Source organism: Maniola jurtina, chromosome 27, assembly GCF_905333055.1.
Source record: "Maniola jurtina chromosome 27, ilManJurt1.1, whole genome shotgun sequence".
In the NCBI taxonomy this organism is placed as follows: Eukaryota; Metazoa; Arthropoda; class Insecta; order Lepidoptera; family Nymphalidae; genus Maniola; species Maniola jurtina.
In genome coordinates, this window is record NC_060055.1 from 5504014 (window position 1) to 5760465 (window position 256452).

General features: G+C 37.9%; 11 protein-coding genes across 17 annotated transcripts; 6 read left to right on the forward strand and 5 right to left on the reverse strand.

Moving 5' to 3' along the window:
• Window positions 1-1187: 1187 nt before the first annotated feature.
• Window positions 1188-16055, forward strand: LOC123879210 (probable chitinase 2). Its single transcript, XM_045926817.1, has 9 exons — window positions 1188-1363; window positions 8166-8330; window positions 9711-9906; window positions 10230-10326; window positions 11180-11395; window positions 12034-12228; window positions 13276-13409; window positions 14375-14550; window positions 14919-16055. Exons 1-9 carry the CDS (start codon window positions 1291-1293, stop codon window positions 15200-15202), a joined length of 1536 nt encoding a protein of 511 aa, XP_045782773.1. The 5' UTR covers window positions 1188-1290; the 3' UTR covers window positions 15203-16055.
• Window positions 16056-21631: 5576 nt separating this feature from the next.
• Window positions 21632-66886, forward strand: LOC123879203 (pyruvate dehydrogenase (acetyl-transferring) kinase, mitochondrial). Of its 2 annotated transcripts, XM_045926809.1 has the most exons (10): window positions 21632-21935; window positions 43522-43579; window positions 54127-54276; window positions 54635-54819; window positions 62422-62616; window positions 63482-63648; window positions 64156-64270; window positions 64977-65086; window positions 65578-65766; window positions 66095-66886. In XM_045926809.1, the coding sequence occupies exons 1-9, from the start codon at window positions 21833-21835 to the stop codon at window positions 65734-65736; spliced, it is 1242 nt and encodes a 413-aa protein (XP_045782765.1). In that variant the 5' UTR covers window positions 21632-21832; the 3' UTR covers window positions 65737-65766; window positions 66095-66886. The 2 variants fall into 2 exon arrangements, with proteins under 2 accessions (XP_045782765.1, XP_045782764.1); XM_045926808.1 differs by having other exon boundaries at window positions 65578-66886.
• Window positions 66887-67064: 178 nt separating this feature from the next.
• On the reverse strand, window positions 67065-73377 carry LOC123879202. Its single transcript, XM_045926807.1, has 3 exons — window positions 73370-73377; window positions 68799-69003; window positions 67065-68624 (listed from the first exon to the last, which is right to left on the reverse strand). Exons 2-3 carry the CDS (start codon window positions 68826-68828, stop codon window positions 67281-67283), a joined length of 1374 nt encoding a protein of 457 aa, XP_045782763.1. The 5' UTR covers window positions 68829-69003; window positions 73370-73377; the 3' UTR covers window positions 67065-67280.
• LOC123879200 (methionine--tRNA ligase, cytoplasmic) lies at window positions 72748-96202 on the forward strand. Of its 3 annotated transcripts, XM_045926804.1 has the most exons (25): window positions 72748-72955; window positions 76509-76629; window positions 77567-77720; window positions 78930-79073; window positions 80695-80792; window positions 81177-81293; window positions 82162-82278; window positions 83111-83186; window positions 83865-83992; window positions 85111-85180; window positions 85670-85704; window positions 86043-86220; window positions 86738-86902; window positions 87436-87537; window positions 88341-88458; window positions 89130-89200; window positions 90454-90551; window positions 90986-91134; window positions 91787-91919; window positions 92594-92737; window positions 93626-93764; window positions 94206-94265; window positions 94437-94619; window positions 95314-95496; window positions 96085-96202. In XM_045926804.1, the coding sequence occupies exons 1-25, from the start codon at window positions 72853-72855 to the stop codon at window positions 96199-96201; spliced, it is 3003 nt and encodes a 1000-aa protein (XP_045782760.1). In that variant the 5' UTR covers window positions 72748-72852; the 3' UTR covers window position 96202. The 3 variants fall into 3 exon arrangements, with proteins under 3 accessions (XP_045782760.1, XP_045782759.1, XP_045782761.1); XM_045926803.1 differs by lacking the exon at window positions 85670-85704 and having other exon boundaries at window positions 85111-85215; XM_045926805.1 differs by lacking the exons at window positions 85670-85704; window positions 94437-94619 and having other exon boundaries at window positions 85111-85215.
• Window positions 96203-98299: 2097 nt separating this feature from the next.
• On the reverse strand, window positions 98300-104075 carry LOC123879201 (zinc finger protein 883-like). The gene is made up of 5 exons (XM_045926806.1): window positions 102810-104075; window positions 101961-102104; window positions 100191-100372; window positions 99490-99606; window positions 98300-98816 (listed from the first exon to the last, which is right to left on the reverse strand). The coding sequence occupies exons 1-5, from the start codon at window positions 103941-103943 to the stop codon at window positions 98531-98533; spliced, it is 1863 nt and encodes a 620-aa protein (XP_045782762.1). The 5' UTR covers window positions 103944-104075; the 3' UTR covers window positions 98300-98530.
• Window positions 104076-105778: 1703 nt separating this feature from the next.
• On the reverse strand, window positions 105779-132024 carry LOC123879205. Its single transcript, XM_045926810.1, has 6 exons — window positions 131873-132024; window positions 115133-115306; window positions 110092-110223; window positions 109365-109437; window positions 108760-108833; window positions 105779-108454 (listed from the first exon to the last, which is right to left on the reverse strand). Exons 2-6 carry the CDS (start codon window positions 115298-115300, stop codon window positions 107924-107926), a joined length of 978 nt encoding a protein of 325 aa, XP_045782766.1. The 5' UTR covers window positions 115301-115306; window positions 131873-132024; the 3' UTR covers window positions 105779-107923.
• An 18316-nt stretch (window positions 132025-150340) lies between these two features.
• Window positions 150341-154691, forward strand: LOC123878945. The gene is made up of 2 exons (XM_045926322.1): window positions 150341-151709; window positions 154632-154691. Exons 1-2 carry the CDS (start codon window positions 150834-150836, stop codon window positions 154689-154691), a joined length of 936 nt encoding a protein of 311 aa, XP_045782278.1. The 5' UTR covers window positions 150341-150833.
• A 9086-nt stretch (window positions 154692-163777) lies between these two features.
• On the reverse strand, window positions 163778-174921 carry LOC123879216 (homeobox protein GBX-1-like). The gene is made up of 4 exons (XM_045926830.1): window positions 174434-174921; window positions 167405-167592; window positions 164249-164808; window positions 163778-164086 (listed from the first exon to the last, which is right to left on the reverse strand). The coding sequence occupies exons 1-3, from the start codon at window positions 174804-174806 to the stop codon at window positions 164416-164418; spliced, it is 954 nt and encodes a 317-aa protein (XP_045782786.1). The 5' UTR covers window positions 174807-174921; the 3' UTR covers window positions 163778-164086; window positions 164249-164415.
• A 5747-nt stretch (window positions 174922-180668) lies between these two features.
• Window positions 180669-185411, reverse strand: LOC123878946. The gene has a single exon (XM_045926323.1). The coding sequence runs from the start codon at window positions 185409-185411 to the stop codon at window positions 180669-180671; it is 4743 nt and encodes a 1580-aa protein (XP_045782279.1).
• A 13067-nt stretch (window positions 185412-198478) lies between these two features.
• LOC123879214 (UBX domain-containing protein 4) lies at window positions 198479-211995 on the forward strand. 4 transcript variants are annotated; one of them, XM_045926827.1, is made up of 12 exons: window positions 198479-198714; window positions 199587-199724; window positions 200267-200392; window positions 200784-201047; window positions 202221-202387; window positions 203903-204010; window positions 206168-206263; window positions 206662-206809; window positions 208272-208399; window positions 209573-209741; window positions 211044-211285; window positions 211831-211995. In XM_045926827.1, exons 1-11 carry the CDS (start codon window positions 198633-198635, stop codon window positions 211283-211285), a joined length of 1668 nt encoding a protein of 555 aa, XP_045782783.1. In that variant the 5' UTR covers window positions 198479-198632; the 3' UTR covers window positions 211831-211995. The 4 variants fall into 4 exon arrangements, with proteins under 4 accessions (XP_045782783.1, XP_045782782.1, XP_045782784.1 ...); XM_045926826.1 differs by having other exon boundaries at window positions 211044-211281; XM_045926828.1 differs by having other exon boundaries at window positions 202233-202387; window positions 211044-211281.
• An 8455-nt stretch (window positions 211996-220450) lies between these two features.
• On the forward strand, window positions 220451-228708 carry LOC123879217. Its single transcript, XM_045926831.1, has 4 exons — window positions 220451-220864; window positions 226286-226455; window positions 227780-227921; window positions 228438-228708. The coding sequence occupies exons 1-4, from the start codon at window positions 220546-220548 to the stop codon at window positions 228605-228607; spliced, it is 801 nt and encodes a 266-aa protein (XP_045782787.1). The 5' UTR covers window positions 220451-220545; the 3' UTR covers window positions 228608-228708.
• The last annotated feature ends 27744 nt before the right edge of the window (window positions 228709-256452 follow it).

Genomic DNA, 256452 nt, shown 5'->3' on the forward strand with positions numbered 1-256452 from the left:
TATATTTTATGCGAAATGGAAATAAATTCTGTTTGGAAATGAATTGTCTTGCGTTTTTATTTATTTCTCAACTTTCCTTTTCGACTAGTTTTAACAGACGACTTCGTCTGCAAATTATACTTTTTTTTTCTCTCTCGTCTGGCTTTACAAAGATTAGCCAATGTCAAGTTTGTAGTTATTTGTAACAAGTTAGTTAAACTATACTAGTATGGACCCCGTCTGTGCCGGCTTTTTTTCAAAAAGAATATCAGCCATGCTAATCATGACTAATACTCCCCTTTCCCTCCAATCAAGCGTAACGCTTGTGCCAGTCCGGCTAGCATGAGCATTATATCCCCCGATTATATCCACTGATGTCATAAAAATCAGTGGATATAATCGGGGATAGAATTTTTATCTACTGCCCATGCTAGCCGGGCAGGAGTAGATACGACAATAGTGCAACGGGTGGGGTTTGAACCGCCGACCTTTCGGAATTTAGTCCGCTCCTCAACCGTTGAGCTATTGAGGCTTTTATAGGACTTTGTCAAGGTCGTTGGATAGGATTTGTAAAAATATTGCAGACGGTGCCTGAAAACTATTTTTTCGATTCAGGGATCCGTTTGCGACATATGAAGCTTTATTGGTGCTAATTTTTGTGAGAGCTTTTTTAAACCTAGCTAGGTCACTCTTTGCACAGAAGGTACTATACAAAATCAGTTCAGCCGTTTGAAGAATAGCAACAAAAAAGTTTTTTCTTTACTTGGGTCATTTTTTTTTACAAATTTTTTAGAACAATAAAAATAAATTATATTCAAATCGATAGAGTAGTTGAGAAGAAGACGTGAGGAACAAACAAACTGACGACTAAAGCCGGTTCTTCGATTTATGTAATAAACAAACAGTTTACATAAAAAAATAATGTTTTAATAAAATCTACGCATCGCACACCACTTGAAACTTGTAAACTCACTTTCAAGTTACCAACTTTTTTATTGAAAACTTTTCATTCAAAATCCAACTCTAATACTACGATTTAACGTTTAAAATTGTCTGTCTTTAAACGAAATTGATCAACCAGTTATAATAAAATGGTATTGGATTTGCAACTTTATTTATTAGTTGTTAAAGTAGAATTTTGTTTGGAAATCGAAATCGTAATGACGAATCGTGCTTCAAATGTCAAACAGCACAGTCCGTAAGAATGTCTTACCGAGACAACGTATTCTAAATTCAAATAAGTTTAATTTTTTAAACGTTCTGTAGTCTATTATATTTTAATTATTGGATAGCTTATCTATTGTGTTAAAAATGGTGGGAAAGTGCGTGTTTTTTTTAATTTTTAGTGTAATGGCGTCGGTTATGGATGGACAGACCTTGGGAGGTAAGTGAAAGGTGTTTCACGGGGCACAAAATGGTTTTCTGTTACACAAACAGTTTGTCATAATATTATTTTGAGGCCGCGCATTGCATAAATATTTTAATTCTCTATCATATAGATTGTTTTATTATAATTTAAATGTTTTTGGTAGGCTGACTACTATATATCAATATACTTAAAGTTTGGTTTGACAAAGTTTTATTATAAAAAACATGTTTTTATGGTTCGAGGTCGACATGTATTTTTACATAAACGGTTTGGTGTGAAATATTATAAGTACTTTTTTACGATATGTGCCATGTGGTTGTAGTCAGCGACATCGTAACTTTTCTAAGCCGATTTCGATTAAACTTTTGGACCAGTCTGCCACTTTTACCTCGCATCGGTAAAATGCATAATGCAGAAAAGAGCAACTTAACAACCGAATGTATAGGTACCAGTGAATACAGACCGTTATAGCTTGTTACTTAATAAATAAGTAGGTAATACACACAGACTAGCACAGACTACGGTCTATTTGGGCTGCAAATTGCAAACACCAGTGTCAGTTTTTGTTTACAAAGTTTGGTGTAAAATGTTCATCACTTTTCACTAAGTCTGTATATAAATAAAGTAAATATAAAAATACTTACGTTAAGATTTTAAACACAAGAATAACAGAGACTCGTGCTATGGCGCGTAGGCAACTATAAGGTTAAAAATAAGGTTTCTGCGCAAGTATATCGGCGTAACTTATAAAAGCGGTACCTATTAGCCATGACAGTAGCGGGGTTGGGGAAAGAACTTTATCCGCATGGATTTACGGATAAATCTCCTGGGAAGTTTGTGTGGGGTGCTTTAGAGCATATTTAGTTATGGCTGAGCTCGTTTATCTTTCGCTTTTTTAACAACAAAAATTGCGCTCGCTGCGCTCACACTCCAATTGCTTATTGTGTTCTATCTCTTGCTGTCAAAATGAAAGGTGAAATTCCACCAACCAACCACCCCGTCAAGTCGAGTAAATTTTTTTTTCCCATGAGTAGAATTCGGTTAAGACCCGGCTAAAACCCCCCCTGAAACCAATTCCTAGCTACGATCATGCTATTACCTACCTAACTGTAGGTACAAGACAAGAGTGATTAGGAGACTTCTAGGTAAACGCGTCCCATCTTAGACCACATCATCACTTTCCATCAGGTGTGATAGTGGTCAAGCGCTTGCCTATCTATACTAATAAATAAAATTGGAGTGTCTGTCTGTAATTTCGAAATAACTACCTCATATTAAGCTCATATGGTTATCTGAACGATACCAACACTGAATCACACGTTTTTAAATTTTTTGTCTGTCTGTCTGTCTGTCTGTTTGAAAAGGCTAATCTTTGGAACGGCTGAACCGATTTTGACGGGATTTTCACAGACAAGTAGAGGATTGACCAGGGAGTAACATAGGCTACTTTTTTAACCGACTTTCAAAAAGGGAGTTGTGTTTTTCTACCTATGTACACCGAAATCTCCGAGATTTCTGAACCGATTCGCGTCATTTCTTTTTTAATCGATAGAGGAACTTTGCGACATTGTTTCATAAAAAATTTGGAGTCCAACTCTTCAATCCTGATGCTGCAGGGGATCTGACCCATCCACGCGGGCGAAGCTGCGGGCATCAGCTAGTAATGAATAAAAAAAAACATTGACAGAAATTCATTCATAGATTGTAACCTTGTGCTTTTGCGAACCGTGAGAGCAACGACGCGCGATTGAAAGTTGCGCGAATACGCGTAGTTTTGACAAGTTTTTTAGGGCTTCATACCCGAAAGATGCCTACAGGAGCTAATTACTAAGGGTGAGATCTATAGAGCGCGCTCTGCCTTTGCTTAGACTTAAGACAGAGTTAAAACGAGACAGAGCTATATCTCTCACATAAATCTGTCTCGTTTTAATTTAATCTTAAGTCAGAGCAAAGTCAAAGTGCGCTTTATAGATTTCAGCCTAAGCCTCCGTTGCCTGTCCGTCCGTCCGTCCGTCTGTCTGTCAGCGGGGTGCAAACCGTAATAGGTAGAGAATTACGGAAACGTTTAAAAGGGCTCTCTCCGTCAAATTACTCTTATTCCATACAATCGTAGTCCCAATTTCATTTGAATATTAAGCAACCAAAGACCATGAAATTTTGCCGACTTATTCTAGAAACTAATATCTGTGTCTGTGGTGTTTTAGATTTTTCTAAAAATATGTAGTTTTGAAATTACAGGGGCTTAAAGATTTGTATGTGAATTTTTAAGACCGCGTAACTTTGAAACCGAATATTTTAACGGAAATCTGGAAATCCACAGGCATAGATTTTAGTTCACGGAACGTTTTCACAAAATTTCATTGAGTATGATTGGTTAGTATTCCAATGAGAGACGAACTACGTTTGTATGGAGCGAGTGACGGAGAGACCCCTCTTAAGTGCGGAAACCAGCCCAGAGAGAAGAAAGCAAGAAAAAGAAAAGCGTAACCCGTAACCTAACCCGTAGTCGTAATGAGTGGCACAGCTTTCAAAAATAAAAGGTTATTTTTAGGGTTCCGTACTTCAAAAGGAAAAACGGAATCCTTATAGGATCACTTTGTTGTCTGTCTGTCTGTCTGTCTGTCAAGAAACCTATAGGATATTTCCCGTTGACCTAGAATCGTGAAAGGCTGGTAGGTCGGTCTTATAGGACAGGAAGTTCCAATTTCATTTGAATATTAAGCAACCAAAGTCCATGAAATTTTGCAGACATATTCCAGAAACTAATGTGCTTGTAGTGTTTTAGATTTTTCTAAAAATATGTAGTTTCAAAATTAGAGGAGCTCAAAGATTTGTATGTGAATTTTTAAGACCGCGTAACTTTGAAACCGAATATTTTAACAGAAATCTGGAAAACCACAGACATAGATATTAGTTTCTACAATGTCTGCAAAATTTCATGGACTTTGGTTGCTTAATATTCAAATGAAATTGGAACTACGTTTGTATGGAGCGAGTGACGGAGAGACCCCTCTTAATATCTCAGCAACATGTGACCTCAAAATCTATATAGACGCTTCAAGCTCTATTTTCCAGTAATTTTCCACGAATTATCATTTATAGGCCTTTATGAAGAAAAGTTATTAATATGTAAAGAATGCAGGAAACGTTAAATGATTCATGATAATAACACAATTTTACGATATAATACACTAGCTGATGCCCGCGACTTCGTTCGCGTGGATGTGGGTTTTTAAAATTCCCGTTCCCGTGATAACTTTTTGATTTTCCGGGGTAAAAAGTAGCCTATGTGCTAATCCAGAGTTTATTCTATCTCCATTCTAAATTTCAGCCCAATCCGTCCAGTAGTTTTTGCGTGAAGGAGTAACAAACATACACACACACACACACACACACACACATACACACACACAAACTTTCTCCTTTATAATATTAGTGTGATAATTACATTGTACAACAGTATATAATATATTCATAATAATTAGAAGTAGGTTCTTAATACATTACTATATTCGAGTTGCGTACCTCAAAAGGATAAACGGAACCCTTATAGGATCACTTTGTTGTCTGTCTGTCTATCTGTCTGTCGTGTCTGTCAAGAAAACCTATAGGATACCCGTTGACCTAGAATCATGAAATTTGGCAGGTAGGTAGGTCTTATAACACATGTAAAGGAAAAAATGCGAAAACCGTAAATTTGTGGTTACATCACAAAAAATTAAAATGTGTTCATGAACAAATAATACTTAGTATTTTCTAATTTCAAAGTAAGATAACTATACCAAGTTGGGTATCATATGAAAGGGCTTCACCTGTACATTTTATTATTTATTTTTATGCATAATAGTTTTTGATTTATCGTGCAAAATGTCGGAAAAACACCTGAGAGCCGAACCTTCGGTGTGCGAGTCTGACTCGCACTTGGCTGGCTTTTATAAGCTGCAACGCATACTACCGAAAGAACCAAGACGCGGCGTCTTTTTAGGGTTCCGTACCCGAATGGAGCTTATAGGACCCTATTATTAAGCCTGCGCTCTCCGTCCGTCCGTCCGCCTGTCTGTCTGTCAGCGAAGTGTATCTCGTGAACCTCAATAGATACAGAGTTGAAATCTTCACATAACGTGTATTTCCATTGCCGCTATAACAACAAACAATAAAAAATTCAAAATGGCCGCCATGAAGATTAAAAAAAAATAATTAAAAAGCGTTATTTCCAATATGATGGTATGGAACCCTTCGTGTACGAGCCCGACTCGCACTTGGCTGGTTTTATTTGAATAATTTGCCCACTTCGACACCATAGCGTGAATTTGCAATTTTGTACAAAATACATCCTTTACCAGTATCACTAAGTAAGGATGCGGGAATAAGTTAGTTCAAAGATAAAAATTATCATAATCCGCTTTTGGCACTGGTGATTTATAAAATTAATTTTATATTTTGTCGTTCCCAGAAATTGCTTCCCTAATCATCATTCTAGATTACTAGCTGATGCCCGCGACTTCGTTCGCGTGGATGTAGTTTTTTAAAAATCCCGTGGGAACTCTTTGATTTTCTGGGATAAAAAGTAGCCTATGTGCTAATTCAGAGTATAATCTATCTCCATTCTAAATTTCAGCCCAATCCGTCCAGTAGTTTTAGCGTGAAGGAGTAACAAACATACACACACACACACACACACACACACACACACACACACACACACACACACACACACACACACACACACACACAAACACACACACACACACACACACACACACACACACACACAAACACACATACAAACTTTCGCCTTTATAATATTAGTGTGATAGTGTGATACAATGCAGTAGGTGTAGGTGGTGATAGTGTATGGCCTGTATCAGGGGGCACGGCAGTGCCCCCGCCAAGACGAGCCAAACGGCGGCCGGAGCGCTACGTACCTTTTTCTCAAAGCGTTTCGCCGTTTTTTCGAATCTTCATAACTTCGGTCTGGATGACGCTAGAAAGCTGAAATTTTCAGTATAAGGTGTCCTCACTATCAGTAAATTTACCAAATATACCAAGTATCAAATATCTAGCTTTTATGGTTACAGATTTATTGATACCTAAAATACGCAGATTTCGTCCCTCACTGATGATCATCAAAACTTCTAGTCAAAACCTCTAAGGTACTTCCCGAAGTCCTAGAACACTGAAATTTGGTATGTAGACTAAAAATTGCATACAAACTACAGGAAAATTAAGAAATCGGAAATTTTCCCCCTCCTACCCTTTGTATGGGGGAAGCAAATCTGTAAAGTCTGTAGCTAGAATGCTGGTATTTTCAGGATAACATGTCCTTAGCAGATTTATAGATACTTACTACTAGACTATTGATACTAGATAACAATATACAAGTGTAAATTAAAAATTTATAACACCCCCGACAAGTGAAGGTTACAGTAACTAGAAAAGAGCTGATAACTTTTAAACGGCTGAACCAATTTTTTTTGATTATAGCTAAGAACACTCTCGATCAAGCCACCTTTCAAACAAAAAAAAAACTAAATTAAAATCGGTTCATTCGTTTAGGCGCTACGATGCCACAGACAGATACACAGACACACAGATACACACGTCAAAATTATAACACCCCTCTTTTTGGGTCGGGAATTAAAAATCATGGGTTGGGTAGGTATCAACAAAAGTCAAATATATTTAATAGCCTTGAAACTTAATTTTAATCCTTTATCGGTAGTTACTGTATCCTACTGCACATAATATATGCCCATATATTATCATTATCCATATTATAAATGCGAAAGTGTGTTTGTTTGTTGGTTTGTCCTTCAATCACGCTGCAACGGAGCAACGGATTGGCGCGATTTTTGCATGGATATACTGGTAAAGATCTGGAGAGTAATAATATTAGCTACGAGTAAGTACTTTTTATATCCCGGAAAATCGAAAAGTTTTCACATGATTTCAAAAACCGAAATCCACGCGACACGAAACCGTTTAGGCCATCCACTTACGGATTAGCAAACTTCCCACCCCTTTGAGAAAATCATGGAGAACTCTCAGGCATGCAGGTTTCAAGTGATATGCTACCACCTGTTTCCTAAGTAGGTAGGTTTAATTGGGCCACCCGACACGGTTGTAAAATGATACGTAGAAAGGAACCACTACCGTGAAATTGCGCCGATGTCACCGACGACAGTGGTAATATGAACCAACAATGTAACTGTAATTAGTAGGTACTTCCTCACCGGCTCCCCCAGCTTTCCACACAAACGTAGTTTGGTTCTCTTTTTTAGGGTTCCGTACCTCAAAAGGAAAAACGGAACCCTTATAGGATCACTTTGTCTGTCTGCCTGTCAAGGAACCTATAGGGTACTTCCTGTTGACCTAGAATCATGAAATTTGGTAGGTAGGTAGGTCTTATAGCACAAGTACAGGAATAAGTCTGAAAACCGCGAATTTTGTGCAGAATGTGCAGGTAAAGCCCTTTCATATTATACCCCACTTGGTATAGTTATCTTATTTTGAAAATTAAAACACATTTTAAGTTTTTTTTAAATAATGTAACCACAAATTCGGGGTTTTCAGATTTATACCTGTACTTCTGCTATAAGACCTACCAACCTACCAAATTTCATGATTCTAGGTCAACGGGAAGTACCCAGTAGGTTTCTTGACATACAGACAGACAACAAAGTGATCCTATAAGGGTTCCGTTTTTCCTTTTAAGGTATGGAACCCTAAAAAACGAGACAGTCAACTATAAACCATTTCCAGACTCTCCTGATTAAAAATACTGAGCTAATGAAAAAACTTCTGTGATTTTTTCCAGGTCCCATGCACGACAAAGTGGTGGTATGCTACGTGGCGACGTGGGCAGTTTACAGACCAGGTCCGGGCAAATACGACCTGTCAGATATCGAACCTTCGTTGTGCACCCATCTCGTTTACTCCTTCGCCGGTCTCGACGAGAGCACATCAAGCATCAGGAGTCTAGGTGAGTTATAACCTGCCTTCATAGTTGTGGTGTGTTATATAGCGACGTGGGCAGTTTACAGACCAGGCCCCGGCAAATACGACCTGTCAGATATCGAACCTTCGTTGTGCACCCATCTCGTTTACTCCTTCGCCGGTCTCGACGAGAGCACATCAAGCATCAGGAGTCTAGGTGAGTTATAACCTGCCTTCATAGTTGTGGTGTGTTATATAGCGACGTGGGCAGTTTACAGGCCTGGTCCGGGCAAATACGACCTGTCAGATATCGAACCTTCGTTGTGCACCCATCTCGTTTACTCCTTCGCCGGTCTCGATGAGAGCACATCAAGCATCAGGAGTCTAGGTGAGTTATAACCTGCCTTCATAGTTGTGGTGTGTTATATAGCGACGTGGGCAGTTTACAGACCAGGCCCCGGCAAATACGACCTGTCAGATATCGAACCTTCGTTGTGCACCCATCTCGTTTACTCCTTCGCCGGTCTCGACGAGAGCACATCAAGCATCAGGAGTCTAGGTGAGTTATAACCTGCCTTCATAGTTGTGGTGTGTTATATAGCGACGTGGGCAGTTTACAGGCCTGGTCCGGGCAAATACGACCTGTCAGATATCGAACCTTCGTTGTGCACCCATCTCGTTTACTCCTTCGCCGGTCTCGACGAGAGCACATCAAGCATCAGGAGTCTAGGTGAGTTATAACCTGTCTTCATAGTTGTGGTGTGTTATATAGCGACATGGGCAGTTTACAGACCAGGCCCCGGCAAATACGACCTGTCAGATATCGAACCTTCATTATGCACCCATCTCGTTTACTCCTTAGCCGGTCTATATTGGTACTACTATGTGCTATACTACGTATGCTACTTCATCTTCAATTTTTCATCATCATCAGCCTGTGGACGTCCACTGTTGGACATAGGCCTTCCCTAAAGAGCGCCACCACACCCGTTCCTCAGCCTTCCTCATCCAGCCACTTCCCGCCAGCCACTTTATTTCGTCGGTCCATCGTGCTGAAGGGCGTCCCACACTACGTTTGCTTAAACGCGGTCTCCACTCAAGGACTTTCCGGCTCCAACGACCATCACCTCTACGACAGGCATGGCCTACCCACTGCCACTTCAGCTTGCTTCAATACTTTATGGTATAACTAGCCGATGCCCGCGACTTCACCCGCGTGGATTTAGGTTTTTTGAAACCCCGTGGGAACTCTTTGATTTTCTGGGATAAAAAGTAGCCTATGTGCTAATCCAGGATATTATCTATCTCCATTCCAAACAGCCAAATCCGTCTAGAAGTTTTTGCGTGAAGGAGTAACAAACATAGACACACACACATACACACAAGCTTTCGCCTTCATAATATTAGTGTGATCTAACCGTTTCAGATCCCTGGCAAGACCTAGAGAAGGACTATGGTAAAGCAGGGTACAAGCGCCTAGTGTCCCTCAAGGAGAGATATCCTCATTTGAAGGTGACGATTGCCATCGGAGGCTGGAACGAGGGTTCTGACAAGTACTCCAGGATGGCCTCCAAGCCGGAGACCAGAGCCAAGTTCGTGGAGAGCGTTATGCACTTCTTGAAGTGAGGATCGTGTTACTACTCAGTACATAATATACTATAGTATTTAACCCCAGACCCAAAAAGAAGGGTGTTATAAGTTTGACGTGTGTATCTGTGTATCTGTCTGTGGTATCGTAGCTCCTAAACTAATAAACCGATTTTAATTTAGTTTTTTTTTTTAAAGGTGGCTTAATCGAGAGTGTTCTTAGCTATAATCCAAGAAAATTGGTTCAGCAGTTTGAAAGTTATCAGCTCTTTTCTAGTTACTGTAACCTTCACTTGTCGAGGGTGTTATAAATTTTTAATTTACACTTGTAACTAATGACGTTTTTTGTCTTTTCCAGCACATACAAGTTCGATGGTCTTGACCTGGATTGGGAGTACCCTACGAAAAGGGGAGGTACTCCAGAAGATAGGAATAACTACGTTGCTATGGTTAAGGTAATTCATTGGTGCTTCATATTTTGAAATTGCAAAACTTCGACGCTGCATCATAATTTAATTAATCATGATATGAAGAATATTAGCCATGCTAGTCATGACTAATACTCCCCTTTCCCCTCCATTTAAGCGTAATTGTGCCAGAAGTGGGTACGACAATAGTGCAACGCGTGGGATTTGAACCGCCGACCTTTCGGAACTCAGTTCATTCTTATAACCGTTGAGCTATTGAGGCTTAAGAAGTTGTGCAGAGAGTTCATTAGTAAATTGGTAGAGCCTCGAAAGCTCAACGGTTGAGGAGCGGACTGAATTCTGGGAAAGGGGAATGTTAGTCATGATTAAAATGGCTAATATTCTTTAAAAAAAAACTGGTTTGCGGTGGAAAAGCGGGAATTGACCTACTAGTGAGAGGGGTCTGGGATTTGATCCTGGACCTCTAACTATATGAAGTTATGTGCGTTTTAAGCAATGAAGATTAAGTTGCTTTAACGATGAAGCCTGAGAGTTCTCCATAATGTTTTCAAAAGTGTGTGAAGTCTCCCAATCTGCACTTGGCCGGCATGGTGGACTAAACCCTTCTCATTCTGAAAGGAGACTGGCCTCAGTAGTGGCGATCGTACAATTTCGAACCATCAAGAATCTTTTTTTATACATATTAATAGAGAGCAAACAAGCAGGCGGGTCACCTGATGTTAAGTGATTACCATCGCCCATGAACATTTGCAGCACTAATCTATTAGTGCCAATGCGTTGCCGGCCTTTCAGATATTGTAATCTAGTGGGAACACCACCCGAAGAAAGTTGGCTCCGAATCTACCAATTTAATAATCAAAACTGCCTAACTCTTCCACAGGAGCTGAAAGACGCCTTTGAGCCATACGGTTATATCCTCACAGCGGCTCTAGGAGCTGGCAAGGAGACCATGGACACGGCATACGACTTAGCCAGGCTCAGCCGGTACCTTGACTTCATTCACATGATGTGTTATGACTACCACGGCACTTGGGACAATACCGTGGGAGCCAACGCGCCCTTGAGGGGCACTAGCGAAGAAGACTTCCTTAGTGTGGTAAGTAGAAAAGGTCAGCGAAGGTCCTTCGCCGACTTCCTACAGTGAATTTAATGTTTAAAGTATATATTTAGTATTGGATAAGAAATGTAGGTTAATGTAAGTAGCTTATAGATTAGTAAAGTATTATAATATGTTAGAGTAAGTATTACCTATAGAAAAAGGCACGGAGTAATCCTTTATGCTAACTCAAAATTTATAAGCGCTAAATTATAAGGAATTCTGGTGCATTATAATAAACAAATTTTAAAAAAAGAGAGCGTTGGTCTTCTCCGGGAAGTCCAATCGGGGCCTCCTATATGGAGATCGATTCATAAGAAAAAGTCGCAAAAATCTTGAGTCCTTGCTCGGTTTTTTACATCGATGGTTTTTCCACATTTTCGCGAGAAAATTTCACAAGATGTCGCTTTCCACCGGCACCGTCGATCTGAAACAGAAAATTCAAAAATTTTCTCCCACAAATTTTCACTTTGAAGTTTTTTGGAAAAATGTTAAACTCTAAATTTTCCTGATTTCCCGGTATTTTCTGGCTCGTATTATTTCCGCTCGTACGTTGCTGTGATACTATAATAAGCTTTTTATAATAAGCTATTGATAATTAAGCTTATAATTATAATAAGCTTTACTTTCCATTACAGGAGTACTCAATAAAATACCTATTATCCCACGGAGTGAGCCCGTACAAGATGATCCTGGGTCTACCGATGTACGGCCGTAACTTCCTCCTGGCCGATCCATCAGTGAAGAACATTACGTTTGGTCAAACGAAAGCAAAAAACATCGGTTTCGCCGGACCTTATACCAGAGAGTCTGGGTTCATTGGGTACAATGAGGTCAGTGAGTCCAAATCAAATCAAATCAAATCAAATCAAAGTAGGTATTATTGTACAATGTACATCTATAAATAGTCAGAATTATTAGATTTGTAAGGGGATATAGTGGTGATAATTAATCACATAAACTTAAAACTAAAGCTACGAGAGTTCCAAACGCGCCCAGGTCTGAGAAGAGCCCACAAAAAACTCAGCCGGGTATTTTTTTAACCCCCGACCCAAAAAGAGGGGTGTTATAAGTTTGACGTGTGTATCGGTGTATCTGTCTGTGGCATCGTAGCTCCTAAACTAATGAACCGATTTTAATTTAGTTTTTTTTTGTTTGAAAGGTGGCTTGTTCGAGAGTGTTCTTAGCTATAATCCAAGAAAGTCGGTTCAGCCGTTTGAAAGTTATGAGTTCTTTTCTAGTTAATATAACCTTCACTTGTCGGGGGTGTTATTAATTTTTAATTTACACTTGTTACCACCACTTCACTAAATCACTTAACTTACTATAACAATCAATGCTGTCAATACAAGATGAGCCTGGATCTATTGCCCCTTTAGATGGCCAAACTAATTCTTTATCCAAGGTGGCTGCTAGCTCTTTCGAATAATTGGCTTTGAATGCACACACACACACACACACACACACACACACGCAAATACTTAACAACATTGTATATTGTAAGTAATGTTGTTAACAACATTACTTACAATATTTAATAATTAATAAAAAAAAATAAAAAAATGTACCTATACTTGTACTTAGTTACACGTATGCATGATAACGCTGATATTATAATGGAAGAGCGGTGCCAAACACAGGAGGACCTAGTTCTCCTGTGTCAACCTAAAAGCCTCAACCTCTTAGGCTGAAATCTATAAAGCGCACTTTGACTTTGCTCTGACTTAAGATTGAGTTAAAACGAGACAGATTTATTTGAGAGATATAGCTCTGTCTCGCTTTAACTCTGTCTTAAGTCTAAGCAAAGGCAGAGCGCGCTCTATAGATCTCACCCTTACTGTTACTGTAAACCTAAGTTATTAGACGTCTATATTGCACAGATCTGCGAAGAGATGACGAACAAAACATCAAAATGGACGCGACATTGGGACAATAATTCCGCGACCGCATACATTAGAGACGGAGAGAAAGTCGTTGTCTACGACAACCCACGATCCATCGCTATCAAAGTCAAGTAAGTTGAGCTTTACGGTGGCTATGGCCAACCATTTAAGCGGAGCGCATATTTCATTTATTATTACTTTCTAGTGCAGAAATATCAGTTGTATAATAAGTACAAGATCGGACCTAAGACACATCCTTGTGGTACACCAACTAATTTTTTTTGACGTGACAACGTCTTATAATTCGATAGAGCCGGCTGCACGCACGAAAAAACATGACTCATGCGGCGTTACCTCGCTCTGAGGCGTTCCATGTAAGGCTTGAAGTGCAAGCGAGAGCGCGGAACGAGCGACTAAGAAGCACAATCGGCCTTTGTTGTCACGTTCAACTATCGTCAGTAAACCGACTTTACAGACAACCAATTTTTTTTAGTTCAAACTACGCGTCTTCTTGACGAACTCTCAAACCATCTGTCCGAAATTTATAATAGTGATGGTTAGAGGTGTAATTGGGATGATTTAGGATTGACTTTGGTTGCATAATTCTAAGTTTATAGATAAGCTACACTTTATCAAACGCTTGTGCTGCGTCAAAAAAATACTATAGAACATACTTTTTATTATTTTTTTAATCTTCTTATAAACCAGCGCTGCAGCTTGCTGCAGCATTATGCTGAGTGGGAGACCTATGTTTGGTCACATGTGACACATTCATTTTAGGACATTTTAGCTCATAAGTATAATATTATGTAGAATAACTCAATTAGTTTTAAGATACATTGTAGTGTTACAGTGATCAAATAAAAAAAGTTTTTTCTTTCTTTCTTTCTTTCTTAAATATATTAAAGAAAAAGCTTACTGACTGACTGATCTATCAACATACAGCTCAAACTATTGGACGGATCGGGCAGATTGCAGATAGCTATTATGACGGAAATAGACTGTATATTTAGATGAGAGAGGACTACGGAACTCTACCTCAAGCTTTTCTGAGTTCTGAGCTTCTGCCAAGCACTTGACAAGTTGTTTTTTTCAGAACCGCCATAGACTACGGTCTCGGAGGTCTGATGGTGTGGAGTATAGACACGGATGACTTCAGGGGCTCTTGTGAACCGGAGCCTGATACCTACTTGGAATTTATGGAGCGATACAACAACATAGTGGACGATCCTGTGCTGCAAGAGGCGCTGAAGAACCTCAACTTGCCTGACGGTTGGTATTTTTTGGGTTCCGCATCTCCAGAACAAAGAGAACCCTTATAAGATCACTTCATATCTATCTGTCTGTAAAAAAGACTTTACACGCTTGCCTAAAAAAAGGAGTTGGTGCCTATATTGATTTCAGGGCCCATTTATACGTAGGTATATAAATTTATTAGTTCTACCATAAGATCTAAATGCCTGAATGGGGTATCGTTAGAATACTTATATCATCATTTATCATCTCTTATAAATTTTTTGAAAAAAAAAAGACGTCGACTCTATGCCGCCATTTACAAATGTTTTTTTTTATATTTAAGTTCATTTTCTGCCAGTGTTAACCTCTTTATTTACTTAATGATAATATTTTTTTCGTTTCAGCCAACCGCATAGAGAACCTAAGCAGACGTACAGCATACGCAGTGGCTAACAACAAACTGCACCTTCGCTTAGCAGAACCGGAATTTTCGAACTACCCTCTGATGAGGACCATCAACGAAGCTACAACCCTGGCGTTAGAAGAGAAGAGAATATTGGACGAAATGGCGGCAGTCGTGAAACAGAACGAGATAGGATATAAACCCGACGACAAAGGATCTGCTCGGAGTATTGCTGTTAACTTTTGCCTACTTTTATATGCAGTGTTAACTTTTAAACTGTTTTAATTTGCCAAAACAGCAATATAGATCAGCAATTTTCATTGCTGGGCTAGATTATTAGCCAGATTTCCTGCCAAAAGCAAATCTAGGCTATTGGCATCAGCAATATGCCCCGCAATTTTTATTGCCGGACTAAAAAAATCCGAGCTTTTACAGCAATATTTGAATAAAAAGAGATAAAACTATTGGGCTCTATAATTGTCAGAAATATTTCCAGCAATATTATTAAATAGCCCACATTATTATAACAACACAGGAATTTCCAAGTTATTAAATACAGAAAAAAAGACAATTTAGTCATGTAAATATTTCTCTAACTAGCCTCTGATGAGGATCATCAATAAAGCGACAACCCTGGCGTTAGAAGAGAAGAGAATATTGGACGAAATGGCTGCAGTCGTGAAACAGAACGAGATAGGATATAAACCCGACGACAAAGGATCTGCTCGGAGTATTGCTGTTAACTTTTGCCTACTTTTATGGGCAGTGTTAACTTTTAAACTGTTTTAATTTGCCAAAACAGCAATATAGATCAGCAATTTTCATTGCTGGGCTAGATTATTAGCCAGATTTCCTGCCAAAAGCAAATCTAGGCTATTGGCATCAGCAATATGCCCCGCAATTTTTATTGCCGGACTCAAAAATCCGAGCTTTTACAGCAATATTTGAATAAAAAGAGATAAAACTATTGGGCTCTATAATTGTCAAAAATATTTCCAGCAATATTATTAAATAGCCCACATTATTACAACAACACAGAAAAATTTATTACCAAACAACACAGGAATTTCCAAGTTATTAAATACAGAAAAAAGACAATTCAGTCATGTAAATATTTCTCTAACTAGCCTCTGATGAGGATCATCATTAAAGCGACAAGCCTGGCGTTAGAAAAGAAGAGAATATTGGACGAAATGGTGGCAGTCGTGAAACAGAACGAGATCGGAGATAAACCCGACGACAAAGGATCTGCTCGGAGTGTTGATGTTAACTTTTGTTTACTTTTATATTATGTGGTGTTAACGTTTAAATTGTTTTAATTTGGAAAAATAGAGACCAGTTATTTTCATTGCTGAGCTATATTGTTAGCCAGATTTCCTGCCAAAAACAAATCTGAGCTAAAGGCAATAGCAATTTATGCCCAACAATTTTTATTGTTGGGCTAAAAAATCCGGGCTAAATTTGCAGCAATATTTAAATTTACAAATAAAATTGCTCGGCTTTAATGCCAGCAATATTTCTAGCGATATTATTGAATAGAACATAACATAAAAGGATGGAAATATTTTATCAACCAGCAAGATTATTGCCCCAGCTATTTTCGTGTGAAATTGTCAATCACAACGATTGAAATCGTAGCTTGAGATTGATATTAATGCAGCTTCAGGAATCAACCAGCTGGATTTATTGTGTAAATATCAAAAAACTTAGGCCAAAAAGTAATGTTAAAAAAAAATCGGCATGCCGCTGTATAAAATATGTTGCCGTCTTATACCTAAAAACTTAGCAGTCAATTGTTTTTTAATTACAGGACAACAGTATGTGATACTGTAAGATAATCCTTACTGGTGTTTATGTAAAAGAGATGTAATTTTTTATAATTTCAGGCTTAGATATATATATATATATTTTATGTAGAACATAATATGTACTTCGGTACCTCCTAATTTAAGAAGCAACTAACTCCATTGTACTACCTACTATCACTTTTTAACCCCCGACCCAAAAAGAGGCGTGTTATAAGTTTGACGTGTGTACCTATGTATCTGTCTGTGGCATAGTAGCTCCTAAAATAATGAACCGATTTTAATTTAGTTTTTTTTTTTTGTTTGAAAAGTGGCTTGATCGAGAGTGTTTTTAGCTATAATCCAAGAAAATCGGTTCAGCCGTTTGAAAGTTATCAGCTCTTTTCTAGTTACTGTAACCTTCACTTGTCGGGGGTGTTATAAATTTTTAATTTACACTTGTAGTTCTTTGCGTAACTTATAAAAGTGATAGCAGTTAGTACTTATTTTACTGTAGGTAGGTATTGCGTGGTGCAGTGCTTACGACCTAATTTAAGAAGCAAGCACATTGCTGTGGCGCAACGCTATAGGTACGAACTGAATTGCACTTTATTGCGTCGGAGCAAGAATCGCTATTTAAGAGGGATCTCTCCGTCACTCGCTCTATACAAACGTAGTTCGTCTCATTTGAATACTAACCAATCATACTCAATAGAATTTTGTAGAAACGTCCCGGGAACTAATACAGTATGCCTGCGGTTTTCCAGATTTCCGTTAAAATATTCGGTTTTTTGAGCCCCTGTAATTTTAAAACTACATATTTTTAGAAAAATCTAAAACACCACAGGCACAGATATTAGTTTCTTGAATATTTTTGCAAAATTTCATGGACTGTGGTTGCTTAATATTCAAATAAAATTGGGATTACGATTGTATGGAGTAAGTGACGGAGAGAGCCCTGTGCGAGCCTTGTGTAACATGAAATTCGGTCCGCAAAGGCGTTTTCTGTACCTGCTGGGTGATTTACTAACACAACGATCACTGAGATCAACAGAAATGATAGCCATTCAAACTCCGTGTGTTTAACATCTCCGTCCGTTATTTTGCAGACATATTCTAGAAACTAATATCTGTGCCTGTTGTGTTTTAGATTTTTCTAAAAATATATAGTTTTGAAATTACAGGGGCTCAAAGATTTGTAGGTATGTGAATTTTTAAGACCGCATAACTTTGAAACCGAATGTTTTAACGGAAATTTGGAAAACCACAGTCATAGATATTAGTTCTCGGAACGTTTCTACGAAATTCCATTGAGTATGATTGGTTAGTATTCCAATGAGAGACGAACTACGTTTGTATGGAGCGAGTGACGGAGAGACCGCTCTTGACATTGATTGATACATTGCTACTTCACTCATCCGATATGAGATCCGGTGTTAGTAATTTCTTAGACCAATCATCTGTGGACCAATCCTTTAGAGCAATACATTGCGCCCGTTTGGTGCAGCTGCGCGCCATAAAATAAAATTGAATTGAGTGACATTAAAATAACTTTTCGTACAAAACCAATCAATCAATGCATCGATATAGATACTATAAATCCGGAAGTATGTCTGTCTGCTAGCTTTTCACGGCGCAACAGTTGAACCGATTGGTACAGAGAGAGAGAATCCCGGAAAATCAAAAAGTTCCCACGCGATTTTAAAACATCCTAAATCCACGCGGACGAAGTCGCAGGCACCATCTAGTTAAAAATAAATATCAAGTGAGCTTGGTAGCTATATATCGTTCAGTGTTGATCACTGAGTTAGCGAATCAACCTGCTGCCCGGGTAGCATGGGCAGTAGATAAAAATTATATCCCCCGATTATATCCACTGATGTCATAGAAATCAGTGGATATAATCGGGGATATATTTTTTATCTACTGCCCATGCTAGCCGGGCTGGAAGGTATTGTGCCACACACGGTAATGTGTCTGCACCTTTACTCTTTTATGTAAATAAATAGTATAGAAATTATGTACATACAGATTGAAATACTCTCTATTGTGATAATTTTGGTTATAACTATTATTTTTAATGAATAAATTTTTAATTTCAATCATACTGTTGTATATTGTTTTATTTAAATACCTACCTAGTTTCCTTATTTGATTATTTATGCAAAAAGCATCCAACCCACAATAGAGTTGTACTCTAGGAGCGAAAAGAAGTTACTATAGTATAGCGTTCTCTCTGTTACGTAAACTCATGCAAATGTTATTGACAACAATCTCTATGGGTGTTAACCATTTTAAGTCACCAACCAATCACATGTTTTCCGAAAAACATTCGATATTCAATGAGAAAACGTAGTTTCGTTTATGATTATTGGTATTGATTCAAAACGTGTGAAACAGTGGGTTTAAATAAAAAGAGCAAATCAGTATAATCACACTAATTTATTTTTATTTTTTATATTGAAAACCCCATAACAAACCCACCTACTGAACCAACCAATCCCTACAAAGTTAACGGACCCTGTGTGTGGCACGTGTGTGATCACTGAGGTTTTTGTCCCTATCATTTGTATGGAATTACCTGACAGAGAGAGCGCTATACTAAATTCTTACCGCGGATAGAGTATAGTTTTATATAACTTAAATGTATTATCAACTAGTTCAAACTTTAAAGTAGAACTCATAAACTTGTCTGTGTTGGATACTTTTCGCGCATTTTTTTGACGATCTCTTACGTCTTATTAGTGGGAGTCTTCTTACTGTCCGTCCGTCCGTCCGTCCGTCCCTAAGGGGCACCGCGTGTATGTCGTCGGGCGCCGGCACAGACGAAGTCCATACTTGTAGTACATATTATAATATAGTTTCCCCATAGTTTCCCTAACTTGTAAATGACTACAAATTTGACATTGGCTAATCAGTGTAAAGCCAGACGAAAAAAAAAAATTTTTTTTCCCTCTCTCGTCTGGCTTTACAAAGATTAGCCAATGTCAAGTTTGTAGTTATTTGCAGAGACATGCTACCTAAACAAGATTGTGCACTGAGACACCAAAAACGAGCCTATTGAGATAGCGCTAAATTGGAGTGTGTCCCTTTCTATTAGGGTAACAACACGATTTGATAATGTAAGACATTTGACGGATTATATGAGAATAGGAGAGGATGAATCATCATGATAACCCATCGCCGCTCACTACTGAGCACGGGTCTCTTCTCAGAATGATAAAGGTTTAGGCCATAGTCTGCCGCGCTGTAGTTATAAAAGTAGAGAAATTCAATTTTTTTTTGTTAAATTTCTGCGAAAAAGTACCAGTCATGTTAAGTATGGGTACCTATAATATAGGTAAGTAAAATTATTTTGTATAATCTGGTGCATGTGTTTAGGTCCTAAACAGTTTTAGGAAGTTCGTAAGCAAGGCATACTTTTGGGAAAATTGATGGTACAGCGTTTCTTTTTAAAAAAAAATCAGTGCACACGAAGCCGTAGCAAAATCTTCCGCTTTAAAATGCATTCCGCAAACTGCCGAATATTTGGTGATATTTCCTGGAACGACAGCGATCCATTTTTGCCTTAAGTCTTCATTTTTGAGAAATCTATCGATAAACAGAAAAAAACACTTCCATTAAACAATCAAATTATGGTTACCTTACTACTTCTGTATAGTATAGTACAGAATGTTCGCCATATTGTTTTGCTTGACATCCAGTGTTGTCATCCTATTAATTTAAAAAAATATTTATAATACTTTTTAAACTAAATGATATTTTAATGACATTATAAAATAAAGATAACGGTATGAAAATTACTGCGAAAACAAAAGAAAGTAATCTTGTTGTTTGAAATTAAATAAACAATGAATAAGAACTTTGTGAGCTACATCATAATTCGTACCATAGAGAATATTTTTTTATGCTTGCAATCCATTAGACAGTGACACAATCCAATTTATAGACCTCTCGCTCGGCTCGTTTTTCCGCTTAGCATAATTGTATTAGAAATTGGACTTTATGCCAATGCAACAGAGTTTATTTTTGCAGGGAATTAAATCTGAAGTGCACAATCATGTTTAGGTAGCACATCTCTGGTTATTTATAACAAGTTATCTAAACTATACAAGTATGGACCCCGTCTGTGCCGGCGCTCGCCGACATACGCACGGCACCCCCTTAGAGCGCTTTCCAGTCAGTTTTAACAAAAAAAAAAAACACTCCAAAAAGGCAGAGCACGCCCGCCAGCCAACACCAACACAGACGAAGTCTCAAAAAAAAAACTAGAAAGCTAATGTCATTCCCATGTAATGTCAAATGGTAAAATAATATTGCCATATTATGAGTCCATTGATACTATTTATTCATCACTGACCTCTACTCATACAAGTACCTACAATGGACCTATTATCGCTGAGCACCGAAATAGCGGGACTGCGGGGCAATTCAGAAGTCAGAACACTCGATTTGTTAAGTCATCATTCGATAAGATGTATTTTTCATTGAGAAAAAGCAGAGAGCGTCATGTAAGCATAGTTGAAACTAAATGCTAATGATGAAACGTCTGTTAATATAGTTTCAACACGCAGACCATTTGACGCAAAGTGTCAATGATTTAACTCTCGGTATATCACTTTCCATATTCTATACCTACCTACATTCTTCACTTCACCGATTCTTCGCTTCGAGGGGATAATAATATTTCAGTTATTTAGTCTCTCAAAAAAGCGTATCTAATTAATTTCTCCTTTGAAGACGTAAAGAATGCGGAGAGTTTACTTTATATACGTTTATTGGACACTCGGTGGGGCGCATGGAATCGACACAAAAATAACTCATCTTCTATTGCACACCTCTTCCAGCGTACTTGTATATGTCCCTTTCAGTGCAGTTTATGATTATTTACAATAAACGGGCAACACTTGAAACGTCAATTTGATAAAATCTGACGGCGTTTTTTCCTCAGTCGAAAATTTTTCGTATCAGACATTGTTTGTGCGGTTTGCATAAATATTTTTCCAAGTAAATATTACTTGCTATCGGATTTATTCAGTATGTGTCGTACCAACATATAGCGATTATTTCATCAAACCGTGAACATTTCACATTTGTTTTGTGTTAAAGTGTTGTTTCGGAAATAATCAAAATGAGGCTGGCGGGCACGATTTTTTCGAATGTAACCAAAATGTTGGACTTTTACTCACAATTCAACCCATCTCCGCTCTCAATAAAGCAGTTCATTGATTTTGGTAAGCATTTTTTATAAAATTCTTTATATGTTATTGCGGATTACATCTTTGTAATGTAGTCATATTGTCAAGGTCGGTAGAAGCACAACATAAATATTAAATAACACGATTTGTTTATAGCTTTATACATGCATAATTCGGAAAATCGGCGCTGTTATGCAATTTCATTCAATAAATAATATATGAAAGTGTACTTTTATATTGTAAGCTATGCAGTAACCAGATTAAGGTTACATGTTTATTTCACGAAAACAATTTGTAGTTTAGCATAGATAACGTAAAATATTAGTTACGCTTGCCTTAAGGAGCATGAGACGGGTCTGCCCGCGAAATTCAAATTTAATTTGGTTTTTCGCAATTTGTAAACTAATACGACAAAGTAGGCTTATGGCATTTTGATTGTGCCAATGGCAGTATCATCCTCACAGGTTTATATAAAAATCTTTACTTGAAAGGGTCCAGTTTGAGAAATTAGCTCTAGTATCAACTAATTTGTGAGTTATAGTCCTAAGTGCCTTTAGGCCCTTAGAACTGAATCTGGGATATTTAGTGACACCAAGCCCATTTTTTATTTCTGGTATTCAATTTTCTGATTGAGCATATTCAAGTGAATAAAAAACAATATTCAAATATAAGTATTTTTTTATATGAATAGCCTGTAATTTTGATTCAGTTAGTACTTAATTACCTTGAACATTTCACATATTTGTTTTATTTAAAGTGTAATTCTTGGCACCATTTTGTGTGAGAATGATTTATACAGTAATTAGATAAGTTTTATTGTTACATTTTGAAACAAATACTTTATCTGACTCATCAACACCCAGCTCAAACCCTTGGATACAAGACAATGTAGACAAGAAATAAGGTCTGAATTTTCAAAATTCCCCTGATAAAGGGTTTGATTTGCTCCAGCAATGTCCCATCTTCTTCTGCTTTGGAGCTATGCAGGTTCTTGTATAGCCTGTATCACTTTGACCATCTCCGATCCATTGTGATCGCCTTCACTTCAATTTTCCTCTTCAAGATATGATTCCCACTAGATTACAACATGGGGTTATTCAAGAGGTGGAGGAACAAATTCCTGAAAAGCCAGCAACCTCTGGTGCTGCAAATGTTCATGGGCGGCGGTAATCACTTAACATCAGGTGACTCGCCTGCTCGTTTGCTCACTATACTATTATTTAAAAAAAACTTGTGGCAGCCAGATACAGTAGCACATTTCTAACTGGAATTGAAGTAGCATTCTTTGGGAACACTATTTTTCTCTATACGGATGCAATGTTTATGCATTAGAAAGAAAGAAAGAAAGAAAACTTTTTTCATTTGATCACTATTAACATTACAATATATCTTAAAACTAATTGAATTAACATCTACATAATAATATTATACTTATAAGTTAATATATACTAAAATTAAAATGTCACATGTGACCAAATATAGGTCTTATCGTCATTAGAGCTGGGCAATAGCAGACTATGTACATTGAAAGTCTCGACAGACTCCTGGCACAGTCTACAGAGTACAGTCCAAGACCCAAGTCCAAAAAGTAGGTGATGATGTACAAAGAGGAATTATAGGCTGGCCTAGAAGCTACATATTCATTACTAGCCGATTCCCGCGACTTCGCCCGCTTGGATTTAGGTTTTTCGAAATCCCGTGGGAACTCTTTGATTTTCCGGGATAAAAAGTAGCCTATATGTCCTAATCCAGGATATTATCTACCTCCATTCCAAATTTCAGCCATATCCGTCCAGTAGTTTTTGCGTGAAGGAGTAACAAACATACCCACACACACACATACACGCAAACTTTCGCCTTTATAATATTAGTGTGATTCTTTTATTTACATCTCTACTATAGTTTCTTTTCCTAATATATGCAAATTGTTATTGAAAAAATCTTTCAAAACAATCTCTGAATACCAATAAAGCAATTTGTAAAAATATTCTTCATGCTATACAAAAATCACACTTGTTAGGAATGCATAAGATTGATTTTACATCTTTCCTGCTAGTAATATTTACAGGATTTCAGGAAAATGTTTCAATTTTCAATGTAATGAAACTGATTGTTTCAAAATTCAAATCATTTATTCAAAATAGGCAATATTTACACTTTTCGATAGCCAGTTGTTGGATTTGTAAGATGATATATTGGTGATAATTACTAATTACGTAAACTTAAAACTAAAGCTACGAGGGTTTAAAACGCGCCCAGGTCTGAGAAGAGCCCACAACAAACTCAGCTGGGTATTCTTTTTATTATAACCACTTCCAAAATCAAAATCATTTATTCAAAATAGGTACTATTGTACACCTTTTGTTTGTCAGATTTGTTAGATTTGAAAGATATATAGTGGTGATAATTAATTACATAAACTTAACGCGAGGGTTCCAAACGCGCCCAAGTCACTTAAATTTAAATGCGCCAAAGTCACTTTCACACTTTCACACTATCACACTTATTATTATAAAGCTGAAAGTTTGTATGTGTGTGTGTATGTTTGTTACTCCTTCACGCAAAAACTACTGAACGGATTTGGCTGAAATTTGGAATGGAGATAGATAATATCCTGGATTAGCACATAGGCTACTTTTTATCCCGGAAAATCAAAGAGTTCCCACGGAATTTTTAAAAACCTAATTTCACGCGCGCACGCGGACGAAGTCGCGGGCATCAGCTAGTTAGAACTATAAACATAACTAGCTGACGCCCGCGACTTCGTCCGCGTGGATTTAGGTTTTCCGAAATCCTTGAGGAACTCTTTGATTTTCCGGGATAAAAAGTAGCCTATGTGCTAATCCAGGATAATATCTACCTCCATTCGAAATTTCAGCCAAATCCGTCAAGTAGTTTTTGCGTGAAGGAGTAACAAACATACACACACACATACATACAAACTATCGCCTTTATAATATTGGTGTGATATCGAGTTACTAATACTTGGAAAGCCCTGTCATCTGTGACCTACATACAATGATAGTGATACACAGATGGAGAGTGTCATTCAATTGTTATTGTACTTACAGTTGTATGATATTAATATTTAACCCATTTTGGAAGGCAGGGGGGTATTGTAGTTAGGGTTCCGTACCTCAAAAGGAAAAAAGGAACCCTTATAGATTATTAATTTCATTGACTGTCTGTCCGTCTGTCTGTCGAAAAAACATATATAAGGGTACTTCCCGTTGACCTAGAATCATGAAATTTGGAAGGTAGGTAGGTTTAATAGCACAAGTAAAGAAAAAAATCCGACAAACGTTAATTTGTGGTTACATCACAAAAAAAATTAAAATACGTTCATGAACAAATAATTAGTATTTTCAATTTTCAAAGTAAGATAACTATACCAAGTGGGGTATCATATGAAAGGGCTTTACCTGTACATTCTAAAACAGATTTTTATTTATTTTTATGCATAATAGTTTTTGATTCATCATGAACCTCTGCACTGCCAAGGATCACTGATAGAGATCTCTTATAGAGATAAGCGCTTCCCTGTCTACTTTTTCTTTCTTTTTCTCTTTATTTTTACAACTTTCTGTGTACCAGAAATAATAAAAAAGTGTCGGAAAAAAATACCAGAGAAAAAGAACCCTCGGTGCGTGAGTCTGACTCGCACTTGGCTGGTTTTTTTATAACTATGTAATCAGGAGATGATGGAGCCGCTGCCTAAGGTGGAGTGCGCCTGCCCAAGAGGCCAAGAGGTACCTATTCACTCTTCTTTTTAAGGTACATAAAAATCCTTTTATAAAAAACGGTACATAACCTTTAATGAAAAACGGTACATAAATAGATTTACATACAAGTAAAAGTAAATTAAAAATTTATAACACCCCCGACAAGTGAAGGTTACAGTAACTAGAAAAGACCGAAAAGACCTGATAACTTTCAAACGGCTGAACTGATTTTCTTGGACTATTCCGCGCCTACGATCCAAAGTATACGAGTTTTCCAAAACATAATTTTCAAATAAATAATTATGTATCTAGGCAACGTCCATCTTGACAGCTTGACATTTGTCATTTGACATAATATTATGAACCTAACGGTTATCTAACCTTCTTTTCTACAAGAAAACTAGAAAAGAGCTGATAACTCTTAAACGGCTGAACCAATTTTTTTGGATTATAGCTAAGAACACTCTCGATCAAGCTACCTTTCAAACAAAAAAAAAGGAAATTAAAATCGGTTCATTCGTTTAGGCGCTACGATGCCACAGACAGATACACAGATACACAGACACACAGATACACACGTCAAACTTATAACACCCCTCTTTTTAGGTCGGGGGTTAAAAAGAGAGTGTTAACGAAATATATCTCAATCGGAAAATTCCTGTGTTGCTGGCGTGATGCCACATACTACGTACTGCTTGTGCTAGGTCAATGTCAGTCTAAGTACATAACAGTACAAACAGTACCACGGCCTCCGTGGCGCAGTGTTAAGCATCAACATCAGCCTGTGGACGTCCACTGTTGGACATAGGCCTTCCCTAAAGAGCGCCACCACACCCGGTCCTCAGCCTTCCTCATCCAGCCACTTCCCGGCAATACACAATGGCCCCCAGTCCCCGGCAGCGCTACTATTCCCGTCCACGGTAGCGGACGACAATAGTGCAACGGGTGGGGTTTGAACCGCCGACCTTTCGGAATACAGTCCGCTCCTCAACCGTTGAGCTATCGACGCTCTTAATCGAGTTGGAGATGCGTACCTGGGATGGAAGAGTCCGTTTTAGCACAGTACATTAGTCTAATTCTAAACAATAATAGTAATAATGGTCTGTGTTGGTGTTTGCTGGCGCGCGTGCTCTGCCTTTTTGGAGTGTTTTTTTTGTTAAAAGTGGTCGGGTTTTGTGTTTTACTGATGTTTTTGGTGGAACTGACTGGGAAGCGCTCAAAGGGGTGCCGCGCGTGTGTCGGCGAGCGCCGGCTCAGACGAAGTCCGTACTTATACATTATAGTTTCCCTAACTTGTAAATAACTACAAACTTGACATTGGCTGCTAATCTTTGTAAAGCCAGATGAGAGAGCAAAAAAAAAATTTTAATAAAGTTACACGGGTTGATTCCCGAGTAGTAAAGTGGGTTACGGCCTGTGACGTCACTACCGGCGTATGCGCACACGGTCGTTTGACGTTTCCTACTTGCGACTATTTATAGCTGTGTGCAAAATGCATGGAGGAAGTTATGTACATAACATTTACAATAATCATTATTTACAATGTGTATCAGCCATGAGGGAGCAAAGTTCACGAAGTACCTACCTACTATTAAATTAAAATAAAATCGGCCAAGTGCGAATCAGACTCGCGCGCCGAGGGTTCCGTACTCAGGTATTTTTTCGACATTTTGCACTATAAATCAAGAACTGTTATGCATAAAAATAAATGAAAATCTGTTTTAGAATGTACAGGTTAAGCTCTTTCATATGATAATACCACATATGATATGGTGATGTAACCACAAATTCACATTTTTCGGATTTTCCTTTACTTGGGCTATAAGACCTACCTACCTGCCAAACATGATTCTAGGTCAACGGCAAGTAGGTGCCCTATAGGTTTTCTTAACAGACACGACAGCCGGACAGACAGACAACGAAGTGATCCTATAAAGGTTCCTTTTTAACCCCCGACCCAAAAAGAGGGGTGTTATAAGTTTGACGTGTGTATCTGTGAATCTGTCTATGGCATCGTAGCTCCTAAACTAATGAACCGATTTGAATTTAGTTTTTTTTTTTGTTTGAAAGGTGGTTTGATCGAGAGTGTTCTTAGCTATAATCCAAGAAAATCGGTTCAGCCGTTTGAAAGTTATCAGCTTTTTTCTAGTTACTGTAACCTTCACTTGTCGGGGGTGTTATAAATTTTTAATTTACACTTGTTTCCTTTTGAGGTACGGAACTCTAATAAATAAAACACTTCAAGCAACAATGTGACTAATGCTTGGTTTCCACGTGCGTTCATACACCTGATACCTGTGGGTACCAGTGGCGAAATGTCCATGTAACCCGATTCCAATCGGCTTCCCTTTAAGAATTCGCAAAATATAACGTAAGCACTCACTACGTACTTAGTGACAAATGTAGGGCAAAAGTTCGATTATTATCATGCAGGCTACCAGAGTGAATGATGCTACCGTACCAAATTTGACGCCTAAAAATTTACAAGTGTCAGGGAAAATCTATCATCAATAGAAAATAGCTTCGATAACCCGTAACCATCCCGGCTTACTACTTAGTATTCCATCTCCTTCATTTCCTTATGAAGCGAACTAAGTCTGTCTCACTCTACGGGTCGCCAATATGGAACCACCAATTAAAGTGGCCCCGGAACGAATACGAATTCGTCTCTCTGACAGGTCAGCTAAATATGGTTCATAAGCCGATGCTCACCGGCTTATCGTACCTCCAAATTAAAATTTTTATTTATACTACTATTTTAATATTTTGTTTTTAAGGGTGATTTAATACATTCGTTTACCTATTAATTATGATATTCTGATATTCTGTTAGGTCAGATCTTTTTTTTGCTCCGGCTTCCCTTTTTCAGATCTGCACCCTTCGCCACTGGTGGGTACCATGCTTTACATTGTTGTTAGTATTATAACGCTTAGAACTCACGTTTGTATTACACGTGGGTATACCATACCTACTTACTGGTTATAATCACGTCATTTTTTTTCTCTCGTCTGGCTTTACAAAGATTAGCCAATGTCAAGTTTGTAGTTATTTGTAACAAGTTAGTTAAACTATACAAGTATGGACCCCGTCTGTGCCGGCACTCGCTGACATACGCACAGCACCCCTTTAGAGCGCTTTTCAGTCAGTTTTAACAAAAAAAACACTCCAAAAAGGCAGAGCACGCCCGCCAGCTAACACCAACACAGACGAAGTCCTAATCACGTCATTGTTATAATGGATTGTTTTTTTTTTAAATTTCGATACAAGTTAGTCCTTGACGACATAGCTCAAAGGATTAGCAAGCTGAAGTGGCAATGGGCAGATTATGTCTGTCGTAGAACCGACGGCCGATGGGGCAGACGTGTTCTGGAGTGGAGACCGCGTACGGGCAAGCGCAGTGTGGGACGAACTCCTGCCCGCTGGACCGATGACCTGAAGAAGGTGGCGGGGAGCGGGTGGATGAGGAAGGCAGAGGACCGTGTTTGGTGGCGCGCTCTTGGAAAGGCCTATGTCCAGCTGTGGACGCATACAGGCTGATGGATTGGATTGGATAGTCCTTGACTGCAATTTCACCTGGTGGTAAGTGAAGACGCAATCTAACATGCTAGCGGGCTAACCTGGAAGGGGTATGGCAGTTTTATTAAATCCCTTACCCGTAGTTGATTAGATAGAGCCACGATTTAGCGAAACCAAAGGAGTATGGGTTTAATGAAAACTGCCATACCCCTTCCAGGTTAGCCCGCTTCCATCTTAGACTGTATCATCACTTACCACTAGGTGAGATTGCAGTCAAGGGCTAACTTGTATCTTAATAAAAAAACCAAAAACACTAAAAAGTAGAAAACAATTTTTGTTTAGCTACACATGTAATGTACCTAGGTATGAAGTCGAGCGAGCATATTAAAACAAAATTAGAAATCCAAGAGTGAAGCTCGCCTGCACAGTATACCCTTTCAAACAAAAAAAAAAATTTCCAAATCGGTCCAGGGGTCTTTGAGTAATCGGGGAACATACATAAAAAAAAAAAAAAAAGATTCCGACGAATTGAGAACCTCCTCCTTTTTTGGAAGTCGGTTAAAAAACAGACAGACACTTTTTGATTAGTATGGAATATGGATATGGAGGTATGGATTAGTAAGTCTGGAAATGGATTGCGATATTTACTTGGCTACCGGAAGAAAATATTCGTACCAGACCTTCGCAGTTCATACATAACTAACTATGTAGTAGGAAAATCGCGTTGATATACTGACAAGGTTGTACCTGCTGCCATTATCAAGGATGTTCCGATGAACATAGGTTACCTACGTAACAACTTAACAACACAACTCAAATAGATACATTTTTTTTAGAAAAGATTATTAGCCATGCTAATCATGACTAATATTCCCCTTTCCCCTCCAACTAAGCGCAAAGCTGTGTTAGGAGTAGGTACGACTATAGTGCAACGGGTGGGGTTTGAACCGCCGACCTTTCGGAATTCAGTCCGCTCCACAACCGTTGAGCTATTGAAGCTAACGGATATATAACTACATTATAATTATTTTTTCTAGGGTCTGGAATATACTCTTCCGAGGCCAGTGTTTCCTGCCAATTACAATCCGGGTATAGAGTGAATAGACCTTCTGGCAAACGCTTTCCATCGTAGGCCACATCATCACTTCCCATCAGGTGTGCTTGTGGTCAAGCGTGCGCCTATAGTGAGTGAATCATAAAAAACCGGCCAAGTACGAGTCAGAGCCGCGCACCGAGGGTTCCGTACTTGGGTATTTTTTCCGACATTTTGCAAATACTATTGTGATCAAAAAATAAATGAAAATATGTTTTAGAATGTACAGGTGAAGCCCGTTTATATGATTACACCATTGGTAGAGTTATCTTACTTTGAAAAGTGAAACACATTTTAATTTTTTTTTTAATGATGTAACCACAAATTCGCGGTTTTCAGATTTATTCCTGTACTTGTGCTATAAGACCTACCTACCTGCCAAACTTCATGATTCTTGGTCAACGGGATGTACCCTATAGGTTTTCTTGACAGACACGTCAGACTGACAGACAGAGAGACAACAAAGTGATCCTATAAGGGTTCCGTTTTTCCTTTTGAGGTACGGAACCCTGAAAAAGCTAGTAGGTACCTATGCGAATGAAAGAAAACACATCTTTAATTACTGACCTCGAAAAACCGGTCTTACACAGCTTACATACATACTACATACAAGAATGAAGCAATCTCTACGGACGCATAAACTTGGTCGTAAACAAATATGACTCAAGTTCCGAACGAACCTGTTTCGCATCACGTGCCAACTGACAATGACTCGGGCTAGTTGGCAGTTGGCACGTAGGACACCTCGTAACACTGCAACTGTTTACTCCATTACAAGTTAGCTCTTGACTGCAATCCCACCTGGTGGTAAGTGATCATGCAGCCTGATGGAAGCGGGCTAACTAGGAAGTGGTATGGCAGTAAAACCGGTATTACATTTAACACTACATACAAGCATGAAGCAATCTTGCTACGGACGCATAAAACTTGGTTGTAAACAAATATGACTCAAGTTCCGAACGAGCCTGTATCGCATCACGTGCCAACTGACAATGACTCGGACTAGTTGGCAGTTGGCACGTAGGACACCTCGTAACACTGCAACTGTTTACTCCATTACAAGTTAGCTCTTGACTGCAATCCCACCTGGTGGTAAGTGATGATGCAGCCTGATGGAAGCGGGTTAACTAGGAAGGGGTATGGCAGTTAAACCGGTTTTACATTAAATCTAGACTAATATTATAAAGAGGAAACCTTTGTATTTTTGTATGTTTGTATTGAATAGGCTCAAAAACTACTGGACCGATTTCAAAATTTCTTTTACCATTACTTAGAGGGATTCTTCCGAATCCGTATAGGCTATATTTTATCCCGGAAAATAGAAAAAATAAATGTCCACCAGTGCGAAGCCGGGGCGGGTCGCTAGTACTACATACAAGAATGAAGCAATCTCTATGGACGCATAAACTTGGTCGTAAACAAATATGACTCAAGTTCCGAACGAACCTGTATCGCATCACGTGCCAACTGACAATGACTCGGGCTAGTTGGCAGTCGGCACGTAGGACACCTCGTAACACTGCAACTGTTTACTCCTTTACAAGTTAGCTCTTCTATAGTATAACTAGCTGATGCCCGCAGCTTCGCCCGCGTGGATTGGTCAGATCCCCTGCAGCATCAGGATTGAGGAGTTGGACTCCAAATTTTTTATGAAACAATGTCGCAAAGTTTCTCTATCGATTAAAAAAGAAATGACGCAAATCGGTTCAGAAATCTCGGAGATTTCGGTGTACATAGGTAGAAAAACACAACTCTCTTTTTGAAAGTCGGTTAAAAAAGTAGCCTAACAAGTAAGTAGCAAGTAGCCCTGGTCAAATCTCTACTTGTCTCTGAAAATCCCGTCAAAATCGGTTCAGCCGTTCCCAAGATTAGCCTTTTCAAACAGACAGACAGACAAAAATTTTAAAAACGTGTGATTCAGTTATAGTATCGTTCAAATAACCATATGACCTTAATATGCGGTAGTTATTTCGAAATTACAGACAGACACTCCAATTTTATTTATTAGTATAGATATCCTTTGAGAACATTATGGAAAACTCTCAATCTACTCAGAGAGTTTAGAACTCTTCAAACAGTTGGTATCTCTTTGTGTGTGATTATGGTATGAATTTATTGCATTAATACCTACAGCCCGCACAGTATATGAGAGTACCTATTATACGGGATTAAACTATCGCTTTATCTAAATAGTGTCGTAAAATGATTGAGATTATCGACGATAGCATTTGAGTGCTGTTAACAAGTTCAATAAAATAATCATCATTCATCACCAACTCGATGCAGACTCAATAGATCGCCGCAACCGAAGAATAGGTATAGGTAATTGGCACTGAATCAACGCTGACGGTGCCTGCTTATCAATCGTCTATCGGATAAACTTTGTACCCTATAGGTTTTCTTGACAGACACGACGGACGGACGGACGGACGGACAGACAGACAACAAAGTGATCCTATAAGGGTTCGGTTTGCCTTTTGAGGTACGGAACCCTAAAAACGTCGCGACATTCTTCCTTCTTTGACCCGTCTAGTGCCTAGTAATAGAGGTTTTTTTCTCTCTCGTCTGACTTTACAAAGATTAGCCAATGTCAAGTTTGTAGTTATTTGCAACAAGTTAGTTAAACTATACAAGTATGGACCCCGTCTGTGCCGGCGCTCGCCGACACACGCGCGGCACCCCCTTAGAGCGCTTTCCAGTCAGTTTTAACAAAAAAAAAACCATTTCAATAAGGCAGAGCACGCCCGCCAGCTAACACCAACACAGACGAAGTCCAGTAATAGAGGTTATTGTTCAGAGTATACTTTAAATGAGGTGTCATGGTCGATATGATATATCAATTGTAGCGCCAAATATTTACAATCCACTTTACCTAGCTATATCTTTACAATCTTTCTTTGTTCCATTCAAGGTTATAGATTAGAGATCACTTTTTACAATCGATAAGTGGTCTATAGATTTTTTGATATGGCCGATGAAGGCTAACCGCGTGTGCGCATGATGGTAGGCATAGTGACATATGAGTGGATCTGATAACAATAAAAGCCTTGTGTTTCAAGTACCTATTTGTGTAGTGAGATATCGCAGGACTTTTTAATCAAAATTACCTTAAAAAAGTATGAAAAAACTAGCGGACGCCCGCGACTTCATACGGATATAATTTTTTTTTAATCCGTGAAAACTTTGATTTCCGTGATAAAAAGTAGCCTACGTGTTAATCCAGGGCATAATCTATCCCCATTCCAAACCGTTAAATCTGTCCAATAGTTTTTGCGTGAAAGAGTAACAAACATACACACACACATACAAAATTTTGCCTTTACATGGCTCATTATTTGCGCAACGGATCAGCCTGGCTGTCCAGCGTGGAAATGCAGCCAGTATTCTTAGCAACATTCCACGCGGGCATGATTTGTATTGTCATTAACTCATTAGATAAGGCTAGCTTTAAGTTTTATTGTCATATTTTCTTTTGTATTAATATTAGTGGGATGTAAACCACTTTTTATAATCTATCTAATCTAAAGCTATGGCCACACTTGCGCGTCACGAATGCGGGATGCGGGACGCAATGGCCGATGCGGAAGAACGTGCACGACGCGAATCTATAGACATTACCTGGTGCGTGCATTACCTTCTGCGACTGTTGTAGTCGTGTAGATTTGCATGGTGCCAATTCCGCGCGGAGACGACCGCCGCGCGGCTGACGTTCCCGCTTCGTAGTCGCTTTGGTCGCACAGGTTTGGATAATGCTTAAAAAGTATTTCTCGGGCATCATCTGTTTGCTCGAATAAAAAAAGTGTATAGTGAATAAAGTGAAATGGGCACCAAGGTCATAGTAGTTGTCATTAATTTGTATGAACGTTGAACACTCGCCAGGCCATGACTCTATGAGGATGTCCTGCCCTGTCACATGAAATGAAATGTATATTTCACTAGCGTATTCCCGCGATATAAAAAAATCTAAATTAAAATCGATTCATTAGTTTAGGAGCTACGATGCCACAGATAGATACACATTACACACGTCTAACTTATAACACCCCTCGTTTTGGGTCGGGGGTTAAAAAGCTTAGCTTTTGCACATTTTGCATGATAATATGCACTTTTTTTTTTAAACTTTGGTAGGATTATCGCATTTGCTGTTCGTCAGGTGAACTAAACTATAATAAAGTAGCTCAAGACCGTCGGTGTAATTTTACGTATTTTTTTCTGGACCACGATAAAAAAATTCAACAGTATTCGGACCCTACTCAAAATTACAATTTTGAACAATTGAAAAGAGCAACCGCCGAGTTTCTTGTGGCTCTTCTCGGTAGGAACGGTATTTCGAACCAGTGGTAAATTATTTGACGATTCAAAAGCACTTGTAAAAGTCTAGTTGAATAAAAATCTATTCTATTCTATTTTATTCTATTACAAGCCGACCCCTATTATAGATAGGTATCTATATATTATATAATAGGCACATACGCAACTATGAGTTACAACTACAGAGCAGTATTACAACTACGCTGTTATCAGTTATTATCACCATGTAAAATCACTCCCCACTACGTCGCCGATGAGGCAAACTATGGATAAACAAACATAATGCAATTTCATTTTAATACTAGCTGATGCCCGAAACTTCATCCGCGTGGATTTAGATTTTTCGAAAACCCGTGGGAACTCTTTGATTTTCCGGGATGAAAAGTGAAAAGTAGCCTATGTAATCCAGGATATTATCTATCTCCATTCCTTAGCCGAACCCGTCTAGTCGTTTTTGCGTGAAGGAGTAACAAACACACACACAGATACATACACGCAAACTTTGTCCTGTATAATATTAGTGGGAATATTTACCTATCTACTAAGATTATAATAAGAAGTAGAAAAAGCAGAATAGGTACATGACGCCAATAACATTAATCTTGCGTCTACGCAAGTGCCTACCTAGTTAGTATTTCAGTATTTTTGTAATGAAACAAATAGTTGAAACAGCTAATTTGGCTCCACATCAACATATTGAGATCATTAAGGCTGTTTCCACTAGTCTAGTCATCATCATCGTTATCAACCAACAGACGTCCACTGCTGAACTGCTCTCTTATATGAACGCTGATTTAGCGTTCCAGTACGCCGAAGGAGTATGGGGTTTCATGAAAACCGCCATACCCCTTCCAGGTTAGCCCGCTTCCATCTTAGACTGCATCATCACTTACCACCAGGTGAGATTGCAGTCAAGGACTAACTTGTATCTGAATTTAAAAAAAAAAACACTTTTTTTTTCTTCAGAAGTGACACATCACAAATGAAAACTGCCATACCCCCTTCCAGGTTAGCCCGCTTCCATCTTAGACTGCATCATTACATACCACCAGGTGAGATTGCAGTCAAGGACTAACTTGTATCTGAATTTAAAAAAAAAAACACTTTTTTTTTCTTCAGAAGTGACACATCACAAAGTATCTACCTAGTAATGAAAACTGCCATACCCCTTCCAGGTTAGCCCGCTTCCATCTTAGACTGCATCATTACATACCACCAGGTGAGATTGCAGTCAAGGACTAACTTGTATCTGAATTTAAAAAAAAAACACTTTTTTTTTCTTCAGAAGTGACACATCACAAAGTATCTACCTAGTAATGAAAACTGGCATACTCCATCCAGGTTAGCCCGCTTCCATCTTAGACTGCATCATCACTTACCACCAGGTGAGATTGCAGTCAAGGACTAACTCGTATCTTAATCGACACATCACAAAGTATCTACCTTAGTAGTAATAATTTACACCCGTATTCACAAACGTTACTATGAAGTCTCATAGTGCGCTCGAACGCACAGTGTCCGTTCCACCAATCAGATGACTGTGACACGTCAATTTACAATGATATGATTGGTGGATCCTACACTAACTATGCGTTCGAGCGCACTGTGAGACCTCATAGTAATGATTGTGAATACGGCCGTTAGTGTCGCCATCAAGGACAAGTGTATTAGTAAACATGCGAATCGAATGTGCAAAGTCCACTCAACCGGTCCCTGGTTGGCGGTCGTTCACTGCTTTGCGTCACACACTAGAAACTGTATTGTCGAAAACCGGCCAAGTGCGAGTCAGACTCGCGCACCGAGGGTTCCGTACTCGGGTAATTTTCCCGACATTTGCACGATAAATCAAAAACTATTATGTATAAAAATAAATAAAAATCTGTTTTAGAATAAACGGGTAAAGCCCTTTCATATGATACCCCACTTGGTGTAGTTATCTTACTTGGAAAATTGAAACACATTTTTTTTTTTTTTTAATGATGTAACCACAAATTTTTTCGCATTTATTCCTTTACTTGTGCTATAAAATCTACCTACCTGCCAAATTACATGATTCTAGGTCAACGGGAAGTATCCTTCCCGTTAGGTTTTCTTGACAGACACGACGGACGGACGGACAGACAGACAACAAAGTGACCATATAAGGGTTCCGTTTTTCCTTTGGAGGTACGGAACCCGAAAATTTGAAAAACACTTGTCATTTATCGCCTTGTGACGTCATATATCGCCTTCCATACAGCGTGTCGTTAGTAAATAATAATTAATTATGTTAAAAATTTCGTAAAATCAAATTTTTTTAATTATTCTTTTTAATAATGAATCACATCATTTTATTACTACAGTCCATGACCTAATTGTAAATATGTAGTATTTAGATCTAGTTTTAAATACGAGAGCCACATAGTCACACTAGTCACTAGTGACTCTGCTCTTTAAATTTTTTTTTTTTTTTTTTTCCTGTTATTATCTGCAATCAGTCGGGGGACTATAAGCAGATTATTTGGGCTAAATTTTAGATTTAAAACGGAAGGGCCATTGCTCCATCGTCCATCAGATATCGAGCACGTCAGCTCGTTTTAATCTTTTAACTCTGGGGGCGGCTAGAAGTGAGTTGGCAAGTGGGTTTGGATGCTTGGCAAGACGAACTTTGTGGTTTTTGGAGTACTTGTTTATTTCCTCAGCAACAGTTGGCATATGAAGATACTGGTGTAGTTCATCGTTGCGTGTAAACCAGGGCGCGTCAGTTATTGTCCTTAGTATATTGTTTTGAACCCTTTGAATCCGCATGATATTTGTCTTACAGCTTGTGCCCCACAATTGTATGCCATACAGCCAAAGGGGTTTCAATATAGTGCAGTAAACAAGTACTTTGTTGTTAAGCGTTAGCGTGGATTGCCGACCAAGCAACCAAAGCAAATTCCTGAATCGAGTGTTTAATTCATTCCTTTTTTGATCTATGTGATGCTTCCACGTCAGACGTCGATCCAGATAAAATCCAAGATACCTAACGCAAGTAGTTGTTGGCAATTCATCGTTGCCTAGTTTCACGGGAGGACAGTCGCCTCGTCTTAAAGCAAATGTTACATGTTGCGATTTAGAGGCACTTGCTTTTATACGCCACTTTGTTAGCCAATTGTTGGTTTTATTAAGATGTTCTTGTAAGCGGCCACTAGCTTGATTGGGGTCTTTATTACACGATAAGAAGGCGGCATCGTCGGCAAACGTAGCTATGGTAACATCTGGTGATTGTGGTAAATCACAAGTGAAAATGTTGTATAGCACAGGTCCAAGAACTGAACCCTGGGGAACTCCCGCGAAGCATGAATAAAAGTTAGACCTGGCATCGCGCTGCTTAACTTGAAATATTCTATTGTCTAAGTATGATGCCAACAAGAGGAACATAGAATGAGGTAAAAATGTTTTGATTTTGGCCAAAAGTCCTTTGTGCCATACTCTATCGAAGGCCTGCTGAACATCGAGAAACGCAGCTGAGCAATATTCTTTCTTTTCTAGACACTGGCGTATTGTATGGTAGACTCTGTGAACCTGTTCTGTGGTCGAGTGTTTTTTGCGAAAACCAAACTGGTGTTCTGGAATAATGGCACTGTCATCCAAAGCGTCTTTTAGTCTAGTCAGAAATATTATTTCCCAGACCTTCGATAGAACAGGAGTAAGGCTAATAGGTCGATAAGAGGTGGCTTCTTCTGGTGGTTTACCTGGTTTAGGTATCATGATGATTTGGCTTACTTTCCAGATGTCAGGAAAATGGCTTTTTTGGACTGCTCTTTAAATAAGATATTTTTTTTTTTTTTTGAAATAATTTTTTTTTTTTTCAATAAAATTGAAATAATTGGCATTTTATGACAAGTGTAAATTAAAAATTTATAACACCCCCGACAAGCGAAGGTTACAGTAACTAGAACAGAGCTGATAACTTTCAAACGGCTGAACCGATTTTCTTGGATTACAGCTAGGAACACTCTCAATCAAGCCACCTTTCAAACAAAAAAAAACTAAATTAAAATCGGTTCATTAGTTAAGGAGCTACGATGCCACAGACAGATACACAGATACACACGTCAAACTTATAACATCCCTCTTTTTGGGTCCGGGGTTAAAAACAAAACAAGACAACAAATCCTGTAAGAACATTATAATTAGTTTGAGTAGATTTGTAAAGACTTTGACCGCTAGTCCAAGGACGTAGTTTGTTTATAAATAAATACACGAAATGGCTTCAAAGTCCAGCTCGGCTTAGACGCGGCGTCCGCCGATGGCATATCTCGCTCATAGATAATGGGAGATATTTTTATCTCAAGGGAGAGTGTTGTCAGTCGTCTAATATATATTTATACTATAGCTTAGGGTTGGGACACATCAGCACGACGCGCCGCAGCCGCGCCGTACGAGTACCTTTCGGAGAAAGATCACTCCGCAAAGACGTTTAAATAAATAGCGACTCTTTTTACGACGCAATAAAGTGCAATTCAATTTGGTATTTGGTAAACTTCTCTCTATCACGTAAACTCTCAACTCTTTACTCTCTCTCATGTCATGAGACACCGCAAGGCATCGTCAATGTCTGCATCCATGACTTGATCAACCCATTGCCGGCCCACTACTGAGCACGGGTCTCTTCTCAGAGTGAGAAGGGTTTAGGCCATAGTCTGCCACGCTGGCCCAATGTGTATTGGCAGACTTCACCCACCTTTGAGAACATAGAGAACTCTCAGGCATGCAGGTTTCCTCACGATGTTTTCCTTCACCGTTAAAGCAAGTGATATTTAATTGCTTAAAAGGCACATAACTGAAAAGTTAGAGGTGCGTGCCCGGGATTGAACCCCCGACTTCCTTCCGATTAGAAGCCAGGCGTACTAACCACTAGGCTATCACATATACATCCATATTCCATACGTAGTCGAAATTCCGAAGCGATTTGCCTCCTCGTATCTATTTCGAACCGCTATGATATGGAACGCCCTTCCGATCCGCAGTTGACCTAACCACTAGACTAACGAAGCAAATATTGTATAGAAGCAGGCGTTGCTTTGCGGAAGTCCATGATATACAACGAATCAAAAGCTTAAATTGCTATAATCCGTTAAAAAAGGTTGACCTGTATGGTACAACATGCAGCATGCGACATGCACCACCCGTCCTCCCACTGCTAAACATGCAGAGAAAGCCAGCCACCAAGCAAGCCTTAAATATCACCACGCAATACCACAAAAATCCACCAGAACACACTCGACGCACGTTTCGCTCCGACATCGGAGCATCCTCAGATGTAGACCTTACAATGAACAATTGCACGAAGCAAATTCGGCGAAATACAGAGTTACCATTCGACTAATCAAGCAGTTTCTTTCTAGATAATATGCCCCTCACATTCGTGTGGTGATAGTGCGTGGTGCGTGATACACGGTGATGTGTCTCGGCCCTTATTTACTGTTATGACTAGGAAGATGGCTCGAAGCCATAGTAACGACCGCCAGGGTTGTCGTCAAGCGGAATTCTTGAGTTCTTCCGTATTTCTAATAAATAAAATCGATTTTAAATCTGATAAATTTTCGTCTGGTTAGAGGCTTCGGCCGTTGCTAGTTACCACCCGACTGGTAAAGCCGTACCGCCAAGTTTTTTAGCGTTCCGGTGGGATGCCGTGTTGAAACCAAAGGGGTATGGGTTTAATAAGAACTGCCATACCCCTTCTAGGTTAGCGCGCTTTCATCTTAGACTGGATTATCACTTACCACCAGGTGAGATTGCAGTCAGGGGCTAACTTGTATTTAAGAATTAAAAAACCGGCCGAGTGCGAGTCAGCCTCGCGCACCGAGGGTTCCATACTAGGGTATTTTTTTGAAATTTTCAAATCAAAAACCATTATGCGTATGAAAGCCTCTCTGCTGTCTGTCTGTCCGCGTGTCACAGGATATCTACTCATATTATGTCACATATTATATCAATATCATAATGTCTTGTAGAATTTCTTACCATTCTTCTTGCCATTGTAGAATTTCTAGATAATTCCTTAGGCGACAGAACAACGTTTATCTCCAGTTTATTGCCCACGCATTTCAAGACATTTTCCAAGCTATTGGTCTGGAAAACTGCTGTCTATTTCATATGACAAAGCGTTATTGAATTTGTCGTTCCAACGAATTCACTTGTTAGCAGGCGTGCCGCGTGATTGCCAATTTGTAACAATAAAAAACGGCCAGATGCGAGTAAGACTCGCGCACCGAGGGTTCCGTACTCGGGGATTTTTTCCGACATTTTGCACGATCAATCAAAAACTATTATGCATAATAATAAATGAAAATCTGTTTTAAAATGTACAGGTAAAGCTCTTTCATGGGATACCCTACTTGGTTAACTTGGTATAGTTAACTTACTTTGAAATTGAAAATACTATATTATATTTTGTTCATGAACACATTTGAATATTTTTTAAACCACAAATTCACGGTTTTTGGATTTTTTCTGTACTTGTGCTATAAGATCTACCTACCCGCCTTTCATGATTCTAGGTCAACGGGAAGTACCTTATAGGTTTTCTTGATAGACACGACAGACGGACAGACAGGCAGACAGAAAGATAGACAGACATACAACAAAGTGATCCTATAAGGGTTTCGTATTTCTTTTTGAGGTACGAAACCCTAAAAATATCTGAGGATATTTTATTGAAATTGATTTTGATATATTACTAAGTCTGCGCCGTTCGTCCGTCCGTCTGTCTGTCAGCGGGGTGTATCTCGTGAATCATAATAGGTAGAGACCTGAATTTTCGCAGAATATGTATAATTCAATTGTCGCTACAACAACAAATACATACTACGTACTAAATACTTCAAAATTGCTGCCATGAAAATTAAAACCGGTCAAGTGCGAGTCAGACTCGCGCACTGAGGGTTCCGTACTCAGGTATTTTTTCCAACATTTTACACGATAAATCAAAAACTATCATGCATAAAAATAAATAAAAATCTGTTTTAGCATGTACAGGTAAAGCCCTTTCATATGATACCCCACTTGGTATACTTTGAAAATTGAAACATATTTTAATCTTTTTTAAATGATGTAACCACAAATTTGCAGTTTTCAGATTTATTCCTGTACTTGTGCTATAAGACCCACCTACCTACCAAATTTCATGATTCTAGGTCAACGGGAAGTACCCTATAGGTTTCTTGACAGACAGACAGACAGACATACAACAAAGTGGTCCTATAAGGGTTCCGTTTTTCCTTTTGAGGTACGGAACCCTAAAAATGAAATATAAAGTGTTGTACGATGCTGCGGAACCCTTCCTTCTTGGGAGAATCCGACTCGCACTTGGCCAGCTTTTTAGTAATCATGACCTAATTTCAACTAAGCTGATTAATTTTGTTTTCGAACTAAGCTGATTAATTTTGTTGTCGATTTCACGTTTTTCAACGTCAAACCTTAGCCGCTAAGGCATCGATTTTCTGAGCCGTCCGACTTGAAAACTTGATGGGTCTCCCATTAAGTCGAAGTAAGGCGCAATTTGCCGTTTTACGTAACTTTTAGTCTGCGTCATATTCATCTTTGAGGGTCGCGACCTCTTTCCATCGCTACATTATACTTTGCTACCTGATGCCCGTGACTTCGTCCGCGTGGATATAGGTTTTTTAAAAATCCCGTGGGAACCCGTTAATTAAGGGTATAATCTACATAATATCCATACAGTAACAAACATACAAACCTACACACACCGCCTTTATAATATTAGTGTGATAAATGCGAAATTGTCTTTGACTTTTACCCGACCAGGGCAAAGCCAAAACGCAGGGTTATGATTTTGGCAGTCGTAGTCGATCTATGTACCTACCTATGTAATGTATCGATGTGTACCTATGTAGAGCCGATTTTAATGAATGAGGTGTCAATCGCTTCGTTATTGTGGTCCGGGTGACATAGGCTACATTTTTAACCCCCGACCCAAAAAGAGGGGTGTTATAAGTTTGACGTGTGTATCTGTGTATCTGTGTGTCTGTGTATCTGTCTGTGGCATCGTAGCGCCTAAACGAATGAACCGATTTTAATTTAGTTTTTTTTGTTTGAAAGGTGGCTTGATCGAGAGTGTTCTTAGCTATAATCTAAAAAAATTGGTTCAGCCGTTTAAGAGTTATCAGCTCTTTTCTAGTTTTCTTGTAGAAAAGAAGGTTAGATAACCGTTAGGTTCATAATATTATGTCAATAGACAAATGTCAAGCTGTCAAGATGGACGTTGCCTAAATACATAATTATTTATTTGAAAATGATGTTTTGGAAAACTCAAATACTTTGGATCGTCGGGGGTGTTATAAATTTTTAATTTACACTTGTATACGAATAAAATCAGTCCGACAGATGATATATATCCATAAAGTGGGGGGGAACATGGCTTTCAGCTCTTTTCTAGTTACTGTAACCTTCACTGGTCGTGGGTGTTGTTAAGAGGAGTAGTCGGGACTTAGGCTACTTTTTATCCCGGAAAATCAAACTTCCTGCGGAATTCTGAAAACCTTAATCCTTATTCACGCGGATAAGTCGCGAGCATTATTAATATTATAATACTTATTGAGAATTGCAAAATGCCGTGTTGTTATGATAATGATAAGTAGTGTCTCTAACATTGAGTAGAGTCAAGACTCAAGACTGAAGTCCTTGTGGTTTGAAGCCTTGCCACTTGACCCTGCTTCATGAACAATAAGTAGGTAATGTATACCCTCTGTACTTAGCAAACAATTAGCGTACAGTGTCCTATCTATTACATACAGGTCTATATTGCAAGACTCGTTTACGCCATTTTATTAAAATTCCGACGAATTGAGAACCTCCTCCTTTGTTCGAAGTCGGTTAAAAAGCCAGTATTAGAAGGGGCATAATTTCGCTAGGGTCAGGGTCCTTAAACTGAATTTACAGCAAATACTTTGCTCACTATTCTTTAATTAATGCTGACCTTTCTTATTTGCAGGGTTGAACGCGTGCGAAAGAAAATCCTATCTGTTCCTAAGAAAGGAGCTACCAGTCAGGTTGGTGCCTTATTTTTTCCTTCTTAGTAATATTCATCATCATAATCATCATCATCATCAGCCTGTGTACGTCCACTGCTGGGCATAGGCCTTCCCTAAAGAGCGCCACAACACCCGGTCCTCAGCCTTCCCCATCCAGCCACTTCCCGCCAGCCGCTTAGTAATATTATAAATGCGAAAGTGTATCTGTCTGTCGGTTATCTTTTCACGGCCCAACAGTTTAACTGAAAAGTTAGCTTACAAAGCGGGGACGGACATAGGCTACTTTTTATTCCGGAAAATCAAACGGGATTTTTAAAGACCCATATGCGTTTAACCGATTTGTATAATAGTATTGGCGTCACTCAGAAAAGCAGGTATTATTTAAATATTTTTATCGAATTATTGGAATGTCCTCTCCAATACCAACACAAAAAAACACAAGTTTAATGTGTAAGGTTATCCGAGAGTTTTAATCTAAACAAACTAATGCCAAAATAAATAATTTAATTAGAGCGTGATTGCTATCACAACATCTAATTATCCAGTTTAAAATCCAAATACCGAAAATATGCGATATCGCCCCGAATCTCGGAAGGAGACTGAACTAAAACCTTCGAAACACCCGTATTTATGCAAGTTCAATCTTGTTGACCGCCTAGCAACAGATTGTATGACATCGAATGAGCCAAATATCGATTTTATCAATCTACCTGCATTAGATAAATTAATAATTTTATATTATTTTTGACAACTCAAATCAATTTTTAAAAATAACCTTACAGTTCGGCCGTCCTGAATTTAACACGTCCTCGTGTTTCTAATCAATCTTGTCATGTCAGTCGCGGGCTTCCTTGCCCTAAGTCAAATCCAAATCATGGGCTATCCTGCCCTCTGTCAAATCATTAAAACCTACCCTTGAACTGCCGAACTCTCAGTTTTAATATCAAGTCAACAATAAATCCAAACGACTAACTTCTCATTCGATGTATACAAAATCTGAACCACTTATTGCAAATTACTTTCCACTTCACAAAAGACTAAATTCTTAAAAAAAAAACTAAAAATTTTAATCACCAAATCAAACTCAATAAAAATTTTAATCAAATGTGGGTTGTTTACAAAAAGATACCAAAGCGAATTTAAGACAACGTGAGACACATCCCACTTCTGAATTATTGGCGTCACTCAGAAAAGCAGGTATTATTTAAATATTTTTATCGAATTATTGGAATGTCCTCTCCAAAACCAACACAAAAAAACACAAGTTTAATGTGTAAGGTTATCCGAGAGTTTTAATCTAAACAAACTAATGCCAAAATAAATAATTTAATTAGAGCGTGATTGCTATCACAACATCTAATTAACCGAAAATATGCGATATCGCCCCGAATCTCGGAAGGAGACTGAACTAAAACCTTCGAAACACCCGTATTTATGCAAGTTCAATCTTGTTGACCGCCTAGCAACAGATTGTATGACATCGAATGAGCCAAATATCGATTTTATCAATCTACCTGCATTAGATAAATTAATAATTTTATATTATTTTTGACAACTCAAATCAATTTTTAAAAATAACCTTACAGTTCGGCCGTCCTGAATTTAACACGTCCTCGTGTTTCTAATCAATCTTGTCATGTCAGTCGCGGGCTTCCTTGCCCTAAGTCAAATCCAAATCATGGGCTATCCTGCCCTCTGTCAAATCATTAAAACCTACCCTTGAACTGCCGAACTCTCAGTTTTAATATCAAGTCAACAATAAATCCAAACGACTAACTTCTCATTCGATGTATACAAAATCTGAACCACTTATTGCAAATTACTTTCCACTTCACAAAAGACTAAATTCTTAAAAAAAAAAACTAAAAATTTTAATCACCAAATCAAACTCAATAAAAATTTTAATCAAATGTGGGTTGTTTACAAAAAGATACCAAAGCGAATTTAAGACAACGTGAGACACATCCCACTTCTGAATTATTGGCGTCACTCAGAAAAGCAGGTATTATTTAAATATTTTTATCGAATTATTGGAATGTCCTCTCCAAAACCAACACAAAAAAAACACAAGTTTAATGTGTAAGGTTATCCGAGAGTTTTAATCTAAACAAACTAATGCCAAAATAAATAATTTAATTAGAGCGTGATTGCTATCACAACATCTAATTATCCAGTTTAAAATCCAAATACCGAAAATATGCGATATCGCCCCGAATCTCGGAAGGAGACTGAACTAAAACCTTCGAAACACCCGTATTTATGCAAGTTCAATCTTGTTGACCGCCTAGCAACAGATTGTATGACATCGAATGAGCCAAATATCGATTTTATCAATCTACCTGCATTAGATAAATTAATAATTTTATATTATTTTTGACAACTCAAATCAATTTTTAAAAATAACCTTACAGTTCGGCCGTCCTGAATTTAACACGTCCTCGTGTTTCTAATCAATCTTGTCATGTCAGTCGCGGGCTTCCTTGCCCTAAGTCAAATCCAAATCATGGGCTATCCTGCCCTCTGTCAAATCATTAAAACCTACCCTTGAACTGCCGAACTCTCAGTTTTAATATCAAGTCAACAATAAATCCAAACGACTAACTTCTCATTCGATGTATACAAAATCTGAACCACTTATTGCAAATTACTTTCCACTTCACAAAAGACTAAATTCTTAAAAAAAAAAAACTAAAAATTTTAATCACCAAATCAAACTCAATAAAAATTTTAATCAAATGTGGGTTGTTTACAAAAAGATACCAAAGCGAATTTAAGACAACGTGAGACACATCCCACTTCTGAATTATTGGCGTCACTCAGAAAAGCAGGTATTATTTAAATATTTTTATCGAATTATTGGAATGTCCTCTCCAAAACCAACACAAAAAAACACAAGTTTAATGTGTAAGGTTATCCGAGAGTTTTAATCTAAACAAACTAATGCCAAAATAAATAATTTAATTAGAGCGTGATTGCTATCACAACATCTAATTATCCAGTTTAAAATCCAAATACCGAAAATATGCGATATCGCCCCGAATCTCGGAAGGAGACTGAACTAAAACCTTCGAAACACCCGTATTTATGCAAGTTCAATCTTGTTGACCGCCTAGCAACAGATTGTATGACATCGAATGAGCCAAATATCGATTTTATCAATCTATCTGCATTAGATAAATTAATAATTTTATATTATTTTTGACAACTCAAATCAATTTTTAAAAATAACCTTACAATAGGAACCAAAGTCGCTTGCGATCCAGGAATGACATGACATAGACATAGTGCGGGATTTTAAAAAAAACCTAAATCAAAGGTCACTTCTTATGAATCAGCTGTTTTACTCTATATCTGCACGTGTATCTCCAAGCAAATGTTTATTGTAGATAAGAAAAAAATTTACCACTATTTTTCCAGTACTTAGTACCTACCTAGTGCTGAGTCACAAACAACAAGATAATAGAATAACTATTATAGTATTGTTTAAAAAATCATTTCTTTTTCTTCGCTATTCCGTGAGAATTGCGAAAAATCGGGCCTTATTCCTTGAGTCATTTGTAAAGGCTCTGCAAAATTTTACTAGTTAGAAATGCAAAAAATTTCATGCAAAAACTACTGAACGGATTTGGCTCTTTGGAATGTGGATAGATTATTCCCTGGATTAGCACATAGGCTACTTTTTATCCCGGAAAATTAAAGAGAGGATTTCAAAAACCTATATTCACGTGAATGAAGTCGCGGGCATCAGCTAGTTGATAATAAATAATAATGTTTCCTCTAATTAAAATTCTACTACCGCATATTCCTCCTTTTTCTACAACTGCACCGCACGCCACCATTAGCAATTTCGCCCTCGTCACCTGACTGCCTGGTGCACTTCGACCGCCCGTTGTGCCAGATCCTTTTTTCCACGCACATGCAAACTGTGGAATCAACTCCCATTGGCGGTGTTCCCACTAGATTACAACATGGGGTTATTCAAGGGGCGGACCAACAAATTCCTGAAAGGCCGGCAACGCATTAGCGGTTCCTCTGGTGCTGCAAATGTTCATGGGCAGCGGTGCTCAGCTAACTTCGCTATTTTTTTATTTAAAGAAATATCCTTTACTTAGTTTTAAACCCCCGACCCAAAAAGACGGCTGTTATAACTTTGACGTGTGTGTGTCTGTGGCATCGTAGCTCCTAAACTAATGAACCGATTTTAATTTAGTTTTGTTTTGTTTGAAAGGTGGCTTGATCGAGAGTGTTCTTAGCTATAATCCAAGAAAATCGGTTCAGCCGTTTGAAAGTTATCAGCTCTTTTCTTGTTACTGTAACCTTCACTTGTCGGGGGTGTTATATATTTTTAATTTACACTTGTATTATTAGTACCTACCTACCTATATATTGTTTGTTTCACTTTTTACATCATGATCAACCTATTTCCGCCCCACTACTGAGTACGGGTCTCCTCTCAGAATGAGAAGGGTTTTAGGCCATAGTCTGCCACGCTGGCCCAATGCGGATTGGCAGACTTCACACACCTTTGAAAACATGGAGAACTCTCAGGCATGCAGGTTTCCTCACGATGTTTTCCTTCACCGTTAAAGCAAGTGATATTTAATTGCTTAAAACTTTTTACGCTACGTGTAAAAATAAACTGTCGGGCGTAAGTACCTACCTCGAGGTCATTGCTCTGCTGTCCCCAAAAATGTCGACGTCACAGGCCACAGCATTACGCGTAGATTCAGAAGTTGTTTGTTTATATAAATATTGTATATCAAATCTTTGAAAAGAGCAACCGCCGAGTTTCTTGCAGCAACCGCAGGTTTCTTCTTCTCGGTAGGAAAGGCATTCCGAACCAGTGGTAGATGCTTTTGACGATTCAAAAGAACTTGTAAAAGTCTAATTGAATAAAAATATTTTGAATTTGAATTTATATAAAACGATTTCCTAGCAGTTGCCCGCGACTTCGTCTGCGTAAACTTTTAAGTTTTCCATGAAAATAAAAAATTTCCTCCTCATTTACCTATTCACTCACTAATTTCAATATAAGAGGTTCATTTATAACCAAATGGTACGCAATAAAAAAAAATACTTATTATAATAAAACTTCACTCAGCTTTCATAGTTACGCCTTTCATACAATCGTACAAGTTGCAACCCCCAATTTATCGTCTTATTGAGGGATTTCCAACTCCTTCTCATCCTCTTAAGGGTGGATTTTCGTAAAACTGTCTTCATTTCCACGCCGCCCGCATAACACCCCCGACCAGTTAAGGTTACAGTAACTAGAAAAGTGCTGATAACTTTCAAACGGCTGAACCGATTTTCTTGGATTATAGCTAAGAACACTCTCGATCAAGCCACCTTTCAAACAAAAGAAAAACTAAATTAAAATCGGTTCATTAGTTTAGAAGCTACGATGCCACAAACAGATACACAGATACACACAACAAACTTATAACACCCCTCTTTTTGGGTCGGGAGTTAAAAACCTGAAGAGTGACAATAGGTTACTTTTATCCCATAAAATCACGGAATTTTTAAAAGCTGAACCACGTGGATGGAGTCGCGGGCATCAGCTAGTGTATGTTGTGTATATGTAAATGTTTAAGAGGGCTCTCTCCGTCACTCGTTTCATACAATCGTAGTTCCAATTTCATTTGAAAATTAAGCAACCAAAGTCCATGAAATTTTGCAGACATATTCTAGAAACTAATATCTATGCCTGTGGTTTTCCAGATTTCTGTTAAAATATTCGGTTTCAAAGTTACGCGGTCTTAAAAATTTACATACAAATCTTTGAGCCCCTGTAATTTTAAAACTTCATATTTTTAGAAAAATCTAAAACACCACAGACACAAATATTAGTTTCTAGAATATGTCTGCAAAATTTCATGGACTTTGGTTGCTTAATATTCAAATGAAATTGGAACTACGATTGTATGAAACGAGTGACGGAGAGAGCCCTGTTAAGGTTGAGATCTAGTATAGACCGCACTTTCACTTTGACTTTGCCCAGACTTAAGACACTGTTAAAACGAGACAGCGTTATACCGCTGGCACAAGTCTGTCTCGTTTTAACTGAAACTTAAATCTAAGCGAAGTCAAAGTGCTCTCTATAGATTTCAACCTTAGACCTTGGTGTGAATGGAGGTGTAAAAGAGTAGATACTTAATTCTAAACAGGTAAAGATCGTGATCAATGATATCGTCATTACCTACACTTGTCATTCTGTACTCGTCCGTCCATCTGTAGACCTAACACCTAATACCAGCTTCCCACGGTGCGTGATTCTGCGGATTATCACGTACGGTCGACGACCACGGACAGCCACGCACCGCGCACAAGCAGAGTTAACTAGAGTGAGGGAACTCTCGGTTTGATTCTGAATCGACGATATGTCAAATTTTAGGTTATGGATGACGTGAAATCAAAGAAAAATAGGCGAATCACAGGATACGTAGCGTCAAATTTGTGCTATGTTGTACTAATTTTGCATGCCTGATTATGTAAGGTGAAACATTACTAGACAATATGTATTAACATCTAATTGTAAAAAATGTGTCTGCTAATAAAGAATAATGAATCTTGAAATATAGGAATATTTGACGCGCATCAGTGACGTCGAAGCCTCAGCGTTTTGTTACAAGTTCCCTAAGTGTAGTGAACTCCTAAGTTCAGATACAAGTTAGCCCTTGACTGCAATCTCACCTGGTGGTAAGTGATGATGCAGTCTAGATGGAAGCTAACCTGGAAGGGGTATGGCAGTTTTTTTTTGCGCTGCTATGAACCATTCTCTTCCCATGGTGCGTTGGACTGGTCCGCGTCCGTCCGCAATTTCACACGCCGTGGGAAGCCGGTATAACAGTGTTAGACCTTGAAACGAGCAATAATGTTATTTATTGCGCATTTACGATTATTATCATGTCCAATAGTTATTTTTATCACCAGTAATAAGCTAAGCTGATTCTAAATGTAGTATAGAAGCAGGCGTTATTTTGCGGAAGTCCATGATATACAAAAGAACTCAGGAGATGTAGATCTTACAATTAGGCAATTAGGCATTGTAAGGTCTACATCTCCTGAGGATGCTCCGGTGTCGGGGCGAAACGCGCGTCGAGTGGTGTTTGGGATATGTGTGGTGCTGTGTGGTGGTGGTTCGTGTGGCTTGCTTGGTGGCTGGCTTTTCCTGCATGTTTTTCAGTTGGAGGGCGGACGGTGCATGTCGCATGCTGCATGTTGCACCATACAGATTTATTTGGTTTGGCGGATTATAGCAAACTAGCTGACGCCCGCGACTTCGTCCGCGTGGATTTAGGTTTTTTGAAATCCCGTGGGAACTCTTTGGTTTTCCGGGATAAAAAGTAGCCTATGTGCTAATCATGGATATTATCTATCTCCATTTCGAATTTCAACCAAATCCGTCCAGTAGTTTATGCGTGAAGGAGTAACAAACATACACACACACACACACACACACACACACACACACACACACACACACACACACACACACACACACACACACACACACACACACACACAAACTTTCGCCTTTATAATATTAGTGTGATTAAGCTTTTGGTTCCTTGTATAAGCTGATTCTAGTGCCATGGTTAGGTTAGTTAGCTAGTTCCTACTATCCTGCGAAAAAACGCACTCTATCATATTCATCATGATCACCTTAACGACCTCCCTGGCACAGTGGTAAGAGCTGTGGTCTTATTAGTGGGAGGTCCCGGGTTCGATTCCCGGGAGGAGTTTGGAATTTTATAATTTCCAAACTGGTCTGGTCTGGCGGGAGGCTTCGGCACTATCTAGTTACCACCCTACGGGCAATGCCGTGCCGCCAAGCGATTTAGCGTTCCGATACGATGCCGTGTGGAAACCAATTGGGCTACGGGTTTAATGAAAACTGTCATACAACTTCCAGGTTAGCCCGCTTCCATCTTAGACTGCATCATCACTTACCATCAGGTGAGACTGCAGTCAAGGGCTAATATGTATCTGAATAATAAAAAAAAACAATTGATCACTAGTGAAGTGATCCTCTGAGAATGAGAACGGTGTAGGTCCATAGATATGTATGTAGGTCATAACCCGCCACGCTGGCCAAGTGCGGATTGACAGACTTCACACACCTTTTTTTTTTTTAAAAAAAAAAAGAATATTAGTCATTTTAATCATGACTAACATTCCCCTTTCCCCTCCAACCGAGCGTAAAGCTTGTACTAGGAGTGGGTGCGACGATAGTGCAACGGGCGAGGATTGAACAGTCGACCTTTCGGATTTCAGTCCGTTCCTATAACCATTGAGTTATTGAGGCTTATACCTTTAAGAACATTATGGATAACTCTTGGGCATGCAGGTTTCCTCACGATGTTTTCCTTCACTGTTAAAGCAATCTATATTTAAATTGCCTAAAACGCACATAACTCCAAAAAGTTAGAGGTGTCAGACGGACAGACAGACAGACAGATAGCGGAGGCTTAGCAATAAAATAGGTCCCGTTGACACCCTTCGGGTATGGAACCCTAAAAAGCCAGTTCTTGAAAAAAGAATTCCGTTATCATAAAAAACATTGAGTTCAATATTCCGTGTTATCAGTATTGTTGAAAATCTTTATCACACCGCCTCTGTAGGAGGCCGCAATCATTCATTACACGCATACAAATCATACTAATATTTATTTTTGTGTTTGTTGTGGGCTCTTCTCAGACCTGGGCGCGTTTGGAACCCTCGTAGCTTTAGTTTTAAGTTTACATAATTTATTATCACCACTATTATCATCTTATATATCTAACAATTCTGACTATCAAATTTTTGAACTCATTGCTTTTCCGGAATTAAAAATAGCCTATGTCACTCAATAATCAAATAACAACAAAATGGATATATCAATTATATTATTTCTTCCACTTAAGCCTCGATAGCTCAACGGTTGAGGAGCGGACTGAATTCCGAAAGGTCGGCGGTTCAAACCCACCCGTTGCGCTATAGAATAGAATAGAATAGAATTTATTTATTTGCATAATATGTGTATAAAAGTTGATGATATGATTACAAGGTTCGACACATTAGCCGTAGTGGCGTACAAATATTGTCGTACCCACTCCTGGCACAAGCTTTACGCTTAGTTGGAGGGGAAAGGGGAGTATTAGTCATGATTAGCATGGCTAATATTCTTTAAAACAAAAACGCAAAACTTGTGTTTTAAACGACTTAAACACTTATATATAATTAAACTAGCTGATGCCCGCGACTTCGTCCGCGTGGATTTAGGTTTTTCGAAATCCCGTGGGAACTCTTTGATTTTCCGGGATAAAAAGTACCCTATGTGCTAATCCAGGATATTATACACACACACACACACACACACACACACACACACACACACACACACACACACACACACACACACAGACACACACACACACAGACACACACACACACACACACACACACACACACACACACACACACACACACACACACAAACTTTCGCCTTTATAATATTAGTGTGAAGTATGATGAAATATACTATACCTTATTAATTACCATTATTAATTGCACCTCCACTTATCTGCGGTTAAATTTTATGCATAATAGTTTTTAATTTATCGGAAAAAATACCTGATTACGGAACCCTCGGTGCGCGAGTCTGGCTCGCACTTGGCCGGTTTTTTTTTTTATTGTTTCCTTGTTTATCTAAAAATTGCCATTTTCCCACCGATGAAGATTCCCATTATATCTATTAACAGGGCTCTCTCCATACAATCGTTGTTCCAATTTCATTTGAATATTAAGCAACCAAAGTCCATGAAATGCAGACATACCTATTCTAGAAACTAATATCTGTGCCTGTGGTGTTTTAGATTTTTCTAAAAATATGTAGTTTTAAAATTACAGGCGCTCAAAGATTTGTATGTAAATTTTTAAGACCGCGTAACTTTGAAACCGAATATTTTAACAGAAATCTGGAAAACCACAGGCATAGAGTTTAGTTTCTAGAATATATCTACAAAATTTCATGGACTTTGGTTGCTTAATATTCAAATTAAATTGGAACTACGTGTGTATGGAGCGAGTGACGGAGAGACCCCTTTTTAACCCCCGACCCAAAAAGAGGGGTGTTATAAGTTTGACGTGTGTATCTGTGTATCTGTGTGTCTGTGTATCTGTGTGTCTGTGTATCTGTGTATCTGTGTATCTGTCTGTGGCATCGTAGCGCCTAAACGAATGAACCGATTTTAATTTAGTTTTTTTTGTTTGAAAGGTGGCTTGATCGAGAGTGTTCTTAGCTATAATCTAAAAAAATTGGTTCAGCCGTTTAAGAGTTATCAGCTCTTTTCTAGTTTTCTTGTAGAAAAGAAGGTTAGATAACCGTTAGGTTCATAATATTATGTCAATAGACAAATGTCAAGCTGTCAAGATGGACGTTGCCTAAATACATAATTATTTATTTGAAAATGATGTTTTGGAAAACTCAAAAAATACTTTGGATCGTCGGGGGTGTTATAAATTTTTAATTTACACTTGTATGTTGACAGGTTGTTAAATATTCACTTCCTCTTTTCCAGGCTAGCGAACATCATGAAGGAAATAGCTTTGCTACCGGACAATCTGCTCCGGATGCCGTCAGTGGGGCTGGTGAACCAGTGGTACGAGCGTTCCTTTGAGGAGATCATCGAGTTTGAGAAGAAGGAACCCGAACCGCCAGTGCTGGACCAGTACGTATTGACTAGTATCTAAAGCTTAAACTTTTCTAGGGTTACCTCAAAAGAAAAAACGGAACCCTTATAGGATCACTTTGTTATCTGTCTGTCTATCCGTCTGTCAAGAAACCTATAGGGTACTTCCCGTTGACCTAGAGACATGAAATTTAGCAGGTAGGTAGGTCTTATAGCACAAGTAAAGGAATAAATTCGAAAACCGTGAATTCGTGGTTACATCACTAAATAAATTAAGGGGAAAAATACCTTAAAAGTTTTCTTGACAGACAGACAACAAAGTAATCCTATGTGATCACAATTATTTTAATTTGTTTTGACTGTTACTTGTCGGCAGTAAATTAAATCCTCTTTCCAGGTTCTGTGAAAGATTGGTCCACATTCGCAACAGACACGCAGACGTGGTCCAAACGATGGCCCAGGGCGTTTTGGAGCTAAAGGAGTCCCATGAAGTCGATCCTGGCATCGAAAACTCGATACAATACTTCCTGGATCGATTCTACATGAGCCGGATATCGATACGGATGCTCATCAACCAACACAGTGAGTTAAATATCGATTTTATTTACTCGTATTAAATCGAATTCATTTAGTACCTAATCGATTCCTATAGTTCAGGGAGAAGTGAAATCGAGACTTTGTCTGTGTTGGTGTTAGCTGGCGGGCGTGCTCTGCCTTTTTGGAGTGTTTTTTTTTGTTAAAACTGACTGGAAAGCGCTCTAAGGGGGTGCCGTGTGTGTGTCGGCGAGCGCCGGCACAGACGGGGTCCATACTTGTATAGTTTAACTAACTTGTTACAAATAACTACAAACTTGACATTGGGTAATCTTTGCAAAGCCAGACGAGAGCGAAAAAAAAAGTGAAATCGATGAGTATACTTAGTTGCTACTTCTTAAATCTTAAGGAAATTATTATGGACTCTTAGTGCTACAAACATTTCATGGTCAATTGACTCATCTGGTGACAGAAGGGCTGACTCATTTTTTGCGCAAAGAATCAGCCTGGCTGTCTAGCACGGTAATGCAGCCAGTATTCTTGGCACCATTCATGATTTGTACAGTAATGAAATGAGGCTAGCTATAGATTTTATTGTAGCATTTGCAATAACTACTTACTTAAAAAACATATATTATTCAAAACCATGCTATAAATAAGTTTGTATAAAAGAAACTAGGTTATAACTATAATGAATATTAATGTATTGAATGAAATTGCTAGAAAAACATGAATTCAATGAATAAATTACTCGCCAATAACAAGACATTTATTTATCATACAATACATAACAGTTTATTATAAAAACAATAGGTATATTCATCATTTTATGTAGTTTAGGTATCAAGCACCTCGTTCTAAGAGTAGACATTGTGCTTATTCAAAGTCAAAGTCAAAATCATTCATTCAAAGTAGGTACAATTGTACTCCTTTTGATGGTCGAAATTGTTAAACTTGTACGATATAGTGGTGATAATTAATTACGTTACTTAAAACTAAAGCTACGAGGGTTCCAAACGCGCCTAAGTCTGAGCAGAGCCCACAACAAACTGAGCCGAGTATTCTTTTTTTTTTATTATCACCACTTTACAAAATCACATAAACTTATTAGAACTATCAAAGCTGACTGGCAACTCATTCCCAACCTTTCGTTTCATTTAAATAGTCCTTTACATTATAATAGGATTTTCCAATCAGTTTACGTATTTTAAGGATAGTGCTATCATTATAAGTATATATAGATTGTTACGGTTATACTCACGTATTCAGTCGATGTAAGCCTGACTAATTTCGAACCCATCTGGGGTCATTTTTAGGGTTCCGTATCTCAAAAAGAAAATAGGAACCCTTATAGGATCACTTCGTTGTCTGTCTGTCTGAAAAAGAAGACCTATAGGGTACTTCCTGTTGACCTAGAATCATAAAATTTGGCAGGAATGCCAGGCAGGCATCACACTTCACATCACATCACACTAATATTATAAAGGCGAAAGTTTGTATGTGTGTGTGTGTGTGTGTGTGTGTGTGTGTGTATGTTTGTTACTCCTTCACGCAAAAACTACTGAACGGATTTGGCTGAAATTTAGAATGGAGATAGATAATATCCTGGATTAGCACATAGGCTACTTTTTATCCCGGAAAATCAAAGAGTTCCCACGGGATTTCGAAAAACCTAAATCCACGCGGACGAAGTCGCGGGCATCGGCTAGTAAAGTAATATGCTGACCGAGGTAACTGCCAGACTTCCGTCCGGTCAGCATATTAGTCTTATTTGCATAATGTGTCTATACTTAGTATAAGATTGTCAGTTACTTCGCTATTTAATATTACTAATGTTAATAATAAGTTACATACAGGGCATCCCTACACACATATCTACATATACGGCTATAATACCCAAAGACTTACATTTAAGAATAATACTATAAATACTCAGTTAATATCACATTTTATGCAATCTAAACAAATACAAAAAAACTATGGTAAAACTAAGTTACTAAGTTTTGTTATACTATTGCTTTATATTTTGCATTTATTATTGACATACTGCTGTGATTTAGGCACCAAAACCTGTAGGAAAATTGTTATAGAATACTTAAGGCACTATTTAAACCACTTATTAAAAATTATTACAATATTTTATGATAAAACTAAATTGATAAGTTTTATTACTCTAATGATACTTTATGTTCTAAATTATGACAAGCTACATTTTCTACTGTCATGGTGCTATAATAATAATTTAAACACTGAAAAGTACAAGATAAAATATGTAATAGGTGTGACAAATGATGTGAATATAAGTGTGATAAAATATTTAAGGCACTTATTTAAAGCTATAACACTATTTTATCATAAAATTAAGTTAATTAATTTCACTATACTACTACTACCATATGTTCTAAATTATGATAAACTAATAAAAAAATCTGTAACTCTTCATTTTTTGCACACAGATAAACTACTAAGACTCAGCATAGGACTGTATATTTTATACCCCACCAACATGATAATGTCTGGTATATTAGTTATAATGTTATGCAAGGTTTTTGTAAGTTGTAAGCTGGCCATACCAGTTGTAAGAGAGTTAATACAATTTATAATGAGTATGTTGATTTTGAATCACATAAGCTCAAAAATTGAACTCAATGGCATAAATTGTAATAATAATTATAAAAGTTCGAGTAGGATGCATCCACACAGATATGCCAAACAGATCTATACTTTCCTATCTAAACTATTATGTTGTTATCTTAACTACATTAAATACTACAAATCATTGGAATCATACTCAACAAAAAACATTTTTATAGGTACAATTAAAACTAAACAACATAAACTTTTAGTATATTTTTATCACTTTTTAAATTCAATCATAACATACAGAACAGTTTAACATCTGATATTGATCAGCATACCTCAGTGCCGTGTACGGCAGTGGCTGATCCTGACACATTTTATAATACTTATATGTTAAGCAATAATACTACCTCACAGTACTTAAATATATTAACCATGAATATTAGGAGTATAAACAAGAACCTTGATGATTTCCTTGTCTTCATAACACGATTACAAATAAAACCTGACATACTCGTTTTAACTGAATGTTGGACACAGCATATAGTGAATCCTCCACAAGTTGATGGTTATTCGAGCTCTCACACAAAAAATAATCATAATCAAAATGATGGAGTTATTGTATACATTAGAACACATATACATGCCTCGACTTTTGAAGCTTCAATTTCAGAGGCCAACTGTCTTATAATTACTTTCAAGGATATTCATATTATAGCTTTATACCGTCCAGCAGGCTTTCGTAACCCGCAACTGTTTTTGGAATCTCTTGGTACGTTTTTGGAAAGCAAAAAATATAGGCGAATCATCTTAACTGGAGACTTAAACCTTGACCTTTTACCTGATAGTCACTGTTCTTATAGCCAAGAGTATCAAAATATTCTCGCTTTAAATGCTCTCATACCAGCTGTCAATTGTCCTACGAGAGAATTACGTTGTCTTGATCACTTTGCTATCAAAAACATAAACGATTCAAGAACTTTTGTCTTTGAACCTACAATAACAGACCATGCCCCTATTTTATTAAATTTAAAACTACGTAACAAAGTAATACACTCATCAACACAAAATGTAACTAGGCATATTCACAACTACAAAGCTATGGAGGAAAGCTTAACACAGTTAGACTGGGTAAACTATTTCAGCTCAAGTGACACTAATTTTGCAGCAAATTTCCTAGTTGACAATATTAAGGACATAATCATTAGTAATACACATGTCTCAACTGTTCCTAAAAAACTAAAACCTATTAAACCATGGATTAATTATAGCATTGTTAAATGTATGAAAAAAAGGGATAGCCTTCATAGAATATTTAAAAAATCTCCAACAGAACTAAATAAAATTACATATACGCAGTATAGAAATGCTTGTAACTCTTTACTGAAGTCACTTAAACGAAACTACTTACAAGGAAAGTTAAAACAAAATGCAGGTAATTCTAAAGGCACTTGGGACACAGTAAAAGAAATTTGTAACCTACCTACATCAAATGCGCCTGCTACAGCCTTGATAAATATCATGAACACCCCTAAGGAGTCATTAGCTCAGGTTAATAAATACTTTACTAGTATAGGGCATAACCTTGCAACTTCAATTATTAATAAATTGGGAGCGCAGTGCAAAAATAATAATCCCAATATGGCATCCGATGCACCCCTTAATTCACTAATGTTCTATCCCACTGATATATGCGAAATTCATAAAATTATCTTAAAGCTAAAATCTAGCAGTGCTCCAGGCCATGATCAAATAGCTACGTACTTTATTAAAAGATTTAAAAATCTACTCTTAGAACCCATAGTTCATCTGGTGAATTTAAGTTTATCTACTGGTGTTTTTCCTGATAGTTTCAAAAAAGCAGTCGTAATTCCAGTATATAAAAGTGGAGACAAAGAGTCAATTTCTAACTACAGACCTATATCGCTATTAAGTGTATTAAGTAAGATAGTGGAAAAAGTGGTGAACGCTAGACTAATAAAGTACCTTGAACAGAAAAATCTCCTTGGATCCAACCAATTCGGTTTTAGAGCCAATAGATCTACCTTGGACGCGGTACTAGAAGTGACTAATCATATTACAAAGTGCCTTGATAAGGGAAGGAAATGTATTGGTATTTTCCTTGACTTGCAAAAGGCCTTCGATACTGTGTCAATCCCTATCTTGCTTGACAGACTTTCCGACATGGGTGTTAGGGGTATTACATTAGACTGGTTCAAGAGCTACCTTAGGGATAGACAACAATGCGTTAAAATTGGTAATGTTACCAGTGAATTTACTAACATTAGATATGGTGTCCCCCAGGGGAGTGTTCTGGGCCCCACCTTATTTCTTAGTTATATAAATCCACTTTGTAATCTGTCCCCAAAATCTGGACGCATATTTTGTTTTGCCGATGATACTGTGGTTTTATTTGAAGGCAGTGATTGGAAAGAAGTGAAGTTGCTTGCTGAAGAAGGTCTTAAACAAATCACGACATGGTTAGAGGACAACCTACTTACAATCAACACCGTGAAAACAAAGTATGTGTGTTTCAGTACATCAATTCGGAATAACCCAGACAAAGACTTTAAAACTCCTATTCACACTTATCCTTGTAATCGGAAAAGTGGGCTAGACGCTTGTTGTAGCTGTGACATTTTAACCAAAGAGACAACTGTTAAATATCTTGGAATTACATTAGATGAACATCTTAGCTGGTCAACTCATATCCATAACACTTCTAATAAAATCAAGAAACTCATCCCATTATTTAGGAATCTAAGAGATATTGCCCCTATCGAAACAACTATGATGGTCTACAAGTCACTATGTCTTTCGATTATGACCTATTGCATATGTGCATGGGGTGGGGCTGGCAAAACTTTTATGTTGCGGCTAGAACGCGCTCACAGAACTTTACTTAAAACTATTTTTAAAAAACCATTTAGATATCCCACTGATGATTTATATAAAGAATGCAATGTACTTAATGTCCGACAACAATACTTATGTTCAATAATTTTGCGCTTCCACTCTAAAATTGATCCTTGCACTATAAACAATAGCAAAAGAGTAATCAAACTCCCTACACATTTTACAAATACATGCTTTGCTGGAACACAATTCGAATTTCGCTCATCATATGCATATAATATATTTAACAGGGTTAGCAAAGGTATCAACATAAGCAGAATAAATAAATTCGATCTAACCAGAGCAGTTAAAAGCTGGCTGGTAGCTAAGGGCTATGACGAAACAGAAAATATTTTAATAGTCAAGAAATAGCGCGCGAGCATACACACCGCACACACACACACACACACACGCCCACACAAACAAACACAAGTACTTGTAGTAAACTTTGTACTCCTACCTTCTGCAATACAGGTATTTCCTAGTGCAGAAGGTAGGAATCTCAATCTTGATATGTAACCCATGTATAAGTATCAAATAAAAATTATTATTATTATTATTATTATTATTATTATTATGTGCCTACTTATGTATTTTTTTGACCAAGTGGCCTGATACTTTGACAGTAGATAACGTAGCTTATTATAGCATCTCCTCGCAAGACGTAGGCGACTGGCGAGTTTGTTTTGATAGTTCCTATGAATAAAACACACAGTAGGTACATTTACACAGTGTGTTTTTTTTCAACTGGCACAGTATGAGGAAACCATAGGAGATATTACAGGGAAACTGTTTTAGGAATCAAAAAATTTTAGCATAGCCAATTTTATTGACAAGCGTGAGTCGTCCATAAAAATCAATGAAATTCACTAAAAAAAATATAATGTCGATCGACTCAGTTTCATATAAGGGTCATATTTTCACTATATCGAAAGAAAAAAGTCGGGACAGCAGAAGTGGGTCAAAATAAATGTCCTAGTTAAAAATAAAACCGGCCAAGTGCGAGCTAGACTCGCGCACTGAGGGTTCCGTACTTGGGTATTTTTTCCGACATATGGCACGATAAATCAAAAACTATTATGCATAAAAATAAATAAAAATCCGTTTTAGATTGTACATGTAAAGCCCTTTCATATGATACCCCACTTGGTATAGTTATCTTACTTTGAAAATTGGAACACATCTTAATTTTTTTTTGTGATGTAACCATAAATTCGCGGTTTTCTGATTTTTCCCTTTACTTGTGTTATAAGACTTACCTATCTGCCAAATTTCATGACTAGGTCAACGAGAAGTACCCTATAGGTTTTCTTGACAGACACGACAGACAGACAGACAAAAAGTGATCCTATAAGGGTTCCGTTCTTCCTTTTGAGGTACGAAACCCTAAAACACACTGTATATCAAGCTGTCTACGTGTTGTATATGTGAATGTATGTTAGTGATAAATTATGATAATTTTAGCGGAATAATGAGGTCGTGAGTTCGTGCCCACTTGGATAAAATAAACGTGTCATAATCTTTGCAATAACACTGCAATCTTTGAATTACGTAAACACCAAGTGAAATAAATATACGGTACCGTATGTACCGTACCATAATAAGCAGCCATGGACTCGTTTCCCTAAGGTATAGGGCTATCTCAAATTGTTGTAGTTTTAGGTTTATACCTAGTTTAATTTTAATTTAGATTGTACCGATGGGGCTCGCATATAGGACACCTATAAAAGCCCCTTAAAAATATTAGAAAAAAAAAGGTATAGGGCGCGTTTTTTGCCGCAAAGTAGCCGCGCGTTACCTATAACTATGACGGACCAAACAAAAGAATATGACAGAAAAAAAAACGGCCAAGTGCGAGTCAGACTCGCACCGAGGGTTCCGTACTCGGGTATTTTTTGCATTTTGAACGATAAATCAAAAAGTATTACGCATAAGTATAACTAAAAATCTGTTTTAGAATGTACAGGTAAAGCCCTTTCATATGATACCCCACATGGTATAGTTTACCTGTACATTCTAAAACAGATTTTTATTTATTTTAATGCATAATAGTTTTTGATTTATCGTGCAAAATGTCGGGAAAAATACCCGAGTACGGAACCCTCAGTGCGCGAGTCTGACTCGCCCTTGGCTGGTCTCTTATGTTTTGAACATGTAATATAATGTTGGTTGCAGCGCTATTGTTCGGCGAGCAGCTCGGCTCGCGGCAGGCGTCCGTCAACGGCATGGGCAATGGCGGCAGACACATCGGCTCCATCGATCCCGCGTGCGACGTGGTCGCAGTTGTACGCGACGCGTACGAAAACGCGCGGTTTCTGTGCGACCGCTACTACCTTGCCTCGCCTGACCTCGAGCTGATGCAGCATGGACGTGAGTATTGACGGCCAGTCGTCGGCAAGGTCTGTTGCGCACAGACCTTGCCCAGTGAGTCAGTATTCCTCATCGAGCCACTTCTACTACTCTCACTATATCGCTTGCCCATAATGCTGGAGATCGGGGCATACTCTTTGTACGTGTTACGCGATCACCTCTGTAAAACTTTCCGGTTCCAAAGGCCATTGTTCACGACGATCCATAGCCCTCTTCATAGTTCCCTAATCCCTACTACCCCGCTTTGTCAAAACTTAGACGAATCAGTTTCATTGACCCCGCGTGCGACGTAGCGTCGTCCCGGTAGTAACTTTGTAATCGTTCTTTTACACACTTCACACTTAGACTGCATTGCAGGTAGGTACTAAGTAGGTACTCTGAGAAATATGTATGTGATCGCTTAACGAGCGTGCGTGCGTTACGTGCGACCGTTAATCGACGACTCGATTCGAGTTTAGAACCGCCCACAGAATTACACGCTCAAATTATATAAAATATTCCTTAAATTTCACAGCTCTCGTGTAACTCAATTTCACAGTCACAGCGTGCACCGATAACAAATAGTCGTACAATAAAATACAATAAACCTAAAGAATATAAAAAATACCTAAGCTTATAAATTTTTAAGTATGACAAGCTTGACTTGTCTACCTTCTCAACTGGTTGATGGTTTAAGAAGACTTGGTTCTTCTTTTCCACTCCTAACTCCTAAACTACGAAGTCTACAGAAAAACTGTACTGACAATATTTGTAAAGAATTTATTATACTTTATTTTCTTCCTAAAGTACGTTTTGCTAGAACCCATAGTTTTTAAGAAATTCAGAAAAAACTAAATCTTTGAACTGAATTCTTATTTGTTTTTAGGGCCAAGTGACCAGCCAATGCCGATAGTGTATGTGCCATCGCACCTATACCACATGCTGTTCGAACTGTTCAAGAACGCGATGCGAGCTGTGATGGAGTGCCATGAGAACTCCCCCCCACCCATACAAGTCAACCTCGTCCGGGGGAGGGAGGACGTCAGTGTTAAGGTATTTAACCAACAAACAAGATTTTAAAATAATTATCTAAACCGGCCAAGTGCGAGTCAGACTCGCGCACTGAGGGTTCCGTACTCGGGTATTTTTTCCAACATTTTGCTCTATAAATCAAAAACTATTATGCATAAAAATCTGTTTAAGAAGGTACAGATAAAGCCCTTTCATATGATACCCCACTTGGTATAGTTATCTTACTTTGAAAATTGAAACACATTTTAATTTTTTTTTAAATGATGTAACCACAAATTCGCGGTTTTCAGATTTATTCCTGTACTTGTGCTATAAGACCTACCTACCTGCCAAATTTCATGATTCTAGGTCAACGGAAAGTACCCTATAGGTTTTCTTGACAGACAGACAACGAAGCGATCCCATAAGGGTTCATTTTTTCCTCTTGAGATACGGAACCCTAAAAATGTTATTTCTTATAGGATGGTACGGAATCCTTCGTGTACGACTCCGACTCACGCTTGACCGATCTCTTTGTCATTGTTTCAGATGTCAGATCGAGGGGGAGGCATAAGTCGGAGTGTGTCGGACCTCCTCTTCAAATACATGTACAGTACAGCGCCTCAGCCGTCCAAATCAGACTCGCAAAACGTGCCGCTAGCTGGTGAGTTTACAAAAAAATTCGTGCTCACTCCGCTCACGCTGAGCACTAGAATCACCCCGTCTAACTTAAGGCCAAACCGCACAATGAAATTTTGATTGCGTTTATCATAAACTAACTATCATAAACTAGTAAATCATAAACTTTATTGACTTTATGTTGCTGACATAAATGTAAGAACACAGAAATAGAAGAAAATAGTAACTATTAACTAGACCTAGGTCTACTAGGTATGTATACATGTATAGTCTCTGTGTCTAGCAAACATCACCTGACTGGGCACGCCTCATTGATTTTTAAATGAAGTCAATTAGTTAACAGCTCTGCCCAGCTAGGAGACGAACTATTATAATGGAAAATGTGAATAAAAAATAAATGAATAAAATAAAAATAATGCATTATTAATTTTTTTGAACAAAACTGGCATCCAAGGCATGCCCATCAATTTGCTTTAATTAAAAATTCTACTATAGGTATTCCATGCTGTAATATTATATTTCTTCTATAAATAATACTTATTTTTACCTCACTAGTTCAAAAAGGGCGTATAAAAATTAGTTTTTGCTCACTCAGTGAGAAAAAGTGTTGATCTTTTCTTGAGACAACACTTTTTCTCACTGAGTGAGCAAAAACTACTTTTGGTCACTGGTTATAGACAGCAAAGGCGCCCTTTTTGAGCTAGTGAGGTGAAAAAAATGTTTTTCCCCAGGCTACGGCTACGGCTTGCCCATATCACGGCTGTACGCGCGGTATTTCCACGGAGACCTAGTTCTCATGTCGTGTGAAGGCTTCGGTACTGATGCTGTCATATATTTGAAGGTAATCTATACATTACTATTATTATAAAGAGGTAAGTTTGTTTGTGGGAAGTAATCTCTGGAACTACTGGACTAATTTTGAAAATTCTTTTACTAATAGCAAGCTATGTTCTTCCTGAATGGCATAGGCTATATTTTATTTTAAAACACCCGGGTGAAGCCGGGGCGCATCGCTACTTTGTGGTTAAAAAAAATTAAAATATGTTTCAATTTTCAAAGTAATACATATAACTATACCAAGTGGTGTATCATATGAAAAGGCTTTACCTGTACATTCTAAAACAGATTTTTATTTATTTTTATGCATAATAGTTTTTGATTTATCGTGCAAAATGTTGGAAAAAATACCTGAGTACGGAACCCTCTGTGAGCGAGTCTGACTTGGCTGGTTTTTTGATGTGTATTTAAAAATTATTTAGAAATTTCCTTGGAGTGTAGGTAAAAAAACACTATCATAAAAGTTATACAAACAGGTTTTTAATTTCATTTCAGGCGCTGTCAAACGAAGCGAACGAACTACTACCAATCTTCAACAGAACGTCTAGCAAGTTCTATCGCACTTCACCCACGCCCGCGGACTGGTCCGGCCCCGTGCCTCACGTGTCTCGCAACCCTTCCCGTGACAAGCCATCTCTGTCGCACAAGGCGTAATGTCGCTGCGTTAGAGCGGGACGGCGAAACGTGTGACAAGGACAGTAATATTAAGTGCAAAGTGACAAAATCACCCATAATTCATCTCTGAACAAGCCATGTCTACCCTGGACACTGATATTTTTCTTATAATTATTTAAGGGACATCTTAATTTTTAGGACACCGTAAATTTTTAACGACTCCGACTACGGTATTTGAAGCTTTTTAAAACTGGAAAAGCACAATTTTCAACAGAACTTCTAGTAAGTTCTAACGTACTTCATCCACGCCCGCGGATAGGTCCGGCCCCGTGCCTCATGTGTCGCTCAATCCTTTCCGGGACAAGCCGTCTCTGTCGCACAAGGCGTAATGTGGTTGCGTTAAAGCGGGACAGCGATAAGTGTGACAAGGACAGTAATATTAAGTATAGAGTGACAAAATCACCCATAATAATTCATCTATGAAATGCCATATCCACACTGGATACTAAAACTTTTCTTACAATTATTATTTAAGGGTCATCTTAATTTTTAAGCACACCTTAAATTTTTAACGACTCCGAATACGGTATTTGGAGCTTTTTAAAAATGTACAAGTATCTTGAAATTTTTATGAGTTTAACACTGAAAAGCAATCTCTTCATTTTAAGATGCCTTTAAATTATAAACGCGCTATTTATGGGCAGCTATACTATGTGAAACTCCAACACAGGCCGTCTCTGTCGTGCAAGGCGTAATGTAACTGTGTTAGAGCAGGACAACTAGGTGTTATAACTTGATAAGCGACAAAATCGCCCAAGGTTTTTTATTATAGAAGTATTTGAGATCTATGATCCATCCTACATCCTACCGCGAATATTAGAGTTTCTTATAGTTAAAGGCATCCTTTAAAAAGGACTTTGAAGACTCCTTTTTTTAAATGACCTCGACTTACGCCTTATTTTTGGCAATTTTTCATCATTGTATTTTTATTGTAGCCCTCAAATATTTTGGGTATTATGGATAATTTAAGAATAGCGAAAGAATGAAAAGGGTAGAAATGGGTAAAGAATAACAAAATCAAATACAGTATTACCACTTTTATTAGTTACGACGATGTACTTGCGCAGAAATCTTATTTTTGAATGGCGCGAAAATATCTCAGCCAATCACAGCGCACGTCCGTCCGCTATTGGTTGTTGTCTACGTGCCATGTTTACGCGCGAATTCCGAACGAGACAGTACGAGTCTTTGTTCTTGTGTTTTAAATCTTAATGTCAAGCGATAAGGTCTGTATTTCATTGGTGTACATTCGGTTTTAGTGCGCTTTTCTACGCAATCGAATTTCGCCGATGCGACTTATAAAAGTGGTACAGTTCTTGCAATTCACGAAGTCGAGCGGGATTTACTTGTGGTAAGCACGTATCTGTATATTTGTAACAGTGTGCGTGAGATAGAAAGCGGGTACGGTTAGCATAAAAAAAATGAAAAAAAAATCCTATAATTTATTGTACAATATTTTTTGTTGCAAATAATAAAAATAATAAAATCACAAAATTACTGTCTAGGTTAATTTAATTCGATAATCAATCATCTTCGTTTAAACTATCACTATTACTTTCAAACTCATCAGTACCGCTGTCACTTGATTCACCTACATTAATAACAAATTCAAAGTCAGAATCAAAGTACTTCATGTATTCTTTTTCAATTTTTTCTACATGATTGCAGGTATTGAGCCAAGTGTTGCTGTCAATGCTGTTCAAGCCCTCAAAAATTAAATTTTGTACTTCAGTCATGTTTTGTGCTATGTTTTTAGAGGCAATGCGATTTTTTAAAATACCCCAGATATTTTCTATCGCGTTTAACTCGGGATGATAGGGAGGCAATCGCAATATTTCGCAACCCTTGCTTTTTATTATCTCGTCAATTTTATACGTTACAAAACGCTCTTTATTTTTTTTAATTAAATCATACAGTTCTATATTGCGCGACCGTTCATCAAACGGAATATTGTTTTCCATCAGCCACTTTTTCATGTCACTCTTACAAGAATTTGATGTAGGTATTTTACTGCTTCGGGTGTTGTGATAAGATGCGTTATCCATCACAATAACTGACTTTTCTGGAATATTTGGCAGAAGCTTTTCATTAAGCCACTTGACATAATTGTCAAAATTCATGTTGGAGTGATAATCTCCAGTTGTGGATGCCGCTTTGTATACTAAAGAAGCATCTTTAATAAAACCACTACTGTTGCCTGCATGTACTATAATGAAACGGCTGCCCGTACTCAACTTCTTTGAAAAAGACGTGTCTTTTTTTGTTGGATCTTTGCTTTTTAGACACCAGGTGTTTTGTCGTACATGAGAAGTAAGCACATACGTTTCATCGGTATATACGATATGACGGCCTTCTGAACGATATTGATTAATTTTTTTCAAAAAATTAAAACGCCATAATTGTATTTCGTGCCTTTCTTGTAATGATTTGCGGTTGTTATCAATTTTTTTCCATTTGTAGCCCATTTCTATGAGCAAAGAGCGTAAAGTGCTCAAACATCCGTCAAAACCAATTTTTTCTCTCAAAACTGACTGAAGTTTTGCTAAAGTTGGTACTTGTTTGTGTGAAATGTGAAAATTTTGTATAGTAGTTCGAATTACTTCTCTATGCATATTGTCCAACATGAATTTGCTGTCTCTCTTACGTCGTTTTTTCATGGGTGAAGTGAACTTGGAGGAAGGTGACGGCAACTCCTTTTCTTCTTTCAATATTCTAGTTACAGTGCGCTCAGAGACGCCAGTTGCTTCCGCAGTACGTTTAAGTACATTAGCCAAAGGACTTAAATCACATTTGTCACTGTTATTCACTTTCATAAAATTATATTCTTCTTGAAGAAAGTGAAAGACTTTAGCGATAATTGCTCGTCCCTACAAATAATAAAACATACGATTAAATATCCAAAACACTTATAAAATTATTGCATGCCAAAAAACCTTTTCTTGAAAAATGGCTTCTACTGTCTATTATTTCTGACAGATCAAAATATAAATTAACTATTTCAAAATTCATCAAAAAACGATTCAAAATAAAAAATGCCTTACCTCGCTATGAACAACTTTGCGTTTTGACATGCTGACAGTACTTCGTGGTAATAAGCGTCGTGGAAACAACAAGCACAAGTGACCGTGGCGACGGCTCGGTCGCAACTGACCGCTCCGTCAGACACGCACACTACAGCAATGTACATATACACGTTCAACCACGAGTAAAGCTCACTCGACTTCGTGAATTGCAAAAAGTATACTACTGAAATTAATTCTACTTATTTTTTTTAATTACCGTAACTATTTAATTAATAAGTGAAAAGTTGTTTTTTTTTTTTTTTGTATACTTGTGATACTCAATATAGTGTATAGGGAATATTGTATAGCTTAGGAGGCATGTTATAATAATATAAACCCAGTCATTTTACAATAAAATAAGACATAAAGTCGAAATCGAACAGGTAGTTTTGAAAATTGGTACAAACTTAAGTTGCTAGTTTTTTTGAAAAAAATTGCAGAGTAGGGTATATTTTCCAAGGTAGTAATTTCTTTGGTTTCCTGGTGATTCCTCAAGGTTCTGACAGCTTAAATTTTGAAATTAAAAATAAGAAACTGCTAGTTTTAGAAAAAAATGTAAAATTTGCAAAACGAGATAAATTCAAAAATCTGCAAAATAGGTTATATCCAAAGTCTTGGCTTTTTCTCAAGGTTCTAGCAACTTTTTAGACTTTAGAGATCCCTAAAGTCGTTTCTGTACCAATTTTCAAAAGTACCTGTTTGTTTAAATGCTGAAATGGCTGGATCATTATACAAAGGTTATTTGTTTATTTAAATAAAAATTGGCCAAAAATATGATGTCCTTATGATTGTATTGGAGTTTATAAGGGAGGCTACACACCTAACGACATATGCGAGTAAGTCTGTTAGTGTGTAGCCGCCTTAAGAAAGGATCGACTGATTTTAAATCGGTAGAAATCACATTTAGTGATGTTAAGTTCACTTAACTTTGCGGGGATTGGCTATAATCGAATGAAAGTGAAATCGATTTTTATTTATCGGTATTTCCAGTCATCGATTATGAATTTCGGACTAATTTCTCAATCGCCAAATAAATTTTAAATGACGAATAAATTTTGACTTTTCAACAACATTCAATACAAATTCTGTCATAAAGTCTCACAGGTACATTTTATTTGTCGATTTTAAAATTGGTCTTGTACAATAAAATGTTTGACTGATGTAGGTAATAAAATTGATACAATAGAATTTCGAAATGATAATTCTAGGTTGGTGGTGTGAACTTTTGGTTTTAGTGTTGGGTTGTGTTCGCAAAATCGATTGTAATTATCGATCAGATGGAATTTAACAACTGGTTTGTAAGTGTCATTTTGTTTAACAGATATTTTCATTTTTTTTTTCATTCAAAAAATATAAAAAATATCGTAACATCTTGTCATTATCGTAGAAACAGAGGACTAATATTAAATAAAATATCACTTGCTATCATGAAATGGCTTCCCAGAACTGCACAATGAGTACAGATTATATAGAATGAAATTAGTAATGTAAAAAAATTGTAGTTGGATTTGGGTAGTCGTGAATTTAAAAAAAATAGACCCCTAGTAATTAGTACAATATATATAATAAAGAAATATTTTTTGTAATGACATTTTTTTATAATTTATTAGTAGAGTACAATAATATTCTATTGCCTAGCTGTACTTTTCAAAGGACAAATGACAGCTGTTGACAGATAGATAAAATATGGCCATACCATGTTTACTTTGTAAACGTTTTTTTTTTTTTTTTTCTTCTCGTCTGGCTTTACACAGATTAGCCAATGTCAGGTTTGTAATTTGTAAACGTTATATATCATTCATCTGCACTTTCTACTATCTGTAATTTTTGGAGTACAAATAAAAAAAAATAGGATTTTTAAATCAGATTGTACTGCATATTACCTTTTAATTGGGATAAGAAAATTTTTAGGAACATATTAAGAAAATGGCAAATGGGTTACAAAAATTAAAATGGTACCATACTTATATTTTCTAAAAACTTTGTAATGTTTAGGTTGTGTAAACACATTAACAGGGCTCTCTCCGTCACTCGCTTCATACAATCGTAGTTCCAATTTCATTAGAATATTAAGGAACCAAAGTCCATGAAACTTTGCAGACATATTCTAGAAATTAATATCTGTGTCTGTGGTGTTTTAGATTTTTCTAAAAATATGTAGTTTTAAAATTACAGGGGCTCAAAGATTTGTATGTAAATTTTTAAGACCGCGTAACTTTGGAACCGAATATTTTAACAGAAATCTGGAAAACCACAGACATAGATACTAGTTTCTAGAATATGTCTGCAAAATTTCATGGACTTTGGTTGTTTATTATTCAAATGAAATTGGAACTACGTTTGTATGAAGCGAATGACGGAGAGACCCCTCTTAAAACAATATCTATTTACTTTTCTGTATCCAAGCAATTAATTATTCACATAAGGTAGCTCACTTATACACTTTTTACAATAAAAGTATAGTTAGTAGTAAGTATAGTAGTATAGTTTTTACAAGTACAATAACATTTTTTCAGCAAAAGTTCATAAAAGTTTTTTTTTGTCTCATTGAATTTTTGTAAACACATTTTTTTAATTAAAAAAAGTACTATTTTCTGTACCTTCAATAAATTCTGAACTCACTGCATTTTTTTTTCTATTATTATTTATTGTTTAGTTTTAAGCGTTATTCCAAAATCGATATTTATTAAATAAGTGTAGAAGTAAATTAGATGAAAAGATGTTTAATTTTTAATAATAAAAAGATTAAGTAATACATTATTTGTTTTATATTTTGTTCTTACATAATACTGGTTTATGCCCGCGGTTTGTTACGCGTGGACTACAAAAACCCCTATTTTACCTCCTTAGGGGTAGTTTGCATGCAGATAGCTATTATGACGTAGACATCCACTAAGAATTTTTGAAAATCCAACCCCTAAGAGGGTAAATAGGAGTTCCAATTTTTTGTAGTCCACAATGACGAAGTTAGTTGAAGAAGATCAATAAAAGGAACAAGCATATGGGGGGCATCTCCTATTTGATTGCCATGTTGACCTGTCCCAAACTGTAGGTAAGTTACACCAATAATTTTTTGTGGTAATTCAATATTTAGTTACTTTGATTCGTTTGTCTTTCTTTGTCTCGACAAGAATACCACAAATTCAGCCAATGTCAACAATCGCGATTGTAATAGGTAGTTATCTAATGATTCATGATTGATGTAGATTTTCGGGAATCATGTGTTTAATAACTCAAAATTTTAAAAACCCCCGACTCAAAAACCTTTATAAGAAAACTAGAAAAGAGCTGATAACTTTCAAACGGCCGAACCGATTTTCTTGGATTATAGCTAAGAACACTCGATCAAGCCACCTTTCAAACAAAAAAAAAACTAAATTATAATCGGTTCATTATTTTAGGAGTTACGATGCCACAAACAGATATAAACGTCAAACTTATAACACCCGTCTTTTTGGGTCAGGGGTTGAAAACCAAATTGAATTTCGCGGTCAGACCCGTCGCATGCACCTTAAGATAGGTAATTCCCGTAATTCCTATCTCCATGGCAGACTACGTTGTCAGGACTTCGTCTGTGTTGGTGTTAGCTGGCGGGCGTGCTCTACCTTTTTGGAGTGTTTTTTTTTGTTAAAACTGACTGGATAGCGCTCTAAGGGGGTGCCGTGCGTATGTCGGCGAGCGCCGGCACAGACGGGGTACATACTTGTATAGTTTAATAATTAATTTGTTACAAATAACTACAAACTTGACATTGGCTAATCTTTGTAAAGCCAGACGAGAGAGGAAAAAAAAAAGTAGTTTCCCTAACTTGTAACTAACTATGACGTGGCTAATCATACGTCCATGGGCTTATCTTTGTAAAGCCAGACGAGAGGGAGAAAAAAAAAAAGAAATCTTAAATCTGTCAACTGCCAATGTCAAGTGTCAATCCAAATGTCATTTGATTCGCCAACTTTACGAATTTGTATTTTTTAGGTTATGTATCGCAAAAAATACATTTTTATATAGAAAAAGGGACTTAAATATACCGAAAATGAAGGTTTACACAAATCAAAATAACACAGCAACGTTGAAATTACTAATATCCGGAAAATTAGCCGGCAAAACACTCGTAATACACAAGGCTACTTTGGAAGGTAATATTTCAAAACTTACTATATTTTCTACATTAAATATTGTTAAAGAAGGTTTTTGTATTAATTTATGTGTCACACTGGCTGTCTATTTTATTCAAGATTTTATTCTAATTCTATTTTAAAATTTGGAATGTCTCTAACATGTCTTCTAATAAAAATATGTTTTTCTCAAAGTATAATATTTATTTAATTGAATTTTTATCGATCCTAAAACGGACTCTAATATGGTAGCAGATCGAAAATAAATTCAAGAATTATTTTAGAGCAGAGATAAGCTATAATTTCTATTTTCTTTAAAAATTCTAACAAGATTTATCAAAATGTCGTCTTCATGGAATTCATCCACGAGCTTCAAAATTGATATTGGTCGTTTAGAAGGAAAGGAAAATTGGACAACATGGCGCTGCAAGGTACTGTTAATGCTAAGAGGTACTGCTGGATGCTTAGATGCGATATATGGCAATCTAAACAAACCAAAGGAACCAGATAGCACAGCATCAGCAGAAGACTTTGATTCTTATCAAAAAGCTCTGAGAACATACAATGAGATAAACAATACTGCAATGTTCATTTTATTGGCTAATATGTCAGATGCTACTCTACAAAAAGTGATGAGATTCACAAATGCTAAACAGGTTTGGGATGAATTGCACACTCTGTTTGATGGTACATCTGAAGATAAAAGCTATACACTATGCTACAGTTTCTTCGGCTATCGTAAAGATCCTTCTCATGACATGTCAATGCATATATCTAAATTGAAAAATATATGGCATGAATTGAAAGCAGAACTACAAAAATCTGAAAAAGATGTTCTTCAAGATAAAGGAAAATATGACCTTCCAGAGATTTTACTAATCTGCAAGATCTTAGAAACTTTACCTGATGACAGCTATTTTCCATTTAAGTCTAGTTGGATGCTTATGTCTAAAAAGGATCGTAATATTGATAATTTGACAGCTCAAATTTGCGCTTATGAACGATCGCTTAGAAATAAAGAAGAAAATACTGAAGCACTAGTTGTACATAGTAAAATGAATAAAAAGAAGAAATGCGGTTATTGTGGCCTTACTGGACACAAAGTCAAAAGTTGCTATAAGTGGATATCGGATGGTAAACCTCCTAAGCCACAAAATCCATCAACAAGTAAAGCTAAAGATGCCAACTTTACACTTTCACTAATGCAGATTGAAACTAATGAAACAGTTAATGTAATTGAAAAAGATCATGAGAATTGGTATGTTGACAATGGTGCAACTAGCCATGTGTCTTGTTGCAACGACATATTTTCTACATTTCAATATTTTACTGATAACCAATCGGTTACAACTGCAAATGGCGCTAAAATACAAGCTATCGGTAAAGGTACAGTTGATCTAATAGCAGACGTTCATGGACAGCAAGAACATATAAGGCTTTGTGACGTATGGTATGTACCTGAAATAAAAAGAAATTTATTTTCTGTTCTTGCCGCACAAGACAAACTAGAGGACAGTGTCTTTATATCTGAAAGAGAATCGTGTGTTTTGAAAGTAAAAGGAAAAATTAATTTAATTGGAAAACGTGTTAAAAATGGAGGTTTGTATAAGTTGAATATACAAGCAATTAAAAGACAAACTCCTGAATTGAACACTGTATCTAATGATAATATCCTACAACTGTATCACGAACGATTTTGTCACCAGAATAAAAGACATGTTAAACTATTGTTAGAAAAGGAACTTGGTATCAAAGTAAAACTCGATTCTGAATTATGCACAGGATGTGTCTATGGCAAAACACACAGATGTAAATTTGGAACAAGAGAAAGAGCTAAAGTACCAGGAGAGATTATACATACTGATGTGTGTGGTCCGTTCCCAAATTCTTTCAGTAAATTTCGCTATTTTGTACTTTTTAAAGATGATTACAGCAAGTATCGTCAAATTTATTTTATCAAAAACAAGTTTGAAGTTAAAGATAAGCTTGTACAGATGATTAATGCAACAAACACTGCTGGTCATGTAATAAAAACAATTCTCAGCGATAATGGTGGAGAATTTCATAACGAGGCTGTAGAAAATATTTTGAAGTCTCATGGTATTCAGCAAAGATTGATAATGCCATATACACCAGAGCAAAATGGGTGTTGTGAAAGAGACAACAGAACTTTAGTTGAGGCTGCTCGTACTATGATGCATGCTCATGAAGAACTTCCACTTGCTTGTTGGTCAGAGCTTGTCAACACTGCTGCTTATGTTCTGAACAGAACTGGACCGACTTCTATAGAAGGTAAATCGCCATTTGAGTTATGGTTTGGACAAAAACCATCCATTAAACATTTAAGGATAATTGGTAGTGAATGTTACGCCCACGTTCCAAAACAAAAGCGAACAAAACTCTCCAAGAAAGCCGATAAATGTATTCTCATTGGTTATGATGGTAATGATGGTTACAGATTACTGGGCTGTGATAATAACGGCAATGTTAAATTAATCAGATCGAGGGATGTAACATTTAATGAGTCAATTATTAGATCAATTGGATTAGATTCAGATGCAACTGAAGCAGATGAACAAAGTAAATCAACTGAGATTGAAATTCACTTCCCTAAGACTAATGAAAATCATCCAATGTTCGATGCAAGGGAGGATGTATTACAAGGTGATGCTGTTTCTAGTATGCCTCATACATTGAATGATTCAAGCTCACATGAAGTAATTCCCACTTCGTCGACTAATGTTAAATAAATTATTTTTTAGGGTTTGTTGTTTGTATAGCCATGTTTTGGTGATTTCTTTATGATATTATTGTTGCATCATTTTGTTTTTTACTTTGGTTTTGGTTGATGACAATCTCTATTTCCAAGCTAGGAAAACTGGTCAAGTATAAGTTAGACTCGCACACAAAGGGTTCTGTACCATCATACCAGAAATAACACTTTAATTTTTTTTTCTAATGTAACCACAAATTCACGGTTTTCAGATTTTACTATAAGATAATTGCTACTCGCCAAATTTCATGATTATTGATCAATGAGAAGTAACCTATAGGGCAGGGGTCAGTAAGTAATTTTAAGTGAGGTCCGGATACTGTTGACAAAATTTTATCAAGGTCCAGGAAAAAACTGATACCTACTGCATATTCATTTTTATTTTGTGGATACGGACCTTAGTCCGCCTGTTGTGGACTACTGCTATAGGATTTAGGATTTAGGACATAAAATAAAGTGATCCTATAAGGATTTTTTTTTTCTTTAAATCTGGCTTTACTCTGATTAGCCAATGTCAAGTTTGTGATATTTTCAAGTTATTGAATTTATACAAGTATGGACCCCGTCTGCGCCGGCGCCCGCCGACACACGCGCGGCGCCCCTTTAGAGCGCTTCCCAGTCAGTTCCACCACCAAAAAACACCAACTAACACAAAAACCAGCCACTCTTAACAAAAAAAACACTCCAAACAAGCACAGCACGCGCGCCAGCAAACGCCATCACAGACGAAGTCCTCCTATAAGGATTCTTTTTTCTGTATGAGGTACAGAACCCTAGAAAGCTGACAGCTTATTTTGACAGATGACGTGTTCCCTGGTCCCCGAGTGCTGCCACTGTTGGAAGTGGATGCTGATCTGACATTCTTCAGCAGCAACGCAGCCACACAGTACCTGTTCCCTGACTCATCAGAAAATGGACAATGGTGAGAGGTTACACCTAGAATGGAAAGGAGTTTGTTGAACAAGCAGTGTTCTATCCATACTTATTATTATCCATACTAATATTATAAATGCCAAAGTGTGTCTGTCTGTCTGTCTGCTACGTTTTCACGGCCCAACCAACCGCTGAACCGATTTTAATGAAATTTGGTACAGGCTTGGAATACATCCAGGGGAAGGACATAGGCTACTTTTTATCCCGGAAAATCAAAGAGTTCCTACGGGATTAAAAAAAATCCACTGCATCCCCTAGTAATATTATAAATGCGAAAGTGAATGTCTGTCTGATACCTTTTAATGGCCCAACAGTTTAACCAATTCTGAAGAAATTTGGTACAGAGTTAGCTTTTATCCCGAGGACGGACAAAGGCTACTTTTTATCCAGGAAATCTAACAGTTACCACAAGATCTTTAAAAATCCAAATCCACGCGGACGAAGTCGCGGGCATCCTCTAGTTAATAATATGTTTTCCTGACCGAATTTCTGTCACAACTGCCAATTTCCATAGAGATTAGCCAACTACGCGAGAGATATTATAGTGCCTCCTGCAACAACCCAAGCCAATTATAAAAAATATACATTTTTTAAACATATTTTTTAATTAAAACTTTTGATTCTGATCTTTAATTACTTATTAAGGTTATTAAATAACGGTAAATTAAAATAAAGTTAGTTAACTAATTCATCGCTCGGGCAATCCCCGTATTTTATTTCGTTCGTCAGTTCTTGTCACCTTAGAATTATTTTGCTTGTAGTATGAGTTGCAAAATTGTTACTGGTAAGGTTTTGGGGGTTCAAACTCCCAGACAAAGAAAGCTTAAAATAGACTAATTCTCGAATTCCTTCAGGCTTAAAAATTCTGAGGCTGATGTTATAGACAACTTCTAAGTTTCTCTCGGTTTAGTTGTATATTTTTTCAGCAACCAGATCCTGGAATGGGAGGCAACCCGTCTGCAACCTGTGGTAGCTGCAGTACTGATGGGCAAGTCTGTCCCATCAGATCTGAAGCAAGCCTTAAACTCTCTATTGCTTGTGATTGAAGGAATGTTGGCTAAGAAGAAATATATTATTGGGGTGAGTTGATGAGTATTTAATTGTTTATCTCTATAAAGTGTGGGACGCCCTTCAGCACGATGGACCGACCATATAAAGTGGCGGTATGAGGAAGGCTGAGGACCGGGTGTGGTGGCGCTCTTCAGGGAAGGTCTATGTCCAACCGTGGACGTCCACAGGCTGATGATGATGATGATACAGTATAAAACAAAGTCAATTATTGAAGTCAGTTTTTTTTTTGTTTTTTTATTACACAGTTTTTATTGGCCCCACTGTATTATTATATAATTATATAATATGCTATATCTAGATAAAAATCTACTGTATACTTTACTATTACACCGATCGCGAGCAATTCACTCTTATCCATTGAGGAGTTCTGTTCTCCATCTCCGAAGATATTCATCAGATCTTCACCAAACTAAAATGGGACCACCTCGGAAGTATGTCCTACCAAACAAAAAAAAATTATCAAAATCGGTTCATAGTTGACGGAGTAATTGCTTAACAAACATACAAAAAAAATCGAATAGAGAACCTCCCCCTTTTTTTGAAGCCGATTAAAAATGAACTGAATGAAGGAAAAAAAATAAAATCTATATGATGTTAAATCTTGTACGATGGCACGGAGCCCTTCGTGTGCGATTCCGACTCGCACTTGACCGGGTTTTCTCTTTTTTAACCCCCGTCCCAAAAAGAGGGGTGTTATAAGTTTGACGTGTGTATCTATGTGTCTGTCTGTGGCATCGCAGCTCCTAAACTAATGAACCAATTTTAATTTCGTTTTTTTTGTTTGAAAGGTGGCTTGATCGAGGTGTTCTTAGCTATAACCCGAGAAAATCGGTTCAGCCGTTTGAAAGTTATCAGCTCTTTTCTAGTTATTGTAACCTTCACTTATCAGAGGTGTTATAAATCTTTAATTTACACTTGTTATGTACAAGCATGTAAATTATACAAAGTAGGCTTATGGGCTCTTCTTCTCTCTGGGCTGGTTTCCGCACTTAAACGTTTCCGTCTGTTGTGCGTCAGGCTTATGGGCTATGGCATTCTAATTCCGACAATGGCAGTATCATCTTCGCAGGCTTACATAAAATCTAGCTAAGAAGCTATAATCCAAGAAAATCAGTTCAGCTGTTTGAAAGTTATCAGCTCTTTTCTAGTTACTTGTGGTTACAAGTAACTAGAAAAGAGCTGATAACTTATAAATTTTTAATTTACACTTGTTTGCAGGATAAACTGTCAGCAGCGGACATTTCTATATGGAGTACTCTATACCCCCTCACACATAAAGACACTCTCAAACAGAGTTACCTGAGTGAGTTTACCAACATCACAAAATGGGCGCAAGAGTTCGCACAAGCTGAGGCCGTTCAAGTATGTACAGTATTACCACTTTTATAAGTCGCATCAGCAAAATTCGCATAGGCAGAAAAGTGCAACCTAACACCCCGATATATCCTCTATTTTTAATCTTTACTAGCGACCCGCCCCGGCTTTGCACGGGTGGACATTAATTTTTTAATTTTTTTCTATTTTTTGGGATAAAATATAGCCTATACGGATTCGGAAGAATCCCTCTAAGTAATGGTAAAAGAAATTTTGAAATCGGTCCAGTAGTTTTTGAGCCTATTCAATACAAACATACAAAAATACTAAGGTTTCCTCTTTATAATATTAGTATAGATTACCCAACTGCAGCAAAGCCAAAAGGAAGGGTAATGATTTTAGCAGTCTATGTATGTATGTATGTGTGTATGTTTGTATCCAGATTCTGTGTGTTCCACCGTAGCGCCTAAACTACTGGGCCGATTTTGATGAATGAGGTGTCAATTGATTCGTTGTTATGGCCCGAGTGACATAGGCTATATTTTATACGAAAAAAATTGGCCTAGCGGATGTTACATCAAAAGAAGTGGGGGTCTTTAAAAATATATTTTTGCTTTTGTATCGAGTGGGGTGTCAAATGAAAGAGTAGAAAATTCTGAATTCAAGAGTATAACGGCCGTATTCACAAATGTTACTATGAGGTCTCACAGTGCGCTCGAACGCATAGTGTAGGTTCCACCAATCAGATCATTGTAAATTGACGTGACACAGTCATCTGATTGGTGGAACGGACACTGTGCGTTCGAGCGCACTATGAGACCTCTTAGTAACGTTTGTGAATACGGGTGTAAATGTACAACAACATTAAAATACACCAAACGACAGACAAACAATTATTTTGCCCTAATATTTCAGTGTTATTAAGATGATCGCAGTCGGGTTTTAGTTTTCAACTTTATCTTGTTATAATAATAATATTATTTAGCAATAAATATCACTGGCCATATTATAAACTAGCTGATGCCCGCGACTTCGTTCGCGTGGATGTAGTTTTTTAAAAATCCCGTGGGAACTCTTTAATTTTCCGGGATAAAAAGTCCAGAGAAATAAGATAAGAAGTCCAAAAACCAGAGTATAATCTATCTCCATTCTAAATTTCAGCCCAATCCGTCCAGTAGTTTTTGAGTGAAGGAGTAACAAACATACACACACACAGACACACACACACACACACACAGACACACTCACACACACACATACAAACTTTCGCCTTTATAATATTAGTGTGATGCAAAAGTGTGTTTGTCTGTTGGTTTATCCTTCAATCGCGCCACAACGGATTGTCGTGATTCATAGTCAAAGTCAAACCATTTATTCAAAGTAGGTACAATTGTACTCCTTTTGATGGTCGAAATTGTTAAATTTGTACGATATATTGGTGATAATTAATTACGTAACTTAAAACTAAAGCTACGAGGGTTCCAAACGCGACCAAGTCTGAGAAGAGCCCACAATTTTTACATGGATATAGACCTGGAGAGTGACATAGGCTACTTTTTATCCCGCTAAAAAGAGTTCTCACAGGATTTCAAAATCTTGAATCCACGCGGACGAAGTCGTGGGAATTAGCTAGCTAAAATTTAGATAAATAAATAAATGTTTTTTACAGGAAGCTTTAAATCAATGGGAGGGAACGGTGGACGGTCCGTTCAGTTCGAACTCAGCTCTTGGCGTCCCACAAATCACCAACATGGTCTCGCCTATTGGGTAATTACGACTTTTTTTAAGGGTTCCGTACCTCAAAAAGAAAAACGGAACCCTTATAGGATCACTTTGTTGTCTGGCTGTCTGTCTGTCAAGAAACCTATAGGGTACTTCCCATTGACCTAGAATCATGAAATTTGGCAGGTAGGTATTATAGCCATATAGTATAAAAAAAAATTAAAATGTGTTTAAATTTTCAAAGTAAGATAACTATACCAAGTGGGGTATCATATGAAAGGGCTTCATCTGTACATTCTAAAACAGATTTTTATTTATTTTTATGCAGAATAGTTTTTGATATATCGTGCAAAATGTCGGAAAAAAAAACTCGAGAACGGAACCCTCAGTGCGCGAGTCTGACTCGCACTTGGCCGGTTTTTTTTGCAGGTCCCCGGATGAATCTCCAGAGTTAACTGTAACTCCAGAAGAAATTGAAACAGCAAAAGAGAACCTACTGAACGGAATTAAGAACCTCCCAGAACCACTTAAACTGGAGACACCTATGTAAGTATTACAAGTATAAACTAAAAATTTATAACACCCGCAACAAGTGAAGGTTACAGTAACTAGAAACGGCTGAACCGATTTTCTTGGATATTATTGAACACTCTCGATCAAGCCACTTTTCAAACAAAAAAAAAACTAAATTAAAATCGGTTTATTAGTTTAGGGGCTACGATGCCACAGACAGATACACTAATACACACCTCGAACTTATAACACCCCTCTCTTTGGGTCGGGGGTTAAAAACCAAGGACTTCTTGAAACTTATGTTTTTTTTTATTTCTTTTTTACCCAACTACGGCAAAGCCAAAAGGGAGGTTATGATTTTTCTACCAAGACTTAAGCCATACTATTCATGCTAATATTAATGCGAAAGTGAGTCTGTCTGTCTGCCTGCTGGCGTTTGATCGATATTGACGTTTGGTACAGAGATAGCTTGCATTCCAGGGATGGATATATTATTATCCTGGAATATTAAAAGAATTCCCACGGGAATTTTAAATAACTTAATTCCACGCGGATGAAGACGCGGGTATTATCTATTAATATTATAAATGAGAAAGTGAGTGAACCGATTTGCCGGAAAGGAATGGGAGATAGCCTTAGATTTGCCTTAAAAAGTAGCCTATGTTCTTCCCCGGGATGTATTCCGATTTTGTATTAAACATTAAAATCGGCTCAGTGGTTGGGCCGTGAAAACGTAGCAGACAGACACACAGACAGACAGAAAGATAGATAACTCAGTGGTTGGGTCGTGAAAACGTAGCAGACAGACAGACAGACACACAGACAGACAGAAAGATAGACAGACAGACACACTTTCGCATTTATAACATTAGTATGGATTTAACTATTTTTCTGTCCACAGATTGCCAGTAAAAGGTCGTAAGAATGTTCTAATAACATCTGCTCTGCCGTACGTTAACAATGTACCTCATTTGGGAAACATCATTGGCTGTGTTTTGTCTGCTGATATATTTTCTAGGTAAGAATTATTCTGGACTTCGTCTGTGTCGGTGTTAGCTGGCGGGCGTGCTCTGCTTTTTTGGAGTGTTTTTTTTTTTTTTTTTTGTTAAAACTGACTGGAAAGCGCTCTAAGGGGGTGCCGTGCGTGTGTCGGCGAGCGCCGGCACAGACGGGGTCCATACTTGTATAGTTTAACTAACTTGTTACAAATAACTACAAACTTGACATTGGCTAATCTTTGTAAAGCCAGAAGAGAGAGAGAAAAAAAGAATTATTCTCTTTCTTCTTCTTCTCCATCGTTCATTCTTGACAGAGTGGTCGTGGGTATGAGTTCTTTACTGCTACTCATGCGATTTCTTTATGAAAATAATTTAAATTAAAAAAAACCGACCAAGTGCGAGTCAGACTCGCGCACTGAGGGTTCCGTACTCGGGTATTTTTTCGAAATTTTGAACGATAAATCAAAAACTATTATACGTAAAAATAAATATAAATCTGTTATAGAATGTACAGGTAAAGCCCTTTCATATTATGATACCCCACTTGGTATAGTTATCTTACTTTGAAAATTGAAACACATTTGAATTTTTTTTAATGATGTAACCAGAAATTCGCGGTTTTCAGATTTATGCCTGTACTTGTGCTATAAGACCTACCTACCTACCAAATTTCATGATTCTAGGTCAGCGGGAAGTACCCTATAGGTTTCTTGACAAACAGACAGACAATAAAGTGATCCTATAAGGGTTCCGTTTTTCCTTTTGAGGTACGGAACCCTAAAAAATATGGAAATAATGTTTTTTTTTAGTTAATGTTGACTGTTGAGTGTATATTTATATGTATTTCCACAGGTACTGTCGGTTATGTAGCTATAATACATTGTTTGTATGTGGGACAGACGAATATGGTACAGCCACCGAAACAAAAGTGAGTATATTAAACTTGACACTTGTTGAAATAGGGTATTGGACCGTAGTAATACAAGTGTAAATTTAAAATTTATAACACCCCCGACAAGTGGAGGTTACAGTAACTAGAAAAGAGCTGATAACTTTGAAACGGCTGAACCGATTTTCTTGAATTATAGCGAACAATCTCGATCAAGCCACCTTTCAAACAAAAAAAACTAAATTAAAATCGGTTTATTAGTTTAGGAGCTACGATGCCACAGACAGATACACAGATACACACGATGGTTTGTATAGCGGTAGTGTATGCTAGAATTAATTATTAAAGAAAATCCATACTAATATTATTAATGCGAAAGTGTGTCTGTCTGTCTGCTACGTTTTCACGGCCCAACCGCTGTACCGATTCTAATAAAATTTGGTACAGACATGGGATACATGATCATACATCCCGGGGAAGGACATAGGCTACTTTTTATCCCGGAAAATCAGAGAGTTCCCACGGAATTCTTAAAGGTCCATCCGTTTAACCGATTTATATGAAAGATACTGAAATAGCTTGGCGTCCCCGTAATTAATATAGACAACTTTTTATACCGGAAAATCAAGCAGTTCCCACGGGATCTTAAAAAACCTAAATCCACGCGGACGAAGTCGCGGGCATCCTCTAGTGTATTATAAATTGAACTGTTTTCAGGCGTTAGAGGAAGGTATAACACCGCGTGAGATCTGTGATAAATACTTCGCGATCCACGACTCCGTGTATCGCTGGTTCGATATTGGCTTCGACTACTTCGGCCGCACCAGCACCAAGCAGCAAACTGAGTGAGTTCATTCAAAGTCAAAGTCAAAAGTCGTAGCAGAAACCTTCACGTAAGCGCAGACAACAACAGTACAAAGTTTGAAGCTAACTTTGTACAGTTACATGTTAAACGATGCGCAAACACATAGGTAAAAGTAATAGTTATTATATGTTACATAATATATAAAGTAGTCAAAGTCAAAATGATTTATTAAAAGTAGGTACTATTGTACTCCTTTTGATGGTCGGAATTGTTATATTTGTACGATATAGTGGTGGTAATTAATTATGTAACTTAAAACTAAAGCTACGAGGGTTCCAAACGCGCGCCAAGTCTGAGAAGAACCCTCAACAAACTCAGCCGGGTATACTTTTATTTATTACCTGATAATGCCCGAGAATTTTTACGCATGAATATCAAAAGACCTCTATGATTTTCTGGGGTAAAAAGTTCAAAATTCAAAATATTTTCATTCAATTAAACTTTTACAAAAACCAGTGGTAGATGCATTTGACTATTCAAAAGTTTATTTGATTAAAAAATATTTATATTCTAAAAAACGACAAACTTTTATGCTTTGATGGCCGCGACTTCGTTCGCGTGGATTAATTTTTTTTAATCCCTTGGGAACCTGATTTTCCAGGATAAAAAGTTGCTTATGTCAATTTCCAGGATGCAAGCTACCTCTGCAGCAAGTTTGATATAAATCGGTTAAACGGATGGGCCTTTAAGAATCCCGTGGGAACTCTTTGATTTTCCGGGACAAAAATACTCTTTGTCTTTTCCCGGCATGTAAACTAACGCTGTACCAAATTTCACCAAAATCGGTTAAACTGTTGAACCGTGAAAAGGTAGCAGACAGACAGACACTTTCGCATTTATAATATTACTAGGGGATGCCCGCGGCGAAGGAAGGATTTCGATTTTTTAAATCCTATAGAAACTCTTTTGATTTTCCGGGATAAAAAGTAACCTTTGTCCTTCTCTGAGATGTATCCCACAAATTTCATTAAAATCGGTTTAGCGGTTGGGCCGTGAAAACGTAGCAGACAGACAGACAGACACACTTTCGCATTTATAATACTAAGTATAGTATGGATTAGGATATTTACCTTATTGTGATTAAAATTCTAATTACAGAATTGCCCAACGGATGTTTTTAAAACTAATGGACAATGGTTTCGTCAGCAATCAATCCGTCGACCAGCTGTTTTGTGAGAACTGCCAACGATTCTTGGCTGACAGGTATTGATTTATACAGTTCTGCGTTTGCTAAAGTTTCTTGACGACCCCTCTAGCGAATTTATACAGTTCTGCGAAATTTTCCAAAATTTCCTCTTTAAAGACCTCTCTGGCGCAGTGGTTAGCGCTTTGGTCTTATTAGTGGGAGGTCCCTGGTTCGATTCCCGACCGGGTTTGGAATTCCACAGTTTCTAAATCACTGGTCTGGCCTGGTTCGAGGCTTCGGCTGTGGCTAGTTACCACCCTACCGGCAAAGCTGTGCCGTCAAGCGATTTAGCGTAGCGATGATGCCGTGTAGAAACCAAAAGGAATGAAAACTGCCATACCCCTTCCAGGTTAGCTCGTTTCCACTTGGACTGTATCATCACTTACTATCAGGTGAGATTGCAGTCAAGGGCTAACTTGTATCTGAATAATACAAAAAATGATTCTTGGCTGACATGCATTTATTTATTAGTTCTGCGAAAAATGCCAAAGATTCTTGGCTGACAGGTTTTAGTTTTATATGTGGCATATTACTGTGAATCGAAGCTTCAAAAAAAAAAAACTTTCCGAGTTTCTTGCTGATTCTTGTGAATAGGAAAGACATCCCGATTTCCGAACATAATCTAAATATATGTATAAAAGGATAAGCTAACTGACTGACAGACTGACTGACTGATCTATCAACGCACAGCTCAAACTACTAGCCGGATTGGGCTGTTTGGCATGCAGATAGCTATTATGACGTAGACATCCGCTAAGATCCGGATTTTTGAAAATTCAACCCCTAAGGGGATAAACGAGAGGTACAAGCTAGTTTGATTATAAAAATCTTTCTATTTGTTCAGATTCGTAGAAGGCACCTGCCCGCATCCAGGATGCCTATACGACAGTGCGCGGGGAGACCAATGCGACAAATGTGGGAAACTCATAAACGCCATAGAGCTGATAGAGCCGCGCTGCAAAGTGTGCGCTCACAGACCCTCTGCTAGACCCAGCGACCATCTGTTCATCGAGTTGGGACAGGTAAGATATTCATTTGTGACAGGTAAGTTATATTTGGGCATAGAAATACGACAGGTAACACATATTTGGTCGTTGATATGTGACAGATAACTTATATTTGGCCATTTAGTTACAACAGGTAACGTACATTTGGTCACTGAGTGACGACAGTTAGTTTCTTGCTGGTCATTTTTGGTCTAGTTTCGTAGAAGGTACCTGTCCCAGAACGCTAGCAAAGTGATTAGTGATTTGTTATTTTTCAAACCCACATTGTATAGCGTACAAAACTCGGGTCAATGCCCCACTTACGACGCGGCATTGACTTCGAGTAACCTATTTACGGAATGTTCATTGACCTGTAGCGTCAGTCAGATATTTTATTTGCAACATATTGTGAACTTTTAAAAAATACAGGATTTTTTCTGTAGAATTTTTTTTTCCTAGTATTATTATGGCATCTCATCACAAATCATCAGTACTATCACCTGTCTTCGTTTTTGCTAGCGTTCTAGTTACACCATGTATACTCTATTGCCAGTTGGAGCCGTCAATCCGTACGTGGTTCAACAACACAGAGAGTGGGTGGTCACCGCCTGCTAGAGCTGTCACTCGCGCGTGGCTCAGGGACTCCCTGAGGGCGCGCGCTTTGACCCGAGACCTAAAATGGGGGGTGCCCGTTCCTGTGCCTGGATATACTAATAAGGTATAGATCGTTTCAACGAATAGTTCCTATGGCGTTATGTTGGCTCCCCTGTCTGTCTAAGTCATTGGCACCATATTGGCATGAGAAGACGCAGATTTTGTTTATTTTCATTTCATTCATTCATCAAAATCTAGTACATATAGTATAATTATTTTGTGCCTTTGTGTTTGTAAAAATATGGATTTGACTCGCTCCAGCAATGCCCGGGGCTTATATGGCTATTATTATGGTTCAATATTCAATTTACAGTAATATGCCCGGTATGGCATATTATTGTAAATTGAACACTTGAATAGAGCAACCGCCGAGTTTCTTGCTGGTTCTTCTCGGTAGGAAAACCATTCCGAACCAGTGGTAGATTATTTTGACGATTCAAAAGCGCTTGTAAAATCTTATTTGAATAGAAATCTATTATATTCCATACTAGCTACTTTCCACGGATGGAGTATAATAAATACATTTGATTAGAAATCTATTCTATTCTATACTAACTTTTTTCCGTGGATAGATTAAATAACAGTTAATTTTTTCAGGTGTTCTATGTTTGGTTCGATGCGCCTATCGGTTACCTCAGTATAACGCAATGCGCCACTCTGAACTATGAGAAATGGTGGAAAAGGGACAAGGATTATGATGTGAGTGTTATATTTGTTATTTATGCCGTATCCACGGGGAGAAGTTAGCATTCTTCTTCTTCTTTATGTGCCTCTCCATTACTGAAGGTCAGCAGTCAGTTTTTTAAACTTCTCCTTGTCCATGGCTAGCCGGAATAGTTAAATAAAAATAAATATACTTTTATTCGGGACTATAAGCTAGGCGCAAACACAGTACATAGAATGAACATAAATGAAACATAAATACTAATAAAATAAACTTAAAAACCTAAATATTTACCTATAACTTAACTTACTGAGCTTTTCATGCATTTCGGCCGAGACGACCGCCGCTATTTTGTACTTCTAATAAATAATAGACATGTACTGCAAAGGCGCGGTGATCCTCTGAGCCGAATTGCATGGAATTTCAATGAATCTTATATAGTTCTACTGTTTTTATGCCAGTCCACTCCCTTATGTTACGTAGCCATGACTTCTTCCTTCTTCCCACCCCTCTTTTTCCAGCAATTTAGCATTGGGCTCTCTCTATTATATCACACTAATATTATAAAGGTGAAAGTTTGTGTGTATGTGTGTGCGTCTGTGTGTATGTTTGCTACTCCTTCACGCAAAAACTACTGGCCGTTTTTTCCTGAAATTTGGAATGGAGATAGATAATATCCTGGATTAGCACGTAGGCTACTCTTTATCCCGGAAAATCAAAGAGTTCCCACGGGATTTCGAAAAACCTTAATCCACGCGGACGAAGTTGCGGGCATCATCTAGTATTTACATATTTTGAATTAATTTTTATTACTAAAAAAGTTTTTTCGTTTTTCTAGATAAAGCTATACCAGTTCATGGCAAAAGACAACGTCCCGTTCCATGGGATCATGTTCCCTGCCACCATTATAGGAGTGAACGAAGGATACGCTTTGGTGGACCATATATTTGCTACAGGTTTGTTATAAAATTTAAAAATAATCATCTCGCGCTGCAAGCGTTTTTTCATTGATTAAAAAAAAAATCGGGTGTAAGACTGTAAATTAATCGACCGTAAGATAGTGTATTAATTGGCCTTAAGACTATATATTAATCGGCCGTAAGATTATATTAATTGGCCGTAAGTATATATATTAATCGGTCGTAAGACTATATCAATCGGCCGTAAGACTGTATTAATCGCCGTAAGTATATATATTAATCGGTCGTAAGACTTTATATTAATCGGCCGTAAGACTATTCATCGGCCGCAAAACTATATTAACCGGCCGTATACTCTATTAATCTAATCGGCCATAAGATTGTACATTAATCGGCCGTAAGACTGTACATTAATATACCGTAAGACTGTATATTAATCGGCCGTAAGTTTATATTAATCGGCCGTAACGTAACGTAACGTAAGACTAGGTTAATCGGCCGTAAGGCTATGTTATACGGCCTTAAGTCTATATATTAATCGGCCGTAAGACTGTGTATTAACCGACCGTAAACTCTATTAATCGGCCGTAAGACGTTATTGTCATTAAACTTTTTTTTTTTAAACGTTTACAATATGATGAGCCATTGGGCCTATTGGTTTGGTGTTCAACCAAACAGCGATACCACATACGATTTTTTTTTTTCAGAATACCTAAATTACGAGGAAGGCAAATTCTCCAAGTCGAGAGGTGTAGGCGTATTCGGAACAGACGCCCAGGTATGCTATTTTTTTACTAGAGTACTTTTTATTAAATAAATAGATATTCGTTTATTTAGAACTAGATAGCGCAAACAGAACATAGGATGAAACACAGCAACATACGGAGAAAAAATACAAATACTCACAAATATAACTTAAATACCTTTAGGTATTTGCTTAAAATTTTGCTTAAATCTGATATTTTAAGTGGTTTTTGAAATAAAAACCAACTATCCACAGACAGATGTTATTATAGCGCTCTCCCTGTTAGGTTATCTCATACAAATGACAAAGACAAACTGTGTTGAGTGGCTATAACCAATCATCACACTAATATTATAAAGGCGAAAGTTTGTGTGTGTGTGTGTGTGTGTGTGTGTGTGTGTGTGTGTGTGTGTGTGTGTGTGTGTGTGTGTGTGTGTGTGTGTGTGTGTGTGTGTGTGTGTGTGTGTGTGTGTGTGTGTGTGTGTGTGTGTGTGTGTGTGTGTGTGTGTGTGTGTGTTTGCTACTCCTTCACGCAAAAACTACTAGACGGATTTGGCTGAAATTTGGAATGGAAATAGATAATATCCTGGACTAGCATATAGGCTACTTTTTATCCCGGAAAATCAAAGAGTTCCCTCGGGAATTTCAAAAACCCTTGATCCACGCGGGCGAAGCCGCGGGCATCGGCTAGTCAAACATGTTTTTAAAAAAAAATCGAAATTCTATTCCATAATTTTTCAAGAAACATTCAAAATTCTATTCGAAAACATAATTTCGTTTGTGATTCGTAGGTGACTCAAAATGGTTAACGCCCACTGGGATTTTTGGCTCTGTCATTTGTATGGGATTACGTAACAGAGAAAGCACTATACTAATTTTTTCGTGAATAGATTATATACCTTAAATCAATGATTATTCATGATTAATTGCCGGCCCACTACTGAGTATGGATCTCCTCTCAGAATGAGAAGGCTTTAGGTCATAGTCTGCCACGCTGGCCCAATGCGGATTGGCAGACTTCACACACCTTTGAGAACATGGAGAACTCTCAGGTATGCAGGTTTCCTCACGATTTTTTCCTTCACCGTTAAAGCAAGTGATATTTAATTGCTTAAAACGCACATAACTGAAAAGTTAGTGGTGCGTGCCCGGGATCGAACCCCTGACCTCCGATTAGGAGGCGGACGTTCTAACCACTAGGCTATCACAGCTTTTTTTTTTTTAAATTTTTTTGATACTAAGCCAATGATTATGCAATACATTTTAAAATTAAATTCCCATACTAGGAAACTGGTATACCAGCGGATGTATGGAGGTTCTACCTGGCCAGCATCAGACCCGAGACCTCGGATTCCAGCTTCAGTTGGACGGAGTTGGGCACCAGGTATAAGTCATCATTAAAATATAAAGTCTATTTTTAGGGTTCCGTACCTCAAAAGGAAAAACGGAACCCTTATAGGATCACTTTACTGTCTGTCTGTTCGTGCGTCCGTCAAGAAAAGCTATAGGGTACTTCCTGTTGACCTAGAATCATGGGCAGGTAGGTAGGTCTTATAGCACAAGTACAGGAATAAATCTTAAAACCGCGAATTTGAGGTTACATCAAAAAAAAAATGTGTTTCAATTTCCAAAGTAAAATAACTATACCAAGGGGGATATCACATGAAAGGGCTTTACCTGTACATTCTAAAACAGATTTTTATTTATTATTACCCGCGTACGGAACACTCGGTGCGCGAGTGTGACTCGCACTTGGCCGGTTTTCAATGCAATGACTTATACTCATAAAATCTATAAATACATAAACTCAATTCACAGAAACAATTCGGAGCTCCTGAACAATTTAGGCAACTTCTGTCACCGCTCGCTCAGTTTTTGCGCAAACACCTTCAAAGGCGTTGTACCCGAGATGAGTTTAACTAACGCTGACTATGAAGTTATTGCGTTAGTCAACAGAGAAGTTAGCGGTAAGTTTCCTCATAAATACTATTATGTAGTATTACCAACAAGTATTATCATAAATGGTTAATACCAATAATATGGTGGTATGGGACTGCCACTTATAAGACGCTTTGGCAAATTAGTTTGCGCAGAAAAGCGTGTAGGGGCTGACTAAGCAGAAACGCATCGCATGACTTGTGGGCCGATGCGCGACGCTAGCCAGTCCCTACCTACCGGCCGTGGGTCGAACACGTAGAACAGGAATAAAGGAAACACAAGTTCAACAAGTTTTTAATTACCAACCCTGAACTTTAACCCCACAAGCGCCATTTAACGCCGATTAAAACCGAAATTAAGGAATCATAAACTTTCCTCTCCTAACCCCTAGTATAGGGATTAGAGGAGGAGGGATGCATATCAGACAGTTTGTATATTAAAAAACCTGTTTCCTGAAGGCCTAGAAGACTGAAATTTGGCATGTAGGCTATGAATCGTATATTGAATCGGTTGAAGATATCTGCTTCAAAATTGAGTTGAATGTACCCCAATGAAATACAGACCTTATTGCTTGACGTTAAGATTTTAAACGCAAGGGTTTAAAATCTTAACCCGTTTTGAGGGTTCCGTACCCTTAAGGGTTCCAATGGGACTCTATAATGACAGTAACTCTTGTTGCAGCATACGTGCAGCAGATAGAAAAGGGTCGGTTACGGGAAGGGTTGCGGCACGTGCTGTCCATATCCCGCATCGGCAACCAGCACATGCAGAGCACGCAGCCCTGGGTGCTGCTCAAGGGGACCGACGAAGACAAGTTCGTATTGATACACTTTATCCGTTCATTCATTCATTAATCCCTTCCTTTATCCCTTCATTCATTACCCGACTGCGGCAAAGCCAAAAGGAATGGTTATGATTTTAGCAGTCTATGTATGTATGTATGTATGTATGTATGTCGGTATGTATGTATTTGGGTGGGTATGTATGTTTGTATCTGTTCACACGTCAACGCTTTTTTAACACGCACTTTGTATTGTTAGCGCAACGCCGGGTTTTAACGCAACGCTTTTTAACCGCTCGTGCGAATTAGGGCTTACACACACACACACACACACACACACACACACACACACATTAATTTAACATTAATTGATTTTAACATTGTTCTTTCATAACTTCTCAATCTGGAACTGTGCGTTAACCGTTCCTTAGTTTTAAGGTAATATAATTGGGAGAAAAAAGCCCTGAATCCATACTAATATTATAAATGTGAAAGTCTGTCTGTTTGTCTGCTATCTTTTCAGGGCCCAACAGTTTAACCGATTTTGATGTTTAGTACAGAGTTAGCTTACATCCCGGGGAAGGACATAGGCTACTTTTTATCCCGGAAGATCGAAGAGTTTGTACGGGATTTTTAAAAACCCTAAGCAAATCCACGCGGATGAAGTCGCGGGCATTATCTAGTACATAATCGGTGAATTATTTCAGGGTTGCCGGCGCGACGGCAATAGCACTGTGTTGCCAGCTAGTATCGCTACTATGCACGTTACTATCACCTTACATGCCCGCTACGTGCCAACGCCTACGCGCGCAACTCAACATCGATGGCGAAAAGCTTAGGATTAACCCGCAGTGAGTATTTTTGGCAAAACCAAAAATAAGTGATGATTATAGATGCAAGTATGTATATAGGTTTCTATTTATGTGTGTTCCACAGTATCGCTTGAACTACTGGGCCGATTTTGATGAATGAAGTGTCATGTAATAATCTTAGTTACAAGAAAATTGGCCATCTACATAACAGGCTAACTAGACACCGTAACAGGCTTGCGACTCCTACGCTCCGCCTCAAGAAGGTCCAAAAGTCATTTGTGGGAATAGGTATAATCTTTTATAACAAAATTCCGCAATCAATTTTGGACTTGCTTTTACACAAGTTTAAAAAATCTATTAAAACTATGCTCCTAAAAAAAGCATATTATACATTCGATTAGGATTTGACCTGCAGCTCGCTCCAGCAATACGCGGGACTTCAATTACTTTTATACATAGCACAATATTGTAAATCACATCTTTGAAAAGAGCAACTGCTGAGTTTCTTGCTCGTTCTTCTCTGTAGGAACGGCATTCCGAACCAGTGGTATATATTAGTTTTATTATTATTAGTGGTATTATCAGTAGAAATTATTATCAGTGATATTATCAGTGGTATATATATTTTGACGATTCAAAAGTACTTGTAAAAGTTTATTTGAATAAAAATTTATTCTTTTTATGGAAGCAAAGTAGGTAGATAGGATACCTACCTGGTTCGCGCGCAAGAAGTCAAGTCTCAGGACTGGTGGTAAGCATGCATTTTTAGGAACTAGTTACAATCAAAGTATGTTTAGATGTGTCATATTTGTTTTGTTAATGTATGTAATGTTTGTAACCCAAATAGGTACTTAACAGCGACTAAAACTAATTGGTAATGTTAATCACATAATATATCGCATACATTCTATTCTATTCATCATACAGGAATCCATCGCTAATCCAATACCTACCCTCCGGTCACGTGATCGGCAAGCCGGAACCGCTGTTCAGCAAAATAGAACCGGAAGTGTTGGACAAACTGCGCGCCAAGTACGCGGGCACGCAGAGCGAGCGCGCCAACAAGGTACCACTTGCTATACCTTACCGATAGATGTCCACAGCTGGACATATGCCCACATATCATACGCCGGGGTCAATGCCCCACTTGCAACGTGGCATTGATCCCGCAGAACCTATCTACGCAACTTTCATTGACCTCAGCGTCAGTCAAATTACTATCATCTCTCTTCGTTCTTGCTGTTATTATAAATGTATTTAATCAATAGATGTCCACTGCATAATGACACTAGATTGCGCTACTCAAACTCATACGAAAGGTTCATATCAATCAGTCAGATCAAGTAACTTACAAGAGGCAAACTAGATGGCGTCACAGGTGCCTTTAATTACCCATTAGGAGGCCTGAATCGCGCTAACAATTTACAAAATTTATCCTTTTAGTCTAAGTCTAAGACTAAGTCTAGAATCTAAACCATATAAGTACTACTTATTTCTTAATTTTCAGCAAAATGGCGAAGTATTGCAATCTACAACAGCTGAGTTAGAAGCCGCCATTGCCGCTCAAGTAAGTTTGAGAAATGTAAACATACAATTGTTGTATTTGTACAATATAGTGGTGATAATTAATTACGTAAACTTAAAACTAAAGCTACGAGGGTTCCTAACGCGCCCAAGTCTGAGAAGAGCCCACAACAAGCTCAGCCGACCAACTAACTATGTATGGTACTTCTTTCAGGGTGAAAAAGTAAGAAACTTAAAATCAACGACCAAAGACAAGACAATATGGCAACCAGAAGTAGATAAACTACTGGCGCTAAAAAAACAATTAACATCACTTCCGAAACAACAAAACACAACAAGCGACAACAAAGTTAGTGTTGCAAGTGTTGTGGAATTGGAAAAAGCTGTGGCGGAACAGGTAACACTTGTTTTATATTAGACAAAAACGTGAAAAGAGCAACTGCTGAGTTTCTTGCCGGCTCTTTTTTAAATGAAAAACTGGTTAAGTGCGAGTCGGACTCGCACACAAAGGGTTCCGTATCAGCTTACAAGATATCATCATGATCAACCCATTTCCGCCCCACTACTGAGTACGGGTCTCCTCTCAGAATGAGAAGGGCTTAGGCCATAGTCCGCCAAGCTGGCCCAATGCGGATTGGCAGACTTCACACACCTTTGAGAACATGGAGAACTCTCAGGCATGCAGGTTTCCTCACGATGTTTTCCTTCACCTTTAAAGCAAGTGATATTTAATTAAAACGCACATAACTGAAAAGTTAGTGGTGCGTGCCCGGGATCGAACCCCCGACCTCCGATTAGGAGGCGGACGTTCTAACCACTAGGCTGTCACAGCTTACAAGATATACTAACACTTTTATGTAATACTGCAAGTTAATAACGGACTGCGACATATATTTATAAGTGATTTAGTAAATTATTTTTCTATTTTGTGACGTAACCTTCATGGTTTTCGGATTTTTCCTTTACGTGTGCTATAAGACCTAGCTACCTGCTAAATTTCATGATTCTAGGCCAACGGGAAGTACCCTGTAATGGTTCCTTTATTTCTTTTGAGGTACGGAACCCTATAAATGAATACATTTTTATTTCAGGGTGAAAAAGTGCGAAAACTAAAATCGTCGACCAAAGACAAGGCAGTATGGCAACCGGAAGTAACCAAATTACTGGCGCTAAAGAAACAGTTAGCGGACGCGCAGGCGCAGGCTAAGAACAGTGTTGCCAATGTAACGAGTGACAACACTTCTACCAACTTGGAGAAAGCTATCGCTGAACAGGTATTTTTATCTTATTTAAAAGTTGTTCACATATGGAATAAATTGCCCAAGGATTTGGTTATGTGAAGGTCTGTTAACCAGTTCAAGAATAGATTAGACAAACATTTGGAAAACTCGAAGCACTTCTGACTTAGATGCATCAGCGAAAACTTAATTGGACACACAAACATAGACATATATAGAAGAAACTATACAATATGGTGCAAAGGCGGCCTTATTGCTCTCCGGTTGTGTCGGATTTCCCTCCCATCGGGCTATGAGAGTGAGGGAATAGAGAGTGTGTTTGCGTACACACATACTTTCGAGTGTAAGGTCGCCATTCTAGCATCTAGTGGGAGGTCTTCCAACTAATCTCGGGACCCCAACGTCAATCGGTTTTTGGATTATTTTTTTCAAAAAGAATATTAGCCATGCTAATCATGACTAATACTACCCTTTCCCCTCCAACTAAGCGTTAAGCTTGTGCTAGGAGTGGGTACGACAATAGTGCAACGGGTGGGGTTTGAACCGCCGACCTTTCGGTATTCAGTCCGCTCCTCAACCGTTGAGCTATCGAGGCTCTAAATGAAAATGATTTTTGTATTACAGGGTGACAAAGTGCGGAAGCTCAAAGCGTCGACCAAGGACAAGTCGGTGTGGCAACCGGAAGTCAACATTTTATTGGATCTCAAGAAACAACTTGCTGCTTTGCAAGTCAATAAATAAATATTTATTTTACACAATCTATTTATTATTTTATTTATCAAAAAAAAAACTGGATAAGTGCGAGTTGGACTTGCATCGAACGAAGGGTTCCGTACCATCGTACGAGATAATACCACTATGTACTTTTTAATTTACATGGCGGCCATTTTGAAATTCTTATTATATTTGTTGTTATAGCGGCATTAGAAATAAACATTGATAATTTCAACTCTCTAATTGTTAGGGTTCATGAGATACAGCCCACTGACAGACAAACAGACAGCGGAGACTTAGTTATCTGTTGGCATCGTTGAGTACGGACCCCTTAAAATGAGACAAAACGCGTTTTTTATATTTCGATAATATAATTTATAAATAAGCTTCTATTGGCTAACATCCAGAGTCGTAAAGCTTGTTTGGAAAAAGTTAAAATATTATTATTTATTGTCTATACCTATTTTAAGTTATTATGATTTTTTCGGTGCTTGTTTAATTTATTTTCAGTTTGGCTGAAAAATGCATAGCATTTATTTAACTTAACTTTGGTTTAAGAACAACTAAGTTATTTATTGCATTCACTTTATGTATAATATTTTATCATTAAAAAAATCATTTTCCATTCCTGTAGTAAACATTGCAAAATACGAAAATCTGTTTCGATTTTTTTTAAATTATTTTGTATGTATACTATTAAAAAAAGAAGCTAAAATTCATTTTATAAACTAGAAAGGAAAAATTTAAGAAAAATAGTATTAATGTTTACCTAATTAAGATTTTTCTATTGTGTTCATTACAATATTGGTACCGATTAAGTTCTTAATATGTAAATGTGGCATGTGATCAATAAATGAAAATTGAGCAAAAAACTGAGTTTTATTACTGTACAGTTGAACCCTAGCCTGATAGCCTAGTGGTTAGAACGTCGCCTCCTAATCGGAGGTCGGGGGTTCGATCCCGGGCACGCACCACTAACTTTTCAGTTATGAGCGTTTTAAGCAATCTAAGAGGGTGCCGTGCGTGTGTCGGCGAGCGCCGGCACAGACGGGGTCCATACTTGTATAGTTTAACTAACTCGTTACAAATACTACAAACTTGACATTGGCTAATCTTTGTAAGGCCAGACGAGAGAGGAAAAAAAACCATAAATTCACTGTTTTCGGATTTATTCCTTTACTTGTGCTATAAGACCTACCTACCTGCCAAACATGATTCTAGGTCAACGGAAAGTACCCTATAGGTTTTCTTGACACGACGGACGGACGGATGGAATATAAGGGTGCCGTTTTTACTTTTGAGATACGGAGCCCTAAAAAGGTTTTTTTTTTCTCTCTCGTCTGGTTTTACAAAGATTAGCCAATGTCAAGTTTGTAATTATTTGTAACAATTAAATTATGCATAGTTGGACCCCGTCTGTGCCGGCGCTCGCCGACACACGCACGGCACCCCCTTAGAGCGCTTTCCAGTCAGTTTTAACAAAAAAAAACACACCAAAAAGGCAGAGCACGCCCGCCAGCTAACACCAACACAAACGAAGTCCCCTAAAAAGGTTAACCTCAATTTTTATGCTAAATAAAAAACCAATTTATGAAATATTTTTATTTACTTAGGTATTTAAAAAAATCTACATACAATAGCCAAGCAGAAAATATTGTACAACGACTTTTGGAATGAGATAGCGGTTTCGTAGAGCGTTGTTTCTGACGTTGAGACCGATAAAACGTCACATAGGTAGGAGTGACAGAGACAACGCTCTACGAAGCCGATATCTCTTTCTAAAGGTTGATGTACAATATTTTCAGCCGGCTGTAGATACATACATTTAGATATAATTAAATAGTCACTCTTATTTCTTATTGATAATAATAATTTGTTTAAACAGTCGTTGTTTCAATTCATGATAAATTACAATTAATTATAGCAAGTCTTTTGTATACATTACACACAATACATACGTTCACACAATAAAATTAATTAAACATCACTTTTTAACAAACAACGTTGTTGCATGTGTTTCAATTTTCAAAATAAGATAACTATACCAAGTCTGGTATCAAATCAAAGAGCTTTGCCTGTACATTCTAAAACAGATTTTTATTTATTTTTATGTTTAATAGTTTTAGATTTATCGTGCAAAATGTTGGAAAAGATACCCGAGTACGGAAACAGTGCGCAAATCTGACTCGAATTTGACCGGGTTTTTTTTAATACATTTTGTCGCTAATATTCAAATTAAAAGAGTTTTTGCTAATTTTTCAATTGTATCGATTTTTTTCGCTACTCTTAACACTATTTCCCCTGAAGTACAACTTAAGCAAAATTTTTCACAAAATTTTATTATTTTTATATAATGCTACATAATTAAACTCTCCTTCCCATGCACTTTAATGTGAACCTTGAGCGCCGAGGCCTTCCTAAAGGCCTGTCCACAACACGTGCATATATAAGGCCGCTCTCCAGTGTGACATCGTATATGTGAGACGAGATCGTTCCTCTGTGTAAAGGCCTTTTCACAATGGGAGCATTGGTACGGTTTTTCACCAGTGTGAGTCCGTCTATGGTTCTTCAATGTGTTTAAAGCGGCGAATCTCATGGGGCATAAGTCGCAGGCGTATGGACGTTCTCCAGTGTGGATTCTCCTGTGAAAAGAAATATTTGTTACTGTACTTTATCCACGGAAAGAAGTTAGTAGTTCTCTGTTAGGTAATCCCATACAAATTATACAACCAAAATATGGCGCGTAGGCAACTACCAATAACAGACGGACGTGCGCTATGATTGGCTGAGATATTTTCGCGCACTTTAAATCTATACTAATATTATAAATACGAAAGTGTGTCTGTCTGTCTGTCTGCTACCTTTTCACTCCCCAACAGTTTAACCGATTCTGACGAAATTTGGTACAGGGTTAGCTTATATCCCGGGGACCGACATAGGCTACTTTTTATCCCGGAAAATAAAACAGTTCCCACGGATCTTAAAAAACCTAAATCCACGCGTACGAAGTCGCGGGCATCCTCTCGTATATAATATTCAACTATTAGCAAGCTGAAGTGGCAGTGGGCAGGCCATGCCTGTCGTAGAGCCGATGGCCGTTGGAGCCGGAAAGTCCTTGAGTGGAGACCGCGTATAAGCAAGCGTAGTGTGTAGCCCTCCAGCACGATGGACCGACATATAAAGCGGCTGGCGGGAAGTGGCTGGATGAGGAAGGCTGAGGACCGGGTGTGGTGGCGCTCTGTAGGGAAGGCCTATGTCCAACAGTGGACGTCCACAGGCTGATAATGATGATGATAGATTATGTATTTAGTTTACCTGTGTTTAGTGAGAGAGCTGGACGTAGTGAAACTGCCTCCGCAGTCGTCACATACAAAGGGATGTGCGCCGCTGTGCTTACGAGTGTGTGCTTCTAGTTCACCTTTTGATACGAACCTGCCAGAAAGTTAATTTCAATTTGTTTTTTTTTCTCTCTCGTCTGGCTTTACAAAGATTAGCCAATGTCAAGTTTGTAGATATTTACAAGTTAGGGAAACTATATAAGTATGGACTTCGTCTGTGCCGGCGCCCGCCGATACACGCGCGGCGCCCCTTTAGAACGCTTCCCAGTCAGTTCCACCACCAAAAAATACCAGTGAAACACAAAAACCGCCCACTGTTAACAAAAAAAAAAAAAAAAACACTCCAAAAAGGCACCGCACGCGCGCTAGCAAACGCCAACACAGACGAAGTCCTCATTTTAATTTGTTGATATCACACAAAAAATAGTATAAGATAAAATGTTGCCAGTTACAGCACGCATTAAGAGGACAAGATTGGCCAGCAGTAATACTTCATCTTGTTGTTTGATCTTGATTGCTATACCGGCTTCCCACGGTGCGTGATTCTGCGGATTATCACGCACAGCCGACAACCACGGACAGCCACGCAACTTGCACAAGGCTTGGACGACGAGGTGTCTGCATTACCACAAACGATCTGCAATATCACGCACCGTGGGAAGCCGGTATTACACTCACCCTCTCTCACAAGTTTGACATTTGAACGGCTTCAACCCTTGATGGCGTCTCATGTGCTGAGTTAGATTGTTCTTCTGGCTGAAGCCTCGTCCACAGATGGAGCAGAGGTACGGTTTCTCTCCCGTATGTATCTTTATATGTTCCGTTAAAGTGGACAGCATTGTGAAAGATTTGCTGCAGACCTACAATGTTTTTATTATTAAGCATCAATATCCATAATATAAGGTATCCTCTACCCTAAGGTTGCATGGAAGAAATCGCTATTTTAGCAATAAGGCTGCCTATTGTACAAAAATATATTATTTTGCTATACATTTCTATGTTTTGGTGTACAATAAAGGATATTTTTAACCGAAAGAGGGGTGTTATAAGTTTGACGTGTGTATCTGTGTATCTGTCTGTGGCATCGTAGCGCCTAAACAAATGAACCGATTTTAATTTAGTTTTTTTTGTTTGAAAGGTGGCTTGATCGAGAGTTCTTAGCTATCATCCAAGAAAATCAGTTCAGCCGTTGGAAAGTTATCAGATTTTTCTAGTTACTGTAACCTTCACTTGTCGGGGGTGTTATAAATTTTTAATTTACACTTGTACTTTTTTACTTTAGAAATGCGAAAGTGTGTCTGTTTGTTGGTTTGTCCTTCAATCACGTCGCAACGGAGCAACAGATTGACGTGAATTTTCGCATGGATAAAGACCTGGAGAGCATAGGCTACTTTTATTTCGGAAACAAAGAGTTTTGCTGGGCAGCCCGGCTGATCCTTTGCTCAAAAAATGAGTCAGCCCTAGGCTATTAACTGCAGTGAAATGTCTTGTCAATTTTTTTTATCGCTAAGGTTGAGGTCTATAGAGCGCACTTTGACTTTGCTCAGACTTAAGACACTGTTAAAAAGAGACAGCATTATACCGCTGGCATAAGTCTGTCTCGTTTTAATTGAAACTCAAGTAGAAGCAAAGTTGAAGTGCACTCTATAGATTTCAATCTAAGACTTCACGGTCCCAGGGTCTCAGATTATAAAATTAGAGATTTCCAGTTATTATATTAGGTATATACATCATAATATTATTGTATCTGTTGAAGACAGACAGTTAATTAATATATTCTGTTAAATTAGTTACAAGATAATTACTATGATGATTATTTCTGGAATGATTTAGATCTTTATTTCTATTAAACAATTTAATTTATTATTATTATATTATTATATACTAATTAGACTTGCAACGAATAGTATATTCGGCAGTATACCGAATACCGAATATTCGGCGAGGCCCTGACCGAATAGCCGAATATTAGGCAAAAGTATTCGGCTGGATTTTTTTATTAAATTGGATTAAATTATGTACCTGTTTTATGTACCAATGACTACTTAATAAATGATTATAAAAGAAATGAGAACCTTACCCTTCTAAATTTTGATTATCACAATAATTCAAATACATAGAATCCTCCATTTTTCCAATTCAGAAGATGATTATGTACCTGTGTTATGCACCAATGACTACTTCAATGATTATAACAGAAATGAAAATATGAATATATACGTAATCAATCGATTTTCATTGTTCATTTTACCAATTGTTTCTCTATGACAAAATATATTATTTAAGTATTCAGTATTCGGCCGAATAATATGTAGATATTTGGTATCCGGCCGAATATAATAAAAGCAGCCGAATAGGCCGAATACCGAATAGTAACCGAATATTCGTTGCAAGTCTAATATTAATATATTATTTTTTACAAAACAATAATAAAAAAATGAAACAAACCTTGCATTCATGTTTTCTGCTAACTTTATGCCTTTCCTTGTGACTGTCTAAAGTCTCTTGTGTGGAAAAACTTTTATTACAAATGTCACAAGTGAAACCTTTTTCCTTGGAATGTACCAGGACTACATGGTTTTCTAGATGTGCCTTGAATAAAAAAGAAACTCTTCTAAAGAGAATATTCTAAAGGTAAGGAAAGTTCGTTTAAAGGGTTAAAGCTAGTAATCCCACGAGCAGCAGTGAAAAATTCATAGCCACAGCCCTCTGTCACCAGTGAACGATTGAGAAGTAATAAAAGAAGTAAAGCAAGTGAAATTTCAATGCCTTGGGGGCTTAAATAAAAAAAGCAAGTTTAGAGACATGAAATTTTGCATGCAGCTTTTTCTATAATATAGTTCCCCACAAAGAAACAAGTGCAAATCAGACTCGCCCACTGAAAGTTCTGTACTTGGGTATTTTTTCCAACATTTTGTATGATAAATCAAAAAGTATTATGCATAAAAATAAATAAAAATCTGTTATAGAATGTACAGGTAAAGCCCTTTCATATGCTACCCCACTTGGTATAGTTATCTTACTTTGAAAATTGAAACACATTTTTTTTAAATGATGTAACCACAAATTCGCGGTTTTTAGATTTATTCCTGTACTTGTGCTATAAGACCTACCTACCTGCCAAATTTCATGATTCTAGGTCAACGGGAAGTACCCTATAGGTTTCTTGACAGACAGACAACAAAGTGAAGGAATAAGGGTTCCATTTTTCCTTTTGAGGTACGGAACCCTAAAAATAATAATTTTCAGTCACTAGAGCAAAGCCAGAGAGAGTCCATTAATCAATTACTTTACTACCTTGTGCTGAAATTCTCGTTTACAAGTTTTGCATGGATACTTTATCTGTGCCTTGTCTTCATGGCGTTTTATATGAGTCACTAACGATGATCTCCGTTCAAACTTACGCATACATAACGAACACTGGTAGCTCTGTACTTCGTTATTTAACTTAACATTATTAATGAGACTTTCTTCGTTAACTTCCTTATGCATTTTCAAATGCTCTTGAAATGATTCCATAACGGTAAATTTTTCTTTACATTTCGGACAGGTCAATATTAGGGTTAGGCTGTTTTTGTTTTCGTTATTTTTGTGTTTCTTATGTTTAACTTTCGCTTTGACTTTATGTGTTTTGATATGGCTTTTCAATGTCAATTTGCATGTGAATTTATTATCGCATACAGTACATTGATAGTTTTCGACATTCTCGTTATGGGTTAACGTATGTATTTGTAAAAACTCAATATTAGAAAATTCTTCGTTACACACTGTACAGATTAATCCAATTTCGTTGTTGCTTATATTACTATCAGATTTTTGAATCATTTTACCCGTATTACTTTTTGAATTTGTATCACGAATACTCAAGCCTGTATTTAATGTTTTTTCAACTATAGCAGTGCTTTCAATAGCCATACTTTCTGTGAAATCATAGTCATGTACAGAATCATCTTGCTCTTCTTTAACGTTATGATTATTCTTAAAGTTTTCCATGGGATGATAATAATTTTCTACAATAGCCATTTCTATTTCACCAGTGGACGAGTGATTCTTTTCTAAACCACTATCAGAGTAGCTATTGTTTGTATTATGTGTATTCGTGTATGAATTAGACATGATTAAATCTGTGTTACTGCCCATTTCGCGTTTGATCAACTCTTCGAAAGTATGAGAGAGAAAACCATTCTTTAATATGGTTTCCGATTGTAAACATCGCTTTTTGAACTCCTCAGCTTTAAATATCATCGTGTAGCACTCATCACAAACCTGTTTAGGATATTTATCGCTCACTGATATGTCCACATTTGTAAAATTCGATAATACTTCTCGTACAGTTCGCTCGTCCCCATCCATTTTGCTCAGTAAAGACTTATAGCCTGACGCCTCAGTGAGACAGGTCCTGCATATGATTTTCCGTAACATATTATCCATGTTTCTTTTAATAGAACGCAAAACTTTGCTTTAGTTAGTTACGATAACACAAAAAATAAACAAAAACTATTTAATTGAACCCCCAAATTACTTATTTTATTTAAAAAAAAACACCGATCCACAGATCAAAGCACCGAGTTATAGACCACAGATAACTATTCTATTATACTAGTTATGCTGCGTACAGACCGGCCAAACGAACGCCAACGAACGGGTTTCGTTGACCTTCGTTGCTGCAATCTGGACGGCTTAGCGAATGCCAACGATCGCTCGTTGGCGTGTGCCGGCGATCCGAAGCGTGGCGGTAACATCAAAGAAATCGAGCTATTTGATCGAACTCTGTTTGGACGGTCGCCGAAGGCCAACGAACGAACGCTCAGTTGAAGCAAGAGTGCGTAGCGTGTAGACGTCCAATTTGATAATTACTTGGATATTTCTTATCGTTTATTTTTTCTTGTTCTTGCTAACTCGTTTTGGTATATAAAACTAGCAATTATAATGATGTCGTCGTCGTCCATGATTAAATTGCGAATGAAAGAGAAAATAACCGGAATCAAGTGCCAACGAACGTTCGTTCGAGCACTAAATGTATTTGGACGTATTAACGAACTCCAACGAGCGTGCGGAAGCCAACGCTATCGAACGATAAATATCCATCGCTGGCGTTCGTTGGGCCGGTCTGTACGCAGCTTTATAGACATGGACTTTCTAATCTATGTACCTAAAGCCAGAGGAGAAGAAAAAAAAAAGACATGGACTTCGTCTGTGTTGGTGTTAGCTGGCGGGCGTGCTCTGCCTTTTTGGAGTGTTTTTTTTTTTGTTAAAACTGACTGGAAAGCGCTCTAAGGGGGTGCCGTGCGTGTGTCGGCGAGCGCCGGCACAGACGGGGTCCATACTTGTATAGTTTAACTAACTTGTTACCTACAAATAACTACAAACTTGACATTGGCTAATAAAGGCTTGTAAAGCCAGAGGAGAGAGGACATAGACCATAGACAAACAATCTCGTACTCAACTATACCACACGTACGATCCCGGGACCGTAGTGATTACATATACTTTTTGCCCGGGACTTTCGGCGACGACCACCACGTGGGAGAGGAAGTATAGCTAGGTATAATTTTAAAAAGAATTTAAAAAGATTCCATGTTTTAAACACTTGAGATTTTGCGTACTAGATATAGATTTTCAGTGTAACTTGTAGTATAACTATGTATATATACCCCTTTTTTATTTACCTAATTTAATCAGTTTCCTTATCCCACTATCTGAGTACAACTGTTTATTCTCACTAGTTCAACAGTTTAACTAGTGGGAAAGATCTCAATATTTCAATGGTTGAACAGGGTTGAACTAATCTATTAGAACAAGCGAACAAGCGTATCAAAAAACTAGCAAGTTGGCTACCAGCATCAAAAATACATTTTTTTACGGGAGACATGTTTTGCGTACGTATAATTTTTTTCAATAGAAAAAGCTTGTATAAGATCATTTTGTGAAACAAATATATAAAAATCTTTGCATATTAACTTCACAGTAACTATCGATACTTAGTCGATATTGGTCACGCATTGGTAAATATTCTTTCTACCGGTTTCGGCAGCCAACTCCGGCTGAATTTGTACAAAAATACGAGAGCTTTATTTAACCCGTATTTTATTTCGCAATTACGGGTTTCTATATTATCATACCCTTAAATACGGAGTAACTCGTAAAATACGGGCGTCTGGCAATCCTAAGCGTAACCTTTTCTCATTTTGATAAAAGATCCGTGCCTAGTAGTAGGCCGGCGCGGCGATGGGTTAAGAAGATGATGATGATAGTAAAAAACATCGGAACAGAAAATAAATTCTTTATTTCAATATCAATAATATCCAATTTAATCAGATTAACATAACATGAATCAAATAAAAATTAATACGAAATATATCAATACAGTTTTTTAATTATAAGACGTTTGCCATATTTTAATATCATCAGTGAATAAACATTTACATAAAATGTTGAGATCTTATAAATACATCACATTAATATTATAAAACTGTTTTAAACGCCAGTGTTGCTATCCGCAAAAATCTACCATTTTAGTAGATTTCTCAATAAACCTGGCAACTATTTCGTGGCGAGACTATTAAAAGAAAAAGGGTGTAAGTCCCATATAAAAATGTTTCTAAAACTTTTACAAACTACAATCTATATATTTTATTTACAATACACTGTCAGAATGAGGTAATTTTTTTTTCTCTAACAACACTTTTGTACTGCAATATTATTTCACGTCCTACTATTTATTTATTTTATTTATAAATTACTTAAACCATTAATTTTTAATATCCATACTGTGTCGAATTTCATTTTTCATATTTCGGTATTTGTCTACGTTTACGTATTTAATTTTTTTTATTAATTTTATTTTGTCTATGTTTTCTTATAAATGTAATAACTATATTATATAATAATTACATAACAATGTTACACGTTATTGGCACGTCGATGACTTGAATTTTTTATTTTTATGTAGTAGTTATTGAATTGTATTTTGTTTAATTCTAAAAAAACAAATTAATGCAAAGACTATATGCCTTTGTTTTATTTTTTGGTGTTTTACATAAATAATCTCAATATTTAAAAATATATTATTTTTATGCTAAACAAACTGCTTCCAAAATAAACTAATAAACATTCTTGCGTTACGAATATTTATATCTATGGATATATAAATCAAACGCATAGACTAACCACTACATAGTTTTATCAATGATTTCTGTAAAGCAGTATTTAAAATCTTTCAATGGTGTGCGTATTTTTTGTGCAAATAAAATAACTACTTCATAAAAATATTAGAAATCTTACTAGACTAGTACATTTCACATTATATATTACCGTTATGCCAAAGGAGTCGACACTAATGTCAAAAGTTATCCCCAAAATCGGGAAATCTACCCTAAAATGAAAAAAAATATCATTAAATGTCCCTTAACGAGACACTAAGTACCTACAACATAAAAAATAACAATACATACGCGAAATTCTATTTATTTGGCAGTTATATTTTGCACGACGTTAGTAAATAGCTGCCATTTCGAAAAAAAAATATAATACTATAAAAAATAAATCCGCGTATTATTTGCGCGGCTAAAAAGAATTTAAGCACATTATATGTACTAAAAACTAAAAAATATAGTACAAAATAAATCTATGCAAAATAACGGTTACAAAAATAAATTCCTATCAGTTTATCATCACAATGCGAAACCCATTTTTGGTACAATTTGCAAATTTACTATGGCAACACTGAATAAAATGGCGCCCAATATACGTCACATTTTTTATTGTACCAAAATTTATCCTACACGAAACTAAACCTACGAATCCATTATATTAAAGACGATGAAGAAAAGGCCCAATAATGCTATAACTATTTTTTTTCAATAAAAAAAATGTCTTTAGAGGCTTTTTTAAAAATTGCCTTTTAAAATTAATATTCTCTGTTCATGATTTGTTTTTGAGCATAATATTGGGCAGAACGAGTTAAAAACTTTAGCAACTAAGGTTCTAAACGATAAAATGAATATTAAAAAAACAACAACTGTAAACTAAACTTACGATGATGGCACAAAATGGACTATGGCGGTTTTTATTTTATTTATATCTATTTACGTTACACCTGTCTCATTCTAACGCCTACTGCGTAACAGAGACACAACATCCCAATAGGGGACTTCTTTTTTAATTTCACGGCTGTGGATTCTACCGTTTTTGCCACCAGTGACCACTTAAAGGAACAAAGACATTTACATTTTTTGCTAAATTGTCGTCAGGGCTGCAGGTTCGAACTTGTAACCCTTTTGTCATAGTGACCACATTTTAATGAGCCCATTTGAGCTAAGCGTGACCACAGATTGAAAATCAGCGACTTGACATCTGTCACTTTGACAGATGACCACAGAGTAAAAATCAAAGCGTTATAGTTTGACGTGTCACTTAGCGCTGGCCTTTTCAAGGAAATCCATTTTCAACCTTAACTCGATGAGAAAGAGTTGTTTTTGCAACGAAAAAATTTCCTCCTTTTGCTTGAGTTCCATATTTAAAATCTTCATTTTGGCTTCATGCTCCCAGACCGCGTGTTCTCTTTTGGCGATGAAGTATAACCTTTCTTCTTCTGTAGCGGTACCACAGTCGTGTTTAATTTCGTCAGACTTGTCCTGTCTTTCGTGGCCATTTTTTCTTCTTTCTTCGTCTAAATGGCTTAGATTTAATGGGGTATTTGATAATTCGTTTAGTTTTTGCAGGAAGTTTTGTTGTAGCCTAGCTTGTTCGATCGCTTGGAGGGGGTTAGTTAGTATTAGGGGGTTGGGGAGGTGGTTTATTAGGGGGTTAATTTGGGGCGTGTGGGGTTTGATGGGGGGCGGGGTGGGGGAGGACTGGGGGATGATTTGGACTTGGGGCTCAAGTACGTTTGGCATCGTGTCGTCGCTGTCGTTCGTGTTCGAAAGGCGGCCGTTTGACATCTGGAAGGGATAACAAAAATACATTAATTTTAGATAGATACAAGTTAGCCCCTGACTGCAATCTCACCTGGTGGTAAGTGATGATGCAGTCTAAAGTGGAAGCGGGCTAATCTGGAAGGGGTATGGCAGTGTTCATTAAACCCATACCCCTTTGGTTTTTACACGGTATCGTACCCGAACGCTAAATTGGCTGGCGGCACGGCAATGCCGGAAAAAATAGCCAAGTACGGAACCCTCGGTGCCTGAGCTTGACTCGCACTTGGTCGGTTTTTTGAAATAGGTTAACAAAAGCAAATATTACTTACGTTGACGGGCAGACAGTCGTCGTCTTTCACGCTGTGAGCGCCCTCCACGCTCGTCGTCGCCTCACCCTCCTCGTCTGGAATACAATCTCCATTGATTCTGATCGAAACTAAATTCTAGAGTACTGGATGGTGCCCGCGAATTGGTCCGCGTGGATTTAGGATTTTTGAAAATCCCGTGGGAACTCCTTTGATTTTCCGGGATAAAAAGTTGCCTGGCTGGTTGAGATGGCAACCGTGGTGGGGCAACCCGCACAGGCCCCGCGCTTACCCACTGCTAGTGACGTGCGGATGTGCGGGCGTCCCCCCCCCCCCCCCCCCCCCCCCGAAACCGTAAACAAGTGTAAATTGTAAATTTATAACACCCCCGACAAGTGAACGTTACAGCTTAACAAGAAAAAAGCTGATAACTTTCAAACGGCTGAACCGATTTTCTTGGATGATAGCTAAGAACACTCTCGATCAAGTCACCTTTCAAACAAAAAAAACTAAATTAAAATCGGTTCGTTCGTTTAGGCGTTACGATGCCACAGACAGATACACACGTCAAACTTATAACACCCCTCTTTTTGGGTCGGGGGTTAAAAATGTGAGGTGTGTGTGTTTACCTTTGACATCTAGGGGGTGAATGCTTTGCCAGAGCATGCCGTCGAGCAGGCTGGGCGTCTCCGAGGGCGGTTGCTGGAAACAAAATGGCACCAACTTAGCATTTTGAGGCATACCATCCACCATAAGCAATGGGTATCAACACTGCCAATTTATCGTGGCAGGTGCCATAAATAAACCATAGAGGTAGAAGATCTGTGTTTCCTACCAATTACAATCCGTGTATTTTTAAAACAAGAGTGAATAGGCACCTTCTAGGTAAATGCGTCCCATCTTAGACTACATCATCACTTTCCATTAGGTGTGATTGTGGTCAAGCGCTTGCCTATAGTGAATTTAAAAAAAAAAATGTGTGGAACGGCTCTGCTGAGCTGTCAAATGCTACAAAAGGCTATTTGACCATTCTTTACCCGACTGCGGCAAAGCCAAAAAGAAGGGTGATGATTTTAGCAGTCTATGTATGTTTGTTTGTATCCAGATCTGTGTGTTCCACCGTCAATTTTTTTAAATAAAATATAGCCTATGTCACCCGGACATTTACAACGGATGAATTGACACCTCATTTATCGAAATCAGCCCAGTAGTTCAGGCACTACGATGGAACACACAGAATCTGGATACAAACAAACATACATAGACTGCTAAAATCATCACCCTTCCTTTTGGCTTTGCCGCAGTCGGGTAAAAAGTGGCGGGATTTCATAGAAACTTTCAAAATGGGCAGTATACCTGTGTGTCGTGAGCGCGCATCTTGCACTTCTTCTTGTAGTTCTCGTACCACATCTTGACCTGCGCGGGAGTGCGCGGCCGGTCGCCGCCGCAGCGTTTGTTCACCTCCTCGCAGATTGTCGACCACACCAGCTGCAACAATGAATTAATGAATCAATTGCACACCTCAAAAATTAATACCGAGAACAACTTCATACTCAAAGAAACTTTGTACAGGTGATGTTAGCCCTTCCGTGAAGATTTCTGATAAATACAATCAACTCAAAATAAGAAATAATAATAAACTCGGCGGTGTTCCCACTAGATTACAACACGGGATTATTCAAGGGGCGGACCAACAAATTCCTGAAAGGCCGGCAACGCATCGGCGGTTCCTCTGGCACTGCAAATGTTCATGGGCGGCGGTAATCACTTAACATCAGGTGGCCCACCAGCTCGTTTGCTCGCTATTTTATTACTTAAACAAACCAGTCAAGTGCAAGTCACATCGCACATTTTGAATGCAATTTTGAAAATTTTAATTAAGTAAGTATTGTATACTTATTAATTGTTATAGCGGCAACAGAAATATTATATCCACTCTGTAAAAATTTCAACTCTCCACCTATTACGGTTTATGAGATACATCCCGATGATAGAAAGACTGACGGATTGTGGAGGCTAGTAATAGGGTAGAGTTAGCTTACATCCCGGAGTCGGATATAGGCTACTTTTTATCCCGGAAAATCGAAGAGTTCTTACGGGATTCTTAAGGGTCTATCCGTTTAACCGATGTTTGGTAAACAAGTAGCTTACGCCTCGGAAATTGACTTCGGCAACTTTTTAATCCGGAAAAGCAAAGAGTTCCTACGGGGTTTTAAAAAATCTAATTCCACGCGGACGAAGTCGCGGGCATTATCTAGTAACTAAATGATGCCCGCGACTTCGTCCGCGTGGATTTAGGTTTTTTGAAATCCCGTGGGAACTCTTTGATTTTCCGGGATAAAAAGTAGCCTATGTGCTAATCCTGGATATTATCTATCTCCATTCCAAATTTCAGCCAAATCCGTCCAGTAGTTTTTGCGTGAAGGAGTAACAAACACACACACACACACACATACACACACACACACACATACAAACTTTCGCCTTTATAATATTAGTGTGATTGTATAAGTAGTAAGTATATATATTTTGTTGTTATAGCGGCAATAGGAATGCACGCTCTATAAAAATTTCAACTCTATACCTATTACGGTTCATGAGATACAGCCCGTCGATAGATAGACGGACGGACAGCGGAGGCTAGTAATCGGGTCCCGTTGGTACCCTTCGGAATTCGGATACGGACCCCTAAAAATACATTGACGGACATTATCTAGGTAAGTATCTCATAAAATAGTAATAAAAAATAACAGGAAGAAGTTGTATACCTATTGGTAACATATTATGATACCTAATAGGTCTAATAATCGAGTTACGGTGTAATACTAATTAAAAAAATATGCGAAACCGTTTATCCTAAGTTTACTATATAAGAAGTGAGAACATTCGCTCGATAAAGCCCCGCGTACATTAAAGAGTATGTTTTTTTAATAGTTAGCAAACTAGCAGGCGGGTCACCTAATGTTAAGTGATTACCGCCTATCATGAACATTTGCAGCACCAGAGGTTCGTTGGTCCGCCCTTGAACCCCATGTTGTAATCTAACGCGGATAATATACGAATTACCCAATACGGTGAATAAATGAATTTAGGTCCTCGTGAGCAATATCACACTTCACACTTTTATAAAGGCGAAAGTTTGTGTGTATGTGTATGTGTGTGTGTATATATTTGTTACTCCTTCACGCAACTGGACGGATTTGGCTGAAATTTGGAATGGAGGTAGATATTATCCTAGATTAGTACATAGGCTACTTTTCATCGCGGAAAATGAAAGAGTTCCCACGGGATTTTGGAAAACTTAAATCCACGCGGACGAAGTCGCGGGCATCAGCTAGTCAATTATAAATTAGTGTAAATTTAGGTTCTCATGGGCATCATCAATATTAATGTTTCACTAGAGTTAGACTATGTAGAATCGACATCTGACTGTCCCGACCCCATGCAGCCTTATCTATCCTACCCCTAGAGTATTTTCGTGGAGAAAAAAGTCGGTCAGTTCGGTCCGTCGTTATATTTATTTCATAAACTATGCTTAGTATTCTACGATATCACTAGTTTTGTCATGGTCTGTCTCATCATGTCTGGTCATTTGAGTTTTAACATTTCCCGGGAGTTAGCAATATCCCTAAGGGATATGGCCAACTCCCAGCTGATGCCATTTCGCTTCCACATTTCACACATCGAAGTCTTGTGCCGCTTGGATCCAGCGGCTCCCTACGACAAGTTTGATGTCGCCTAGTAGGATGTAGATGCCAACATCTACAATCATCTTGGGACCCCAAGGTCACAAGGTGCAATTCATTAGTATGGATATTGAAACGTAAGTATGCACGGTGCTTTACAACGTTAGCTAGTAACACGAGGCAAATCACTTAGCAAGCGCAATTCAGTATCGAGTTACTGTACCTACTCCTATCGTTTAACTATTATTGTAACACTTTATACATAACTACTACTACTATACTATAAACAAAGGAATATCCAAGATGTATTTCTTTTGAAAGAAAGAAGACGTTTATTTATTAACTACACTATTCCACGGACCTATTCCACGTATTAATGCACCTTACTCACAACCTGCACGGGGAAGCTGCAAGAAATCTCTGTTTAGAGATAAGCATTTCCTTTGTACATAGCTTAATTTATCATAACTTTGTAACTACAATTTTGGTACATGAAAAATAAATATATGTATATAAATATATACTTAATGTCCACTTTGAAACCCCTATTTTACCTCCTTAGGGGTTGAATTTTCAAAAATCCTTTCTTAGTGGATGTCTACGTCATAATAGCTATCTGCATACCCAACCCGATCCGTCCAGTAGATTGATCTGTGCGTTGATAGAACATTCAGACCTCATGATCAACCCATTTCCGCCCCACTACTGAGTACGGGTCTCCTCTCAGAATGAGAAGGGTTTAGGCCATAGTCCGCCACGCTGGCCCAATGCGGATTGGCAGACTTCACACACCTTTGAGAACATGGAGAACTCTCAGGCATGCAGGTTTCCTCACGATGTTTTCCTTCACCGTTAAAGCAAGTGATATTTAATTGCTTAAAACGCACATAACTGAAAAGTTAGTGGTGCGTGCCCGGGATCGAACCCCCGACCTCCGATTAGTAGGCGGACGTTCTAACCACTAGGCTATCACAGCTTTTTTTTTTTCATTCAGACCTATTCCTTTATATATTCAGATATAATTTGAAAGAAAGAAAACACTTATTTATTAACAAGTGTAAATTAAAAATTTATAACACCCGCGACAAGTGAAGGTCTACTAGAAAAGAGCTGATAACTTTCAAACGGCTGAACCGATTTTCTTGGATTATAGTTAAAAACACTCTCGATCAAGCCACCTTTCAAACAAAAAAACTAAATTAAAATCGGTTCAGTAGTTTAGGAGCTACGATGCCACAGACAGATACACACGTCAAACTTATAACACCCCTCTTTTTGGGTTGGGGGTTAAAAACCGGTCAAATGCGAAATGGACTCGCACGCGAATGGTTCCGTACTATCGTAGTTACAACGCACGTCTGCTCTAGAAAGGAGAGAAAGGGACCAGGACTAAAATAAACAACTCGTAGGGAAGAAAGCACCCCCGGGAACCACGCCACTAGCAAGTGCCGGGGGCTCTCCCACGGTTTTTTTTAATTTATAGACTAGCGCTTGGCTGCAATCAGACCTGCTAGCAAGTGATGATGCAGCCTAAGATGGAGCGCGCTTGCCTAGAAGATGCCTATTCACTCTTGACTTGAAGGTACCCATATTATAGGTGGAAGGGAAAACTGACGCCGGAAGGGCGTTCCATATCCTAGTGGTGGCGCTCTTTAGGTAAGTCCTATGTCTAACAGTGGACGTCCACAGGCTGATGATGATAATGTTCAATCGTAAAGTCGTTGCTATAACAGTTCCTGAATCTCCGTAACTTAGGTGGGATGTATTAAGGAGCTGGATCCACAAATCATTTATGGCTTGATGACGAGACTTGGCGGCTAATTGGTTAGGGGAAGTGAGAGGTCGGAGGTGAAGGGAGATGGGGTAGATGTGGAGATGATGATGGAGTAGATGAGGGGGAGGTGGTGGGAGGTTGAGGGAGATGGAGTAGATGAAGGGGGACGTGGTGGAAGGTTGAGGAGATGGAATAGATGAAGGTGAGGTGGGGAAAGTGGGGAGGGGAGATGGTGGGCAGACGGGTGAAAGTAGGAGGAGGTGTTAGGAGATGGGGTAGATGTGGGAGTGATGAAGTGGATGAGGGGGGAGGTTGTGGAAGGTTGAGGGAGATGGAGTAGATGAAGGGGGAGGTGGTGGAAGGTTAGGGAAGATGGAATACATGAAGGGAAGGTGGGGAAAGTGGGGAGGCGAGGTGGTAGGAGACGGGTGAAGGTAGGGGGAGGTGGTGGGAGATGGGATAGATGTGGGGGCGATGGTGTAGATGAGGGGGAGGTGGTGGAATGTGGAGGGAGATGGAATAGATGAAGAGGTGGTGGGGAAAGTGGGGAGGGGAGATGGTGGAGAGATGGTTGAAGGTTGGGGGAGGTGGTGGGAGATATGCTAGATATGGGGGCGATGGAATAGGTGAGGGGGGTGGTGGTGGGAGGTTGAAGGAGATGAAGTCAATGAAGGGGGAGCAGGTGGATGGTTGGGGGAGATGGAACAGTTAAAGGCGAGGTGGGGAAAGTGGGGAGGGGAGATGGTGGGTAGACGGGTGAATGTAGGGGAGGTGTTAGGAGATGAGGTAGATGTGGGAGTGATGGAGGGGAGGTGGAGGAAGGTTGGGGGTGATGGAATAGGTGAAGGGGAGGTGAGGAGAGACGGGGGTAGGTAGAGGTGGTGGGAGATGGGGTAGCGGAGCGCACCTTGTCAGGAGTTGCTGCAAGACGACTGACCTGCTTGCTGCGGTTGGTGGCGTTGTTGGAGCGCCCCTGCCGCAGCACGTCGCGGTGGCGCGCGATCAGCTCGAGCACGGTACGCTTCTCGAGCTCGGTGAAGTTCTTGGACCGCTCCTTGTGCCCGCGCCGCGCTCGTATCGCGGTCGCGCTGCTGCGCGTCGACATATCACTCTGGAGACAAACACACCACTATCACTTGACGACAATCATGCTTAGTGTAGGACGACCTCCAGCCCAGGTAGCGGGGAGCGGGTGGATGAGGAAGGCTTTTTTTTGTTTTTTTTTTTATTCACTATAGGTAAGCGCTTGACCACAATAACACCTGATGGAAAGTGATGATGTGGTCTAAGATGGGATGCGTTTACCTAGAAGGTGCCTATTCACTCTTGTTTTAAAGATACCCGGATTGTAATTGGTAGGAAACACAGATCGCGGAAGAGTATTCCAAACCTTAGCCATGCGTATGAGGAATGAAGACGCAAAACGTTTCGTGCGTGTAGATGGAATGTCAACGACATAAGGATGGAAACTCGCCAGACGTCTGACCGTGCGGAGGACCGTGTTTGGTGGCGCGCTCTTGGAAAGGCCTATGTCCAACAGTGGACGCATACAGGCTCATGGACTGGGGTGGAAAAAAATCATTCTTAAAAAACAATGATGAGATCTAAGGATGCAGCGCGCTTAGTAGATGCCTCTTCATTCTTGCTTTGAAGGTATTTAGGTCAACATGGTAGGAAACACGGGCGCCGGAAGTACCCTATAAGTTTTCTTGACAGACACGACGGACGGACGGAAAGACAGACAGACAACAAAGTGATCTTATAAGGGTTCCGTTTTTCTTTTGAGGTACGGAACCCTAAAAATTTGAAAACCGTGAATTTTTGGTTACATCACGAAAATAAAATAAAATGTGTTACAATTTCAAAGTAAGATATCTAACTATACCAAGATAGGTATCATATGAAAGGGGTTTACCTGTACATTCTAAAACAGATTTTTATACTGTACTGAGTGTACTGTGTAGTCTCACCCGTATTTCATATAATTAATTTTTAGAGGAATGTGCAGCGCCCAGACAAGTCGCCAAGACTTCAGGGCGCTAAGAATACAATGTAAATAGTTGTAAGAATTATGTAAATACAATAAATAAATAAATTTATTTTCATGCACAATAGTTTTTGAGTTATCGTGCAAAATGTCGAACAAAATACCCGAGTACGGAACCCTCGGTGCGCGAGTCTGACTCGCACCTGGCCGATTTTTTTTATTGAACTATAACTAAATAATAGTGGACCTGTTCTATTACCTACATCATTAAGTGAACTCGTTCGTAATTCAGATCAGTTTTTTGTTTCAATCAATTAAATTTGTGAATTTGTAGGAATAAAAAAAAAAAGATCAATGGTGTAACCATGGGGATGATTCTTATAAATTATTTTTTTATTTATAATTTTTTTAATGATGTAACCACAAATTCATGGTTTTCAGATTTAATCCTTTACTTGTGCTATAAGACCTACCTGCGAAATTTTATTATTCTAGATCAACGGGAAGTACTCTATAGGTTTCTTAACAGACAGACAGACAACAAAGTGATCCTATAAGGGTTCCGTTTTTCTTTTTGAAGACAGAACCCTAAAAACAAAAAGTGTTATCTTGTACGATGGTACGGAACCCTTCGTGTGCGAAACCGACTTGCACTTGACCGGTTATTGACGATTTTATTTAAAACCAAAGAGGGGATTTATAGTTTACACAAAACCTTTATTTATACCGCTAAGTCACCATATAAAAATGAATCTATAAAATTGGAGTGTCTGTCTGTAATATCGAAATAACTACCGCATATTAAGGTCATATGGTTATTTGAACGATACTATAACTGAATCACACGTTTTTAAAATTTTTGTCTGTCTGTCTGTTTGAAAAGCCTAATTTTCGGAACGGCTGCATCGGCTCAGTCGGGATTTTCACAGACAAGTAGAGAATTAACCAGGGAATAACATAGGCTACTTTTTTAACCGACTTTCAAAAAGGGAGTTGTGTTTTTCTACCAATGTACACCGAAATCTCCGAGATTTCTGAACCGATTTGCGTCATTACTTTTTTAATCGATAGAAGAACTATGCGACATTGTTTCATAAAAAAATTGGAATCCAACTCCTCAATCCTGATGCTGCAGGGGATCTGACCAATCCACGCGGGCGAAGCTGCGGGCATCAGCTAGTATAAAATAAGTTTTTATACCAACTGACACTAACCATATAAAAAGTTCATAAAAAGCTCGAATAGTGTTGAGTTTCTCTCAATTATATTGCCGTAATCAGATCATTAAAATAACTAATTAATAAACCTGGCTCCAAATACTAGTTCGGTGGTTTTTATATACGTGTGACCGATCAATCAAAACTTCTCAGTCATCTTAAAAATGTATAGCTATTGTGACCATCAATACAGAATTATTCAGGAAGTTTTTTTAACCCAAAAAGAGGGGTGTTATAAGTTTGACGAGTGTATCTGTCTGTGGCATCGTAGCTCCTAAACTAATGAACCGATTTTAATTTAGTTTCTTTGTTTGAAAGGTGGCTTGATCGAGAGATCTAGCTATAATCCAAGAAAATCGGTTCAGCCGTTTGAATGTTATCAGCTCTTTCCTAGTTACTGTAACCTTCACTTGTCGGGGGTGTTATAAATTTTTAATTTACACTTGTTCCGATACAAGTTAGCCCTCGACTGCAATCTCATCTGGTGGTAAGTGATGATGCAGTCTAAGATGGAAGCCAGCAGGGGCAGACCAACACATTACTGAAAGGCCGGCAACGCATCGGCGGTTCCTCTGGTGCTGCAAGTGTTCATAGGCGGCGGTAATCACTCAACATCAGGTGACCCGTCTCTCTTCGCTACTACTACTGTCTAGGAAACTTACTACTACTATAATTACTTAGGGTATTACTGCGTGGGTTATAATTACTTAGGGTTTCACTGTCTAGGAAAGTTGATTCTACCAAAAACCAGCCAAAAAGAATTCCTATTACTATGATGTACACAAGAAACCAGGACGCAATCCGGTCTTACCAAACCGCGTGGTCACCGTACGCTATTATCATGTTTTGGTCATTGGTGATATCAACTCAATCCTAGATCTGAATCGCAACCTGTTAACAGACTCAGAGGCATTACACTGAACCGACTGGTTCTGTCAAGGCTACTGTTAGATTTAGACTTTTTTAAAGTTTAAAACTGTTAAAATTTTGTGACATTATATTAAAAAAACCGGCCAAGTGCGAGTTAGACTCGCGCACCGAGGGTTCCGTGCTCGGGTATTTTTTTTCTGACATTTCGCTCGATAAATCAAAAACTATTATGCATAAAAATTTATAAAAAGCTGTTTTAGAATTTACAGGTAACACCCTTTCATATGATACCCCATTTGGTATAGTTATCTTACTTTGAAAATTGAATCTTTTTTTTAATGATGTAACCACACATTCACAGTTTTCGGATTTACTCCTTTACTTGTGCTATAAGACCTATCTGCCTGCCAAACATGATTCTAGGTCAACGGGAAGTATATAGATTTGGTTTATAGGTTTTCTTGACAGACACGACGGACGGACGGACAGAAGGACAGACAGACAGACAACAAACTGATCCTATAAGGGTTCCGTTTTTCCTTTTGAGCTGCGGAACCCTAACAATGCAAATTAAGACCTTGCTCTAACTCAGTTTTCGGTTATTAAGTCCTTGGTTAAGTTTTAAAACTACCGGTTTAAAATATTGTAAGCTTTGTGTCGTGGCGGTCTAGACTCGACACCTGACATTTAGACGGCATTCCGCCGCTAAATGGTCAAAAACGACAAAAACCTACACCCACTGGCTTTTGCGAGATGACAAATTATGCATACGGTTCAGTTTTGATTTTTCAATTCCTTAACAGGGCTCTCTCCGTCACTTGCTCCATACAATCGTAGTTCCAATTTCATTTGAATATTTAGCAACCAAAGTCCATGAAATTTTGCAGACATATTCTAGAAACTAATATCTGTGTCTGTGGTGTTTTAGATTTTTCTAAAAATATGTAGTTTTAAAATTACAGGGGCTCAAAGATTTGTATGAAAATTTTTAAGACCGCGTAACTTTGAAACCGAATATTTTAACAGAAATCTGGAAAACCACAGACACAGATATTAGTTTCTAGAATATGTCTGCAAAATTTCATGGACTTTGGTAGCTTAATATTCAAATGAAATTGGAACTACGATTGTATGAAGCGAGTGACGGAGAGAGCCCTCTTAATCCGTTGTGGCCCAACCCGCTGAGATAAGTCGGTAACCAGAGGGCCCAGTAGTTTAGGCACTACGGTGGAACACACAGAATCTGGATACAAACATATATACATACATAGACTGCTAAAACCATAACCCTTCCTTTTGACTTTGCTGCAGTCGGGTTAAAAAATGTTTTCTTTTAAGAAGCTCTAACTACTATTTATGAACCACAAAAATCAGAACTAAACTGAACGTGAGAGAAATCACCGCGCGCGTAAAAGCGCATAATATGCTAATAATAATCAACCCATTGCCAACCCACTACTGAGGACGGGTCTCTTCTCGGAGTGAGAAGGGTTCAGGCCATAGTCTGCCACGCTGGCCCAATGCGGATTGGCAGACTTCACACACCTTTGAGTGCACGGAGAACTCTCAGGCATGCAGGTTTCCTCACGATGTTTTCCTTCACCGTTAAAGCAAGTGATATCTAATTACTTAAAAAGCACATAACTGAAAAGTTAGAGGTGTGTGCCCGGGATCGAACCCCCGACTTCCGATTAACGGACGTTCTAACCACTAAGCTACCACAGCTGTACTTGAAAATATTACAATGAAACTCAGGCATGCACGTTTCCTCACGATGTTTTCTTTCACCGTTAAAGCAACTGATATCTAATTACTTAAAACGCACATAACTGAAAAGTTAGAGGTGCGTGCCCGGGATCGAACCCCCGACTTCCGATTAGGAGACAGACGTTCTAACCACTAGGCTATCACAGCTTTCTCGTAATAGGTACTAGCTGATACCCGCGACTTCGTCCGCGTGGATTTAAGTTTTCCAAAATCCCGTGGGAACTCTTTGATTTTCCGGGATAAAAAGTAGCCTACGTGCTAATCCAGGGTATAATCTATCTCCATTCTAAATTTCAGCCCAATCCGTCCAGTAGTTTATGCATGAAGGAGTAACAAACATACACACACACACACACACACACACACACACACACACACACACACACACACACACACACACACACACACACATACAAACTTTCTCCTTTATAATATTAGTGTGATGTGATGTGATAAGAACCTAGGTTTTAATCCTTTTACTTTAGAGCATGGGAATAAAAAGTGTCTGACGATAACGGAAATCGCGACTGCTTCCGTCTGACAACTGTATTAAATGACAGTTTTAATTATTTTCTAATGTATGCAAAATTGCTATCTATCGGTTTAATAACGTGGGATCCTTGCCTATGCATTTCTAATAGTATCTAGTATCTAGGTTTATGAAACGGTTGTATAATAGGCGTTATTAAAACATGAGCGTGAGTTTAAAAACCGAGCCGCAGGCGAATTTTTAAATAGAATCACATGAGTGTTTTAGTACCTTATTATTATGTAGAGTTATTAACCTCAGACTCAAAAAGAGGGGTGTTATAAGTTTGACGTGTGTATCTGTGTATCTGTCTGTGGCATCGTAGCGCCTAAACGAATGAACCGATTTTAATTTAGTTTTTTTTATTTGAAAGGTGGCTTGATCGAGAGTGTTCTTAGCTATAATCCAAAAAAATTGGTTCAGCAGTTTAAAAGTTATTAGCTCTTTTCTAGTTTTCTTGTTACTTGGTAACAGGCATTAGGTTCATAATATTATGTCAATTGACAAATGTCTAGCTTGTCAGAATGGACGTTGCGTTGCCTAGATAGTAGATACATAATTATTTATTTGAAAACATTTTGAAAATGATGTTTTGGAAAACTCAGATACTTTGTCGGGGGTGTTATAATTTTTTTATTTTCACTTGTTATTATGTTATGTTATTATTATTATGTAAACCATAAAATCGTTTATGTTATAAGGTAACATAGGTTTTTATCATAACTCATAAGCTTTTCTCGAAAAATATTGCAGGGAAAACCGGCCAAGTGCGAGTCAGACTCGCGCACCGAGGGTTCCGTACTCGGGTATTTTTTCCGACATTTCGCACGATAAATCAACAACTGTAATGCATAAAAATAAATAAAAATCTGTTTTAAAATGTAGGTATACAAGCAAAGCCCTTTCATATGATACCCCACTTGGTATAGTTATCTTACTTTGAAAATAATATTTATCATTTATTCATGAACACGTTTTAATTTTTGTTTTGTGATGTAACCACAATTTCACTGTTTTCGGATTTTTCTCTTATCCCCCGACCCAAAAAGAGGGGTGTTAGAAGCATTCAGGTTCAAAATGTTGAATTCTCATAATGTTGAATTTGGATTGACGTGTGTATCTGTCTGTGGCATCGTAGCTCCTAAACTAATGAACCGATTTTAATTTTGCTATAATCCAAGAAAATCGGTTCAGCCGTTTAAAAGTTATCAGCTCTTTTCTAGTTACTGTAACTTTCACTTGTCGGGGGTGTTATAAATTTTTAATTTACACTTGTTGCTATAAGACCTACCTAACATACCAACCAAATTTCATGATTCTTTAACTTATGGTTTTTTGATTATGGTTAACGGGAGTCGGGAAGTAGCCTATAGGTTTTCTTGACAGACACGACAGACAGATAGACAGACAGACAACAAAGTGATGCTATAAGGTTTAGTTTTTCTTTTGAAGTACGGTACCCCAAAAAGTCCCCAGGTTTTCTCTCACAATAAAACTAACCCGATCGCGATGAATATGCATATAACATATGACATATAAAGGTTAATACAAAACACGTTACATATTATAACATACATAGAGTATGGATACTTTTAAATGTAGCGCCGACCTGATTTTTTGGAGATCCTTGATTAAATTAGCGAAATCTAAACCTCCTGGCTATCGGCAACCAGCCTAATTTTTAAGTTAAACCTTTTAGGGTTGCTTATCAGAATGGTAACAAGTGTAAAGTAAACATTTAAAAAAACCCCCGACACAAAAACCTCTATAAGAAAACTAGAAAAGAGCTGATAACTTTCAAACCTCTGAACCGATTTTCTTCGATTATAGCTAAGAACACTCTCGATCAAGCCACCTTTCAAACAAAAAAAAACTAAATTAAAATCGGTTCATTCGTTTAGGAGTTACGATGCCACAGACAGATACACAGGTACATAGATACACACGTCAAACTTATAACACCGCTCTTTTTGGGTCGGGGGTTAAAAAGAACCTTTATGGTCCACCCATCTGTTGCACCTGCTTTTATAACAATAAATACTACAAAGGAAATACTTTACTTCCAAGCGACGGAACCTTCGGTGGGCGAGTCCGACTCGGACTTGACCGGTTTTTTTATTACATACACTTATCTCTAGTAATCATGATTCATGATTAAATATCATACATAATAGTATTATTTAATTAAATAAGACACGTGAATAAAAAATAGCATGATTTTTATTAATAGTTACTTAATAAGTTTATTGAAGCATTTTGGTTAAAGAACTTGTTCGAAAGAGATAGCCGATAGGCCGATGTTTAAGAGAAAAAGAGAAATAAAGTAACGAAAGAAATTAAAACCCTTTGGTGCTTAAGAGGGCTCTCTCCGTCACTCGTTTCCACTCGTTTCATACAATCGTAGTTCCAATTTCATTTGAATACTAAGCAAACTAAGTCCATGAAATTTTGCAGACATATTCTAGAAACTAATATCTATGTCTGTGGTTTTCCAGATTTCTGTTAAAATATTCGGTTTCAAAGTTACGCGGTCTTAAAAAATTTCATACAAATCTTGGAGACCCTGTAATTTTAAAACTACATATTTTTAGAAAAATCTAAAACACCACAGACACAGATATTAGTTTCTAGAATATGTCTGCAAAATTTCATGGACTTTGGTTGATTAATATTCAAATGAAATTGGAACTACGATTGTATGAAACGAGTGGAAACGAGTGACGGAGAGAGCCCTGTTAAACTATTGGAAAAGAATAGGGATGTGAAATCAACAACTTTTTATCAAACGTCAAAACCCTCGCTTAGTATGGGAGCTTGTATAAAATACATAGATGTGACCTCATTAACATTTGAGGCAATTTAACGTACTTTTTTAGTTAAATCGATAATTTAAAATGGTTACTAAACTTATACCTACCAGTGGACGTAGATTTTACGAATTTTGGAAGACTCTGTATTTAATAATTACTGACTAACAAGTGTAAATTAAAAATTTATAACACCCCCCCGACAAGTGAAGGTCACAGTAACTAGAAAAGAGCTGATAACTTTCAAACGGCTGAACCGATTTTCGCGGATTATAGCTAAGAACACTCTCGATCAAGTAACCTTTCAAACTAAAAAAAACTAAATCAAAATCGGTTCATTAGTTTAGGAGCTACGATGACCTTGTACCTGCGCAGTGGGTGATTTAGCGTTGCATGGCTAGACCATACAAGAAACCTATGTTCAGGCAGTGGTCGTCTATCAGTTGATAATGATGATGATGAAGTTTTTTTCAAAACTCTTGTCACTAATACAATCTGAGTCAGAGACGTTTTTTTTTCTCTCTCGTCTGGCTTTACAAAGATTAGCCAATGTCAAGTTTGTAGTTATTTGTAACAAGTTAGTTAAACTATACAAGTATGGACCACGTCTGTGCCGGCGCTCGCCGACACACGCACGGCACCCCTTAGAGCGCTTTCCAGTCAGTTTTAACAAAAAAAACACTCCAAAAAGGCAGAGCACGCCCGCCAGCCAACACCAACACAGACGAAGTCCGTCAGAGACGTTCGTAAGTTTTTTTTTTTAAATTTTTGATGATGGACTACTAGAAAGCCTTTTTTCTAACCCTAAAACACTACGTAAGACACTATTTTTTGCACTAAAACAAATCAGGTCGGTTATTAGTGTTAACATTTGGTACCAAACGAGTCTCGACTGGTCGTCCAATTTGCATGTTAACTTGTTTTCATACAAAAAAATGTAACGCTCCAATTATTTAAACTTTGGAAGCTAGTTTTATCTTTTTCTTCTCTCGTCTGTCTTTACACTGATTAGCCAATGTCAAGTGTGTAGTTATTTACAAGTTAGGAAAACTATATGTATAAGTATGGACTTCGTCTGTGCTGGCGCCCGCCGACATACACGCGGCGCCCCTTTAGAGCGCTTTTCAGTCAGTTCCTCGGTCAGTTCCACCACCAATAAACACCAGCGGGACACAAAAACCAGCCACTTCTAACAAAAAAACACTCCAAAAAGTCACAACACGCGCGCCAACAAACGCCACCACAGACAAAGTCCAGTTTTATCTTTGGTGTGCGAAAGCTTAGATAGGACTAGATAAGGCTGCGCGCAGACTAAGGCTGAGATCTATAGATCGCACTTTGACTTTGTTCAGACTTAAGACACTGTTAAAACGAGACAGCGTTATACCGCTTGCATAAATCTGTCTCGTTTCAACTGAAACTTAAGTCTAAGCAAAGTCAAAGTGCGCTCTATAGATTTCAACCAAAGGTCTAGTTACAATAACGCTGTTAAAGAATAGAAAACCGATGCCTTAAGGTGCATGAGACTGGTCTGCCCGCGAAATTCAAATTTAATTTGGTTTTTCGCAATTTGTAAACTAATACGACAAAGTAGGCTTCTGGCATTCTTATAGCGCCAATGGCAGTATCATCCTCACAGGTTTATATAATAAAAATCTTTACTTGAAAGTGTTCAGTTTAAGAAGTTAGTCAAAATAATGAGTTTGACATGAGTTACTCACAAATTAGTCGATACAATAACTAATTTCTTAAACTGGACCTTTATCTTACTTTGAAAATTGAAACACATTTTAATTTGTTGTTAAATGATGTGTAACCATAAATTCACGGTTTTCAGATTTATTCCTGTACTTGTGCTATAAGAGCTACCTGCCTGCCCATGATTCTAGGTCAACGGGAAGTACCCTACAGGTTTTCTTGATAGACACGACGGACTGATGGACGGACAGACAGACAGACAACAAAGTGATCCTATAAGGGTTCACTTTGTTGTTGTGTCAAGGAGTTGTTACTTTCATGAACGGAGCTCTTAACGCTACGCATCAAGGAGTTGTTACTTTCATGAACGGAGCTCTTAACTCTACGCATCAAGGAGTTGTTACTTTCATGAACGGGGCTCTTAAGGCTATCACCACTTCTACAGGCTGATTGATATGATTAGTTACTTATCTAAGTTTGGTGCAGTTCATTTCGTGGTCAAGCGTAAACCATAATTATCTCTAAAAATGTCCTTCCTTATCGATTACAGTTAACTGATAGCGAAGTACAATAGATTACACGTTACACGTGTTTCCAAATACCTACAATATGCTTTGGAATTGAACTTATTTATCTAATTATCATATTTTTATGTTAATATTATTTTAAGCGTGAGAAAATAAAATCTGAATCGCTTTCTAAACCATTGGCAGATCATAATCCATACCAATATTATAAATGCGAAAGTGTATCTGTCTGTCTTTCAGCGGTCTGTATCTCGTGAACCGTAAAAGGTAGAATTGAAATTTTCACGTAAATTGTGTATTGCCGCTAACGCTATTAACAACAAATAATAAGAATTTCAAAATGGCTGCCATGAAAATTAAAAGAAAATAAATTGTTATTTCTTGTAGTTACGATGGTACGGAATCCTTCGTGTGCGAATTTGACTCGCACTTGACCGATTTAAAAGTAGGTAGGTAAATACTAAGATTGCGAGGTGACTTCGTCTGTGTTGGTGTTGGCTGGCGGGCGTGCTCTTCCTTTTTGGAGGGTTTTTTTTTGTTAAAACTGACTGGAAAGCGCTCTAAGAGGGTGCCGTGCGTGTGTCGACGAGCGCCGGCACAGACGGGGTCCATACTTGTATAGTTTCCCTAACTTGTTACAAATAACTACAAACTTGACATTGGCTAATCTTTGTAAAGCCAGACGAGAGAGCAAAAAAAAAAAGATTGCGAGGTAGGTATGTCTATGTTAATTTTTGCAATATAACATTTTATTTGGCGACATTTTAAAACGGGTTCAATCACAATTTGACTAGATTAAATATTGACTCTAATATTATAATGATGTGCGAATCCATTAGAAAGCGATCTAGATTTTATTTTCTCACGCCATAAATAATGTTAGCACAACATTTTTTTGTTAATTTGATGATAAGTTAACCCTTTTACCAAAGATATTATAAAACTCCAGATAGCAAGAAAAAAAACCGGTCAAGTACGAGTCAAACTCGCACCCCGAGGGTTCCGTACTGGGGTATTTTTTCCGACATTTTACATGATAAATTAAAAAGTATTATGGATAAAAATAAATAAAAATCTGTTTTAGAATGTACAGGTAAAGCCCTTTCATTTGATACCCCACTTGGTATAGTTATCTTGCTTTGAAAATAGAAAATTCTAATTATTTGTTTATGAAGGCATTTTCTTTTCACGATTTTCGGAGTTTTTTCCTTTACTTGTGCTATAAGACCTACCTGCCTGCCAAACATGATTCTAGATCGACGGGAACCCTACAGGTTCCCGAATCACATCGAATCGAGGTACAGGTCAGGAAAGACACGACGACAGACAGACAACAAAGTGATCCTATAAGGGTTCCGTTTTTCCTTTTGAGATACGGAGGGTTCCGTAAAAATAAAAGAAGACTCGTTTTTCAAGCACTCAGAAAGTTTGAAAGAGAAATACACGAGGCTTTCCGAAAGCTGCCCAGCCGAGTTGATTCGGCGGCTAACCTCTTTCTCAAAATTGGACCTACCTAGCTGGATTATGTCCTAGGTATGCATACTCTTCCATAATTTTGAGCGCAGAACTCTCAACCGGTATAAAGAAGGCACAAACAAAGAAAAGCTGTCCAAATATTTATATTTGGGTATTATTCGTTACACAAACGCCATTTTAAAAGCCAATAAAGAAAACTTGTTCTATAAAAGCACAGGATACGTTTATCATTAATAACTGAACGTTTTATTGGTTAAATGGAATAAAAAAACCGGTCAAGTGCAAGTTAGACTAGCACACGAAGTGTTCCGTACCATCCTACAAGATATAACATGCAATCTATTATTTGTTGTTATAGCGGCAATAGAAACACACATTCTGTGAAAATTTTAGCTCTCTCATCTCTACCTATTATGGATCATGAGATACAGATCCGCTGACAGACTAACAGACGGACGGACAGATGGACGGATGGACCGACGGACATTGGAGGCTTAGTAATTGGCACCCTTAGGGTACGGAACCCTAAATACTCGGACAAGACGTGTAAGTTGTTCTGTCACGAATCGTGATCTGAAAAACACTATACTCATAGAGTATGGTCGAAAAGTTACAGAAAGAACTCCTTTTCTTGAAGTCGGTGAGTTAGTTACCGCTATAGGCTTAGTACTAAGATGTCTGCTTTCTATTCAGCAAGTCGGGGGTTCGATCCCGGGCACGCACATCTAACTTTACAGTTATGTGCGTTTTAAGAAATTAAACATCACTTGCTTTAACGGGTAAGGAAAACATCGTGAGGAAACCTGCATGCCTGAGAGTTCCCATAATATTATCAAACGTGTGTGAATTCTGCCAATCCAGTATGTATGTATTACTAGCTGATACCCGCGACTTCGTTCGCGTGGATGTAGGTTTTTAAAATTCCCGCGGGAACTCTTTGATTTTCCGGGATAAAAAGTAGCCTATGTGCTAATCCAGGGTATAATCTATCTCCATTCTAAATTTCAGCCCAATCCGTCCAGTAGTTTTTGCGTGAAGTAGTAACAAACATACACACACACACACACACACACATACATAAAAACTTTCTCCTTTATAATATTAGTGTGATAACAGCCTTTTTGGTGCAGTGTTTAGCATATTCGATTGCAGATGATGAGGGCCTGAGTTCGATTCCCGGGTTGGGCCAAAAAAATATGATATCAGGTGTGTCAAGAACTTTGAGCAATTAGGTAAATGTGATTTTCTTTAACGGTGAAGGAAAATATCGTGAGGAAACCCGCATGCCTAAGAGTTCCCATAATGTTATCAAACGTGTGTGAATTCTGCCAATCCACTATGTATGTATTATAATATAACAGCCTTTTTGGTGCAGTGGTTAGCATATTCGATTGCATATGATGAGAGCCTGAGTTCGATTCCCGGGTTGGGCCAAAAAAGTTTGGTATCAGGTGTGTCAAGAACTTTTAGCAATTAGGTAACTAATAAATATCACTTGCTTTAGTGGTGAAGGAAAACATCGTGAGGAAACCTGCATGCCTGAGAGTTCTCCATGTTCTCAAAGGTCTGTGAAGTCTGCCAATCCGCATTGGGCCAGCGTGGAAGACTATGGCCTAAACCCTTCTCATTCTGAGAGAGAAGAGATCCATGCTCAGCGATGGGTCATGCTCAATGATGATGATGATTTACAAGAAAAATCGCGATTTTCCGATTTTTTTTTTAGAATGCGGAATTCTAAAAAGAGCTACTTCATATAATGGCTACCCGTAATTGTACTGATTAATTGATTAGCAATTTTATAAAGTAGTTTAGTAGATAAGACATTAAACAAATACAGGTTTTTTGAATGTCAGTTAAAATGAAACTTTCACAGGTTTCGTACTGTTGGGAAGTTCTTAGGGTTCCGTACCCGATGGGTGAAAACGGGACCCTATTATTAAACCTCCGCTGTCCGTCCGTCCGTTCGTCTGTCTGTCAGCGGGCTGTATCTCGTAAACCGTAATAGGTAGAGTTCTCACTGAATATTTATTTTGCCCGCTACAACAACAAATAATAAAAAATTCACAAGTGTAAATTAAAAATGTATATCACCCCCGACAAGTGACGGTTACAGTAACTAGAAAAGAGCTGATAACTTTCAAACGGCTGGACCGATTATCTTGGATTATAGCTAAGAACACTCGATCAAGCTACCTTTCAAACAAAAAAAAAACTAAATTAAAATCGGTTCATCAGTTTAGGAGCTACGATGCCACAGACAGATACACAGATACACACGTCAAACTTATAACACCCCTCTTTTTGGGTTGGGGGGTTAAAAATGGCCGTCATGAACAAAAAGAAGTGTTATTTCTTGTAGATGGTATGGAACCCTTCGAACTCTTCGTGTGTGAGTCTGACTCGCACTTGAACGTTTTTTTGGCAGCTTTTAGGGTACCGTAAACCCTAATACATGTAGGAATCTTTATAGTTTCGTCCAACCCGTCCGTCCGTATGTCACAGCCATTTTAATCATCATCTCGTCCCATCGCCGGCCCACTACTAAGTACAGGTTTCCTCTCAGAATGAAATGGGTTTAGGTCTTAGTCCATTACACTGGTCAAGTGAGGATTGGCAGACGTCACACATTTTTCAGAACATTATGGAGAACTCTCTGGCATGCAGGTTTCTTCAAAATGTTTTTCTTCACCATTAAAGCAAGTGACATTTACTTAATTGCTAAAAAACGCAAAACTAAAAAAAAAGTTCTTGACAAACGTGATATCAAACTTTTTTGGCCCAACCCGGGAATCAAACTCAGGCCCTCATCATCTGCAATCGAATATACTAACCACTACACCAAAAAGGCTTTTTTTATTCAGATACAAGTTAGCCCTTGACTGCAATCTCACCGGATGGTAAGTGATGATGCAGTCCAAGATGGAAGCGGGCTAACCTGGAAGGTGTTGGCCGTTTTCTTTAAACACATACTCCTTTGCCTATTTACATACGTACCTATTTACCAAAATAATTTATTGCCTTATCAAAATAAACAAATTTATATGACAATTAATTATATTTCTGTGCCTATATAGTCTATATACCTACTATGATTATTATATAACACACTTATGTGATAGTTAAGATAAAGATAGATAAATGTAATTCTTATCTTTAACTTTAAAGATTAATTGGGTTGCATACTGATTATAAATAACATTAAAGTTTTTTCAATTTTGATGATTAATATTAATAGTTCAAAAGCTGTGATAGCCTAGTGGTTGAAACCCCAGCTTCCAGGAGGTCTGGGGTTCAATCCCATATCCACATTAACTTTTCAGAGTTGTGTGTGTTTTAGCCAATTACATATCACTTGGTTTAACAGTAAAAGAAAACGTGATTGTGAGGAAACCTGCATGCCTGAGAATTCTTCATAATGCTCTCAAAGATGTATTAAGTCTCAAACTCAAATCATTTATTCAAAGTAAGTACTATTGATGGTCCGAAAGTAGTTTCTACTGAGAACAGTCCCAACTTGTCATAGGGCATGTAAAAAAATTAATAAAAAATATTTAATTCAAGTTTAACCAATAGACAATAAACTTATTCAAATAACATGCAAAGTCAAGTCCGTTAATAACAAAAGACTTAATATTTTAAATACTTAATAAACTGATTATTATTCTATTATTTCTTAAAGGTTAAATATTTGTATTAGAAAAACCTTTCAAATTAAAATCATTTGATAAAAGACATAATAATAAATATATTCTAATTTAATACATAATATTATTTTTCCTGCTTAACTATAGTATAGTATAGTTGTGACTATATATTATGTAACCAGTTTAGGATTGGCAATTAATTTTGTTTTATTTTACAAGAATCTTTGTTAATACCAAGAAATAACAAGGAAATAACATAAATTGTGTTACAAGAGAAGTAAAACTTAATTGTAATAAATAGCTCAGAAGTACAAATATAATTTTTGAATTTAATTAAGAAGTAGGTACTAATAAGATTCATTTTTAAATAATTGAAATCGCAACTGCTACAAAAATTCAAAATAATAAGTGAAAGTAAAAATTTAAATAATAACATACTTGGTATCAATTAATAAAAATAAGCCAAAAAAATAGCAATCAGTCAAAATATTTTTCTTATCACATGCAAAAATAAATAAATAAATGTTATGTTACTTATGTAAAATAAGATTGAAGAGAAATTCTACTATCAGATAAACACACTGATTAGAGTCCAATAGCATTTCTTTGTAGATAAAGAATAAAACATTAAAAAATATATATAGTGCTGTTGAAAACAAACCTTTAGAGGCATTTTTAAATTTAAATAAATTACTGCTGGGAACTGACCTTTAAAAATTCAAATTCGTTCCATTTTCGTTCCAAAACTTCAGAAGCGATCCATTCAGCCAACTTTGCACGATTAATAAAAATTGGCGATTTTATTTCAAAAAGATAACTAAGAATATCGGTTAAGGCATTTTATCAAACAGTTTAGAGCCAATCATAGGTTTAAATATGAATTTTGTACTAATTGAGATAACACCACAATTACGTACGATAAGTAAACGACTCCGGGTTTATATCACTGCAAATGCCGAAAATATACAGCCGGTTATTATTCGACAAATGTATGCGGCGAGGAGGCGAATCGTAATAAAATTATACACGGCATAGCGTCAAATTACGCGTCTCTCGCCTTTAGTTAAAAGGTTAACAGGCAATTGACTACAGTTTTTTTTAATCAGTTAAAAATAAGGACATTCAATGATCGTATCGCAATTTTTATTAACTCACCGATGCTAGCGGGCCGCATTCCACCGTTCTCGAAGTGCGTGGGCTCGTATTTTCATCTTGTTCACGTAATACCACTTCACGAATTACTAATATTTTGTATCAAAATGCAGGAGATATAAAAAAATAAGATGACCACTGTTACTTTGGAACTGTCAAAATTTAACTTCACTCAAGTGGTGGTGCCAAGTGCCATAGATAATTTTGTGTTTTATTTATAGACGTTAGTTATTCTATTGCATACTAGATGGCACTAAAAGTATTTTCTTCTGCTTAAAAAGTAGTTATTCTACTCAACACTAGATGACACTGTAAGTGCTTTTTTTTTTTTCATTTTAAGTTATTATTCTACTCAACACTAGATGGTGTTGAAAGTATTGTTTAAATTTTTGTTCAATCAAGGATTTTCTGAGATTTCTTTCCTAATTCCTTGAAGTTTGGAAAATAGTATCTGTATTTCTAAATCGAACGAGACCATCGATATACCAAAAACTCTGGATTCCAATTCCAAATCCAGAGATTTGTGGTAATCTCAGTAACTGGTCTACTGGTGTTGTGAAAGCGAGAAGGCTCAGATTCGATTCTCAACTAAGTTGGTCACCAATTACTTACCAACCTACTTATACTATTTATAATAATAAAGTATGGACCATATACTGTGGTCAAAGACCTTACACTTACTAACAGTTAGTTAGTAAGTGTAAGGTTTTTGACTGTGGTCTTACGGGAGATTTTGACTAGCCATTAATGATTTCACTGCGACCATTTCAAGTCAAGCCAAGTTAATCCAAACAAAAAATTCAACAAAATGTAAGTAAGTACCTATACCAATAATAATTCTCAGTTCCTACCTAACACCGGATGTAAAACCAATTAGATCTAGAGGAAACAAAATAAAAAAATCAACCTTTGCCTAATCTATCAATGACTTTTAAAAATAAAACAATAGCGGGGCCATAGACAATCGCCAAATTTCCAAACAAACGTATTGGCTATGATATCTATCTCGTAAAAAACAAAGAGCGATCTATATTCATGCTCTAATTTTGTAGGGAATTATTTTTGTGCGTTGATTTTTATACGATTTGAAAGATGAAGAGTTTTATCTTTTTTTTATTCTGAGACAAGTTAGCACTTCACTGCAACGCTCACCTCATGGTAAGTGATAGCAATCTAAGATAGAGGCTGGCTAACTTAGAAGGGGTATGGCAGTTTCATTAAGTACCTACCGGAACGCAAAATCGCTCGGCGGCACGACTTTGCCGATAAGTTGGTAAGTGGTAAATTATGTACCTATATTCTGTGTATAATCTTTACTGACTTTATGTCCGCGACTTCGTCCGCGTGGACTACACTTTCAAACCCCATTATTATCCATTCTTATTGGATACGTCATAACAGCTATCTGCATGTTAGCAAATAGCCCGATCCGTCTACTAGTTTCAACTGTGCCAGATAGCTTTTCCTAGATCCTTTTTTAAATTCAAATTCAAATTCAAATTCAAATTCAAATTCAAATTATTTTTATTCAATTAAACTTTTACAAGTGCTTTTGAATCTTCAAAATAATCTATCACTGGTTCGGAATGCCGTTCCTACCGAGAAGAACCAGCAAGAAACTCGGCGGTTGCTCTTTTCAAATGTACGATTTACAATAATATGCCATACTGTATACAAGCAATTGCAGCGCCGTGTATTGCTGGAGCGAGTCAAATCCAAGCTTTTTTGTCATTTACATAATCTTTTAGATTAAATAAAGCCATAGGCACGTCCGGGTGCTGTGCCTAGTTCACAGTGGAGTGGAAAGTGACAAAACAATATGTAAATATCATTATTTAGCGAAGGCGCACAGTCATCCAACCAATTTGTTCTGGGTTCGACGTTTGCTTATTGGGACAGAGGTGGAATAGAGTTGAGATTTTTTTTTTTTTCAAGAAAGTTGTAACAATAAAGAGAATAACTATATTTATATTTATGAACTCAGAATTTTTTCCTCTTTCGTTGGACATCCCACTCGACATAATAGCAATAAAAAAAATTTGAGACCTTTACTTTTTTGATGTAACATCCGTCAGGCCGATTTTTTTCGTATAAAGCGGGTGCCTATGTCACCCGGGCCATTATAAAGAATCGATTGAACCTCATTCATCAAAATCGGCCCAGTAGTTTAGGCGCTACGGTGGAACACACATAATATATACATATATACATACATAGACTGCAAAATCATAACCCTTCCTTTCGGCTTTGCCATAGTCGGGTAAAAAGAAAGAAAAAGTGGACAGGGAAGCACCTATCTCTATAAGAGATCTCTACCAGTGACCCTTGGCAGTGCGAGAGGTTGTAAAGGGAGTAGATTTTTTTTCATACTAGACATTGTCCGCGACTTCAAAAATCAAAAGTTCCTACGAGATTATGAAAATGCGAAAATCGATCACTTGAATTCTTCTATGCAAGTTTGAATCAAACTTGTATAGAAGAATTCTGTACCATCGTACAAGAAATATCATTTTTTACCCGACTGCGGCAAAGCCAAAAGGAAGGGTTATGATTTTAGCAGTCTATGTATGTATGTGTGTATGTTTGTATCCAGATTCTGTGTGTTCCATCGTAGCGCCTAAATTACTGGGCCGATTTTGATGAATGAGGTGTCAATCGATTTGTCGTAGTCCGGGTGATATAGGCTCTAGGCTACATTTTAAACGAAAAAATTAACCTGACGGATATTACATGAAAAAAACTGGGGGTCTCCAAAAATTTTGACGTGACAACGTCTTATAATTCGTTACAGCCGGCTGCACCCACGAAAAAACATGACTCATGCGGCGTTACCTCGCTCTGAGGCGTTCCATGTAAGGCTTGAAGTGCAAGCGAGAGCGCGGAACGAGCGACAAAGAAGCACAATCGGCCTTTGTTGTCACGTTCAACTATCGTCAGTAAACCGACTTTACAGACAACCAATTTTTTTTTTGCTATTGTATCGAGTGGTGTGTCAAATGAAAGAGGAGAAAATTCTGAGTTCATAAATATAAATGTACTACATCATTAAAATATACCAAGCGACAGCAAAACAATTTTTCTAAATAATATTTCAGCGTTTATTAAGATGATCGCAGTCGGGATTTAGTTCTCAACTTTATCTTGTTATTAATGACCGTGCTTGTTGTCAAAGATAGCGGCAATTTTGTGAAAATTTCAACTGTCTACCTATTAGATATGGTTCATGAGATACAGCCCGCAAACAGAACAAACAATCGGACGGACAGACGGACAACTGGGCCTAAGAAATACTTAGTCCCGTTAGCTGCACCCTTCGAGTATGGAATCTAAGTCCACATGTACGAAGTCGCGAGCATCGTCTAATAAGAGCATCATCAAGGAAAATAAGAGTAGATACACACTAGATTTTTAAAAATCTCGAGAAAAACTCGCAATGTTTGTAAAATCCTAAATGAGTATTTTTTTGCAGGAATTTCAAAGTTGTACAAAATGCAGAACAATTCGACTCTACAGTTTTGCTGCGATCGATCTGCATTTTGAAATTGGAACGGCGCGAGTCATAGACAATAATGATGGTATCTATGGCCGTTTAGCATAGAACACGGTTTGGCAACCTGGCATTCAAGTCTCAAGACAAATTAAAAAGTTAACTTTAGACAATGTTTTACAAGCTTTATTGTGATTGTAATGTAACCTGTACATATTAAATTTATTTAATTTAAACTAGAGAATGCCCGCGACTTCGTCCGCGTGGATTTAGATTTTTAAGGATCCCGTGGAACTGTTTGATTTTCCGGGATAAAAAGTTGCCTATGTCAATTACAGAGACGTAAGCTATTAATTAAAATAAAGCTAATTACATCGGTACCTTTCATACAAATCGGTTGAGCGGATGGGTGTTTAGAAATAAGTAGATAATTATAATAACAGTTTTTGATTTATCGTGCAAATGTTGAATTAAATACCCGAGTACGGAACGGAACGCCCGATTTTTTCAAAACCTAAATCCACGTGGACGAAGTCGCGGGCATTAGCTAGTAATTCAAATAATAGAACCTGGGAATTTACAAGGAATCGTATCCTTTGCAAGACAGTGCTCAAAAATCAATAGTCACCTAATAATCGAATCAAATGACGTAACCCTGTATAGATTAGAGGTCATAAAATCGATCATAGCTTCCGATCGATACGCGGTCCGAATACTGATTTCATTTCAGGGAACTGGGAATGTGTGTTTATAGAGTTCCGTACACGAAAGGTGCCGACTGCCAACTGGGCCCTGTTCGTAAGCCTACGCTGTCCGTCCGTCCGTCTGTCTGTCTGTCATCTACATGCCACCCGATCCATTCAGTAGTTTTAGCTGTGCGTTGATTAACCAGTTAGTCATTCAATCAGTCAGTCTTTTCCTTTTATATAATTTGAAGAAGATTTGCTCCTTATTTCTATGTATAATCCATCATTTAAAAAAAAAAGAATATTAGCCAGTAGCCTACCTTCTGCAGGTATTTCCTAGTGCAGAAGGTAGGAATCTCAATCTTGCTATGTAACCCATGTATGTATAAGTATCAATAAATTATTATTATTAAATTACTAGCTGATGCCTGCAGCTTCGCCCGCGTGGATTGGTCAGATCCCCTGCAGCATCAGGATTGAGGAGTTGGACTCCAAATTTTTTATGAAACAATGTCGCAAAGTTCCTCTATCGATTAAAAAAGAAATGAGGTAAATCGGTTCAGAAATCTCGGAGATTTCGGTGTACATAGGTAGAAAAACACAACTCTCTTTTTAAAAGTCGGTTAAAAAAGTAGCCTATGTTACTCCCTGGTCAATTCTCTACTTGTCTGTGAAAATCCCGTCAAAATCGGTTCAGCCGTTCCCAAGATTAGCCTTTTCAAACAGACAGACAGACAGACAGACAAAAATTTTAAAAACGTGTGATTCAGTTATAGTATCGTTCAAATAACCATATGATCTTAATATGCGGTAGTTATTTCGAAATTACAGACAGACACTCCAATTTTATTTATTAGTATAGATATAGATTATTATTATTTTAATCATGACTAACGTTCCCCTTTGCCCTCCAACTAAGCGTAAAGCTTGTGCCAGGAGTGGGTACGACAATAGTGCAACGGGTGGGGTTTGAACCGCCGACCTTTCGGAATTCAGTCCGCTCCTATAACTCTAACTAATAAAAATAACATTGAAACTCTTGTGGCGTGAACTTCAGTCCCATTTCCCAAACAATGAGCTATAAAGTCATAGCTATCATAATAATATTATCTGAGTCATCAAAAGCAACAGCGCAAATAAGTTATGGGCACTTATGGGCGCAGTAAAGCTCCATCAAACCTATGAGACTGATTTCCGTTAGGTTAGTTCAATTACTTCGTTGAAATTGATTGATTCATAATAAATGCAATTCGCATGCAAGAAACGAATGGTGACACCAATCAGTGCTTGGAGGACTTTTTAGGTGGACGATACGACAACATCACATCTCTATGTTTTACCCGGCTGAGATTGTTGTGGGCTCTTCTCAGACTTGGGCGCATTTGGAACCCTCGTAGCTTAGTTTTAAGTTTACGTAATTAATTATCACCACTATAATCATCTTTCAAATCTAACAAATCGGACAAACAAAAGGTGTATAAATAGAACTTTATTTTGAATAAATGATTTTGATTTTGATTTTTTGATTACTAGCTTATGCCCGCGACTTCGCCTGCGTGGAGTACACAATTTTCAACCCTCTATTTTACTCCCTTAAGGGTTGAATTTTCAAAAACCCTCTCTTAGCGAATGTCGTAGTCATATTAGTTATCGGCATGCCATACAACCCGATCCGTTAAGTAGTTTGGCTGTGCCTTGATAAATCAGTCAGTCAGTTTCTCCATTATTTTACTTTTTAGTCGGTAAGTGTAAAAACGAACATCAAAGAGTTTTTGATTTGTGCATACAATCATCATTGCAAAAATAAAAAAGCGCCTTTGTTGATATGAATGACCTTTATTAATAACAGGTTACTTGCTATTTTCGCTTGTATATTTCTTTTATTTATTGCCGTTTGTGCTTGATTGTAATAAGGTCGTAGCTCATTTACACGACACCGTTTCCACATAACACACGCACGGGTCCGCCTCAAATCTAACTGTGCGTCACGCGCCGCACTAGGTCGCTTGCCTTTGCAACGCGATGGACTTCGAAACTGTGGCAGCGTGCGCGCTATTGCATACTTACCGACAAAATAGGGAGCGATGGGCGTGAACGAGGAACATGCTAGTCGCGGCCACACTACGTCTCTGTCTCCGTTCCTCGCTCCTTCCCATACCACACGGGCAGTGTGTGCACGGGGGTTATAGAATATGACTTGAATATTTGCCATATTGAATGTTTATTCTTTTACCGTGCGGGAGCGGATTCGTGTAAGTGAGCTACTACCTCGTGTAAGTGAGCTACGACCTTTCGGAACGCTAAATGACAGATAATTGTCGGCCATTTTGAATCCATTGGCGCCATAAATGGCGGGCATTCGTTTTGTTTGCGATCTAATTTGTCATAACAATGCTAATTGTTTTGCTAATTGTCATTCTATTGCTGTTGCGGTGATTTGTTCAATAGTTTTATTTTGTTGTGTGATGCCCGCGACTTCGTTCGCGTAGATTTCATTTTTGTGAAAATCCCGCGGGAACTCTCTGATTTTCCAGGATAAAAAGTAGCCTAAGGTCATGTCTTATACCTATAGGTATAATGTATATGACCATGCAAAAATTACGTCGATTCGTTGCTTCGTTGCGATGTGATTGAAGGACAAACCAACAAATCAATAAACCAACAAACAAACTCACTTTTGCATTAAAAAATAAGCCCATAAGATTGCCACCTACCACCAAATAGCACCCTGCCAAATTTCATAATTCTAGGTCAACGGGAAGTACTTATACCTACTCTATAGGTTTTGAATTTTTGATACCCTTGACCGAGCTTGACAGACACAAGATGACAGACAGACAGACAACGCAGTGATCCTTTTTTTATAGGCAAGTATGGGTTCCTTTTTGCTCCCTAAAAATACATAAGCAGATATCTAAATACCTACTTACGTTACGTGAGCGCTGGTGTCCACCATTCACTCTTACCTAATTTTACACTGGCTGAAATCCTGGGGATAGTCATCTCACAGGCCTTTTCAATACTATTTACGTAGATAGAGACTAGGTCCTCCAGTTCTGCCGTAGTTTGTATCCTTTGAATATTTTCAAAGTTATTCAATTAATTAAGGTAATTCATAGAGCTGATATGCCCGTGACTTCATCCGAGTGGATTTAGGTTTTCCATAATCCCGTGCGAACTCTTTGATTTTCCGGGATAAAAAGTAGCCTAAGTGCTAATCCAGGACATGATCTATCTCCATTCCAGATTTCAGCCAAATCCGTCCAGTAGTTTTTGCGTGAAGGAGTAACAAACATCCACACAAACTTTCGCCTTTATCATATTACTAGCTGATACCCGCGACTTCGTTCGCGTGGATGTAGGTTTTTTGAAATCCCGTGGGAACTCTTTGATTTTCCGGGATAAAAAGTAGCCTATGTGCTAATCCAGGATATTATCTATTTCCATTCCAAATTTCAGCCAAATCCGTCCAGTATTTTTTGCGTGAAGGAGTAACAAACATACACACACACACACACACATACAAACTTTCTCCTTTATAATGTTAGTGTGACAGTTTTACGATGATATTAGTGTGACTTTGTACCTACCTATAATATGGATCTAACCCATTGAAATTAAAAGGAACTTATCGGCTCCAAATATGGCTTGGAATTGATTTTTAAATATCCGAAATTAATAGTTAATAGAATAATATCCGTTGGCGATAGACAATGATGATTATCATAATAAAGAGATTTGTTCACGCGCTGGGGAAGGGACCGGACGATGGCGCTCGAATGTAGCGATAGCAAAAAAACTGCGTGAATTTTATGACCCGAAAGAAGTGAAACTTTTTACGTCGCATCACCATGAATACCATAAACTAGCGACCCGCCCCGGCTTCGCACGGGTGGACATTTAATTTTTCTATTTTCCGGGATAAAATATAGCCTATACGGATTCGGAAGAATCCCTCTAAGTAATGGTAAAAGAAATTTTGAAATCGGTCCAGTAGTTTTTGAGCCTATTCAATACAAACATACAAAAATACAAAGGTTTCCTCTTTATAATATTAGTATAGATTCAGCCAATCACAACACTAGCGTAACTTTCATGCTAAGCGGAAGATATTTATGCATTCTAAAATGGTGACTCCCAGCGTTTTCTTTAAAACGTCAGAGCCAGGCAAAAAATTTGAGAATTGAGAAGACTGAAAACGATGATGGAAGGTGGTAGTTTAAAAAGTTTTCAGAAAATGCAAATGCAAAACACGCGCGCCATCAAGACAAATCTAATGAATAATGACGTTTCATTTAACAAAATCAGTTAAGCCGTTGAGGATTTATAAGCGGATATAAGAATGGATAATACATAGAAGTCAAATACATAACCCTCTTAATGAGCTTCACTGAGTCGAGTAAACAATTAAGTATGAACCGATCGGAGCTGTGGACTTAAAAAATACATAACTACCTTTTTTGAAGTCGATTAAAGAACAATTTTTTTTGCTATCGTTACAGAGCGTGCAGGCACGCGGACGCATTACCAAATAATCGAATAGGATACCGAGTTATCGGTATTTGTTGAGCTTATTTATGACCTATTATTGTACTAAAGGTTCACTAGAATAGGTGCAGCCATGAAGTTGAAGATATAAATAAATAAAATAAATAAATCTTTATTATCTTAGCAGAACATTATTTACAGACTTTGGTCTGAGGCCCTGCCTCCTGATGAAGTGAAAACTGTGTTTCAGGAGGCAGTGTCTTCCCATAATATAGTGTACAGCACAATATAATATAACCACTTATAATAATTTAATTTAATTTAAATTTAAAACACGTGAGTACTTAATATTTAAAGATATACTTAATACTAGCTGATGCCCGCAGCTTCGCCCGCGTGGATTGGTCAGATCCCCTGCAGCATCAGGATTGAGAAGTTGGACTCCAAATTTTTTATGAAACAATGTCGCCAAGTTCCTCTATCGATTAAAAAAAAAAATTACGCAAATCGGTTCAGAAATCTCGGTGATTTCGGTGTACATAGGTAGAAAAACACAACTCCCTTTTTGAAAGTCCGTTAAAAAAGTAGCCTATGTTACTCCCTGGTCAATCCTCTACTTGTCTGTGAAAACCCCGTCAAAATCGGTTCAGCCGTTCCGAAGATTAGCCTTTTCAAACAGACAGACAGACAGACAGACAGACAGACAGACAGACAGACAAAAATTTTAAAAACGTGTGATTCAGTGTTGGTATCGTTCAAATAACCATATGAGCTTAATATGAGGTAGTTATTTCGAAATTACAGACAGACACTCCAATTTTATTTATTAGTATAGATTTAAAGATATGATGTTCTAAATTCATGAACCTAGGTAAGTATACCACAGTTCACTCTATCTATTACCTTAGGTTCCTGTCGTATTGTCATAAATAACTACGAGTAGGTCTGTATGTCCAGCCGTGGACGTGGATATCTAATTATTATCTACAGGGTGTTTGGTAATTAGTATATAATTATAAAGACGACACGTACCCATGCTACTTTGATCTGCCCTGCCCTAACTCACTGAGATCATTGGCCTTGGCCTATCTAAAGATGGCCATGGAAACTTGGACATAAAAAAAAAAATTAAAATTTTGTATGGAAATTTTTATCATTTTATTTCGTCATTATACTTCAGCATTGTATTTATCAGATCAAAGTAGCATGGGTACGTGTCGTCATTATATACTAATAACCCATGGAATAGGAGGTGGTCTGTGTAATAACCAAACACCCTGTATTCATACTTATATTCATAATATTATTCATGCGAAAGTGTGTCTGTCTGTCTGTTAGCTTTTCACGACTCAACAGTTTAACTGATTTTGTACAAAGTTAGCTTACAACCTGTGGAAGAACACACGCTACTTTTTATCCTGGGAAATCTAAGAGTTCCCACGGGATTCTTAAACAATATTCCAAGAATAAAATGTAGGCAAACTCCTTCTGGACTTGCAACTCTCTCTATCACACGAGACGGGGAAGGCAGCGAAGCAGCGTGAAACAGAATTTTTGACAAGTGTAAATTAAAAATTTATAACACCCCCGACAAGTGAAGGTTACAGTAACTAGAAAAGAGCTGATAACTTTCAAACGGCTGAAACGATTTTCTTGGATTATAGCTAAGAACACTCTCGATCAAGCCATCTTTCAAACAAAAAAAACTAAATTAAAATTGGTTCATTAGTTTAGGCGCTACGGTGCCACAGACAGATACACAGACACACAGACACACAGATACACACGTCAAACTTATAACACCCCTCTTTTTGGGTCGGGGGTTAAAAATACCTAATCGCGTCGCATTTTTTCGCTAGACTGAAACACAGCACAGCCTTGAAAGTTAAACTGTGATGATAGTCTTGAGTTTCATTGTAATATTTTTAAGTACTACAGCTGTGATAGCTTAGTGGTTAGAACGTCCGTTAATCGGAAGTCGGGGGTTCGATCCCGGGCACGCACCTCTAACTTTTCAGTTATTAGTTTTAAGTAATTAGATATCACTTGCTTTAAGGGTGAAGAAAACATCGTGAGGAAACCTGCATGCCTGAGAGTTCTCCATGTTCTTAAAGGTGTGTGAAGTCTGTCAATCCGCGTTGGACCAGTGTGGCAGACTATGACCTAAATCCTTTTCACTCTGAGAAGAGACCCGTGCTCAGTAATGGGCCGGCAATGGGTTGATCATATAGGTCTTGTATATATTTTTAAGTATAGTTATCGCAAATGTGCGCCTGCGCGTCGATTTCGTACGAACGATGCTCGATGACGACAGACAACAATTAAGCACGCATTCATCATAAATTACGAATGCAGTGCGCATATAAAGCCTCCTTTATGCCGCCGACGGGACGCGCAACGCATGCGACCCATGCCATTGATGCAGCCGCAATTAAAAATAAAAATATCTTTTTTTTTTTTTTTTCTTTAAATCTGGCTTTACTCTGATTAGCCAATGTCAAGTTTGTGATATTTTCAAGTTATTGAATTTATACAAGTATGGACTCCGTCTGCGCCGGCGCCCGCCGACATACGCGCGGCGCCCCTTTAGAGCGCTTCCCAGTCAGTTCCACCACCAAAAAACACCAACTAACACAAAAACCAGCCACGCTTAACAAAAAAAAACACTCCAAACAAGCACAGCACGCGCGCCAGCAAACGCCATCGCAGACGAAGTCAATAAAAATATCAACAACTGTATATGATAGGCTGTATGGGTTTCGATCTTTGCCTCAAAAGAAAAAATTGACACGATGGCGCGCATTTTGATTTTGACGTTTTATAGGTGTTTTATAATGTCCAGGTAGGTAGATGCAGTAGCGCAAAAATTTTATTGTTCATCATAAAAACTTGATAAAAACTGTAAAGTTAATGCATCGGGATTTTAATGGGTTTCGTGTGATTTGATTACTAATTTCATACTTTTGAAAATCTTAGAAATTCATGTAGTTAGGTTAGGGTAGGTAGGTGTTAAATACCAAACAGTTTAGAATAGAATATAATAGATTTTTATTCAAATAGACTTTTACAAGTGCTTTTGAATCGTCAAATAATTTACCACTGGTTCCGAATGCCGTTCCCACCGAGAAGAACCAGCAAGAAACTCAGCGGTTGCTGTTCATTAATGAGTGTTGATTACGTTAATTAAATTGGTACCTAAGCTCCTAAGCTTATCAGATAGGTGTTTGCTGTTGCGCATTTTTAATTATGTAGGTATGTAGGTTTTAAATACTTAACTATGTAGATACCTAGGTGTCTAATTGTAGACACCCGCAAATATTTTTAATTGAGGTACCTACTACCAACTACTTAAATAACCCTAAAATATTCTGCCACTTAACCCTTTTTGATCGGAATTATATGATTTTATTTACCTATATGGTAGGTTAGATATTACCTATAAGTATTATGATAATAACCTTAAAAATATGACAACCCTTTTTGACTTGAATCATGTAATTTTTATATAACATGTCGATAGCTTTAATAGTTATTGAAATAATCGACTGTGACAGACGGACAGACGGACGAAGAAAGTAGCACCATAAGGGTTCCATATTTACCAATTTAGTACGGAACTCTAAAACAACACTTAGAACCAGGGCTGGTCAAATTCCTATTCCTTTTAAAAGACATCAGTAATTAAATTTAAACAAGTAGCTAAAGTAAATTAAAATGGCCAATACGTCAGTCGTGATATGTTATGGTAATGCTATAATTGGAATCGGTCCGTCCGTCCGTCTGTCGGCACTGCAGTCTGCACATCAAAGCTCAATACGTGCTGATGTTAACGACAACTATTTATTTGTTCGGGGAAATTATCATTTCTATTCTACATGTCGACTTTGGGGGTCGGAGTTACTCGCGTCCGTAGGCAGTACCAAATCAGGTTTGAATCCTCATTACCCTACACGTGACCCCTGGGTGGTGCTAAACGAGTAACTTAACTTAGGTGGTAGGCTTCGGCCGTGGCTAGAGTAACCACCCATCGAGCTAAGCCGTGCCGCCAAGCGACTTGTCTTCTGGTGTGATTCGTCACGTCATAGGGCGCGTCGTGTTCCGGTGCGATGCTCGTAGTAGCCAGTCCAAGGGGGGTGGGTATGTATAGTTGCGCTGCGTTTGATGACAGGGCCCGATTTACGAAGTGGCTACACCGGACGTCTCGACCTGGAGGGTAGCGGGATCCGAAGCACGGTTAACCGCTGGCCGACCGCAGGCAGTAGGGGGCCCAACTAGTAGGTTCGCCACCTATGAAAGGCTGCCCCGCCACCTCGCGAAAAATCCTGGGATAGCCTCCATCGTGCCGGTTGGCGACCGGAGAGAGGACCCGATGGCAATTCCCAGGGGGGTTCGGGCGTCCCCGCAGTCTCCAGTCGAGCCTTCCAGCTGTGTAGTTTCTTCTAAGATCGCGAAGTCTAAGAACGTAGCGCCTCGTACAACTGCCATCCCCCTCCTATTCACCTCTTTTTTAAACAATGAAACACAATAAGAAGAACAGAAAGTTTAAACAGCGGCAGCACTTCCTCTCGCTCAAAGTGCACCTCACAAACATCCGAGGACTGCACTCTAATCTCCTTGCAGTCCACCACCATCTGGAGACTGAGAAGCCGCACTTATTGTTCCTCACGGAGACGCAAATTGGTAACCCAGCAGACACATCATACTTGCGATACCCCGGGTATTCTCTTGAGTGCAATTTTAGACCGCACGCTGGGGTTTGCTTGTATGTTCGTAATGACGTATGCTGTTGGCGTCTTCGGAATTTAGAGGTGCCCAACCTTTCTGTCTTGTGGTGTCTACTAGACTCAGGCTACGAGCAAACGCTTTATGCTTGTGTCTATCGCTCCCATACCGGTGATAGGGAAACAACTCAACTTTTCCAATACCTCAGTGAAACGGCTGACGTTGTCCAACAACGATATCCTTTAGCTCACCTCGTTTTTCTAGGGGACTTCAATGCCCACCATCAAAACTGGCTATTCCCATTCCAGAAAACCGACCACGCTGGAAGAGAGGCATATAAATTTGCCCTTTCTTATAATCTCACCCAGATGGTCCATGAAGCGACAAGGATCCCTGATGTTGATGGACACACTCCGAACTGTCTTGACCTTTTGCTGACTTCTGATCCAGACCGATACTCAGTTTCTATCTCGGCACCTCTGGGCTCATCCGACCATTGCCTGGTGAGGTCTGTTTCTAAATACTGTCCTCCCGTCTCTAACCCTGGATGCAGGAGAAGAGTGTGGAAGTACAAGTCAGCCAATTGGGATGAGATGCGTCATTTTTTCGCATCTTACCCTTGGCAGCGAACTTGTTTCTCCTCCGACGATCCGTCGAGCTGCGAGTCCTCCATCTCCGAGGTGATACGTCAGGCAATGGAGTACTTCATCCCATTTTCTGACGTATCCCTTAATGGCAAAACCCCGCGGTGGTACAATGCTGAATGCGCCCGCTCTGAAGCCCGCAAACAATCAGCATTTGTAGCTTGGGTTAACGCCCGAAATCGTAAAGCTCCGGACATGCAAATAAAGAAGAAGGAATTCAATGTTGCTGCCAAGTCACATAAGAGAGTTTTGAAAAAGGCTCGATTCAACCGCACTAAGCGCATTGGGAGCAAAGTGGCTTCATACCCAAGCGGTAGTAAAGCTTTTTGGTCCCTTGCTAAATCGGTTGAATCGAACTTCTGTCGCCCTTCACTGCCGCCGTTGCTCAAACCTGATGGATCGCTTGCTTTCGCAGCGCCTGAGAAGGCAAATCTGCTTGCTTCTCAGTTCGCTAAAAGTTCGCATCTAGATGCGGGAGATGCCTGTCCACCTAACATCCCAATCTGCGACTCCACAATGCCGGAGGTGCGCATCCATCAAAAAGATGTTCTAAAAACTCTCCGCTCTCTAGATGTGAACAAAGCCAGCGGTCCTGATGGGATTCCAGCAATTGTCCTGCGGAACTGTGCCCCTGAATTGTCTCCTGTACTGACACGCCTGTATCGTCTCTCACTATGCAAAGCTCGAGTTCCCAAATCCTGGAAGATCTCTAACGTACAACCTGTGCCAAAAAAAGGCAGTCGTGCTGATCCGGCGAATTACAGACCTATTGCCATCACCTCCATACTCTGTAAGAGCATGGAGCGCATAATAAACACGAAGCTCCTGGCATACCTGGAGATCAACGACCTTCTCTCAGACCGTCAATATGGGTTTCGCCAGAAGCGGTCAGCCGGAGATCTACTAGCGTATGCCACCCATGTCTGGGGTGAGGCCATAGAGAAGCATGGAGAGGCACTAGCTGTCTCTCTTGACATTTCTAAGGCTTTCGACCGGGTCTGGCATGACAGTCTTCTTAACAAACTTCCGGCATACGGTCTTCCATCGAGCTTGTGCGACTGGATATCTGACTTCCTGAGCGAAAGATCCTTCCGAGTAGTTATCGACGGCTGCTCGTCTGATCTCATGGTCACTAATGCCGGTGTTCCTCAGGGGTCTGTTCTCTCCGCTACTCTCTTTCTGCTGCACATAAACGATCTGCTACGACCCGGAATCGTTGGGTACGCAGACGACAGCACAGTAATGGAGAGATACATATCCAGTCCACGCGCTAGTAGTTCTGAGATCAATGAACTCAGGGAGGCAATGGTACAGCGGTTAAACTCTACCCTGAAATACGTTTCAGACTGGGGTGATGCCAATTTGGTAGAGTTTAACGCTACCAAAACGCAGGCGTGTCTACTTACAGCAAAACGGAGTCCTTTTACCTTGACTCCCACTTTCCGGAATATATCTATTAACATCACTGATCACATAGATCTCCTAGGTCTCGACGTCTCGGCTAACATCAACTTCGGAAGATCCATCGAAGCCAAAGCCAAAACCGCCGCAAAAAAACTAGGCATTCTTAACAAGGTCAAGCAGTACTTTACGCCGCGCCAACTGATTACTTTGTATCAAGCACAAGTCAGGTCGTGCATGGAGTACTGCAGTCACCTCTATGATGGCTCCGCAAAGTACCAACTAGCGGCTCTGGATGCCGTCGACCGTCGAGCTAGGAGACTTATAGGCGAAGACTCTCCTTTGTTGGCGAAACTTCAAAGTCTCGATCACCGCCGTAAGGTCGCCGGCTTATCGGTATTTTATAGGATATATTTCGGAGAGTGTGCACAGGAACTTTTCGATCTTGTCCCCCCTTCACCATTTTACCACCGAACCGCAAGACGTCGGGCGAGTTTCCATCCTTATGTCGTCGACATTCCATCTACACGCACAAAACGTTTTGCGTCTTCATTCCTCATACGCATGGCTAAGGTTTGGAATACTCTTCCGCGATCTGTGTTTCCTACCAATTACAATCCGGGTATCTTTAAAACAAGAGTGAATAGGCACCTTCTAGGTAAACGCGTCCCATCTTAGATCACATCATCACTTTCCATCAGGTGTGATTGTGGTCAAGCGCTTACCTATAGTGAAAAAAAAAAAAAAAAAAAAAAAAAAAAAAAAAAAAAAAAAAAAAACTTCTGTGCCCATGAATGTACTTAGGTATATTACGCGACAGGCTGAGATGGCAATCGGAGTGGGGACGCCATCGCATACCTGCAAAGCCCTCATGCTAACCCGGTGCGGGATATCGCGTGTGGCTTATTAGTGGCACGAAACTAGTTTCATGATATTTTGGTGATTTAGGTTTTTAAAGATCCCGTGGGAACTGTTTGATTTTCCGAGATAAAAATGTGCCTATGTCAATTACAGGGACGTAGGCTACCTCGGTACCAAAGATACAAATCGGTTAAGCGGATGGGTCCTTAGGAATCCCGTGGGAACTCTTTGATTTTCCGGGATAAAAAGTAGCCTATGTCCATCCCCGGTATATAAGCTGACCTTGTACCAAATTTCGTCAGAATCGGTTATGCTGTTGGGCCGTGAAAAGGTAGCAGACAGACAGACAGACGGACACACTTTCGTATTTAGGATATTAGTATGGAGGATTGCACGTCGTGTAAACGTCTAACTTCGTAATAATTATATGCATTAATTTCGTAATGCATGCATTAATTTCGTACTTTGCAATTAGGCATTGTGAGGTCTACATCTCCTGAGGATGCTCCGGTGTCGGGGCGAAACGCGCGTCGAGTGGTTTTGGGATTTGTGTGGTGCTGCGTGGTGGTGGTACGTATTGCTTGCTTGGTGGCTGGCTTTTCCTGCATGTTTGTCAGTGGGAGGGCGGGTGGTGCATGTCGCATGCTGCATGTTGCACCGTACAGATTTGTTTGGTTTAGCGGATCTTAGTAAATATAAGCTTTTGGTTCCTTTGTATATCATGGACTTCCGCAAAATAACGCCTGCTTCTATACCACATTCCACATTGCCTGATCATATTATAATGTATTATATTTGTATAATGTATTTGTATTGCCTACGTATTTTAATTCAGTTAAAAATTTTATATGCAATATGCACCGCGATGATGCATAAGCAATACAGAAAAAAATACTAATTTAAATAAAACTGACATGAGCTAATAAAGCAATCAATTTCTAATTCCATATTCCATAGACGAACTTCTTTGTGGACGCCGCTGGTCTATGCCCATCATTGTCTATGGGCCTATTTCTTTTTAATTTCTTTACGAATCGCCGCCGGTCATGCGTTCGGGGAACGATCGACTCATGTCGTGAATTTATTTTAGATGTGAATTGATTGAATGCGATCCGTTTATTGGTATTGGTATAGAGCGTTGATCAATAATGTACCTACCAGATATATATTCCCCATATTAACGACGACGGACCTCTACTTATACTTATGTTACCGGCAATCTGCATACTATAGTCAAAGTCAAAGTCATTTATTCAAATTGGGTACTATTGTACACTTTCTGATTGTCAAGCAATGATGTAATGGTGATACCTAATTAATTACGTTAAAGAAAACCTAAGCAATTATAGAGTATCTACCAAAAACTGTCAGGTAATGTTCAAAATAAGTATATATTATACATTATACATAGGTATTATAAAATATAATCATCGTAACCATGATCATCATCTTCATGAAAAATAAAAAGGCACATAAACTGAAAATCATGATAACCCTGATGATCATGTTTTTTTTTTTGATTTGTTTTTGATTGATTTTCCTCTTTAATTTGATAGCCCACTCGATACAAGAGCATAAAAAAGTTTTGGAGACCCCCACTTTTTGGATCATCGGTCAGGTAAATTTTTTTCATATAAAATGTAACCGGGCCCTTACAACGAACCAATTGACACTTCATTACCAAAATCGGCCCAATAGTTTAGGCGATACGGTGGAACATACAGGATCTGGAAACAAACATACATACATAGACTGCAAAGATCATAACCCTTCCTTTTGGCTTTCCCGTAGTCGGGTAAAAACCGAAACTCATAGATAAACTCGCATCAAAATCGTGGCAACGCTCGGCGCTAATTCTATTTCCATGTCATATTTGTAATGCTAATGTTGATGCTACACGCCACTTGACTCTAGTGATGTGCCTATACCGGCCATCGATAAAGGTAAACTATCGATAGTGATATTAAAAAAAAATATAGGTATAGGTATTATTATAGTCGAAAGAACGGAGAGTACTGTAGACTATTTTTTATCCCGGAAAATCAAAGAATTCCTGCGGGATTTTTTAAGACCTAAATCCACGCGAACGAAGTCGTGGGCATCAGCTAGTATTTATAACTATATACTGTAAATTATTAAAACTATGTTCCTGAGAAAAGCATATTATACAATCGAATCCCTACACGATAGGTATTCGTACATACTCGAGAATCTCGAGACACGTCCCTCCACACACTTAGGCAAAACTTGTTCTCGCTTTGCTTGACTTACAGTGGAAGTGAAGTTGAAGAATGATCTGTACAGTCTGTACCTACTGCCTCAGACAAAACTAACATTCCACTGTACACATAATGATTACAGTACGACATAGTCCACCTGAGTTAGGTATAAATAGTTATTAGGCATAGTGTAAGTCTGACTAAATTTTCCTATGGCCTCTTTATTTGTGTTTGCATCAAGTACCTACTTATTACTTGTTTAGTTTATTTTATGATATAGGTAATAAACCTAGTCAACATACCAGGAAACTAATTTTAACTTTTCTTCCTAGTCTATTAACTTATCTCACTTTTGTTATCTCGCTGTCTCTCATCCTCTCTCTGCTAGACTCCTAACACTTTCCATTTCCTTCACTTACATATATCTATTGGTGTGTTTCAGGTATATAGTACAAGATGGCTCCTATGTTCACCAGAAAAGCTGCCGCTCTTGAAGAACAACAGAAACTGAAAAATGCTTTACACGAAATAAAATCACTGAAACAATTAAATACCCAATTACTGAAGGAACAAGATGAAAGTGAAGCTGAGATGAGAATCATTATTGCTAGGAACTCACAGTTAAAGTCTGAACTTGCAAACCTGCACAACGCTCATACTTTGTTATCAGAGGAGCGCGACCAACTTCAGTTGGCAGTAGGGTCGTTCAATCAGTGCATACAAACTTATGAAGAGGCTCTGGGAAAGATATCTATGTTAGAGGATGAATTAAGCAAATCTCAACAGTTAATTTGTGACCTTCAGTCACAAATAGCAAGTTATGAAACACAAAAAACAAATAACTTGTATGATGAGCTGCTTGCTTCATCCTCAACAGCACCAGTGTTGACAATTGACCTGACCTGTGACAGCCCTTGTGCTGCTAATAATAAGCCACATTCAGAAACTATCCATTTAAATAGTCACAAAAAAATTAAAACATACATTAAAATTGGTAAATTAATTAAAAAAACGAAAAAATTAATAAAATTTCAGAAATTATGTAATAAAAACATTAGGCTTAGGAAAGAACGTTCAGATTTATTAAATAAGCTCAATACATATTGTTCCTCACTGCAAGAGATGAGAGTTCAATATGAAACTGACGTTCGGAGTCTTAATGAGGAGATTCTAAAACTGGAAAACTCCTTGAAAACAGTTACTTCCCAGTACGAGCTGTCACAGAAACAGGTCGGTGAGCATATACTGGCCGCTGATGAGCTGTTAGCCTTAAGTAATTATAATATAGATCGTCTTGACTCTCTGATTAATAGATGTGAGTGCTCAAATAAGGTTCCGGACGAAATGCCAGTGGACAGTCAGTGTATAGGACAACAAAAAGGCTGTGAAAACAATGGTTCCTCGTTACATTGCCCTCAGCGGAAAACATTTGTTGTTTCAGATGGATTGGGAAAAGACTTTGGTCATTTAATAAGTAATAAATTACATCAAACAGTGATCAACATATGTAACCCAGGGGCACCATATGAATATATAATTGAAAATTTAAAAGGCTGCTGTTTAGATAAATATAGTACAGTTGTCTTGTTGATAGGTGACAGCATGCAAATAACAAAAAAACAAATTTTGAGAAGTTTTGCATACCTATTGGACCTACAAGAAAATACGGGTTGTAAATTCATATTGTGCACTTTTCCTTACTCTTGCACTTTAACCCCAGCACAAAATAGGTATGTCTATAAACTCAACATGCTTATTAATAATTTAAGTTTTGGCCATAGGGATTATATTCACATAATAGACACGAATAATTTTATAAAAAAATTTTCACTGACAAAGGATACAATGTACTTGCCCCTTAGTTATAAGAAACAAATAGCTACCTTGGTAGCTTGTAATATACAAGACACAGCTATTTTTAGCTTGAGTTCTTTTGAAAACGGTACATGTTGTACTAATAATATAGACCTAATTAGTAATACTACTAATTCCAGTTTTTTTACGTTGGATACAAACTATTATAATAGTTTGGATACAAATAGTTGCATGGACACTACTGTAAACAGTAATAAGATTTTAAACTAAGTAGTGCGACAACAGATAAGCTATGTAAAATCAATCTTGTACACCAAAATATTCAGGGCTTATCTGGCAAGGAACATGAGATAGAACTATTTATTAAAAAATTTGATATTGACATCTTATGCCTCACTGAGCATTGGCTCAATAGTTATCAATTAATAGTAAATTTAAAACATTATCAATTGTCAAGTGCGTTCTCTAGAAAGAAAGCTATACGCGGAGGGTCTTTAATATTAACCCGCAACAATATCAATTATAAAGAACGGAAAGACATTGTTAATCTTTCATTGGAACGCACTATTGAGCTGTCCTGTGTTGAGCTGGAGCGCTATATTGTCGTGTGCGTGTACCGACCCCCCTCAGGTGACTTTGTTCTGTTTGAGGACGTTATGGAAGAGGCCTTGAGGCGGATATGTAGGTCATCAAAAAAGATATTAGTTTGTGGAGACTTCAATATTGATATTTTGCTTCACACTTCTTTTACTGACAGATTACTCAATTTATTTAAAAGCTTTAATTTACAGAAAATTTTCAATGAACCAACACGGATAACTGCAAATTCAGCCACTTGTATAGATAACATTTTCTGTGACTGTAAGATTGTCGCAAAATCGATCATGACGAATCTAAGATCCGATCACTGTGGACAAATGATATCTGTTCCCAGTGATAATCAAGACATAACAAAGTTAATAAAGTATAGGCCAGTAACCACTAAAAAGGTAAAGCAGTTCAAACTAAAGGTTTTAACTGCTTTACCTAAACTTGACTTTACTCAGGGTGGTCCGGATGAACACTATAATGCTTTTTTTGATCTCATAAACTCTCAATTTAATTCTACCTTTAAAATTGTAGAAAAAAAACTGTTTAAAAATCTTAAATTTAGTGACTGGGCTACTGTTGGCATCTATAAAAGTAGAAATAAGTTGTTCGACTTGTATGCAGAAAAACAATATAACTACACTCCCACATTTGTTGAATATGTAAAAAATTATTCAAAATTATTCAAAAAGGTTTGCATACAAGCAAAGTCACTCTGCATAAAGCAAAAAATTATTAATTCTGATAATAAAATTAAAGCAGCTTGGGATATCATCACGGATGAAACTGGGAAACAAAAAGTGCATAACAATAAATTGGAGCTAAAAATTAATAACCGTATTATTGACTCCAATATTGAAATTGCAAATACATTTGAGAATTTTTTCCAGAACATTCCAGTCATCACTACTAGTTCCCTTAGCTCTTCACCAACAGAAGCCTATGATCTTCTCAGGGCCAATGTCACTCCCAAGTAGCACACGAGGCTGCTTATCAGCCGAATAACGGATTCCCATCACGCTTAAAGCTGAATAAAAAAGCTGCATAAGGGCTGTATAGGGCCCTATACAGCTCTTATAACTCTTAAATGGGCACAAATTATTCAGCCTTAAGTTCAAATAGCTGCTTAAGAGCTGTGTAGCAGCAAATTAACAGTGTTACAAACGGTAACGATAGTACTATACGCTGAATATCGACTGACTAAAAGATCACAAGTTACTCTTTATTCAGAAAATACGTAATATATGTACGCTCTACTACATGTTTTAATCCGGTAAAAGCTGCTTGCGGCCTGTTGAAGTAACAAACTTAATACTTATAGCAAATTAATAATATGGCTGCCAATTGAACACAATTGTTTCGTGGAGTGAATTATATACGTGGATGATATTCAATATTCCTAAGTACATTTTTTACATATTAATGTAAGAAAACTGATTGGGAATGTAATTTTACTGACATTATACATAGTTATTGTCTAAGAAAATTTTAGTGCGCCACGAAAATATTCGGTTTTTAATTAATTTTGTGATATAAATATGCCGTGATGAAAACTTGGATAAACAATTTTTAGAGCCTTGAAAAGAATTTTATGATAAAAAGTTATTATTGTGATATCAGGAAGCAAAAACTAATGCAAAAAATTCCTAATTCATACACAAAACATCATAAGAGTTGAAAAATTAATCAGTATATTTATATAGGTTATACAATAAAATGGTGGATTTATGTTAAACAGCGACGTGAATAGTTAAAACTCTTATATTCTGCAAAAGGCTGTCTAATACTGTCACTAGTGTACTGTAATTCAGCAAAAAACTGAATAAATTTACACATGTGAACTGTATGCAGCTACAAGCTGTTTTCTTTACTTTTATTGGTTCACAAGCTCTACCGTTAGCCATAATGTGAACAATTAAACAGTTGATAAACAGACTCTTTAGGGATCCGTATTATTATATCTAAAACCACCGCATGGATAACTTGTAGCACAGAATATATAATAGTACTATGTACTTGTAGTTCAAAGTTGTCAAAGCGATATTATTTAACTACCTATCAAATTGGGTAGAAAGATATTAATAATATATACTTAGATATTTTTTATTGTAAAATATTTCACCCTCAACTTATTATAATTTCCTTGTTTTTACATACTCTAAGAAGAAAACTTTTAGAAAACTTGGTTGTCACCTAGCCTATTGTGCCTAAATACAGCCATCTTTTTCTATCGTTTGCGCGCTAGATACGCTTGTTTTATTAGTGTTCACTGCTAGCGATGCCCGATGTGTCACTTTGTATCGATATATCGTATCGTAATGTATCGCAACTGTACGATACACGATATATATCATATGCCTTTGTATCGATATGGTACATATCGTATCGAAAATATCGTATTGGATTTCTGAAGTAAAACTCTTAACTCAAAAGTAGGTTTATAATTATAGTTACCAACAAGTGTAAATTAAAAATTTATAACACCCCCGACAAAGTATTTGAGTTTTCCAAAACATCATTTTCAAATAAATAATTATTATAGGCAACGTCCATCTTGACAGCTTGACATTTGTCAATTGACATAATATTATGAACCTAACGGTTATCTAACCTTCTTTTCTACAAGAAAACTAGAAAAGAGCTGATAACTCTTAAACGGCTGAACCAATTTTTTTGGATTATAGCTAAGAACACTCTCGATCAAGCCACCTTTCAAACAAAAAAAAAAGTAAATTAAAATCGGTTCATTCGTTTAGGCGCTACGATGCCACAGACAGATACACAGATACACAGATACACACGTCAAACTTATAACTCCCCTTTTTTTGGGTCGGGGGTTAAAAAGAAAAACAAGACACAGTCGGCAGATATTTGATTTCACTGGTGGAATGGCTTGCGGAATGTATCAAGTTCAAAGATGAAATAAATAAATATCGTCTGTAAAGTCAATTTACAGACGATAATTTTACGTGATAACCTACAAGGACGCATCGGCCGATGGAGAAGAAAGATAGATGTGTATTCCGTGCATTAATATTTAATGAAATTTCATCTGGAGCTTCATCCCAACTATTCAATATTTTGATCAAAGAATTGGCTATTCCGTTATGCCAGTATTTGCCACCTTCGATTTCTTTTATATTGACATTTCGAGGAGTTACTAAAATTGTCCTTGGATCAGTTGGTAATATTTGCGGGATCAAGCCGTTGATAATTGCTGCCAGATCTTTTAAAGCAACATGGTTAATACCCTTTTCTATAGCCCACGTTCTAATTTTTTCCCTAAACATTGAGTGCTTTGCATCATCGCTGTAGTTGTCGTCGTCATCATCTTCAGAACTAGATATTTTTTCTGAGTTGTAATTGCCGAAGTTTAGAATAGAACAATTTTTATTATTTTTATACCGAGGCAATTGGAAGAAGGACTTGGACACACATAATTTGTTGAATGTGCAATATCTTCTGAGCTATTGCGATTAATATTTTGTACGGAACCATCCTGTTTTAAACTTTGACTGATTCCACGCACATATTCAGATAAAGTCTGATTAAAGATACTTATGTGAACAACTATAAAGTAGAAGCCGTTAATTCCATACACTAGTGAGTCTCTAAGCAGCTGCGAGGCATCTAGTGAATGTCTAAAAAGTCGCTATGCAGACACTATCAATTGCAGTATAAAGGCTGATTAGCGGTAGACACATTCAGCAATAAGCAATAATGTAGGCCACAAATTATCCATTATACAGCTATTAACTTTATAATAGTTCACTCGTGCCCCTTTAATAAGTCTGTGTAATAGGAGTTCACCAAATACCTTCTTACACAGCATTTGGCGTAATTTTATCCACTAAACAGCCCTTACTACGGTTAAGGCATTAGAAAATGTTAAAAGCTGAATAGGGTCATTGAAAATATACCTTAATAGCACTCTTAGCTTATTAATGGTAGTTTTGTTGGTCTTAATCAGTCTTAATGCAGCTCTTAATCAGCCTAAGCTGTTTAAATATCACTGACAGCTATTTTACAGCTGTAGGATCACTAGTGTACTTTTAAAAGAGTCTTAATACGCATAGAGTTTCAAGTAGGTCTAAAAGTGAGTATTTATACAGCTCTCTGTGCTACTTGGGCTGAATGCGGTGTGTTGTTTAGGTTTGAATACGTTACTCCATATGACATTGTTAAAGTGTTCAAATCTTTACAAAGCAAAAAAACCGGAGATCTGTGGGGAATATCAGTAAAAATAATTAACAATATTATTGATATTATTGCGCCATATCTAGCCTTAATTTTTAATGAGTCTGTGGATACAGGCGCTTTTCCAGATCTCATGAAATGTAGTAAATTGATACCTCTTTTTAAATCGGGTAGCAAAAGTGACCCAAACAATTACAGGCCAATTTCAATTTTGCCAACACTGAGCAAGATATTTGAGAAAATCATGCTCAACCAACTGCTTCAGCATTTCAATTTAAATAAGCTACTCCATTCTGAACAGTATGGCTTCACTAAAGGTCGATCAACAACCGACGCGGCCGCAATGCTGTTAAAGCATATATTCAATGCGTGGGAGGGGTCACAGAATGCCATTGGTATTTTCTGTGATTTATCCAAGGCATTTGATTGCGTTGAGCACGAGACTCTTTTAGTTAAATTGAGCCACTATGGAATCAAAGACACTGCGCTTGGTCTCATTGCGTCCTATCTTAGTGATCGTATTCAAACAGTATGTGTGAATGATGTGAAGTCATCCGGATCAGCCTCACTAATGGGTGTTCCTCAAGGCTCTATTCTAGGTCCTTTCATGTTCTTAGTATACATAAACGATTTACCATATGTAGTCCAAAATATTTGCGATATCGTACTATTTGCTGACGATACGTCTTTGATTTTTAAAGTCGATAGAAATAAGGACAATTTTGACGATATAAATGGTGCCATATCTCAGGTAACTCACTGGTTTACTGTAAATAATCTACTTTTAAATGCAAAAAAAACTAAGTGTATTGAATTCGCACTGCCTAATACCAAGAACACAAGTAACATTAATTTAATGATAAATAATGATATTTTGAAAATAGAAGAGACTACTACATTTTTGGGGATAACCTTAGATGCGAAGCTGCAATGGGGCACCCATATATCAACTCTTGCTGGCAAACTAAGCTCTGCTGCTTACGCGGTTAGAAAGATTCGACAATTAACTGACGTGGAGACCGCAAAGATAGTATATTTTGCTTATTTTCATAGTATTATGTCTTATGGAATCTTAATATGGGGTAGAGCGGCAGATATTGGGAGAATTTTTGTATTACAAAAAAGGGCAATACGCGCAATTTATAACTTAAAACCACGCGATTCACTTCGAGAAAAATTTAAGGAAATAGGTATCCTTACCGTAGCCTCTCAATATATTTACAACAACATAATTTTTGTAAGACAAAATATTCTTAGTTACAAGAAGGTTGGCGATCTACACAACAGGCTGACTAGACACCGTAACAGGCTTGCGACTCCTACACTCCGTCTCAGGAAGGTCCAAAAGTCATTTGTGGGAATGGGTATAATCTTCTATAACAAAATTCCTCAGTCAATTTTGGACTTGCCTTTACACAGGTTCAAAAAATCTATTAAAAATATGCTCTTGAGAAAAGCATATTATACTATCGAAGATTATGTAAATGATAAAAAAGCGTGGATTTGAACTTCGATTCGCTCCAGCAATGCGCAGGACTTCAATTGCTTTTATACATGGCATAATATTGTATATCAAATCTTTGAAAAGAGCAACCGCCGAGTTTCTTGCTGGTTCTTCTCGGTAGGAAAGGCATTCCGAACCAGTGGTAGATGCTTTTGACGATTCGAAAGAACTTGTAAAAGTCTAATTGAATAAAAACATTTTGAATTTGAATTTGAATTTGAAGATTATGTTAATGATAAAAGAGCGTGGATTTGACCTGCAGCTCGCTCCAGCAATGCGTGGGACATCAATTATTACTTTTATACATGGCATAGCTAATATTGTATATCAAATCTTTGAAAAGAGCAACCGCCGAGTTTTTTGCTGGTTCTTATCGGTAGGAAAGGCATTCCGAACCAGTGGTTTTGATACTTTTGACGTATCAAAAGTACTTGTAAAAGTCTAATTGTATAAAAATATTTTGAATTTTGAATTTTATGCTACGTGTTATTATTATATCGATATCGATAAGTTACAGTTGTTAGCTTTTTAAAAAAAACTATTTAAAATTTAAAATAATAAAACAGATATTTGACTCATTCGACGTCACACGATCGCTTCCGAGCAGCCATCTTGAATCGATTTGTATAAATACGGCTGCTTGACGGTTTTTAAGCGAGTCTCGCTCCGACTCGAGACTCAACGACTATTAAATACTTTTGTGTTTAGGTCGCCAATTTGATTGAGTGGTTGCAATAGCAATTGCGCCCCGGTCAAATTAATATTGCAGTTAGGTTATTTAAAGATTAAAACTCTTGATAAGCCTCTACGCGTTGTGGCTTATGTCCTCGCGCAAGCTTAATATGAAGGAACATTTAATAACTTATAAAAATAGTTAAATTATAACGCCCCTTTTGGTCTAAGCTTACACAGTGTCACATCACTACCCCAGAAGGAGGGTAGGCGAAGCATAAAATTCATACCGCTGTCGGCTCCCCTGAGAGACAGCTTCTACCCCGATGAGGGAACTGCAGAACCATGCTCTAACAAATCGTAACTAAGCTGTATTTGTTATATTATATTATTACTAGCTGATGCCCGCGACTTCGTCCGCGTGGATTTACGTTTTTCAAACGACCCAAAAAGAGGGGTGTTATAAATTTGTCGTGTGTATCTGTGTATCTGTCTGTGGCATCGTAGCTCCTAAACTATTGAACCGATTTTAATTTAGTTTTTTTTGTTTGAAAGGTGGCTTGATCGATCAAGAAAATTGGTTCACCCGTTTGAAAGTTAACAGCTCTTTTCTAGTTACTGTGACCTTCACTTGTCGGGGGTATTATAAATTTTTAATTTACACTTGTTAAAGACGACTAAAACTCCGGAGTTTGATGGCTGAAGGTACGATTACAGTTTATAATCATATCACGTATCAAACAGGCGCCACAGTTTACAAAAATGTCACCGAATCAACGAAAAAAAAGGGTGTGAATCCGCCGGATTTATAAAAAAAACACAAAAGCTTAACAATAACCATTTTGTGTTAATTTTTAACCCTCTGGCGCCATAGGATAAAAAATTGATTAAAAATACTCACCCACAATATGTTAAGACTATTCAGGAACTTTACGGGGCTCTCCTCAGAACGAGAAGAGTGAGGTAGGTACGTTATAACACGCTGGTCAAGTGCGTCTGGTGGGAGGCTTCGGCCGTGGTTAGTTATCACTCTACCGGCAAAGCCGTGCCGCCAAGCGATTTAGCGTTCCGGTACGATGTGTAGAAACCAAAGGGTTATGGGTTTAATAAAAACTGCCATACCCCTTCCAGGCTAACCCGCTTCCATCTTACCACCACGTGAGATGGCAGTCAAGAGCTAACTTGTATCTGAATAATAAAAAGGATTAGCAGACTTCACACTCTTTTTAGAACATTACGAAGAACTCTCAGGCATGCAGGTTTCCTCGCGATGTTTTCCTTCACCGTTGAAACAAGTGATGTTTAATTGCTTAAAAGTTGCAACGCACATAACGCTGACTTTACGTTACGAATTTAGTGGCATGAAATTAGTTTCATAACATTAATTTCATAAGCAATTCCACGAATAAACATCTAATTTCGTGCGTATTGAAATTAATCTCAACATGCATGAAAGTAATTTCGTAATGTAAATTCCGCTTGAGAGTTGCGTGCCCGGAATATAACCCCCCGGCCTCCAGAAAAGAAGAACGACGTCCTAACCACTAGACTATTAGTGCTATTAGATACAAAAGCATAAAAGCTTCAAATCCCTGTGGGCGTGGTTACGCATTTCGCGATGTGACTTTTGGGGCGCGATAGATTATAATTGTGAGTTTGTGATCCCGGTAATTCGGTCGACAATTGGTCTATTGTTGCTCGATTAAAGCGGCTGAGGCGCAGATGCTGTTAAAAAAAAACCAAGTCAAGTGCGGGTCAGACTCGCGCACCGAGGGTTCCGTACCCGGTTATTTTTCCGACATTTTGCATGTTACATCAAAAACTGTTAGACATAAAAATAAATAAAATAAGTAGGTATGTTTTAAAATGTGCAAGTAAAACCCCACTTGGTATTGTTACATTACTTTGAAAATTGAAAATTCTAATTATTATTATTTGTTTATGAACACATTTTTTTTTTTTTTTTGTGTGAATGTAACCACAAAATCACAGTTTTCGCAATTTTTCCTTTAATTGTGCTATATACCTACTTACCTACCTGCCAAATTTCATAATTCTAGGTCAACGGGAAGTACCCTAAGTATAGATTTTCTTGACAGACACGACAGACGGACAGGCAGACAGACAACGAAGTGATCCTATGAAGGTTACTTTTTAACCCCCGACCCAAAAGAGGGGTGTTATAAGTTTGACGTGTGTAGATACACACGTCAAACTTATAACACCCCTCTTATCGGTGTATCTGTGTGTTTGTGTATCTGTCTGTGGCATCGTAGATTCTAAACTAAAGAACCAATTTTAATTTAGTTTTTTTTGTTTGAAAGGTGGCTTGATCGAGTGTTCTTAGCTATAATCCAAGAAAATCGGTTCAGCCGTTTGAAAGTTATCAGCTCTTTTCTAGTTACTGTAACCTTCACTTGTCGGGGGTGTTATAAATTTTTAATTTTCACTTGTTTCCTTTTAAGTTTCGGAACCCTAAAAATATTTCTATTTCAACCGTTGATGACTATCGGTTGACGACGACGAACCTGTGTCCCCTCGACGCGTTCCAACCACTGCACCATCGCGGTTTTTTGCCATAAGCACGGCAGATGTGTTTAATAGCTGGTAATCTGTGGGCGGGAGCGAGAGGCGGGTCCGCAAACTGCGACAAATTGTTGTTTTGTTTGCCTTTTATTGACCCCTATTGCTTAGTGGTGGGTGTCTTACAAGTGGAAGATCCCTGGTTCGATTCCCGGTGACTTAAAAGAATCTATGGTTGCTACGCTGAAATAAAAGGCAGGGCATAGGTATACTTAGCAAGGAAAACCAATAAACCTTGGGGTAGTAAGATGCTAGATAATGGAGACCTCACATCCGAAAGTGCAGTGTTGGTAGACCCCAAGGTTGACAGACATGACATCAAAATTCAGTCCCAGGAACGTGTGTTGAAGTCCCTATAAGAAACTTACAAGTACCTAATGTCTGTAGGACTAAGGAAGAGGTCATATTTATAGGAACCGCCCTGGCGAAGTGCTGCGGTGTTAAAGTAGGAGATTCTGAGTTCTATACCCGCCATGGGCAGCTAGAAAATGTGTAGTTTCCTCCTTGGCCTGGTTGAAGGCTTCGGTCGTGGCTAGTAGCACTGCAGATGTGTTTAATAGCCGGTAATCTGTGGGTGGGAGCGAGAGGCGGGTACGCAAACTGCGACAAATTGTTGTTTTGTTTGCCTTTTATCAACCCCTGTGGCTCAATGGTGAGTGTCTTACAATTAGGAGACCTCCGGTTTGATTCCCGGTAAATTGGAAACTTATAATTTTTATTTCTTTTATTTCTGGACCGGTCTCTTACCACCGATTAAATGAATGAAACTTACATCTTAGGCTGCATCATCACTTACCACAAGGTGAGATTGCAGTCAAGGGGTAACTTGCATATGAATTTAAAAAAAAGATTTTTACGCTCGAGACTTCGTCTGCGTGGATTAGCTTAAACCCCTATTTCAAAAATCATTTCATAATAACGGACGGGTTGGACATGCAGATAGCATGCCAAATTCTAACCCGATCCACTAACGCACAGCTCAAACTAAGTACTACTTTAGTTTGAGCTGTGCGTTGATAGATCAGTCAGTCAGTCAGTCACCTTTTCCTTTTATTTATTTACATAATAATAATAATAGAAAATCCCATTTTATCACAAAATCCATATCCACACCACTACAAAACTGCAAACAAAGATCGGCCATCTTTCATTACCATTGATCCAAATGTCAAAGGGCAATCGCATAATCGTTTTGTGCTTTTGAGTCTATTCTTACAGTTTTCTCACTCAAAATTCAACCGTAATCCTAAGCAATAAGGTTGAAAATCTCTTGCACATATTGTTTGTTATTCTGGAATTAAAAACATAAGAAATTCATCTTTATATAGAACTCTTTAAAGTTGAATTTAAAATGAACACAATCTATGGTCAATATTAAATCTATTACAAATTCGGATTTGCAACATTTTTTTGCACATGCGATTTTCAACCATATGGTTGGAAAATCCAAGGTTGAATTTGGATTGTACGAATTCTCTATGGTCACTAAAGAAATCCATTTGAACTTTGGATCACTGGGCGAATTTTAGCAATCAGTATTTATAGGACTTTATGTCTAGTGGAATAGAGTTTAAAATAGTTTGTAGATTTTGAATGTATAGGAGCTTTTTAATTTGATTGCTTTTAATAGAATTTGTGTTCTGTCACGCCTACTTGACTTTTATTGTAGGGTGACTATGAAACATGGATTTTTATTTTGACTGCATTTTATTAATACTAAGTAGTTATATTATGGCTTATTGGTGAACGTGGGTTCGAATCCTAGGTTTCCCAAGACAGAAACCCAACGTTTTTCATTTTAGGATTCCGTAGTAAAATATGAAACCCGTATAGATTCGTCAAGCCCATCTTTGTATAGCTGTAACAGGTTTTTCATCTTTACACCTCTTAGATATAGGTACTTAGTTTACTTTTAACTGTTACAGACAGACAGACAGACGGACTGGACAAAAGTTCCTTGTTCCTTGTTTTACCTGCTACGGAACCCTAAAAATTATGTTTTAGTAAAACTAGAAGTTTGAAATAAAATACGAAATTTTTATCACACAATCTTTAATCATTTTTATATAATACAAATAAATTTTAGGCAATTACTTATCACTTAAATAAAAATAATCTTATAAAACTAACTGTGTCGGCCATTTTGTATATTCTGATTCGGGTAATGTCTCAAATTGACAGCTGGTGTCAGTAACCTTGCATCGTAAATAGTGTTGTGACTTAGAGGGTTCACGTTTATCGATTCTTGACGATTATCGGTTTTTGAGGCGGATAAAAACGCTGAAGTCTGTGATTGAAGGAGACTGCCAGGTAGATGCTGTGTTCTATCTAGTCTATACTGTAGATTTTGCTTCTCCATCTGATGGTGTTGGGTTCTGACTGCGAATCGGTTAACATGGACGGGTATTGCTACTTAGTCTACCTACTAGTGTTTTTCTTTTCGATTCTTTGCTAGCTAAATGATAATTTGTTTCTTTTAGATAGTGTTCAATTATTTTGTGCGAAATAAAACAATGACGCTTTGCAAAAGAGATGTCTTGGGTTCAATCCTGGATAGACTAAAACTAAAGATTGAAATAAAATACGAAATTTTTATCACACAATCTTTAATCATTTTTATATAATACAAATAAACTTTAGGCAATTACTTATCACTTAAATAAAAATAATCTTATAAAACTAACTGTGTCGGCCATTTTGTATATTCTGATTCGGGTAATGTCTCAAATTGACAGCTGGTGTCAGTAACCTTGCATCGTAAATAGTGTTGTGACTTAGCGGGTTTACGTTTATCGATTCTTGTCGATTATCGGTTTTTGAGGCGGATAAAAAGGCTGAAGTCTGTGATTGAAGGAGACTGCCAGGTAGAGGCTGCGTTCTATCTAGTCTATACTGTAGATTTTGCTTCTCCATTTGATGGTGTTGTGTTCTGACTGCGAACCGGTTAACATGGACGGGGATTGGTACTACTATTTTGGTACCGGTGTTTTTGCCCCCGGCGTGGCTGCCCGACGCGAGGCCTGCTTTCACGCGTTTCCATTTCGCTCGACGATTTTGGAACCATATTTTTACCTGAAACAAAAATGTTTCATGGATAAAGTTTGTTAGATTTCACGAATTAATTGTAAAGTTTAAAATTACAGGGGCTCAAAGATTTGTATGTGAATTTTTAAGACTGCGTAACTTTGAAACCGAATATTTCAACGGAAATCTGGAAAACCACAGGCATAAATATTAGTTTCTAGAATATGTCTGCAAAATTTCATGGACTTTGGTTGCTTTATATTCAAATGAAATTGGAACTAGGTTTGTATGGAGCGAGTGACGGAGAGACCCCTCTTAAGCGATCGTGTAAAGGTAAGAGAGAAACACCTCCGTATTTTATAATACTTATTGTTAGTTTTCCCGCGACTTTGGCGTAGTTTGAAGCCAGCATTTGGGGATAATAATATAGCCATCTAATTATGAAATAATTTTTAGAAACGGTTTGCTAAGATTACATCCATACAAAAGTTAACTTCTTTATAATATTAGTGTAGAAGTAGTACGTACGCATTAATAGGATACTAAGTATTGCACGTGTTGTAGGTACAAAGGAAAGATGACTTGCATCACAAAATTAAACTCGTTAAAAGTTTTGCGCATTTATTGACTTTATTTAGCGCCCTGCATTGTAATTTGTAGCGTTGCTAAATTGTGCGCACATTAATTATGACGCAAGGAACTTGCTAAGTTGCACTGTTATGTCTATGGCTGCAATTTTATTTTTTTAATAACTAGCTGATGCCCGCAGCTTCGCCCGCGTGGATTGGTCAGATCCCCTGCAGCATCAGGATTGAGGAGTTGGACTCCAAATTTTTTAGGAAACAATGTCGCAAAGTTCCTCTATCGATTAAAAAAGAAATGACACAAATCGGTTCAGAAATCTCGGAGATTTTGGTGTACATAGGTAGAAAAACACAACTCCCTTTTTGAAAGTCGGTTAAAAAAGTAGCCTATGTTACTCCCTGGTCAATTCTCTACTTGTCTCTGAAAATCCCGTCAAAATCGGTTCAGCCGTTCCCAAGATTAGCCTTGTCAAACAGACAGACAGACAAAAATTTTAAAAACGTGTGATTCAGTTATAGTATCGTTCAAATAACCATATGACCTTAATATGCGGTAGTTATTTCGAAATTACAGACAGACACTCCAATTTTATTTATTAGTAAATATAGATATAGATTTATAGACTAGCGCTTGGCTGAAATCAGACCTGCTGGCAGCCTAAGATGGAGCGCGCTTGCCTAGAAGATGCCTATTCACTCTTGACTTGAAGGCACCTATATTAAAACTGGAGTGTAAAACTGATGCTGGAAGGGTGTTCCATATCCTAGCGGTTCGAATAAGCAACGAGAAGGCAAATCGCTTCGTACATGTCAGAAGAATTTCAACTACCTACGGATGCAGGCCTTGACGATGACTATTTCTGGAGAATACCAGAACGAGGAAATAAAAAAATACCCGCACTTCAGCACTACTCAGTTTGAGTGCAGCTGCTATCGTTCTGTGAGGCTTAGGTACTTCTTGGCGTTTAACTCCCTCTCCAGTTCAAGAAGCTGTTTTATGGTGAATGCTGTTTTTCTTCTCGCTTTACTCTATCGAGGAGTATCTTCTTATTCGGGTTCAGAGTTATTTGTCGTCCTGGCATACTCCAGAATTGCAATCTGGGTGATTGCGATTCTGGAGCATGCCAGGACGACCTACCTGCAATTTATTCAGTTTCAAAGCTGCTGCTAGAAAGAAATGCACAGCCTTCTTCACACATTGCTGTCTCGTGGGGTGTATGTGCCGCCTTCCTGGTCGCATTCTAATAAAATTCTAGAGTATGCTAGGATGAGAAAGTGGATTACCTGCACTTCACTTAGTTTGAGCGCTGCTGCTATCTGTGACCGTTCTGTGAGGCTGAGGTACTTTTTGGCGTGGAACTCCCTCTCCAGTTCAAGAAGCTGTTCTGAGGTGAAGGCTGTTCTTCTTCTTCTCGCTTTGTTCTCTCGAGGAGTATCTGTGCTATCTACCTGGTTTGGTTCTGAATCGTTACCCAGATACAATTCTGGAACATGCCAGACTGAGGAAATAGATAATTACCTGCATTTTACTCAGTTTCAAAGCTGTCGCTAGAAAGAGATGCACCACTATCTTCTCATCTTACTCTCTCGTGGAGAGTATAATATGTGCCGCCTTCTTGGTCGAATTCTGACAAAATTCTAGAGCATGCTAGGATAAGAAAGTAGATTACCTGTACTTCGCTTAGCTTCAAAGCAGCTGCTATCTGTGACCGTTCTGTGAGGCTGAGGTACTTCTTGGCGTGGAACTCTCTCTCCAGTTCAAGAAGCTGTTTTATGGTGAATGCTGTTTTTCTTCTCGCTTTATTCTATCGAGGAGTATCTTCTTATTCGGGTTCAGAGTTATTTGTCGTCCTGGCATGCTCCAGAATTGCAATCTGGGTGATTGCGATTCTGGAGCATGCCAGGACGACCTACCTGCAATTTATTCAGTTTCAAAGCTGCTGCTAGAAAGAAATGCACAGCCTTCTTCACACATTGCTGTCTCGTGGGGTGTATGTGCCGCCTTCCTGGTCGCATTCTAATAAAATTCTAGAGTATGCTAGGATGCGAAAGTGTATTACCTGCACTTCACTCAGTTTGAGCGCAGCTGCTATCTGTGACCGTTCTGTGAGGCTGAGGTACTTCTTGGCGTGGAACTCCCTCTCCAGTTCAAGGAGCTGTTCTGAGGTGAAGGCTGTTCTTCTTCTTCTCGCTTTGTTCTCTCGAGGAGTATCTGTGCCATCTTCTTGGTCTGGTTCTGAGTCATTACCTGAGGGAGAAAACTTCATATTAATTATTTATTCATATCAGCTGTGGGTTGATGATCAGTCAGTCAGTCAGTAAATAGTTTTATATGTTTAGGCACTTGTCCAACCTCTGATGACTAAAGAGAAACAAGTTGAGGTAAAACTAGAAATGACTTGGCAAGCATGGAGAAGTGAGTGTGTAGTGGCGGGATAATTTTGCCGCTAGGCTATCCATACTTAAATACATGCATACATACATGCGAAAGTATGTCTGTCTGTCTGTTTATCTGTCTGTCTGTCTGTCTATCTGTCTGTCTGTCTGCTACCTTTTGACGGCCCAACAGTTTAACCGATTTTGACGAAAGGTACAGGGTTAGCTTATATCCCGGAGACCGACATAGGCTACTTTTTATCCCGGAAATTCAAAGAGTTCCCACGGGATCTTTAAAAACCTAAATCCACGCAGACGAAGTCGCGAGCATCCTCTACTACTTAATAAAGTGCGAGTCGCACTGACTATTGCCCTTGGACCTTGCCGGCCTTTTACGCTGTACGCTCCACCGAAATTGCAGGCGCACGTATGGGCAATCTGTTTGCTGGTAATCTGTTTGGTAAAATACCAATCATTGAGAGAAAGAGATCCCCGGTACGAAGATATACCGGTTGGCCCTTCCCTCCACGATCCGCGCAGTATTTGAGTAAGAGGCTTAATGATTTTCACCGAAATTAAGCGCGCATTTGCTTATGTAAATTTTAATGTTTTTATTTTAATTTAATTTACGAATGTTGTAAATATTAGCTACCTATCTACTTATCTATGTGAATTTAAATGTAACAATTTTCTAATGTAGGTATCTACCTATATTTTTTGCCATAGGTAGGTACCCTTCCAGAGTCTCATGTGTAATGCAAAATAAAGAATATGAATATGAATATTTTTTTTAAATTATTATCACGAAATCACACATCGATTTTAAGATAAGTAGATATACTTAAGTAAGTTTCTTGGGGGAGAAAATGGTCGATAGCTTAGCTAGTCGCTGCCTCGTCAGCCGTAGGACAATTATTAAAGAAGACTCATAATATAATCATACATCCATCAATGTTTTTCTCAAAAAAAAACTAAAAGCTCCATTAATATGTCACTGAGTCATGGTTATCAAACGGACGATAAAAAGCAAATAAAAAGCGATGGACGCTGCGTCGTCAGCACCCCGCCTTCTTGCTGTCAAGTGCTATGATTGGACATGGCCGTCCGTTCGTAACAAAAGTGTCATTTGAAAGAATATTATTCTATAAGAACTTCAGAATTTCTTATTTTATACGGTTTTATAGAGATTCAAACGCGTAGGTAGGTACTTCCCGTTGACCTATAATCATGAATTTTAGCAAGACTCAAGTTTTCACAGCATAAATAAAGCAAAAAAACTGAAATCCATAACTTAATTTAAAAACATTTTTGAAACTTATAAAAAAATCTAGTTAGGTAGGCGCTGTACCTACTAACTTACATCCATACTAATCCATACTAATATTATAAATGCGAAAGTGTGTCTTTCTTCCTGTCTGTCTGTCTGTCTGTCTGCTACCTTTTCACCGGTCCAACAGTTTAACCGATTTTGATCTTACATCCCAGGGAAGGACATAGACTTTTTATCCTGGAAAATCAAAGAGTTCCCACAGGATTAAAAAAAAAAACTAAATCCACGCAGACGAAGTCGCGGACATCATCTAGTTTGGAGATAATTTGACACAATTACGGTAGGAGCGAGAAAATAGCAGCCGGATAAAAAGTCACTTCCTTTTTTTTCTCTCTCGTCTGGCTTTACAAAGATTAGCCAATGTCAAGTTTGTAGTTATTTGTAACAAGTTAGTTAAACTATACAAGTGTGGATCCCGTCTGTGCCGGCGCTCGCCGATATACGCGCGGCACCCCCTTAGAGCGCTTTCCAGTCAGTTTAAAAAAAAAAAAAACACTCCAAAAAGGCAGAGCACGCCCGCCAGCTAACACCAACACAGACGAAGTCAGTCACTTCCTTGTCGGTGATTGATGTGTTATTGAGTCATAGTTATCAAACGGATAAAAAGCATAAAAAGCATCGATGATAAAAAGCAAATAAAAAGCGATGGACGCTGCGTCGTCAGCACCCCGCCTTCTTGCTGTCGAGCGCTATGATTGGACATGGCCGTCCATCCATAAAAACCGGCCAAGTGCGAGTCAGGCTCGCGCACTGAGGGTTCCGTACTCGGGTATTTCTTCCGACATTTTGCACGATAAATCAAAAATTTCAGTTGTGTTTTAGAATATACAGGCAAAGCTATTTCATAAATGATATCCCATTTGATATACCTACCTAGTTATCTTACTTTGAAAATTGAAACACTCTTTTTTTTTTAATGATGTAACCACTAATTCATGGTTTTCGGATTAATTCCTTTACTTGTGCTATAGGACCTACCTACCTAACAAATTTCATGATTCTAGGTCAACGGGAAGTACCCTATGGGTTTTCTTGACAGACACGACGAACTGATGGACAGACAGACAACAAAGTGATCCTATAAGCTTCAGAATTTCTACAGATTTATGAGATCTCTCGGGACTTCGTCTATGTTGGCGTTAGCTGGCGGGCGTGCTCTGCCTTTTTGGAGTGTTTTTTTTTTTTGTTAAAACTGACTGAAAAGCGCTCTAAAGGGGTGTTGTGCGTATGTCGGCGAGTGCCGGCACAGACGGGGTCCATACTTGTATATTTTAACTAACTTGTTACAAATAACTACAAACTTGACATTGGCTAATCTTTGTAAAGCCAGAAGAGAGAAAAAAAAAAAAGATCTCTCGGAAACTTTTGTAATTTTAGCACCTATCTACTTATAGATACTTAATTACCTACCTAGTTCAAGTTTTGACAAAATAAAAACTTAGAAGCCAACATGTTAATTTTTGAAAAGAGAAAAACAAAACTTATTTATCTAAGTATAAATTAAAACAAACGAAATAAATTTCCACCGCGATTCAATAGCTTTAACGTTTTAACACATAATAAAGTAATCAGACAAAATTCTCAGAATTTCCAACAAGTGGTGTGTCAACATGTCAATCGTTAAATAACTTAAGCATTCGTCTGTGCGAATTTCCATGAAAAAACGCCGATAAAAGGACCCTTTAGCGAATAAACACATTTATTTAGTTCATTTCTTACGGCCGCGACGACGTCTATTGACAGTTATCGAACGCGTCAAATGAATTGTAAACGTAATGCAAATTTATTTACCATCGCAACAAGCGAAATTCGCCTTTAAAACGTTGAAAATAAGTGTGGTAACTCAAAAAATAGAGAGGTCAGATAAGTTTGTAAACGAATAAAGCCGAGTTCCCGCCGGCCGAGGCGCGATCTGAATTTGAAATTCGAATTCGTAAATAGTGCATTCGAAAGTCAGTCGGCGAAGTTAAATCGCCCGTGAACCTTTAATATGCAGTTTCGCTCGAATCGGATATTTATCGGTAAATTTCGATAAGCGGACGTCACTAGTCACTAACTAAATATTGCGGTCACGTTCGGATCGGTTTAAATTTTTCACGCGGGAAAAATTCGTTCGAAATTCAAAATCCTGATTTTATACGAGTGATAAAATAAAATATGTTTGGTGAAAAGTTGGTGAATTTGTTTTGGAGTTCCGATTTCTGACTCTTTATTGGTGGCAGTAATTTTATAGGAATAGAAACATGTTCAATCCATACGTACGTTTAATTAGGTATATCTAAATGCAAAAGCACGTCTGTCCGTCAGTCTGTCTTTTACCTTTTCAGGACGGAGACGGGCATAGTCTATACTTAATCCCTGAAAAAAACCGGCCAAGTGCGAGTCAGATTCGCGCCCCGAGGGTTCCGTACTCGGGTATTTTTTCGACATTTTTTGTACTATAAATTAAAAATTATTATGCATAAAACGCATAAAAATAAACAAAATTCTGTTTTACAATCTAAAGGTAAAGCCCTTTCAGATTAGGTATAATACCCCACTTGGTATAGAATTATCTTACTTTTAAAAGTGAAACACATTTTAATTTTTTTTCTGTGATGTAACCACAAATTCACGGTTTTCAGATTTCTTTACTTATAATGTAAGAGCTACCCACCTGCCAAATTTCATAATTCTAGGTCAACGGGCAGTAGTACCCTATAGGTTCTCTTGACAGACAAACAGACAACAAAGTGATCCTATAAGGGTTCCGTTTTTCCTTTTGAGGTACGGAACCCTAAAACAGAACTACCACGGGATTTTTCACAAATAATCTATGCTGATAAAGTCGAGGGTAAGTATCATTAGGGGTTCGTACCCGAAGTGTCCAAAGGGACTCTGTTAAGATTTTAAGACCTAAGCCTCTGCTGGCCGTCGATTTGTCAGCGGGCTGTATCTCATGAACCGTAATAAGTAGGTATGTAGAGACTTGAAATTTTCACAGAGTGTAGGTACCTATATTTCTGTTGCGGCTATAAAAACAATGGTACGGACCCCTTCGTGTGCGAGGCCAACTCGCCCTTGACCCGTTTTTTATTTAGTATTACATATGCCTATTTTATGCTATGCTTATTATTATGCTATACCTACTATGCTTATTGCAATATCTTAGCAAACGACGTAAGTACCTACATAATATGAAATAATAAATAACCTACGATACCTAAGTTTGTTGTGAGCTCTTCTCAGACCTAGGCGCATTTGGAACCCTTGCAGCTTTAGTTTTAAGTTTACGTAATTACATTTACATTTACATTACATCATGTCAGCAATTTAACAACTGAGGCCTAGGCTATAGCCTGGTCATGTTCGGATTGGCAGACTTCTCACATCTTTGAGAACATTATGGAGAATTCTTAGGCATGCAGGTTTCCTCACGATGGTTTCTTTCACACTTGCGGGTGGAATGACGTCATTCCAATTATTAAAATCGGGAAGCTCCCAGAAGGGTATAAAAAATATCGATAAATAACTCTCGACAGGACCTCTGCCCTATCACTTGACAGCTGTCAACTTATTACGCCATTTCGCGCGTAAACGATTACCAGCAATTCCGTTCAGAAATCAGAAATGTCAAATGACAATTTCACGCTACAGATGCAGTTCTAGTGGCGTGAATTTTTTTTTAATTTTTAAAGCAAGCGTCACTAATCATACAGCCACGGATATTAATTTTTGTGTGTGATTTCAAAAAGATAATAAGCATGAAATAGATTATTTATTGTTGTGTTGTTGAGATTACTATAGAGTAGGTAAGCACATTATACTGTGAACAGTGAATAGGTGTAGATTTATTAATAGCATTTGGCAGTTATTGAAAATAGGAGAGAGAGAGACCTAGAGACTTTAGGGGTCAGTTTTCTTAATTTCTATATTTTTTAAGGGTTCTTTACCTCCGCCACACGAATCCGCTGTTTGTCCGCCTGTCTGTCTGTCAGCGGGCTGTATCTCGTGAACCGTACCTTTAGAAGTCATTGACCTAATACTTAAGTAAGTAGGTAGATATTGAAATTTTCATAGAATGGCAAGAAGGAAAAAAGGGCAGTAGACTAGGAACCACAGCGGGGTGATTCTTAAAAGGGTTAACTCAGTGTCTAACACTGAATGATAGTCACTGAGCTCATTTGATATTGGTTGGTTCTACACTGATGCTTCACTGACTGATATTAAAATAATTTTTCGTAAGAAACCTTTAATTGATTTACCCAACTGGAATAAGTCTCCGGCACTATCCGTCCGTCTGTCTGTTAGCGGGTTGCTATATCATGAACCGTAACAGGGAGAAAATTGATGCTTTCACTGTGTGTAAGTAGGCATTGACTACGGAATTACTGGATAAATACTTCCCGTTTTTTATTATTTAAGTACTAGAGGATACCCGCGCATCGTCCGCGTGTATTTAGGTTGTTGGAAATCCCGTGGGAACTGTTTGGTTTTCCGAGATCAAAAGTTGTCTATGTCAATAACATGGACGCAAGCTACCTCGGTACCAAACATACAAATCGGTTGAGCGGATGGGTCTTTAGGAATCCCGTGGGAAATCTTTGATTTTCCGGGATAAAAAGTAGCCTATGTCCGTCCCCGGGATATAAGGCAACGCTGTACCTTTCGTCAGAATCGTGAAAAGGTAGCAGACAGACAGACAGACAGTCACACTTTCGCATTTATAATAATATTAAGTATGGATGCGTGATTTTGGTAAGCGCAAACCTATCTCCCGAATCACGCACGATACGTACCGACTTTGGGGGTCCGACTCTTTTCATCGCCTCCGTGCGTCGAAGAGCCGTCGGTCCCGGTTATAAAATAGCATTAAGTAGGTATCTACGTAAGAACTGAAATCTCTTTCTCTTAGGGCCGATTTTTCAATGGTCAATAATTATAAAACCTAAGGTTGTGATAAAAAAAAAATTACAGAAAATATGTTAAAACGTTAAATTTATTTGTCTAGCGATAGTCGAGTTGTATGCGGAAAGATCTAGGAACTTTAGGCTTAGGCCTTAAAAGCTTAGGCTAGTTGTACCTACCTAATTAACTGGATCGACGGTTTAAGAGAAGTAGGTACCTAGGTAAGTATAGGTATAGATTATTGGGGTGATTTAGGATAATGCCTAGGTACTTACCTATGTCAAAAATAAATTATTTCTAAGGAATTTTTAAAAATAGAGTTTCTTCCAAAATTCGTCAAATCCACCTTCGCTATAAGTAGGTAGGTACTTAAGTTTTAAGTTTGCTGACTTTAAATTGTCGATTTAACAAAAAAAATAAGTACCAGATACCAAGCCAGTGATTCTTTCTTTATTAATAAGAAAAATCGATAAAAATAATTTCGATAATTAGTTACCCTGTGTATTATCTTCCGCCCCATCACTTTCCAATTCACTACCAACACTAACAGGACTCTCCCTCTTCTCTTCTTCTCTATTCTCCTGCGTTATCTGTGGCGGAACGGCACCAAAGACTCTCGACAACCACGGCTCAGGATAACCCAACAAAAAAGGAAAATTAACGTTCTGCTGCAAAAATGGCGTATTAAAATAACATCGCATCCTATTAAATCTCTCTGATCGTTCTTCATCTTCATCTGAATGTCTGGAACTCTCCGAAATGTTATTCTCTATGTCTATTTCGGGAGATTTTCTGTCACCAATTATAGATTCTATCGAAAACGGTTTTGGCGCTTTTTTTTTAGTCTGTGAATCTAACTCCGACTCCATTGCACAATTTTATAAGAACTAAAAAAGTTTATATATCACTGTCCACAAAAACACACGGAATTAAAAAATCAAATTCGAATTTGGAACGCGCGATGCGTGCGTTCGCCGCGGCATCGTAGTGATGTACTCGAGTTTCATTTTGTCGAATGTCGTCGCCCCGCCTACATACGGGGTGTAGACGAAGTGTAATTTTATTTTATTAATGCCTCAGTCGGTTAAGCGAACATAAGCTTTATTACTATCGTAATAATACCACTGTTACTATCAAGAGGTCTTATTCTAAAACGCCTTACGCCATCAGTTTGCTTAAATATTTTCATCTGTATTTTTAATACTAATAGCGGTTATTTTACATCGGCAAACTTTTTGCGTAGTTGTATAGAATTACGTATTAAATTTTAAACTTTATTATTACTTTACGTAAAGTACAATTTCGATTGATGAGTTAAGATGTTATAGAGCTTTTTAGACCTGTGTAATAAATGATTAAGAACAGTTTACGATTCGGTTAGAAAGAGATGAACGTACATTTTCTTTATGTGGAAAAGGGATAGGGATATGGATATTTGTGACCGCTTAGTACACTGGTAATTGGTGGTGATCAAAATGTTTTGCCAGCGTCTGCACTTTGAATAAGTTTATCGTCTCATGCTGCGTTCGGGGTTTTTCTTTTTCTACTGGCACGACATTTTTAGATGTGCACTTTGATTGTTCATTTTTATTTTAGCTTTAAAAGGAAAATACGTAGAATTCTATATTACGATAAAATTAATTACTAATTGCTCTATTTATATCCCTAAGTACTTTAGTAGATAATTGAAGTTTGGCGGTCATTGGGTGATTTTTTCCCCAAACTTATCTTGCGCCTTTTTTTTTACTTTCCTATTTATCTATATTTACCTAATTAATCTCGAATCCACTTACCTACTTAAATGATCATTTCTCACAAAAAGATACACTTGAGTCTTTAAAGATAAAGGTATGAGTAAAGAATAGGTAGGTATTCCTAGATTATAGAGTTGTTCAATTCATCTCGCCAAGCCAAAGTGAGCTCGGCAGTCATTAGAGAGCAATTTGTCGTTCCCCCCACCACTTAACTCCCCCCACCCTCGTTAGCTCGCTCACATTGATTGTGGCTATTTGTCGTGCTGATGGTTTGTTGCGGTGGAATTGTCTTGTGGATGAGTTATGAATAAAATGACATTGGTGCCAACCTACTTTGAGTTTCATTTAGTGCCTACGAACATTCTTAACATTTTCTCTTGATTCTATTGTATTTATTAACTTTATTACAGAACTAATTACCTAGGTATAGGTTAATGAAATTTATTTTTTATTTCATATGCCACTCATGATATGTCATGACTCTACCACCTGGTTCAGAAAGTAGATTCTACTGAGGAGAGCCGCTAAACTCCACAGCCACTTTTTTTAACAAAATGAAATGGTAGATGGTTAAGTTTACACTGAGGTATCTACGAGTAAGTAGGATAAGTACCTACTTAGTTTGATAAGTAAACTTAAGGTAGGAACCTAATTTCAGTTTATATCTCTGCAAAATTGTTTATTGTAAGTATACTTATGTTTATTAAGATGTACCTACCTACCTTCCTATTGCATCATTTTTACACGCATGTGTAAGTACCTACCTACCGACTAAACTGAAATGAAGCCATATCTAATTATCTACTGAAGCACACTTCAGTGAAGTTATTTTTGTAAAAATTAATAAGGTAGGTAAGTACTTAAACAAATTGCTTAATATTCTGAACAGGACTCAGCATAGCGCCCCAGGAGGCAAGAATAGCGCCATAATTTGAATAAAAAGCATAAATATTAAACTGGAGGCAACGATTCGTTCTTCAAAGTGACAATAAGACATTTTCTGTTCTGAATCCGTCTAGAGCCAAATGTCGAAAGTGTCTGAAACTGTCTTGCCTTGCGCCAAACGTCAACCGAGTGACTGAAAAGAACTTGATAGGAAATGCAGATGACTCGTGTCTCTTGAATATTGATTGAGCTAGACTTGTTTGCAGCGCACCTTGCTAGGTATACCTACTTACTTGCAGACAGACAGACAATGAAGTGATCCTATCAGGGTTCCGTTTTTCTTTTTGAGGTACGGAGACAAAGGTATCTGGTACCGTACTATTCAGTCGGACTCAGGAGCCTCTTACATCTTGGGTTAGCAACTGTTCCTTAAATAGAAAGGACTGTGTAGGTACATTTGATGCGTATTCGCTCCGGGTACATTCCACTAAATAAATTTGGTTAGGTACTTAATGAAAAAAGTCATATCACCTGACTGTCCCGATTGTGATAGACCGGAGGACGTACACCATGTATTGGCGGAATGTGTGCGGAACGAGGCGGAGAGATGGGAGATATGCAATAGATTCCCCATTCTTCGCCAGTTCGGCGGCTGTAACGGTGCCCTATCCCAACCTCCGTCGGATGAGGCTAGGGCACGGTTACGGCTGTACAAGAAGGCCTTACGCAAATAAGTTGTTAAGTAGGTATATAATGTAGCCTTACGGAGTGGCATTTTCCAAATGGAAAAAACTCCCTAAAATCAAGATAAAAAAAACCCTAGAAATAAAGGTAAAAATTGCCTACCTTATTGAAAATTCACGAATTCATGCGCTGTGAAATAAATAGAAAGAACCCACCTGAGTTTGTTGCGGGCTTCTTCCAGACCAGGGCGCGTCTGGAACCCTCTTCATAGCTTTAATTTTAAGTTTACATTACTTCAACTTATTTACTTACTCTTACTTATAGTAAGTAGCTATACCTACCTACCTCCCTACGTCCTTACTTAACTCTCTACCATGGTGATTACTTAGTGCCTTACGTTTTTTTGCGATACAGCTTCCAAGTAGTACAAAAAAAAACATTTTAAATCATGTTTTTTTTTAACTTTGCGTCTTTATACCGCAAAAAGTAGGCAGACCTAATTAATAATGCATAAATTCGTGCAGATCCCGCCGTTTGAACATAACGGGCGCACATTAAATGGATAATGATCTATTGTTCGCAGTTTATGGCCAAATAACAATGCGGCGAACGGACCCAATTTGAGAAGCTAATTCATGGCTGCTGAGAACTTAGCACGAGACTCGACTAGGTTATATTTTGGTCTAGTGTCTAAATATCATGTAGGACTTCGTCTGTGTTGGTGTTAGCTGGTGGGCGTGCTCTGCCTTTTTGGAGTGTTTTTTTTTTTTTTGTTAAAACTGACTGGAAAGCGCTCTAAGGGGGCTGTGGTGCCGTGCGTATGTCGGCGAGCGCCGGCACAGACGGGGTACTTGTATAGTTTAACTAACTTGTTACAAATAACTACAAACTTGCCATTGGCTAATCTTTGTAAAGCCAGACGAGAGAGAAAGAAAAAATATCATGTAGGTAGGTAGGTACCTATATAGATAGCACTAAGCTTATGAGGAAGTTGGTAGGTAAGTAGAGGTACCTACTACGTACCTACTTAGTACTTACCTACTCACTACAAAATTCTGAGTAAGTTAGGTAGATATCTAATTTATCTATGTGAAGAAAAATTTGAATTAAAAAAACTTTGTTAATAAGAAACCCTAAGAAATAAAAAAATCTTGTGATAACAGCTTAACCACAAAATGAGCCTTGCTTCACTTAGGTATAAAAAGCACTTTATAATTGCCTAGATTCTGGAAATCCTTCCTAACGTTTCTAAAAAAGAATACTAAGAATACCCGTACTTACGAGTACCCATTCTAGGACCAAGGTTTTTAGTTTGCTTATACCGTCTACGACGCGAGCTTTTTTGAAAACATCGGTTTTTCTAAATAACATGTTTTTCGGCGATAACTCTTTTGGAATATAGGATGGCGACTATAAATAGGCATGTATCTACCTACTCTATCGGACTGGGCTCTGCGTGGCTCTGCCATAAAAGTAGCATAGGTTTTTTTATCTTATTAGCATAGCATCTAGTAGGTAAGTAATACTAATGAATAAACCTACAAACCGGGGGACACTTATGCCTAATAGCCCATAAACATTAACAAACACAAAACAAATTTAATAATAACAAGCGATTTAGTTTATAAATCACATTTCCCGCCATTAATCCCAATTCCGAGCCATTACAGCGCCCCCACATAAATCCGCAATAATAGAATCAACTTATTCATAACAACGTTAATATCACCATGAAATTAAATATTAAAACAGCCTGTATATTCGACAAAACCGACTACCGAGTACAGACTCTAATAACAACCTAATACCCCATCCCTTTCTAACAATCGATACTTTTATACGCATGAAAGAGATGACTACATTTTTGTTGTTGCGTTAAAAACTCTTAGTGATGTAAGTAATGAGTGCAGTCACGCCCCGCAATCATGGTTCCGTGGTTTTTATTGGTCGATTTTAATAGGGATGGAGGTTTTTTATCGAGTAATTTTCTTTCATTAGCGCTTTGTAGTGATGAGAACGAATTATTCCGATATTCCCCTGCGACTGTCAGTTTCGGTCGTGCATTTTCGAGTTCGTTTCATGTAATCGAGTTAGGAATGACACTTGATTTAATACGCTGTTGTTTGTTTTATTTATTAGGTTCAATATTTATGCTGAAATTTGAATTTGTTCTCATGGATTTTTGTCATTTTTTTAGGGTTCAGTACCACAAAAGGAAAAACGGAACCCTTATACGATCACTTTGTTGTCTGCCTGTCTGTCCGTCTGTTTATCTGTCGTGTCTGTCAAGAAAACCTATTGGGTACATCCCGTTGACCTAGAATCATGAAACTTGGCAGGTGGATAGGTCTTATAACACAAGTAAAGGAATAAATCCGAAATCCTTGAATTTGTGCTTAGGTAGGTATATCATGCAAAAAAAAATTAAAATGTGTTTACGAAACGGAGTTAGGTACCTATATCTTGTACGATGGTACGGAACACTGTGCAAGTCTGACTCGCACTTGACCGGTTTTTTTTCTCTTACTTTGGTAGGTAGGTATACCTATAGGTACTTACTTAAGATAGCCGATAGGGCAAGTACTAATTACCTACCTAATAAACCAATAAAATTATACCTATGATATAGAGAAGCATCGTATGGACTTATAGAATTTCTTACCGTTACTTTTACAATAATATGGTGGTAAATATGGTGATGGTTATGAGTCTCTAGTAGGTACCTTATCTTTAATCAATTATCACCATTATCTACGTCAATTTATTTGTCAAATTCAGTAATCAACAATCGAAAAGTGCAGTACAGTGGCTCACAATATCACTAAGTACTTCACTACCCATACCTATCTAATGATTAGGTATAAATGCGAAAGTTTGTTGGTTTTGTAACGCACTGAGCACTAAGTAACCTTATAACTGGCGGGTAGGTAGGTACGTCAAGGTACGTGCGACAACTACAGTGAAACACTTATTAAGGTAAATCACGTTTATTCAACACACAACAATATTTCTAATTACACTTAATACTTTACTAATTCACTACACTTAATTTCACTTAAGAGTCCACTGTTGTGTTCTCAGCACTTTTCACTGTTAAGAGTATACACACACTGGTCCGTCGCCGAAAACGTCCGTTTATATAGTAATCCGAGGCTCCGTCTGTCCTTTGCTTTCGCATAAGCCTATCTCTTTCTACGACTTTTCTGGACACCTCGAGTGGGTCATAAAAACCCGCAGACAATAGATGTTTACGTTTCTGGAGTGTTTTCAACGCTGGCCTATTGTTCTTTTCGGCGTAAACAGACAGTCCTTTGTGTTGATGCGCTTATTGTACTAACTTGTATTTTCTCGAATTAAATTAATAGAGAATCATCGCGAACAATCTCCCCGCGGTGCCAAAGCACCTTCTCACGTTTTAAGCGATGATTCTGTAGGAACCACCACGATGACTCGACGGCTAGGACGTCTTAGCATTCCTCCGGTAGTTTGCACGTCTACAATTCTCGTTCTCCCATCTGGTCCAGGATACAATTTTGTCACTTTCCCTCGTGGCCAAGTATTTCGTGGAAGTGTTGAGTCTACTATCAATACAATATCGCCTACTTGTGGGTCATTTGTTTCCCTCCCAGTAATTTTCCTAGGCATTAAGGTGGGTAGATATTCGTCAATCCATCTTTTCCAAAAATGATCAGTTAGTCTCTGAGCAGTTCTCCAATTCGCTTTTCCGATAAGTTCGTGGTCGTTGAATTCTCCTGGGGTTTCTATTCCGCTTGATCTCCCTAAAAGAAAGTGGTTAGGAGTCAAACTTTCTTCGTCATCTGGGTCTGTACTAAGATGTGTAAGTGGTCGTGAGTTTACTATATGTTCTACTTCCGTCATCAACGTGTGCAAAACTTCTTCAGGAGGGTTTCTTTCGTTTAAAACTGCAGCCAAAGCTGTTTTCACTGACCTAACCATCCTTTCCCAGGCACCGCCCATGTTTGGAGTTCCGGGAGGTATGAACTTCCATCTGATTCCTCTTTCTGCAGCAGCTTCTTCTAGTTCTTTGCTGGCTTTAATAAAGTTTGTCGCATTATCACTTACAATAGTTCTGGGCATTCCCCGCCGTGCTGCCATTCGACGTAATGCCATTATCATCGAGCTTGCCGTTAGCGATGGAACAAGCTCCAAATGGATAGCTCTGGTTGTAAGACACGTAAACAACGCTCCCCAGCGTTTCTCGATCCTTCTTCCCACCTTGATTGTCATTGGTCCAAAATAGTCCACACCTGAGCTGGAGAATGGATATTGATGATACTGCATTCGTTCGATTGGTAAATTTCCAGTTGGTGGTGTCTCTGGCATGCCTTTCTTTACTTTACACCACTGACATCCGTGAATAATTCCTTTAACGGTAGATCTTAATCCCAGAATCCAATATTTTTGTCTTATCTCATTCATTACCGTTAACGTATTTGCATGCAAGAATCGTTTGTGATAATCTTCAACAATTAATCGAACAATTTTATGTCTTCCATCCAGTACTGGTGGGTTGGTTTTCCTACATGAGAATTTTCTTGTTCGACTTCTTAATTTAATTATTCCGTTACTGTTCAGGTAAACGTCTATCTTCTTTAATCGGCTGCATTTTTCTAACGGTATCTCCTTTTTCAAGCATTCAATTTCTTTATTGAAACTTTCTATTTGACTTCTTTTTATCAAAAATGCTTCCGCCTTTCTCAATTGTTCTTCTTCTAAAGGAATGAAATATATTTTCTCTTTCTTCTTTGTTTCTATGATTATTCGATCTTTCTTTTTCTGGGGTTTTTCGTTTGGTCTCCATATCTCGTCCTTGCGCCTGGCAGCGTTAACGTTTTCATTCTTTCTTTTTCTTAACAGATCCAAGAATTGAATAACTCTCGCAGTAACTCGAAGCAGCTTGATCCAACTTGAAAACCTTTCTGGATCTGGTAGTTCAACCGTTGGTACCTTTATCGTTCCAACTTGTTGCCTTATTTCTTTCTCTTCCAGATTTTCATTCGTTTTATCAAATCTTCTCACAGGCCATTCATTTTCGTTTTTGCGCAAGAAAGAGGGGCCTTGGAACCATCTTGCTGCTTGGTCAAAGTCATTTGGCGTCCCTCTCGTCGCATCGTCGGCTGGATTTTCTTTAGTAGGCACCCACCTCCATTCTCCAACGTTCGTCGATTCTTCGATTTCAGCCAGCCGGTGAGCTACGAAGGTTTTAAATTTTCGAGGATCAGATTTAATCCATTGCAACACTGTACTTGAGTCGGTCCAATATGCTTTTTTTAGCACACGTAGATCCATTTCGCGTTCTATTGTCGCTGCTAACCTTGTCCCTAGTAAAGCAGCCTGCAGTTCTAGCCTTGGAATCGAAATGGGTTTCGTCGGTGCGACCCTTGCTTTCCCTGCAATTAGGGTAACGTGTATCTTCCCATCAGTTCCTATAGTCCGCCAATACACGGCTGCGGCATAAGCTTCTTCGCTTGCGTCTGTAAAGGTATGTAATTCTCCTTCTTGCGAGTACGGCGAGATACATCTTGCGATTTTTAATTCTGTTAGAGTGGATACTTCTTCCAAATACTTCAACCATGACTTCACTTGATCTTCGTGAATTTTTTCATCCCAGTCAATTTTCGTTCTCCAAATATCTTGAATTAATTTCTTCCCCTGAATCAATACAGGTGTCGCAAATCCCAAAGGGTCAAATGTTGACATGACAGCGCTCATTACTTCTCGTTTGGTGGGAATTTTTGTCCCATTCATGAGTTCTTCCGAGGTATTTCGTAAACCAACATTAAAAGCCAATGCATCTTCTTTCACCAACCATCTTAAACCAAGAGTTTTTTCTTCTTTCGTGAGTTCTAAAGAATCATTCTGTATCTTTTCTCTGAATTCCTCAATTACTCTCGCATCATTGCTAGCCCAGCCTTTCAAGTGAAAACTTGCCTTTTCATGAATTTCTTTCACTTTTGCTGCCGTTTGCTTTGCTTCTTCAGTGGTCCTGAAACTTTGCAGGTAATCGTCCATATAATGGTTCTTTTCAATTGCTTTCACTGCTTCAGGGAAAGATTTTCCGTATTCCTTAGCGTTTTTATTCATGACGTATATGGCGGTCGCTGGAGACGATGCAGCTCCAAAGATTACCGAAGTCATCCGATATTCTTCAGGTTTCTTCTTTCTATCTTCTCCACGCCATAAGAATCTAAGGCTGTCTCTATCCGCTTCTCTTATCTTTATCCTTAGAAACATTTCTTGAATATCGGCCACCACTGCTACTGGACCCTCTCTGAATCGTAACAAAACTCCAAATAGGGATTGAAGTAAATCCGGTCCTGCTAGTAGCGCATCATTAAGGCTTTTACCTTCAAATTTTGCCGCTGCATCGAACACTATTCTTGGCTTCTTCTTGATTGGATGAACGACTGCAAAATGAGGAAGATAAAAGGTTCTCCCGCTACTGGTATTTTCTGGGGCCTTTTCTGCGTAACCCTTTTCCAACAACTTCTCTATTTGCTTTGTATAAGATTCTTTTAATGCATCGTCTCGGTCTAGTTTCTTTTCAATATTCATAAGTCGTCGAAGAGCTTGATGATAATTGTTCGGTAGAGTTTCATCTTCTTTTTTCCATAAGAGTCCTGTTTCGTATTGATCATTTGGTAGTTTCTTCGTGGTACTCTCTAAAACTTCTAAGGCTCTTCGGTCACTGTCATTACTCGGCAAATTAGGTTGTATTCCCAAAGACTCCAGTTTAAAGTGTTCTCTGACGATTTCTTCTATTTCATCTTCCTTAGTTCGGCAGTGGTTAACGAAGTTAACTACGGCGTTAGCACTTGTATCAAATCCATGCAGAACCCATCCTAGTCTTGTAAGTGATGCCACTGGTTTGGTGGCCTTTCCTTTTAATAGTTTCCTTGTGACAATCAATCCCCAATTGTCCTGTCCTATAAGAAGCTTAGGCTTTTCACCGGTGTAAACGAGTTCTTTTCTGATTTTTACTAAATGAGGACAATTGTTTATTACGTCTGTATCAACTTTTTGTTCTGACAACTTCAAATCGTCCATTGTCCTGGCTTCCATTGTCATTATTTCTCTACTGTTGACGCCTTTTATTTTCAATTTGACCTTCAAGGAGTTATTCTTCTTCAATTCTTTTCCACCAACCGTTTCTATTGTCAATGGTTCTCTCTTTCCTTCAACTCCAATCTTCTCTGCAATCGAGGAATCTACCAGTGTAATTGTAGATCCTTCATCTAACAATGCTAACACTCGGACTTTTCCTTTTGGGCCATATAGGTTCACTGGCACCATCTTCAAATACACCTTTCCTTTAGTCACTGTGGTATTGATGGATACAATTTTCTCTTCTGGTTCATCATCAAAATACCCATCTTCATCGTTATATGTTTCATCTTCGTAGTCGACATTGTTGCACGACTCGTTCTTCTGCTGGACTGCAGCTGGTGCGGGTCTTTCAGAATGAAGAGCTACATGGTGGTATCTCCTGCATCTCCTACAGGGTGGAGCCTTGCAGTCCAGTCTCTGGTGTCTGTAACGAAGGCACTTGAAACATATCTTAGCTTTCTTCGCAATTTCCCATCGTTCATCTACGCTTGCTTCTCTGAATTTCTTGCATTCTAATAGGCCATGATTCTCATCACATAAGTTACATGCACTCTTAACTGTGCGAATGGCTATTTCTCGACTCGTCGACGGTGATTCTTGTTTTCTCTCTTCTGGCTCTAACATAGCGTGAACTATCCTTCTCATGTTTGCATATTGCGGCTTTATGGTGTCAATAATTTCAGGTGGAGCGAAAACTCCATAATTCTGTACTTCTTCGGTAAGAAATAAATCGATTATTTCTAGGTCGGCTATTTCTGTATCTCTGTATCGGCTATAAAAGGCGACGTATCTATCGAACATGTTCACTGACATTTTTTCCCTTATGCACTTGGAAGTTTCTGGTGAGTGAAGATACTGTGGTTTCTTCAAGGTTTTGATGACAGAAATAGAGGCCTTTACCTGGCTGGCGAATCTGCAAATGTCTCTTGGATCATTTTTCACTGGTTTTATCCGTTTCATTTTTTCTAACTCGGCTAGTGCTAAAGATCCAGGTCTACCAAATCTATCTTCAAGGTGCCGCATTACGATCATTGGATCATCAACGCTATTCATCAAGCTTTCCACTGCCTCTTTGGCAATTCCTCGTAGAGCCTTGCGAAGGCGCGCTCGGTTCATTGCGTGGGAAAAGCTCTCAGCTGATTCAAAATAAGCTTTCTTGAAATTTAGCCACTCTGCACTTGCACCACTGAATGAAGGCAACTCTACAATATCTCTATCTTTTTCGTTTAACTTCTTGATTTCCTGTACAAGTAATTGTACCGTCGATATTTCATCTTGCCTTGACGCCTGGTGCTGACTTTTATTTTCAAATTCTTCTGAAGCCTGGATTACCTATTCTTCGACATGTTGTTCTTGTTCGTAAATTTCATCTTCGGTTTCCTCTTGTTCCTGTAATGCCAATAATTTCGCTCGAGCCAGCTTTTCACGGGCTTTGGCGGTTTCATACTCCCTCTGCGCTAACTCTTTTTCAATTTCGGACCTCTCTTTCCTCGGCAACGGGTGCGCGTTATCCGCACGCGTAGACTTATAAGGGTTCAAAGAAGTCCTTCGTACGTCCAGCGCTTGTTGACGTGATTCCTTAATTTTGTCTTTCATCCTGAATGATCCAGAAGGCTCAACATTCGGTGAAACGTCGATAGTACCAGAAGTGAATACCGGAATGCCCCCCTCTGTGGGGGCAGGGTCTGTATTCCCCCTGATTACGTCCCCGATCTGTTGCACCGGGGACCCCACTGCTCTGACGTTTACACAGGGCGGAGGTGTCCTTAACGTAGATTGACTGGTAGTGGACGTGTCTGTAGACTCGACTGGTATACTCACAGTCACATCTCTCGCCATGGTTTCCGCCGTAATCCTTGAGCGTGATTCTGATCTTGTTGTCGGCATCCTCACCTGGTTTACCTACTACAATAACCCGATCCGGCTCTTCGAAGGACCAATTATAACGCACTGAGCACTAAGTAACCTTATAACTGGCGGGTAGGTAGGTACGTCAAGGTACGTGCGACAACTACAGTGAAACACTTATTAAGGTAAATCACGTTTATTCAACACACAACAATATTTCTAATTACACTTAATACTTTACTAATTCACTACACTTAATTTCACTTAAGAGTCCACTGTTGTGTTCTCAGCACTTTTCACTGTTAAGAGTATACACACACTGGTCCGTCGCCGAAAACGTCCGTTTATATAGTAATCCGAGGCTCCGTCTGTCCTTTGCTTTCGCATAAGCCTATCTCTTTCTACGACTTTTCTGGACACCTCGAGTGGGTCATAAAAACCCGCAGACAATAGATGTTTACGTTTCTGGAGTGTTTTCAACGCTGGCCTATTGTTCTTTTCGGCGTAAACAGACAGTCCTTTGTGTTGATGCGCTTATTGTACTAACTTGTATTTTCTCGAATTAAATTAATAGAGAATCATCGCGAACAGGTTTATTAGTTTGTTTGTTTGTTCTTCAAGCACGTAGCAACGTACGTTTCTTTTTATAAGTAAGTATATTAGTTCCTACAGATCTGGAAAGTGATACAGGATATTTTGACTCCGGAAAATCAATAATCACAGGATTTTTAAAATCCTAGCTAGTTTTGAATAAAAGGCTTTGACTTTGACAGCGTTTGGCTGTAAGTATTAGGTAGTGGTAGTTCTCGTCAGACTGAGGCACACATATCACTTTATTTCTTAGTGGTCTAATTCTCCATACCTATGGTACAATATACTTAAATACCCAACTGGTTTGCTGAATTGGACCATTTGACTGCCTCTAGAAAATCACATGTTTTGAGCGAACATATCAGTACTGGGAAATAAAATTATCATTGGTTATGATTAAGGTGATACCTACCTACCTACCTAACATACCTATACGAAAACTGGTACGATTTATCCAACTCTCCCCTAGTTACATCCTAAGCATACCTAGATACGCTTATAACTAAGAATCCAGACGGGTCCAAACTATGAAGCTAGTTGGATAAACACCGACTCAAAGCACGTGTGGGGGACCCCTTTTCTTTCGACTCTACCCTAGTCCTTTAAAAATAGTCTTTACAAAAATATTCTCATTTAAATCGCTCTATCTGATATCACTCCATTTCCCCCACCATTAAGAAATTTGCATAAACAATATCAAAATCACATCACAACTTCACAGGATATAAATATAACACACCATTGAATTCCAAATTCAAATGCACCCCACTCGTATCGAATCGGGACGTCATGTCACATCACTACTTCAACGCACTTAACGCGCGTCACCAATTTTCATACAAAATAAATTACATCTGTCAAAATTATATTGATCCCTTATTACAAGGCAGCAAGGTTTAATTTCGAATAAGCATAATCATCTTGATTGTATTTCAGAATTGGTAGAAATATTACGTACAATTATAATTTGCTGTAACGTAAGCCGTACATAGACTCTATCACATTGAAACAAGGTTTAATTTTTCTTGAATAATACTTTGTTGATAAAGTGGTCTAATTCAGTACGGATATCAAATTCGCGCGCAGCGATTTGAAAATGGAACGTTGCTTTTGACGCTTTTGACATTTGGTCTTTGGGGAGTATTTCGTAGTCTTTTCTAAGTTGAAAAAATCGCGAAACAAATTTTTGGTGTCTAGAAAATAATTTTTTTTTAGTAGGTACTTGCCTAAGTAGTTTTAATTTTAATATTTTAACTTTTCCGTTGACTGTTCGAAAGTGTAGAGTTTCCATAAAATTATATTACAAATCAGGACATTTATCTTTAAATAAATAGCTACATAGTTACTTAAAAAATTTGCTTTTTAATTTATTAATTTTTTTAATTTTTTAATAATAACTATCTATGCTAGGTATAGGTCTAAATTATTATTTATTATTATTAAGTAGGTACCAATGCAATAGCAGTGTTTCTAGAAATAATTAATCTTTAAATCTACTTACCTAATAACTACTTAATTCTAAGGAAAGAAAATGTGGAACCAATTAGTTAAACTATAGGATACTCAGATACTTTCCTACTTAATAATAATTATGGGCCTAATTAAACTGATTTGTATAGGTATGGTTAAAAGCCGAAAATAGCTTTTTGGGATAGATAGATCTTTCATCATCTTAAATAACAAACTATACGGTGACGAAACTGGCTTTTATTTTAAGAAAAGCCACGTCAGTCAGGAGTCAGGACGTACTGAAGAAAGTTCTATGTAATTAGTAATTGTAGGTAGGTTTTAGGAGTGGTAGGAGGTCGGGGGTTCGATTCTGGGCACGCACCTCTAACTTTTCAGAGTTAGGTAGGTATGATACCTATCTAGATGTGGGTTTTATTAAATAAGTAGGTAGATAATTACTGAGCTTTCTAAATATTATGGGGCCTATAGTTAGCGACCATGTCTCGGATCCTTATCGGATAGCATAATATGCCATCACTGGCAGCACGGACTGTTCAAAGCATGTTCAAAAACTTTGGTCTTCAAGCACTGAGGAATTTTGGACGAGAAGACATCTCGAACCTTCCCGTACGCTGCCCAGCCGAGTTGGATTCGGTGTATTAGTCTTCGGAGTGTAAGTTATAGTCTGTGGCAATAAATATAATCTGTGCGGGATAATTTGGCGCGCTGTCACCGGCGGAAGGGGCGTGGTTTCCGGCCGCGCTCCGTTTAAACCGCCAAATGAGATTCCCTAATGGTCGGCCGACCAGATAAGTTGAACTACCCTCATAATATAGACCTAGCCACTAACTAAGTACTTACTCTAAATAATGTTATTTTTTAAGCAATAAATTAAATCAATAACTACTCAAAAGTCAAGGGTATAAGCGGTATAAGCAGATAGGTACTTAGTAGGTACATATAAGATCGTTTCAACGAATAGTTCCTATGGCGTTATGTTGGTTCCCCTGACTGTCTAAGTCATTGGCACCATATTGGCATGAGAAGACGCAGATTTTGTTTATTTTAATTTGATTTTCATGAATGAATGAAATGAAAAAATTAAAAATCTATAGTGGCAAACCCCTACCAGATATCTTTAAATTTTGAAACTTTTATAATCAGTATCATATAGTAGTAGATACCCCTTGAATAACTGATAAATACAAATGAATATGGAAGGGCAGTCGTAACAAGGCATTAGCGCTCTGGTAATTACAAATCAATATTTATTCGATAATGGCCACAAATTGTACGTAATTGCCACTTAATTTGCCTCTGTGTGCTCTACAAATTACTGGTTTTGCGACAATATCTGTTATTAGTTGTCATTGCTTATAACCAGTGTAGGGCTGGCCTTGTTTTGACATGTTTTCAGGATTCTGTACCTCAAAAGGAAAAAAGGAACCCTATTTTTTTTTTTTTTTTTAAAGAATATTAGCCATGTTAAATGACTAATATTCCCCTTTCCTCTCCAACTAAGCGTCAGGCTTGTGCTAGGAGTAGGTACGACAATAGTGCAACGGGCGGGTTTCGACCTTTCGGTTTTCAGTCCACTCCTTTACCGGTTGAGCTATTGAGGCTCAAGGCTAAGACAAGGGAATCAAAATCTACCAACCTACTTCTCGTTGACCTATAATCATGAAATTTGGCAGTAAGGTAGGTCATATAGCACAAGTAAAGGAAAAATCCAAAAACTGTAAATTTGTGGTTACATCACAAAAAAAATGTGTTCTTGAACAAATAATTTACTAACCATCATAGATGGCGTAGTTCGTCATTAACTTGCACGAGGTTGCGAGTGCACGTTGGGCTAAGTCATTGGTGGGAGTAATCTCCCACCAATAACTAATAATTTTTTTAATAAAAATGACATTTCTTGTACGATGGTACGGAACCCTTCGTGTACAAGTCCAACTTCCACTCGACCATTTTTTTTTATAAAAAAAAAACAATTGAAACATGTTTTAAACAAAAAATAGTTTTTTTTACTTTTTTGTCCAACACATGGCCAGTATCGTTTCAAAAGTTCTGGTTTTAAATCAAAAGGAAAAAATATATAAGTACTACAAAAGAAGAATTAGTTTATCCGGGACAAAAATTAGCCTATGTCCATCCCCGGGATGCAGGATGATATCTTTGTTTTTTATCCAAATTTTGTAGTCCGTGAAAAAATTTAAAATAAAAATTATCCAAAAATTGGTAGTCCGTGAAATGCTAACAGACAGACAGACGGACAGAAAGCCAGACACACTTTCGCATTTATAATATTAGTAGGGATTTGTAATTCCATAGACGTATAATTTGATAATACGCGAATGCAGCATGCTTAAGCATTAAATTAGGGGTTCCGTGCACCCCCAAATTGTAAGTGACCCCAGTTTAGAAGCTAAGGTGACCAAGTATAATATGTATGTATCCCAAGTAAGTAGCATTTAAGTTGTAGTTAAGAAATAAACAAGCTAATGTAATAATACATTGGATAACATTGATTTTCATTATAATCTCTATGCTACAATCATAATATCTGTAAGAACATACTTCCTAATCTAGTAATAAGTATTATAAATGTAAAGGTTTGGATGATTGTTTCTCCTGCACGCCACAATAACTGAACCGATTTTCCTGTCTCAGTCATTTGTATGTAATTACATAACAGAGAGAGCGCTATTTTAACTAATGGTACGAACATAAAACTGAGTCTAATTGAATAAAAACATTTTGAATTTGAATTTGAATTTGAACTTCATTCCGTTCATCCATAGATTATAATACAATCAAAGGCCGTAAATCGTTCAGCACCTTAATGATCATATTCTCGTGATATGGTTATGCACATGCATTAGGTGTATGTGTGCGTGTTAATAGAAAAGGTCATAAGTGGGACAGATTTTTGATGCAATAGTTTCGCGGAATTGCTACTCGAATTCTGAGGCCGACCGTACCTACCTACTTATGGATAGAGTTTGTCCTGAAACAATTGGATGTAATAAGGTCACCCTACTCCCACCCTACGCGGCTTGTTTGATCGATTGATTTTAAACAATGACATCACACAAAACAACAAAACTAAGTTTGCAATAATAAATTATTGTTACAGTTATAAAAAAAAATAAAACCGACTTCAAAAACCACAAACACTAAAAAGTAAAAAATAACTTTTATTTAGCTACACGTGTAATGTACCTAGGTATGAAGTCGAGCGAGCATATTAAAACAAAATTAGAAATCCAAGAGTGAAGCTCGCCCGACTTCATACCTAGGTACATTACACGTGTAGCTAAATAAAAGTTATTTTTTACTTTTTAGTGTTTGTGGTTTTTGAAGTCGGTTTTATTTTTCTTTTGAAAATTTTTTATTTCACAATTTTTAGTGGCCCACTGTACTATAATATGCTATGCCCAGTTAAAAACCTACTGTTTACTAAGCTATTACACTGATCGCGAGCAATTAGCTCCTATCTATTGAGGAGTTCTGTTCTCCATCTCCGAAGATATTCATCAGATCTTTACCAAATTTATATGGGACCACCTGCACAGTATACCCTTTCAAACAAAAAAAAAATTTTTCAAATCGGTCCAGGGGTCTTTGAGTAATCGGGGAACATACATAAAAAATAAAAAAAAAAGATTCCGACGAATTGAGAACCTCCTCCTTTTTTGGAAGTCGGTTAATTAGCTGCTGACATTATTTCAATTTCAACCATTGAGTATGGAAGAGAAGGAATACGAGTTACGACGCATATCTCTACTTCTAAGTATGTTCATAATTATACGCGTGGATTTTGGTTTCTTTTTAAATCCTGTAGCAACTCTTTGATTTTCTGGGACGAAAAGTAGCCTATGTCCTTCCCCAGGATGTACCCCAAGTTCGTACCAAATTTCATTAAAATCGGTTCAGCGGTTGGGCTGTGAAAACGTAGCAGACAGACAGACAGAGAGACAGACAGACAGATAGACAGACAGACACACTTTCGCATTTATAACATTAAGTATGGATAGGAAGAGGTAAGTTTGTTTGTATAGGGGATAATAGGTATCTGGAGCTACTGAAATGATTTTGAAAATTATTTCACCAGTAGATACCTACATTACTTCTGAGTAACATAGGCTATATTTTTTTTTTAAATCCCTACGAAAATAGTTCATATAAAATCCATATTATAAAACATCCAAGATTTCAATGATTTCAACAGTTATGGATTTTATGATTTGTCTATTGTAGTGAAAGCTGAGATTTTTTTAACTGGCTTTAAAGTAAATTGCAATGCATGACATTGCTATTATCATTTTCACACAGATTTTAGAAGGTAAGAACTTTCCAATTGTACGAATGCCTTTTTTCAGGAGCACCATCATCATCATCATCATCAAAATCAACCCATCACCCGCTCACTACTGAGCACGGGTCTCCTCTCACAGGAACATACGTCTTTTATCGACTAACTTGTGCTAGTACTTTTCAGAGCAATGGAAGGAGTCAAGTCCCTCAGTAATAAAGAATACGAGTTACGAGTTACGACGCATATCTCTATATATATTAATAATAATTTAATTAATAGGAAGAGGTAAAGTTTGTCAGTTTGTTTGTAAGGGATAATATCTGGAGCTACTGAAATGATTTTGAAAATTATTTCACCAGTAGAATGATAGGTAGGTACATTACTTCTGAGTAACATCCATACTTCCATACTAATATTATAAATGGGAAAGTGTGTCTGTCTGTCTGCCTGCTACCTTTTCACGGCCCAACAGTGTAACCGATTCTAACGAAATTTGGTACAGGGTTAGCTTATATTCCGGGGACGGACTTAGACTACTTTTCATCCCGGAAAATCAAACAGTTCCCACGGGATCTTTAAAAACCTAAATCCACGCGGACGAAGTCGCGGCCATTCTCTAGTATAGAAATAACTCAGTACAAAGTGTAGGTATTCAAGTATCGGTACAGGAATGTAAATTAACATTCCGTCACAAGTCGCAGATGCAAATCGAGTCCACACATCAGAGGACGGTTTAAATCTAATTTGGAGCCAAATGACAATTAACGGAGTCATCAATGCTGAACGATGGCTTTACATGTTACGACTTAGTTACGACACGATGGAATATCGCATCAAGAAACAAACAAGATAATGTTGAAAACTACAAGTGTAAATTAAAAATTTTCAACACCCCCGACAAATCATTTTCAAATAAATAATTATGTAAGTATATCTAGGCAACGCCCATCTTGACAGCTTGACATTTGTCAATTGACACTTGAATATTATGAACCTAAGGGTTATCTAACCTTCTTTTCTACAAGAAAACTAGAAAATAGCTGATAACTTTTAAACGGCTGAACCAATTTTTTTGGATTATAGCTAAGAACACTCTCGATCAAGCCACCTTTCAAACAAAAAAAGTAAATTAAAATCGGTTCATTCGTTTAGGCGCTACGATGCCACAGACAGATACACAGATACACAGATACACAGAAACACAGATACACAGATACACAGATACACACGTCAAACTTATAACACCCCTCTTTTTGGGTCGGGGGTTAAAAACCCGACTGCGATCGTCTTAATAAACGCTAAATATTATAGTAAAATTGTTTTTCTGTCGCTTGGTATATTTTAATGTTGGAATACATTTACACTTATGAACTCAGAATTTTCTCCTCTTTCATTTGACAGCCCACTCGATACAATAGCAAAAAAAAAATTTGGAGACCCCACTTTTTTTCATGTAACATCCGTTAGGTCAATTTTTTGGTATAAAAATATGTAGCCTATGTCACCTGGGTCTTTATGATGAATCGATTGACACCTCACTCATCAAAATCGGCCCAGTAGTTTAGGCGTTACGGTGGAACACACAGAATCTGGATACAAAATACACACATACATACATACATACATAGACTGCTAGAACCATAACCCTGCCTTTTGGCTTTGCCGCAGGCGGGTAAAAAACGCGCTTGCAACTCACACGCGTTGAAAGTGAACTCAACTTCGAGTATGAGACGAAAACGCGTGCCAAACTCGGTGCATATTGCATACAAAAGTCCAACTCGAGTCATATAAGAGTCTAACAAATATCGAACTCGAGCTAAACTACAGTTGAACTTGAGTCAAATAAGATTCGAACTCGAGCTGAACTAGTATCGATCATGATTCGAAAAAGATTCAAAGAGTTGAATTATAGCCAAACTAGTATCGAATTCGAATCTAACTACAGTTGAACTCGAGTTGAACAAGAACAAGATTCGAAAAAGAGCCGAACTAGAGCCAAACTAGTATCGAATTCGAATCTAACTACAGTTGAACTCGAGTTGAACAAGAACAAGATTCGAAAAAGAGCCGAACTAGAGCCAAACTAGTATCGAATTCGAATCTAACTACAGTTGAACTCGAGTTGAACAAGAACAAGATTCGAAAAAGAGCCGAACTAGAGCCAAACTAGTATCGAATTCGAATCTAACTACAGTTGAACTCGAGTTGAACAAGAACAAGATTCGAAAAAGAGCCGAACTAGAGCCAAACTAGTATCGAATTCGAATCTAACTACAGTTGAACTCCAGTTGAACAAGAACAAGATTCGAAAAAGAGCCGAACAAGAGCCGAACTCGTAACGAGTACCTACATAGTTAATTGAATTAATTTAGATTTTGTTATTTTTTAAGTGAAACGACATAGTTAACTATAAGTATTAATAGTCTGTCTATCGTAGCTTGACAAGTGAGTAATATTATGTTGGGACTTCGTCTGTGTTGGTGTTAACTGGCGGGCGTGCTCTGCCTTTTTGGAGTGTTTTTTTTGTTAAAACTGACTGGGAAAGCGCTTTAAGGGGGTGCCGTGCGTGTGTCGGCGAGCGCTGGCACAGACGGGGTCCATACTTGTACAGTTTCCCTAACTTGTTACAAATAACTACAAATTTGACATTGGCTAATATAAAGCCAGACGAGAGAGAAAAAAAAAATATTATGTTGGCACCATTGCAAATCACACAATAATAAGCCCTAAGTTCTAAGGAATAAAGCAAACAAAGCAATGCTGCCAACATATTACTCAAGTTACGATGAATGGGACATCGTACGGCTACATCGTATCTTCACAGTCACTTTATACCGTCCCAATTTAAGGCGTTTCTGAACGTTTTGTAACGATGAGTAGAGCTGTCAACTTGACAGATTGAAATGGGCGGGGTTTTTGACGTCTTTTTGCGCGGGATTGCGTTCACGCATGTACGATGCGTTTTATTTTTGGAAAACTTTTCGAGCGCATCTTTTAATGGCTAATGGTGCAATGGATGTTTTAAAGAGAATAAAAAGAGTTCAATTGTTTTATTAACATTGAATAACATAAAATCAGACCCAAGCTATGACACTTTAAAATCAAAACGGGTTTCTTTATTCGTTTAACGCATCGACAGTTCCTCTGGTGCTGCAAATGTTTATGGGCGGCGGTAATCACTTAACATCAGGTGGCCCACCAGCTCGTTTACTCGCGATTTTTTATTAAAAAAAAAAACTGAATCATTGATCATATCAAGGAAGTTGTCAAAACAGCGACCCCAATTTCTGTAGAAAATACCAACATCAAAATATTATTACCGGAAATGGCGTCTTTTCAGCTCACCCGCGCATTAGCCGGCCATTGAAACTTGATGCATGGCATCGCTATTGATACTTTCCGACTTATGATTATGAGTTATGAACTACCCTCTAATTTATTATACCTACTAACTGACTGCTAACTTCGTTCGGGTCACTTTTTACACGACTACCTACTCGAAAAAGGAAAAAAAATGAAAAAATGAAAAATGTTTTATTAACAAAATATAGTCTTGTACAATAATTTCCCTGTGTCTGGTGGTACCCACACTCCTAATCCTAATCCTATTCTAATAATCCTGTATCCTGTATCGTGTAATAATCCTGTATCGTGGGTACCTAGTTTGCATTTACAATATCCCGTTTACAATTTTATTTGACACTCGGTTAAATTAAAGCTAACAGTATAACAATTATTGAGTATAACATTAAGTATAACAGCTATTCTAAGGTTAAAGAAATAAAGATAAAAATGAAGATGTGTGTGTGTCTATAAACTAAAGGACTAAAGTCTAAAGGAGTATAATGTTTTAGGATTCATACAGGGTGTAACCAGAACGCTACCAAAAACTTAACGATATTATTATACTACCTAAATATACCTACTTAATTTAATGCCAACAACCGTTTGCCCTGGTAGTTTTAGTGATTTAGTATTTTTCAAGACCCGCATTGTATTGCGTCCAAAACTCGGGTCAATGCCCCACCTACGTCGCGGCATTGACTTCGAGTGGCCTATTTACGGAATGTTCGTTGACCTCTAGCGTCAGTCAAATGTTTTATTTGCAATATGTTGTGAGCTTTTAAAAAATTACGATTTTTTTTTAAATGTTTTGACGTGACAACGTCTTATAATTCGATAGAGCCGGCTGCACGCACGAAAAAACATGACTCATGCGGCGTTACCTCTCTCTGAGGCGTTCCATGTAAGGCTTGAAGTGCAAGCGAGAGCGCGGAACGAGCGACAAAGAAGCACAATCGGCCTTTGTTGTCACGTTCAACTATCGTCAGTAAACCGACTTTACAGACAACCAATTTTTTTTGTAATTTTTTTATGCCAGCTTATCAGTAATCATCAGTACTATCGCCTGTCTTCGTTTTTGCTAGCATTCTGGTAGTAAGTACAGCCTGTATAGGTGGGTCACGTATGTAACGTGAGTTTTTTATTCCACCATATTCCACCTTCTAAATTATAAAACATTTGGCTTTTAGACAAACTTTTAGACTTATTAAGTTTAAATAACTACCTTTCTTTAGTTTGTTAAAAAAATACTGGGTAGGTAGTACCTAGTTACCTACTACTACCTACTAGTAATTTTTTGCTGATTACCTAGGTACCTACTAGGTAACTACCTAGGTAATTACCTAGGTACGTAATAGGTACCTAGGTAATTAGTTAGCAAAAAATTAAAGTAAAATGTTATTGTTCACACATCACACGCATCTCGTTCTTGAGTATGCCCCGCCCGTATGTTGATGGCAAGCATGCTTTCACGCTCGACTTAGTCAAAACCACGTTCCCAAAAAAAGAATTTAACCTCATGTCAACAAATCACTAATAAGACGTCCCATATCCTCTCTATAAATAACCGTACGCAATTAACCAATTTGTTACCAAAGGCTGGCAACACGCTCGACTTGCTGTGGTTTATAGCCGGGCAACATTTTAGTTTCACTTTGAAAATGGAATGGAATGGTGTCGTTTGAAATGAAGCGGGAAATGCGTTGACGGTTTCGCGCCTGTCGGCTAAATATGGCTGAATGATGTTTTTGCAAATGACTGTGACAATGTTTCTGAGATAGTTGGAGTTTTTATCTGTCTGCTACATACAATCGCAATTACTATTAAGTACCTACCTACCTACTTGGTACAGCGTTTCAGCCTTTGCGCACTTAATAAAGACCGGTCAAGTGCGAGCGAGAGGAACGAAAGAGGAATAAAGGAGAGAAATTTTAAGTACCTTACATTGATGTAGGATAGTAGGTATAGTTACGTACATATTTCCTAATCACGAAATCTCAGGAACTATAAACTTGAAATATGGATGGTAGGTTCGTTCTACGATCTAGGTGTGAGCTAAGAAACGATTTGGAGAATTGGTGAAAAATAGGTAAAATGGGGGTTGGAAGTTTATATTAAAGTCCTGTGTTTTTGAAGGTAGAAGCAGAAGCAACGAGAAAATTCTCATTCTCATCTCCTTGGAAACTGAAAATTTTACGCGAATGAAGTCGCGGGCAACTGCTAGTAATTAATAATTCCATGGTGATTCCCATTTCCATCAAATGTTTACAGATAGCGCCATCTATTGTCGAGTAGCAAAAACATTTCCAGTGTGAAGAGCACGACCTGTCACAAGGTCACATGGAAACCATAGACGTTTTGATTGGTTAAAAGTTAAATAAATATAAATCAGATAATTTTATTTTATTTTGTATCATTTACTATCAATAAAATAAATAAAATAAAAAAATAAAATGCCTTATTTTATTTAAAAAAAAACTTGCAAGTTTATTTAAAATCTGTGCACGAAATGTCAAGCACGCACCAAAATAAACACACGTCAGAAGCAGACCTGTCAAACTCAAAATCCATGGTGTCATGTCATCGCAATATTTTTGTATCGTTGAATAATCGTGAAAAAGTGTGAAAAAATAGCTAAATTACAACAAAAAGTTTATAGCTGCTCTGGAAAACTGGATTGAAAGCATCTCACCATGCACTGGTTTGGAGGAACAATGGCTGAGGCGGTAACGCTTTCTAAACAAAAAAATGCAATTTTCGTTGTTTTCGTCGAAGGTAAATCATTTACGAACCAAATTAACTTGTAAAAGTAAACTACTAGCCACTCTTCATAATATCCGCACAGAAATTAATCGTAAAAGTGATTATTTTTACCGATTTTCGAAAATTACGTCACTATGTCGTCATTGTTCGAAGTTCTAATTGTTTACTGTGTGATATTTGGCCTTATCTGGTTGTTGCTGGATACAATTCTTCAAAGTAGGTTTAGACTATACGTCATACTAAATTGCAGGAGATTTACAACTTTCTCCAGGCATGTAGATTTTCTCATCATATTTTCAAGTGTTATTATTTGCTTAAAAGGCACATAACTTCGAAAAAGTTTGAGGTGCTTGGGAAATCGAACCCCCAACTTGACCGGCTAGTCAAAGTCTGAGGTTCCAACCACTAGGCTATCGCCATTCTTCAGATGATAATTATTATAATAGAATAAGACTCTCTGATGTGTCTATATCAGAAGTGCTTTGAGTTTTCCAAATGTTTGTCCAATTTATTCTTGAACTGGTTAATAGAGCTTGATATAACCACATCCTTGGGCAATTTATTCCTTATATGAACAACTCTGTTGGTCAGAAACTGTTTTAATATCCCCAATATCCCCAGGATATAATCTCACTCTGTACCAAATTTTGTCAGAATTGGTTACACTGTTGGGCCGTGAAAAGGTAGCAGACAGATAGACAGACAGACAGATACACTTTCGCATTTATAATATTAGTATGGATATGGATTTTGTATGTTTCAATTAGATCACCTCTTTCTCACCTGCTTTTGAAGATGTTAAGTCCAAGCTTTGCAAGTCTTTGTTCATAGGGAAGATTTTTCAGTTCCGCTACCAATGAATTAAATTGTATTCAATATTCTAGATGACAACCAACACTCCAAGGAATTAGCGGCTACATTGGATGATGGTGCTGTGCTGCAGAGGCTGTCTGACCAGAACAACTTCTTGGCTGTTAAGCTGAAGAGTGGCTCCGAGAACTACACCTTCTTTGCACAGATTTGTATCCTTTTGTAACAAGGCATAGTTAAAAAAAACTGGTCAAGTGTGACTCGGATTCCCACAGGAAGGGTTTCATACCATCATACAAGAAATACCACTTATCCATGGTTTTCAGATTTCCCTTTACTTGTGCTATAAGATACGACAAACAGACAGACAATGATCCTATAAGGGTTCCTTTTTTTCTCTAGAGATAAAGAACTCCAAAAAATTAGAAAACGTCCATGCTCTGCTAAAAAAGAACTGAGAAGTACAATTTTTCTTATTGAAAAATGGTGCCATACAGCTGCCATATTTTTTTTTTTCAAAAAATATTAATTTATGAGGTAACCTCCATGCTTGACAGTTCTCCATATTGAGTGTGTGAAGTCTGCCAATCTGAACTGGGTGCGGCAGACTGGCCTAAAACATTCTCATTCTGAGAGGAGACCCATCACTGGTGGGCCGATGATGGATTGATCATGATGATGATCTTTTTGTTAAGACTTGTTTAAAAAATACTGTACAAGATAAGACAAATAGGCTTCGTTAACTCTGTATCAGACCAGTTTGTACCCGTACCATCCCTGTTCTTCATTGGTCGCAACGGGACTCCCTTGGAAGTAGTATGTGCTGGGGTACAACCTGAACAGTTAGCCACAAGGATTGATCGCATTTTGGAGGAGCATCGTAAGTAAAATAATACTAATAGCCCCAAGTTCCAGTTTGCCCCAAAAAGTATCTCAGTCTGTCCCCCTGCATACCATAAGTTTCCTATTTAACTGTGTGTACTCGAGTTTCCTCCAAAGTTTTTACACAGGGCCCCAAAGTTTCAGTTCGCCCCAAGCGTTTACTCTAATCTCTATCAGGTGTAGATTGCTAATTATAAGGATTATAACAATTTGTTCTAAAGTATAAGAGTACCATAAGTGTTTTTAATTGCAATGCACAATACATCTCTTGGAAGTAGTATGCACTAGGGTACAACCAGTTTTTTGATCACAAGATATATTTTTACATATTTCATTTCACATAGTAATGTTTCATTTTCACATACATCATATATTTTATTTCTTCCTAGGTAAGGACCAAATACCCGGCTCAGTTCAACCATCGACATCATCCCGAAACATTAAAGATGAAACTGTCAATTTCATGCAAACAGAAGCATCCACTTTGACAGCACAGTCTCAGCCTAACCCTGTTGAAAAGGCCCCAGAAGCTGCCTCCAGTGTGACCCAGCCAGCCCCCAGTGTGATCCAGCCTGTCCCCAGTGTATCTCAGTCTGCCCCTAATGTGCCTCAAACTGCACCGAAAAATCCAGTGCCTAGTAATGAAGAACCAGGTATGATTAATTAAGTAGAATTGATCTCATCAATTTTATTATCTTACAAATTCAACAATTGGCAATATAAAAGTGTACAAGGTATTTTAAATAAATTACTTTGACTTGACTTTAGAATTATGAATGAATGAATGAATGAATATACTTTTATTGTACACCACAAAATTAGTACAGAAAAACACATACAAAGCTCGACAAAATATAGGTACAATTTGGCGGCCTTATCGCTACCTAGCGATCTCTTGCAGGCAACCAAAATGGTCCAAAGGATATAGCTATAGATATTAGAGGTAGGTGGTGCAAGTATACATTTATATATAATATTAGAATAAATAAATACATAAATATACAAATAAATAAATAAATACATAAAAACATTATGAACATCAAAATTACAATTACATATTATATAGATATGTATATTATAATTAAATTTCGTACAGTGCGTAAAAAAGAGTTCTTACGCGCAATTTTAACTTTATGTGTCAAATATCATGTCAAAAGTATGATTTAAGTCTTTATTTTAAATGTGAACGGTACTTTTGACATGACATAGAGTTAAAATGGCGCGTGAAAAGTCATGCGCCGTGATTGAAGGATAAACCAACAAAACTAGAGCCTCAATAGCTCAACGGTTGAGGAGCGGTCTGAATTCCGAAAGGTCGGCGGTTCAAACCCCACCCGTTGCACTATTGTCGTACCCATTCCTGGCACAAGCTTTACGCTTAATTGGAGGGGAAAGAGGAGTATTAGTCATGATTAGCATGGCTAATATTCTTTATTAAAAAAAATAAATAAAAACAAACACTTTTGCCTTTCTCATATTATTGTGATGTGATGTCACTAGGATTCGAATTAGTATTTTTTTTATTTAGTTACAATTTAGCCCTTGACTGCAATCTCAACTGGTGGTAAGTGGTGATGATACAGTCTAAGATGGAAGCTGTATGGATTTAAAAAAAAAAAAAAAAGAATATTAGCCATGTTAAATGACTAATATTCCCCTTTCCTCTCCAACTAAGCGTCAGGCTTGTGCTAGGAGTAGGTACGACAGTAGTGCAACGGGCGGGGTTTGAACCGTCGACCTTTCGGGTTTCAGTCCACTCATTTACCGGTTGAGCTATTGAGGCTCTCATATTTGTTTGGTATAAGCCGATTTTGATAAAACTACAGAAACCTCATCAGGCCCCGCCGCAAAGATCCAAAAGACAGAACACCATGAAGTGACGCGGTCAGGGCAGGAGTATGACGTCATCTGCGACGGCGACGTTTGCGTCAGACGCCCACGCGTGGACCAGCCTGGGCCCAGCCAGAGAAGCGAACCCCCGACCCTCGAGACTGTAAGTACTACTCCTCCTCCTCCTCCTTACTTCTTATGTTTTTTTTTTCTCTCTGGCTTTACACAGTTAAGCCAATGTCAAGTTTGTTATTTACAAGTTAGGGAAATTATATAAGTATGGACTTCGTCTGTGCCGGCGCTCGCCGACATAAGCACGGCGCCCCTTTAGAGCGCTTCCCAGTCAGTTCCACCACCAAAAAACACCAGTGAAACACAAAAACCGGCCACTTTTACCAAAAAAACACTCCAAAAAGGCACCGCACGCGCGCCAGCAAACTCCAACACAGACGAAGTCCATTATTTATTTAAGAGTTTACCTATATTTAAGACTAGCTGATGCCCGCGACTTCATTCCCTTGGATGTAGGTTTTTAAAAATCCCATGGGAACTCTTTGATTTTCCGGGATAAAAATTAGCCTATGGGTAAATTCAGGATATAATCTATCTCCATTCCAAATTTCAACCAAATCGGTCCAGTAGTATTTGCGTGATTACGTAACAAACATCCACTCTTTCACATTTATAGTATTAGAATTTATTTTTCAGTGTTGCAGACTATGGCCTTAACCCTTTTCTTTTTGGCATTGGGCCGATGATGGGTTGATCATGATGATGATAATGATAATTTTATTTAAGAACTAGCTGATGCCCGCAGCTTCGCCCGCGTGGATTGGTCAGATCCCCTGCAGCATCAGGATTGAGGAGTTGGACTCCAAATTTTTTATGAAACAATGTCGCAAAGTTCCTCTATCGATTAAAAAAGAAATGACGCAAATCGGATCTCGGAGATTTCGGTGTACATAGGTAGAAAAACACGACTCCCTTTTTGAAAGTCGGTTAAAAAAGTAGCCTATGTTACTCCCTGGTCAACCCTCTACTTGTCTGTGAAAATCCCGTCAAAATCGGTTCAGCCGTTCCCAAGATTGGCCTTTTCAAACAGACAGACAGACAGACAGACAAAAATTTTAAAAACGTGTGATTCTGTTATAGTATCGTTCAAATAACCATATGACCTTAATATGCGGTACTTATTTCGAAATTACAGACAGACACTCCAATTTTATTTATTAGTATAGACTAGACGATGCCCGCGACTTTGTCTGCGTGGATTTACTATAAAATACTGCTGGAACTTTGTGATTTTCCTGGGTAAAAAGTGGCCTTGTAACTCGTCGAGTTCAACTGAACAGATGGGTTGTGGAAAGGTGACAGACGCACAGACACATTTTCACATCACTACACATATTACAAATGCAAAAGTATGTGGTTTCTTGGTTTGTTCTTCAATCATGACGTGATTTTTGACGTGACGTGACGTGAAGACCTCGAGAATGAAAACGCTACTTTTTATCCCGGAAAATCAAAGAGTTCCCGCGGGATTTTTAAAAATCTAAATCCACGACGTCATCATCTAGTATTTAAAATTAAAAAGGAAAGTATTATAGTTTTTATTATTAGTATAGAGTTAAAAGATCATTGGCCAAAATGTTTTCTTTGATAAAGAAACATTTTTCAGGCACTAGTGACTGAGAATGAAAGTGAGTCATTGGTTGATGAAAAGGTGGAAAGAGCTAAAGAGCTTCTACTTGCGAGGAGGAGAGAGAAGGAAGAAAAAGAGAAGGAGGTGAGACACTGGTGGTTGACAGCTGTGATAAAAAAAATACGTGTGGCACTCGGGGAGTGCCGCGGTATAGCTATTGCATAGCATTTTCTATCAACTTATTTGTTTTTTTTTTTTTTTAAATCTGGCTTTACTCTGATTAGCCAATGTCAAGTTTGTGATATTTTCAAGTTATTGAATTTATACAAGTATGGACTCCGTCTGCGCCGGCGCCCGCCGACATAACGCGCGGCGCCCCTTTAGAGCGCTTCCCAGTCAGTTCCACCACCAAAAAACACCAACTAACACAAAAACCAGCCACTCTTAACAAAAAAAAAAACACTCCAAACAAGCACAGCACGCGCGCCAGCAAACGCCATCACAGACGAAGTCCTCTATCAACTTATGCAATAGAATCAGTTATGAGCAGTTAGCAGCTAGTCTACACGCATGCGTCTAGTCGCACGCACACAAACACCGTGCCGAACTCTGCCGAACTGAAACGACGTTACACGATATTTTTTTTTAATGTGTTTTGCTGGCAACCCTCCGACATGGTTATCGGAGACTTGTATAGCTTAACACGGCATTTTTTTTTTAACCTTGTTCTGTTTCGATTGTCATGAAACAGGTTTTTTTTTTTGTACTGTGATCATGATTTGTATGCTAAAGCCTTATTTTTTTACTATATTCTATTAAGCTGCTATTTATATGCATATGTAACATATTATTCCATTAATATATTATATACATAATTTCTTACGTATTTTACTTATTTATCAATTTATCTTATTTTAATAAATAAGACGTTACACGATGCACGGCTTTCAACGCCGCACCCGCGCTGTGCCGGTCGGAGTGGGGGGTGTTAGGTATATTTTCGTTACGGAATTTCTTGATTCGGTCGCTGTGCTCAAAGCCCGCGAAAAGCTATGCAATAGCTTAAAAATCTTATGGCGTGTAATTATTATGCTAGCAAAAACTTATCGCTATTATTGTATTACGTTAACACAGTCCAATATCAATAACCACTTGCCTTATACTTACTAGTGATTTAGTATTTTCAAACCTCCATGTATAGCTTACTAGGCTACTTTATTTACTTAGTACTAACATTACTAACATAATTATATGGGATTATTGTTACTAACACATTAACATTGTAATTATATCGACTTTCAGTCTGAAATAAAGTATCAATTATTAATTTATAACGTGCTAACTGCGGGTCAATGCCCTGCTTACAACGCGGCACTGACCTCTCGGCATCTATCTACGCAACGTTCGTTGACCTCTAGTGTCAGTCAGACTTAAATGTTTTAATTGCCATTGCGAACCTAAAGTACAGGTTTTTTAATATTTTTTTGCGTGTTTTTTGTGGCAAGTGATTCTTACCGTTTTACTTCTGTAGTATGGAACCCTCAGTGCGCGAATCTGACTCGTACTTGGCCGGTTTTTTTAGGGTTCCGTACCTCAAAAGGAAAAACGGAACGAATTTGTGGTTACATCATTAAAAAAAAAAATTAAAACTTGTTTCAATTTTCAAAGTAAGATAACTATACCAAGTGGGGTATCATACAAAAGGGCTTTACCTGTACATTCTAAAACAGATTTTTATTTATTTAATTATGTATAATAGTGTTTGATTTATCGTGTAAAATGTTGGAAAAATACCCGAGTACGGAACCCTCAGTGCGCGAGTCTGACTCGCACTTGGCCGGTTTTTTTTATTGCGTGATAGCCTTGCGCTTGACGACAATCATGCTTAAAAAAGCAATGATGAGGTCTACATTGCAGCGCGCTTGCCTAGAAGATGACTATTCACTATTGCTTTGAAGGTATATAGGTTACTAGAAGATGCCCGCGGCTTCGCCCGCTTGGTTTTCGGTTTTTTTAAATCCTGTAGGAACTCTTCGATTTTCCGGGATGAAAAGTAGCTGATGTCCTTCCCCGGGATGTACCCCAAGTCTGTACCTTTCATTAAAATCGGTTCAGCGGTTGAGCCGTGAAAACGTAGCAGACAGACAGACACACTTTCGCATTTATAATATTAGTATGGATCTGGCAGGAAACACGGGCACCTGGCGAACTAATCATTCCAAGAAGAGGCCTGTGCTCATTAGCCGATGAAATGAAATGACAATGATGATACTTTAATTCTATAATTATTTTCATTTATAGTTAGAAAAACAAAAAGAAATGGAAAGACGCGCGGTCGGCCAAGGAGTGGCGGAATTGAAGAAATGGCAGGCGGATCAAGAGCTGAAGCAAATTCAGGTATGAAAAAGGCATGAAACTATGTCTAGGTATGAAGTTGTACACTGTTGTGTCGCTATAATGCATTGGATATGAAAATCATTCTTAACAAGTGTAAATTAAAAATTTATAACACCCCCGACAAGTGAAGGTTACAGTAACTGGAAAAGAGCTGATAACCTTCAAACGGCTGAACCGATTTTCTTGGATTATAGCCAAGAACACTCTTAAGCCACCTTGAAAACAAAAAAACTAAATTAAAATCGGTTCATTAGTTAAGGAGCTACGATGATACACAGATACACACGTCAAACTTATAACACCCCTCTTTTTGGGTCGGGGGTTAATAAAGACGCCTCTTGGGGTATGAAAAACGCTTTTTTAGTCTTTTAAGGATTTTCTTTCGTACCTCATTACAGGAAGAACGAAAACGCGAAAAGATGGAGAACAATCTGGCAAGACAGCGCATTCTGGAGCAGATAGCTCAAGACAGGGCAGAGAGGAAGGCAAGAGAGCAACCTGCGTCACCCCCCGCGTCTACGCCTACGCAAGTCACTCCACCGACTAGTAAGCAGAGCTGTAGCGAACCGTATGTATTCGTTACTGAGTAACGGGTGCGCCATCTAGTACCGAGTACCGAAACGTTACTCACAAATGCATCTCGTTACTCGCACTTTTCGTCGTATGGCCGTTCCTACACTGTTTCGGTTCACGCAAGTACCGTAGATACGTGTATTGAAATGTTTGCTAACCGTATGTTTTACGCGCAGGCGCGCTCATTCGGTGAATTTAAAAACGTACGGTACAAAAACCGATGTTTGTTTAGTTTATTGTTAAAATTTTAAAAACGTACGATTCTGTTATGGTATCGTTCAAATAACCATATGAGCTTAATAATGAGACAGTTATTTCGAAATTGTAGACAGACACTCTAATTTTATTTATTAGTATAGATATAGATATTTAACATAAGCTCAAGCTCAAGGTAATTTTTTTTAATATTTTAGTAGATTCCGTCAACAGTTCACTTGTAGTTCTACACTTATTAAATCAAACTAAATTGAGAATAACTTAAACACACGTCTGGTTCAAAATACGGAAAAGTAAGAAAATGCACTTTACGCAGCTTTGTATGTAGTGTAGACCTAAGTATGTTTTCTACAAATTACCTACGAATGTTGCGATGCGGACGCCGCGACATCATACTGTCGTACGCAATACGACTCGATTCGTTCATCTTACGTGGTATCAAAAGTAACGAGTAACGATACGAAAGTAACGAGTACTAATTGTTATAGTAACGAATGCATACGGGTACGCTCGTTTTCGTTACTTTTACACCTCTACTAGTAAGTACAGTACGACAAGGACTTCGTCTGTGTTGGTGTTAGCTGGCGGGCGTGCTAGTTTAACTAACTTGTTACAAATAACTACAAACTTGACATTGGCTAATCTTTGTAAAGCCAGACGAGAGAGAGAAAAAAAGTACGACAAGGATCTTTTGACATTTGAATGACATAGACATTGCGTAGTTGTAGAACCATGGCTGCCAGTGCAACCGCACCTCAAAAGGAAAAACGGAACCCTTATAGGAACACTTTTTGTCTGTCTGTCTGTCCATCTAACCGTCTGTCCGTCTGTCAAGAAAACCTATAGGGTACTTCCCGTTGACCTAGAGTCATGAAATTTGGCAGGTAAGTCTTCTAGTACAAGTAAATGAAAAAAATCCGAAAACCGTGAATTTGTGGTTACATTACAGAAAAAAAAAATTAAAATGTGTTCATGAAAAAAATAATTTTCTAAATCACAATAGATGGCGCAGTTCGTTACTAACTTGCAGTGTTCTACATAAAAGTGTTAGGTTTAGCTTATACGATAGTATGGAACCTTTCGACTTGCACTTTTTTAAATTCAGATCAAGTTAGCCCTTGATTGCAAGCTCACCTGGTGGTAAGTGATGATGCAGTTTAAGATGGAAACGGGCTAACTTGAAAGGGGTATGGTATTTGACCGGTTTTTGTTTTCTCAGGTGTAGGTGACGCCTCAGGGCGTGCGAGGGTTCAGTTCAAGTTGCCGGACGGCGCGGCGCACACTACCCACTTTGAAGTCACCGCCACCTTGGGGGATGTGCAGAGATATGTCGCTGATAACTTACAGGTAATCCTCCTTTGAAACCCTTGAAGGCCGGGGGGTTTTTTTTTGTTTCAAAGTCAAAGTCAAAATCATCAATTTTACTCTTTTTGATGGTCGAAATTGTTAAATTTGCACGATATAGTGGTGATAATTAATTACGTAACTTAAAACTAAAGCTACGAGGGTTCCAAACGCGCCCAAGTCTGAGAAGAGCCCACAACAAACTCAGCCGGGTATGAGGTTATGAGAGTTCAGATTCAAAACGAGACAGCGTTATACCGCTGGCATAAATCTGTCCCGTTTTAACTGAAACTTAAGTCTAAGCAAAGTCAAAGTGCGCTCTATAGATTTCAACCTTAGACTGCATCATCACTTACCACCAGGTGAGATTGCAGTCAAGGGCTAACTTGTATTTTTGAATATAAATGAAGCCCCTTAATCGTTCTTCATTTATATGGCGTCATAATTTGAATTTACCGTGCATTAACTACACGTCACATAGCTGTCAAGTGTCTGTAGGAGACAGAAGTGAGGACACGTCATTGAAAATGCACGTTATTTTTCCGAGTGTTTTTAATGTCGTACAAATTTAATATTAGAATCATATTAGAATGTGAAATAGTATATCTATTCAGAGCAACGCAACTTCTTTTATTTCACAAGTATTTATAAACACATTATATGAATACAGTGGACCCCCGGTAATCCGACAAACGTTTTGCAGGGCAGTGTCGGACTATCGAATTTGTCGGATTATAGAGTACTGCGTAAATAAAAAAAATACATACAGTCCTACTCTGAAAGGCATAGGACCATATAGGTACTTCACTATGTATGTCAAAAGTAAATCACATCACATCACACTAATACTATAAAGGGGAAAGTTTGTGTGTATGTGTATATGTATGTCTGTGTATGTTGGTTACTAAAACTAACTAAAAAAACTACTAAACGGATTGGGCTGAAATTAAGATTGGAGATAGATTATATCCTGGATTAGCACATAGGCTACTTTTTATCCCGGAAAATTCAAGTGTTTCCACGGGATTTTTAAAAACTTACATCCACGCGAACTATGTCGCGGGCATCAGCTCAATAATAAAATAATAAAAAAGACTTGTCGGATTACAGGGGGTGCCGGATTAGATAGGGGCCGGATTACCGGGGGTCCACTGTATAGATATTTTTTTTTCTCAGATGTCCAGATCCTCCTTCTCCCTCTGGACGGCGTTCCCGCGCCGCGAGCTGACCGAAACGGATGCAACGCTGCTGGAACTGCAGCTGGTGCCGTCCGCTGCTCTGTTGGTGCTGCAAAGACGGACCGACACTGTCGCCGCCACTCCTAATATGTTCGCTACTATTATCAGTAAGTTCTTCTTCTTCTCTCTGGGCTGGTTTCCGCACTTAAACGTTTCCGTCTGTTGTGCGTGTGTTGCCCCTCCCCGCCGAAGTCTTCACTCCAGCCATCCAAGCTCGCTCCAGAAGCCAAGTAGACCGCCCAGGTTGCCGAGGACTTCATGGAGTGAGGTTGGGGAACCCAAATGGCGTTCTCGTTGTTCTGCCACGACCATGCACTCCAGGAGCACGTGCGTCGGCGATTCATCGACCTCCATGCAGGTCCTGCACAGAGGACTGTCGGTAACACCTATAACGAAAAGGTGTTTGTTTAATGGGCTTATCAGTAAGTTATACAGGGTGTAATCAGAACGCTAGCATAAATGTAGCGTTATTATTACATACTACCTTAGCACAATCCAACGCCTTCAAGTGTAAGTTATGGTTGACTTCGTCTGTGTTGGTGTTAGCTGGCGGGCGTGCTCTGCCTTTTTGGAGTGTTTTTTTTTTTGTTAAAACTGACTGGAAAGAGCTCTAAGGCGGTGCCGTGCGTGTCGGCGAGCGCCGGCACAGATGGGGTCCATACTTGTATAGTTTCCCTAACTTGTTACAAATAACTACAAACTTGACATTGGTTAATCTTTGTAAAGCCAGACGAGAGAGAGAAAAAAAGTTATGGTTGGTGTAAGGTATGGTTATTGGTTATAGTACGCTAATGCCCAGCGAGCGTCGCAATGGACTATGTCAGAAACCATCAAGCAAATGCCAACTACAACTGTACAAAGTTTCAACTCAAACGAAAGAACCATGTGCGAACGTATAGCTAACGAAAATACAAACTATAAAGTTTATTTTATAACTAGCCGATGCCTGCGACTTCGCCCGCGTGGATTTAGGTTTTTCGAAATCCCGTGGAAACTCTTTGATTTTCCGGGATAAAAAGTAGCCTATGTGCTTATCCAGGATATTATCTATCTCCATTCTAAATTTCAGCCAAATCCGTACAGTAGTTTTTGCGTGAAGGAATAACAAACACACACACACACACATACATACAAACTTTCGCTTTTATAATATTAGTGTGACTAGTGGATGCCCGTAACTTTGTCCGCGTGGATTCAGGTTTTTAAAAATCCCATGGGAACTCTGATTTTCCGACGTGAAAGGTAGCCAATGTTACTCTCCGTCCTTTCAACTATCTCTATGCCAAAAATCGTGGCGATTGGTTTCTTAGTTAGGGCGTAAAAGAAGGACAAACAAACAGACCTCCGCATTTATAATATAGTATAGATGAGTGAAATAATTTTACTACTTAATTCTTTTTCTTTCGCAGCCTTCTTCACACAACTCTTAACTTCCATCGTGATAGACCCATCCTACCAGCTGTACACCTGGCTACGCAGCCGGCTCTTCCCTTCACCCTCGAACAGGCCCGCGACCCCCAACCCCCCAGCTAACCCCCCGGCCAACCCCGGGGGGGCGAGGCGCCGGGGGAACTTCCATAGAGTAACGGCAGATAGAGCAGACGATGATGATAACAACACGTGGAACGGCAACTCTACGCAACAGATGTAGGTATAGTTTTTAAATACATATCAAAAACTAGCTGTCTGTCGTGTCTGTCAAGAAACCTATAGGGTACTTCCTTTTGACCTAGAATCATGAAATTTGGCTGGTAGGTAGGTCTTATAGCACAAATACAGGAATAAATCTGAAAACCCCAAATTTGTGATGACATCATAAAAAAAAATTGAAATGTTTTTTAATTTTCAAAGTAAGATAAGTATACCAAGTGGGGTATCATATGAAAGGGCTTTACCTGTACATTCTAAAACAGATTTTTATTTATTTTTATGTAAGCATAATACTTTTTGATTTATCGTGCAAAATGTTGGAAAAAATACCCGAGTACGGAACCCTCAGTGCGCGAGTCTGACTCGCACTTGGCCGGTTTTTTCTTGACTTGAAGGTACCCATATTAAGAGTGGAAGGGAAATCTGATGCCGGAAGGGCGTTCCATATCCTTCCGGTTCGGGTAAGAAACGAGGAACTTACTCTAAATTTAGTTTAGAGAAGCATATCAGAATCGACGCCATATTAATATTTACTTTTTTTTTCAGGTAAATACTGTCATGCCATATCAAAGGAATGGATGCAAAAACTTATTAATGTATAGACTAGATAATAAAATACACATACCACTATTTGTATTTGTTAAAAATCAAAATTATATGTTGCTAGAGGATGCCCGCGACTTCGTCCGCGTGGATTTAGATTTTTATAGATCCCATGGGAACTGTTTGATAAAATTTGGTACTTCGGTACCAAATTTCATACAAATCGGTTAAGTGGATGGGTCTTTAGGAATCCCGCGGGAACTCTTTGATTTTCCGGGATAAACAGTAGCCTGTCCGTCCCCGGGATATAAGCTAACCCTGTACCAAATTTCGTCAGAATCGGTTGCACTGTTGGGCCGTAAAAAGGTAGCAGACAGACAGAAAGACAGACAAACTTTCGCATTTATAATATTAGTATGGATTTTTGGCTATTTGGAATAATCTTTTTAGTTTAGCTATAAAAAAAGTAATGTATAAAATTATTCTAAAATTACCAATTCGCTTGAATTGAATTCGAAATTATGTTTGAACTCAATTTTCAAATCGAAAATGTTATTCGAGAATTTGTATACAAAAGTTTAATTTTTGGTTCAATTAATTGAATAAGCTGATTCAAACTTTTTTCAAAAATGTGATTTTGAACTTAAAAAATGGTAAAACGTTTTAACAATATCAATAAATAAATAAATAATACTATCATATTGAATTATACGGATTGTTCTGTGATAATATTATATGCAATGCTTATTAAGTTTTGAAATAACAGTCGCTGTACATACATTTTTTTAAAGTGCTATTATTTTAACTAATAAATAATTTATTATTTTAACTAATAAATAATTTATTATTTTAAAAAGTTGTTAGTTTGGCATTTATTTTTTCAGTGATTATTATTTGTTCGCTTTGGAGGTACAGTTTTTTGAAATAGTTATAAACGTTTAGGTTTCTAGTTGATTATTGATTATTTATAAATTAAATGATTGAAGAAATAAAGGTTATTTGTATGAACAATTGTTTTTTTTATATAGTATAGATGTCTTTTTAGGGTTCCGTACCTCAAAAGGAAAAACGGAACCTTTATAGGATCACTTCGTCTGTCAAGAAACCTATAGGGTACTTCCCGTTGACCTAGAATCATGAAATTTGGTAGGTAGGTAGGTCTTATAACACAAGTACAGGAATAAATCTGAAAACCCCAAAGTGATTACATCATTAAAAAATAAATTGAAATGTGTTTCAATTTTCAAAGTAAGATAAGTATACCAAGTGGGGTATCATATGGAAGGGCTTTACCTGTACATTCTAAAACAGATTTTTATTTATTTTTATATATAATAGTTTTAGATTTATCGTGCAAAATGTTGGAAAAAATATCTGAGTACGGAACCCTCAGTGCGCGAGTCTGACTCGCACTTGGCCGGTTTTTTATAGCGGCAACAGAAATATAGGTATACAATTTTTTTTAAAAACCTTACACTATGAAGCACCGCGTCTACTGGTACATGTACGAGTATATCGCTGTAAGTACCGAATTCAGAAATTCAGTGAAGAGTGACTATGATAACAATAAGAGCAGTGGAGCGTTAACTTCCTACACGCCACGTACATACTACATAATGCCGACACTTTCACTGCCAGCTACATACGATTAGCAAAACGTAGGCTGTTCCGGTTGTTCATTAATAGATAATTATTATCTATAATTGTTTAAAGCAGGCGCCCGCGAAGATGTATAATGGACATCAGTGTGCTTTTTTTGTACAAGAAATAACTCTAACTAGGATTCCCTACATCAAAAGTAAATTAAAAAATTACCAATCATAACTACCAGTCTTTTTTGTAAATATATAGGAAACTAGCCGATGCCCGCGACTTCGCCCGCGCGGATTTAGGTTTTTCTAAATCCCGTGGGAAATCTTTGATTTTCCGGGATAAAAAGTAGCCTATGTGCTAATCCAGGATATTATCTATCTCCATTCCAAATTTCAGCCTAATCCGTCCAGTAGTTTTTGCGTGAAGGAGTAACAAACATACACACACACACACACACATACAAACTTTCGCCTTTATAATATGTGTGATTTTGCGCTCGCTTCGCTCGCGCTTTTATATTGTATTAGTTCATGTCCGGAATTTCGTTCGCATTGATATAGGTTTTAAAAAACTCTGATTTTTCGGGATAAAATACCTTTGGGGTGCAAGCTATCTCTGAATAGTACCAAATTTTGGCTAAGAAGATGGGCTCTGAAAAGTACTTTCGCCAATATTAAAAATTTCGCGCTCGCTTCGCTCGCGCTTTTGTTGTAGGTATATTAGCTGTTGATACCCGGAACATCGTCCACACGGATTTACGTTTCGAAAATCTCTTGGTAACTCTTTGTTTTTCCGGGATAAAAACATCAGCTTCATCATAATATTAGCTTCACTTATTATAACTTTAAACACTTACTTATTTGACATAGATTTAGTTATATTAATGACTAGGACACTTTGATATTGTAATTCTTAGAATAATGAACTGGTGTACCTAACCAACTGTAATATCTCACTGTCATGGGTCGCGTGGTCATTTCAATCTCAATTAATATTCTTATTTTTATTGGTTATTTATTGTAATTAATAGTCTAACTATATATTTTGCACGCCATACAAAAATGGCAAAATGTGAAGGACCAAGGATCTGTCAATATACCTACCATCATTGTTACTCACATTTCGCAAAATAAAGAATCATTTCATTTCAGAAAAGTAGAGTGAGTAAACATAAAATGTGGTTATGGCTGAACTTGTTTATCTTTATTCAACAAAAAAAAATGTGCTCGCTGCGCTAGCGCTCCTATTTCTTCTTATTCTATCCTGTTATGAAATTGAAAGGTAAAATAAGATCCGGATTAAACCCCCCCCCCCCCCCCCTCCCCTCCCTCCCTTCAAGCAATGCAATATCATTGAGGATTCAACTCCTCAATGATATTGCATTGCTAAATCCCATGCATCCCGGGGACGGGCTATTAGGTACGGATAGGCTACTTTTGTCCTGGAAAATCAAAAGTTTCCACTGGATTTTAAAAACCTAAATCCACGCGGGCGAAGCTGCGGGCATCATCTTGTAATTATATATGACATGTGATATCTATCACACGAATTGTACACCTTCTAGATATACCTACCTAATAATTTTTACGCTCTAAAAAATTTCTTATAAGTAGGTACCTAACTTTCACTTTTTGATTGTCATTATTATTTTTATAATGGTTCTTATTTTAGTTTGATAGTAAAATTAAATACGGGATATAAAATTACGTATATTGGGTACCTGCCCATCTAAAGACACCGGCCAAGTGCGATTCGTACTCGCGCACCGAGGGTTCCGTACCTTGGAACGGTACGATAACTACCTACATGTAATATTTTGTTTAACTGGGCATAGCATATTATAAGTACAGTGGGGCCACTAAAAATTGTGAAATAAAAAAAAAATCAAAAGAAAAATAAAACCGACTTCAAAAACCACAAACACTAAAAAGTAAAATATAAGTTTTGTTTAGCTACACGTGTAATGTAGTCGGGCGAGCTTTACTCTTGGATTTCTAATTTTATTTTAATATGCTCGCTCGACTTCATACCTAGGTACACACGTGTAGCTAAACAAAAGTTATTTTTTACTTTTTAGTGTTTGTGGTTTTTGAAGTCGGTTTTATTTTTCTTTTGAATTTTTTTTTAGTACCTAAGGTTAGTTTTAAATACCTAAGAGTTTTTAATGTTTTTGTTCATCCTGTAAAACTGCGCATTGTAAAAAGCAGATTTTAATCTATGCATATTTAATCCTTAGTCTATGACCTGCAAAAATGCAAGTGGCTGTGGTGAAACTGTGTGGTTATCCTTAACATAGATCTAAAAATCTAGCTAGAATAGCCAGTTCTTGACCTTGCAACATTTTTAATTTACGGCAATAAGCACTCAAAATATTCAAGATCAAACAGTACGTCTACCTATGTGTGTAACAAAATGACTGGCAATAAACGTTTTATTTATTTATGGATTATTAATAAATGATGCCCGCGACTTCGTCCGCGCGGTTTTAGGTTTTTTAAAATCCCATGGGAACTCTTTGATTTTCCGGGATAAAAAGTTGCCTGTGTCAATTTCCGGGACGCAAGCTACCTCTGTACCAAGTTTCATGTAAATCGATTAAACGGATAGGATATTAAGAATCCCGTGGGAACTGGGATTTTCCAGGATAAAGAGTAGCCTAGGTATCTCCTTCTCCGGGATGTAAGCTAACTCTGTTCCAAACACCAAAATCGGTTTAACTGTTGGGCCGTGAAAAGGTAACAGACAGACAAACAGACACACTTTCTCATTTTCTAATATTAGTATGGATATGGATAAATCGCCAACAACTTCAGATTGGTCTAGGACTCGTTTTGCTAACACTGTTGTCTGTACTTAGGTTAGTTAGAATTTAACTCGGGCGAAAGTCGCATACGACAAAGGTTTTCTATTTTCTTGTTTTATTCCTAATTTCGTGAAGTGACAATGACCCTTTGAAAATTATGCTAATTCTTTCCTAACAAAACTGTACTAAGTTTTACTTGTTCTAAAAGTTTTCCCTAAACATGAACAACTTTCTAATTTCCTTGTCATACGTTTACTTATTCTTTGAGGAATGAGGATAAAATAAGCATTGATTTAGTGCATAGTTTAAAGTTAACGGACGGTTAACGGTAACAAAAACTGTGCTTGTTGACACGCATATAGACAATTGCAGCGAAAGTTTTTTTTTTTTAAAGACGTAAGTATGGGAGTGTTGTATGTGTTATTCTTTTACATAATATGACTAGCTCCATAATACCATAATACCGTATTCAAATGATAATAAAAAATAAATATAGATGCAGTTTTAAATAAATACCTATACCTATTAATTATTTCACTCACAACCTCCTTTCATTCAGATTATGTAAGTAATTTACTTATAACTTTTTAGCTCATGCCCGCGACTTCGTCTGCGTGGATTCACGTTTTTCAAAATACGATTTTCCGGGATAAAAAGTAGCCTATGTGTTAATCCAGGGTATAATATATCTCCATTCCAAATTTCAGCCAAATCCGTCCAATAGTTTTTGCGTGATTGAGTAACAAACATCCAAACATCCACACTTTCACAATTATAATAATAATACTAGCTAATGCCCGCGACTTCGTCCGCGTGGATTTACGTTTTTCAAAATCCCGCGCGAGCTCTTCGATTTTCCGGGATGAAAAGTAGCCTATGGGCCATTCCAAATTTCAGCCAAATCCGTCCAGTAGTTTTTGCGTGATTGAGTAACAAACATCCAAACATCCACACTTTCACATTTATAATATTACTAGGATTAGGATTATTATTACTAACTAGATGATGTCCGCGACTTCGTCTGCGTAAATTTAGGTTTTTAAAAAATTCGTGCGAACTCTTTGATTTCCCCAGATTTCCCAGAATAAAAAGTACCTTCCTATAACCTATGTCCTTCCCCGCTGTGTAAGCTATCTCTGCACTAAACATCAAAATCGATTGAACTGTTGATCTGTGAAATGATAGTAGACAGACGGACACACTTTCGCATTTATACGTATAATATTAGTATAGTATGGAAGTATGTATACTTATTAATGCGACAATGTGTCTGACAGTCGGCAAGATTGATATAGAGCCCAAAACTGATTTTTTGAAATTTGTGTCTGTCTGTCTGTCTATCTGAACTTACTAAACGCGTTTCAACGCAACTTGGCATTAACGCAACTTTTCATGTTTTAAGCAATTAAATATCACTTGCTTTAACTGTGACGGAAACTAAGATGAGGAAATCTGCATGCCTGGGAGTTCTCCATAATGTTCTTAAGAGGGCTCTCTCCGTCACTCGTTTCATACAATCGTAGTTCCAATTTCATTTGAATATTAAGCAACCGGTTTCAAAGTTACGCGGTCTTAAAAAATTTCATACAAATCTTTGAGCCCCTGTAATTTTAAAACTACATATTTTTAGAAAAATGTAAAACACCACAGACACAGATATTAGTTTCTAGAATATGTCTGCAAAATTTCATGGACTTTGGTTGCTTAATATTCAAATGAATTTGGAACTACGATTGTATAGAGTAAATGACGGAGAGAGCCCTGTTAAAGGTGTGCAAAAAATCTGCAATTAGCCAGCGTGCTACGACCAAACGGCCTTCTCAGTTTAAGAGGACGTTTGCTCAGTAGTGGGCCGGTCACCAGTTGAAATGAGGACAAAGACGATAACTAGAGAGGTCACCTAAAATTAATTTTTGCGAAAATAAACTCCAAGGTTCAAGTAATTTTCCATTCTTAAAGGTTTTTACAAGAAAATAAAAACCACGTAATCCATCACAAGTTAATTACAAAATTCATACTTCCATACTAATATTAAGGATGCAAAAATGTTTGAATGCTATTTTCCGTCCGTTTAACCGATTTTAATGAAAGGTACAGACATAGCGTGCACCCCGGGGACGAATATAGGCTATTTACTTTTTATCCGGAAAATTGAAAGAGTTCCCACGGGATTCCTTAAAACCCATCCGCTTAACCGATTTGTATGTTTGGTACCGAGGTAGCTTGCGTCTCTGTAATTGACATAGGCAACTTTTTATCCCGGAAAATCAAACGGTTCCCGCGGGATCTTTTAAAACCTAAATCCACGCGGACGAAGTCGCGGGCAATCTCTAGTCATTAATAAAAATAGAATTTATCGAAACAGTTGTTCCAATGTACAAGGCTTCACTGGTTTTTTTAATTTTAAGGTAAAGTCGTCCATTCATGATACGACTATCGATCGACCCTTGGGTCCCTGCCTATAAAATGAGTTGGATATGTTTAGTATTTGCTTTCTTTCTAATCAACTGTAACTAGGTAGGTACCTAAGTATTTTATGTATACCCCGTCACAACTTTAACTTAGTACAGTTGGCAAGAAAAATGCCAATTATCACGAAATCATTTCAATGACACCGATTATAAGACACAGGGTGTAACCAGATTAAGGCCTAGCCAAAACGAAGACAGGCCATAGCACTGATGATAACTGATGTACTTTTTAAAAGTTCAAATAAAACATCTGACTGACGCTAGAGGTCAACGAATGTTCTGTAAATAAGTCACTCGAAGTCAATGCCGCGTCAGTGGGGCATTGACTCGAATTTTGGACGCTATACAATGCGGATTAGAAAAATACTAACTCATTGAAACTAAACGATAAGGGTAGTATAATAATAACGCTAAGTTTTTGCTAGCGCTCTGGTTACACCCTTTCTTTATTATTTCAAGAGGCTATGAAATTGGTCAATGGAACTACAATAATTTTTTTTTGTTACTTGACTTAAAAGGTAAACAATAAGTGCATCTTGCAGAAACGAGTAAGTAACGCGAAAATTCACCCATTGCTAGAATAACTCGTACCTATAACAAACATTACTCGGAAATTGACCTTTTTCGCCATTCTAAAAAGACATTTAAGCGACACATTTCACTACTCCACAAATATATTTTTTTTTTCTCTTACACGCAAGTGCAACATACTTAACATCATCTCACACACACATGCACACACTCACATGCACACACACACTCACACACATAAACACATTCTTGTTTGTACCTTAAACATTAATTCGTTAAATGCTTCATAATTATATTCAATATTATTATTATGTTATGTTATTTTTTATTTAGGCTACCTGAGATACTGTTTTTTTTATACGTATAAAATTATTTATTTATTTTCTTAACCCACTTTTGATATATTTACTTAATTAATTCTGGTTTTTTTTTTAGTATCTAACTATGTATTCACTCAGACAAATTATTATAATTATTATTTTCGAGAAAATCTGTAATTAGCCATATTTATCGATGTAATTAGTATTAAGACTCTTATTAGTATTACTTCGCTGTAGATTTTCCTTCTATAAATAAAATAAAAAATAAAAAATAAAATAAAATCACAATGCACAGGATATTTTTGCTGCAAAATAATAATGAAACCGTTGATTCAAGCTGATTAACTAAACTTAAGAACCTCTAGCTGGAAAAAACGTGTTGTTGACGCGTTTCGACAATGTTTTCATTTGTGAGTTTCTTGGTTTGATTAGTGTGATTTTTTCATGGATATAGTTAAACACCTAGATTGGTTAGATGACGTAGAGACATATACTACTACTAGCCGATGCCCGCGACTTCGCCCGCGTGGATTTAGGTTTTATGAAATCCCGTGGCAACTCTTTGATTTTCCGGGATAAAAAGTAGCCTGTATGCTAATCCAGGATATTTTCTATCTCCATTAAAAATTTCAGTTAAATCCGTCTAGTAGTTTTTGCGTGAAGGAGTAACAAACATACACACATACACACAAACTTTCGCCTTTATAATATAAGTGTGATAGTGTGATTTTTATCCTAGAAAAACAAATTTTTCGCAGGCATCAACAACTAGATTAAATTAGTATTTTTGAGACTGTCTTGTCGCATGTACAATATTTATTTTACTGTCTGAACGTGAATGGGTTTCTCAAGTGAAAGAAGAAATGGCATGGCGGCCGTTGCACCGTTGTCAGTTCTGACGTAGCCTCACCCGCGAAATGACGCCTACACAACTTTTATTTATTTACAAAACCCGCGTGCAGTGAACTTTGACTTAAATCTACGAGTTTAAAAATCAAAAATGGATTTAAGAGAGATAATAAAGTGGTTCATACCATGTTTTCATAGATTATTATACAATTTTACGAGAAAATTCAACGTGTGTTTGACTTTTGCTTGTTTGTTTTTACTTTTTTTCGCTTGTCCTAGTTTTGCGGCAAAGGTGAACCGTGATACGGACTCAAGTTTAGTTTTTAGTAATAATAATTTAGTTAGTAAATTGAATCATACCAAAAATGTAGGCTTAAATAAGAATGAAAGTTTTAATGGAGACCAAAGTGATGTTTATTTAAGGAATGCAGGAAATTTTAGTTTACCGTTAGTGGAAGACACTTCTGTAGGTGAGTGTACTGTTTGGGAATTTTTAAGTTAGTTTTTTTATCCCCTTCAAGAAAGGCAAAGGTCGTAGACCATGCAGCCAGGTAAGTCGTAGATGAATTATTCGTATGTTGTTTTAAATATGAAGGAAAGAAAGAAAGGAAAAAGAAAGGAATTTTTAAGGGTTGTTTTATTTTCGTTTGGTATTTTTTTCCAATTGGATTTTCGGCTCGTGAGTTCTAGTTACTTTTGAACTTATTGCTAGTCTACGGCAAAGCCAAAAGGAAGGGTTAGATTTTAGCAGAGAGGCATAGATTACCTAGGTACTTTATCCAGGAAAATTACAAAGTTCTCACAGGATTTTAAAAATCATAACGAATATTGATTACAATAACTGTAGGTACCTAATGAACATTGGAATGTAAGTTCGAAATTCGGATCCTACATGCCAAATCCTTGCTAATATTATAAATACGAAAGTGTGTCTGTGTGTCTGTGTGCCTGTCTGTCTGCTACGTTTTCACGGCCCAACCACTAAACCGATTTTAATGATATTTGGTACATGGGGACTTGGGGTACATCCCGGGGAAGAACATACGCTACTTTTTATCCTGGATAATCGAAGAGTTCCTACAGGATTAAAAAAAACCGGGATCAGTAATAATACCACCATAAACCATAAAACCATAGTCATGTTGTGCGACCATATAGGATTACAATAAGGTCAAAATGTATCAATTTAAGAATTAAGTTAAAGTAATTATTGTAATCTGTTTTGGTTGACAATAAATAAATAAATAAATAGTATTGGAGTAATATTTATCACTCCAATAGTAATTAGTTACTTATTTTAGTAGGTACTTAACTAATAAATTTACACTATTGCTTTCTATTTGCAAGCAATGTTTAAAAAGAAAATATACCTATCTAACTATTGAGTCACGCGATTGCAAAAAGAAGTGTAAACTAATTAATTAACTTTCTAACATTCAAATACCTACCTACCTACCTACCTACTGTATTCAGTACGAATAGTGGGTACCTAAGTAGACTTTGAAGAAGAAAGAAGACATATCACATCTTATAGTATAGAATATGTTTTTATTCAAATAAACTTTTTTTTTCTTCTCTCTTGTCTGGCTTTACAAAGATTAGCCAATGCCAAGTTTGTAGTTATTTGTAACAAGTTAGTTAAACTATATATACAAGTATGGACCCCGTCTGTGCCGGCGCTCGCCGACATACGCACGGTACCCCCTTAGAGCGCTTTTCAGTCAGTTTTAACAAAAAAAAACACTCCAAAAAGGCAGAGCACGCCCGCCAGCTAACACCAGCACAGACGAAGTCCAAATAAACTTTTACAAGTGCTTTTGAATCGTCAAATAATAATTTACCATTGGTTCGGAATGCCGTTCCTCCCGAGAAGAACCAGCAAGAAACTCGGCGGCTGCTCCTTTCAATTGTTCAATTACAATAATATTCCATACTATACATAAATGAGTAGGTATAAATTGCGCCACGGCTTTGCCGGTAGGGTGGTAAGTTGGTAACTACTAATTAGTCAGGGCCAAAGCCCCATCAGAGCAAACCAGATGTTTAGAAATTAAAAAATTCCAATCCCTGTCGGGAATCGAACCCCGTACCTCCCCCTCCCACTAACCACTGCGTTAGGGAGGTCTTCAAGGAGGGTATTCGTATTTTTAACCCCCGACCCAAAAAGAGGGGTGTTATAAGTTTACGTGTGTATCTGTGTGTCTGTGTATCTGTGTATCTGTCTGTGGCATCGTAGCGCCTAAACGAATGAACCGATTTTAATTTACTTTTTTTTGTTTGAAAGGTGGCTTGATCGAGAGTGTTCTTAGCTATAATCCAAAAAAATTGGTTCAGCCGTTTAAAAGTTATCAGCTCTTTTCTAGTTTTCTTGTAGAAAAGAAGGTTAGATAACCCTTAGGTTCATAATATTCAAGTGTCAATTGACAAATGTCAAGCTGTCAAGATGGACGTTGCCTAGATATACATAATTATTTATTTGAAAATGATTTGTCGGGGGTGTTGAAATTTTTTAATTTACACTTGTATTACAATAACCTTAAGGTAAAAAGTGTTTTGTTTTATTTTTAGAATAGGAAAACATTTATTTAACAAACATAGTAGGTAACATAATGTAAGAGCCTCGATAGCCCAACGGTTGAGGAGCGGACTGACTTCCGAAAGGTCGGCGGTTCAAACCCCACCCGTTGCACTATTGTCGTACCCACTCCTGGCACAAGCTTTACGCTTAGTTGGAGGGGAAAGGGGAGTATTAGTCATGATTAGCATGGCTAATATTCTTAAAAAAAATGTACGCTGTGCACTGTAAAAAAAAAGCAAAATAATAAGCGCGCATGCTATATGCAAATATTTTTGACAGCTATGTCAAAAATTTGATGAAGCAATTAGGTACTTAGTTAAATTTTAAGGTCAAGTTTAGACCTTGACATGCATAAATTTTACTAAGTATAAACGTTTAGTTTTCAAGATTAATTACGATAAAAAATCGGTTTAATGCGGGTCGGACTCATACGAAGGATTCCGTACCATCTCGTACAAGAAATTACTTTTCAATTTTCATGGTGGTCATTTTGAAATTTCTATTATTTGTTGTTATAGCGAAAATAGAAATAGGTGCACATTCTGTGAAAATTTTAACTATCTCTACGGTTTTTGAGATACAGTTCGCTGACAAACAGACGGACGGTCGGACAGCGGACGCTTAGTAATTAGGGTTCCGTTGGCACCCTTTGGGAAACCCTTCTGGAAAAAATATAGCATCATAGTTCATTGGTACTTATTTATTTTGTGGCTGTTCAAAAAAATAAGATTATGTACTACTAGAGGATGCCCGCGACTTCGTCCGCGTGGATTTAGATTTTTATAGATCCCATGGGAACTGTTTGATTTTCCGGGATAAAAAGTTGCCTATTACAGGGACGCAAGCTACTTCGGTACCAAACATACAAATCGGTTAAGTGGATGGGTCTAGGAATCCCGCGGGAACTCTTTGATTTTCCGGGATAAAAAGTAGCATATGTCCGTCCCCGGGATATAAGCTAACCCTGTACCAAATTTCGTCAGAATCGGTTACACTGTTGGGCCGTGAAAAGATAGTACACAGACAGACAGACACACTTTCGCATTTATAATATTAGTATGGATAAGTAAGTGTAACAATAACATAATTTAGACAAAGTTATTATAGGTACTAGGTAACTTTAATAACCTAGGTGGTTAGTTTTTTTTGTAAAATCAGAGCAGATCAGGCATGAACCACATATTGTGTCAGGTATATTAATAATATTAATGTTACAGTGAAATCGATTTTCAACGATTTCACATCATTCGGGTTAATGTAAATAATAACAGTATGCAATAGGTATGATGCGGTTTCCTGAAAGTAGACCATCAAATCCGTGTTTTCCATTATAATCACACTAATATTATAAAGGCGAAAGTTTTTATTTGTGTGTGTGTGTGTGTGTGTGTGTGTGTGTGTGTGTGTGTGTGTGTGTGTGTGTATGTGTGTGTGTGTATGTTTGTTACTCCTTCACGCAAAAACTACTGGACGGATTGGGCTGTTAGAATGGTGATAGATTATACCCTGGCCCTGGATTAGCACATAGGCTACTTTTTATTCCAGAAAATCAAAGAGTTCCTACAGGATTTTTAAAAAACCTACATCCACGACTGGAAAGCGCTCTAAGGGGGTGCCGTGCGTGTGTCGGCGAGCGCCGGCACAGACGGGGTCCATACTTGTATAGTTTCCCTAACTTGTTACAAATAACTACAAACTTGACATTGGCTAATCTTTGTAAAGCCAGACGAGAGAGAGAAAAAAAACAACTTGTTCAAACCTCCAAAAATTAATATTAGAACCGTGACCCTAATGTCTCGAATCTTATGTTATTTGGCATAATTATAGATTCAAACTTTATTTACATAAATTTAGTTAACCTTGTTAATATAACGTTACTTATGTATATACTAGCTGTGCCCGCGACTTCGTTCGCGTGGAATCAGCGCGCTTTATATAGCCACGGACGCTCAGGCGCGAGGCGTGTGGTACGTACTCTGTACGTTAAAAATGTTCGCCGTGATTCTTTAAATTGACATAACTTTTTTATTTATGAACCGATTGACATGAAATAAACACTAAATGTTAAGTGAAGCTTACTAAAATATATTAGTGAACCGTATCTAAATCGAATAAGTCGTTTCTGATATTAGCGTGCACAAACACACAGACAAACAGACAATAAAAAATTAATTACAATTTCGGGTTGGGTATCGATATAATAACAACCCCTGCTACTTTTTTTTTATATATTTCCATTGTACAGACACCACTTTTCTACAATTTTATTATATGTATAGATTTAAATACAAATAACGTTTAATTCAAGTAGGTAGGTAGGTTATTAGATTGGATGATCTTAGGTTTTGCATCAATCAATTCTGTCAATCATGAGTGATGAATGAAAGATGATAGTTAATTTATTTAAATGTAACTTGATATACTTTATCATTATCATCATTATAAATTCAAGCCTCAATAGTTCAACGGTTATAGGAGCGGACTGAAATCTTAAAGGTCGGCGGTTCAAATCCCGCAACCGTTACACTATTTAACTGTCGTAACCCACTCCTAGCACAAGCTTTACGCTTAGTTGGAGAGGAAAGGGGAATGTTAGTCATGATTAAAATGGCTAATATTCTTTAAAAAAAATTAGCTGGACATAGGTCTCTTGTAGGGATTTGTGCATTGTAAAAATTTCAGCTCTACTCATTTTACGGTTCATTAGATACCTACAGCCCGCTGACAGACAGACAGACAAACGGACAACGGGGGCTTAGTTTATACCTAATAGAGTCACGTTGGCACCCTCCGGGCACGGAACCCTAAAAACAACTCGTTTTTAGTTTAAAACTTTTTTTTTTAAAAAGCATCTTTAAAACACTTGTTTTAAACCCTATTTTTTTTTTAAATACATTAGGTACTTATTACCAAAATTCGGGAACCGGCGAAATAATATAATTATTTCGATACCTTGATATGCAGGCCATAAAAACACTATCATTAAAATAGGTCGATTGCGAGTCGGGCTCGCACACGAAGGGTTCCGTACCATTTTAATTTATTTTTTAATTTTCATGGCGGCCATTTTGAAATTTTTTAGTATCTGTTTTTGTAGCGGATATACGAATACATACAAGTACACATTCTGTGTAAATTTTCAACTCTCTACATCTATTATGGTTCATGAGATACAGCCCGCCGACAAACAGACAGACGGACGGACGAAAAGCGGAGACTTAGCACCATTCAGGTACGGAACTCGGTCGGTTTGGGTCGAAAACATAACTAAACATATTCTCCGTTTTCACCTTCTTCTTCACCATGTTTCCAGGTCGCACCTTCGGACGGCCCTTCAAGAAGATGCTGCAAGCCATGATACCCCTCGCCTTCAACCTGGGAGCCGCCGCCACGTGGGCGGTCATCGCGGCTCTCGTAGGCATCAAGACACTGGCTGTCACGCTGTTCATCGCCAAGATGCTGATAGTGGCGGGCGCTGCCAAGGTAATATTGGCTGTGTATGACAAGGTACGTGCGCTCCAGTCCCGGGTTCGATTCTCTGGGTCTTCGGATGCACCTTTCAAAATTTCACCAAAGAGGAACAGGAAAAACTGTAGCACCGTAGTTGATTCTTTTGAGGTTTGTTGGGCCCAGGTGGACCCAGGTTAGCTTTTCAGTCGGGACTCTTGGACGAATAAATACTCTCGGGACTTTGAAATCTCCAAAATTATCACTCTCTGTTTTAGCACTAAATAATATTATCATATTATGGACATTTGATGACACATGGGGAGACAAATGCCTAGATTCCTACCTACTTACAAAATTTTTGTCATTTCCAAGCACGCTAGTTTTTTTGGCAGTTTTGTAGTGTGATATTTTTTGACAAGTTTCCGCAAATACCTAAAATAAATTTACTCATGACTGGTCAATGGTCATAGTGAAAGCAACTTTCTACGTGAGCGGGAAAAGGACACGCAATCTTTTTCAAGAATTAGAAAGAGATAGCACGTTTGTGGAATCTTTAAATTATCACTGTAAGTGGGTCAAGGTCATGACTTGAGTTTAAAAAACCAGCCTAGTGCGAGTCAGACTCGCGCACCGAGGTGTTCCGTACTCGGGTATTTTGTCCGACATTTTGCACGATAAATCAAAAACTATTAGGTATGCATAAAAATCTGTTATAGAATGTACAGGTAAAGCCCTTTCATATGCTACCCCACTTGGTACCTATAGTTATCTTACTTTAAAAATACTAATAATTTTTTCGTGAACACATTTTTTTTTATTTTCGCTGCTACCACGAATTCACGGTTTTCGGATTTTCTTACCTCTTTACCTACCCCTTTAAGTTTCTTGACAGACACGACAGGCGGACAGATAGACAGGCAACAAAATGATCCTATAAGGGTTCTGTTTTTCCTTTTGAGATACGGAACCCTAAAAAATGTGTTTATTAATATTGAAAAATTAATTTTCCATGAACACATTTCAATTTTAATTTTTGTGATGACAACAAATTCACGGTTTCCAGATTTTTTTGCTTTACTTGTGCTATAAGACCTACCTACCCGCCTTTCTTGTCCCTTATCGTAAGATTGCAATCCCATCGGACTTTCAGAGTGAGGGAATAGAGAGTGCGCCTGAGTCATAGACGCACGAATTTGTGCATTTTAATATTATGTCCTGCATGTCTCCGTTAAAATTGGCCACCGAGGCCGGTTTTCAATAAGGAGTTCAATAATATCTTTGTAGATGTTTTGAGGCCAGGTTTTTTTTAATAAACGCTACCACAGACAGATAACCCAGTCAAAAATTTCTATTGCAGCTTGGTGCACTATTTGCTTCGAAGGGACACCACCATCAGAGTTATCAAGGCCACGGGTGGACTCCGCAGCAGAAAGAAATCCACTTGCACATTCACAATAACGGCTATCAGGGTCACGGAACGGAACACGAATCAATTATTTGTAAGTAAAAACATTTTCTTAGATAACGCCATATATTAACGAGTAGAAATAATGAAACATTAATTACAACGCCATCTAGTGCTGAGTAGTGGTACTACGTAACAACTTGCGACGAAGTTCAAAGTTATGCTAACAGATGGCGTAAACAATTAGCAACGTTGTTTAATAAGTTGTCAATAGATGGCGCTGTATTATATTTCGTCTGTAACTCATTACTTAGATCTTTCTTCCTGTCCTTATCCCACGCTGGTCGGCATAACGTCTTCTTCATCTTCCACTCTCTTCTATTCCATCAACGTATCATCTACTTTTATATGCATTTCACGCAATACATCCACCTTTTCTTTGGTCGTCATCTCCTCTTTTTCCTACTCGTTAGTAGATGGCGTTGTCAAAATACAAATATGTTATGTCAAAGAGGTTTTATACAAACCTGACATTGGCTAATCTGTCTAAAACCAGACGAGAGAGAAAAAAAGAGGTTTTATTTAAATAAAAAATTGGTTATTTTTCTAGCTCCGTGGAGTAGAGAAGGTGTTCAAGATGTTCCAGTTCCGAATCAACCGGAATCTAAGCCCGTGAACGTAGCATACAACCCGTACGTTGCCGGTCCGCAAACCATTAGCACACCGTATGGAAACTACATGAGAATCGAACCTGGACAGCAACCACAACGAACAGCTTAGCTTGAATTCAACAATCCAAAGGTCCTAACTAAAATAATAACGATCTGTGTTTCCTACCCATTACAATCCGGGTATCTTTAAAACAAGAGTGAATAGGCACCTTCTAGGTAAACGCGTCCCATCTTAGACCGCATCATCACTTTCCATTAGGTGTGATTGTGGTCAAGCGCTTGCCTATAAATTAAATTCTGCTTTACTTCACTATCCTTTCACGCAGGGAGTAAAGAAAAGGATGGCACCTAGATTTTAACCTAACCACATTATTAGCAATGAACTATTTAATAAGTGAATGTATGGCTACATACCTACTAGGAGAAATTATCTAATGAAAATTGTGTTTAGTTACTTTATATGCTATTAAGAATTATTATTAGGAACGACAGTGACCAATCAAGTAAAAAAAAAGAAGGTATTGCCTTCATATTTTATAACAAATAAGAATAATTCATCTACGACTTACCTGGCTGCATGGTCTACGACCTTTGCCTTTCCTGAAGGGGGGAAAAAATAAAACTAACTAACTAAAAAAAGAATGCATAGTAGAGTAAGAAAGCATTTTCTAATTAAAAGCGCTTGAATTATGTATTAATAATTTAAGAGGGGTCTCTCCGTCACTCGCTTCATACAAACGTAGTTCCAATTTCATTTGAATATTAGGCGACCAAAGTCCATGAAATTTTGCAGACATATTCTAGAAACTAATATCTATGTCTGTGGTTTTCCAGATTTCTGTTAAAATATTCGGTTTCAAAGATACGCGGTCTTAAAAATTATTATACAAATCTTTGAGCCCCTGTAATTTTAAAACTATATATTTTTAGAAAAATCTAAAACACCACAGATACAGATATTAGTTTCTAGAATATATCTGCAAAATTTCATGGACTTTGGTTGCTGAATATTGAAATGAAATTGGAACTACGATTGTATGAAGCGAGTGACGGAGAGAGCCCTGTTAAAGGCATTTGGATGGCTAGAGGCTTAAAATTATAGATCAAATTAGAAGTTTGATTGTTGTGTAATGTTCAGATTGTAATAAAATAGTTACCTTATTTAAATACGTAAGTTATAATAAATTAATAAAGTATTATTAAATTAAATTATTTAAGTAGCTAAGTAATACCAGACCTAACTAAATTTAATTTATTTAAATTATTGTTTTTCGTTTGACGATTGTCATCAATTTATATATGTATTTTTTTTCTAAATAAACCTTTGAAGAAGATTGTTTTTAATTTCATCCATACTAATCCATATCCATACTTTAATATTATAAATGCGAAAGTATGTCTGTCTGTCTGTCTGTCTGCTACCTTTTCACGGCCCAGCAGTTTAACCGATTCTTACGAAATTTGGTACAGAGTTAGCTTATATACCGGGGACGGACATAGGCTACTTTTTATCCCGGAAAATCAAAGAGTTTCCACGAGATTCCTAAAAAGTAAAAACCCATCCGCTCAACCGATTAGCCGAACCGAGGTAGCTTGTGTCCGTGTTATTGACATAGACAACTTTTTATCCCGGAAAACCAAACAGTTCCCACGGGATCTTCAAAAACCTACATCCACGCGGACGAAGTCGCGGGCTTCCTCTAGTTGCCAATAATTCCTAAGGCCGTGATAGCTTAGTGTTCAAGAGTTTCCGTCTCCTAATCGAAAGGTCGGGGGTTCGATCCCGGACACCCATCTCTAACTTTTCGGAGCTATGTGCATTTTTTTTTATTATTTTAATTATTTTAACTTTTTTTACTAATTTGATTTGCATAGAACTAATTAATTATGGACATGTATTGTCTGAAATAAAAGAAAACATCGTGAGGAAACCTGCATACCTGAGAGTTCTCCATAATGTTCTCAAAGGCCTGTGAAGGATCCCAATGCGCACATGGTGCCTGGTAGACTCTGATCAAGCCCTTCTCATTCTAAGAGGAGACCGTTCTAAGTAGTGAGCCGGCGATGGGTTGATCATGGCACACCGCACACAGTATCTACTCATGGGATCACGATGGAATAGAATAGACAATAATAGGGGCGAGTTAGTTAGAAATCAAACTGACAATATTCAGTTAATTGTAACGATTTCGTGACTTCAATTCAAGACTACAAGATATCCAACCATTCCGTGCTTAGGCTATGTGTCAAGGGTAACCGGTTAGTCCAAGTTGGGTAGAAGATGACGTCACACTGGATTAGAATGATCTAATCTATCTGTGCCAAAAACCTATGAAAACGTTACATAAGGACCTATTTTTGCATTGATATATACTACTTTTAATAAATGAAATTGGAATGTCTGTCTGTAATTTCGCATATTAAGGTCATATGTTATTTGAATGATACCTATAACTGAATCACACGTTTTTAAAATTTATGTCTGTCTGTTGTAACGCTTCGTTACACTGTGTGTCTGCTTTGAACGGGCTAATCTCCGGAACGGCTGAGCCTATTGACGGAATTTTCACTGACAAGTAGAGGATTAACCAATGAGTATAGGTAACATATATGCTACTTTTTTAACCGACTTTCAGACACGGAGGAGTTGTGTTTTCTACCTATGTACACCGAAATCTCCGAGATTTCTGAACCGATTTGCGTATTTTTTTTTTAATCGATAGGAAAAAAAAAAATGATTTTTTTTTTCAAAACTGCGAAATCAAAGAGATCCCACGGGATTTATAGAAACCTAAATCATCGCAGACGAAGTATCATCCAATACTTTTTTTAAAGAATATTAGCCATGCTAATCATGACTAATACTCCCCTTTCCCCTCCAATTAAGCGTAAAGCTTGTGCCAGGAGTGGGCACGACAATAGTGCAACGGGTGGGGTTTGAACCGCCGACCTTTCGGAATTCAGTCCGCTCCTCAACCGTTGAGCTATCGAGGCTCTATATCTATGTAGTACATCATATTTGTCCATTTGCGCTGGCGGTCGGATTTTGGCAACTATAAGTCTATTATTAGATGTCCTCTAAGCCCCAGCTCCGTTGACTTTTAAATACCACGAGCTCAGGTTATACACACACACACACAGACGTGTTACACGCACACACACGTCGCCAAGGGCGTCCTGAAGTGACGTCACTTAACTAGAAGCAACTCTGTGGCAACTTATGTGCATACGGAATAATTTTGTTCAGCGTCAGTGATATGAATGTTCAATAGATGCGTCGTTTCACAGTAACAACAGTTCCAACGGACATCGGCATCCACTGCTGGAGATAGGCCTTCCCAATAGCACGCCACCATACACGGTCCTCTACCTTCCTCATCCACCCACTTCCCGCTATCCTCGGATCCAGTCCAGCGGGTCGGAGGTCGTCCCACACTGCGCTTGCTGATACGCGGTCTGCACTCCAGAACACGTCTGCCCCAGCGGCCATCAGTTCCGCGGCAGACGTGGCCTGCACACTGCCACTTCAGCTGACAATTCGTTAAAACGTGGACACTGACAGTTGCCTTGTCCACAAGTTCAAACTCGCTCAGCGTCCTATGTCGGGGATCTCTCTGAGAGACAAAATCCGTAACGAGGAAATCCGTAGGAGAACCAGAGAGACCGACATAAGGTAGGTATAGGTGTAGGAAAAGTAATCTGTGAAGTGAAATAACTATAGCAGTTTTTCCTGATCCTGCAAACCCAAAATTCAAAATTCAAAATATTTTTATTCAATTAGACTTTTACAAGTTCTTTTGAATCGTCCAAAGCATCTACCACTGGTTCGGAATGCCTTTCCTACTGAGAAGAACTAACAAGAAACTCGGTGGTTGCTCTTTTCAAAGATATACAATATGAGAGCCTCAATAGCTCAACCGGTAAAGATGTTGACTGAAAACCGAAAGGTCGACGGTTCAAACCCCGCCCGTTGCACTATTGTCGTACCCACTCCTAGCACAAGCCTGACGCTTAGTTGGAGAGGAAAGGGGAATATTAGTCATTTAACATGGCTAATATTCTTTAAAAAAAAAAAGAAAAATATTATGCCATGTATAAAAGCAATTGAAGTCCCGCGCATTGCTGGAGCGAATTGTAAGTCAAATCCACGCTCTTCTATCATTTACATAATCTTCGATAGTATAATATGCTTTTCTCAGGAGCATATTTTTAATAGATTTTTTGAACTTGTGTATAGGCAAGTCCAAAATTGATTGAGGAATTTTGTTATAAAAGATTATACCCATTCCCACAAATGACTTTTGGACCTTCCTGAGGCGGAGCGTAGGAGTCGCAAGCAAATTCCTAAATACCCCATGCAACCAATCTTAGGTAAACTTGGCTTTAAATCACGGATCTTAAGAGTCTACATCGTAAGTTGCAATCTACAAGTTATCATCATGTATCATCTTTTCGGAAATCGTTTGGATTCCTGAGTCGTGAGCCAAGCGCTAGGTACCTACGTGAACTGATCGACTTGGATAAAACTCAACCGTTGACTCATTTTATGATGAGTTTTATAGTATACCTACCTAAGCCCAAGCCTCGGCTTACCAAAAAATCATGAAGTCAAAGTCAATGTCAAATTCAAAATCATTTATTCAAAGTAGTACAATTGTACTCCTTTTGATAGTCGAAATTGTTTTTGTACGATATAGTGGTCATATAATTAATTACGTAACTTAAAACTAAAGCTACGAGGGTTCCAAACGCATCCAAGTCTAAAAAGATTTTTTTTTTTTAATTCACTATAGGTAAGCGCTTGACCACAATCACACCTGATGGAAAGTGATGATGTGGTCTAAGATGGGACGCATTGAATGAAAACATTCAAACTTAAAATGTAAGAAAAGATATAGACAAAATCACAGGTTTTTTATTCAGATACAATCTCACCTGGTGGTAAGTGATGATGTAGTCTGAGATGGAAGTGGTCTAAACTGGAAGGGGTATGGTAGAGTTAACTAAATACTTATATATTATCATCTTACTTATATATTAACTAAAAACACATACATTAAAGAAAATAATAATAAATTACATTTACTTAATAAAAATAAAAAATTTGCTCACCAAAATTTATGATCTAATAAAAACAAAATTTATTTAAACGGGTAAATTTTGGCAAGATTTATTCACGTATTCAAATATCATTAGTTTGTGCAAAAAGAAGAAAAAAACATGAGTTTTTTCGCGTTTAGCAAGGGCGTCGGGTCAAGTGACGTCAGGGTCCAAACTAGTATTTCTAGCGACTCGTGTGGGAAGGTATTCGACATTTTAGAATCGCCAAGTGCGAATCGGACTCGCAAACGAAGGGTTCCGTACCATCTTACAAGAAATAACACGTTTTTAGGGTTCCCTACCTCAAAAGGAGAAACGGAACCCTTATAGGATCATTTTGTTGTCTGTCTGTCTGTCTGTCCGTCTGTCCGTCGTGTCTGTCAAGAAACCTATAGGGTACTTCCCGTTGACCTAGACTCATGAAAGGTAGGTAGGTAGGTCTTTCTTATAGCACAAGTACAGGAATAAATTTGAAAACCGCGAATTTGTGGTTACATCATTTAAAAAAAAATTAAAATGTGTTTCAATTTTCAAAGTAAGATAACTATACCAAGTGGGTTATCATAATATGAAAGGGCTTTCCTGTACATTCTACAACAGATTTTTATTTATTTTTATGTATAGGTAATAGTTTTTGATTTACTTATCGTGCAAAATGTTGGAAAAAATACCCGAGAACCCTTAGTGCGCGAGTCTGACTCGCACTTGGCCGGGTTATTTTATTTCATGATCATTTACAGGCGTTTTGAAATTTTTACTATTAATAAAAATCCCGTGGAAACTCATGATTTTCCGGGATAAAAAGTAGCCTGTGTTAATTCAGGGTATAACCTATCTCCATGACAGCCAAATCCATCTAGTAGTTTTTGCGTGAAAGAGTAATAAACATCCATCCATACATACAAACTTTCACGTTTATAATATTAGTAGGAAGTAGAAGTTCTAGCGACAATAGAAATACATATTTTGTGAATATTTCATCTCTTTACCTATTTCGGTTGATAAGTTATAAGCTCGCTGACAGACAGATGGACGGACGAACATGCAGGCATGCAGGTTCCCTCAGAAAACACGAATTTTTTCGGGTCTGGGCAAGGGCGTCAGGTCAAGTGACGTCAGGGTCCAAACTAGTATTTCTAGCGACTCTTGTGTGGGAAGGTGTTTGCCACATCGACATTTAAAAATGTGGAATTTACGGACCAAAAAGGTTAGGTAGGATTTCTTTAAAGATGTTTAGTTTATAGGGTTCCGTACCTCAAAAGGAAAAACGGAACTCTTATAGGATCACTTTGTTGTCTGTCTGTCCGTCTGTCCGTCTGTCGTGTCCGTCCGTCTGTCGTGTCTGTCCGTTTGTCGTGTCTGTCTAGAAAACCTATGGAATACTTCTCGTTGACCTAGAATCGTGAAATTTGGCAGGTAGGTAGAAGTAGACACGACGGATGGACAGACGGACTGACGGACGGATAGATAGACGGACAGACAATGTGATCCTATAAGGGTCTCGTTTTCCTTTTGAGGTACGGAACCCTAAAAAGGACCCCGAAACTAGGCTTACATCTACTAAACACGTGAGTATAGATACTACATTCTATACTAAAAATGGAGATCATTCCCGATAGTCTAAACTCTAAACATTAAAAAAGTTACACTGGCTCCAACATTGTGTTTGTTCGGCTGAATTATATTAGCCTAAAGCCTAAGCTAAATGAGAATTAGTGAGAATCAAACTACGTTTGTATGGACAGTATCTGGGCTTACTTTGAGCTGTAACAGAAAGAACGTCTGGCGGCAGAGATTCGTTTCGTGATGTGTTTCATTATTATTATTATTTACTTAATTATTTAATTAGAACGGACCTTTTAAGTCCAATTACACTAATTAAATTAAATTACACAATAAAAATAAATTCAGAAAAAAAAAAATAAAGTCAATAATCAAATATGTCAACTACAAATTCTCACTAAAGCATTCTCACTAAATTCATACAATTACGAAGCGAGTTGCCTCCTCGTTTTGAATTTAAACCGCTAGGATATGGCGTTCCATATCCTAGCTGTTCAAGAACCCCACGAGAGAACCCTTCGAACACCAGTTTTCCTTCCAATTTTAATATGGGTAGTGGGTACCTTAAAGTCAAGAGAGAATAAGCATCTTCTAGGCAAGCGCACTTCGTCCAAGCCTATATCACCACATAGCAGCAGAAATATTTTTATAGACTTGCAACGAATATTCGGTTACTATTCGGTATTCGGCCTATTCGGCTGCTTTTATTATATTCGGCCGGATACCGAATATCTACATATTATTCGGCCGAATACCGAATACTTAAATAATATATTTTGTCATAGAGAAATAATTGGTAAAATGAAAAATTAAAATCGATTGATTACGTATATATTCATATTTTCATTTCTGTTATAATCATTTAAGTAGTCATTGGTGCATAACACAGGTACATAATCATCTTCTGAATTGGTAAAATGGAGGATTGTGGTAATAAGAGTAACAGCGGGCGCGCGAGCGATGAGTTTAGAACAAAACAAAGGAGCGCGAACCAATCACGTCTGTACAAGTTTTTGGCGCTAAAATCCAGCCGAATACTTTTGCCTAATATTCGGCTATTCGGTCAGGGGCCTCGCCGAATATTCGGTATTCGGTATACTGCCGAATATACTATTCGTTGCAAGTCTAATTTTTATTCAATTAGACTTTTACACTTTTGAATCGTCAAGAGTTCGGAACCAACCGAACTAAGAGTGAATAAGCATCTTCTAGGCAAGCGCACTTCGTCTTAGGCTGAATTACCACTTACCAAAAGGTGTGATTGCAGCAAACACTAGTCTATAAGTAAATAAATAAATCCTTGTACCTATTGTAAGCTTCTACAAGCCGCTAACGCGACGCGTTGTACCTTACCAGGGCCTTACAGATTTCGTGAAAATAAGCAATTTACATTCAATCTGTGTTCCACACAAGTCCTTAACAAATGTTAGGGAATTGCTAAAACGTGACCAAACTACATAACTACCAGAAGAAGGCACTTAATATATTAAATTACAATGCGTAACCGTAACCACGAAATTAGCGTACTGGTACGATACCGGATTTAAAATGCCTTTTAAGCTCAATTTTCACTATGGGATTGATAGCTGCGAATTATTGTAACCTTGAATGTCTATTTTGACTGGACCATACTTAATATTATAAATGAGAAAGTGTGTCTGTCTGTCTGTCTGCTACCTTTTCACGGCCCAACAGTTTAACAGATTTTAATATTTGGTACATAGGCTACTTTTTATCCCGGAAAATCAAAGATTGCCGTAGTCGGATAAATATCTGCTTAAAATAGGCAAGCATATTAAAGCAATAGAATTACTTTTTGACACGAGAATGGTTGGTGATAGCTGGGAATTTCGAACTTTTATCTTTTGACAGATTTCCTACTGTAAATAATGTTGACAGGGCTCTCTCCGTCACTTACTCCATACAATCGTAGTTCCAATTTCATTTGAATACTAAGCAACCAAAGTCCATGAAATTTTGCAGACATATTCTAGAAACTAATATCTGTGCCTGTTGTGGGGTTTTAGATTTTTCTAAAACTATGTAGTTTTAAAATTACAGGGGCTCAAAGATTTGTATGTGAATTTTAAAGACCGCGTAACTTTGAAACCGAATATTTTAACAGAAATCTGGAAAACCACAGGCATAGATATTAGTTTCTAGAATATGTCTGCAAAATTTCATGGACTTTGGTTGCTTAAAATTCAAATGAAATTGGAACTACGATTGTATGGAGCAAGTGACGGAAAGACCCCTCTGAAAAATACGCCCTACGTGTTACATACCTATATGATTTTTCACATGTTACCTGTGAAATGGTCGATCTCTAGTATATTCGCAATTTGAAACTATGAATAGACTACTTAAGGTCTCAAGTTGGGACTCGTATCTTCTCTTCTTCTTAATCTTGTCTTTCTCTGGTCTGATGTTATCCTTCTCTGGTCTTCTTTGAACTGTTGTGGAGAGAAAGGGACAAAACGTAACCTCTATCAGGCTATGTCTGAGAGATCTGAAAGATACAGACAAAGCCAAGGAGAGGCTAGGTCAACGTCCCACGACTCTTCAATCTTCATGTCTTCATGATTATGCTTGCGTTACCCAAATATCCTCAGCTTACAGGGGCTAGCACGAAAGTTGTGATTATTATCTATCTATACTAATATTATAAAGAGGAAACCTTTGTATTTTTGTATGTTTGTATTGAATAGGCTCAAAAACTACTGGACAAATTTCAAAATTTGTTTTACCATTACTTAGAGGGATTCTTCCGAATCCGTATAGGCTATATTTTATCCCGGAAAATAGAAAAAATAAATGTCCACCCGTGCGAAGCCGGGGCGGGTCGCTAGTTATTTATATGCAGGTATATTTTTTATGACTAATATTCCCCTTTCCCCTCCAACTAAGCGTGAAGCTTGTGCTAGGAGTACGACAATAGTGCAACTGGTGAGTTTGAACTTTGAACCACCGACTTTTCGGATTTCAATCCACTCCTTAACCATTGAGCTATTGAGGCTCTGAATATACCTATGAATGAATGAATTAATTAATTAATTTTTTTATTGTTTACCACAAAATTATAACAGAAAAACACACACAAAGCAAAATAAAAATGGGTATCACACTAATATTATAAAGGAGAAAGTTTGTATGTGTGTGTGTGTGTGTGTATGTTTGTTACTCCTTCACGCAAAAACTACTGGACGGATTGGGCTGTTTAGAATGGAGATAGATTATACCCTGGATTAGCACATAGGCTACTTTTTATCCCGGAAAATCAAAGAGTTCCCACGGGAATTTTAAAAACCTACATCCACGCGAACGAAGACGCGGGCATCAGCTAACTTAGGTAGATAAAATTCGCCGGCCTTATATCGCTACCTAGCGTTATTTTTCAGGCAACCAAAATGGTGCAAATTACCACAGTTATACACATTAGAGGTAGATGGTGCAGGAATCCATTTCAATTAATCCTTTCTAATATTATAAATGCGAAAGGATGTCTGTCTGTCTGTCTGCTACCCGGCCCAACAGTTTAATCAATTTTGATGGGTACAGAGTTAGTTTACATCTCGGGGAAGGACAAAGGCTATTTTTTATCCCGGAAAATCAAAGAGTTCCCATGGCATTACTAAAAACCCATCCGCTCAACCGATTTATATGAAACGTACCGAGGTAGCTTGTGTCCATATTATTGACATAGACAACTTTTTATCCCGGAAAATCAAAGAACTCCCGCGGGATTTTAAAAAACCTAAATCCACGCGGACGAAGTCGCGGGCATCAGTCTAGTAATTTATAATGTTTTTCTTACCTCTGCCTATGTAATACATAAAATTCCACCTTTACATCAAGTACTCTATTTAATTAGCTATCAGTAATCTAAACGGGCACTTCACAAGTGTAAATTAAAAATTTATAACACCCCCGACAAGTGAAGGTTACAGTAACTAAAAAAGAGCTGATAACTTTCAAACGGCTGAACCGATTTTCTTGGATTATAGCTAAGAACACTCTCGATCAAGCCACCTTTCAAACAAAAAAAACTAAATTAAAATCGGTTCATTAGTTTAGGCGCTACGGTGCCACAGACAGATACACAGATACACAGACACACAGATACACAGATACACACGTCAAACTTATAACACCACTCTTTTTGGGTCGGGGGTTAAAAATACAAGGCCCTTGCCAAAGTTCACGCGACCGTACAAAAGACATCAACGCGTGTGTGGTTTTTTATACGTTTAAAAAAATTGAATCGGATTTATTAACCCTTCTTCCTAGTGTATATTTTTGTTAACAGGGCTCTCTCCGTCACTCGCTTCATACAATCGTAGTTCCAATTTCATTTGAATATTAAGCAACCAAAGTCCATCAAATTTTGCAGACATATTCTAGAAACTAATATCTGTGTGTGGTGTTTTACATTTTTCTAAAAATAAGTAGTTTTAAAATTACAGGGGCTCAAAGATTTGTATGTAAATTTTTAAGACCGCATAACTTTGAAACCGAATATTTTAACAGAAATCTGGAAAACCACAGACATAGATATTAGTTTCTAGAATATGTCTGCAAAATTTCATGGACTTTGGTTGCTTAATATTCAAATGAAATTGGAACTACGTTTGTATGAAACGAGTGACGGAGAAAGCCCTCTTAACCTTTCTTCCTAATGTATGTTTTTACCCGACCAAAAGGAAGGGTTATGATTTTAGCAGTCTATGTATGTATGTATGTATGTGGGTAGGTTCCCGGTATAAAAAGAATCGTACATGTTAGCCTCCAGGATGCTTGTTATTTCTGGACCAAATCGCCCGTAACTTCATTTATGTGGATATAGGTTTTAGTTTTTAAGAATTCCGTTGGAACTCTTTAGCTTTCTGAGACAAAAAATGGCCTTTCAAGTGGGAAAATTTTAGTAACATGTAATGCGGCCAATCTAAGAAATATAAACATTTTTTTTTGTCGTACTATGTCCATCCCTTAGCCTAGTCCCTACCCTACCCCCCCTAGCCTAGTACCTTAACCTAGCTTGTATCCCAAGGATACAAGCTAGGCTAGGGTACGTCCTAGCTTGTATCCCAAGGATACAAGCTAGGCTAGGGTACGTCCTAGCTTGTATCCCAAGGATACAAGCTAGGCTAGGGTACGTCCTAGCTTGTATCCCAAGGATACAAGCAAGGACGTACACTTGTACCTACCAAACGTCGAAAGCGGTTTGAAAACGGATGGGTCGTGAAAAGCTACCAGATAGATAGACAGACACACTTTCGTATTTCTAGTATGGAAGTACATATTATAGATTTGTAGATTTCACTCAATTCATAGATTTCTTAAGGTTTGATGGACCTCTAGAAATGCGCTACCGCCGCCGTCGTCATTCAATTTCCTAAATTCCTAAGTTCTAAGAAATACAAGTTCCTAAGTCCTAAATCATTAGTTCCTAAGTCATTCAATTTCCTAAGTTCCTAAGTTAAGGAACACAAGTTCCTTAGTTCGTCACCATATTAAATACATATTATTATGTAGATATTACACAATATATCTATCTACATACATACTATAGCTACATGGAGACTAACAAATTAGCATATTTTATTTGACCAGCATACATAAAACCTCATTTCAATACAACAACAAGGTTTGGAAAGGTCTTAGAACTGGTTGTGTCTAGGATCATAGCATTCATAGCAACAGAGTCAAGGCGTTCGTGTTTTTTCCGAGGTTTTTGTGTGAATTTGATTAAAACTAAAAGTTACAAGAATTTTATGAATCTTGAATTTAACCAGCTCTATTGGGTAATTTTGGTCGTTAAATGAGAGGCCCAAGTGTTTTTTTACCCGATCAAGGCAAAGTCAAAGGAAGGGTTATGATTTTAGCAGTATATGAACTGAATTTACTGAATGTCTGTCAGTCAGACAGACATTCTCACTGATCTATCAACACACAGCTCAAACTACTGGACGGATCGGGCTGAAAGGCATACAAATAGCTATTATGGCATAGACATCCGCTAAAAAAGGATTTTTGAAAGTTCAACCCCTAATGGAATAAAATAGGGGTTTGATTTACGTGTAGTCCACGCGGATGAAGTCACTATAACTATATTATATACTAAGCATATGTATTCAGCTGGGTCCCAATTCATGGCAGTTAGGGAACTTCTATATTTCGACGTCACGGGCAGGCGTCAAATGTTACATTAGACATTTGACGCAGGTAGCCCTCAAGTAGACCTATTTTTCTTTGATTTTACGTCACCATAGCCTAACCATGACTTATCGTCGATCCAGTATCAAACCGGGAGTTGCCTCACTCTAGTTCACTCTGGCTGGATCTCAATTCAATGAACTATGTTTGAATCCTAGAATTATGTATCACACTAATATTATAAAGGCGAAAGTTTGTATGTGTGTGTGTGTGTGTGTGTGTGTGTGTGTGTGTGTGTGTATGTTTGTTACTCTTTCACGCAATAACTACGGAATGGATTTGGCTGAAATTTGGAATGGAGATAGATAATATCCTGGATTAGCACATAGACTACTTTTTATCCCGGAAAATCAAAGAGTTCCTATGGGATTTTAAAAAACCTAAATCCACGCGGGCGAAGCCGCGGGCATCTTCTAGTGTAGGTATATATTAGGACTTCCCTTTAAACGTTTTCCTCCACGTGTTAGCCTATGCAGCTATTTGTGGAATAATAATAATTACTGAACTATGTTCTACGGAGTTAGACGTTGGAGTCCCAAGCTGCTAGAATGGCGACCTCGCACCGCCATGTGCAGCGTTGGAAGACCCCCCACTGGTCGGACATCAAACGAGTCTGCGGGAACCGCTAGATGGCGGTGGTACAAGACCGTGGCGTGTGGAAGTCCCAACAAGAGACCTATGTCCAGCAGAGGACGTCTATCGGCTGATAATGATGATGATGATGTCAGTAAGATATCAGAGTTCAAGCAGTTCGTTCAAATTATTACTAACTAGCTGATGCCCGCAACTTTTTTCGAAATCCCGTGGGAACTCTCTGATTTTTTGGGATAAAAAGTAGCCTATGTGCTAAGCCGGGATATTGTCTATCTCCATTCTAAATTTCAGCCGAATCCGTCCAGTAGTTTTTGCGTGAAGGAGTAACAAACATACACACACACATACACACAAACTTTCGCTTTTATAATATTAAGTGTGAAGTCAAAGTCAAAATTTATTCAAAGTGTCGTACACTTTTTGATTGTCAGTTATTGGATTTGCAAGATGATACTTAGTGGTGATAATTAATTACGTTAACTTAGAACTAAAGCTACGAGGCTTCGTTTAGAAGGCGCCCAGCCAACTGATACGCTAACTCAGTGTTTAACACTGAATGATAGTCACCGAGGTAGAACCAACTAAGTAATTGAAAATGAGCTCGGTGGCGTTACACGCTGAATGACCCAGGGAAGTTGCTTCGTTCTACATTGCTGCTTCACTGGGTGATATGAAAATATTTATCGTAGAAAACCTTCAATGGATTAAAAATAAATGTCGAATGAGCTCTGTGAGTATGATTTACTGTTGAACACTGAGTTTGAACACTGAGTTAGCGAATCACCTAGCGGGTCTGATTTATAAGTTAGTTGAGATATTAGTTATTATAAGTATTATTATTAGCGTATGCAACGCGTTATATTAAATTTGCATATTAATGCAAATTAAAACGTTTACATTATATTTTCATTACCTAAACACAACGCACCTTAACACAATTTTACATAAAAATAATATATGTATAAGGGCAAAATATTTAATGCAGTAAAATGACTTAGCCACGACTGGAGCCGTGATAGCCTAGTGGTTAAAACGTTTGTCTTCTATTCTAGAGGTCAAGGGTTCGATCCCGGGCACGCACCTCTAACTTTTCGGAGTTATACACGTTTTAAGCAATTAAATATCACTTGCTTTAAGGCTGAAGGAAAACATCGTGAAGAAACCTATTTAAGATTTCTCTATAATGTTTTCAAAGATGTATGAAGTCTGCCAATCCGCACTTGGCAAGCTGGCAGGTTATGGCCAAAACTATACTCATTCTGAGAATCCGTGTTCAGTAGTGGGCCAGCAATTTGGTTGATGATGATGATGGAAAGTGACTTACATATAGTTCCTAATTAACACTATTCAGATAGGTAATATAGGTATATATCTTAAATAGTAGAACCTACTTTGCTATTAATTTAAATTTAAAATTCTTAATAAAAATATATAAAACTCCACAAATCAACAATCTCCTAAGTAGTTTCGATAAAATTATGTCGGAAAGAAATACTTAATACTTATACACACATAATTATTATAAGTTTGAACTGCACATAATATTAAAAATACATAAAAATACATTTTATGATTTCAAAAGGTTCTAGCAGACATAAACCTTACAATTTAACATTAAAATAATAAGATTAAATATGGCGTAAAAAGAAGGTTTTCTAACACAGATTGGAAACGAGATTCAAATTATTAGGTTTTGTAAAGATTGCTTTTGAAAAGCATTTAATTTCAATCATTGAAGCATTATATTATTTCATCCAAGGATTCAAAACCTATTTGAATTTAAAAATGGAACGTAATTTGCCACTTCAATAAAAAAAAACAGATTAAAACCGCCATACCTGATCAGGAATCCAAGTCTCGATTGCACAATAAAAAAAAAACAATAAGAACCTATCCACACGTGTCCAGTTCACAGATTCACAAGCATAACTGAGATCGCACGGCGGAAAATAATTCCAAACCGATCACTATGAATTGATTATACTTATAAAATCATTTAAAACCCGAACTGGTCGAATAAATGTTAATTATCGTTTGGCGCCAATAGATGTTAGCGTTGTTAGGACGTATGCGCTGTGGACCGTTGCCGGATTTAAAAATAATATTAAAAAAAAAAAACAAAAATCCGCGAACACGGGGTCTGTGTGGAACGCGGTGTGGCAGCCTTGATTGAGGATTGGCGTAGAGGGTTCCGTAGAGTTAACTATTATGTGCTATCCATAACCATACTAATATTACAAATGCGAAAGTGTGTCTGTCTGTCTGCCAGCTTTTCACGGCGCAACAGTTAGACCGATTTTGATGAAATTTGGTATATATAGAGTTAGCTTACACCCCGGGGAAGGACATAGACTACTTTTCCCACGGGATTTTTAAAAAACCTAAATCCACGCGGACAAAGTCATAGACATAATTTAAGGTGCCCACGCACTCGAACTGAACTGCAGCTGAACTGCTCGTCGCGGCAGCGCCCCGCACGATATTCTCTCCAGCCGCGGCGCGCGGCAGTGACGCGCTACGCGGTACGCGCGTCGCGGCTCGAGAGAATATCGTGCAGAGCGCTGCCGCGACGCTCAGTTCAGTTCGAGTGCGTGGGCACCTTTAGTCACACTAATATTATAAAGGTGAAAGGTTGTGTGTTTGTGTGTGTGTATGTTTATAACTCCTTCACGCAAAAACCACTTGACGGATTTGGCTGAAATTTGGAATGGAGATAGATAATATCCTGCCTTAGCACATAGGCTACTTTTTATCCCGGAAAAACAAAGAGGTCCCACGGGATTTCGAAAAACCTAAATCCACGCGGACCAAGTCGCGAGCATCGACTAGTTGACTATAAATAGGTCGATTGCACAACAAACTACAAAGTCGAGTTATTTATAAGGTAAAGTATAAATTATACGAAGCCTTTACCCATCTTGATTCTATTTCAAGGTTTTATTCTAACGTCGTTGTTACGAAATATTGCTTTAATTTTGATATAATCTTAACTTTTAACCATTAGGTAGGTACGATGATCCTTCAAACGCAGCAATGCGCGACAGGTTGAGATGGCAACCGGGGTGGGGACGCCTCGGGTCTCCTTTTAGAATGAGATGGCTTTATTAGGTCATAGTTAGCCACGCTGGCCTAGTGCGGATTGGCAGACTTCAAACTCTTTTGAGAAAATTATGAAGAACTCTCAGGCATGCATTTCCTCAGGATGTTTTCCTTCACCGTTAGAGCAAGATATTTAATTGCTTTTAAAAACGCACATAACTCCGAACAGTTAGGTAGAGATGCGGGCCCAGGATTGAATCCGAAACCATAAACTAGGAAGCGACGTCTTAACCAATATAATAGGCTTTCATTCTACATATATACTAATAAAATTGAAGTTTCGTGTCTATTTGGAGAGACTAAACTTCGGAATGGCTAAACCTATTTTGACGGGACTTTCACCGACAAGTAGAGAATTAACCAAGGAATAACATAGACTACTTTTTTAACCGACTTTGAAAAATGGAGGAGTGAAAGATGGTAAGATTTTTATGTAATGCTGTGAAGATGATACTCCCATTTGCGGAATTAGAATGCCATAAGCCTACTTTGTTGTATTAGTTTAGAAATTGCGAAAAACCAAATTAAATTTGAATTTCCGTGTAATGTGCGTACTTATAGATCTCAGGCTAAGTCTATCCGAACGACGGTTTTCACGTCACGCCCACGGAACTCCATATCCCTTCTCTCAAATGTCATCGTTCAAGGTCACCGAGCGACACTCAACAAATGTCATATGCAAATATCATGGCGGCAGCGATACACGTCCACCTACCTACATCTGTAATATTTACTATTATTATTATAATAACTAGTACCAAGGACTTCGTCTGTGTTGGTGTTGGTTGGCGGGTGTGCTCTGCCTTTTTGGAGTGTCTTTTTTGTTTAAACTGACTGGAAAGCGCTCTAAGAAGGTGCCGTGCGTGTGTCGGCGAGCGCCGGCACAGACGGGGTCCATACTTGTATAGTTTAACTAACTTGTTACAAATAACTACAAACTTGACATTGGCTATTCTTTGTAAAGCCAGACGAGAGAGAAAAAAAAAATACTAGTACCAAAATGACTGGGCTATAGCTACTTTGTTTCAAGAATTCAGGAGACCACACATAAAAACTCATACAGAATAGAATAGAATAGATTTTTATTCAAATAAACTTTTACTAGTGCTTTTGAATCGTCAAATAATTTACCACTGGTTCGGAATGCCGTTCCTACCGAGAAGAGCCAGCAAGAAACTCGGCGGTTGCTCTTTTCAATTGTTCAATTTACAATAATATTCCATACTATACAAGTAATTGCAGCCCCGCGCATTGCTGGAGCGAGTCAAATCCATGCTTTTTTATCGTTTACATAATCCTCGATTGTTAAATATTATGCTTTTGCCAGGAGCATACTTTTAATGGATTTTTTAAGCTTTTTGTAGAGGCAAGTCTAATATTGACTGTGGAATTTTACTGTACATTCATTCCCACAAATGACTTTTCCACTTTTCTGAGGCGGAGCGTAGGCGTTGGAGGAGGATACAGTACTTATTACTAACTTAAAACATTTACAGCAAAATAAAGAAATCATTTCATTTTCATTTCATTTCATTTCGTTTCGTTTCGTTTGGTTTTTTGGTTTGGTTTCGTTTGGTTTGGTTTGGTTTCGTTTCGTTTCGTTTCATTTCATTTCAAACTAGTGCTATCTTAGTACGCGACAGGTCGACATGGCAATCGGGGTATAAGGCGGGGGGACGCCCCGCACACCCGCACGTCACCAGTGCTATTCCGCAACGGGTTATCATACTATAATATTAGGTGAAAGTTTGTGTATGTGTGTATGTTTGTTACTCCTTCACGCAAAAACTACTAGACGGTTTTTTTTTTTCTGTTGTTTTAGCTACAATCAGTCGACAGACTATAAGCAGGTTAGTTCTGTTGACGGTGACTAGACGGATTTGGCTGAAATTCAGAATGGAGATAGATAATATCCTGGATTAGCACATAGTAGGCTACTTTTTGTCCCGGAAAATCAAAGAGTTCCCACGGGATTTCGAAAAACCTACAACCACGCGGGCGAAGTCGCGGGTGTCAGCTAGTAAAATCATAAAATCAATTGAACAGATTCCACATGATCAATCATTCTGGTTCATCTTTGGATTTATAAATCCGCCATCGATGTGACGACTACTACTAGTGACGACAAAGTAATTATAACAACAAGGTCGATGGTTAATCGATGAGCGAGAGCGTCGACTAATTACTGGCAATTATTGAGAAATAACGGCTATTTAGCAGTAGATAAGAAACTGATGCCAGACAAGTGTAAATTAAAAATTTATAACACCCCCGACAAGTGAAGGTTACAGTAACTAGAAAAGAACTGATAACTTTCAAACGGCTGATTCGATTTTCTTGGATTATAGCTAAGAACACTCTCGATCAAGCCACCTTTCAAACAAAAAAAACTAAATTAAAATCGGTTCATTAGTTTAGGAGCTACGATGCCACAGACAGATACCTACACAGATACACAGATACACACGTTAAACTTATAACACCCCTCTTTTTGGGTCGGGGGTTAAAAAAAAAAATTAAACCATTAGCTAATCATAACTAATATTCCCTTTTCCTCTCCAACTAAGCGTAAAGCTTGTGCTAGAAGTGGGTATGACAATAGTGCAATGGGTGGGGTTTGAACCAGGGATGTTACGGAAGTGGTTATATCGGAACCGGAGTTCGATATACTGAACCGAAATCGGAACCGGAGGCAGGAGAAAGATGTATTACGGGCAGGTCTAAGAAAATAAAACTACACACATTTATTCATCAGTTAGCATCAGGTAGTAATGAAGTTAAGCAGCATCAGCATATTCGGCCACCAATATAACTTCCGATTATATTATTTTACTAGCTGATGCCCGCAGCTTCGCCCGCGTGGATTGGTCAGATCCCCTGCAGCATCAGGATTGAGGAGTTGGACTCCAAATTTTTTACGAAACAATGTCGCAAAGGTCCTCTATCGATTAAAAAGAAATGACGCAAATCGGTTCAGAAATCTCGGAGATTTCGGTGTACATAGATAGAAAAACACAACTCCCTTTTTGAATGTCGGTTAAAAAAGTAGCCTATGTTACGCCCTGGTCAATTCTCTACTTGTCTGTGAAAATCCCGTCAAAATCGGTTCAGCCGTTCCCAAGATTAGCCTTTTTAAACAGACAGACAGACAGACAGACAGACAGACAGACAGACAGACAGACAGACAGACAGACAGACAGACAGACAAAAATTTTAAAAACGTGTGATTCAGTTTTAGTATCGTTCAAATAACCATATGACCTTAATATGCGGTAGTTATTTCGAAATTACAGACAGACACTCCAATTTTATTTATTAGTATAGATTTATTTTAAGTTATATTTTTGTTGGTACCAAATAAACAGTTTTTCTTTCTTTCCTTTTTTTCTGTTTATCGGAAACTATAACTGTTTTTATTATTTATTGTTGCATATTTTGACACTTTTCGTGCATATTTTAAGCATTTTCCATGCATATTTGCATGCATATTTTAAGCTTTTTATGTTTCATATAATCCGGTCTCTATTGATGGTGATGAAAACGATGAAAGTGAAGTCACACAGTCATAGGAGAAAATGTATGAATTAATAAAACTTGTTGAATGGATCTTGCCGGCTAGATGCTAGCGCAAGAATGTATTAACGCATAACATATCAGCTGGCCGCTCATACATATACATGAGCTACCCGGATGTCTGAGTAGTGCAGGAGCTGGCGACCACATATATGTGGCCATAAGGGTTAATTCGCACGAGAGCTTTTTTAACGTCCGTTAAAAAAGCGTTCAAATAGAACAAATGCATTCCCAAGTATCTGTTCACACGTCAACGCTTTTTTATCGCTCACTTTGTATTGTCAGCGCAACGCCGGGTTTTAACGCAACGCTTTTTTGTCGCTCGTGCGAACGAGGGCTAAGACGTGATGTCATAGGTATACCTTTTTTTTTTTCTTTAAATCTGACTTTACTCTGATTAGCCAATGTCAAGTTTGTGATATTTTCAAGTTATTGAATTTATACAAGTACAAGTATGGACTCCGTCTGCGCCGGCGCCCGCCGACATACGCGCGGCGCCCCTTTAGAGCGCTTCCCAGTCAGTTCCACCACCAAAAAACACCAACTAACACAAAAACCAGCCACTCTTAACAAAAAAAAAAACACTCCAAACAAGCACAGCACGCGCGCCAGCAAACGCCATCGCAGACGAAGTCCTAGGTATAACTATGACATCACTTATGGGATGATGCCTATGTCAAAAACCGGCCAAGTGCGAGTCAGACTCGCGCACACGATTTTTCCGACATTTTCTACGATAATTCAAAAACTGTTATGCATAAAAATAAATAAAAATCTGTTTTAGAATGTACAGGTAAAGCCCTTTCATATGATACCCCACTTGGTAGAGTTATCTTACTTTGAAAATTGAAAATACTAATTATTTGTTCTTGGAGGAACTTGGAGGAGGCTCGCACAACACCGAGAGGAATGGCGTGCACGTGAGGAGGCCTATGTCCAACAATGGATTAACAAAGGCTAAGAAAGAAAGAAGAAGAGAATTATTTGTTCATGAACACATTTTTTTTAGACATGTAACCACAAATTCACGGTTTTCGGATTTTTTCCTTTACTAACTTGTGCTATAAGACCTGTGTAGTGTGTAGGTTACCTACCTGCCATTTCATGATTCTAGGTCAACGGGAAGCACCCTTTAGATTTTCTTGACAGACACGACAGACGTTCGTCTGTCGTGCCAGACAGATATACAACAAAGTGATCCTATAAGGGTTCTCCGTTTGTGGTACGGAACCGTAAAAATGTAAAATATAGGCGAACATATCAGCCTTTTGGGGCTCCCTTCACGATGGGGCCTCTAAGCACGGGTCCCATGTGCCCTTAAGGTAAAGACGGAACTGCAGACAGACCGGCAAGAGATGAGAGACGTCTCATCTCTTGTTTGTCTGTATATCCTCGTATTGCCAAGAAAATTACATCAAGTTAGTGTCACGTTGCCAGCCAGATCAAGCGGTCGTCTCCTGGCCTACAACATCACAATAACTTGAACCGTTGGCGTGAGCTGACGTCATGACGTAACGGCCGACGAATGTACAACCTTCAACTTAGACTGGTTCTATTACATTAATATTATATGCTTCCAGACATATCTATGGCTTCCAGTTGGTACCTAATCTTTTTATGGTTTGAAAAGAGCAACTGCTGAGTTTCTCGCTGGGTCTTCTCAGTAGAATCTACATTCCGAACCGGTGGTAGAGTCACAGACGTAGCATAAGAGACGCTAGTTGTCTTATATGACATAAATACATTGTGATTTTGTTATTTTGATTTTTGTTCCTCGTTTCTGATTCAAACCGCTAGGATATAATGTTCATCAGTTTTTCCTTTGATTTTTAACAGGGCTCTCTCCGTCACTCGTTTCATACAAACGTAGTTCCAATTTCATTTGAATATTAAGCAACCAAAGTCCATGAAATTTTACAGACATTTTAGAAATTGATATCGTGCATGTGGTGTTTTAGATGTTTCTAAAAATATATAGTTTTAAAATTACAGGGGCTCAAAGATTTGTATGTGAATTTTTAAGACCGCGTAACTTTGAAACCGAATATTTTAACAGAAATCTGGAAAACCACAGGCATAGATATTCATTTCTAGAATATGTCTGCAAAATTTCATGGACTTTGGTTGCTTAATATTTAAATGAAATTGGAACTACGTTTGTATAGAGCGAGTGACGGAGAGACCCCTCTTAAAAAACCAGTCAAGTGCGAGTTGGATTCGCACGCGAAGAGTTCCGTGCGGACGTATCACGTAAGGTACCAGCTCAATTGGATAAATATAGTTGCGTACGCGAACACATAGGTAACGAACAGATAGACAGACAGACTTTAATGTAACGGCAGTCGAATATGCGTAGCCTTCAACTTAAATTGTTTCTTTTTAGGGTTCCGTACCTCAAAAGGAAAAACGGAACCCTTATAGTATCACTTTGTTGTCTGTCTGTCTGTAAAGATACCCTTAGGGTACTTTCCGTTGACCTAGAATCATGAAATTTGGTAGGTAGGTAGGTCTTATAGCACAAGTACAAGAATAAATTTGTGGTTACATAATTAAAAAAAAAAATTAAATGTGTTTCAATTTTCAAAGTAAAATAACTATACCAAGTTGGGTATTATATGAAAGACCTTTACCTGTAATTCTAAAACAGATTTTAATTTATTTTTATGCACAATAGTTTTTGATTTATCGTGCAAAATGTTGGAAAAAATACCCGAGTACGGAACCCTCAGTGCGCGAGTCTGACTCGCACTTGACCGGTTTTTTACTGGTTATCAAGCATACCTACCTACTTAATTTGGAGGTAAAAATATGTAAAGATCTCACCTAGCGATAGACTCTATTTCCTAATACTTATTTGCTTATTATTCTTAACTTTAAGGAAGCCATTTTATTGCATAACATTTTTTGTTATGGCAAAAACCCAGCCAGGGCTCTAAATCCCGTATTTCTAAACTCAAACTCAAATCATTTATTAACCCCCGACCCAAAATAGGGGTTATGTTATAAGTTTGACGTCTGTATCTGTGTATCTGTCTGTGGCATCGTAGCTCCTAAACTAATGAACCGATTTTAATTTAGTTTTTTTTTGTTTGAAAGGTGGCTTGATCGAGAGTGTTCTTAGCTATAATCCAAGAAAATCGGTTCAGCCGTTTGAAAGTTATCAGCTCTTTTCTAGTTACTGTAACCTTTACTTGTCGGGGGTGTTATGTACCTACATTTTTAATTTACACTTGTTCAAAGTGGGTACTACAGTACTCCTTTTTCGGCCGTGGCTAGTTACCACCCTACCGGAAAAACCGTGCCGCCAAGCAACTTAACGTTCCAGTACAATGCTGCGTAGAAACCAAACAGAGGTAGGTACTTATGGGCTTTAATGAAACTGCCATACCCCTTTCCCGGTTAGCTTGCTACCACTTTTGGCTGCATCTTCACCTACCACCAGGTGAGATCGCAGTCAAGGGCTAACTTGTAATAAAAAACCGGCCAAGTGCGAGTCGCACTCTCGCACCGAGGGTTCCGTACTCGGGTATTTTTTCCAACATTTTGCACGACAAATCAAAAACTATTATGCATAAAAATAAATAACAATCTGTTTTAGAATATACAGGTAAAGCCCTTACATATGATACCCCACTTGGTATAGTTATCTTACTTTGAAAATTGGAACACATTTTAATTTTTTTAAATGATGTAACCACAAATTCGCGGTTTTTGGATTTATTTCTTTAGTTGTGCTATAAGACCTACCTACCTGCCTTTCATGATTCTATGTCAACGGGAAGTACCCTATAGGTTTCTTGATAGACACGACGGACAGACAGACAGACAACAAAGTGATTCTATAAGAGTTCCGTTTTTCCTTTTGAGGTACGGAACCCGCTCGACAATCGACGCTGGTGAACACCCGCAGGTCCCATCACATCGGTATTTCGCTGTATCCGGTAAGGGGTCCATCCAATTTGAATATGCCATCCGTGCCATTTAGCGACATTTTGTGTAATTTTTTAACAAATACCAATACGAATCCTTAATATTTTTAGGGTTCCGTACCTAAAAAGGAAAAACGGAACCCTTGTAGGATCACTTTGTTGTCTGTCCGTCCGTCTGTCTGTCCGTCCGTCCGTCCGTCCGTCCGTCGAGTCTGTCAAGAAACCTATAGGGTACTTGCCGTTGACCTAGAGTCATGTTTGGCAGGTAGATAGGTCTTATAGCACAAATATAGGAATAAATCTGAAAACCGTGAATTTGTAGTTATGTCATTTAAAAAAAAAATTATATGTGTTTAAATTTTTAAAGTAAGATAATTTTTAAGATATCAAGTGGGTTATCATATCAAAGGATTTAAAACATTGGAAACATTGGAAATAAATAAAACAGAATTTAATTTATTTTTAAGAATAATAGTTTTTGATTAATCGTGTAAAATGTCGAAAAAAATACCCGAGTACGGAACACACACACACACACACGGTTCTACACCAAATATCAAAATTTTGCTACTTATTTAATTTACAGCAAAGTTTTGCAACTCATTTAGTCTACGAGCTAGAGAACTATGAGACGCGCGGACAGACAGAAAAACAGAACACAGGCGGACGAACGGACAGACAGACAGGCAGTAAAGTGACATTAAAAAGGCTCCGTTTTTACCCTTTGGTTACGGAACCCTAAAAAGGAAAACGATTATTTACTCATTACATTGATTGGATACAATACGATTGGCAATGAAAAATTTCAACGTCAGCTGTATTATCTATCCGCCATGTTGCTTTTTTTTATTAACCCCCGACCCAAAAAGAGGGGTGTTATAAGTTTGACGTGTGTATCTGTGTGTCTGTGTATCTGTGTATCTGTGTATCTGTGTGTCTGTGTATCTGTGTATCTGTGTATCTGTGTATCTGTCTGTGGCATCGTAGCGCCTAAACGAATGAACCGATTTTAATTTAGTTTTTTTTGTTTGAAAGGTGGCTTGATCGAGAGTGTTCTTAGCTACAATCCAAAAAAATTGGTTCAGCCGTTTAAGAGTTATCAGCTCTTTTCTAGTTTTCTTGTTGAAAAGAAGGTTAGATAACCGTTAGGTTCTTAATATTATGTCAATTGACAAATGTCAAGCTGTCAAGATGGACGTTGCCTAAATACATAATTATTTATTTGAAAATGATGTTTTGGAAAACTCAAATACTTTGGATCGTCGGGGGTGTTATAAATTTTTAATTTACACTTGTTTTCATGCTAACGGAATGCAAGGCTCTGCCAGTCACGAGGATAAGGCTGCATGCAATAAAAAAAACCGTCCGACCGGTCTGTCTAGACTTTAGACTTAGGTAAAACCAGCGCTCTAAGAGCTAATGGACGTATTTTAGATAGATGGATAGATAGAAAACTTTATTGCACACAATATATAAGAAAACCAAGCAAGACAAAACAAAGAAACTAAAAACAGTTGTATGCAAAGGCGGCCTTATTGCTCAGAGCAATCTCCACCAGACAACCTTTGGTGAAAGGAGAAACTAGGTGTGTTTAGCTATGTCTAACATGAAGTACCTAGATTCTTCTAAATAATGTATTATAGGAAAAAAAGGCTGAAAAGCATGCAGAAAGCTATAATTATGACATAGACATTCGTTTAGAAAGGATTTTTGAACGAGTCTAAATTAAAATTTATAAAACCCCCGACAAGTGAAGGTTACAATAACTAGAAAAGAGCTGATAACTTGCAAACGGCTGAGCCGATTTTCTTGGATTATAGCTAAGAACACTCTCGATCAAGCCACCTTTCAAACAAAAATAAACTAAATTAAAATCGGTTCATTAGTTTAGGCGCTACGATGCCACAGACACACAGATACATAAATACACAGGTCAAACTTATAACACCCCTCTTTTTGGGTCGGAGGTTAAAAAGAGCCATTTATAAGCTAGGATCTCGCAAATCCCTTCCAATACGAAAATACTTCCAACAAACAACTGACCATCTCCTAAACTATTGTAAATCTAGGTAAATACTAAAGATCACTAGTCAGGTTAGGACTAGGTCATTCAGCGTGGGTTGCATGCCTATCTAGACCCAAGATTTTTAAAAAGTAAGTAGATAATATAGGTATTAATAAAAAACCGTCCAAGTACGTATCAAACTCTCGCACCGAGGGTTCCGTACTCGAGTATTGTTTCCGACATTTTGCACGATAAATCAAGAACCTGCATAAAAATAAATAAAAATCTGTTTTGGAATGTACAGATATATATATCCCTTTCATATGATACCCCACTTGGTATACTTAGTTATCTTACTTTGAAAATTTAAACACATTTTAATTATTTTTTAATGATGATAATTACAAATTCACAGTTTTCGGATTAATTCATTTACTTGTGTTATAAGAGCTACCTACCTGCCATATTTCATGATTCTAGGTCAACGGGAAGTATCCTATAGGTTTTCTTGACATACACGACAGACAGACGGACAGACAGACACACAGACAGTATAAAGTTTTATTTTTGCAATGCATGACGTGATTTCTAATACCATTTCGGAGGAAGTATAACAAAATTTGACTTTATACTATGACTAAGATTATTTATTTATGATTGTTTACACCTTTATTACCTGTTATCTCCCAAAGCCACCATGATCCAAACTCCATAGTCGCAGATCTTTCCTCCCTGTGTTGGGGACAATACGCAGAGAAACTTTCAGCTTTTATAAAATAACGAAGGTCTGGCAATTAACGGTGAAGGAAAACATCGTGAGGAAACCTGCATGCCTGAGAGTTCTCCATGTTCTCAAAGGTGTGTGAAGTCTGCCAATCCGCATTGGGCCAGCGTGGCAGACTATTTATTGTGTACTAGAGGATGCCTGCGACTTCGTCCGCGTGGATTTAGGTTTTTTAAGATCCCGTGGGAACTGTTTGATTTTCCGGGATAAAAGTTGCCTATGTCAATTACCCCTGACGCAAGCTACCTCGGTACCAAACATACCAATCGATTAAGCGGATGGGTTTTTGGGAATCCCGTGGGAACCCTTTGATTTTCCGGAATAAAAGGTACCCTATGTCCGTCCCAGGGATATAAGCTAACCGTGTACCAAATTTCGTCAGAAACGGTTAAACTGTTAGGCCATGAAAAGGTAGCAGACAGACAGACAGACGATCCATATCGTAAAGCTGTGCTATGGCCAACCCCTTCTCATTCTGAGAGGAGACCCGTGCTTAGTAGTGAGCCAGCGAGTTGTTAAGGATGCAGATATTGAATATACGAACAAGTTGTTTGTACTCTACGACCTCAGCGCAGTACAATGTACATTTTAGAAAAGGATATTTAAACTCCAAGACAAGATTCCGACACGATTCTCTGATATAATATAAGTTTTAACTATAAATACCTATCAATTTTATAGAAAGATCCATAGTCACTACCTATACCATTTTAATTACGAGTAAGTATACCGTTTTAGGTACACTATCTAAAATGGTAAAGATGAACGCTACGCTATCCCAGAAAATCGAGGAATTAACAAAACATTTTTCACTGTCGTGTCGTATCAATGTCACGTCATGTAAACGCTCACGACATTCGACTAGGCGAGGCGACATGACGTCACACATACCTGAAGAGGTTCTTAGAAGGACTATATCACTCTACCATGAGTTACGAAGATTTTTTATGCGAAAATACTTATTTATTTCTTTTTTAGGTTCCGTTTTTTTATTCAGATACAAGTTAGCCCCTCTCACCTGGTGGTAAGTGACGATGCAGTCTAAGATGGAAGCGGGTTAACCTGGACGGGGTATGGTAGTTTTTATTAAACCC

What these genes read in the sequence shown, in the direction of transcription:
- LOC123879210 (XM_045926817.1), top strand. Translation starts at nt 1,291, where the DNA reads ATGGTGGGAAAGTGCGTGTTTTTTTTAATTTTTAGTGTAATGGCGTCG. An exon ending in AAGAAGACTTCCTTAGTGTG is followed by an intron (nt 11,396 to 12,033) that starts GTAAGTAGAAAA and finishes TTTCCATTACAG; the next exon opens with GAGTACTCAATAAAATACCT. An exon ending in GGTTCATTGGGTACAATGAG is followed by an intron (nt 12,229 to 13,275) that starts GTCAGTGAGTCC and finishes TATATTGCACAG; the next exon opens with ATCTGCGAAGAGATGACGAA.
- LOC123879203 (XM_045926808.1), top strand. Translation starts at nt 21,833, where the DNA reads ATGAGGCTGGCGGGCACGATTTTTTCGAATGTAACCAAAATGTTGGAC. An exon ending in AAAGCAGTTCATTGATTTTG is followed by an intron (nt 21,936 to 43,521) that starts GTAAGCATTTTT and finishes TCTTATTTGCAG; the next exon opens with GGTTGAACGCGTGCGAAAGA. An exon ending in GATGCTCATCAACCAACACA is followed by an intron (nt 54,820 to 62,421) that starts GTGAGTTAAATA and finishes TGTTGGTTGCAG; the next exon opens with CGCTATTGTTCGGCGAGCAG.
- LOC123879202 (XM_045926807.1), bottom strand. Translation starts at nt 68,828, where the DNA reads ATGTCAAAACGCAAAGTTGTTCATAGCGAG. An exon ending in GCAAAGTTGTTCATAGCGAG is followed by an intron (nt 68,625 to 68,798) that starts GTAAGGCATTTT and finishes TATTATTTGTAG; the next exon opens with GGACGAGCAATTATCGCTAA.
- LOC123879200 (XM_045926803.1), top strand. Translation starts at nt 72,853, where the DNA reads ATGAAGGTTTACACAAATCAAAATAACACAGCAACGTTGAAATTACTA. An exon ending in TGTTCATCGAGTTGGGACAG is followed by an intron (nt 86,221 to 86,737) that starts GTAAGATATTCA and finishes CTCTATTGCCAG; the next exon opens with TTGGAGCCGTCAATCCGTAC. An exon ending in TATTCGGAACAGACGCCCAG is followed by an intron (nt 89,201 to 90,453) that starts GTATGCTATTTT and finishes TTCCCATACTAG; the next exon opens with GAAACTGGTATACCAGCGGA.
- LOC123879201 (XM_045926806.1), bottom strand. Translation starts at nt 103,943, where the DNA reads ATGGATAATATGTTACGGAAAATCATATGCAGGACCTGTCTCACTGAG. An exon ending in GCAGAAAACATGAATGCAAG is followed by an intron (nt 100,373 to 101,960) that starts GTTTGTTTCATT and finishes AAAACATTGTAG; the next exon opens with GTCTGCAGCAAATCTTTCAC. An exon ending in TGTCAAACTTGTGAGAGAGG is followed by an intron (nt 99,607 to 100,190) that starts GTGAGTGTAATA and finishes ACTTTCTGGCAG; the next exon opens with GTTCGTATCAAAAGGTGAAC.
- LOC123879205 (XM_045926810.1), bottom strand. Translation starts at nt 115,300, where the DNA reads ATGTCGACGCGCAGCAGCGCGACCGCGATACGAGCGCGGCGCGGGCAC. An exon ending in CCACCAACCGCAGCAAGCAG is followed by an intron (nt 110,224 to 115,132) that starts GTCAGTCGTCTT and finishes TCATTGTTGCAG; the next exon opens with CTGGTGTGGTCGACAATCTG. An exon ending in TGCGCGCTCACGACACACAG is followed by an intron (nt 109,438 to 110,091) that starts GTATACTGCCCA and finishes TTTTGTTTCCAG; the next exon opens with CAACCGCCCTCGGAGACGCC.
- LOC123878945 (XM_045926322.1), top strand. Translation starts at nt 150,834, where the DNA reads ATGGCTCCTATGTTCACCAGAAAAGCTGCCGCTCTTGAAGAACAACAG. An exon ending in GATGTGAGTGCTCAAATAAG is followed by an intron (nt 151,710 to 154,631) that starts GTTCCGGACGAA and finishes AACTGTATGCAG; the next exon opens with CTACAAGCTGTTTTCTTTAC.
- LOC123879216 (XM_045926830.1), bottom strand. Translation starts at nt 174,806, where the DNA reads ATGGAGTCGGAGTTAGATTCACAGACTAAAAAAAAAGCGCCAAAACCG. An exon ending in GGCGGAAGATAATACACAGG is followed by an intron (nt 167,593 to 174,433) that starts GTAACTAATTAT and finishes TTTCTCCCTCAG; the next exon opens with GTAATGACTCAGAACCAGAC. An exon ending in TCAAACTGAGTGAAGTGCAG is followed by an intron (nt 164,809 to 167,404) that starts GTAATACACTTT and finishes TTTTTGTTTCAG; the next exon opens with GTAAAAATATGGTTCCAAAA.
- LOC123878946 (XM_045926323.1), bottom strand. Translation starts at nt 185,411, where the DNA reads ATGCGGCACCTTGAAGATAGATTTGGTAGACCTGGATCTTTAGCACTA.
- LOC123879214 (XM_045926827.1), top strand. Translation starts at nt 198,633, where the DNA reads ATGCACTGGTTTGGAGGAACAATGGCTGAGGCGGTAACGCTTTCTAAA. An exon ending in GCCTAGTAATGAAGAACCAG is followed by an intron (nt 201,048 to 202,220) that starts GTATGATTAATT and finishes ATAAAACTACAG; the next exon opens with AAACCTCATCAGGCCCCGCC. An exon ending in ATGTCGCTGATAACTTACAG is followed by an intron (nt 208,400 to 209,572) that starts GTAATCCTCCTT and finishes TTTTTTTCTCAG; the next exon opens with ATGTCCAGATCCTCCTTCTC.
- LOC123879217 (XM_045926831.1), top strand. Translation starts at nt 220,546, where the DNA reads ATGGATTTAAGAGAGATAATAAAGTGGTTCATACCATGTTTTCATAGA. An exon ending in AGTGGAAGACACTTCTGTAG is followed by an intron (nt 220,865 to 226,285) that starts GTGAGTGTACTG and finishes CCATGTTTCCAG; the next exon opens with GTCGCACCTTCGGACGGCCC. An exon ending in GGAACACGAATCAATTATTT is followed by an intron (nt 227,922 to 228,437) that starts GTAAGTAAAAAC and finishes TTATTTTTCTAG; the next exon opens with CTCCGTGGAGTAGAGAAGGT.